The sequence below is a fragment of the Aedes aegypti genome, chromosome 2 (genome assembly GCF_002204515.2).
Source record: "Aedes aegypti strain LVP_AGWG chromosome 2, AaegL5.0 Primary Assembly, whole genome shotgun sequence".
Lineage (NCBI taxonomy): Eukaryota > Metazoa > Arthropoda > Insecta > Diptera > Culicidae > Aedes > Aedes aegypti.
The window spans coordinates 123,136,767-123,425,124 of NC_035108.1; the positions used below are offsets into that span (position 1 = coordinate 123,136,767).

Consider the following 288,358-nt stretch of genomic DNA (forward strand, 5'->3'; position numbering starts at 1 on the left):
AATTACCCGCTTTCTGACAGATATTGATGCTATTCCAAAATGAGTATTTTTTCACCCATTAAAGGGTATTTGGAAACAACCGTGTAATGATTCGTGAAAATTACAATATTTAATAAGTAATTTTCAGTGTTGAAATACAAACGTTTCTGAAGGGCATTTAAGCGGTTTAAGTTTGAGCGTAAAATCCCGGGATCGTAAAATCGACCAACACCTCTCGCGAAGATCTGTCAAAACAGTCATCTCAATCTCGGGGTAAACAAATTCGTGTGCTGGAAAACGAATGTCGTTCTACGTTTTCCTGTGTTTTGGTGGAAAATTTGTCTAATCCCATCCAGGAAAACATGGATGAACTAGAACAGCTTGAGCACCTTTCTCTGGTGTCAAAGATTTGCACCGAGGTGGAAAACCATTTGGGGTTGAACGACAAAGATCTGGGTGAGTATTGATTGAATTGTGAATGGTATCCAGCCAGCGCTCCGCCACCATACTGACTTCGAAATCTTTTTTTTTTTTCAAATTTTGTGATTTTCAGCCGAGTTTATCATCGATTTGGCGGAAAAAAATCCCTCACTGGAAGCGTTCAAGCGAGTGCTTGCGGAGAATGGGGCCGAGTTTGCCGAATCCTTCACATCGAATCTGCTGCGAATAATCCAGCTGATGAAGCCACCCAAGGGCAAGGGCAGCAGCAGCGCTTCCGCTTTCGAGAAAGACGATCGGGTGGGAGGATTGGCGGTGAAGTTTCCCGGCTTGGCGATTCCGAATTCCAAGAAAGGGTACGAATCGGATGCCTCTGAGGAGGAGGAGGAGGATGATAAAGCGGGGAAGGGCAAAGTGGGAGGTTCGAGTGAGGTGGATGATATGTTTGCAGAATTGGAAAGTATGGCTCCGTCTACGTCCTCTGACAAGAAGGAATCCAAGAAGTCTCGCGAGCAACAGGAGGTTGAGAATATGTTTGCCGAGCTTGAAAATTTGGCACCGTCGTCGTCGTCGAAAGATGAAAAGGAAGTGAAACGTAGGGACAGGAGGAGTCGTTCGAAGGATAGAAAGCGAAGCAGATCGAGGGACAGGAAGAGAAGTAGGTCTAAGGATAGGAAAAGGAGCAGATCAAGGGATAGGAAGAGAAGCAAATCTAGGGATAGGAAGCGAAGTAGGTCAAGGGAAGCGGAGAGGAAAAGGAGTCGTTCTAGGGACCGCGATCGAAGGAGGAGGTCAAGATCCCGTCATAGATCCAGATCCAGAGATAAAGAGCGAAGACGCAGGAGTAGAAGCAGAGATTACGAAAGGGATCGTCGATCCAAGAGAAGTCGTAGCAGATCAAGAGATCGACATCGAAGGCAAAGGAGTGGTTCTAGGGAATTCGAACGTAGACCGCCACCGATGCCGGAAGAGCCAGAGCCAGGAAAGATTTACGATGGAAGAGTGGTGAATATAGTGGCGTTCGGATGCTTTGTTCAATTGACCAGCTTCCGCCGGAAGAAGGAGGGTTTGGTTCACATTTCGCAGCTGTCGTCCGAGGGCCGAGTGAATAACGTAACGGATGTGGTCAATCGCAATGATAACGTGAAAGTGAAAGTAATTTCCATCGCTGGGCAGAAAATTTCCCTTTGTATGAAAGATGTTGATCAGCAGACAGGGCAAGATTTGAACCCATTGTCGCATGCTCACCTTCAAGAAAACAGCGATATGGCCAATAGGAATCCGGATCGACCGATGAATGTTCCGTCAATGCTCAATTTACAGGACAACGTTGAATCTATGGAAGAAACGTCGCGCAAGAAGGTGACTCGTATTTCCAGCCCCGAACGTTGGGAAATCAAGCAAATGATTTCCTCTGGAGTGATCGATCGCAGTGAAATGCCTGATTTTGACGAGGAAACAGGTCTGCTTCCTAAGGACGAAGACAGTGAGGCGGACATCGAGATTGAAATAGTTGAAGATGAGCCTCCGTTCTTGCAAGGGCACGGCAGAGCACTACACGATTTATCCCCAGTTAGGATAGTTAAAAATCCGGATGGTTCTCTGGCGCAAGCAGCTATGATGCAATCGGCTTTGGCGAAGGAGCGACGAGAGCAGAAAATGCTTCAGCGAGAACAGGAGATGGATTCGGTTCCTGCCAATATGAACAAGAACTGGATTGATCCGCTGCCAGAAGAGGACACTCGCAACCTGGCAGCGAATGTCCGTGGCGTCGGAATGACCATGCAGGATGTCCCAGAATGGAAGAAGGCTATCATTGGCGGGAAGAAATCTTCGTACGGTAAAAAGACGGATATGAGCTTGGTGGAACAGCGTCAATCCCTTCCCATCTACAAACTGCGAGACGATTTGATCAAAGCTGTGACAGACAATCAAATTTTGATTGTCATTGGAGAGACCGGTTCGGGTAAAACCACACAAATCACACAGTACTTGGCCGAATGTGGTTTCATTGCGCGTGGTAAGATTGGTTGTACGCAGCCTCGTCGTGTTGCTGCCATGTCGGTGGCCAAACGCGTAGCTGAAGAGTACGGTTGTCGACTAGGGCAGGAAGTTGGTTATACGATCCGTTTCGAGGACTGCACCAGTCAGGAGACGGTCATCAAGTACATGACGGACGGTATGTTGCTGCGTGAGTGTCTGGTGGATTTGGATTTGAAGTCCTACTCGGTGATTATGTTGGACGAAGCTCACGAAAGGACAATCCACACGGATGTGCTGTTCGGACTGTTGAAGCAAGCGGTGCAGCGAAGACCGGAACTGAAACTAATCGTCACATCGGCCACGTTGGATGCCGTTAAGTTTTCGCAGTACTTCTTCGAGGCTCCCATTTTTACGATTCCGGGTCGAACTTTCCCGGTCGAGATGCTGTACACCAAGGAACCCGAGACGGACTATCTGGATGCTTCGCTGATTACGGTAAGCTTCCTTTTTGTATTATAATTCTATAACTTTCAACAGTAAACCATTCCCCAGGATTTAATTTGCCGGGGCTCTATTTAGAGATTTGCCCTATTTTTATGTAAAGTTTCCAAAGTCTCTTTTAACCAAAACGGTCTCCTAAAGTTACTATTTTTCATCTCCGTGGAATGAATTCTAATACCTAAATACCTAACCAAGAATTTACACAGAGATTACTTAAAAATTTCAAGATGTTATTCTCGATTTCAGATTTTTTGAAAAAAATAAAATATCGTTAAACTGTTCTCCAAGAACACTTACAAGAATTTCTCAAAGAGTTCCAATGCCGATTTTTCAGTTATTTCTAAACCATTTCTATATTTAATAAATATTATTTACCTCTAGGATTGCACCAACATTCTTCCAGCATTTGATTCAGGAAATCTTTTAGGAACTTTGTTCCTTTGTTTCTTTGTTCAGGAACTCAATAGATTCGACCAGTTCCTTCAGAAATTTACAGTACTCAAACTTATTTTCGTACGGGGCACTGTTCACTAAAACAATTAAATGATCGATGAATTTCGATATACTTCATCAATAATGAAGGTCATAAGTGTCATCGATTGTTCTGTAATCATAAACAGTGTTCATTTACTTTTATCTTTGAAATAATGAAAAAGTATTGAATTTGTGTTCAAAAATGACCCAATTCCATATTCGTAAACCAATAAAAATCAAACATGAAACATTCAAAACTAATTTTTAATATGCTAGATGATTGCTCAAGTACTTCATGTTGATCAGATGTAGTTGACTACATTTGGACAATTGCTCGGGGTTCTGCTAAACCGCACCAAGTGCCAGAAACTTTATTCCGAGATATTTGACTTTGAAGTCTTATCGTGAACTAATTGATCGCGGACTACATATTGTAATTTTTTATCGTTAACATACGATAAACAGTGTCCTATAAGTAACCCGAGATCGAATATACAAGTAAATCATCATCAATTTTAGATGTAATTGGATTTTATTTAAAAATATGAAGCACTTAATTCACTCTGGCTGAACGAAAATCGAAAAATATGGTTCTTGGTTCGGTATGGTTGGACGTGTTTCGTAGTTTTCAACAACACAAGTAAAATTGGAGAAAAATGATGTTCATCATCACCATGCATATTGGAATCCATGTCACAAATGTTTATGTACTTTGATTGCGATTGTTATTCAAAAGGCATGCTGTTGTGTTGTGGATCTATGTGGACAATTAATGTAACGGCTCTTTTACGCTTTCCATATTTATGATTAATCGGGTTATCCATTTTCACAGAAATATGTATTGAATCAAGGTCGCGTTCATACATAGGTTCTAATGAGACAACAGTAGTGATGTGTTTCAAAATTGAGGCGATCGAAGAAAACCATGAATTTGTTCTGCCAAAGCGCACCACGTTGTTCCCATTTGATGCACATTTGCTGACCAAGTTCACAGTTCAATGCGTGAAGTGTACACCAGGAATGACCATCATTTCAGCTGTACATCAACATGCTGATGTTTTACTGGAATATAAAAATAACCACAGAATCTAAAAGTTGATTGATTTCCATTTACCATCGGATAAAACATCAGAAAAAAAACAATCGGGTTCGAACTCGTGTCTTTTGTGTGGTAATCTAGTGTGCTAACGTTAAGTCATATTCACTTCTTGAATGAAGGGTGATAAACTTGGAACAAGCCATGTGCACTCTGTCTGACTGGGTTTGATGGCGATAACGCTATTTTCTGAACAACTAAAGCGCACCAAGTACAACTCAGTTGTTCACACAGTATCAGATTAAATTAATTCGTAATTTCATTACGGCTCATGTGTGGACTAATTAACATATTATGTAACAAGCAAATGTAAGTAATTTCTGGCATGTCAGTGTCTTTACTTCATGTTAATATGTGATTTTCAGATAAACAGTATTTAGTGCGGTGTGGCTGGATAGAATTTGAAAGAAAATAGATCAACGACACTGAAACAATATTTAATTTTAATTAGTCAATTGCTGCTCAATTTCACTGGCCTCTGTTTCTATGAGTTGCTTGGAATTGATAAATTGTAAGGTTATAGAAGGAAATTGAAAAAAAATCTTACTTTATATCAATGAATTCCCTCTGATGAGGTGCGCTGGTTTATGGTTCACTCTGGCTGAACAAAATTACAGTTTCACATGTCCTTCCAGAAAAATATTATGATCTAAGATCGCAAACGACTGTTCAAATTACTCGATATTTTTATGGTAGAAAGGGTATGATTATTTGAGTCCTCTGGTGTAAAAAACTCAATTTGGGAAAAAATGGACCATGGTGCGGTTTAGCAGAACCCCGACCAATTTTTAAACGGATATATTTTAAACTTAAGTAAGGTTAAGAAAAATACCACATTTTCAATGTTTTTTTAGACGGAAGACGAACTGGAGAAAATCGTAAATTTCAGGAGTAACTTCTAAAGGTATGCTAAAACAAATTCTTGGTTGAATTTTTTAAAAATTGAATGACAATGCTGGAGGAAATGTTAAGGAATCGGTGAAGAAAATATACCTGGAAAAATTTTTGCTTGAGTTCTTGATAATGTCCAACACGGAAATCTTAGACAAAATCACTTGAATAATCACTACATGGACACCTGGATTTCCTTGGCAAATTTTTGATAAAATCTTTAATAAAATTTCTCATGAAACACATACTGGAATCCATAGAGAAATTTCGGGGGCTATCCGGCTTCCTACCTGCTTTAGTTTCTGCTAAAATTTCTGGAAAAAACATCTTGAAAAATGCGAGCGGTCACACTTGTTCTTCTTCTTCTTCTTTCTGGCGTTACGTCCCAACTGGGACAAAGCCTGCTTCTCAGATTAGTGTTCTTATGGGCACTTCCACAGCTATTACTGAGAGCTTTCTTTGCCGATTGACCATTTTTGCATGTGTATATCGTGTGGCAGGTACGAAGATACTCTATGCCCTGGGAATCGAGAAAATTACCTGATTGTATTGTTTGATATTCAATTATAGCGGAGGAACCTTGTTTTGTACCGGAGCACTTTTGTAAGTATGAAGGACTATTATAAAATAAATACACTTCTAAGCACGTATCCAGGTGTTGAAAAGGAGTGAGTGTACTGCATTGTACATTTTGGCGAAATATGATATGTAGTGAATATACTCTTCTTTGCAATTTCACTTACAATGTGTTCATCTATGCTGTAGGGTCTTTTATTGTTTGGCTCCCGTTCGGTCTCTATTTTCAAGTATAAGGTCTCTAAAATTCCTTTTTTAAAGGTATTCAGTAGCTATTAGCCCAAAATACATCATTCTGTAAAAAAATAACATATAATGCATTCGTAAGTACCAATAAATCTAAAAGTTTGCATCCAATTGTGCTGTTCTCTTCAAGATTTTTTTATTTGATTAATACGTCTTTTGAAATATTTCTGGAATTTAGAATAGCAAGTTTTGAGTAAGAATATTTTAAATCTGATTTCTATTTTTTGGGAACGGAATGGAATGGCAATGGTTTCTAGGAAATGTTTTAGCATCGTTGTCATACGTTTTGATGTCTAAATGTACACGACGAACATGTGTAAAATGTACACGCAGAGAAAACAATTTTGATATCAAATGTATTCTGCATCATTACAACAATATATCTGTATTATTTGCCGGCTTATAGTTGTCTTTTATTGTTTCAATTACAACTCTCAATTTGATTCAAAAACAAAAATGGTTGAGTTTGACAGATGCGTTAAATGCGGTGCAACAAATTTATTTTTTGTTTCAACTTTTTTTCTTTTGAAACAACAAATGTTTTGCATTGAAACAAAGTGATAATGTTCTTATTTGGAATAAAAACGCATTTTTGTTGATGTAGCCTTAAACTTTTTTTTTTCTTTTTAGGAAATAAACAATAAACAACGATAATCGCTTCGAAACGTCTACTTTATTTTTGTTTTGTAGAAGTATATGGAACATGCGTCATAATCATTTAACCTCGAGAATGATCCTTATCCGTTCCGCAACAAAGAGACAGGATACAATCATCAGCTCGTGGATTTGACTGCAATATTGCGAAATTCATTAGTAGAATTAGATTTGTAGAAAAATTGGTTAAAACTTACCAAAAATAGCTCTGGATGTGATTTCTAGTACTCCTAAACTGTTACTAAAAAACCGTTGACTCGAACTTCTTGAACAAAATTTTAGCCACGCCATGTACTTCACAAGAATTTAACATGCTTATCAGAAGGTCGTAGACACAAAAGTCAATTTGGACAAATTGAGTTGTAAGATTGTGAAAAATAATAGAATCGTTCTGGTGGGCTTCGATCCCACGACTCCCAATACGCTAGACTGGGCGCGTTAACCAACTACGCCACAGAACGGGTAACGATTCTGCAGCGCAATCGGCCAACCTGAAACCAAAGTCCGTCACGACCCCATTTTCTCCTTCACAACCCTACACCTCCTTCGGCTCTCTGAGATGCCCAATTCGACTCTCCTAAGCGTGCCTACGAACAACAGTGAGAGATTTTATTTTTAGCGTCGCACTGTTGCCTTGTTTGTGCCACACTACTCATAAGCCAACATTGGCTCAATGAGATGGTTAGTATGGGTCCGGCTTTCGACGTGGTCGTATCTCGTCATATCGACCCCTTTTGCGATAGAGAGATCGCCGCTCAAATTTACTCAACTAGGGTTGTCATGTCTATTACGGCTTAACCAGCCGACGGTGTTTTGAAAATACCTGAAGGTCGTAGACACAAAAGTCAATTTGGACAAATTGAGTTGTAAGATTGTGAAAAATAATAGAATCGTTCTGGTGGGCTTCGATCCCACGACTCCCAATACGCTAGACTGGGCGCGTTAACCAACTACGCCACAGAACGGGTAACGATTCTGCAGCGCAATCGGCCAACCTGAAACCAAAGTCCGTCACGACCCCATTTTCTCCTTCACAACCCTACACCTCCTTCGGCTCTCTGAGATGCCCAATTCGACTCTCCTAAGCGTGCCTACGAACAACAGTGAGAGATTTTATTTTTAGCGTCGCACTGTTGCCTTGTTTGTGCCACACTACTCATAAGCCAACATTGGCCGATTGCGCTGCAGAATCGTTACCCGTTCTGTGGCGTAGTTGGTTAACGCGCCCAGTCTAGCGTATTGGGAGTCGTGGGATCGAAGCCCACCAGAACGATTCTATTATTTTTCACAATCTTACAACTCAATTTGTCCAAATTGACTTTTGTGTCTACGACCTTCAGGTATTTTCAAAACACCGTCGGCTGGTTAAGCCGTAATAGACATGACAACCCTAGTTGAGTATGCTTATCAGAATTATTCACTTTTTCATCGTTTCTACTGAGCAACAAAATGGCGAGACAGCTTTTATGCTAATGCATAATAATTAATATCAATAATGAAGGAAATTGAAACAAATATATTTTCATTTGAAATAAAGTTTTTGTTTTGTTGCTTCAAAAAAATTTTAGTTAGGAATGTACCTAGTAAATCCAACAATATTTTTGTTTTTTTCTGATAAAAATCATTGTTGTTTCAACACATTTTTTTTATTACAACAAATTGAAAAAGTTGATTGAGAACAACAAAATTATTTATTGTTTTGAATAGCTGTTAATTCTCTGCGTGTACAAATTGAAATTGAAATTGCGAAAAGAAACCCTGTGCTCCGGTGGGGAACGAATCCACAACTCCCTATTCTTTAGATAGAAAGTTCGGACACGTGTTCGTCGTGTACATGTAGACATCAAAACATTACAACAGTATAATTCCTTAGGCTGGAATATGGGAAATATGCTAAAGGACTTGACAATTCAAATGTGCAATCGTTTTCATACTTACTGACAAAGTTTATATAACCATTCCAATTCAATTTTTCCAGGTCATGCAAATCCATCTTCGTGAACCCCCGGGCGATATCCTACTTTTCCTCACTGGTCAGGAAGAGATTGACACAGCCTGTGAGATTCTATACGAGCGAATGAAGTCACTCGGTCCGGACGTTCCAGAACTGATCATTCTCCCCGTATACTCTGCCCTGCCCTCCGAAATGCAAACGCGTATCTTCGATCCGGCTCCACCTGGCAGTCGAAAGGTGGTCATTGCCACCAACATTGCCGAAACATCCCTCACCATTGACGGTATCTACTACGTGGTAGATCCCGGCTTCGTCAAACAGAAAGTGTACAATTCCAAAACCGGAATGGATTCCCTGGTAGTCACACCGATTTCTCAAGCGGCCGCCAAACAGAGAGCCGGACGTGCCGGAAGAACTGGTCCGGGTAAAGCCTACCGCTTGTACACTGAGCGCGCCTATCGGGATGAAATGCTGCCAACTCCAGTACCCGAAATCCAGCGAACCAATCTGGCAACCACAGTACTCCAGCTCAAAACAATGGGAATAAACGATTTGTTACATTTTGACTTCATGGATGCTCCACCCGTCGAATCGTTGGTGATGGCTTTGGAGCAGCTTCATTCTCTGTCGGCACTGGACAATGAAGGGCTTCTGACGCGATTGGGTCGCCGCATGGCCGAATTCCCTCTGGAACCCAATCTGTCCAAAATGCTCATTATGTCCGTAGCGTTGCAATGTTCTGACGAAATCCTCACAATCGTATCCATGCTTTCGGTACAGAACGTGTTCTACCGGCCAAAGGACAAGCAAGCCCTAGCCGATCAGAAGAAGGCCAAGTTCAATCAAATCGAGGGAGACCATTTGACGCTGCTGGCGGTGTACAACAGCTGGAAGAACAACAAATTCTCCAACGCGTGGTGCTATGAAAACTTTGTTCAGATCCGAACCCTCAAGCGGGCCCAGGATGTGCGGAAGCAACTGTTGGGCATCATGGACCGGCACAAGTTGGACGTGGTATCCGCCGGGAAGAACACGGTACGGGTCCAGAAGACCATTTGTTCCGGTTTCTTCCGGAACGCCGCCAAAAAGGACCCTCAGGAGGGGTATCGTACGCTGGTAGATTCGCAGGTGGTTTACATCCACCCGTCCAGTGCGCTCTTCAATCGACAACCAGAGTGGTAAGTATTGAAGTGGATTTAAATGAGGGTATTAGAAGCGAAGGGGTGTAAGTGACCGAATTGATTGCTGTCTAAAACAAAATTAAATGAGAAAACTTCTGCTGATCAACTGTGGACATGAGCAAAGCAGGTAATCCATTTTGGGATGGGAGGGAAATGTTGACGTGTAGCTTGCTTTATAGAAGCCGATGAGTCATCTGCACTTCCACAAGAAAAAACTAGGAATTTGGATATGGGAAAGGATTCGTTTTGGTAAAAGTGATATTCATGATTTTAGCATTCTTGTTTATGATTTGGACAAGGTATACTCCCCTGCCTTGTTCTGAAAGTAGTCAGGATGAGATTATTAAGAAGAAACATGAATGTTGCTAGTATCCAATCTACGAAGTATACCGTAACTACGCTAACTAACGCTAACGTAGATTGGATACTCGCACATTCATGTTTCTTCTTAATAATCTCATCCTGACTACTTTCAGGAACAAGGCAGGGGAGTATACCTTGTCCAAATCATAAACAAGAATGCTAAAATCATGAATATCACTATTCCCGGCCACGCCCATCTTTACCGTAACTTGGGATAGGGGAAGGAAATGATGATGTAGCACTTACTTAATGGGAGGCCACCGACTCAGCGACACCATAATAAGTGCTACGGAGTTGGATGTTGGGGAAGGTATATTGTCAGGATTCGCCTAGAAAGCTGGCGATAGACCATAAACATTTGTTGTTTAATTGTTTTCAATTTAATCTTTTGAATGCCGGCAATCAAAAGAGAAAACAAGAGTTTATTTATAGTTTACATGCTTTACATAGTATTTCGCGAAATGCTTGTCGATTGTGCATTAATATTTTTGCTCAATAGCCAGTAAAAAGCAAAACTGATCCCTCCAGGGTCATCGGATTGTATAAAATAACGATAAGCGTAAAAAAAAAGAAAATCTCCGGCGACGAAAACACGCGCGAAACCGTGAGCAAAATCTATCGGACGACGCAAAACCGAACTGTCCTGCTTGGGCTTCACGAAGCACTCTATGCAATTGCGATTGCATCACACCGAAACATAAAAAGCCTTTGAAGTGAAATTTTATGCCAGAAAAAGTTGCAGACATTTGAAATAACTATACTGCTTCGCGACTAAAAATGGGTGAACCAACGTGCGAAGTTCGAGTTTTGACCAACTTTGCCGCGTCGCAACTCGATTCTCAATAGTGCGCATAATGGACACGGCGGAGGGCATAGATGCGCACTATAGCGAAGTGACTCGCGACGCGGCGAAGTTGGTCAAAATTCGAACTTCGCACGTTGGTTCACCCATTTTTAGTCGCGAAGCAGTATATATAGTCTTGTGTTTAGATTTATCAGCAACTTTGGAAAAACTGCTCCGAACACTGAGGTTTTTATAACAGTTTATTTTGAATACAATACTTTTCAATTTTTCAGCATTTGGACGTTTCGCGACAGCGGAGACGTTGATATTTTTTCCTTTTCCTTGTCAGCTTTGGGGTTGCATGTTATTCCAGAAGAAATTTAAAAAAATATGCAGTTTGGCGAAACCGCCCCGACTACCTCTACACACTTAAATTATTTTACCGTAATCCGTGAATTTCACCGTAATCACAACTCGTAAAGCTGATCAGTTCGGTAAAATAAAACACCACAATTCCGTGGAAATTTAACGGATTGCGGTGAAATTTTACCGAAAACTGTAAAAATTTACCGTACTCCGTTAATTTATTTCAGCTGTTGAGATTACGTTGAATTTCACGGATTCCTGTAAAATAATTTAAGTCTGTACCGTCGTGCGGGGTGACATTGGTCCATAAGGGTGACTTTGGGCCAAGATTTTTACAGCAAACTTAAACCAGAATAATGAAAACGGCGCAAGCTTCAAGAATACATTATAAATAGCCACTGGATGGCCATGGATTAGTTTTTTGCCTCCCGTGCTAGTCAAGAGATGCATCGAAAAGGGCGGTCAAAGTCACCCCCTAGGACCAATGTCACCCCGCACGGCGGTATATTTGTATGAGCCATTTTACGAGACGTTTCGGAACAGCTGATCGCCGCAACGGCGTCAATTGACAGGAGACCTGGGATTAAATCCAGCGTGATTTTCAATAACGTCTCATCTTACCAAACGAGGACATGGAGAAAATGACAAAAATGAAATCTAAAAATGTTCGTTACTGCAACATTACACCTAGTTATTGTATCAGCTACCTCTTTGTTACCCATATTGCACATAAAAAAGCACTTTTGTGATCAGAAATATTTTAATAATTTTTCTCCATTTAAGTTTTCGCCTGGATGAAAAGCTACGCTAGAAATGCGCACAGTCATCAACCATCATCATCGCGAAAACTGACGCCGATGATTGAAAAATCCCAGGTCTCCTGTCATTTGACCAGGCTTCGTAAAATGGCTTATTCTGCACTGTTCATATACAATAACAAATGTTTATGGATCTTGGTTTTGGACAAACTTTTCCTCCCACCATGAATGACCACGTGGTTTCTGAACGGCCGCTAGTTTCCCTGTAAGTGGGCTTTCCCGATATTCCGGTTGTTTGCGAAACGTATTTATGCATGAAAATACTTCCACAGATAAATATTCAGCTGTGAAGACCAATATAGCATGTTTAACTTGTTTGTTGTTCTGTAAATAGCAGTGCGCGGTATGAGCCATTTTACGAGACGTTTCGGAACAGCTGATCGCCGCAACGGCGTCAATTGACAGGAGACCTGGGATTAAATCCAGCGTGATTTTCAATAACGCCTCATCTTACCAAACGAGGACATGGAGAAAATGACAAAAATGAGATCCAAAAATGTTCGTTACTGCAACATTACACCTAGTTATTGTATCAGCTACCTCTTTGTTACCCATATTGCACATAAAAAAGCACTTTTGTGATCAGAAATATTTTAATAATTTTTCTCCATTTAAGTTTTCGCCTGGATGAAAAGCTACGCTAGAAATGCGCACAGTCATCAACCATCATCATCGCGGAAACTGTCGCCGATGATTGAAAAATCCCAGGTCTCCTGTCATTTGACCAGGCTTCGTAAAATGGCTTATTAGGGACTTATGAAAAATGACGTGCCATGATGCCGCGCAATACTTTTTGGGATAAATCTCAATAATTATGCTAATATTTGATAAGATTTCATAGAAGCATCATGAAACACACTGTAGCAAGTAGTTTCATAGAAAATTGCATAAATAATAAAACATTTTCAATATAGAAATCACGTTTGTTTGTGTCCTACAGTCTTAGCACGAACGCTAAGGAAATTGAAAAAATGGCGTCTACTCAGACGGGCCTCCACTGATTATTTTTTTTACGCCGCGAAAAACTGCTCGATTTGCTTTTATTTGTGATTCAAACTTATTCTAAATCAAAGTAGCATCAAATGGCGTTAAAAGTTGCTGCCGTATTGATGTGTATTTCCATATGTAAATATGAAATGCGCGGAATTAGGCAATGCGCTGAATTAGGGCACTTTACGGTATAAAACCACCACCATAGTAGATAGGGTAACCAATATATTTTGGACCCCCTGGGCCATTTTCCTGCAAATTTCCCAGTTTAAATCGATAGACCAACTCAAATTGCATACCATTTGGAAAGATAGGACTATTCCGCACTTGCACCAACCGTTTGTACATAGAAAATGTGTTTATTTTATCTTAAATTAATTTAATTCAATCGGTTCATCCATGCAACCGTTTCAACACGTTACACACAGAAATTGAAGCCGTCAGACTTTTTTCAAATGTAAACAAAAACTTTTTTCAAATTTCTGAACTAAATTTCTTCGGTTTTCCATTGGCAATCGAATGATTATACTATGGGCAAGCATATTATACAACCAGTGTCGTGGACTTTGTCGTCAAACGATAAAAAATGCCGAGGGTCCAAAATATATACTTTGAGGGTCCAAAATGATGAAAAACAGTGCTTCAAAATTTGATTATTTTCGACGTTTTGTGGATCCTACATGACCGTATGGGAATTTTTATCTCGTAGAGGAACTCTTTAATGAATGTTCGAATCCTCTGAGCAGAATCTCAAATAGAGAAACTTAAAAGTAGATGGAGTACCGTGTACCTTTTAATTCCGCTCCTAAATGCTTATCTGTCAAAGATAAGCATTTAGGAGCGGAATTAAAAGGTACACGGTACTCCATCTACTTTTAAGTTTCTCTATCGTAGAGGAAGTTTTTCTCTACATTTTAGCATGTTCTTTGACTTGGTTACGCTGTGCAATTAATTGATTGTGGCAATAAACTAAAATCCCTTCCTTAGGGGGTCCAAAATACGACCGTTACCCTAGACTCAGATAATAGTCCTTCACTGAGAACAGCGTTGCGGTTGAAAATACTATATCATAGGGTTAAATTAAATACACAACGCCACTTGATTTGTGCAGACTAAATTCGCATTTATTTAGAATATTTTGTGCATTCAATTTTACCATGGCACCATTTGTATAGTAAAAATTACTATATCATGGTTAAAAACTTGCAGCAGACCAGAATCGAACCGAGGATCTGGCGATTGTCAAGCGCGAACGCTAGCCGCTCGGCTATCGACGCGGTTGGATTGAGAGGGAACGAAACGCAAATAAAAAGCGTTCATGATAGCTCAATCGTGGTTGGAATAGTAAATTTAAAAACACGTTCATGGTTCTCATTACTGCAACGCTTGTTTCAGTGTTGAGATTTCGTACGACAAGTGATTTATAGTACACTGAGAACAGCGTTGCGGTTGAAAATACTATATCATAGGGTTAAATTAAATACACAACGCCACTTGATTTGTGCAGACTAAATTCGCATTTATTTAGAATATTTTGTGCATTCAATTTTACCATGGCACCATTTGTATAGTAAAAATTACTATATCATGGTTAAAAACTTGCAGCAGACCAGAATCGAACCGAGGATCTGGCGATTGTCAAGCGCGAACGCTAGCCGCTCGGCTATCGACGCGGTTGGATTGAGAGGGAACGAAACGCAAATAAAAAGCGTTCATGATAGCTCAATCGTGGTTGGAATAGTAAATTTAAAAACACGTTCATGGTTCTCATTACTGCAACGCTTGTTTCAGTGTAAGAACGCGCGCAGTTAGAACCAGTATTAAGTCAGAATAAACCTTCGTTAGTTCAAGCTCAGTAACAGCTTGTGCCAATACAGTTTGAACCACAATATATCAGTGTAGTTTGCATTGAAGAAACCGTTCGTACACTGAAACAAGCGTTGCAGTAATGAGAACCATGAACGTGTTTTTAAATTTACTATTCCAACCACGATTGAGCTATCATGAACGCTTTTTATTTGCGTTTCGTTCCCTCTCAATCCAACCGCGTCGATAGCCGAGCGGCTAGCGTTCGCGCTTGACAATCGCCAGATCCTCGGTTCGATTCTGGTCTGCTGCAAGTTTTTAACCATGATATAGTAATTTTTACTATACAAATGGTGCCATGGTAAAATTGAATGCACAAAATATTCTAAATAAATGCGAATTTAGTCTGCACAAATCAAGTGGCGTTGTGTATTTAATTTAACCCTATGATATAGTATTTTCAACCGCAACGCTGTTCTCAGTGTAGTGCAATAAATCCCAGTTAGACACGAATTCTCGATTCTGTTCTGCCATGAAGAAGTACCACTCGGCAAGTGATCCAAACCAACAGACGCTCTCATGTGCGTTAACAATGCCCTTTTATCCAAACTTTTGGTTGCTATGATAATTCCATGCTTTTTCAATTGCTTCAAAAGATTATTATTTAAAAATCTAGGTTTTGTCACTTATATCGCTTTGTTTCTGACCACTCAAAATATTCCCGTTGGCATTGAACGTTTGATTTTAATTAATGATTCTTAATCCACAGGGTCGTCTACCACGAATTGGTGCAAACCACCAAGGAATACATGCGCGAGGTGACAACGATCGATCCCAAGTGGCTGGTCGAGTTTGCGCCCGCTTTCTTCCGCTTCTCCGACCCAACCAAGTTGAGCAAGTTCAAGAAGAACCAACGACTGGAACCGCTCTACAACAAGTACGAAGAACCGAATGCTTGGCGTATCAGCCGAACCCGAAGGAGACGAAATTAAACGCAATCCGTGTTCTATGTAGTCTAAACCAACTATTTTATTACAGTTTTAGCATCCTAAATACAACATGACCCACTCTGTGCTCCAAACCTCCTCATCGCTTCTTATATTTTCGATCCGAAAATTTACCCATACTAAATTTAAACTTGTTCAGCTGGTTCTTCTCTTTGAGTCGCTTTTGGAGCTCTAACTGCTGTTCGTCCATGGGCACAATTTTCCGCCTAGGAACGTGCCGGAGCGCCTTTTCAAAATTATTCGACGTTTTCAGTTCCAGCAAAATCTGCAGCATCTGGTCGATGGTCAACGATTTGCCGCTTTTGAACTGGAAGTACCTATCCAGTGGCAACCGCGCCATCCGCAAACCCTGTTTCTTGGCCTTCCCCAGCGAGACTGCCTCCTGGGAAGATTTGTCCACCATGGCACCCACAATGTAGATATCGTCCGGATTGAACTCTTCCAGGTCATTCTTGCAGTGGGGCGTCAAATACACCAGCTTCTCTTTAGGAAACAAATCCAGGTAGCTCTTCTCGGTAATGTTGAACGGAAAGGCGGTGTCGTGGATTTGCACTAAGCTTTTCTGCAAATTCTTCATGGTGGTTTTCTGGAAATTTGCATTGCAGTGGTGAACATTGAATGGCTCATTGTGCATTCGGTTCAAGGCGAAGCAGAGCGTCAGCTGTTTGGCAGTATTGCGCATCTCCTTATCATTCATGTAATCATCGTAGGAGCAATCAATCACCAGATTTTGTCCGAACTGCATCGCTTGAATTAATCTGAAAGTAAAATACAATTGATTAGTATTATTGTATCTTGCAAGCTATCCCCCAGGGGCCACTATTTATTCATGCCACGCGAGCGACGCGCAACACGATTGATCCTGCTCACATCACCCGCCCCCACAGGAGCAACCGACGCGAGCAAAGGATCAAACACTCTTAATGTAAAATATTGACGCATAGGTACACTAGTAAAATGAATAATTTTTAATGGAACTTCAGAATAGACCTTTTTCGTCAGACCAGACTAGCTGTTTAGAGCCCGCTCGCAGAATGTATTTTAAGCATTCCTATTTTTCAAAGAAATTCTAATGAAATACAAAAAAAAAACATTGAATGTCCTTTGCAGAGTTGGTAGCAGGTCTCTTTTAAGATACTTTGTGTCTATTTCAGTGCAACTCTTGAAAAAGTTTCTATTTTTGAAGGAAAATCTCTGAAGTCTCTGTTTTGAACAAAAAGGTCTCTAAAGTCACTATATTCATTATATTGCAGTTAATCCTGATGCAAAATTATACACAGTAACATTCAGAGACTATAATGCGATTATTCAACAGGCTCATCTAGATTTTTTTTTCTTAAATCTCTCGATGAAAAGCTTCAAGAAATATCCCAGTAATTCCAAGAGATTTGGTCTGGGATACTTTCAAAGATGTTTTTTTATAGAATTCTCTCTACCAATTATCTCAGAAATTCATCCAGCTACTTTTCGGAGGATGCTTAAAGGAATTTCTCCAGATTGTGCTCCCGTAATTTCTTCATTTATTTATTTGATTTATTTTTCCGAAAACTATCCCAAACTATGCAGAAATTTCTTCAAGAAAACCCACAAATATTTATTCCATAGTTTTGAAGAAATTCGCTTAGATATTTTACAAAAGAACCCCACAAGAATTCCTACGCTTTTTCATGTGAATTCCTTTAGATTTCATCCATGGTTACTTCCAGGAATCGCTCCAACAGTTTCTCAAAGGGTTAATTGAGGAAATCTATTAGGAAGGAAGGATTTCACAATAAACTCGATCGTCGATACATCATAATGCTCATATAGATTTTTTTTCTAGGATTTTCTTCAGCATTTCATCCAAACGTTTTCCATTCTCGAATAAAATACCCTTGGAATCTTCTAAATTTCAATCAAGGTTCCACACCAGTTAACACCACTGCAAATTTTCCAGTAATTATTCCGATCATTCTTATACAAACTTCTTTGGGAATTCCTTCCGATGTTATTCAAGGAATTAGAATTCAGAAAATCTTACGGGATAAGCTATTCGATTGATTTTTGTTTTCAATATCTTAACAATTGATCTAGGAAAACTTCCTCAAGTGTCCAGGAGTTCTTTCAGGAATCCTTGATCATCAAGAGTTATGTACTTTAAACCTTACACAAGCTAGGTTTAGGTTTTCTTCTAAAATATTACTCGTCCAGGTGATTATCAAAGATTTATTAAATAATTTCTGAAAAAAAAAATCAAGAACTTTCTTTGGAGATATTCTTTTAAAAATGCCTGAAAAAAATATTCGGAGACTTACTTGGGAAATATCTCAAAGAATTACTGGAGTCATTTCTCAAAAAATCTTAGAAGGAACCTCTAGGGTACATCCAGAAAGTATCCATAGAGAAATTTCAAGTTGAAATATTAAAGATATCCTGAAAAACAATTTTTTAGGAGATTCTAAGAAAGACCCAGAGGTGCTTTCTGGAGAAGATACTGTTTTTTAGATGTTCTAAACGGGTATTTTTCAGAGTGCCCAACAGGAAACGATGGAAGAATCATTGCATAAAAGTCTGGAGGATTTAAGACTTTGTTGGAGAATCTTTGGGGGAATTCCTAATGAAATCTCTGAGGTGTTTTCTGTGGTTCTCTTTCGAAAAATCCATATTGTATTCTTGAGGTTTCTAAAACGAAATTGTATGGAGAATACCTTGGGAAATAATCACTAAAGAACTAAAGAAATCATTGTTTTTTGTACAAGTGTTTTGAAGCCATTTAAGACCTACTGTTAGAAATGAATTCAAATTCATTCAAAATTAATAATTCGATAATCATTAGTATTTAAGAGTTTGCTTAAACCTGGAATTATTTTTTAAGACCTGGAAATATCAGAGAATTTCATTTCAGTAAACGAGTAGACACTCTGACTTGTAAGTGTAAGTGTTTCAGCCCGGCTTGTAGGGTAAGTTTTACCTTAGCATATGAGGGCCTGTACATTAAATACGTAAAACAATTTTAGAGATATTAACATCCAAACTCATGTAGAAACCTGGGAGGGAGAAACCAATACAAAATTTCTGTACGTCATAGTGAGCCGGGATTCCGCTGTCACGAACTGTCACTGTGAGCCCAGATCTCAAACATTGGACTAACATGGAAAAAGCGCGTAACTGATTAAAACACATTTTCGCATTTCATCAAAAGTGACAAAAATCGAATGAAAATCAATTCATGCACACAATGTAAGTAATGTCACGTGAGCACCTTTCAATATGATTGAATATAAAGTATGAAAAACGCATTGTTTCACTTTTTCCAATAAAACTTCATATTTAGTGCAGAGAAAACTGTGGCCCTTTTTCCATGTTTGTCAGGAAAGATCGAAAGTACACAACAAAAGAAAACTAGCGATTTTCCCCAAGCCTGCCTTGATTGTTGTTGGCAAGCTGGAATTATCTTGCAGTTCAAACAAACGTTGTTCTATATTTCATGTGTAGTATCAGTGCCTCCCTCCCAGGTAGAAACCATTGAAAGATCTACTATAAAACCTGAAGAAATCGTCGGGAAAAGTAGTAGAAAAATCTCTACAAGAAATCATGGGATAGTCACTAATAAAATTATCGGTATAATCCCTGTAGAAATTTCTGAAAGTAAAGAGAAATTCCTCTCAGCATCTTTTGAAAAATCACTGGAGGAATTCCTGGATGGATCTCTACAGTAGTCCCTAAAAGCATTCCATAAGAAATCTCTGGAGAAATTATTAGAATTCCTGAAGCTTTTTCGAGAGAAATCTCAGAAAAAACATTAACAATAGACTTGCCTCAAAATAGGGACCAAGTTTCCGAAAAGAGATCCGCTACCAAACCTGGGACTGCCCATAAACGCATAATTGTCCCATGTGAATAGGAAATCCAGCAAACATGGGACTGGCATGCATTTATGGGCAGATTACCCCTTAACTGAAATAAATTGTAATTCTTACTTATTATTATGCCAATGGTCCATCGTCGATTCGTACACCCGCAGGAACATCGTATTGTGAAACAGTCCATAAATCAGGTGGTCATTTTCCGCATTCTCCTGTGTCAGTTCTTCCTTCCGCTTGGCGATTTCAACTCGCCTCTGCTCCTTCTTAATTCGCTGACTCTCCTTCACCATTTCGGTGTTCCACAGGTACAGATAGTACTGTCGGCGCTGATTCCGGGACCGCAGTTGCAGCAAATGGTTCCAGTTCTCTTCCTTGATTTTCGCCGGCGTCGGGACTTTGCGACCCTCCTGGCGCATCACTTCCATCTCCAGCTCCAGAATCTTGCGTTTCTTGTCCACGTCGATCGATGGCCCGTTTTGGTCTCCTTCAGGCTGCTCCTCAGCAGCTATAGGATGGGATTCCTGGTTGTTCGGCAAATTTGCGTAACTTCTGCGCCAGAACACATCGATTGGTGTTATACTTTGACTAGGCGTGTTTCGTACTGGAGCTGCGTTTAATAGTTTCACTGACGAACATAGTGCACTTCGTGCCACTAGTAACCTTCGTAGCATTTTTAATAATTCTTACTTAATAGGCTTTGCAAAAAAACAGAAAATTTTAAAACAATTTTAAAACTTTTCAAGCATTTTACAACGCGTTTAGTTTGTTTACGTTCATCATGCGGTGGATTTGACGTTTACAGTGAAACTTGCATAGAGCGATAATGCCCTTCAGAAAGCTTATCGTCGGTAGTATACCTACACGGAAAAAAAATCTGTGGTAAAAATTACTATTTTAGCTGACTACGCCCATTCTTGAAACTACCATGCAATTACAGACCAATTTACTATGTTTACGCTACATCCCACCACATTACTGGTACATTTGACATAAATAATTTACAACAATTTGATTTCGACTACAGACATGACATAATATTACGCATTTCTGATCTGCTGAAAATTGCCGGTGCGAGCGCTTAAGTTAAGAAAATATTATTTTCTTTGCAATCCAATAATATGGTTCATACACAGATGGCCGTAGCGGTACACGCGCAGCTATTCAGCAAGACCAAGCTGAGAGTCGTGGGTTCGAATCCCATCGGTCGGATCGTTTCGGGTTTAAAATTTTCTCGACTTCCCATGGCATAGAGTATCTTCGTACTTGCCACACGCTATGGACCGATGCACGAGTTCACTAATTTGACGTTTGAGCGGTGCCGGATTCACTCGTTACCATGGCTACATAAATAACACGGCACCGCTCAAACGTCAAATCTCGAAAACTTGTTCAAATAGTCTCAAGTCAAAAAAGTGAATGAACTTACTTTATTGATCCTACGTGTGTCGCAGGCGAAATTCCACATGTTCCGCTCCTACCCGACTAGATTTTTCACTTTTAGAACGTTTAATTTCCGGATTTACAAAACGACGAAAGTAAGATTTTCAACTTTCGCAACCTAACCACTACTTTCGCCGCCCCGCTGTATAGAGAGACAAAGTGACTTAACCACGATTCAAAACAAAACACTACTTGAGCCGATTTTACACTGGTAGAAAAACGTTGAAAGTAACTGTATGAAACGGCTTATCATTTTGTTATAATTATTTTTGTTGAAAATAATAGAAACTACCTAGTTTTTGAACGTGATCTGATTGTATGCAAAATTTGAGCGATGTACACGGCGAAAAAATGTTAAAAAGGTGATTCATTTTAAAAGTTTTAGAAGACAGGTTGTGATTCTTCTCAATTAGTTTTCTCAAAACCGTATGAAAGTTACTTACGTCGATTTGAAAAAGTAATCGAGAAATAGTGAACTCGTGCATTGATCCATTCACATGCAAAAATGGTCATTGGCATAGTAAGCTCTCAGCATTGTTGATAGACTCGCTCTAAAATGTCAATCAATACGCTCTCTTTCGTAAATCTCACGCTTGAGATTTTGATGCGAAATCAACTCAATCAACTCAAACCGTAAAAAATAATTCAGTCGCAAAACCCGGCCAAAACTCGTGAAACCCGAATATTGTTGTTTACGTTAGGAAGGATTACTATAATTTTACAAGACTAACAAGAAATTATTGCCGTGTGTGAGTTAACTGTGGAAATATGCACTTTTAACTTCGCGAAAACGAAACAAAACTCGCGCACCCGAGTCGCCACTGTTACGACGCGTTAGTGGGATGTGGCCGTGATATGGTGGATCATATCAATAAGATTCGTAAGCGAACAAACAATTTTAATAAAGGACTCGACTTAACGTGTTAATTAAAAGTATACACCCGAATGAATGGTAAAAGGCACAATAGAGCATGACAACTATGATTTGCGGTATCCGGTTTATGCTTCTGACGTCTCTGTATTATCATCATCAGTCCATTCGTCGTTGTTCTTTTGGTTTGCTTCATCTGGTCCGTCCACGCAAGCAAGAGTTGGTGATATTTGATGATCATCGTTTATCGGTGGGAAATCATCCTGCGTAAACAACCCGTCGGAAGATTTCGATGATGTTGCTGGTTTGGAATGTTGTTGCTGATGTGGAAACCGGACATTTCCTGCCGGGATGAGGCGTTTGGCCGCATGAGTGGCAGGATTTAGGCTGGTTGATGTAAGAGACCATTGTTGTCTCATTTCCAATGGTAATGACCGAAGGAATATGTCGAAGTAAATTCATCCTCAAGACTCGCACCCCATTCGATAGTCCGGGAAAATAGTGCTTCCACCTTTCATTACTGATGGAAATCACCTCTCCATACTTAAGCATATGATCGGCGATTTGGACGTGGCTCACTGACGGTTGGAGGTCATGGACTCGAACCGTCACCGCATCACAATCCACGTAGATGGGAATCCGAAACTTTATGTCTCCACAAAGCATCGTTCGTTTCCAATTGTGATCTGATTGGTAGCGAATGACGATTTCATGGGATTTCATTTCAATAAGCACACAGTTACGTAAGTGATGTAACTGTATGCTCTTGATATCCGCATATTGGAGCTTTGAATCGTTCTCCAAAAAATGTTGCACTTTGGCCACTTCAGGGCGCACTGGAAGAACACTAAAATCGACTACTAGGGGGCGATCCATTAATTACGTAAGACAATTTTCGGGATTTTTCAACCCCCCCTCCCCCCATGGTAAGATTTAGTTGAGAGTTGTAGAAAAACACGTCTGTATTGGCTGTAGTCTGAAGAGGTAATGAACATTTATTTTCTAATTACATCAACTAAACAATCGTTGCTAGGTCTAACCGTTGCTAGTATTGAAGTGTCGTAGGTTACTACAATTGATTTACTCGCAACACTCCTCCTTAACCTACGATACGATACCAAGCATCTTCTTGAACTGTTCGTGATTCTGCTTAGTTAAAGGTTTTGTTAGTCCATCTGCCGGTTGCTGCTTCGTGGGAACGTAATCCAATGTAACTTCTCCTCGATTGAGCGTGTCTCGGACAAAATGGTAACGAATCACAATATGTTTCGTCTGCGGGTTGAAGCCTTGGTTTTTCGCTACACAGATCGCCGACTGGTTGTCGCACATGATCGGCACCACCTGTTGATCGTCCAGCTGGTTGAGTAGCTGCTGCCACCAGAGTGCTTCCTGCGCCGTCCTCGATAGCGCAATATATTGGTTGATTTTCGCTCTTCCGCATCTCCTCCCCAATCCGCATCCGAGTAACCTGTCAAATCCGGATTGCTCTGCTTCGAAAACTGCAAACGATGGTCCATTGTCCCCTTCAGGTACCGTATTATGCGTTTCACCGCCTCCCAGTGTCGACGTCCAGGGTTGTTACTGAACTTGCTCACCGTATTCACAGCAAACGCTATATCCGGCCTTGTAGCGTACGCCGCGTACATCAGGGAACCTACCGCTTCTTTGTAAGGAACCGTCTGCATCTCTCGTACTTCTTCTGGGTCAGATGGGCACATCGTCTTGTCCAATTTTGCTGAAGGATCAGCCGGGGTTGATACAGAATTACAGTTTGCCATGCTAAATCGTTCCAAAACATCTTTCAGGTACTGCTTCTGATCCAGCCAGAGCTTTCCGTTCTTCCGGTCGCGTGTTATCCGGAGTCCTAGGCACAGCTTCGCTTCTCCCAAATCCTTCATCTTGAAGTGACTATTCAGAAATGCCTTCAATTTCTTCTTCAAAGCTTGATCATTTGTGAACAGGAGAAAATCGTCCACATATATTGTCACAAACATCATTCGTCCGCCTTCTTTCTTGAAGTACAAACAGGGATCAATTTCCGACCGCTGCAAACCAAATTCTCGCAATGCTTCGTCTAGTTGAAGATTCCATATGCGGCTTGATTGCTTCAAACCGTATAGTGCCTTTTTCAACTTGCACACCTTCGATGGATCCTTGATGAAGCCTTCAGGTTGATCCATGTAGATTTCCTCTTCTTTCAACTTCCCTTGAAGGAAAGCGGTTACGGCGTCCATTTGTTCTATCTCCAAATCGTGTTCCACTGCTAGGGCCATGAGGTATCTTATTGTTGAGTAACGAACCACTGGCGCGTACACCTCCTCGTAATCGAAACCATAACGTTGGGAACAGCCCTTCACCACCAATCGAGCCTTGAATCGATCCACATTTCCGTCGGACCCGTACTTTGTTTTGAAGATCCACTTGTTTCGTATCGCCTTCTTGCCCTTTGGTAATTCTGTCAGCTCCCACGTCTCGTTCTTGTCCAGCGCCTCTAGTTCCTCTCGCATAGCTTCCAGCCATTGATTTCGATCCGACCGTTGTAGAACCTCCGCGTAGCTGATCGGGTCATCAGTTGATCCGGGTTGTGCTTGACCGGGAAACGCCTCAATTGGTTCTGTAAGATCATCGGAACCAGAAGTCGAACTAAGACAAACAAAATCTGTATACTTGCCTGTGGGTTGGCGCTCCCGACCGCTGCGCCTCAATCCTTGCTGCTCTACAGCTGATCTTTCTGATTGCGGTGGGAGCGCGACGGCAGGCACGGGCGATTCTTCGGTGCTGGGACCAGGTAGCACTACATCATCGGATTCACCAGCGTCGTTGGCTTGATTCTCCTCCATGTCCAACCAAGAATGTAGCTCCATGAATTCTACCGGTTGGCTCCAGTCCTCAGTTGCTGTCGAGGTTATCGGACGCCCTTCGTTGATGAACACCACGTCACGACTAACGATCACATCGTTTCTTGCTGGATTGAATACTCGGAATCCTTTTGAACGTTCACCGTATCCCACAAAGATGCCTTCAACGGATTTCGGGTCAAACTTTTGTCGTTTCTGCTTCGGACAGTGCACCATTACTCGGGAACCAAACACACGTAGATGCTTCAAGTTCGGCTTCTTTTGGCTCCAAGCTTCCTCTGGTGTCTTTCCATCTACGGCTCGGGTAAAACTTCTGTTCACCAGATACGCCGCGGTTGATACGGCTTCCGCCCAGAACTTCTTCGAAAGTCCTGCGTCGTTCAGCATCGATCTCGCTTTCTCGACCAGCGTACGGTTCATACGCTCGGCTGTCCCATTTTGTTCTGGAGAATATGGACACGTTGTTTGGTGAACCACGCCATCCCGTTGTATGATCTTCTCCAATGACGAATTCACATACTCGGTTCCGTTGTCCGTGCGCAAAACTTTGAGTTTTCGTCCGGACTGTCGCTCGACCATTGCTTTCAACTGCTCGTAAACCTCCTTCACTTGGCTCTTGGACTCGATGAAATACAGGAACACCTTGTGGCTCGCGTCGTCAACGAACGTAACGAAATAACGACTTCCGCCGATCGATGGCACCTCAATCGGACCGCACACGTCGGAGTGCACCAACTCCAGTAGATCGGTCGCACGTGAAGCACTAGAATGAAAAGAATCTCGGCAGTGCTTACCTTGCGCACACGCGATGCAATCGTCCATGTCCGTTATACGTATCTCCAATCCATCGACCAACGTTGTTAGCTTGCCCATGAACTGCTTATTCAGATGTCCAAGTCTACGATGCCACAGTTCCATATCGGTCATCAAGAACGCTTTCGGGGATTTCTTCGTAATCAGCTTGTACATGCCATCTTGCTGAATTCCGGTTACAACGATGTCGCCGTTCTCGTCGCGTACTTCGCATCCACCGGCCTTGAATAATACCGTCATATCCTTCTCACAGATTTTGCTGATAGACAGAAGATTCGCCGACAACTCCGGAACCATCAAGACTTCTTTAACTTCAATCGGGCCTTCATCCAACTCCAGTTGGACCGTACCTTTTGCAACAGACTTGATGCTATGGCTGCTAGCGGTGTCAATTGGATGTACCCAATCCACTTGCTTCACAAATCCATCTTTCGATCTCGTCATATGTGCCGTCGCTCCAGAGTCAAAATACCAGCAGTCTTCGCTACCAGTTCCAACGGCCAATGTTGCACACAATGCCTTACCTTTGGGTTTTGATGACTTCTGGGGGCAATTTGAAGCGAAATGTCCAGGCTTGTTGCAGGTGAAACACAATCCGCTCTTCTTGTCCACCTTTGAATGCTTCGATTTCGGTTTCGTGTACAGAGCGCCACCCACACCGGAACTTTTCAACGGCCACTTCACGTCTTGAATGATCTTCGTCTTGACTACGTCAGCTGTCAGGTTGATCCCGGATGCCTGCAGTCCCATGATCATCGGATTATAGTACTCAGGAAGTCCTTTGAGCAGCAAGGACGCAAGCCACTGGTCGTTGACTTCAAATCCAATCTCGCTCAAATCGTTCGATGTTGTCACCAGCTGGTCCACGTAATCTTCAACAGTTTCACACTCTTCTAGCTTGACGGATGTTAGCTTGTCGAGAAGTCCAAACCTTCGGATCAGTCCGTTGTCTTGGAAAGCTTGCTGCAGCTTCTCCCAGGCTTCTCGGGCTGTCTTCGCTGTCTTGACCAAACTGTAGTTCTGCTTTTCCAGGGCTAAACATATGGTCGCAAACGCCCGTTCGCACATCTCTGGATCCACGTTTTGGTCTTCAGCAGGCTTCACTGCGCGCCACGTACCTTCACGTATCAGGATCATCTTCATTGCGAAGGACCACGAAGCGTAATTCTGACGTCCTTTTAATTTCTCCATGGCCGGAAGACTTACTGCGTTCCCAAACGATCGAACCGGAGCTGCTGGCCGCACACTGCCTCCACTGGTAGTTGCTCCATCACCTTGACCGGTCCCTGCCGTTCCTCCGCCAGTACTTCTACCGCCGCCTTGAGAATTTGGATCATCCCTCGGAAGAACCATTTTCGGACACTTCAGAACTCTTCACGCTTGTTAACTTTTCTTCAGGCTATGGCCAAAATGCTGGGCCCATAACCAGTTGAGAGTTGTAGAAAAACACGTCTGTATTGGCTGTAGTCTGAAGAGGTAATGAACATTTATTTTCTAATTACATCAACTAAACAATCGTTGCTAGGTCTAACCGTTGCTAGTATTGAAGTGTCGTAGGTTACTACAATTGATCTACTCGCAACAGATTTTTTGTATGAAAATTAGAAATAAGTTGTATGGCGCGTAAGAAATCTCAAACCCCCCCTCCCCCGTAAACCCTTACATAATTAATGGACAGTCCCTAGGGTGTTTTTTCGTGCACCGGTTTTCACAGACTGCAAGAGTGAAAGAAGCAAAGAAAAACGTCCGACGCGCGCGGTGTCTGGCTGGCAACTGTACTGCTTGTTTAGCTACATAAGTATATCGTTTTCATGACAGCGTAATAGCCGAGAAAACGATGAGTATAACGTTTCTATAATCCTTCTTTTATAAATTGTAAGGTAAATCAGATTAATTAATTATTTAACTGGAGCTATTTACAAAACTCCACACATAATCCCTTCCTTAGGCACCAAATCCTTAGGCAAAACACTTCACTACCGCTATATGTAAAAAAACTCCAAAACCCCCGGTGTATTATAAGAGGTGTGAGTTTTCAAACTTATGCTGGACACTTGGCCCCTGACCTTCTTGTACATCAATAAAATAAAATAAAAATAAAAATTATGACCCCAAGGCACAGACAGTGTAATTTTTTTTTCGCACAGGCAGTAGTTTAATCAAATCGCTGTTTGCTCGAAGTTTCAAAGGCTTGTTTCTTTCTATCATCAATTAACTGTTGCAACAACCTATTGGTCATCATACAAATGGTACATTTATATTTCATCGTGTTAAATTAGAGGTTCTAGATCAATGAAAAGTCCCAAAACACTGGGATGTAAATTTAATAATCCGTACCCTAGGGTATCTATAGCAGACATACAATATACTCACCGAAGTCAATTGCTTGCTTACTCAATCTAGAAGATCTCGTCCTACTCTATGCCGTACAATTTGAGCGTACGGTCCATGCTGGTCGAAGCCACATACTGAGCGTGCTTGCCGAATCGAACTCCCGTCGCCAAAGCAGTGTGGTCATTGAACACCTTCAACTCTTGCCATTGCTTGCACAGGTAGACCCTGAATCAGAATACCGTTTTTAATTGGAATCATTCATTCGAACATTAGTCATAAAGCGGATCAACTTACCGGATATCGGTACCCGCAATAGCCAAATAGGTTCCACTCTGATCGAAGCATAGATCTTTCACCTCATAGCCCTCGTCCAGGGTAATCGTCTTGAAGTTCTTCAACTTTCGCAAATCCCACAACTTTATGCAAGCGTCATCGGCTGCCGTGGCCAGATAGTAACCGTTTTCGGAGAAGGAAATGGCCGTGATCGGTCCGGTGTGGCCCGGGAAGTTGGCAACGTTGCTCTGCTCCTTCAAATCCCAAATCTTAACCTGCGAGTCTTCGGTTCCTGTGCCGAAAATCAAACCGTCCGGATGGAACTGAGCCGTCGTGAGACCGATGTCGGTTGGATCGGGAACTTTTGTGAGTAGACGTCCGGTGCGGATATCCGAGAAGGCCCAGTGCTTGTCGGAGGATGTGGACAGGACGTAATCTCCTGTGGGATGAAGAGACAGGCCAGACACTGGACCATCGTGACAGCGGAGAAGGAGCTGAGTCTGGGAGGTTGGAACGTTCCAAATACGAATGCAGGCATCGGGAGAAGCTGTGATGACGGTGTCATCCTCCGGATGGAATATGACCTTCGTAACCTTCTTGGTGTGTCCCTTGAGGATAGCGACAATCTGTTCGGTGTCCTTGTTGAATACGGTGGCGTTTTTGTCATTTCCTCCCGTCAGGATTTTGCTTTGATCGGAATGGTTGATGTCCAAGGCCAGAATACCGGGCACACTGGCCGAATGAAGACCGGGATGTGAAGCAAGTGTGAGGAAACCTCGGATCTTTTCTGCGCTAACCAACTCCTCCGGAACGGTACGACCTTTCTTCTTTCGTTCCTGCGTCAGGACTGTGGCCTTGTCCTGGAGCTTCTGAATGACCTCGGCGCTCATACCAGCCTGCTCAATTGGCTGTGTGGCCATTCCTCCGGCTTCCGCAGCAATTGACGGTTGTGGAATCGAGGACTGAATGGAAGCGATACCGGTTTGTGGTTTGAGGGTAGCCAAGGCTTCACGGGCAGCTGCCACTTCCTTGTTCAGACGAGCAATCACACGACAGGCCGCATCGTGCTGGTAGAGGGCGTGAGACAATTCTTGCCGCGCGGTTTGCAACTGTTGCCTCTGGGTAAATGCATGCAACATTAGGGCGTCCCATTCGTCTTGCATCATTTTCAGCGTCGCTGGAATACTGGTAGCGCTCGGTGGCTTGGGGCGAACTATTGGAGGTGCTGAAATGCGAACACGGATAACCGGTGAGAATAGAATCTATGAATATCTGATACCTATACAGTCAACGCCAGGAATTCTTCTTTAAAAAGGTTTGATATTCTACGCCCAGGGAAATCAAGGAAATTTACATTACGAAAAGATCCTGGACCGACCGGGAATCGAACCCAGACACCTTCAGCATGGCTTTGCTTTGTAGCCGCGGACTCTAACCACTCGGCTAAGGAAGGCCCCCATTTGGCCCCGTTTGACATACGATTATCGCCAATTCTCATGATTACGAGCAAGTGGGCTCTTTATTTTGGCGATTACTGTAGGATAAGGACCCCATATTCTCATAAAAACTTACTCTTGATTTCGATCAGTTCCTCTGCCTTTAGCGGTTCCCCATTTATTGGATCGCACTCGTTCTCTACGATGTACTTTTCGATTAATCGCCTCTCGAATATGGCCCCGGATCGGGGCGATACCACCGGGTGTTCCGGCACTTCATTGGATACTGCAAAACAAAACGAACCATTGAAATGTTTACCAGTCGCTTCGAACATAACCTCCGCCGGAGCTTGCGGCTTTTGTTTGGATGCGATTTTCGGGTGGAATTTTATCCAATTGCACAAAATACTTACTGCTGCAAACGAGCGACATGTTTGTTCAAATAATTATAAAAGTTTCTTCACGCTTAGCAGTAGTTTTTATGGAATAAAACTAAATTTTTCACTAAACTCAATCGATTTCCAAACACTTCGACGGACCGTCGCTTTAACTTCTGACAGATGGCAAATTTATCGTTTTTGTACGTTTGATGGTCAAGCATCGCTTACACGAATAGCTACCACCAGCTTCATAGCTTGACAGCAGATCGATTGTCGTAGCTGGTGCAGCCAGACGAGAAGCGCCGAGACGTCGAGGAAAGACCAGTCGAAAACTGCTGACGTTGTGGTCAGGCCGCAGATGCATTCTTGTTTGGGGCAGCTCCCGCATGCACTTTATCGGTGAACACTCGAGTTGGTGATAAGCTAGATTCCCCCCCAACAAATCAACATTATTTGCTAAGTTCCCTGGCTGCGCTTCGTAAGTTCTCGTGTATCATTTAAGTGATTGTAACCAGAGATGACGTTCAATTTGCGGCAAGTGTATGCTTTTGCCCGGGAGTATCACCAGAAGCGGGAAGCCCAGAAGGATGTCCAGTATGGCACGGCCGGATTTCGATCGCAGTGAGTTGGAAGTTTCAATTTCTGGATTTGGTTTACTTTCACTTTTTTCTTGCCTATATGATTGTGGTTGTGTAGTGTCCGTTTGAATGATGAATTTTATCGCACGGCATGACGTGCCTATCATTTCCGGTTCTGTAGGTGGTTTAGTTTGATAAAATTGTATTAGAATAACTACTTAAACCGGAAAAGTATAGAGGACTTGTTTCTTTAACAGAAAATACAGACATCCGGTGTCTGTACATGTCTATTAAAAAGAGCCAGTAAGACAAACATAAGATAAGCCGCAAGCCGGCTGTACAGAAGTTTGTAATGTACCTACCCTTTTGTCTCAAATTCCGAACATGACTCATATTCCGGACATTCGAGGTTTAAAAAAGCAACTTTTTCAAGAAAACTCAAATTTCTTGACAGGATGAACAATTTTTCTATGATTCAAGTCCTTTTCATTTAAAAGCTTTGTTATCCAATATAATCTAATACTAAAGCTGTTTTTCCTTGACTTGAACAAAAATGTGTATAAACAGCAAGTTATCGTACACAATAGCTGACAATATATACAAATACAAAAGTTTAAAAATACCAATTCTTACCTTTGAAATCGTCTATGTTCGGAATATAAGACATGACACCAAATGATAAACCAATTTACGGCCCGTTTATATGATTCCACTTGGTATAATATTCTAATAATTGGCTTGTTTAGGGGTTTTTACCCTATTCTGCATCTACGTTAAAGATTGGACCAGAACTCAAAATTTCAAAATTTTCCGTGCCCTGGAACTATTTTTGAAACGTGTTTGAAATGAGTATGGAAATCACTTTTGAATCACTCCTTGTCAAATTTTATTTCGCGACAAGCTGTCATTGAGTCTACGGATTGAAATCATTTTTGAGCATTTCTAAAATTAAAATTTATATAAAAAATCGCAACAAAATTGTGTACCTACATATAAAAAATATACTCTGTCCATCGAGCTAAACAAATTGCAAATCATTGGGTTCAAATTCTAATTGGATTGTTTCACCACTACACAATCCAATTGGAATATAGAATTATTCTTGTAAATCGAAAATATCGCAAAGTGCGCAAATTCAACGCATTGGGTCGTATGAATAAAAATGTAGTAAAGTTGAGTTTACTACATTATCGGTAGTAAACGCTATATGTGGAACATGTTTGTGTCATTTCTCTTTCTACACCTTTCGAACATTACAAACAACGCGTTGCTATGAATAAAGGTAGCATTTACTACAAAGCTACTGGTAGTTAGCTTCAGAGGTTGCTACTCATGCTTTGAGATTGTTGAAATGAATGGTATAATTAAAATTTGAGGAAATATCATGGGAAAACGAATTTTATTCAGATTTTGAATTTATTTGAGAGATCTGGTATTCTTTCTGGCGTTAGAGAGCCTAATTCTCAGCTTAGTGTTCATATGAGTACTTACAGAGTTTTTAACTGAGAGCTTTCAATGTCAATTGATCATTTTGCATGTGAATATCATGTGGCAGGTACGAAGATACTCATTACGATAAATATGTTCAATCTGGCATTACGATAATTATGTTGTTTCTTAGGAATTCTCGGTTGTCTGATGGATTTCAGCTAATTATAAAGTCATTCTTAGTTTTAAGAATGACTGACTGACTTGACATTTCAGATTCTCTGGTTTCCTTTGGAATTCTGGAATCCCTATAGTAATTCTGGGTTTCCGATAGGCATTCTAGATTTGTTATAACAATTCTGGAATTCTTTTGGGAATATTGTAAAACCGGTATTTGATCTGGCTATTAATCTTTTGAAATTATTCGGTATTTATGTAAGAATCTCATAGATTTCAGTGAGATTCCTGCAAACTCTGGTCCAAATCTTTGGAATTCTTGTAAACTTTAGATCCTTTTGATTTCCAGTTCCGTTAGGATTTCAGAGTATATCTTCAATTATAGTATATAGGCCGGTTTGCTACTGACAAGAAAAGGAATCGCCTATCTCGATGCGTGGAAAATTTCTCCCAAGAAATGGTTAAGAAAATCACTTATTTCTGATCGCAGTACGCAGTTGAGAAGAAATGTCACTTCAAAGACGGCTCTCTGTAGGAAATTTCTTGACCCTTTCAGTCAAGGAATTTCTGTACTTTTCTTGAGCGAAACAGCATACTTAGCTTATATCTTAGAATGTCTGAATGTAAAAATGTAAAAGAAAATCCTTGATTCAACCACTATTGTGAGAATTTATTTCTATTTCTAAGAATTCCAGGGATACTACCAGGAAACCTAACGAAATAACGGGAATACCATAGAAATACTAAGAATTCCATATCCATCATCGGAGTTCAACATGCTGTTTTTTTTTTAATTCACAGAGGAAGCTCATCAAATTCTCAGTACTGGAATCTTGAAAATGTAGGAACTTCATAATTCCACAATTGCTGTAATCTCAAGATCTCTTTATAGGACACAGATTTTATGCTAAAATTCAAAAATTCTCAGAAAAATCTTCGTAATCATCATCATAAAATTTACTGCACATAAAGGAAATGCTAGATTTATCGCAAATTTATACTTCGAATCATGTAAAATAACATAATATACATGATTTAGTGTCCATGCACGATTACGCGATGTATAGCGGGAATGTAGTAGTATTCATATTTTCATATGATTTGTCGTGTGGATAAGCGACAAATTTGGCATATATGCATGATTTTATTGATTTTAAGTGTCACTGTGAATGGAATTTTCTTAACGTTCAGCATCACTCTGCACTCTGAATAGAATTTTCTTAACGTGCAGCATCAGTCACTGCTCATATTGTTCGAAAGTAGTAGGTACTACATGTTTGAATGGTTTTTTATTCATACCAAAAGTGTATTAAACTTTGTGGATTTTGGTTTTGAGTAGATGCTACATGTAGTAAAGTTCAACGCTTTTTATTCATACCGCCCATAATTTCACTTATTATGTTCGAAGTACCGGGTACCCCCGTTGGTTTGACCACATTTAATCTGAACACTTTTTAATCTGTACCCCGCTAATTTGCACATCGTTCAGATTAAAAATGGTTCAAACGTCATTTAGCTCATGGAACGGAGTGAAGTGAGATGGAACGCTGTGGAACGGAACGCAGAATCAAAACAAAACAGAGAAAGAGGTAACCAGAAACACGTTTCTAGGGTGACTAGATGTTCAAATTAAAAATGAACCCCGATGGTTTGCATGAGGTACCGTTCAAATTATCGGGGGTGCACGGTATTACAATTTGAAACACCTTCTTAATGGGTTTATTTGCTATATATGCGGTATGTGGTGGGTATGCATGAGTTGTTTTTAAAATATGTTCAATAACTATTTGCCTAAATTTTAACACATCCGACTTGTTCTTCATTCATTGGGTCGTATGAATAAAAATCGTTGAACTTTACTACATGTAGCATCTACTCAAAAACAAAATCCACAAAGTTTACTACACTTTTGGTATGAATAAAAAACTTTTCGAACATGTAGTACTTTTACTTTCGAACATGAGCAGTGACTGAAGCTGCACGTTAAGAAATTTCCATTCAGAGTGCAGAGTGATTCTGCACGTAAAGAACAATCTATTCAGAGTGACGCTTAAAATTAATACAATCATGCATATGAAGAAAATGCATGGAATCTAATCGATTACGCGACAATTTGCACAAATCATGAAGGTCCTGTTATTTGACAAGATTTGTAGTGTAATTTTGCGATCAGTCTGGTATTCTCTTTATGTCTATGATTTTATGATGACGGTACATCAAAGAATTTTCTGGGTGGTTTTCGGCATTCGCAAACGCCACCCGGATAAAAACGTATCATTCAGTGAATGGAATAAACCATTAATGTACAATATACCGTATTGGATACAATACAGCGTATTGTAATTGAATGTCGAAGCAATATTATTCTTGTTTGGATATACAATTCAAAAACAATATAATAAATTGTAACAGAACATTGTATTGTTTTTAATTGGTTTTATACCTTACAATTTTGGTCAAATTCCTATTTTCGCGTAAAACAACTGTAGCTTTTTTCTATGTAGCTTTGCTGAAAGAAATAAACAAAACAAGTTCAGAAAGCAAGAAATGTTGGGTAAAAAATATTCAAAAAGTAAAAATAAGTAGTTTTTTAGAAGTCACTTGACATTAGCTGTAACGACGTATGCAACCATGATACAGTTCGTTGAATTGTCTTTGTATTGTACAACAATACAAAAATTGCTAATCAAGACATTACATGAACATTATATCGTATTGTATTTTCAAAATGTTTGTATGAGAAAATATCTATATTTGTATTGTTACGATACTTAACCACCCATACATTATATTGCAAAAATCTCATATACCATACAGTGAACTGTTCAAAACAATATATTGTACTGTAATTGTATTGTCATTTTACATATACTGTATTGTATTTCCAATATATTGAATGGTACTGTTGCAATACGTTATATAGTTTTTGTATTGTATTTTTTATCCGGGCAGTGATTGATGATTTTTTAAATACTAGCTTAACATCTATGAAGAGATCTTGAGATTACAGCTGGAACCACATATTTTCTAGCATCAGTAGAGATTCTGGTGAAATTGCGGTAGAATTTTGATGCTCCCAGTGTGTTTTCTTAACAGCATGTTGAATTCCGGAAGTTCTAAGTGTTTCTGTGATATTCTCGTTATTTTGGTGGGGTTTCTGATAGTATCCTTGGAATGTCTAGAACTAAGAATGTCGAGATTTTTATGGGAATTGTAGTGATTCCATTGGTAGTCTTTAGAATTCAATGAGGATCTCCCCTAAAACACCAGGGTTCCCTTTGAAAATATTAAAATTCTTATCGATTTCACAAAAAAAACCAATTGAAATCTATAAAATATTTACCGACATTCAAAACGTTTATATTAAAACTTTGCTTTGAAATTCCAACGGAACTGGAGATCAACTGAATCTTAAAAGTTTTTACAATAATTACAAAGATTGATTTTCAGAATATTTGTATTCACATAATAATTCGCAGGAATCCCACCGAAATCTCATAGATTTTTACAGAAATACCGTCTCAAAGACACCCACAGAATTCCAAGAGATTAATATTCGGAATCCCATTCCCACCCCAATTCTAGAGTTTTTACCAGATTCCTAATATTTCCGCAATATTCCTAGAATGGTATTTAAACTTCCAGAATTATCATAAAAAATCCGACATCCCTATCGGAATCTCAAAGTTCCTACAGGAATTCCGGAATTCAAAAGGAAATCTGAGATGTCAGAATTTACACGTAAAATTCAGAATTACATTACAAATATCTGAATTCCCACCGACATCCTAAAATTCCTAGAAAATAACATAATTATCGTAATGCCAGAATTCACACGGTTATTACAAATTGCTACTGCCGGTAATCTTACCGGAATCTCAGCATTGGCGGGGCGAATGTTTTCGTAACCTCAGAATTCCTAAGCAAAACTCAAATACCATCCGAATTATCAAAACTCATATCGTTTTCCCATGATTTTTACTCAAAAGTAAATTATTCCATTCAATTCCGCAATCTCAAAGCATGTGTAGCAACCTCTGAAGCTAACTACCAGTAGCTTTGTAGTAAATGCTACCTTTATTCATAGCAATGCGTTGTTTGTAGTATGTTCGAAAGGTGTAGAAAGGAAAATGACACAAACATGTTCCACTCGTGTTCCACATATAGCGTTTACTACCGAGAATGTAGTAAACTCAACTTTACTACATTTTATTCATACGGCCCATTGTTTTTAACTATGACCACACTATGACATTTGTTTTATGAAAATTATATGCGTGAAACTACGGTTCAAGGTCCTTCAATCTTTGAGTTATGGCACTTCACGGTAGGAAGGCCACATGGGCCAGATGTTTGTAAGTTTCTTGTTTTAGTTTTTTAAATAAATTCAATACAGAGTTAGAATTAGGGCGAATGTGAAGACTAATACATTCTCAGTAAAATCGGTTTGAAGTTTAGCGGATGTAATTTTAATTCTATATTATGTGTCCGATCGATTTAATCGCATGATGCATTTTTATAGGATCCATTACAATATTACTTTTCTAGCAAAACATTTAATTTATTTACATATTATGAATAACACGTTAAAATAAATAAAAAAAAACATAATGCGCCATTTATCAAAATTTAGAGCTGTTGCGCCCCTCGGTTTTTTGTCTTCTTCAGTTTGACAACTACGATTGCGCCTTTTGACCTCGTCCTTCAGGTTTGAATTCATCAGCTTCGCCGTTCTGCTACGCTCTCTCATGCGAACCTTTATCACTATCGCCCTTCTGCACACTCAGTTTGAAATGCGCCCTGCTGCCACACTCAATCTCAAATGCGCCCGGTTACCGCAAGGGGGAAGATGGGCGAAATTGACACCAGAGTTCGTATCGAAAGAAAACATCAGATACGCCTTTACGTTTTTCTCACTTATTTCGTGAAAAACGTTATTTTTAAGGTACAGATGTGCATTATATGATTGTAATTTATCAAATAAACAGTTAAGTGAATAAAACTCAGTTTGTTTAGATTTGTCAGTTAGGCCGTTGTTCTAGTACTGTATTGAATTAGTATTTAGTAACATCAGTAGATGAATTTTGTCAAAATTACATCGTTGTTGAAATTTTCACTTCTTCATATGATAATTTATCATTGAAAAGTGATAATTTAGTTGCGTTAATCAATTCACTCAATATTTTCCGTCCATGTAATGATATAGCAACTCTTTAGTGACTTGGTCACTACTTTCGGCATGTCACTTGTCAAATGCCATTATTTTCACCAAAAAGTCACAAAAGTTTCTATTTTACAAAATTGTTCACTAAAGTCACTATTTCCTTGATGTGAAGATGAAGCAATCAAAGTCTTTTTTGGGTAAAAAGCTAGATAAACATTATTTTCAATCTTGACAAACATTATTTTCAATCTTGACATCTAAAATAGGATGAATTAATTTAAGAGAAGGATAAATTCCTGGCGATTTTTCTGCCAGGCAAAAATTTCTGCCAGAACGTCTGAAAAAAAAAAACAAAAATTTGAGTGTTCTACTGAATTTGCGTTGAAAATTTATCCCATTGGTCACTACCAGTAAGCAAGTAATTTGGTTGAATTTCATCACGAACTGTTGTCAGATTCTCCAGTCTTGTGCACTTGAAAATTCGAAGTTTGGCTTCGTTTTGTAATCACCTTACAAGAGAAACCTCAAAATCTGAACCAAAAATATTAACATGTAGAGATGGCGAAAGCGTCTTGAAGGTGAATTTTCAGGTTATGAAAAATTACCTTCAGTAAAGTAAACATAACTTTGTTATTTTTCAACCAATTTTAAAACTTTTAGCATCAATACCTTCAAAATTAAATTTATGAAAACTTTGGAAAGCACCAAATTTGTCTGAAATCAAAACAAGTTTTAGTTAAAACACAGATAACAGACGTTGAAGTCCGATTGTGAAACTGTGTAAGACAATTAACGGTCATTTTGAATGGCAACACAAGTAGCAACATCGTGGTGGCGCTGCAATCGCTAAGTTCCCATGACGATGTCAGTGGTGAATATGAAATATTTCAAGATACTGATATTCACCACTGATTGACGCAATTTGTTGTGTGGTGGCGCTAGTGATTCAAAGGAGTTTCAATTTGAATATTTACACAGGTTTTCAGATTTTTTTTTGTTCTACACTCAAAACAATCCAAACGTCGAAGCTACGTGAAAAAACATGTAAGCGCCAAAACATATTCATTCCGTTAAGTTTATCTGTCGAAGGTAATTATCACCGGACAACGAATGAATGTGAACAGAAACACTGGTATCTTGTATCGCATCTACCCGTAGACCCTACGTGGAAAAACACGTACCTATTTTCCGAGTTCATTTTGTGATATTCATGCGTCAGGTGAAAGGCGCGGTAAATGGCTGGGCATGGCGTACCATTGGTACCTCGCGTACCTGCAGGAATAAAATAGACCCCTTTGTGCGGTCCTTAGCCTCTTGCCCAGCAACTCCTATCCCTACCTCCTCGTGGTACTGGCCGGGGTACGAGTAACCTTGGGGAAGATCGGGTAACCAACCACCGGTGGGAACTTTGGTCGTATGCTGACAGGGAAGGGGGGGTTTGCTTTTGCAAACCTGGAGCGTCTGTACTCCACGTTAGGAGCGGCTCACAACAGCGTCTGTTCCCCATGTCAGGGGCGGCTGATCATCGTCCGAGTGCCAGAGAAGGCTAAACTGCGCACTATGGCCCTCCGAACATTTAGGGGGAATGGTCCTCCGGAAATCTAGGGGGTTGGTGTTGTTGGGAATATCAGCAAAGCGAATACATATAAACGTAGTGATCAAACTATACAAAACCGTCCCGGGATGCGTGATATGAAGAAAGTTGAAAACATACTCAAATCGCGTTTGTACTCTACAACTTTAATCGTCAACGATCTAGTACTGACTAAATAAACAAAACATACAATCATTATGCATCGGCAATTTCGCTTCGTCAACGTCTACAACACATACACATATATGGCAATTGTCACTATCAATCAGGGGGCTGCTACGTCTACCTTTTTCATTGGACCTTAACAGTGGGCTGTCACTACTTTAATCCAACAGGTGTCAGGCCCTGCAAGCCAACCGTAAAAACACATCAGCACAGGAACGTCAACGAGAGAATACGGACCGGAGCAATCGGCAAAGACCACAGTGACGAAAATGGACTAGCGATTGGAAACTCGGTACGTGGAACTGCAAATCTCTCAACTTCATTGGAAGTACTCGCATACTCTCCGATGTACTGAAGACCCGCGGTTTCGACATCGTAGCGCTGCAGGAGGTGTGCTGGACAGGAGCATTGGTGCGAACGTTTAGAGGTAATCATACCATCTACCAGAGCTGCGGTAACACACGCGAGCTGGGAACAGCTTTCATAGTGATGGGTGATATGCAAAGGCGCGTGGTGGTGGTGGCCGATCAATGAACGAATGTGCAAGTTAAGAATCAAAGGCATCGCCCACACTCCGGAAGCACTGATGATGACAAGGACGCATTTTACGCGCAGCTCGAACGCGAGTACGACCGCTGCCCAAGCCACGACGTCAAGATCATCATAGGAGATTTGAACGCTCAGGTTGGCCAGGAGGAGGAGTTCAGACCGACGATTGGAAAGTTCAGCGCCCACCGGCTGACGAACGAGAACGGCCTACGACTGATAGATTTTGCCGCCTCCAAGAACATGGCCGGCCATTCGTAGCACCTATTTCCAGCACAGCCTCCCGTATCGGTACACCTGGAGATCACCTCAGCAGACAGAATCGCAAATCGACCACGTTTTGATCGATGGACGGCACTTCTCCGACATAACCGACGTCAGAACCTATCGTGGCGCCAACATTGACTCCGACCACTACCTGGTGATGGTGAAACTGCGCCCAAAACTATCCGTCATCAACAATGTACGGTACCGACGCCCGCCCCGGTACAATCTCGAGCGGCTGAAACAGCCGGATGTCGCCAATGCGTACGCGCAGCATCTTGAGGCAGCGTTGCCGGATGAGGGCGAGCTCGATAGGGCCCCTCTTGAGGACTGCTGGAGGACAGTCAAAGCAGCCATTAACGACGCTGCCGAAAGCGTTGTCGGATATGTGGAACGGAGCTCAAGAAACGATTGGTTCGACGAGGAGTGCCAGGAGGTTTTAGAGGAGAAGAATGCAGCGCGGGCTGCAATGCTGCAGCATGGTACGCGGCAAAACGTGGAACGATACAGACTGAAGCGGAAACAGCAAACCCGCCTATTCCGGGACAAAAAGCGCCGCCTGGAAGAGGTGGAATGCCAAGAGATGGAGTTGCTGTACCGTTCTCAAGAAACGCGGAAGTTCTATCAGAAGCTCAACACATCCCGCAAAGGCTTCGTGCCGCGAGCTGAGATGTGCCGGGATAAGGATAGGAGCATCTTGACGGACGAACGCGAGGTAATCGAAAGGTGGAAGCAGCACTAAGATGAACACCTGAATGGCGCAGAGAACACAGGCACAGAAGGTCAGGACAGCGAAGGCGATGGCTACGTCAGCACAGCGGACAGCGGAAATCAACCAGCTCCCACGATGGGGGAAGTTAAGGATGCCATTCAACAGCTCAAGAACAACAAAGCCGCTGGCAAGGATGGTATCGGAGCCGAACTCATCAAGATGGGCCCGGACAGGTTGGCCGCTTGTCTGCATCGGCTGATAGTCAGAATCTGGGAAACGGAACAGCTACCGGAGGAGTGGAAGCAAGGCGTTATATGCCCTATCTACAAAAAGGGCGACAAACTGGAGTGTGAAAATTATCGTGCAATCACCATCCTAAACGCCGCCTACAAAGTGCTTTCCCAGATTCTCTTCCGTCGTCTATCACCTATAGCAAACGAGTTCGTGGGAAGTTATCAAGCAGGTTTCATCGACGGCCGCTCGACAACGGACCAGATCTTTTCCGTGCGGCAAATCCTCCAGAAATGCCGTGAGTACCAGGTCCCTACGCACCATTTGTTCATCGATTTCAAGGCGGCATACGATAGTATCGACCGCATAGAGCTATGGAAAATCATGGACGAGAACAGCTTTCCCGGGAAGCTCACAAGATTGATCAGAGCAACGATGGACGGTGTGCAAAACTGCGTGAAGATCTCGGGCGAACATTCCAGTTCGTTCGAGTCTCGCCTACGACAGGGCGACGGACTTTCGTGCCTGTTGTTCAATATTGCGCTTGAAGGTGTCATGCGGAGAGCCGGACTTAACAGTCGAGGCACGATTTTCACGAGATCCGGACAATTTGTTTGCTTCGCGGACGACATGGATATTATTGGGAGAAAATTTGAAACGGTGGCAGATTTGTTCACCCGCCTGAAACGCGAAGCAACAAGAGTCGGGCTAATGGTGAATGCGTCGAAAACAAAGTACATGCTGGTTGGCGGAACTGAGCGCGACAGGGCCCGCCTAGGAAGCAGTGTTACGATAGACGGGGATACCTTCGAGGTGGTGGACGAGTTCGTCTACCTCGGATCCTTGTTGACGGCTGACAACAATGTTAGTCGGGAAATACGAAGGCGCATCATCAGCGGAAGTCGTGCCTACTATGGGCTCCAGAAGAAACTGCGGTCAAGAAAGATTCATCCCCGCATCAAATGCACGATGTACAAAACGCTCATAAGACCGGTAGTCCTCTATGGGCATGAGGCGTGGACTATGCTCGAGGAGGTCTTGCAAGCTCTTGGGGTTTTCGAACGCCGAGTGCTAAGGACGATCTTCGGCGGCGTGCAGGAGAACGGCGTGTGGCGGCGAAGGATGAACCACGAGCTCGCTCAACTCTACGGCGAACCCAGTATCGTGAAGGTAGCTAAAGCTGGAAGGATACGCTGGGCAGGGCATGTTGCAAGAATGCCGGACAACAACCCTGTAAAGATGGTGTTCGCCACGAATCCGGTCGGAACAAGAAGGCGTGGTACCAGGTACACCAGGACCTGGAGAGCGTGGGTCACAGTCGAGGATGGAGAGAAGCGGCCATGAACCGAGGGAATTGGCGAAATATTGTTGGCGAGGCTTTATCAAGATAATTGATGTAAAGCCAAATAAGTAAGTAAGTAATGCGTCAGGTGAACTGAAGATGAAATCTGTTGTGGTAGATAAAAACCCACTTTTTGGAAAACCCTCTGCAGCAACGGTTAAAGCTTTGTTTTTTCCCCGAAATGGTTAACGCCGCACGCATTCTTCCATCTTTCCTATAATCATCACACGACGAGAAGAGGACGTAAGTAAATGTGCTTGATATAACTAGTTTCGAAATTTAGTTTTTTTATTGTATTAGGGGATAACTACTGGCTTTCAAAAGTGACTGCCATTCCGTCTGCGCCTGCCGCCATATTGTGCTGCACAGTCGTTCTTACTCACAAACGACCAATTAACTACTCGGATCGTAAACAATCTGTTCCGGATTTGCAATTACCCAAATGTGACAATAATAAATGCTTACCATCAGCTCTAATCTATTGCTCATATTTATGTCCGATTGTAAAACTGTGTAAGACAATTAATGGTGATTTTAAGTGGCAACACAAGTAGCAACATTGTGGTGGCGCTGTTATCGCTAAGTTCCCATGGTGATGTCTGTGGTGAATATGAAACATTTCAATATACCTATATTCACCACTGATTGCAGCAATACGTTGTGTGGCGGCGCTAGTGTTTTCAACGTGTTTTAGTTTGAATATTTACACAAGTTTCCAGAAGATTTTTGTTCTAGCATAAACATCTGTTATCTGTGGTAATAGGTACGGGAAATTCACGTAGCTACTACGTTGTACTGCGTCTGAATGGGAGTTCATTTGTTCATTCCTGACTACCTATGATTCACGTAAGTGCTACGTGGAAAGTAGGATGGAAAAAAACTACGTATGTTTCCACGTAGCTTTGACGTTTGGATTATTTTGAGTGTAGCATAAACATCTGTTATCTGTGGTTAAAAGTAATTAATTACAAATTTGCTCCTTTTACTAAAAATGTCAACTTTGTTTGATCATTACTTCATGAATACACAACCGATTCCAATTTTTTTACAAGCTTTTGAATATAATTTAATTGTTTTCAAGCCTACATACATTACATTTCACTAAAAAATGTCTTGACCAAGTTATTCAGCAAAAACTGCACAAAAACATGATTTGTTAACGAAAAATGCTAGTTTTTATTTTTTGAATTTTTGTCGGTTACATATTATTTCTTAAGCTGAAACTAGTTTTTCTCATTTGTTAAGCCTTTGAGAAGGACTTTGCTACAATTTTTAAATAATTTTGAAACAAAAATATGTTTGCTTATGTTAAAAAATATATACACTATTCAACTCTTAATAGGGTAACGACTGTTTATTTCTTTCTTAAACGCTAACAGTTGGCGCCAGCGTCAAAAAGTACAGGCAACAACCTTTCGAACATTCAGTTTCTTTCACTGGCCACCGAGCGACGACACTGTTGTTTGTATTCAACCCACTGATTGACTGTTTAACGATAAACTTGCGACGATCGACGCGCCACCATATTTCATATAACGGAGGTTATTGGAACTAACTTGGGGGTGATGATTTGGAGGTTATTTGGCAATTTGGAGGTTAAAATCACCACCAAACACTAGCGATTTTGCGGTGGGATGTTGACGTTTGATCACGAATTGCCTTTTCAGTTTTGAATATCGCCCTTCTAAGGCAAGATGATTTGTAAATTTAAGTTCTATAGAAAAAATGCAATTTCCGTCAAAAAAACCTTAAATAATCCCAAAAAATTTGATATTTTCAATAACTAAGTCAAAACCATTGAAAAAAATGTGTTATATGCAGTGATGGAAAGTGGCGAACACTTCTTCTGAACTGGAACAAAAACAAAACCAAACGCTCCCGAGCGTCAGAGCGCTGGTTTACTCGCATCTGTCGGCTCCCGAGTAACTGAAGCTAAAAGTGATTCGCGAACGTGTTCGGAGCTGTTCAGAGTCATATTGTGCTTTTGGGAAAAAAGCTTCTTCCCCTCCGAGATTTATGGTTTTCAAGGGCATTTGACTACAAACTAGTAGTTTACTGTCGATATGATGGTTATACAATTAATTTGTCTGTCAAAACCATAACAATTCACACCTTGCTCGGTTACTCGCGAGTAAACGCTCCCGAGCTTGTTGCTACTTATTTTGACATGTTCTCCCGAGCAGACGGGTGCAGACTTACTCACACCTACACTGAACGAAAACTCCGGTCCTACATTGAATGATTTGTAATTCAAACGCTTTTAAAACTTCATATTACTCATTTTGAATAACATTGGAAGAATATGATGCATCCACTTAATATTAAACAAAAATCATCCAATTCAGTAATGAATTTCAGACCATGTTCTAATGACATTAGGCTGATAATCGAATTATGATAACATAAATGAACAACATGCAGCTTATGACAGATTATAATATTGACTATGTCCCATACCGAAAATCATTCAATTATAGTCTGAAACATCAGGCGAAAAGGGAATGATCATAATTATCAAATCATTCTGGCAAATCTAAACGTGAATATGGCGGCGGCAGCGTGGAACGTCAAACATTTCTGCGTGGATTTTGCAGGTAATTACCCTTTGAACCTAATATTTTACTCATTTATAGCATTTAATTTTCACATCCTTAAGGTACCTACCAACTACAATCGCTGACATCCAAGTGTTTTGGTTCGATGGAGCAAAGCTGCGAAACTAATTTATTTGCAAGGAGCCACGTTACACAAAATGTTCGCTGCAGGTAGGAATCTGTTCCTGAAGGCTGGAGATTGTTACATATGTGTTACCCCGTTATAGAAATAAACATTAATGTACATAAACCAATAACGTTTCGTACTTATTATTTTTTATTTGAGTTCTTTGAAAATAGGAAATATTACGAATGGAGGGTTGTTTACATGTGTGTATGATAATCATTAATAATTTTGGGGCCCAGATAGCCGTAGCGGTAAACGCGCAGCTATTCAGCAAGACCAAGCTGAGGGTCGTGGGTTCGAATCCCACCGGTCGAGGATCTTTTCGGGTTGGAAATTTTCTCGACTTCCCAGGGCATAGAGTACCTTCGTACCTGCCACACGATATACGCATGCAAAAATGGTCATTGGCACAGTAAGCTCTCAGTTAATAACTGTGGAAGTGCTCATAAGAACACTAAGCTGAGGAGCAGGCTCTATCCCAGTGGGGACGTAATGCCAGAAAGAAGAAGAATGATAATCATTCAATCTGAGGCATCTATTTGGAGGATAAAAATCCTTCCAATTCTGGATGATTTTCATTCGGTATGATTTGTAAACAGATGATTTCCACGAAGATGAAAATCATCTTGATGTTGTCTGAAAATAGGTATGGGGCTCGGACGAAGCAATAATCATTCAATTCAAGGCGGGAGTTTTCGTTCAGTGTAGCCAGTTCCCGAGTCTGTGATGTTTGTTATGCGTTGGTATACACTGAGAACAGCGTTGCGGTTGAAAATACTATATTATAGGGTTAAATTAAATACACAACGCCACTTGATTTGTGCAGACTAAATTCGCATTTATTTAGAATATTTTGTGCATTCAATTTTACCATGGCACCATTTGTATAGTAAAAATTACTATATCATGGTTAAAAACTTGCAGCAGACCAGAATCGAACCGAGGATCTGGCGATTGTCAAGCGCGAACGATAACCGCTCGGCTATCGACGCGGTTGGATTGAGAGGGAACAAAACGCAAATAAAAAGCGTTCATGATAGCTCAATCGTGGTTGGAATAGTAAATTTAAAAACACGTTCATGGTTCTCATTACTGCAACGCTTGTTTCAGTGTACACTCGTGAGCTGCTTCGTGATGCGAACTTTTCCAGCACTGGTTATATGAACAGTTTGAAAACAACTAAATTTGCTTCATAAACATGTAAATAGATTTGGAAACTATTGAGTATTTATGAGGAAAAAATTAAATAAAAGTATTTTTAACTAAGATTTTTTGATTTTAGACATGTTTGATGTTTTACAAAGTTTGCATGCGGTTTGGATTACCGAACAGCTCAATATAAGCGTCAATTTATATTAGAGTCTTACTGCCTCTCTGTAGTAGTCATGTCGTCACTTGAGTGAGAACGACACGTTGATAGCCTTCCCACATCTTTACTCTTCCACAATACAGTTGTTGTGGATGCGATGTAGGTACGATAGGCAAACAGTTTCAACACTAAATAAATCGCACTCGCTCTTCCCGCGTGGGGTAGTTAACATGAGATGGATGGATATGGGTTATGAAAGGGGTCCGCGTGGTCTGTAGGGATTTGAATTCTAAACTTGTAACCAACTCAGTTATTGGGTCACCAAGTGGCTCGGTAGCTTAGTTGGTAAAGAGCTCGTCTAGCATACAAGAGCCCTGGGTTCAAATCCCAGCCGAGCACGTGGATTTTTTTCATAATTTCACCCATAATTTGTCCATCTTTACCACGCGTAATGAGTTAATTAATCATCAGATAATTCAAACGTTACGTCACATAACGTTCAAATAGGCCTAACTCGAGTTTATTCCTATGATGCTCATCTTGCCCCGTCTACCCCTATACTGTTAAGTTACTTCTAAATGTATAAACGAGAATGGGCATCAAATTCTTAACGTCATGATTGTTTGATACATATCTTCTAACTCAAAATAAGATTGTGAGTTTCATAATTTCTGAACACTGGGGCATGCACAATCGGTCGATTCGATTACACATTATCATTATGATGGCCATGTTGTACATCTTCCTTCACAATCCACGCGACAACTTCAGTTTTCATTGCACGCGTCCCATGTTTCCTCAGTCACTCCACTCTTCGGTCATTGCACCGAAACGCGTCAATCTTAATCATCAGAGCCATTATGCAATTTAATCCGTTGAGGCCGATGCAAACCTAATTTCCTTCTACCTACCGTTCTTCCATTCGCAGCGCTGACCATCTGGACTATGTGATGTACCGAATGGGTCTGCTGGCTGTGTTGCGATCACGTGCCAAGGGAAGCCAGGTGATCGGGGTCATGATAACGGCATCGCACAACCCGGAACAGGATAACGGTGTCAAGCTGATTGACCCGATGGGTGAGATGCTGGAACAACGCTGGGAAAAGCTGGCCACCGACTTGGTCAACGTCAGCGATGTCGATCTGGAAGCGCAAGTGGCCAAGATTTGCGCCGACGAGGGTATCGATAACAACAATCCGGCCAAGGTTTACGTCGGAATGGACACCCGGTACCACAGCCCACAGCTGGCCAAGGCAGTGCTGAATGGGGTGGCTGCTATGAAAGGCAGCGTTAGAGATTTTGGCATCGTGACGACGCCGATGCTACACTATTTCGTAACTTGCTCAAACACAGATATGGCCTACGGATTGCCCACCGAGGAAGGCTACATGAACAAGTTGCTCACGGCGTTCAAGAATATACGAGGGAATTCTTTCGAGAAGGGCAACTATGTAAATAAGGTTTATTACGATGGTGCTAATGGAGTTGGGTCGTTGAAAATGTTGGGTTTCATCAAGAAACTCGACGGATATTTGGACGTGAAGGTATTCAACAGCAACGGGAAAATCAACTATAATTGTGGTGCAGATTACGTAAAGACCAATCAACGAGCTCCGGAAGGCATGCCGGAATTGGAACCGAATGCACGGTGTGTTTCGGTAGATGGCGATGCGGATCGTGTGGTATATTACTTTACGGATGAGGAAGGCGTTTTCCATTTGTTGGACGGCGATAGGATTGCCACTTTGATTGCTGGGTAAAGTTTAAGCTGCTCGTTAGATTTGTAATCAAATAACTTACACTCTTCATTTCCTCAGATACCTCAAAGACCTAGTTGAAAAATGTGGCGTTGAAATCGAAATGGGTTTGGTCCAAACCGCCTACGCCAATGGTGCTTCAACCGACTATATCATGAATCAGCTGGTAAGTTTACGCCCATACCATATTTAATTCCTTACTAAGGTGGTCCATTTTTATATGAACAAAAAAATCAAACTAAAAAAAACTTAAGTGGGACATGCCAATTTGTTCAAACTACTGTAAACGTTTGAGCGGAATCCGTCAACTCTAAAGAGGGTTGGGTAAAGGAGCTGGAAATTTGTATGGAGAAAATTGAACAAAAGTTAATATATCTTGCATAACTTATGATACCGCTCTAAAAGTCATTGGTAACCAGGTGTTTTAGCAAATCGTTTCTAAGCAAATTATTGAATGAACAACCAAACTACTACTTTTGGGAAAATGATCTCTTCATAAATATTTTCCATAGTGTACTGATAGCTTTAGAGTTGACGGATTCCGCTCAAACTTCCAAAGTAGCTTCTGGGGGACCAATAAATCAAATTTAATCGACCTTAAGATTTCTATAGTTTGATCAATATGGGCCACCTTACCCTATACACATCTACATTGCCCTTTCTTCACTACTAGAAAGTTCCGGTTGCTTGCGTTCCCACCGGGGTGAAGCATCTACACCACAAGGCACTAGACTACGACATCGGCGTGTACTTCGAAGCCAACGGCCATGGGACCATCATCTACAGCACGAATGCAAAGGCCAAAATCCGTGCCGCCAGTGAGGACACTGCCTTAACCCCGGAGCAACGAACCGCGGCAAAACTATTACTCCGAACGATTGATCTCACCAACGAAACGGTCGGTGATGCCATCTCCGATATGCTGCTGGTAGAAACGGTTCTACATTCCAAAGGATGGAGTCTGAAGGATTGGCTCGGCACGTACACCGATCTGCCAAATGTGCTGATGAAGATCAAAGTAGAAGACCGAAACGTGATAACCACCACCGATGCCGAAAGGGTTTGCGTTACTCCGGCCGGTGTTCAGGATGCTATCAACGAAATCGTGGCGAAGTATAACAAGGGCAGATCGTTTGTTCGTCCTTCGGGAACGGAAGATGTCGTGCGGGTGTATGCCGAAGCGGATACCAAGGAGAACACGCTTCAGTTGGCGCTTGAAGTGGCAAACGTAGTGTACGATAAGGCGGGAGGCGTTGGCCCTAGACCGGAATTGCCGAAAATTTAACTTTTTTATGGAATCGAGGTTATCATCACTGCCACTGTTCAAGTAGAATGCATTGGAAAACTTTGATATAAAGTTCGAGTGATTGGTTTTAAGTCGTTTTTGAGATTATGCTTTAAGCTCAACAATAGTATGTACACTACATTAAGTTCTTAATAGCTATGTTCTAACCGTTTTAATGATAAAATTTAGCTTTCGCCTACATATCATGCTTTTATTTCGTTATTGATATAAATTTGTATCATGAATAAATATATTTACTAGTATTGATTTGCATAGAAATGTGTAATAATTTATCCGTTTTTCTCGCTTACTCGGGATAACGCCCAAAAAGCCATTGGGTGTACACTCAGAAACACAGGTAGTCACAGAATTACTAACTTTTAATAATGTATTAATATTTTCTATCTGCCTCTCTTATTCTACAGGGAATTTTATTCCTATTTGTCAATTCGCCTGGGTTGAAGCATCGCTAAGCTTCTACGTCTTTTTCGATGATTTCACATTTTAAAAAGATGAATAGTTGTGTGTTGGCAAACTGCTATTGATTGTTTTGTATTCATATTCTTTTTCATAGTGAACAACATGAACTGAATGAAGCAATGCACGAGTTCATTATTTGACGTTTTAGCGGTGCCATGTTTTTTATGTGCTTATGGCAACGAGTGAATTCGGCACCGCTCAAACGTCAGATTAGTGAACCCGTGCATAGGTCCATATGACCAAAATATGCTTTTCTGACCGTTGTTGTGTACAACCCAAGAATTAAATGAAGAAATCAAAGAAGGCAAGAAAACATTACAGCTGTCAGTGAGCTGTCTCCTCTCTCTCAGTTTGAAACGTGTTAATCTATGGACCGATGCACGTGTTCACTATCTGACGTTTGAGCGGTGCCGTGATATTTATGTGACCATAGCAAGGACCATAGGCCAGGAGAAGTGGATGAACTTGTCATTCATTTTTCTGTCAATTCTCATACAAAATCTACTTTTTCTTTGGCATAAATTCACTCTAGGTGAACCACTTCCCCTGGCCTATGGCAACGAATGAATTCGGCACCGCTCAAATGCCAAATTAGTGAACTCGGACATCGGTCCATAAGCCAGGGGAAGTGGTTCACCTAGAGTGAATTTATGTCAGAGAAAAAGTATAGATTTTGTATGAGAATTGACAGAAAAATGAATGACAAGCTCATCCACTTCTCCTGGCCTATGGTCTAATCCACCGGTGTACTAAATTCACTCGGTCACAGAATATGAAAATAAAAAACGTTTTCGCGGCAACTTGGAATTGAACCAAGAACCTTGTGATCGATAAGCCCCAGTGTACACCACGCGCCTATTGACGCCTTGATGTGGAGTGAGGCTAAAACGATACATAAAGCGTTCGTACTGCAATAATCGTTCCACCTTTCATAAGGCAATATGTATGGAATTCGATAGTCCAGTTCGCTGCGTGCATTTGTCGGGAAAAGAAGTCTGTTAATGGGGTGTAGCTGGACGGTGCATAATTTTTACATCAATGCTGATTGCTTTCAAATAAACTTAACAATGAAAAAGTTTTGATTCAATCTATTTGACTGCTTTGAACAGCTTTGAACTATTTTGAAACGTCATAAATAGTTTTCAAAGCATACGCCTGCTGATTTTAGTGAGCGTGCAAATTGTATCCAGCAAATGAACAATTTCATTAGAATCTAAAAATTCGTGCAACAGTTAATATTCAAATCTCGCATAACTTGTGATCTCGCCCTGAAAGCCATTGGTAGCTGGTATGTCGCTCCTTGTTTCTAAGCAAATGAATGATCCAGGATGAAAACTATCATCACTGGGAGATAGAGGAGATTCTTCTCTTCATCGTAGCATTGTTGAATAACTGTAAATCCATTCGTTTGCTCGGTAACATCAAGCTGCAAACTTGGTTACCAATGGCTTTTAGGGCGAGATCATACACTGAGGAAATAGAACACATGAGGTACACAAGATTTTCTTATGGAATAATGACATAAGAAATATTTGGCTTTCATTCGAGAATCTTATAAAATTCCACAAAAGACTTATGAAATAATAGGTACATATATTGATGCGCAGCGTTCTGTTTGTTCTGAAACTCGTGACGCTGGATAACCGCGCCCGAATGTTAGCTACAACGATATAATAATCCAAGCCGATATTAGGGCCTCGGAAGGTCCTGACATCCATGACATCTGAGAAATGTCGCCCATCAACCAACACTTGGTCTATTTAGGAGCAGGCGCCGCCACGCCACTCGTGTGTCGCCAGGTATGTTTGCGGATATTCTTTCGTGCGAAGTAGGTACTGCCATCCTTCTAGCAGCAGCGAAGGTCACTAGCCGCAGGCCATTATCATTTGTAACGGAATGGAGGCTTTCCGTTCCAATGACGGGTCGGAAAAAATCTACCGACTCCTCTGGTTCTCAATAGTTTCAAGTTCTTTCGGGCATGCTACTATGGTGAGCCGTCATGCGCTAGCGGTGTTAAAGAGATATAATTTTATAATAAATTCTTTTTGGTAATCATACGCATTGATCATTGGCTTTTATAAGACAATCTTATGGAGTACAATAACGTACGTAACAATTTCATACGAAAATCTAATGAATTACGGAGAGCGATGTCAATAAGCAGTCGGGGAACATTTTCTCCAACTGTCAGTCGTTTCAACCTGATACGAGGCTCGCGAAGCCGTTTTATTTTTTCTGTAATTGCTGACGATTCCATTCCATCTAAAACGAAGGTAATTCATCAAGAATTGCCAGAATTGCCGAAATGGCCTCAATTTTAACTTTTTTTTTCCATTTGCTGGGTAGATACGGGTTGAGGATCAAATTTCCTGGAATCCGATACCTCTCATACAGGTACTTTGATTTTCCACAGCGAGTTGCTCAAAGCAGCTGGTGCTATCCGTCCGATTTGACGTCTGTCAGGCAGAGCGGACCGCACTGAAAACGAAACTAGCACGGCGAGCAGCAAACGCACACGACTGTCAAAGAACGGTGAAGGTGGAAAACTTTTCTGATGCAACATCATCAAATTGGAGTTTTCTGCTAGAAAAAGTGCTTTTTGGTGCAAAATCCCGGTGTATTTTCGTGCAATCTAGTGAAAAGTATATTCCACAATCATGTCTGAAGACGATGCGGTAAGTTTGGGTCGCGGAAACGATGGTAGTTTGGGATTGATTTGGGTTTTTAAAGTGCCATGCTGGAACTCTGAAAGCTAGGTAGCTGCGGCACCATCAAGTACCATATTTCTAGGTTAAGCGGAATTAGTTTTCGAAATAAATCAATTTATGGGTACAATTTAGAAAATTTCATAACATTTTCGGTTATTTTTGTGAAATACGGTTTCAATTGTGTTAATCCTTTGATTTTTGTGTATTGTAGATTTTCGATCCTTCGTTGATGAAGAAAAAGAAGAAGAAGAAGACCCCCTTCGATTTGGACGGTGGAATGGCCACGGAGGAAGGCGGAGATACAGAGGCCCCGGCCGGTGAATCGGCGGCGGCCAGTGAAGGTGCGTCGGCGGCCGATGCTGGAAATGACCTGGAGGATAATTTGGATCTGGACACATTCGGTGGCAAGAAGAAAAAGAAAAAGAAGAAGCCCTTCAATCTGGATGACATCGATAGTGCCCTGGCGGGAGTGGACGCGGAAGGAGAGAAGGAATCCAAGGGCGGAGACGATGGCGAGGGTGGTGGTTTTGGGGGAGACGATGGGCTGGACGATGACATGAAGATCGATTTCAGCATGAAGAAGAAAAAGAAGAAGAAGAAGGATCTGACCGAGCTGATGGAGGCGGAAGATGCCGCCAGGGAGGAGGAAAAGGAGAATGGTAAGTTTCATATGAAGAGGTAGTTTTCTGTTCTGATCTGCCCCTATTTGTATACCTGTATCATGTACAGTAACGGACAAAAGCTTAATACCTGGGACAGATATATGCTTTACGTACTACGCTCCAAGTTAACAAGAAATTTATTCCAATGCTATCTTAAGTTAAGACAATTATCAGTTTGGAACTCAATTCAAGATACTTGTATCATGGTACTTTGGGGCCTTCCTTAGTCGAGTGGTTAGAGTCCGCGGTTACAAAGCAAAGTCATGCTGAAGGTGTCTGGGTTCGATTCCTGGTCGGTCCAGGATCTCTTCGTAATGGAAATTTCCATGACTTTCCTGGGCATAGAGTATCATCGTACTTGCCACACGATAATGTGCGAAAATGGAAACATTGGCAAAAAAGCTTTCAGTTAATAACTGTGGAAGTGCTCATAAGAACATTAACCTAAGAAGCAGGCTCTGTCCCAGTGAGGACGTAAGGCCATGAAGAAGTAGAATAAGAGAATAAGAAGTATGGTTCGAATGGCACTAGTGTGTCATAAGAACGAGACCACACAAGATTTTCATTTTCCCTGAAACGCTTCACTTATAGCATATTGCTATCAGGATTTTGTGTTTATAATAACATAACAATCGTGCAAAAACATATAAACATTAAATACCTTAAAAATGCGCGATAGAAACATAATACCACTATTGGGAAAAATAGTGTTGTAACAATGATTTATGAAATTCAATGCTATCCATGATTTCTTGTAGCATATCCTTTATCTCCTAGCAATACACTGCAGTTCTCCTGGAAATTGTGCGAATTGCTTAATGCTAATGCTAATGCTAGATTATAAATGATGCGAGATTTCAAGGTTTTTTTTTGTGTAGTAGTAAAGTGGGATTCGGTTTTTTGCAAGCTCCATTTCTGGCACCCCTGATTTTGGCAACACATTTAAATACCTTAAACAATGAGATGGTACACAAATTATATCACGCTAAATTTCAACTTTTACGACTTCCTTGGACCCCCTAAGGAAGTGATTCTAGTTTTTTGTTCCAATTAATTATTGCACAGCGTAACCAAGTCAAAAACCCTGACTTAATCCACCGATGGTGAGACTGAACCCTTCTTACATTTCCATACAGGTTTGAGATAATTATTATTCATCATTTATTTGGAACCTTGTACCAGTATAACTAAACTTTAGAATGTTGTGACTATGTTCTATCTTCCCTAATAGTTTGTTGGTTTGCGAGAAAGTCCTGGAAACTGCACGTCAAAAGGCGGATAGAAAACTTTAAGGAGTGTATCGAAAAGTAGTCGCAAACTTTCAAAACGGTATATCTCAGAGCATAGTTCATATTTTTAAAAGCTTTTAACACGAATATCTTCATCATGTCATCAAATATTGAGGCAACTAAAAAAATATTGAAGACAGCCAACTCTCCCTTACTCGATATTAAAGGGACCATCGAGTTAGGGAGGTATCGAGTTACAGAACACAAATCCAGTGCAACTGCGATCCAAGGGACCATCGAGTTAGCCATGAAAACCAACTTTTACTATGGTTCTCTAACTCGATATCGAGATACGGATTATCGAGTAAGGGAGAGTTAACTGTAATATGCAGTCTTAATATAAATACAACATGGTTTATAAAGCATAGAAAATACCCTCCCCTTGGTTATGCGACCTTGCCTCGATGGGAGGGCATAATCCATTAGCCCATATGATGGAAACCAAAGGCGTAACCTGTAGTGGTGGTATCACATTTTGGCATTTTTTGCTTAAAGCCGCGTCATAATTCATATGGCATAGACACAATAATATCTCGGATGTGATCCAACGGACATTCTGCGTCATTGATAGAATTGATGCCCATTTCAAATAATTAATCTATTCGAAGTGGACATTAATACTATTGGTGACGTTCAGTTTGCCTTTTGCTAACCAGAATGATCCGTAGCCACTCTTACTATTAGCTAGCTAGATACATCGTTATCATATACGACGTAGGGAATACTTAGGAACTCTTAGGAAAATTACTAGTAGATTCACTGAGTAGAGATAAGTGACGACAATCTTATTTTAATATGGTTTTTACATTGCCATAAAAAGAAATACCTCTTTTGTAACAGCGGTATAAATAATCTAATTCCAGCTTCATTTTCGCAAAATTTACAAGTAGAAAGTAGGCGTTGTGAAGCATTGCATTTGCCACCGAAAAGTGAATCTTGTAGGAGACTGTAATAGAAGCCTAAGGAAACTTTACTCTTCAATATTCACTATAAAAATGACTATGGAAAGTAAGACGCTGAGATCGATCATTAGGGTACACTTGCTAGTTTCGAAAAATTGTTGAACAGACAAGGAAAGCGACTTTTTTCTTTAAGGATATATGAACGTAATGACCAATAAATACTTTTAACAACAAAAAATGAAATTAACTAGAACTACTGCTAAACAGCCTAATTTTGTTAAGACTTGACGACACTTGACATTTAAGACTCTAATCTTACGTAAAAGACAATAGTAATCAGAATAGCACTTGAATGACAAATTATTTAAAACCATTTCGACTAGACAGTATTAGTAATGCACTACTATTTCAAACAAATTCTACACTACTATTTCAAACATATTCTAATGGAGCTGCTGATTTTCATAATGCTTCCTTTTCTCAGAAGCAAGGGAATATGGGTACTTTTCAAAAACTACCACGTCATAATACTAATAAAAAACAGTGTTCATGTGGGCGCCATTGCCTAGTCCGTCTGAGTATTGGTCCTGGTAGAGGAGAAGCTTGGCAAAAGCCAGACCGAGGGTTCAGTCTTGACAAGTTAAGCTGTCAGGCAGCTCCAACTGAAAACCATACAAAAAAAAAAAAAAAAAACATGGTTTATAAAGCATAGAAAATAAAATATTGCACAAAATAACATTTTTGAGGTGTCTTCTGAAGATTCGATGATTTGTATTGAATAAAATGTATATCAGACAAAATAGGATGAAAAGCTTTTTCTATCGGGAAATATGTTTACTTCACACAGCACGTAAAACGGATTTCAAAAAAAATAAATTATTGCTCTAAGAAAGCTTAATTATTGCAATAAGGTCGGTTTTAGAAAGTCGCTTTTGTGTAATCAAGTTTTGAAACTCTGTCATATATAGCGGTAATTATATAGAGTACAATTTTTTACTTACGTTACTTCATAAATATGCAAAGAAACTTTTCCAATCAAAAAACAATTTTTTATTCGTTGCAATCGTTCGATATTATCATAAACGTGAATATAGAAAAAATCAAAAAACGAGGTTCTTAAAAATCGACTTTTTTCAATTTTTGTATTTGCTCTCAAATGCTTGTTAATGTATTTTTCAAAATATTTTTTACACTATGCATGAGAATTGTGACATAAACAGCATAAACAAAAACCATTTTTTCTTAAAATTTGACACATTTATTATCATATTAATTTTTTCAGAGGTGTGAAAAATTATCATACAAAACGACAATTCATTGAAACAATATCACCGCATCATTATTTTTAAATATATTGTAAAGCATTTCTGATAAAAAAATGTTTGTAGGTTCAACCCAATATTTTTGAGACTGTTTTGAATGTTTGCGACTACTTTTCGATACACTCCTTATTACTTTTCATACGCTTTTTATCATAGTTTAAGAGGGTATATAAACCCATGTGGCCATCCTGTAAAATAATATCGAAAAATGAAAAATTGATTTCATTGATTGCTCGGCTGGGATTTGAACCCAGGACTCTTGTATGCTAGACGAGCGCTTTATCAACTAAGCTACCGAGCCACTTGGTGACCCAATAACTGATTTGGTTAAAATATTTGAATGGAATGAAAAGTCTAGAAAGCAAGATACAACTTACCAAAACTGTTTTAAAAACAGTCACTGTACCGGAATCATAGTTCATCTGTATCTTTTTTACCGATACAGATCTATTTTCAACTATAATCTATATTTATCATCTACTTTCACTCTCTTCTATTCTTTTACTCACACAGAGCAGGTAGGAGATCAATCAATTTCCATATATGCCATAAGTCCATTGTTCTTGCGGTGGCTCATTTTTTCGTGTTCCTGAGTCGTTTGAGGCTAGCCAGCCTTCGAAGAGATTCTGTTTGTCTCAGTCACCATCTGATACTGACGGAGGATGGATGTGCTCCCCAAAACAGCGTCTTCTGGTGGCTGGACGGGTTTTTTTTGTAGAGGGGCTGGAAATCAAACCCATGACCATACGCTTATGAAGCGAATGCTTAATCTCAAAGCTACGGACCCCCCTATGGAGCCATTATCAACTTACCGAATTTTGTCGAATTTGACGCTTGCGCTTACAGCTAGTCCGTCCCACTCGGGCTTAGATTGGGTAGCACTTCTAGTACTGCTTTTGTTCCCTTGGTACTGCATAGAAATAGGGTTTTAGAGCGATGCGAGAAAAATAATGGGCTCTTCTGTTGTGTTTTATTTTCAAAGATAATTCATTCTGATGAAAAAAAATATTCAAGGACTTCAATGTAAATTTTATGTGAAATACAATGCACTTTTTCACCTTAATTCAATCGGAATGATATAACAAACAAACATGAAACTTTTGAAACTTGTATTTGATGGAAAACATAGAAAAAGTATAATTTATCAGTAATTCCTCTACCAGCAGCTTCATGTTTTACAGCAAAAAAATAATTGAATCGCGATGACTCTTATAGTTCTTGATACTTTTGCACCATTTTTTCACAAGTTTTCTTAAAACTCTTGTTTAAGAATCCGTGTCGATAATGATCATTGGTGATCTGGTTTTAAAGATGGCACTTACGAGGGTGTCGCTGAGTCTGAGGCCTCTCATTGAGTAAGTGCTACATCAACATTTCCTTCCCCAACCCCAAGTTAAAGAACATTAATATTGCTAGTATATTGCTTGGGGGACCGACATTCTCCATATAAAATGGCTGGCAGCTGTTTTCTTTTTGGTCAATTGATAAAAAAAAAAAAAAAATAAAATGTGGACTATAAATGCCAGGTTACTGTGAAAAAATTATACAAATTGGTTGAGTATTCTTGGAGATATCGCAAAATTACGATATGATGTTTTTTGAAATTTCCCATACAAAAATATCTCATTTATTTTCTTACAAATAGGTAATCACAATGCTCTTGTACTGGTTCAAATGCTTTAAATACACGAGTAACAATACTAACGAGTGTGAGAAATAAAAAATATCAACCTTTTGTTAGCAAAAACTAAATTAGCATTGAGTCAATTCAATGCAAGTCAATTCCGTACAAGGACTTTTGAGAAATTTGCCCTTTTGTATGTTTCTTGATATGATAAAATAGTTCGATCCAATTTTCTGTCATCTCATTCTGTAAGAGGGAATACCATTTGACCCTTTGCAAGTTCGACGGTATATCCGAATACGATAAAAAATCTGTAGCCTGACAAATTTACGTGGGTTTTGATTCCCAAGGAATTTTGGAATATCTCCGGATCCAGATAGCCAATAATTTTTTATCAACACAGATTCTAAAACTAGAAGAGTTTTTTGATAACTTGTGAAAAAATGGTGTAAAAATATTGAGAAACAAAAAAAGTCATCGCGGTAAAAAATGAAGCAGCTAGTAGAGGGGTCAAATATTTCCCATGCCTTTATCAAAATGTTTACCCGAAAAACTGCAGTATGTTGCTAGAAGATAAACGATATTCGACAAGAAATCATAAATAAGTTTGTAATTCATTTAGTTTTTGGTTGGACACTATTTTTCCCTAGTAGGGTGCCGGTGCCATTAGTGGACTACCGTAAAATGGGGCGAATGTTTGAATGTGTACAACTTAAACCGTGTGGACAACAACCAATTTTATTAGCCTTAAATATGGGTCGCGTCATACTTTGCTAAGACCCCAATTGCTGTTTAAAAATAAAAATTATATCGTACAAAGATTTATGAAAATGTTGTATGTTTCTATACACCCCGCAATGGGGCGAATAGAAACACTGTTCAGTAAATATCAACACTTTTCAACATTTTAATGGAAAAATAAACACATTTTTAAGTGCATCTTGAAGAAATATCAACATGTATTTACTTAGTGAAGAAAAAAATTAAAATTTTCAAAACTAAGTTCAATATTCGATCATTTTTGAAATCAGTCAAAATGGCGGATGTTTCAAGCTATCAAAAATGATTGAGATTTCAATATTTTCTTCACAATTTTTTAATGAGAAATGTAGCAAAATTTTTAATTTGAAAATAGTCTAGCGATACTCTGTTGTTATTGAACTAATGAAAAAATAATATTTCAGTAGGTTTTTAAAGTTTATCTATATAAATAAAAATGGAGTGGTGTTTGTATGTCACGAAATGGCTTGAGAACGAGCTATCGGATTTTGAAAATACTTCCATAGTTACGATCCCAAAGTGTTCCGACGTGTTTGTGTATATAAAAAGCACAGGGTATTGAACGGAAAAGTCTAAAAAATCCGGAGTGAACGGAACTCTCATTTTGTACGGGTCGTTTCATGACGTTTTTCAACAGCCTACTTGATGGCAAGACGAAGTTTGCCGGGACCACTACTGCCCATAACTGCAAAACAGTCACATTCGACATTTTTGACAAAATGGAGTTAATACCGGGGAGAGTCATCAAATGGCAAATACTTTCGATCAACTTACTGAAATCTGTGAGATTGTTCTAGAAAATTCGAAAAAAATACCAAGTTGTTTTGTCACATTGGCAATTGTAACCGCATAACAGTCACATTGCGATTGTACATGAGCCTCATAATGCAGTAGCAACGAAATTTCTATCAGAATTTTTTTCTGACTATGCACCTTATATGCGATATGAGTTGTACAAAATTTCAGCCTCAAATAAGCACTTTTGAATTCTTAGTGATTTTTTGAAATATTAGTTTCCTCCCATACTGCGATAAAATGCAAACTTGGTATCCCATTTACTCAATGCCTACTTTTGTCGAATGTTACAAATATGCAGTTATGGGCAGACTAGTCATTACATAATAGTCGCATTTTTAACTGAAGGTCGCTTTGTTTCTATTCGCCCCACGTTTTCTATTCACCCCGTTTTACGGTACCTAAGCTATAAAAAATCATAACAAAATAACGAAAAGCCTTAAAAAGAGATCTTTTGGCGTCAACAGAAAGATTTCAACCTCTACTATATGGGAAAAATATAAAAAGAGTGATAAAACTTAAGCCACTATTGGTACACGTGTTCCAGTAGTTGCGCTAGTGCTCCAGTAGTAGACGTTCAGGAAAGATACAAAGAATTTTGAACAAAATGGTAAATTTTTACAAAGGTTTAACATTTTTTCCTCGGAACAGCAATTAATATCTTTCGAATGAAGCATAAAGATCATCTCTAGGGCTTTTCTTCATTTTTATACATCCATTTTAAAAACTGCTTCCATCCGTTGATCTACTACTGGAACACGACGGCAACTACTGGTGCAAGGGAGCAAATTTTTTGCATAAACTTCATTATTTATATGACTTTTTGATGAAATAAAAAGCTGAAATTTGCCAAATCGGCTAAACTAGAGACGATCTATCCACCAAAAATAGCACATGTCGTTTTTATAGAAAAATGTTCGTTTCATTTCATAGTCCAACCTAATGGTACATTACAACCATTGGTACCGGCACTCTAGGTCTTATGTTTTTGTCGCACCTTTTTAGAGGCACCTAATGTTTATATGTTCCTGCTAAATATTTTTACCGTTGTTATGTTATGCAAATCTGTTATTCGTGAAATGGAATAATAAAATGAGATTATGAACGCAATATGTCAATGACAATAATGTTAAAAATAAAGCTATTCAGTGGTTATGACAAATTTGAGTGATCTTAACCCTTTCTTTCCCACAGCTTTGTTCGACAATTTAACTATCAAAATGGCGTTTCTAAAAAAAGTGCTTGAACAAAAGTTGTTCCAAATAAGCTATATTATTCAATACCACAATAAAAAAAAATTTGATTGTTTTTCAATAGTTTGACGCTTAGGTCACTTATTTCGATGTTTGATAAGACAAATAAGCGTATAAATTTATTCCAACTATTATTGAGCTTCTTCTTCTTCTTTCTGGCATTACGTCCCCACTGGGACAGAGCCTGCTTCTCAGCTTAGTGTTCTTATGAGCACTTCCACAGTTATTAACTGAGAGCTTACTGTGCCTATGACCATTTTTGCATGCGTATATCGTGTGGCAGGTACGATGATACTCTATGCCCTGGGAAGCCGAGAAAATTTCCAACCCGAAAAGATCCTCGACCGATGGGATTCGAACCCACGACCCTCAGCTTGGTCATGCTGAATAGCTGCGCGTTTACCGCTACGGCTATCTGGGCCCCATTATTGAGCTACTCGTACCAATTCGGTTTAGCCCTCGTTCGTTGAAAATCGGTGGATCACCTGTGCTACCATGGGGAAGAGTATGTTAAAGTATTGTCCGTCACTGTATGTAGGCTATTCCCTTAGAACATGGGACAATTATGCGAACAGGGGCAGTAAAGTAAATCAGCCAAAGGATGTAGAACGGTAGTTATCATGAACTTTTCTAACATTACATGCCTTACGGATAATGACGGAATCGTAACGGAATTGGGTATTAACATGTTTTCGAACTCTTCGTAGTAGGAAATTGCGTGCTATTCTATAAATTCTAGGGCTGGTAGCAGGGTTCTGTGTAGGGGTGGATCGAATCCCATCCCCGAGACATGATCTTAAGGTTAATAGTAGTGATTTCCTTCGAGAAACGGAAAAAGCCGTTGGTTCCTAGAGAACTAGCCCAGGATTTTATGCACGCATTTTCCGAACTACGGTTATTATTAATGTTATTAAGATTCTAATCAATTACCTCCATGATTTGTTTTACATCAGTGGACGAGCAATGCACCCCATGGGCAGCCACGGATCGTGACTACACTTATGACGAACTGTTGCAGCGTGTGTTTGAAATCATTCTGGACAAAAACCCGGATATGGCCGCTGGCAGGAAACCGAAGTTCGTCATGCGTCCGCCGCAGGTTCTGCGTGTCGGTACCAAGAAGACGTCCTTCGCCAACTTTACGGAAATCTGCAAAACCCTCCACAGACAGCCGAAGCATTTGCTGGACTTTTTACTGGCGGAATTGGGTACGAGTGGTTCGGTGGACGGTAACTCGCAGCTGATCATCAAGGGTCGCTTCCAGCCGAAACAGATCGAGAACGTGCTTCGACGGTATATCAAGGAGTACGTGACGTGTCACACCTGCCGCTCGCCAGAAACCATCCTCCAGAAGGACACCCGTCTGTTCTTCCTGCAGTGCGAATCGTGCGGGTCGCGATGCTCGGTGGCTAGTATTAAGTCCGGTTTCCAGGCCGTTACCAGCAAACGTGCAGCGATCCGTGCCAAAACGGCTTAAGCGCGCTGCTTGTGGTCATCAAAAAATTGTGTTCTATTGTATGCAAAAATTGTTTGTTTTGTTTCCTTCAGCTATTATTCCGTGTTGCGTGGGAAATTTGTTCCAGAAGTGGAAAGTTCTGCGGTGAAAAATACTGTGTTTATAAATCCATAAAACAGAATATACAAACACATAGCAAGCATAATCTATTAGACACAAGTTTGTATGTTTAATCATAATCTTTATTCGAGTAGAATCACCTTTTTACAAAACCTTCAACTGACTCAATAAAACTGCACTTATCTTGTATAATTGTAAACATATTTGGTTTTCATTTCTTCGAAAATGTCCTTGACTTTTAGCAGAACGCCTTACAGGAAATGCTTAGAAATAAACCTCGGATTTGATAATTCTACTCAGAGGAAGGCTAATTCTTTTGTTTTCTCACTAACAACAACAAGGCTGGTAGCAATTTTGTATCTTAAAAAAGTAACTTTAAAGACCTAATGCAAAAAAAAACAACACGAACCAAGTAAACAAAACGAAATCAAATAAGAATAGTAGTTTCCATAAGGATTTCTTAAAGAATCCAACTAAACATTTATTCAAGGATATTTTCAAGCGGCATAATTTTCCTTCAGATATTATTCCGAAAGATACGATTGTTGCTGTTTTTTTTGGATCTCAAACGCGCTTTTGAAACGATTTCTCGGCCCTTGTTGTTGAGAACAATCAAGCGCTTTGGATTTTCGGGTTCTGCATATAGATGGTTTGAGAGCTATTTAACTGATAGAACCCAACGGACTGCTTTCAATGATTCTGTTTCGAGCCCCGTGGTGAACAGCCTTGGCGTACCACAGGGGAGTGTATTATTTATTCATTATGTATATAAATGACATGCGACGAGTTTTACGTTTTTGTGACATAAATCTTTTTGCAGATGATACCGTGATATTCATTGCGGCTAAAAATCTTGATGATGCCGTTGCACATATGAATACAGATTTACGTTCTCTGAGTAGATGGTTGAAGTACAAACAGTTGAAATTGAATATAAGTAAAATTAAATTTATGTTGATATCGTGGAATCGAACAAATATAGACGTCTCAATACAAATTGATGATGAGACAATTGATCGCGTGCGCGAAATTAAATATCTTGGCGTGATTATGGATGACAGATTAAAGTTCGACGCTCACATCGACAATGTTATCAAGAAAATAGCCAAGAAGTATGGAATTACACATCGAACGTGCTGCAACTCTATCACAGTTTAAGAGACTATGTATTTCACACGTAAAAGCTGCCTTCTGAACAGCTACATGTTAACTTTTTTGTACTTGACTAATATTGTATCTTGACGAAGTTTTGACTAACGGATATTTTGTATTGACTATATTGTAAAATATGTTTCATAATTATTGGGGCACTAATAAACTACGATGTTCGCCTCGATGATGATGATGGATTTTTTATATATTGACGTAGTTATAGTTTATTCCTTTTTATGTGTAGTCTACGGAGGTTTGAGGCCCGCGCGCGGTACACAGGTATAAACGACTGTTTGATTACGTATCATTTGAATTGAGAATTTATGCTTTTGGTGGATGCCATGCATTAGTAGTAAGTTTTCTGGTTGAATGTCGGAAATTTCTTGAAAATGCAAATGTTTCCGATAGTTTTGACATCATCGGCGGGGTTATCAATTCTGGCAATGTTTTGGATTTTGTTGAACTTTCTTGATCACTATTGAAACTTATGAAAAGTGTGGTTGAGACCAACAGATTTTTACCATTTTTTTTTGCTGTATAGTATGGGAACTTGTAATGTTGTTTATATCTGTTGAAATAATCAGACCGTTTATTGTTTGCAAATCTGGTTAACATTGATCATAATTAATTATCTTAAAGATATATCGTCTCGCTCAAACCTTTGTAGGGGTATGTGGTGGGACCATCATCATCATCATCATCATCATCAAAAGATTTTTTCGGGAGTTAAGTGATTCTTTTTCGAATTTCTGAGGATTTTTCGAAGAATTTCAATCAAGATGCCTTCAAATATTCAAAGTAGAATTTTTCTAAGGATAATTCCAGAGCATACCTACTCAACACATTCCACCAAAAATTTCTCAAGAAAATCAGAAGTCGTCCAGGAATTCCTCCAATGATTCTTCCATAGTTAGCTCCGTAGTCGTGCGGTTAGCGGCGTCAGTCGTTCAGCCGTGTTGAGCTACGGAGTGTGGGTTCGATTCCCGCCCCAGTCGGAGAAAACTTTTCGTCAAACGAAAAATTGTTCACAGTGGACCACTGGTCGTTCCGTGTGCCCGTTTTCTTATGTTAGTTATGTTCAGTCTGTGCAGCCTATGGCTGAATACGGTGTAAATTGTCTTTTCAAAAGAGTAAACCTCCCTCTGCATGAAATTAACAAACTCGTGGTGTACCTATTTCTAATCTAAACGTGTAAATTAGTCTTCACCTAAACAGATCACTTGTGTACCTCTGCTCGTAGCACAGGGCCAGATGGGTCTTCCAGAATATTTCTGCCGATCTGCCGGACCTGTCGTCATCGGCGCACATACTGTGAGCGTAGATCGACACCCGATCGTGACGGTTCATAAAGGGCCGGCCAATGGCGAAGCACCGAGTGCCTAAAGGAAAATACTGCAACCGTTGCTGGCAGCGTGTTTTTACCAACCCGAGGAGTAGCTTAAGGTCGGCCACTTGCTGGGGATCTTTCGGAACCTGTTCCTCGTTGAGCGGGGTGCGAGTCGTTAGGATGTTCTCGCAGGTGTGGACTGCAGTGAGATTATCTGTGGGGAAAATGAGAGTGTTGAGTAGATTATGAAGATACAGTGATTCAAATTCATATTGGTAGATAATACAGTACAGGGCACTAAATGTAAAAAATAATGTATCATTAGATAGTTTTTACCATCTTGATGCGAAGAAATAGAGCAATTGAGTCACTCTATCACTAATTTCAATATCTTACCTAAATCCCGTTTCAACCCGTGTGCGTAGAAAACTTCCACGACGCCGGACCCATCGTCCAGCTTATAAATTTGTGTGTTGTTCTCGTGCTTGACCGTGCCGGGGATTATCCTCCCGTAGATCATCACGTTCCGGAAGTCGATACCGAACAAGGAACTAACGTACATCTCCTGATAGAAACTTATCAGCTGAATGTGCGCTACTTGCAGTGCAATCACGTCCGAAACGTGCTTCAGCTGACGGGATCGCTTTTTGCTGGCCTGACTGCGATGATCTTTGAGGTTGCCGAGGAAGTTTTGGAACTCGCTGAAGAATTCGTCGTTGGTAAGATCTACGAGCTCTACAGAGGCGGGAATGCCTGACGAAGATGCGACAAACCGTGGAATCTCCTCCTCCACATCTGGTTCAGCTTTTACACGATCTTCTGGTGTTCCATTCATGTTGTAAAATTTAATTTCAATTTTCTAATTCCATGTAAAATTAGGATAAAAATAGAACGACCACTAAATTGCAACAGCTGATCATAGTTTCCGCGCCAACGCCGAATCCAATTGGAATCGCGCTTTTTGTTTTCATCCGTTCATTCGCCGGCACGCCTCTCTCACTCTCTCAACAACAACTCTCTCAACGTCGTCTCGTATGACGTCACTGACGTGTTACCAACAGAACGAAACAAAAAAAAGTGGTCCCAAAAACGAAACGTCAAAACTTTTATCCAACGAGGAAAAATTTACAATCCGCTGTGTGAAATCTTTGCGTCGTGGAAATTCTTGAATTTTTGCTAGATTTGAAACGTTTTTCCGACTTAAATAGGTGAAATTATTCCAGATTGTTAAAGTGGTGATACGAAACGGTAGAAATTCGGCGTGGTAAGTCCCACCTAGGGGTGGAAAAATCAATTTCCTTTTCCTCATCGTCACAAGATTGCGGTTTGGGCAGAGGCAGATTATGGCGTGTTTTGGAGACCAATATGGCGTACCGTTTTGGTGGCATTTTCGAGAATGTCAAATATTTTTGTAATATTTCGTCATAGTTTGTAATCAATGACCTCTGCGTGTTAGATAATTGCACTCAATTTTGGAAAAAAAAGTTTATTGGTCATAGGCAGAAACATAAAATGAATAGATTGCATTGCATTACCCACTTCTTAATCCAGTGTTTACATTTTGCTAACCGTAATTGCTTTGAACACCGGACTGGTTCAATTTAAGTAAACATGTTTCATTAAGGGGACACGGGAGACCGTGTTATTTTCCCTACCTTTGGTCTCACTCTAACAATTATCATCAGAACTTTGCCGAAGCAAATCTCGAGTTTTAGTGAACCGATGATGCTGAAAATTTAATCGATTGTGCACCACATATATAGAATATAGTGATAATTTTTTCACATCCCTATATTGAGTGGTACTTGAGATCTGCTTCTTCAAATGCATAGGATGATTATAATGACGTCCCGTGCGGCCTTAATGAACTCAACAATAAATCTCGCATAATCTGGGATAACGCCCTAAAAGCCATTGGTAACCAGGTGTGTAGCTCGTTGTTTCTGAGCAAATGAAAGAATAAGCATCCAAACCAACACCACTGGCAGGTAGATAATGATCCTTTCTTCACCATAGCGCTGTTAAAAAACGTGTAACTCCATTAAAATGCTTAGAAACAACCAGCTACACACTTGGTTACCAATGGCTTTTAGGGCGAGGGGACGGACCTGGTGTAGTGGTTAGAACACTCGCCTCTCACGCCGAGGACCTGGGATCGAATCCCATCCCCGACATAGTCACTTATGACGTAAAAAGTTATAGTGACGACTTCCTTCGGAAGGGAAGTAAAGCCGTTGGTCTCGAGATGAACTAGCCCAGGGCTAAAAATCTCGTTAATAAAGTCAAATCAATCAAATCAATTTTAGGGCGAGATCATAAGTTATGCGAGAAATACTCATAAATTACCAAAGCGTCAAGAATTTAACATATACATGACCAATTCTGCCGCATAACTTATGATCTCGCCCTAAAAGACATTGGTAACTGAATGTTTAGCTCGTTTTATGCAAATGAATGGGCCAAGAAAAATATATCACCACTGGGTGATAGAGAAGGATTTTCTATTCTTGGAAGCATTTTTGAATAACGTTCAAATCCATTTGTTTGCTCAGTAACAACAAGCTACTCACCATGGTTACCAATGGTTTTCAAGGCGATACCATAAATTAAATGAGAACTCTCGCATAACTTCTGATCTCGCCCTAAAAGCCATTGGTAACCATGTGTGTAGCTCGTTGTTACTGAGCATCTGAATGGATTTTCATGTTATTTAATAACGCTATGGGGAAGAAAGAATCAATATCTACCTGCCCGTGATGTTGGTTTGGATGCTTATTCTTTCATTTGCTCAGAAACAACGAGCTACGCTCGTCGTTACCAATGGCTTTTAGGGCGTTATCTCAGAGTATGCGAGAACTGTTCGTTATAAAACATACAGGGCTGGTAGCAGCTCTCTTTTTAGAGACCTTGGTCTCTATATTAAAGCAAGTCTGTAATGAGTCTCTGTTTACAATGAAAGCTCTCTAAAGATTCTATTTCAACAACAATATGGTCGCTAAAGTCACAATTTTCCTTCTCCTTGTAATGAATTCTGATTCGAAATACCTAATCAGGAATTTCCACAAGTAGTTCTTGCAATAAAATCCCCAAGGGTTTTCCCAGACTTAAAAATCTCATACCTATACCGTTTTTCCATGAAGTCCTACAAGAACTTTTCATAGAGTTCCTACGTCGATTTATTCGGTTATTTCTTCAACCATTTTCTAATGAATTTCTTCGTGAATTATACGGGTTATCGCCGGAATTGTTCCAACATTTTCGCAGGGATTATACCCGTATAAATTCTACCAGCGCACAAATCTACACTCAGAAATGAATAAAGTCATTAATGCATAATTTTCATGCAAAATGCAGATTTGCCTAGCTTCATTCATAAAATATCTAAAATGCGAGAAGACTGCATAAACTTTATGTAGTTTAAGTCAAGTTTGAGATTCTTGAGAACCGAACGTAGAACAGTCAATTAAATACATACAAACTGCCGTGTCGCCGCTCGGTGGTCGGTGATGGGAACTGAAAGTTCCAAAGGTTGTTGTTTGTACTTTCTGCTGCTGGCGCCACCTGCTCTAGCATTTCAGAACGTACTGTCATTACCAGTCTTGGGAACTGTGACCACAATTCATCACAGTTCATCGATTCTGCCATTCCACCAAAACACAAAGCAGCAGCAGCATCAATACCATCAGGCGTTGCGCTGCCAACGGTTCACACACTGCTTGACTGTTTTTGTCTCTCCACTATGACCATTTTCGGGCAGCCATTCCAAGCTGAATGATTGAAAAAAGTGTTAAATCATTCAATCGCTAATATTTCGCTTGTGTTTTCAACTAATTGAAATCTATTAGCTCTAACAGAAGGACAATAATCATTCCGTTACGATACATATAAACAAGTTCAATTTCATACTGCCTTTATCGAGCAAAAATGCAAAACCCCGAAAACCGCAAAAATCGTGTCACCACTGTGCTCGAGTCATTTCGCATTTGGGGTTGAAAAACGTTAGGAAGAAGAAGATTACATTTTTGAAGAGCCGTGACATTTTTTTGTTTTGAACCGTCATGGTTTGCTTTGGATGTTGATGGTCGTGTAGAAAGATGTAAATGTAGAGGCGGTAAATGTTTGCTCCAGTACTTTTCTCATCCCTGGTCATTACCCTCTATTCTATCTGTATTGTTTTACAAGGGAAAGGAATATCTCCAGAAAGCCATGCAGAATTTCATCCAGAGATTCAATAGATTATTTGGTTTGGCAATGATATCCGGATTTTTTTTAGGGATTTCTCCTATAATATTTCAAAAATGCCCTTGGCGATTCTTTGGAGACACCCATGGAAAAAATCCTGTACGAATTCCTTGAGAAATTCTTCAAATAATTTCTGCTGGACTTTTTGAAGTAATCATTGGAGAAATCCCTGGAGTTATTTCTAAACGTACCCTCTAGGACATTCTTGATTGGAATCGAATCTTTAGTAAACTTAACGACAATTCTTACAAATTATTACTTGAGTTTTTCATGAGTCCTAAACGGAAATCATGCACGAAACCTTAGCGAAATCGATTGAAGAATCACTGGATGAACTTCAGGTATTTTTTTTTTTTGATAAAGTTATGAGAGAATATTTGGAATAACTCTTGAAGAAAATGATGGTGGAGTCTGTGGAGTATTTGTTAGGGATATCCTTAAAAAATCCAGGTTAAATACTTGAGGTATATTGAACTAGTTTTATGGTGAAATCCTTAATAAGGTATAAAAATCAGTGAATACCTAAATTAGTTTCTAATGAGATTCTTGGAAGGTATCCCAAGTAACCACTAAGCCGAATGAAACGGCATGAAGTCGGTTATATACCTAGTCGATTTTAAGGTTTGGTTAACAGGGCTAATAGGGTCCTAAAGCCCTGTCCCAATTTTAGTGCCAAACGCTTAAGTTTAGGTCAAAAACATATGTTTACTCAATTTTCTAATGTTTTCCGATAGTTGAAGTCCAAAAAACATTGTTTTAAGTTTTTTTAAAATTTTGTCACACCCCTTGGTTTAAACTCAAATTTTGGGTGTATTTTGTTTTCCGTGTTCCTTCCGAAATGTCAGAAAGGAACAACCCCGGTGTTAAAAAGTTGAACCCTTGTGGTATTTTTGTCGACTAAGCGAACGTCAAACATGATCTCAAGTGTCAAGGTTCATTTATGGATCCAATTCTTAAATTAAAGTTTTAATATGATATATCCATTATTTGAGCGGGAAAAATTGCTAAAGTAGTCGCAGTAACATGCTCTTTCGTGTTATTAAATGAAAACAAAATTTCATTAAACATTTTAGGACCCTATTGGAACTATATCATTATTAAGGACTGCTGTAGAACCACTTTTGACAAATTGTAGCACAGATGTCATCTCCAAGCATCTTTTGACAATGATAGACAGAAAAGGTTAATTATATAGAATGCGGTCGTATATCAAACGATAGCGATAGGGAGATCCTTTTTTCCCGAATGCAGGTTATTTAAGGGAAAAACATGAAATGTGCTTCCATCTATACGCGAACAAGAACTATCTGAAGTTCCTCGTCATTGCACGTCATGTATTCTCTAGTATTTTAGTCGTTTATACTACTAGTCTGAAACGTGATGTGTTATACTATATGAATAAATTTCAAAATATGAATCAAGTGTTTGGTTTTAAATAGTCTTATCTTCCGAAGGTCGTACTGGAATGCTAATCAATACAATACTTTTCTAAGAGAGATGTCCGTCTATGTTGCCATCTTGTAGTACCGAATCCAATTTGTTTGATAATTAACATGAGAAGAAGTATCGAATCTAAATGTACTGTAAATGTGTTTGGTTTGGTCATCGATGTGCTTTATGTTCGTCTTATTGTTATTGTTCTGAGGTCTTCTCAAAATGAAAATTCAATTGAATAATGTCTCAAGTTAGTTTACAGATCGGATAGCCAAAGTTTTTGGTACGGTATTATCGGGCGGGCAAATATGTAGGGGGGCTGAAATGCGTTCGCTAAAAATTAAAAATGTGACTTACCCCTTTCTTACTACACCCACCAACGCATATGGATCGTTTTTACCTCAGTTTGACGTTAATTCGATCCGCCCTCCCCTTGGTTATGCGACCTTGCCGCGATGGGAGGGCATAATCCATTAGCCCATATGATGGAAACCAAAGGCGTAACCTGTAGTGATTTTGGCATTTTTTTACTTAAGGCCGCGTCATAATTCATATGGCATAGACGCAATAATATCTCGGATGTGATCCAACGGACATTCTGCGTCATTGATGCCCATTTCAAATGCCATTTCAAATAATTAATCTATTCGAAGTGGACATTGATACTATTGGTGACGATCAGTTTGCCTTTTGCTAACCAGAATGATCCGTAGCCACTCTTATTATTAGCTAGCTAGACACATCGTTATCATGTACGACGTAGGGAATATTACTTTGAGGAAAATGACTAGTAGATTCACTGAGTCGAAACAAGTGGCGACAATCTTATTTTAATATGGTTTTTACATTGCCATAAAAAGAAATACCTCTTGTAACAATGGTATAAATAATTTAATTCCAGCTTCATTTTCGCAAAATTTACAAGTAGAAAGTAGGCGTTGTGAAGCATTCCATTTGCCACCGAAAAGTGAATCTTGTAGGAGACTATTATAGAAGCCTAAGGTAACTTTACTCTTAAATATTCACTATAAAAATGACTATGGGAAAGTAAGACGCTGAGATCGATCATTAGGGATCGAGTAATTGTTGAACAGGCAAGGAAAGTGACTTTTTTCTTTAAGGATATATGAACGTAATGACCAATAAATACTTTTAACAATAAAAAATGAAATTAACTAGAACTACTACTAAACAGCCTAATTTTGTTAAGACTTCACGACAATTGACATTTAAGCCTCTAATCTTACGTAAAAGACAGGAGTAATCAGAATAGCACTTGAATGACAAATTATTCAAAACTATTTCGACTAGACAGTATTAGTAATGACACTACTACACTACTATTTCAAGCAAATTCTGATGGAGCTGCTGATTTTCACAATGCTTCCTTTTCTCAGAAGCAAAAGGGAATATGGGTATTTTTCGAAAACTATCACGTCACAATACTAATAAAAAACAGTGTTCATGTGGGCACCATAGCCTAGTCCGTCTGAGTATTGGTCCTGTTAGAGGGGAAACTTGGCAAAAGCCAGACCGAGGATTCAGCCTTGACAAGTTAAGCTGTCAGGCAGCTCCAACTGAATACCACAAAAACCAAAAAAGATTGATGTTAATTCGATCCGTGTCCGTGCTGATCTATGTGGTTCGACTCCTAACACGACGTTTGATACATACGACAGACTATTTGCTCCCTCGCGATGATGCTGTTGTTAGTTGTTATACATGAGAAGAAAGAAATAAATAAAGAAAGCTATTAGTATTAGGAATAAACAGGATTTAATGAGTTTTCATTGAATTACGTTTGACTACATCGTTGATTATAGTCAACGACATTGGAAACTTTTTGTGTTGACTGTTGATCTAGTTTTTCCTCAGTCCCGTTGGTCAGTATTGCTAAAGGTCCTTTTTAACATGTTTATTAGTACTTGGATAAGTTGAATGTTTTAAGTTCACTACTTTTGTCATATTGGTCAATCATGATTTTGATCAGTTTGTTTTATACATCTATTCATATTTAAATCTGGTCTCGTCTGTTTTCATTTAGAATCGTCGTAAATACATTTCTATGTGTTAGAAACTATACTAGAAATAATAAAGAAATAGAAAGTCCTTTTTCAATTGTCCGGATCCACTTTTCGGTGACAAAATAAAGCTTCATCGCGCCTAAGCCCTATCTATTTATTATAATTTTGCGAGAATGAAGTTGTTGTAGTTTTATGATACCAACATATTAAATGTGGTTTTTTATTATGATTCTAATGAGACAAGCATAACAAATTAACATTTGTATCACATGTTACTCGATGGATCCTTAGTCATTCTCCTCATTAGTCAATATTGTAACCATTTAAAGAAAATCTAACCTATCTGTATCAAAGCGTGGCTACGGCTCCTGCTACCCCGATGCCTGGTAACAGGATAACTGTTGGATCCCATCCGTAAGATTGATGCGTCTATGCCAGATGGTTGATGACGCGGCATTAAACAAATATTTCCTGATGTGATACCACCACGACTGGACATGTCTTTGGTTCCCATATAAGTGCTAATGGGGTAAACCCACCCATCGCGGCAAGATTACACGTCCTAGGGGAGGGCATTACTTTTTCGATGCATCATCTCATATTCAAATAATTAAATTTTAAAGATTTTCCTTACGATTTAAAAAAAAAATACGAGCAATAACATTTGTTGCTTAACTTATGATCTCGCCCTAAAAACTATTGGTATCCGAATGTGTAGCTCGTTGTTTTTTAGCAAATGAATGGACCAAGGTAAAAACTATCACCACTGGGCGATAGATGAGAATTTTCTCTTCTTTTTATATTTCCTACACGAAAAAAAAAACAAATTTGCGGTAAAAACACTATTTTAACTAACTACGGCCTTTCTTAAAACAACCATAGAATTTCAGACTAATTTATTACATCCCACCACATTACTGGTACATTTGACAGGAATAATTTTCATCAATCTTGTTTCGACTACATACCTACCTTGATACCTTGATGGCTACAGCGTAGCATCACGCCATCTTCGTCGGTCTTGGGCGAAACTTCTCCAGTTGCCCCGAACGTTTAGGGTCGCCAGGTCCTCTTCCACTGCGTACAGCCAGCTGTTTCGACTACATATACATGGTAAAATCAAGCGCATTTCTGGTTTGCTGATTATTGCCGGTCAACCCCCTAAAATTATGGTAGTTTTTACCGCACTTTTTTGCGTGTAGACAACGTTTTGAAAAAGGCTTAAGGCCCATTCACAAATTTCATAACGCTAAAGGGGATGGGAGGGGGTGTCCTTAATATGTTACAACCCATACATCATTTTGAGTATTTATACAAAAAGTGTTACGAGAGAGTGGGTGGGTGTCGTCATTTAGGTGTTGTGAAATTTGTGAATAAACCCCTATCAAATGAAATGATTAAGTCATAAACGACGTTTTTTGATAAGGAAGGTGTCTTCAGAGAATAAAATTCAGTAACAACAAAGACTAGGGTAAATCCCTAATTGTTGAACGGTTAAAATGCTCGCTAATTGACAGAACTGACATTAATGTATGTTTACAATGTATTTTTATGCCATTGACGAAACCAACATGGAATACGGACACCAAAACAAATTTGGTTTTATTATAATAGTGTACCAATAAGAAACCCATCCCGATTGCGCCTATGGCATGGAAAAAATACATTTTAAACATACATTAATGTCAATTCTGATCTCTGCCATCACAATACACTAACAAAATATTTTTGTCAAATTTCCAATTAGCCTAATAATATAATATACGAAATTGCCCCTTTTAGAGCCCCTCCTGGCTACACCACTGGTCCATTACCCGAAAGGCTTTGGGGTTTTCCATATTTCGACATGTAGAATCTAACAAAAATAGTCCGGTTGAAAACTCCGTGTAACATCATCGTGACCTTCCCTTGTTAGCTGCTATCATACTTTGAAGGAGCGTGCACACTTTTATGGCTGTCCAATTTGGGGTGAAATCATCAATAAACGTACACTCAAAATAATCCAAACGTCATTGTTACGTGAAAACATACGTGATTTTTTTCCATCGCACTTTTCACGTAGCTCCTACGCAAACCATAGGTAGCTCAGAATGAACGCATGAACTTTTGAAGTTCGTCCATTCCACCGTCGCTAAACGTAAGAGCTACGTGGATTTTCCGGTAGCCTTTACGAAGCGTTTCAATAGGACCTAGATGGTTTTGCATTAAATTTAACTGTAATAAAGACCAATCTTATTTCTAATAGGCTTTGGAAGAAAACTAATTCCCAATTGGAAAATGTAAACAAACTTAAAATATTGTGATATTTTTATTGTCAATCTGAGCATTTTGAATCCTGTTTCCTCAATTTTGTGAGTTTGATCTGTCTTGTTGTAGTCTTCGCATGCTATAATTGATAAGAGGTTATAATTCACGTGTAAAATATGAAGTAATGCAGGGATTCTTCGATATTCAAAGCATATTTACCTTGAAATCAATCTTACACAGAGATTAAAGCAGCAGCAGCTTCTGAAGTTCTTCACAAATCAAGCGGACGCCATCTTAGGATTTGAGCTCAACAACGAATGTACGTACAATATGCAGATGTCAAAATGAACTTAGGCACCTACGTGAATTCCACGTAAGTGCGATAGGTAACCTCAGTAAACATTACCGAGTCACTGTTTGGTGGTTATTAATGGTTTAGTGATCTTTATCTTAGTCAGGTGAAGTGGAGGTAAAATGAATTTGGAATGAGCTACGTGATTTTTCACGTAGCAATGACGTTTGGATTTTTTTGAGTGTACGCATGAAAGCAATAAGGGAACTGGGGATAAAATGAACACCCTAAGCAATTTCCATATTTTCATGCTTATTACGCTGTCAGAATCTTTTTAAATTACTCAGAACTGAATAAGGATGTTTATGCAATGTAACAAGTTGAAATGTTGTAATGGAAATAGAACTGAACAGAAGCAACTAGCCAATCACAATTAGCACCTATAGTTAACTTATCTTGCTAACTGGTTTTCCTTATGTATTTTCCTTGAAATAATTTGTTCCTTGACATTATTTAAAGTTGTAAATACTAACATGTTATCGTTTTGCCAATAAATTACAATTACAATTGCAATAGAATTTTATCAACATTATTATTATTTTGAAAATTTCTTTCCACAGAGTCAATGTTCCAAACATGTGGGTAATATGAACATGTAACGAGGGTAACATGAACATTTATTTGTGGGTAAAATGAACATATACATGGGGTAAAACGAACAGATGCTGGGGGTAAAATGAACAGGTAGTGGGGGTAATATGAACACCATTCAAATTGAACAGGTTGCGGTATGATTCTCGGCATCTGATACATTATCAATGCACATCTCACAGATATTCCGGAATCGATAGAACGTTAAGCCATGAAATCCATGTTTGTCTTTGTATTTTCTCCGGGAAACTCGGCATTTGAAATAAAATCCGGTAGTATTCGCCCTGCCCCGGTGTTCATATTACCCCCATCTCAAGTGATTCATTTTACTCCCAAAGAATCAACATCTTCAAATCATTTGTTCTAAGAATTTATGAGATAAAAATACTTTCAATTTCCGTCTACTTATCATGAATACTTTAAAGATATGATGTGCCTCGCAGTTGAGTAGATTTCTGATGGTTTCAGTCATACAAACCTTAAATTCCACGAGTGAAAATTTATATCATATGAGATAATGGAGAGACGTACTTTGTTTTTGTTTACTTGTCCAGCTTTTGACAGTTTTAGATCGCGCTAGAGTTGTCGAAATAGTTCCTTAGTCTGAGGATTATGGATGGTGTTATGATTTGCATACATTTATAGCATGATGACCGTAAAACACAAACCTGTTCATATTACCGAGTTCTGCACCGAGTTGCGTAGGGAAAAAGCACTAATTTTCGAAATACAAGATTTCTGTGCCAATTTTTCGGATTTCCATACAAAGTAGGCCAAAATCGTATGGATGGGTCGAAAATTAGGGATGCGCCAAAAATTGGTACTTTTTCCCTACAATATATTTTGCAATTTCATGAAGGTTACTTGAGGAATAATTCTAAACTACACACTTAAATTATTTTACGGATTCCTGTAAAATCTCTACAGCTGAACAGTTCGATGAAATAAATTAACGGAGTACGGTAAATTTTCACAGTATTCCGTGAAAAATCACCGGAATCCATAAAATTTCGACGGAATTACGGTGTTTTATTTCACCGAACTGTTCAGCTGTTGAGATTACGGTGAAATTCACCGTAAGAGCTTAGTGTGTACTTCTGATCAATCCGCACATGGTCGACGGTAGCCATATTTGGGGAATTCTGATCATTGTAGGTTGTACTGAGCAATTTTCACAATTTTTCAAACCACCGTCCCGATAGTATCATTATTCGAAACAATGAGCGATTCCGATTCTGATGTTCCGATTAATATTGAGTCGGCAGCGGAAGTGGCCCTGGATGGTCTCCTGCCGGAGAAATTCAGTTTATAATTTCTGAAGCCACTGTCACCAGCAGATTACACAGGACACTGCTTTCGTCGATCGTCCACATCTCTCCTGGCAGATTTTGGGGTAGATGTTTATGTCCTGAAGAGGCATGGAGGATGGGAATCTTCAACTGTTGTTGGAGGATACGTCTAAATTTCCTTGCAACAATAAAATAATGATAACTACACAAATTCTAAGAACGAAAATTCATAGACCTCTTAGTTTTTCTAAGAATGATAGTTATATGAATTACATCTGCTTCATTACGTTACTGTAAAGCATTGCGTAATGAGTCATTACCGAACGCTTCTCAGTTGGTTAATTAACTCATACGACAGTGCGGAAAAGTAGGCCATTCCATGATGGGTTGGCTTGTTGAAAAACAGCCTATTACGATGATAAATTGCATAAATGAATTAAAGTAACGATGTGTTCAGCGCTACGAAGTAAATATTTCTAACAGTTTACCTGAAAAACTTTGCATAGTAGATTTTTGTTGTATGAATACCCAAAAACAAGATAAATGAAACAACATAAAACTTTTAAACAAATCGCTACTGCGCGTACTCTGGTAAACGAAAATTCAACGTTTACTGTACTTTATTTGTTTATTTGGTTTTCGACTTGAAACCGTAAAATTCTTAATAAACAAGTTCCCTTCACTATCTTAAAATCGCACTAGTAATTCAACATTTTATATTTCATTATTAGTTAATTTGCTCATAAAGATACGCAGCGCATCCCAAGGGAAAGGATCAACCTTGCTTCCTGAGAGATAACATTGCGGTGTTTCATCAAACGCTGTTGTTCCTTTCTTGGACTAGGAAAGGTATACTAATATACCAAATACCTTTGATAACTCTCAATAAGCCATTTTATGAGACGTTTCGAATCATATGTTTTTTGTTTGTTTACCAGCTTTGAAATTGGCTGGCGGGCCCATTTATTTACGATTCTTCTAGCGCCACATTTGGGAGGACCTCATTCATTAATGGCGTGCAACGAGATTATCAAACTTCCCCAGTAAAATTAAAATCAGCAGGCAGTGAAGAATTTATTTTATTTACTGGTAACATCAGACATGTAACCGCGTAGAAAAATAGCCAAAAAAAGGCGAAAATATCATCACCAACAAAAACGTTACCAGCGCCATTCACATATCATGCTAGTTTTTAAAACAATAACAATGAGCGGCCATCAACCGACTCGTAAAATGGCTTATACGCTAAACGAAAGCTTTCAATCCATGTTTAGTAGGAAAATTATAATAATCAGTCAAAAATTCTGTGTTGGTATTAAAAATTGGGGTGGCAAATACTGGATGCGCCTAGTAGCACAGGAATTCGCACCGTTTTAATTACGGTTCCTGAATTCGCCACCTACCTACGTTGATTTTTTTTCTATTATTTTCTGAGCAAATTTTGTGGTTTCTAATGTCGAATTCGTTTTTGAACCTAGGTTGGAACTGGCGCAACCCGTTCTGAATCAGTTTCAACCCCAACCCGATTCAGGTTCGACCGAACTACAAATTGTTTGACGTTGATTTGTTTATGTGTTGATCACCGACCCAGTTCCTCAAAACGAAAACGACATTAGAATGTTTCCTTATCATCTTAAAACAATTCAACGAACACTTAACAATTGGCAACAATTTGTGTAGTAAAACGGTATATAATCCGGGGTGGCGAATATCGGTACGCTTTCCCTATTCGCCGCGTGGAATTTGTGGCAAATGTTCGTTTTTGAAAACTTTACCTCAGCCCCGCTTCGGCGCCTGTGTCATCATATCCAGCGGACATTGCAACACTTCAAAATGTGCGTGTTAACGTTCAACGCTCCGTCATCGTAATCATTGTCATCAATCATCATCGAAACTTTAAAAGTAGTATCTACTCAGAACTGAAAACTATTCGATGAAAATGTGTTCACTGTGTTGCGGTTGGAGAATAGAATACAGTGAACATATTTTCCTGTAAATTTTCTTGATTTTGAACGAAAAAACTGCTTCTGGACATTCCTATATCAATGACGGATCCTGCCCCCTTAAATTTTAATTTGGCTAACAGTTCAGAACAATCGATGGAATAACATATAAAATCTTCCTAACTTTTTCATTGATTTTTTGAGAGCTTAAAAAACTGATTTACAAGAGTTCACAAAGCTTGAAATTCAAAAATATGCAATATTTTGAACATTGAAAAAGTTTTATGAATTATTCACCCTTATCATAGTTTAAGTTCTTTGGAGCGGAAACCCGTTTGCATTCCCGTTTGCGCCAGCAAAATCGAGGGCCATGGTTTCGAACGAATAGGATTCGGTCGAAAGCTGGATCCGACGTAAACAAGAATGAGGGTGATTTATAAAAAAAAGTTGCGTGACAATCGTGGAAGTGATGAAACAAAAAGGAAACAGTAAATTTGGTCAGATTAAGCATAAATTATTTAGATTTTTCCTTTTGATTTTGTTGTAATTGTCCAAATTGTATACGCGTAATACTTTGTTCAAAATATTTTTTATCCAATTCTTTTAAAAGTATGGCAAAGAAATAGTTCTTGTGTTATCTTCTTCAAACATTGCATGTAAAGCTTCGGATCATGTACTAAAACGTTACGTTCGATAATGTTTTTATTTCAAAAGCAGAATACTCAACTCGGTAAAAGGTCTAAAAATAAAGAAAACAACTGTAATAAATTACTAAATCTCTTACGTAAACTATTCAACAATAATGGCTGGTTCACTGCTTGCGGGACGAAAATCTTTTGAATCCCCTCAGTCTTGGTGCAATGTACTTGGATGGCTTTTTGGTGGTCGGCATAGGAGTCTCTACCGTCGTGGGACCAAACTCATCCGAAATGTCCATTTTCTTCATTTCCGTCGTGGTCGTTTCCTGCATCGGTTCCTTCTTACTGGTTGGATTGAAATCGAATGAAATCGGAATGTATTCTTCGGTTTTGAGCGACTCAAAGTTGAACTTGGCAAACTCGAAAGGTTCCTCCAGCTGCCCGGCCAAGGATTTGATCATCGAGACGTTCCGAGTGGCCACGGCGTTTGCCAGCTCGGAGAACAGCAAATCCGGAGTTGTTGTTGCGTTTTCGTTATACAGTTTGAAGTCTATCGTACTCGGTGGGGAAGGATCTTTAACGGCATATGCAGTGTTCTTGAGCTTATCTTTAAGGTCGGGTGAAGCCTTGGAAATCTGTTTGAAGGCAAATGTTTTAGTCTCCGGCGAGTAAACGTATTCCGTTTGATCAAAATCGTCTTCATACAGGGAACTAGGATCAAACGAATTGTAGTTATCGGGATGGGATTCCTGGGTTTTTGTTGGTTCAACCTTTGTGCTTAGTTTACTGACAGTTTTAGTTTTACTACGGTCTTTTGGCGTACTAGTAAGTATGCTGGTATATTCTTTAGCTACACTAACCACGCCATTATTCTTTTTCTTCATCATTTGGGCATCCGGCGGAAACATGACAGGACCAGTGTCGTCGTTAGCAAATTTCTGCGCTTTTATCAGTTGACTTTGGGTTTTTGATGCACTTTTAACAATTTCTAGCAGTTCCGCTGGATGTTTAAGTTCTTCTTGTGGGGGTTCTTTAATTTTGGGTATGTTAGGTATCTCGAACGTTGGTGGTTTAAGAGAAATCTTCTTCATTTTGTTGGTATCGTCCGGAGGCCAGTACTGAACTTGTTCTTGCTTCTTGTGACCGGTTAAATCGAACGTCTCGAAGAATTGCTCTGTGCGATCGCTGAACATTGTGCTGGTGGGTTTGGGTATGGATACGTTTTTGATGACAGTCAACGTTTTAACACGTCCTCCATTAGAAGATCCCATATCCGTCGAGGCATAGCTGTATGTCATGTCCCCAAGCACGACGCCCCGCTTGAATAGCGAAAAGCTGTGCGGATGCTCGATCGATAACGGTCGGACGATGTGGATCGTAGCTATGATGATAACTATCTGCGATGATTGAGGAAAGATAAAAGTTATTCAACGTCAGTGTGAGAATTGAGAGAAGTTTCAATGGTAAGTTTAACGGAAGTAAAGCTAGGAGTGAAACGCTCTATTTGTTGAACTTAACAACCTTTTTTCGGACCTGAAATAAATGAATTGATATTTTGTTCTAAGAGACTTGTCAAAACTAACAAAATTCAGTAACTTGCAAAACATATATTTTCTACTGAATTTTGAAATAATTGGATCTAAGTTAATGCTAATCGCATTTGTGCATGTCCATAATTGTACTTAACTGTAAACACGACACAAACAACAAGCGACTGACGCAACTTCTATTTTTTTTTCATAAAAGTGACAAAAGATAAACAGACAAAACGTAGAAAGCACAAAAGGTCAAAAAGGAAAAAAACTAAATTTCCAAAATGTTTCTTGAAAGCATCCACCAAGCAAATTGTTTTCAACCTTTTGTAATTTCGATCTTTTGTCCTTGTTTGTTATCCTTCGCATCGAAACTTTCAGGCGTTGGCTGGTTCGCCTAAATTCTCGACCTTCTGGCCTGTTGTCTTTCGATCTTTTGTTTGCCTTGTACATAAAAAATATATTTTTGTTACTCAACAATGGTTGATTCAATGAGCATAAGCATAAGTGACCTACAAGTCATTGCTGTTGTGTTATTGAAAAGAATTTGTATAACTGTGCAGAGATCACAATGAAAATGAATTGATAAAAAAGAGGAAAAATAGGGCACATAACTTATGGTCTTATCCATTGATGTACTAAATTAACTCGGTCGAAGAATGTTGACACTAGAGCGAATCCAGATCAATGTGATGGATTTTACTAATGTTATGTATTTTACCAAGTAAAATCCATCACATTGAATCCAGATCACGTGGGGATCATACGGGAGCGCGCCCCGCTCAAGTGTCACAATTCTCAGACCGAGTAAATTTAGCACACCAGTGAATTAGACTATTCGGTTCCTGCATGATTCACTTTGATGATATCGGATTTTTGCTGGGTCAAATTGGCTGAAATTTGGCAGAATGGTACCCTTATATACGATGCATATTGTTGGACAATATGGGCCCAGTTGCTTCAAAACTCCTGCTGAAGTGAATCAAAAGTGCCAAGAATATGATCCGACTCCCTATCCTCAATGTAAACGATTTGAATGTTTACACGGTGAAAAAATGAGCACGATGATATCAAGAGTTCTGTTCTTGGATTTACACTACTATTCAATTTTTACACTATCAAAGAAACAGTAATTGCGTTCAACGTTGAATGTTTTGATTTGAAATAGAAAAGTTACAATTAACTTTTTCATCTGATCCAGATTTGAACCTTCAATTTTCCGAGTGAAGGTCTTGTATCTTATCACGACACTAACTTGCATCCGTTGAAAGGTATTGAAATAATCTCGATGACTTTCTACAACGATGTATCAGTGAATGCTTTCATACAAGAGACATGATGTTCAAAATCAACGACTTTTAACTTCGAAGTCAAGGATAGAGACAGTAGAGCTAATCCTACTTTAGAACTTTTCAAATCATGGTGATTGGTGTTCTGAATTGAGTTCAAACCATTCAATCGAACGTGCCAAGTTTATACCGTGTATTAAAAACACCAGCCACGTTTTTGAAACAACGTTTCCCAAGGACTTTCGTTACTTTAAGATAACGGGAAATCATCTGTATCTGCACAATCTTTGCAAATGTGTTAATAGAGAAGGTTTTGCATGATGGGTATTAACTTCGATAAATTTATTAATGATATTTATTCGGATGATATGAATTTGAATCTTGTGGCTAACTTGTAATCTATGTGGTTTAAACTAAAATCTATTTCGCATACTCCAAAGAATTCCAAATCAGCGATTTGGTTGTCGTACGACGACAGCCAGGGATATATTTCTCTTTTCACGTTTTACGTGTTCTTTTGATAATAACTATTCTTCATTTTATGCTGTCGATTGATGTGATGTACAAAAACCCGTTCAGCTTGAAATCAAGCCTTGCATACGTCTGTCAAAGAACATATGTAATGAAGTTTTAAATAAGTAAGTTATTAAGAAAGTGAATGAAAAATCAAAAGAGCAAAATACTGTTGTCTATAGCAATATATAATAAATAAGTGATCATATCATTAAACTGCGATACTAGAGAGGGTTATTTTGCTTGTGATTTAATTATGATAAGGTTTCTATTAGTTACGTTCTTATAAACTCAAAGGAGAGCTTTGGTATGCCAGTAGCTTCAAAGCTACATTATGACATCGCTTTTTTTTATCAAAGATCGAAGGGCCATGTACTAATGACAAGCAATAAAAACAACTTTGGAATCAGCTCAGCTGATTGAAAGTAGGGGTAGTCGGGGCGGTTTGGCCAATGGGGTGGAATAAGCATTGAGCACCCCTTGAAAACTGCATACATTCTTGAAATTTCATCCGAAATAACATGCAACCCCAAAGCTGATAAGGAAATGAAGCAATAGGCATGTTATAAGTCAGTGTTTTAAACTTAGAGAAAAATAAATAAATGATGTTAAAAAAAACTGCCCATATTGCCCCGAATCACTCTTTCAAATTTCATCATTTCAATGGTGATGAAAGAATGATAAGGTTTGACTGTTAGAATGTCCTTAAAAAAATCTTCATGCTCGACCTGTTTATAAATACTAATAATTTTCAAGTGAAGTAAAAAAATGAATTTTTATATTGTATGAGATAATTTTACAACCAAAACCGGGGTACCCCATCGGTAAAAAATCGACTGAAAAAATGACAATTTTTGAAAAATCATTCATTCATTCGTGAACTTTATAAGGTAACGGAAATCATGCGGATCTAGTGTATTCATCTAAAAATGGTTGGAAATCATGCAAGAATCCGAAGATTCCATAATTCATAATTTCAGCACTTTTATCGACTTTTCCTTAAGGTGGCCAAACTGCCCCACTTTCCCCTATTTTACCTTTCGGTCGTCGCGCGAATTTCTGTAACGCGAGTAGTCGCGCGTTGTACCTTGTACACCCTTGGTTAGAATCTCTAGTGCCACCTAGAGGTCAAATTCTGATTTAAATGAGGTACCATCAGATAGCGCTTCACCTCCAGAACAACTTTACTAAAGGCCCCAAGTTTCTATATTATCAGGATTTTGAGATATACCAGATATACCGATTTCAAACTATGGTTAACTCGAACCGTACATAGTGCGTTCATTATTATGCGACTTCCATGTACATTTGTTGATTTTACCGTATTATGAAGGGCCACACTGTAAATAAAAACTGTCAAGTATTGTTCTTAAGAAGATTCTATAGGAATACATTTTGGTTTGGTGTCGATAGATATCTTTGTTGCAAAATGATAGCATATAAATCACAACTAAATGATATCAAACATGCAATAAAAATAAGAAGAATGAAAGTTCAGAACAACATCTCAAAATGTGTTGTTTTTCATCAAATATGGAAGAGGTTGTTGAATAACATATTCCAAACAAAGTAAAACTCAAACTGTTCTTGTAAATGTTGCTAATCCATGAAATTGCAGTAGCAACTACGAATTGTACGGTCATCAATGCTAATGCTCATGTTGCTAATCCATGAAATTACGTATAAGATACTATTCCTCGCGTCAAAACATTCGATGATGTACAAATTTACAGAAACCGATTCCAGATTGTGTCCGGTATTGGGAGCCACCTAATGGTGGCGGTCACAAAAGTGGCCACTGTAGTCAAATATCCACTTAAGGTCTACAATAGCCCTATTTAGCACGAGACATGAAAAATGAACTGTCGCACGATATGTATTGGAGTTCAATATCAATTGTCCCTAATTACAGGTTCCCTCTGGAACATCCGGTGGTCCCGGAAGTAGTCACTGTAGTCAACTATCCATTTTGAGTCTACAGTTGCCCTATTTACGACAAGACATGAAGAATGAGCCGTCGCATGATATGCTTTGGTGTCAAAATCGAAATGTCTCCTATGCAAGGTTCCCCCGGGGCACTGGGCGGCGCCATGAGTGGCCAAATCTGTACAAGACTCATTTTCAACTTATAATAGGGTATTTTATGATAAGCTAGGGAGAAAACAATATTGCGCGACATATTTTGAGTGAATAAATTGTTTGATCCCAATTCGGATCCACTACCGGCACCGATTCCGGGGAAATGGCCATATATTGGTTGTTTCTGGACCAATATTAATACTTGGCGCACCAATCGCTTCAGAATTAGATCTTCTATCTTCATGTGTAGTAAAATTTTGATTTTTTAGCCGAGACCTTTGCTAAAAACACGTCATAATTTTACTGCATAAGACATGCTTCCGGAAATCCGGATTATCACCGGTATCCGGTGGTCATAGTTCATCTCCGTGGATGCACCTCAAAACTAGATTAGTTGACCCGTCCATTACTTCTTAAAGAATTGAAATCGGTCAATTTTTGTCAAAGTTACAGCATTCCAAAGTTGGCCCAATTTTTGCCTGTCCCAGTTATTTTGACAACCCCCTGTATATCAAATATTCCATCATTTGCGATACTTTAAAAATGGGGAGGGTACAAAAAAGGGGGGAGGGCTCCCTGCAAATCTTATTACAACTCTTCATATTGTATTTAAAGTTGAAAACATTATATGGCACATGAATTCCCCTGTCCTGAATATAAAACACTGTGTCGGTTTATTGATTAGATTAGATTTTTAAATAAAAAATGCAAAAAGTTCAAGTATATTTTAAAAATGACCTGGGGCAGACACGAACATTCTGAAAACCCCATTATTTTTGTTTATTTTTATACTTTCAAGCCCGGGGTGTCCGGTCTCTGGGCATTCATATCGACTTTTTTTGTCGAACAGTGTTATAGTGAGGTAAAATAATCATTTGGTGCCAATTTTCTAGTCTATCGTACTCAGTGTAAAATAATAAGACAAATCTAAACATATTAAGCTTTCAAGTATATTAGTTCCTATTAGTACCTCATTTGTTACTGATAGGAAAAAGTTTAACATACGTTCTTGACCCCTTTACTAGCAGCAATATATGTTTAACGCAAAAACTTTTTTGTGTTTCGATATTTTCACACTATTTTTTCGCAAGATCTCAAAAGCTCTTCTTTGTTTTCTTCTTCTTTCTGGCATTTCGTCCACACTGGAACAGAGCCTGCTTCTCAGCTTAGTGTTCTTAAGAGCACTTCCACAGTTATTAACTGTGAGCTTACTGTGCCAATGACCATTTTTGCATGCGTATATCGTGTGGCAGGTACGAAGATACTTTATGCCCTGGAAAGTCGAGCAAATTTCCAACCCGAAAAGATCCTCGACCGGTGGGATTTGAACCCACGACCCTCAGCTTGGTCTTGCTGATTAGCTTTGTTTTAAAATCTGTGAATTTTGATAATTGGTTATCTGAATCCGGAAATATTCCTCAATTCCTTGGGGGACCGACTAGCCATAACTGCCATAACCCACGTAAATATATCAGGCTACACATTTTTTCTTAAATTCGCTTAGTCACTTTTCCAATCAATACCGTTTTGTCTCAAATTCTGAATATGACTCATATTTCAAACACTCGAATTCAAACAGTGATTTTTCAATTATTTCTTCGAAATTTATTCTCATGGTGGTCAATTCTTGTATTATTCATGTCCTTCATATAAAAATTATTAAAAAAATTTGTGTTAGTCTTGTAAATCACCTCTGTTCAGAATATGAGTCATGTTCAGAATTTGAGACAAAACGGTACTTTGATGACAAATCGTTGATTAACCGTTTTTGAGTAATGAGCATTTATGTGTCTGGCACCACTCCGACGATAAAAAATCATGAAAACTTCAAAAAACATTGTATTGTAATTTTTAATTTTTTTTAGAGACAACCGATTTGTATGATTTTTTTCAGAAAACCTCTTCATTACCTGATATTTTATAGCCCACGTTTTATTTCAAAAAACATTGTATTGTAATTTTTAATTTTTTTAAGAGACAACCGATTTGTATGACTTTTTTCAGAATATCTCTTCATTACTTAATATTTTATAGCCCACCTTTTTTTAATGTATCTTGAATCTTTTGAAGAAACTTCATTCATTTTATGCATTTTATTCATTTATAAATTATACAAAAGTGTTGTAGGACTATTCCTATTTTTTTTAAGGGTTTCGTAGTTTAAACATATTCATTACATGCACTTTTGGGTGTGAAATCTTATGTCTATCGTATGTCTCAGACAATGGAAATGGTTAAATGAAGTGCGATAAGTATTTTTTTTTTCAACAGGAAAGTTAGTATAGTTTGATATTTTTTAAATAAGAAAAAAGGATAGAAGAAATATTTTTTTTAAATTACCATATATTTCTTTTTTTTTAAATCTGAAGACGTTTCTACTGTTAGGTGGATTGAGCAAAAATTTCTCTGGTTAGTATGACAAATGTCAGTAAGGAATGAAAGGAAGTTGAAAGGAAAATATAAGGATATACAAATTAAGGGTATAAACATTAAATCAAATTTGCATAACCCGTCTGCTAATACATTCTTCCTTCTGTCGGGTGTGAGATCACTGCGTCCATTTTTTAGAACTATTGTGTTATACCCTTTTGCTTTTACAAAGACACTCAGTGGCGAGAACGCCACCGGAATACTTTGCGCGGTGACTGAACTTTTAGCCATCTGCCATTGATGGGCAGAAGTCCTAAGTTGCAGCTTTGTGAATCCCCCAATCTGGTACGATCAGCCTGATAAAGCCGACCACTTCCCTGGGAGATGCGTTCCAAATATCGGCCGGCTCCAAAAAGGGCTTGCCAAATATTTTGGATCTTCGTTGTATATGTGCACTGCAGGAGCAGAGAAGGTGTTGAGAGGTTTCGCACGTTTCACTACAGAAACGGCAATTTGGGTTTTGGATGGCTCCGATCTTTTGTAAATGGTATCTGCTGGGGCAGTGTCCAGTTATTAGACCGGTGTAAGTGCGGAGGTCCCTTTTGTTGAGACCAATGAGTTTTTGTGTTTGTTTCGAATTAATTGTGACGAATCTTTTGGACTGATTCGCATTGGAAACTGTTTTCCAATTGGATATAATTTGACTGGACAACCAGCTGTTCAGTTCAATATTTAGTGAGCAGTTTGATATGCCAAAGAATGGCTCAGGACCAATGAATGTATTGGCCGATCCATTCCTGGCTAGCTCATCGGCAATTTCATTACCCTCTAGACCCGTATGCCCCGGGATCCAATATAGTTTAACTCGATTGCGGATGGCTAGGTTTTTTAGAGCAAGAACACATTTCCACACTAATTTTGAGTTAAAAGTGTAAGCTTTCAGAGCATGAAGAGCTGCTTGGCTGTCGGAGAAAATACAGATTGTGGCATTTCTGTAATTCCTCTTTACGCTGAGCTGCACACATTCAATGATAGCATACACTTCAACCTGAAAAACTGTAGGCCACTGTCCGAGAGGGACAGAGATTTTAGTTTTTGGTCCGTGCACTCCAGATCCAGAACGATTGTTTATTCTCGATCCATCAGTGTAGAATTTGATTGAGCCTGGAGGAATACTCGATCCACCTTCTTGCCACTCTTGGCGAGAAGGCATGAACACCGTATATGGTATGTCATAATTCACAACTATTTCCATCCAGTCACTGCATTTTTCTACAATTGGATTTATAGAAAATTCGTTTAGTATGCTTAGGTGACCGGTTAAATCACCTGGCAGAAGGTTTATTGATCGTTTTAGCCTCAGAGCGCTTTTTTCAGCATCCAGCTTTATGAATTGATCTAGCCGGGGCTGATTAAGCATTGCATCTAGGGCGAATGAGGGGGTGCTGCGAACTGCACCAGTAATGGCGACGCACGCGGCGCGTTGGATTTTGTACAGCTTGGCTCTAGCCGTAACCTCGCTTGTTTTTGGCCACCAGACAAGGGAAGCGTAGGCTATTCTAGGCCGAACGATGGTTTTATATATCCACATGATCATATTAGGTTTTAGGCCCCACTTCTTTCCACAGGTCTTTGAGCAGACCCACAGAGAATTGAGACCTTTATTTACCATGTTTTGAAGATGTGTGTTCCAATTGAGTTTAGCATGCCAAGATATTTGACTTCATTTGAGTAAACCAATTGTGTTTGATTGCAGCTGTAACTTTCTGCGCTTTGCGAAAGGTACAATCGTAGTTTTTGAAGGATTTATCCCCAGTTTCTCTTTCAGACACCAGGAGAGCGTGCCCGACCAACCAGTCTTCATAATTCTTTATAGATCTTTGACCAACGATGGCGATCGCTAACGGTTCAAAACGAATCGCTATCGAAAATCACTGACTGGTTGACCGGGTGTAATCGAGAGCTGATTGCATTCTTGCAAGGACAACGCTTTCAAATTTGCCGCGTACACTGCTAATACATGATAACACAATTATAATAAAACTTGATTTACTTGTCATCCCATTGAAAAAAGTGTGTACAAAAACATATTTTATTTGTGTTTTATTCAATTGTAATAAAAATGTTTACCGTGCGTTGAAAAAAAATAATAGTATTCGTTCTAAGGCAGAGATACAAAGGATTTTTTTTTTGAAACAGTGGGAGGGATCACAAATTGAGTTTTGTAGTTTAAAGTTTGATTGTGTTAGTGCACGCATAATGCAAATTTTACAGTAGTATTAGTGCGGACGTGAGAATATAGCTTAAAACGAAACAATAGTGCGAAAATAACGATTGTACCCTGTTTGGCATAAAGTCGTTTGGCATAAGGCCGTTTGGCATAATGATCGTTTGGAATAATGGCCGTTTGGCATAATGAGTGATTTAGAATGAATATCTGCATTTTTTTGAAACTTTTACCGAAATCAACACCAACGAGCCCATAGCAAAAATGGTAGGTACTCAACAAGCGTGGTGGTCGTTCAGAGATTTGCCATGCTCTGGATGTCAAATCATACAGGAGCTCTTCCACAAAGGTTTATCGTTTCATCATTTTTTTCAAGAAACCCTACAATAATTCCTACGCCGATTTTTTTTTTAATTTATTCTAGGCATTTTTGTTAGGATTCTTTTTCAAAATTCTTCCACGAATTTTTTTCCTGAGAGTAATCAGGAATTACTCCAAAAATTTTTCATGCATTGTTCGAAGAAAAATCTATTATAAACTTTTCCAAAATTTCTCGATAAATTTGACCTGGGATTCCTCATTAAGTTCCTCCAGAACTTTCTCACGGCATTTCCTCAACATTTCATCAAAATATTATAGTTTTTAGTTCAATAATTTTCCTAAGGAAAGTTTAAAATAAAATTTCCAAATCGCCATGTACTTTTCAAAACTTTATTCAAGGTTCTACACTAGTTAATACTAGAGCAATTATTATAGTTATTGCTCCGATAATTCAAAGATAGTTTTTTTCGGGGGTTTTCCCGAATTTTACAAAAGATCCATCTTAGGACATTATTCAGAGATTGTATTTTTTTTCGATTATCTTAGCAATTTAAAAAAAAAATCTAGGAGGAATTTTATCAACAGTATAGGCGTTCTCTCAGAGATCTTTGTGAAAATTCAGCAAGACATATTTAGAACTCACACAAGTTTCATATGAGGTTATCAAGGATTTACTTTCGAAAGTCTTTGCGGATACTTTTATCAATTTTCTTTAAAACAATCTGAAAAATGTCTTCGAAACTGCTCTGGGGACAGCCCTGTATGAACGACTAGAATTTGTTTTGGAGAATTCTTTGAGTAATGTAAAACAAATGAAGGAATTCCTAAAATAATTTTGAATTCTTTTTATTGGAAAAGTTTCTTTGCATATTTATGAAGTAACGTAAGCAAACAATGCTACCCTATATAATTACCGTTGTATATGACAGAGCTTCTAAAGTTGATTATACAAAAGTGACTTTCTAAAACCGATCCTATTCCAATAATTAAGCTTTCTTAGAGCAATATATTTTTTTTTTTGAAATGCGTTTTACGTGCTGTATGAATTAAATATATTTTCCGATAGAATAAGCTTTTCATCCTATTTGTTTGATATAAATGATGTTCAATACAAATTATTGAATCTTCAGAAGACATTTCAAAAATTTTATTTTCTATGCTTTATAAACCTTGTTGTATTTATATTAAGACTGCATATTATTCCATATTTTTTTAGTTGCTTCAATATTTGATGACTGGGGCCTTCCTTAGCCGAGTGGTTAGAGTCCGCGGCTACAAAGCAAAGTCATGCTGAAGGTGTCTGGGTTCGATTCCCGGTCGGTCCAGGATCTTTTCGTAATGGAAATTTCCTTGACTTCCCTGGGCATAGAGTATCATCCTACCTGCCACAGGATATACGAATGCGAAAATGACAACTAAGGCAAAGAAAGCTCTCAGTTAATAACTGTGGAAGTGCTCATAAGAACAGCTCAGAGGCAGGCTCTGTCCCAGTGTGGACGTAATGCCAAGAAGAAGAAGAAGACACAACAAATATGACCCGATTTTGTCAGCTTAATATTCATCGAGGGGCTGACAAAATCGAGTCCCAACTGTAGTAACAGAATTACTAAATTTCAGTAATTTATGACTATTTTCTACCTGCTTCTCTTTCACTCGGAAGGGAATTTTTATACTAATTGTGAATTCAATATCTTAAGCACCAAAATACCACTATTTATTTAATTTGAGGTCTCTGAATCTATTACCGTTTTCAGAAATATCATAGCACGTCTGGTTTGATTGACTGTTGAAAATGCATTATTTATCATTTTTCTCCCAGCTTGCATGCTGATATATGTGTGTGCTTTATTCACTACAGAAATCCGTTTTTATTGTTTTAAGAATACGAAACAACAAAGTTTGTTCTAATTACGTTACTAAAAAACTACGTTTTAATGATTTTGAAAAATATTATATCTGGCCATATAAAAGGGAAAATGAAGTTTGTATGACGGTTGCAAGCATGTTCGAAAAAAATAATAAATCGATAATGAATCGAGCAATTTTCACCAAACTATGTCTCACACAAGAGTTTAAGCCCTATTTTGCATGCTCGATGGATTGAATTTGGCAAAAAATTAAAAATCGTAGTTGAAATTTCATACAAACATCAATAACACCGGCATTTTTACATCTTTGACATCCTGTAGCACAAAAATTGTAACTTGCTGGAACATTTTCAGCAACCCCGCTGAAGACACATAATTTGAGCCTTGAAATGCGCAGAAAGGTTATTTTTGTTCCGCTGTGTAATCGAAAATCCGTGGGATTGCATATTAAAAATGTTGGTATTTCCTTTTCTATACAGTCCTTAGATACAACAAATTGTTATAAATCGATAATTAATTACTGATATGGTATACTTATCATGTATTACTATATTGAATATTTTCTGGTCAAAAAATTATTGTAGAAAAACACATATGATCTTATTTCAACTGTACCAAGAATGCAAATAATTAAGAAATCAAGCTTATCCCTAATTATCCTGCATGTTTTTGATTTGATGACACCCACCAACCGAACGAAATGTAACGAATAGAGAAAGGTTTTATAGAACATCTTTACAGTTCACACTCAATTCACTAGCCAAAAATAGATTTGGTTTTCTTGGCAATACTTGATCATTTCAAACGTCTCTATAACAACAAGTCATAAAATTAGAGTTCAAATCGTTATAGCACTGTTTAACACTCCAAAGTATGATCACAAGTTTTTTTTTATAAAAGTACACTCACTTGCACTAGATTCGCCATTTCGCGTAATTATTTTCCCATCGACAGTAGATGTTTTCTGAGCCGCGCTACCAAAACCGCGTATCCATTTGGTGTCGAATTAAATCAGTACACTAAGTCCAGCTTGTTGCGTGAACCTTGCTTTATAGTTTTTTCCTCGCCCGTCGATGTACTGTCACTCATCATCATCGTTCAGGAAAAGCTAAACTTTCCCCACCCGGCTCGATTCGTTGTCGTTGGCGGCAGTAGTAATCAGCAAAAGGATTGGCACCATGGTGGCTTGCTTCTGGTAAATTCAGTGGCTGTTTCTTTGGCACGCGAAGTAGAGTGCGTGGATGAGGGAAAATGATTCAACATGTCGTTCGGAAAACTCGTTCCTTTTAGTTGATTTTTTCGTAGAGCAAGTCCAGTTTCTTGACATATTGATGTTGATTAGTTCAATGATATTAGCTGCCCTTGCTAGTTGGGCCATTTATAGGGTTATTTTTTAAATTCTTTCTTTTCTCTTTTCTAGGGTCTCACCGTTGAGGACTGCATAAGGTCGCGTGGGCCATCGTTTTGACTGCAAAGTTTGAGAACGGTCCGAAATCATCCAAACTGGGGGGATAAGTGGCCCTTCCATTTTGTTTTGAAATATATAGCAGTATAAGGAAGCAAGGATATTTTGATTCGTCAGAATGAGTGTCATAATTCGATTGCAAAATTTGCCCTGGTCGGCAAATGCACTGGATGTTCGTAACTTTTTCAAAGGTCTGTCCATTCCGGACGGCGGAGTTCACATCGTTGGAGGCGAAATGGGCGATGCGTTTATTGCTTTCAGGTTTGTATATCGTTAGTTTACTCCAGTCGTAATCTTGTCGCAACAAGAAGAGCATTTTCCAACGCTATCAATTAGTACCAGAAACATTGCAACTGCAGCTCTCTCAAGTCTCTTTCGTACGGTATTGGGTCACGAAGGGGTTACATGGCATAGATCCACTCCGGCTGTTTATTGCGTAATGCTTCCGACCAGTATAAGCAACTTTCTTTCGAAAAATAACGTACCCAGTTTTATTCTCACTACTTATCCTGCATTGTATAACTAGGTGAATGTGATAGATATCCCACCTTAACGTGTATCCACCAAACAGCTCGACCTTATTGGCGTATAGTCTGAGCGGTGCTGAATGTTTTTGCACGACAATGTATGTCGCAACTTTTCCGGTTACTCAACATCATCAATTACCGATGATGCACAAGCCTATCCAGCTTCGCCTGAATGTACTACCAATCAAGGAAGCAATTTCAAGAAGCCAAATGTCTACAATTCGCTAGCTGGAAAATCTTGATAGTCATCGTGTACGCGCAACCAAATCTGTCGGTTGCACTGTCTGATATGGATGCTGCATTGCATGTTTTGCACCTTGTCGTTACGATTGATAGCGACCGTGTGTCCAGTACCGGTTTCTGGATGCGTATTGCAAGTTGAGCTGTGCGCTTTAGGTCCACACAGATGACTTAATAGCACGTTTAGCTGGGCATCTATTCGCGCGCGGTTTCACTTTCATTCACGATCAAGTTCAATTAACACTTCTATGCCACTGGGTTCGCGTCTAGGGCATTGAACGCAATGATACCAATTAAAATTCATTAGAGAAAACCATTATGTACTGGATTTACTGTAGATCACAATAAAAAGTTTAGAATAAATCAGCATTGGAGTTCAATTGACGATCAAGCTTAGTTAAAAAGAAATTATTCCTCTGGAGTTTTTATCGTCGGCCATCATTTATCTTAGCATACATGTATACGTGTGATGTACAAGCTTCCATGTTGGGAAGAGAGATTTTCTCGATTGCTGTTTGTCACAGAAACAGGTAAGTCAGTGTATTGAATCATTTCGTGGTGGAATTTAGGAAATACATCGCAAAGCCGTCTTACATGTTTTAGAAAATAGTTTTGCATCTATGATTTTAATGATTATATTAAAACTGGTAGCAGCCGGTATCAAATTAATGACAATTTTTAAGATTTATCGTTTTTAATTAGATATTGATCTCTCAGAAAAAATATTTTATAATCGCATTTGTTATCGTTACTATCGATATCGTTTGCTGAAAACATTGGAGCCAAATCTATGTCGGCTTTTTGTTATCGATATCGGATCCAATATGCGATAATAGATCGAGCTTTTGAATTATTTTACAGTACCGGGCAAGCACCATATTCTGAACGATTAAGGAAATCCAATTTGAATAACTTAAATTATAAAGGATTTCAACAGCTGGGATATTGGTTTGTCTTGTCGTTGCATTTGTCTAATATCTAAATAAACGTATAGATTAATATAAAAGGTCCATCAATTAACAATTATTTAAAAAATCATATGTTAGTTTGACGCATGCATGTTCCTAATTATGGACGCCATATACATCAATGGTCCTAATTATGAACACACATCGTTCCTTATTATGGACAACAAACGAACTTTACGTATAATATTTGTTGAAAAAAACAACTTAACCATATATTTTAGTTTTGAAATGTTACAATGAATCATGTTTCGAACTGTCAGTTTACTATTTTGGATGTAAAAACAATGAATGTGCAACATAAGGAACGGACGGGTCTACCCCGTTTGGCATAATGCCGTATGGCATAATGCCGTTTGGCATACAGTCGTTTGGCATAATAGCTGTTTGGCATAATGCCATTTGGCATAACGGTCGTTTGGCATAATCGCCATTTGGCATAATAGCCGTTTGGCATAATTGTGAAAAACATTGAATTTGATCAAATTTCTTCCATTGAGCAAAGGGGTGTGGATATACTGCTCACGATCGTTCATTCCGTTGTCAATTATTGATAGAACATACTTCTGATCTTCATTTTTCAAGGAAACCAATATCCAATAAAACTCATTTGGAATTGCATCATACATGACCATTGTGTCCGGGATATTATAGCGCATTTTTAACAAAAATGTATCCAGCGCCTAAGTTATTCCATGTCATTTGGAAAAAAAGGAACATGGTATGTTCTGACCATAAGATATGATCCCGCATATTACTGTAGCAGTATCTTCCTTTGTCAAATTATGCCAAACGACCATTATGCCAAACGACTATTATGCCAAACAACTGTTATGCCAAACGACTATTATGCCAAATGACTTTATGCCAAACGACTGTATGCCTAACGGCATTATGCCAAATGGCATTATGCCAAACGGGTTAGACCCGGAACGGACCGTTCAGAATATGGCGCTGTCTATAATATGGTACTGGCACGGTAATTCAGATCCATTTTTTGAAGGTGATCCTCAATGAAACAATGTACAGCCAACTCTCCATAACTCGTTAGTATGTTTCTCATTATCGAGTTATAGAATCATAGTAAAAGTGGCTACTTTACGAATCGAACGTTTAGAACCCAAGTATAATTATCAAGAATATGATCCTCAAAAATTGATGACATATTGTTAGTATAGGATTTCAAAATGTGATTGATTATGATGGAAGTATGTAAATTGAAACGCGCAGCTATTCAGATCAAGACCAAAATAACAAAATCCGATTTATTGGCTTACTATTTCCTGATATAATTGCCTTTGAAATTGAGAGTAGCAGTACCATTATGACGGCCATCTTCTGATTCCGAAATATTTTGGCTGAAATGTTGTTCTGACACGCTACCTAAGTTCACATAAAAAGGGAAAAAAGGAAGACGTAATATGTTTTTTTTTTTATGTGTCTACAGTTATTATTTATAGCTTTGATTAATGTTTCAATCAAACAAGCCAACAAGAATTAAGCTGCTTTACATATACATTTCGGGAATTCAAAACGCTATTCATCAATACATGATTGATTCATATTAAGACTTGTTATCAACGTTTTTGGTGTAAACTTTAAAGCAAGTGAATGAAGTAAAATTTGCTTTCAAAAGTATTTTACAACGCTGCTCTCAAACCACTAATCACAATAATTGATGGCAAACTGAAACAATTTTCCAATAGTTTTGTACATTTATCTACAAGTTATATTTATTTGGTCTCTAGTTCCCGGCAGTTCAAAAATCTCGTTGGGTAAGAAATTTCTGTTGGCTTTCTGGTCAGAGTCTATTATTCAACAAAACGGTGAACAAAATATATTAGACGCAATTATTCCGGACAAAATAATTTCCTCATATTTGTAGGGTCATTCTAGGATGTTCAAAGCACGCGTAATCGACCATCGCCGATTTAAACAAAATTTTGGTCAAATCTCGCCTAATTTATGATCTTGACCTAAAAGCCATTGATAACCGAGAGTGTAGCTTGTTGTTGCTGAGAAAGCGAATGGATTTACGAGTTATTTAACAATGCTACGATGAAGAGAAGATACTGCTCTATCTCCTAGTGATGATGTTTTTTTCTTTTGGTCCATTGATTTGCTTAAAACAACGAGATACACTCTCGGTTACCAATGGCTTTTAGAGCGAGGTCATAAGTTATTCGAGAAATGTTCATTAACTTGAAACATGCAAAGAGCCAAATTTGTATACCAATCGGACCACCCATAGGACGATTTCCCGTGATTGCAAATTTGAAAAAAAAAAACGTGATTTCGCTTACATTCTTATCTGTAGTAAATATGTTTAGCCCTGGGCTAGTTCATCTTGCGACCAACGGCTTTACCTACATTGCAAAGGTATTCGTCACTATACGCTTACATCATAAGTGAGGGGATGGGATTCGATCCCAGGTTCCCGGCGTGAGAGGCGTGTATTCCAACTCCTACACTAGATCCATCCCCTGCTTACATTTTTCAATTTACATCTTCAAAAGTATTAGACACAGAGAAAAATGACCGCCGACACTTTTGAAAGAAATCGTTTAAGGAGTCTAGAAAAAATACTAGGCTACAAATCACGAATGTTATTTTGGCTTTAACTCAGAAAACTAGACAGATTAAATCCAAATTCATATGTCGATAAAAAAAAATTAGTTAACATTATCACATTTTTATGTCTCAACAACAACAAAATCTAGTTAAACGTTTGACATAAGCTCAATACAGATATAAATAAATTTATGCGCTCGTTTTTCTTACCGAACATCAAAATAAGCAAACATTCAACTAACTACAGACTTTCAATACACATTTTTAATAGTGGTTTTGAAATAAGCTAAGTTTACTTGCAACTTTTTTTTTCTTTTGTTAAGAAGTGTTATTTTGACAGTTAAATTGTCAAACAAAGCTGTGGGAACGAAGGGGATTGACGATGTTGGAATAACATGACTTTATTTTAAATCAAACGTTTTTGCGAAAATAAAATGACTGAGTGAAAATTAAATTATTGATGCCCAAAAAATTCTCGCGAGTTCGATCTTGAAAAACGCCTATCATCGCATACAAGGCCCAAACGCAATGATAGCGGAACGACAACGAAAATCGAATCAGTGTTGGTTCATTTTCATTCGTTGACAACTAAGTCGAGATGGTGTGATTCATGCTCACGAATCGTTTCTGCTTTCCGTTGCCGTTGCGTTATCATTTGTGCGATCATTCTTTGGATAATTAGGAATATAAAAAGCGCGGAAGACACCAATACGATTTGAAAATGTGGTCCATTTGTGTACTGGATACACGAGTAAAACTTGAGATCATATTAAGAAAATTAGTTCCAATGTTGTGATGTCGCTTTCTGTTGTTCCGGTTGTTTTAACTGTTTTAAAAGTGAGGACAGAAGAATGTTCCTACACTGAAGAGAATATATTATCAAATCCATAGAAACCCCTTTTATGAAAATTTGCCACAAGAAATCGGATTGATTCATAAATTTGTTCTATGAAACCAGAATTTGAAAACAAAAAATGTTTTCGCGGCAACCTGGAATCAATCCTTGCGATCGATAGACCCGTGTGCACACCACGCGCCTATCGACACCTTATTGAAGAATGATGCTAAAACGATGCATAAAGCATTTGTATTGCAATAATCGTTCCAACTTTCATAAAGCAAAATGTTAGCCCTGTTCGCTGTGTGTATGAAACTACATTGAAATCCTGCTATCAGTGTAGTAAACAAATAGATAACAGTCTCTGCTCTTATTGAGAGCAAATTTAGAACTCTCTGAGGTATAGACAGTTTTGTTTGGTACCGAAAGCAGTACGCAACAAAGTCGGCGGAAGACGTTCAACCCGTCATGCGGGTTGACATTTAGCATGTGTGGTATAATTGACCGTTGTTTTAGATGTATCTGTTGAGCATTTCTAACTATCTATTCATTTTATCGATGTTAGAAATAATATGCTTAATAATGCGTGTGTCATCCGGAAGAATGCTTTCCTTATCTTGAATATTATATCTTCTATGGTTATGCGTCAGGAAATCCTGCCAAATGGATTGCTTCTGAAATTCTACAATCAGGTAAGTTACTGTAGAGAATACTGACACTGTAAAAAAATAGTATGCAGAGAGAATAATCCAAATCGAACCGAAGTGGTAAAAAAATGACCTGTGGAAAATCACAAATTATTGTTTTTTTTTTGCTTCTTATTTCAGTGGGCTAAACAGTTCTCGTAGTAACTGACGTAACGAAAATTAAAACTGTTTCCATTCGAATATTTTGAAAATGGCCTTGAATGTTCAGTAAACAGGTAGAAAAGAAATAACACTGCATACTTGGCATATAGTTTAGAAAAAAAAAACACATTCAAACGATGTAAATATTTATTTAATATTTTGTTTAACGACGCCGAAGCACGAATTTTGATAGCACATATCTGGAACGCATTACTTCGCAAAACAACTGCGTTATTTAAAAAAAATCACATGGTTTCAAAAAGCGACATAAAAAAACTGTGTTGAAAATTGTTTTCATACAAAAACCATGAAGACTTTTTTATTACGTTTTTTTTAAAATAACGCGTTGTTTACATCGTTTTTTTTAATATCGTAGTTTTTACGCGATACTTACATCGGTCGACGTAAAAAAAACCTTAGTGTGCACTGAACCAAGAAATCATGCAAGATTTTTCGGAAAACGCATATAGCTTCCTTAGGGGCCTTCCTTAGTCGAGTGGTTAGAGTTTGCCATACTGAAGATGTCTAAATTCGATTCCCGTTCGGTCCAGGATTTTTTCGTAATAGCAATTTCCTTGACTTCCGTGGGCATAGAGTATTATCGTACATGCCACAAGATATATATCGTGTATGTGAATCCGTTCGATTTACAAAATAGACCCCTTTGTCTATTTTTCTTGGTAGAATCTTCAAGATGTTATGCATTACAGTTGTGAGTATCATTTTCTAACTGAACAATTGAATCTAATGATTGATGCAATGTTCAAAGCCACCACTATGACTGAAGCAGTCCAAGTAGGTGTAAAATTTACAAATCAAATTGTTATTGGATTACGTTTTTCTAATGGATCCAAATAATAATTTAAATATTTTAAATTGGAATGCTCGTTCTCTGAATGGTAAAGAGGACGAGCTGTTTAATTTTCTTACGGTTAATAACGTGCATATAGCAGTTATAACCGAAACGTATTTAAAACCTGGATCTAAACTCAAAAGAGATCCTAACTTTTTTGTTTATCGTAATGATCGACTTGATGGGGCATGTGGGGGAGTTGCAATCATCATTCATAGGCGTATAAAACATCAACTGTTTTCATCATTTGAAACTAAAGTTTTTGAAACTTTAGGTGTTTCTGTTGAAACACAGTTTGGTAAATATACTTTCATAGCTGCCTATTTGCCTTTTCAATGCTCTGGGCAGCAAGTTAATTTGCTCCAAACTGACTTGCGAAAATTGACTCGCAATAAGTCAAAATTTTTTGTCATTGGTGACTTTAATGCCAAACATCGGTCATGGAATAATTCTCAAAGTAATTCCAACGGCAGAATTTTATTTGATGAGTGCTCTTCAGGATATTTCTCAATTCAATACCCTGATAGCCCTACATGTTTTTCCTCTTCTAGAAATCCATCTACGATTGACTTGGTCTTAACCGACTCTAGTCATCTTTGTAGCCAATTAGTTACTCATGCTGATTTTGATTCTGATCATGTCCCTGTTACATTTCAAATATCCCAAGAAGCGATTCTAAATCCTATCAGCTCCACTTTCAATTATTTACGAGCCGACTGGAATATATATAAAACGTATGTTGACTCTAATCTTGATGTTAACATTTCTTTAGAAACTAAACTTGATATTGACAATGCTCTCGAAACTTTAACAAATTCCATTGTTGAAGCCCGGAGCATTGCAATTCCAAAATGTGAAGTAAAATTTGAATCCGTGTTATAGACGATGATCTTAAACTCTTGATCCGTCTTAAAAACGTGAGGAGAAGGCAATTTCAACGTACTCGCGATCCTGCTATGAAAATTATATGGCAGGATTTGCAGAAAGAAATCAAAAAGCGTTTTGCTCAATTAAGAAACAAAAATTTTGAAAATAAAATTTCTCAATTGGACCCTGGCTCTAAGCCCTTTTGGAAATTATCTAAAATCTTGAAAAAACCTCAGAAGCCAATACCGGCATTGAAAGAGGAAAACAAATTATTACTAACTAATTGCGAAAAAGCTCAAAAACTTGCTATGCAGTTTGAAAGTGCGCACAATTTTAATTTAGGACTTACTAGTCCAATTGAAAATAAAGTTACTCAGGAGTTCGACTTACCAAAAGAACGTTTTCGAAAATGCCTGGGAGACTGATTTGGAAGAAGTGAGAACTATCATTAAAAAATTCAAAAATATGAAAGCTCCTGGCGATGATGGAATTTTCTACATCCTCATCAAAAAACTTCCAGAAAGTAGCTTATCATTTTTTTTTTGATTTATTTAACAAATGTTTTCAATTAGCATATTTTCCTGACAAATGGAAAAATGCTAAGGTTGTTCCAATTTTAAAACCAGACAAAAATCCTGCAGAAGCTTCTAGCTATCGTCCAATCAGTTTGCTTTCCTCCATCAGTAAACTTTTTGAAAAGGTTATTTTGAACAGAATGATGGCCCACATCAACGAAAATTCAATTTTTGCCAATGAACAGTTCGGATTCCGCCATGGACATTCGACCACTCATCAACTTTTACGTGTAACAAATTTGATCCGTTCCAACAAATCTGAAGGCTACTCTACTGGTCTTGCTCTTCTAGACATAGAAAAAGCATTCGACAGTGTTTGGCATGAAGGTTTGATCGTAAAATTAAAAAACTTTAATTTTCCAACATACATTGTTAGAATAATTCAAAGTTATCTGTCAAATCGTACACTTCAGGTTAATTATCAGAACTCCAGATCTGAAAGACTTCCTGTAAGAGCTGGTGTTCCTCAAGGCAGCATTTTGGGACCAATATTATACAATATTTTCACATCTGATTTACCTGAGCTACCTCAGGGATGTCAAAAATCTTTGTTTGCGGATGACACAGGCCTCTCCGCCAAAGGTCGAAGCCTGCGTGTCATCTGTAGTCGATTGCAAAAAAGTTTGGATATTTTTTCTTCATACTTGCAAAAATGGAAGATTTCTCCTAATGCTTCCAAAACTCAACTAATAATATTCCCACATAAACCAAAAGCTCTTTATTTGAAACCTTCAAGTAGACATGTTGTCACGATGAGAGGGGTTCCAATAAATTGGTCAGATGAAGTTAAGTATCTAGGGCTCATGCTTGATAAGAATTTAACTTTCAAAAATCACATTGAGGGCATTCAAGCCAAATGTAATAAATATGTAAAATGTCTCTATCCCCTTATTAATAGAAAATCAAAACTTTGTCTTAAGAACAAGCTTTTGATATTCAAACAAATTTTCAGGCCAGCCATGTTGTATGCTGTACCAATATGGACTAGCTGTTGTAATACCAGGAAGAAAGCTCTGCAGAGAATTCAAAATAAAATTTTGAAAATGATTCTGAGGCTTCCTCTCTGGTATAGTACCAATGAGTTACATAGAATATCCAATGTTGAAACATTGGAACAAATTTCAAATACAATCATTAATAATTTCAGGCAAAAATCGTTGCAATCTTCTATTGACACGATTAATGAGTTATATGTTTAGGTTAAGTTAGGTTAAGTATATTTAAAGCGTTTTTTTTTCTCTTATAAGCAGGTGAAATCAACTCACCTGTAAAAAATCTGAACTGCTACGGCAAATGAAATGATATATGTTGTTAACAAAATGTTAATAAAATCTTAAATTTGTTTTACCAAATTAGGATGATAGTGTTGTCTTATAACACAGAACACCTAGATATAAGAAATGAATGTAATGTTTGGAATGATACTAATAAAGAAATTAAAAAAAAAAAAAAAAAAACAGTTGTGAGTATCAAAATTGTTTGACATCTTTATCAGAACAGTTGTCAAGCTAGGGTTTTCAGGTAATTGAGGTTAATTCACTTAAAATATGTAGTTTACTCTTGTCTTTGATTCTATGAAACGAAAGTCTTCGTAAGAGTATTGTACATTGTGTATAGCTGTATACACGTTGGCTTGTTGCTGTTCACATGTTGGGCTCTTTAAGTCATAGACTACTCGAAAACTTCAAGCTACATTGAAGTGTCCTTTCATCCAAATTATGAAGGTGATATTGGAGATATGACATCGATGTCACGAGCATCTTACCTTTGATACTCGTCGTACACAATCGAAGCACGGTTCATGAAAATCTATTATTGTACTGTACTTCCAGATTGTGAACATTATAAAATAATGTTCATGAATATTTCCTTAATTCCTTAATAATTTTCATGAATATTTTCTTAAATCTGGACAAAAACTGATTTTAAATTTTGTTTAATTACTGATGACTGAATGATGAATTCTTGAGCCTCAAATATATGTATGTGACATCAATGCTTGTAGTCTTTCTCAGTGTCAGTTACTCGCAAGGGTACGAAGAATTGATAGATTGCATTGATGCGAATGTTAAGTAAAAATAAAGGATTTCTCGTAAGAACCTCTTTCAATTTCTGATGCGATCCTTAGCGAATTCTTATGAAATCTTAATAAAAATTTAACTGAAGGTTCTTGTTGAACTTTCTAATAAGATTCATGACAGGTTCTACGTCAAATCATAATAGGGTCCTAAAGCCCTGTCCCAATTTTAGTGCCAAACGCTTAAATTTAGGCCAAAAACACATGTGTCAATTTTCTAATGTTTTCCGTTGGTTTAAGCCCAAAAAACATTTTTTTAGATTTTGTCACATCCTTTGGCTTAAACTCAAATTTTGGGTGTATTTTGTTTTCCGTGTCCCTTACGAAATGTCAGTTAGGAACAACCCCAGTGGTCGAACTAAAACCCCTGTGGTGTTTTTGTCGACTAAGCAAACGTCGAACATGATCAAAAGTGTCAAGGTTCATTTATGGACCAAATTTTTAAATTAAAGTTGAAACATGATATAGCCATTATTTGAGCGGGAAAAATTGCTAAAGTAGTTACAGTAACATGCTTTTTCGTGTTATTAAATAAAAACAAGATTTCATTAAACATTTTAGGACCCAATTGGAGGAATCCTAGCGTCAATTTTGGTGATGCGGTGATATATTTGACGAATTGCCTGCAAAGTGTTAAATTAATCTATCAAATTTTAAGTGAATTCTATGAAATATGCCTGGCTGTTTTTCATTTGACATTCTTAGTAGTTTTCTTGCTAGAATTTTAGCAGATATCTCAACTGGCCCAGATCGTAGGGCCCAGATAGCCGTATCGGCAAACGCGCAACTATTCAGACCAAACTGAGGGTCGTGGGTTTGAATCGCACCGGTCGAAGATCTTCTCGGATTGCAAATTTTCTCGACTTTCCAGGGCGTAGAATATCTTCGTACCAGTCTCGCGTCTGAGAAGCAGGCTCTGCCCCAGTTGGGACGTAACGCCAGAAAGAAGAAGATATCACATTAAATCATCCACAATATACCGCTGTTGTAGACGGATTTCTAAAGAGGAGGGAATTGATTGTTTGAAAAAACGGGTTGCTCCAAACATCAACCGAAGGGGACGTTCATATATTACGTGAACAACATGGAGAAAGGTAAGGGTACAAAAATATGCAAGCTACTCCTCGGAGGAAAAGGTGGGGTCATTGATGTAACTATTGAATATAACTTCAAAATATGATTTATTCTAGTTATTTTTTTTTAATTTGGTTTTTAAGGTGAAGATGAACCGCTGATTTTTTTTTATTGGGCATAGAGTATACCCATATGCATGCAAAAATTATCAATTGGCAAATCAAGCATTTAGTTCATTACTGTGTAAGTGTTCACAGAAACACTAAGCTGAAAAGCAGGCACTGTCTCAGTTGAGACGTAACGCCAGGAAAAAAAGAAGAAGCATCTTCACCTTAAGGTAAACCATCTAAGAATCCAAAGACGACCATCCATGATGATAGAATGTTGTCCCGCGCTATTTTGAAGAAGGAGGCCCTCATGAGCATAGTGATAGAGTCCACGTCTTCAACGCAAAGCCATGATGAGAAAGTCTGGGTTCGTTTCCAGTTCGGTCCAAGATCTTTTCGTAATGGAATTCTCGTGACATCCCTGGGAAAATTAGCACATCCATTGGACCTAAAGTAGCTAAGAGAAACTAAGAAAAACTTTTTTTTTAACCCAAATAAAATAGAACTTGGTAGGAGTTTGGAGAGAATCAAAACCAGTATCAAAACCACTCGAAAACATGAAACTATGCCTTCAGTAGCTTTTCCCAAAACCAGCTATATTCGATTATATCCTTCCAAAATAAGAAATCAAGTGAATCAAAAATTATTCGACTAAAATTTAAGTTCCCTTGCACATATAGTAAATATATTGTACAAATAATAGCACTTTTTTATTAAACATTTTATTTTTATTAAATGAAATGAAGGAAGAATTAAGAATGTTATTACATCAATCAAGCTTTTGATTCTTCATAGGAAAATTATAAAAGTTTTGTAAAAATACGATTATGATTTGTGTTTTGCCTACTGCGTGATGCTAGTGCTACTATAGGAACAGAAATTAGAAATAACGGTACTATAGGCACATGGAACATGCGATATCTATCTATCTGCTTCTATCTTCTATCTATATAAATAAAAATGGAGTGGTGTTTGTATGTCACGAAATGGCTCGAGAACGGGTCAACGGATTGATGCAAGTTTTTCACTGTTGCCCTTCACAAGGGATGCAACGTGTTCGTACGCGGAAAAAGTTCAGGAAAGTCTCCGGAATAATCAGGAAAACCGGAGAGGACTAGGGTGTTATTTATAATAATTATTATATAGATGGACTTCTGACGAGTTTTGACAAATTGTAAGATACTTACGTTGAAGCCAACTTCTCGAAAAAATTGTGTTAACATTTAGTTATGTGTATTACATAAAAATGTTTTAGGACACCACAGTTTTCTTATAAGGTACCGTGGGGCAAGTGGGTAATGGAATTCGCATAGTTGAGATTCTTCAAATTCTAGAGACTTTAAATTGAAACAAATGAGGTCGTGTATATTTTTTAGCGTGACTCCCACCAATAATGAGCAGCATGTTGAAATTGATTTTTATGAAAATTTGAAGAAAAAAATACAGAAAAAGTTTTTGAAAAATGTCTCTTTACTTTTCATTTGCCCTAAAAGTTGGGCAAGTGAAAAGTTTACCGTTTTCAACAATAAATTCAAAAACAAACAGTTGTATTCACGATTTTTATTAGCTTTAACATTTGTTAATGCTACCCAATGAACAATAACATAAGTAACATGTAAACAAAGAAAATGTTATTATTTTCACTTGAATTTTCTTCTGTTCAGTTATGTTAGTTGAAATAATTCGACAACATTATAACTGCAACATTTCCAATGTTAGTTCTTACATTATACATTTCCGTGTGTTCTCTAATATTGCAAGTTTTCAGTCAACGTCTTCCTTTTAATTGGCTGCCCGAAGCAGACATATTAATATTGTAATGTTTGGCAACATCTTTTAGAGAATTTCCATTATTTCTAACAGCTTTTAACGCTTGAGTATAGTGTTTCTTGAATTATCAGCACGTTATGTTTTTCTATGATAATTGCGAACCATGTTTACTTAAAAAGAAAACACAAATTCAATCTCTAATGATAAACTTTTCACTTGCCCCACCTGATAAGAAAATTGAAGGTGTTTAAAGGAGATTGGGCAAAATTGTATGGAGTTTGGTCCCGGAATGTACAAAGATGACTTATATATCATTCGAAAGATCGAAACAAGTCAAGAAAAAGTTTATATGAGGCCAAAAATATTCATCGTGGGAGATAAAAGTTATGATTGCTGAAATCGTGTAAGGAAGGACTTGTTTCGGGTCTTTTTTTATAATATCATATTTTTTTGCGCACTTGTTATGGGCTCATGCAAAAGGGTGCTTATGTATGTTTACAGTTTATCGTAGACATTCCAAAAGTGTAGTGTTTCGACGCAGTTATCTGGATGTTTTCAGTTGCTGCAATGAATACTTTGACATTCGGAGATAGGAAATAAAGGTATAGGCATATGCGTTCAACAAACAGCTCACTGCAGGTAAGATACTGATTAGACACCAAGGTCATATCGTATTGTCCTGTTCCAGCAATATAATTGTATGAACCGGAAGATTACTCAGGGAAGAATTCCCCGATTATATTCGTTTTGACACTACAGTCCACAATGGTCGGGCTCCATATAAAGGGGCGGCCAAAACTACCTGAAACTTTTTTTTGAGATTTTTATGTTTTTTATCATTTTAAAATATACCTCATGTATTATATTATTATGATCCTCAATTGAAATTGACCTAAAATTTGAATTTCTATGACTTTTTTGACGGCAAACTGGCTGAAGTCAAAAAATTGAAAAATGTTACAATAAAATAAAGTACAAAATTTATAATTTAGGAATGCAATATTTTCCCAAAGTTACGCACTATCTGAAAGCTTATGGTTTAACACTTTTATCGAGCATGAGGATGAAAAAAATATTTGGTTGAAGTTTTAATTCTATTCAATATTACACTTGAGTAATTTTAATGATTTTTAACATGAAAAACAACTCTTGTCGCGTCATGTCGCCGCCATTTCGAATATTGCACATCAATATGCATCCTTAGATCTTACAAAAAACGTTTAAATTTTTTGCAGAAATTTGCTGATTTGCAAGTTAGAGCTATTTGAATAATTCAATATTTTCATATATTTTGAAGGTATTTTTCTTACAAGGTTTATTTAAAATATATTTCATCACTGTTCATACACGTTTTGATCAAACTAGGTCAAATACAAACAAAAAATGTGCTTTCAGCCCAGTTTGATAACATTTGTAATGAAAAAAACTTTTTTCAAAAATGTTACGTTATATGTGAATAACCCCTTCTGAAACAATAAAAACGCCAAAAAACATATTAGGTTTACATATTTCATCGATTTGGGCAATAACACTAGTTTTGGCCAAACTTCATTTTTTTCCGACCATTGTGCAGTTGTTGCGTTTTTGTATACTGCATAACACTGGTAGAAAAACCACGCTGATCTACACAGCATTGGCGTGCAGGTGGAAAACCGCGCTACAGTTACCGCACTTCTTTCTTCGATATCAATAACATCAATAACATACTAATGCTTTTTAGAAAAAAAGATCATTTAAACTAGTAGTGCTTGCTTTTAACAACTAGACCAAGCAACGACGTCAAAATCATTATAGGAGATTTGATCGCCAGATGATGATTCGAAAGATCAACGCCCTACAACTGGCGAATTTAAAAGGCCTACGATTGATTACTTTTGCCGCCACCAAGAATGTGGCCATTCGTGGCACCTACTTTCAAGATAACCTCCCGAACGCATGTATCTGGGAATCACCACAACAAACGAAAAATCGATCAGGTGATTGATGGATTGCACTTCTCTGATATAATCGATGGAATGTATCGTGGTAACATCGACTTTGACCACTACTTGCTAATGATAAAACATTGCCTCAAACAAATGTGATATAAAGCACATTGGCCTAAAACTCCATGTCGTTAACAATGAACAGTACTGACGCCCGCCTCGGTATAACCTTCAGTGACTGAAGCAAACGGATGTCGCCACAGCAAACGCTCCTCATTTCGAGCAAACATTAACGGAAGATGTTTCGCATGCTAAAACCTCTCTTGAATACTGTACATCAAAAACTGTTATCAACATCGCAGACGGGGACATTGATGTTGGACGGAGTCTACGAAACGAATGGTTCGACGAAGGACATAGAATTATTTTGGAGCAGAATAACGTGGAGCATCATAGCAGCAGTTACTTCTTTTTTTGCCTGCAAAAATGTAACGCCCGGAGAAGATGGAGTATGGAAAAATGGGGCTGCTGTTCCATAACTGAGTTCTATCAAAAACCCGCAAGCTTTCATGGCGTGAGCATAAATATACGGGGTTAAAGATGGGAGCCTTCCGTCAGACGGAGACGAGGAGATTGAAAGGTGAAAGCAACACTACGAGGAACATTGGAATAATGCTGAGGGCACTTTCACGAGGTGCTAGGCAGTTGAGGAAATAGCTACGTCGGAATGTTGGACTATAGCAACCACTTTGAGGAAAGTTAAGGAGCCGTTCGACAGTTCAAGATTAACAAGACAGTTGTAAAGGATGGTATGAGTGGAAATCATGAACATGTGCCTGCAATAGATGGTCATTTGTCTGCCTCGACAGAATCAGGAAGCCATAACAGCTACCAGAGGAGTGAAGCCAAGGAGTTATATGAACTATCTACGAAAGGGCGAGTGTGAACCTATTCGTACATTCTTCAATCTGTAATGCTTGTAGATAGAAAAAAAGTGTGAAGCACTAGCAGATAAGTTGGAGAGAAAGAAATAACTCATTAAAAAAGTGCCATTAGGCACCACGGCGATCGCACACTAACTCCTAAAACGTTAACGATTGACATTGCTCCTAACTTAAGACCGTCGGTTGAATAATGTAGGAGTACTTGCGATACTAAACAACTACGTATGATACATATATCGCGAGGGGGATTATGTCAAAGATGGTCTGGAGCTATATTGCTGTTGATTTAACCACATTAAATCTTAAATCTACTTATATGTTACTGATAAGTTCAAATGGCCATTTCAATTCACATTTAACGCTTTGTCTAGTGCTGATGATGTTGTTCGTAGAGGTTGAGCTGATAACTTTATTGCACTTTTTGTAAAATCCCATCTTGAGTAATATTTACTTAAGTAAAATCAAGTACAGTCAGTTCTCTTATTAGAGACCACCCACATCACTCCAACCACAGTATTTTAGTTGTTTTTTAGCGAACAAAGCTGAGTTTTAAATATAGTTTAGTCATAATATTAGCTTATTGCTCACAAAAAATATCCCCTACATCGGTAACAAAACAGTTGTAAAATAGTGATTAACGTAATGTGGGTAACAGAATCGGGTAGAAAACTTTACTTATAATGCATCTGTATTTTTTACGATATTCAATGCTTTGACGTTTAACATCATCTTGCAATGTTTTCATCTCTGATTCAAATCCTCAATTCACTTCTTTAAAACTAAGACCTATTCATGATTATTAAGGTGTCGAGAAAATATATATTTTATTATATTTTTGTTTTTGTTTCTCAAATAATAACAGCGAAACATATCAAAAATCCATCTAAAACTATGCTAAATAACTTTTTTCTCCCACGACGAATATTTTTGGCCTCATACAAACTTTTTCTAGTCTCATTTAGATCTTTCTAATGACATATGACTCATTTGTGTACATTCCGGGCCCAGATTTGCCCAATCTCCTTTAGTTATTTTTAGGTCTACGTCGAATTAATTTTAAAACTTTTTTTATTGCAGTTTAAAACTGTCACAGAGGACAACTAAGAAGTGGTACAGGAAATTATTTTACGCAACTTTTTTCCACTGAAAATATTAAAATAAGATTGTACGCCGCCAACTTGTTACGGAGTAACAGTTGACAGGTTAACAATTTTTCGCTCTATTATGCAATAATGGCTGAAAAATCTCAGAGATCTCTTACCTATCGTTCTCAATGGACTCAAAGGTTTACGCATGAGTTTAAAACGTTAATTCACATATTCAGTAAAATATATCCATTGTTTTCACTTACCCCATTTACCCACTTGCCCCGCGGTACCTTATACAATCAAATTTTCCAAATAAGTCTCAACAACTTTGGTGTAAAAGAGCAAAACATTCGGGAGACCTGAAAGGATATTATTCTGGTAATTAGGGTGATGTATTAAGCTTTGATCAGTGAGAACCTGCAATTTTCCCAGTATTGCAGTGAATGGTACTGATACAAACCTATAGGCAAAATGATTGAGATATGCAACATTTTGCTTGAATTCAAATGTTTATGGCTTTTTGAGAAATGGAATGCATCCTGAAGCATTCGACGACAAATTTGGTTTTGTTGAAGTAATTTGCTTGGCCATGCGTATTGGCTACCGGACACCGGAGTTTTCCGGATTTTCAGAGGTCATTTTTTCTGTCGCTATTATTTTTGTGCGGTGTAAAATTGTAATGATGTTTACAATTTCCCAAGAAACTAGATCCAATTGAAAATTGAATGCCCACGGACGCATTAAAATTCGTTCGAAATCTTCCGAAATATGGCCATTTGTAATTAGCGGACTTTGGGGCAAGTGTGCCATAGGGGCAAGTGTGCCACCCCTGCTTTTTATAAGAACTACAATATATATTTTCCCTTTGAGCTTAGCAATATGTTCCCTTATAGTTCGCAATATAATTACCAAAATATGATGAAATTTGCTTTATTTTTCACGTATTTACATCGACTTTTGCAAAGACAACCAAATTGGAGTGGATTTTTATAAGATTTTGTTGTTTCTAAATAGCATGGTAAAAGGTAAATTATTAACAGATTTTGTATTGTAGATCGTGAAACTATTCAAATGTGTAAGTTATTGTGGCATTTGAACGAAAAAAGTATTTAGTTCTACATACGAAATCCAGTTTGGTTGAAATCTATACTTATTGGGGCAAGTGTGCCACCTATTTGGTAAACGAAAATTGTTGGAGTTAAATTTATAAAAATGTAAACATCATCAACAAAATCATAATAATAAGCCATAATGAGGCACCAGTAGTGGTTTCTGAAGTATAGTAGGGGAATAACTGACATTTTATTGACATTAACTTGACAAAGTGATTTTTTTTCTCTAAATATTCAAAAATAACTTGTTTTTCGGCTTATTAAGTACCGTTTTACATATCTACATCAATATTTCACCGTTATTTAGTGCTGATCTAGTGTAGTATTATACATATTAGCCGCAATATAAGGGTAATACATATATTCTATGAATGGAGACAAAAACAACTATTTAAGTCATTCGAACTGAGTAATAGAGAGCTACGCATGTTTTGAACCTTATTATAAATCATCCCCTTGTTACGGTAAACTTAAATTATTTTTCTAAATTATCGATTAGCGTATGCATTGTAAGTAATATTATTAGGAAATAAAGAAAATTTCATTACAAGTAGAATTACATGCGATGTTCATTCGGTGGCCGTCTTGCCCCATACGGGTGGCACACTTGCCCCATAGTGTCGAAAAATGGGTTATTTTGGATGGTATTTGAGAAGCTCCAAAACTAATACTTTTTGAAGTTATTTTTTTTTTTGAATGATACAGTGGTTATGAAAAGATGTGAAACTAACATCATGAGGCTAAATGAGTGGATTTTATAAGCTTTAGGCAAAGTTAGAGAACAATTTGCTTAAGGTGGCACACTTGCCCCAAATTCCGCTATTCTGTCTATGCTCCCAGAAGCATCATCTTGAAGTTTTATGCATAGTTGGGTGTGATTGGAAAAACCAAAATGACAAATCATATTTCGGAAGATTTCCAACGAATCTTGATACGTCCGGCGGTAATCAATTTTCAATTGGTTCTTATTTCTTTTAAAATTGTAATCATCTATACAACTTCACACCGCACCAAAATACAAAAGACAAATAAAACGTGATTTGGACACTCCACTTCTCCTGACTAAGATAAAGATCACTAAACCATTCATAACCACCAAATAGTGACTCGGTAATGTTTACTGATGTTACCTATCGCACTTACGTAGAATTCACGTAGGTGCCTAAGTTCATTTTGACATCTGCATAGTGTACGTACATTCGGTGTTGAGCTCAAATCCTAAGATGGCGCCCGCTTGATTTTTGAAGAACTTCAGAAGCTGCTGCTGCATTAAACACTGTGTAAGATTGATTTCAAGGTAAATATGCTTTGAATACCGATGAATCCCTGCATTAATTCATATTTTATACGTGATTTATAATCTCTATCAATTATAGCACGCGAAGACAGACCAAACTCACAAAATTGGAGAAACAGGATTTAAAATGCTGAGATTGACAATAAAAATATCATAATCTTTTAAGTTTGTCTACATTTTCCAATTGGGAATTAGTTTTCTTCCAAAGCCTATTAGAAATAAGATTGGTCTTTATTACAGTTAAATTTAATGCAAAAACATCTAGGTCCTATTGAAACGCTTCGTAAAGGCTATCGGAAAATCCAAGTAGCTCTTACGTTTAGCGACGGTGAAATGGACGAACTTCCAAAGTTCATGCGTTCATTCTGGGCTACCTATGATTTACGTAAGAGCTTCGTGAAAAGTGTGATGGAAAAAAATCACGTATGTTTTCACGTAACAATGACGTTTGGATTATTTTGAGTGATCCGGTATACGGTAGCAAATATGCATGGCCAAGTAAATTACTAAAACTTTAAAAAGTTTTCCGGCGAATGCTTCTGCATGCATCGAATTTCATCAATTTATCAAAATGTTATAAGCGTTTGAACACGTTTGAATTTACCTTTAAAATTTTACCTATCTCAATAATCTTGCCTATCCCCTCCTGTATACCAAACTATTATTTCCAAAAAAAGCACATGCAGCGGGGCGGGAAGAAATGTGAATCGTAATACGGCGGGGCCCAGTCGATCGCTAGATTAGATCCGCTCGATACGCATTCGTCCATGCGATTTCGGTAAAAAAGTGCAAATTGGATAATTGAACTGAAGTTATTTATCGAACTACAGTAGTTTTATTGCATTTTTGGTGTACAAAAAGCTTTCACAAAATTACACTTGGGAAATGAGTCCATGTTGCAGGTTAGTTTGAATATCCTCCGTAGTAGAACGATTTAGGTAAATATATGGTAGGTGGTCTTCATTTTTATTATTATTTATGCGGGATAAAAATCAAAACTGGAAGATCAAGCCATTTGAGCACCTTGGTATGGAAGGGAAAGTTGTTTCTATTCAAAAAAGCTACAATTTGCATAAATGACGTATAATATACGCATAATCACAAAACTGTCCCAAACGCCAATTCCATTATTTTCCAAGAAATACATCGCAATTTGTACTTTTATTGTTAATAATGATGCAAGAACTTAGTTGCAAATATATCCCTTCTCACTCAGAGCTGCAAAAGTGACTTATACGCCTAAATCGTATTTTTTTCATTTTTCAGTTTTTAATAAAAAATTTGAATAAAATCTTGTAAACTACATTTCAAATATATTATTTTAAGCAACTTGCTCTGGTATAATGTCTGGTTGAGCCGAGATCACATAGCGTTGCAAGATTTTCGGATTTTTAATCACAAACAACTCATTTTCATATTTGTGCTGGTTAAGGAGTACAAACCATCGGAGTTCATTTTTAACTTGAACTTCTAGTCACCCTACGAGCAACAGAAAATCGTACTTCTGGTTACCCCTTTGGCTGTTTTGTTTTGATTCTGCGTTCCGTTCCACCGTGTTCCATTTCTTTCTACTCCGTTCCATGAGCAGAATGACGTTTGAACCATTTTTAATCTGAACGATGTGCAAATTAGCGGGGTACAAATTAAAAAGTGTTCAAATTAAATGTTGTCAAACCAACGGGGCTACCCGGTATACCTAAAAACACTCAAAAATCTCGAAGAGTTGCAGGGAGTTGCAGCTGTATCTTTCAGACCTCTTAGAGGACACTCTAAGAAACATGTCTGTGAGTGATTTATGCTGGAACTCGGTGGAACTTTTTTTGAATTGATAATCAAAGTTACATGTTAGTACATGTATTTCATAAGTTTGATTTCATAGCCAACTCATCGTGCCGATTTCTCATATTCAAAGTTAAAATTGGTGTGCTTATCCCATCAATAATATACTTTACCAACCAGCAGCCATGTTCTCTTTTAGATTTTGATTGAATAGATTGGTTTCAACACTCTCCGTATTAGTTGAAAGGAATGCTAAAAACATGCGACAAAATATAGTTTTTCTGCTACTCCGACAACTGTCACTTTCGACGCTTGTTGTAGTAGTGTTAGTGCTTTGTAAAGCTTATAAATACTTGTTTCAATAACGGGTGCTATCTACTTGTGTATACTTATTATCGTGGAATAAAATAACTTGAAATTTGATTTATGTCTATGGAGCAACGCACTGTGCGTCGACTCCTCAATGTTTGCAGATCGATCAATCGACATCGATCAGAGTAGGGTGGTAAGTTTGACGGATCATTCCACGGAAGAGCGCGCAGCGCAAACCGTATGATTTTTTTATGCACACGCTCAATGGCAAGGATATGCGTAGTGTAGTAGGGACACCAAACTTGGACAGCATACTCTACAATACTACGCGCCAAGGAACAAAATAGAGCGTTTTTAAGGCCTAGATATCGTTGAAGTCAGCAGCGTGACGGCGAATGAAGCCTAGAGCAGCGAAGTATTTAGCTACTGTGGCTCCCACATGATCGGTAAATTTGAGCTTCGCATCGATGATTACACCCAGATCGCAGATAGAATCCACTCGCTCCATTGTAACCGATCCGATGAAATAGTCGTGAATGACAGAGCGACTCCGGCGACTAAAGGATATGACCTTGCACTTGCTACTGTTGACACTCATTCCGTTATTTCCGCACCAGATCAGCACAGAATTCACGTCCTTTTGCAGCACTCCACAATCGACTGATGAAATTATGGTGCGGTACATCTTCAGAATCAGCGAAGAAGAGTTAGAGGACTGAATACAAAAGGTTTGACTCTCCATGTGTGACTAGCCGTATAATCACTTCATTCGAGTCGTCAATTGTCACCTCGCTATACTGCCCATAACTGCATAACAGTCATATTCGACATTTTTGACAAATTGGAGTTAATACCATGGAGAGTCATCAAATGATAAATACTTTCGATCAACTTACTGAAATCTGTGAGATTTTTCTAGAAAATTCGAAAAAAAAACAAGTTGTTTTGTCACATTGGTAATTATAAACGCATAACAGTCACATTGAGATTATAAATGGGCCTCGTAATGTAATAGCAATTGAATTTCTATCAGAATTATTTTCTGACTATTCACCTAGTATGCGATATGAGTTGTACAACATATCAGCCTCAAATAAGCACTTTTGAGTTCCTGGTAATTTTTATAAATTTTAGTTTCCTCCCATACTGCCATAAAATGCACACTTGGTGCTCCATTTACTCAATGCCTAATTTTGTCGAATGTTACAAATATGCAGTTATAGGCAGTATATGGGACCGACAATTCTCACCTCACGCCTCTCATAGAATAAATCCAATTGACTCGATCCCATCATATAAATAATAGGCAAGTTTCTAAACAATTTTTATTTATTATTTATTATAGGGATTTTAACTAATGTCATTCGCCTCTGTTTTGTAACACTAAACTTTTTCATAACAAATTCCTCGATTACTTAAAATGACAGACGTAAACTGAAACTTAGCATAATCATTGTAAGCCCAGAAAATTTAAATGCGCAGAAAAAATGGATTTCCGTCTACCCCTATTAGGAATGCTTTCACAGGAAAAAAAAAATCTGTGATAAAAAAATACTATTTTAACTGACTACGCCCATTCTTGAAATTATCATGGAATTTGGGACCAATTTTCTATGTTTACGGTACATTTACTGGTACATCTGACAGAAATAATTTACAACAATCTGATTTCGACAACAGACATGGTAAAATCATGCGCATTTCTGATCTGCTGAAAATTGACCGGTACGAGCGCCTAAGTTAACCCCCTAAAATGGTAGTTTTTATCGCACAATTTTTTTGCGTGTTGGTGTATGGCCAAAAACTAAAAAAGCTCGTACTTAACCTTCCAGTCGTCGCGCGGTTTGCCACCGTCAGAACCACCACGCTGCTGTTGTGAACGAAAAGCGAGGTTTTTCAACAGTGTTGTACAAAATACAACAGGGTGACGACTGAAGTGTTAAAGTCGTTTGAAATGGTAAAAGTTTTCGTAATATTTTACATTTATTAGCACACTGAGTCAACTTCCTTCGTTTATGTTATATGGTAGGCATATAATTTTGCACCATTGGAATTTCATATAGGTCTTACCGTGGAAGAAAATCGACGACTAAGAGTTATTTGCAATGCATATAACATGTTATTCGGTTGAACATGTTATAATTATATGCGAGGAATATAATTTCAACTAGTGGATGTGTGATAGAGAATATATTTGCTTTTGTCATAAATACTAGTAATCTAAAGTAGTTCTTTTTATATGAAGGTCTAATTCGTTTGATTTTGCTTAAGGTGATTATAAAACAAAGCCAAACTTTGAATTTTCAGGTGCACAAGACGAGAGAATCTGACAACAATTCGCGTTGAAAACCAATCAAATGGCTTGCTTGCTGGTGGCGATCAACGGGATAGATTTTCATCGAGGAGCGCTGTTTGGTTCTCAAGTCTTGTGCTCTTGAACATTTGAGGTGTGGCTTCTGTATATAATCACCTTAACATGTAATTTAAATTAGTATGCTATGAATACGATAGGATTATATCTAGACCAAATATTTTTTAAAATTATTAAATTTAATAAATTTCATTTTGCTCATATGTTAATACTCGGGAAATGTGCATACAAATATAAGAACTTTTCAAAGCTGAAATGTAAATAAATAGTTGAAGGAACTCGATCCGCCTCTCAAAACTTGAGTTGAGTTGAAAGTTTCTCCAGCGCATCTTGGCATCTTGTCGATTTCATTGTGGTTGCAGTTTCTACGGAAAAAAATATTTCAAATAATTATGCGACAACAAGAGCTAAGAATAAATTTGTGTTACTTACAAAAGGAAAAACCGACATACAACATCTTCGAGAATTGGCTATCTGGTTCAAAAAATGTGTTGGGTAAAGGATTACTTGACACGTATCTGGTAATTTTCGGTTTGATTACAGATTGTATGGAAAAGAAATGTTGTAAGAAATAGAAACATAGTTTAATTTGGCATACTTACCAATAAATCAAAACTCTGTCCTGAAAACATGTGGATTCTTACTAAGCACTCATTATTCTTTCACTTTGACATGAAAATGGTACTACCTACATGACACTTGCGCATATATGATGTACAACCTAAACAATATAGTGGAGGTTATATGCAAGCTTTGTATCTCTGCATATAATGTACATTTGACGTGCATATAAATTTATCGATAACGAATATTTGTAAGATACATAAGGTTGCAGTTACACTCGACCTGTTTAGCATGTGAAGCGTATGGGATACAACATAAAACAAAAATGTCGCTGGAAAGATTAATGCTATATGAAATTTCCGTTAAAATAGCCTTACTGATTTATTTCAGTGCATATTATTGAACCAATAATATTTTTGAAATACTGGGAAAAAACGGGAGAAAACCGGGAATTTTAAATTACCTTTTCACTGGCCACCCTGACTGCTTGTCTGTGGTAGTAGTGTGGTTTATAGCTTGTTATTTTTATGTTTGTGTTTATTTTTCTATCATGGCTTCTGTCAAAATGAAATGAATGTATAAAAACAAATCTTTTTTGAAAAATATAGACCTACTACCTCCTTTTATAGACATCACGGGAAGTGGAAGGTTGTTAGTGGTAGGGTAATCGCAATAGGAAACGTTTGGTCAACAATCAAGCTTTTTTGTTTAAAGGGTCATGTACAAATTACCTCACGCTCCAAGGGGTGGATGGGGGCTAAGCACAGTATGACAAGCCTTAAAACATTTTGTCATCTCTCATGCAAAAAGCGTGATGAGGGTGTTGTTCTGAATAATAGCAGCGCATGCCGATTTTTATACAAACTGCTTTAATTTTGCATGCTCTAGTTTTGTTCCCTTTCAAGCAATCGAGCTCAAATTGTCTCTATTTTGTAACCACAAAATTTCATATTTTTCTGAATCCCTGTCGAAAAGTGAGATATAAGGTGAAATTGTTCGAAACAAATGTCAGTTTTAATAACTTAAATTCCTGTTTGCCATTGATTTTTTGATTTTTATATCACATACTATTTGAACAACCTCCACCTAATTGACAAACGTACACCCAAAACCAAAAATGTTTAAAATATCTGTAGAAGAAAAAAATTAAAATGAAGAATGCTATTTTTTCGAAAAATTTTACCCTGTGTCTCACTTTCCGGTTTGGGCTCAGAGAAATTTGATATTTTGTGGTTATAAAATTGAGCATATATGTACACTCCCGTGCATAAGTTTGGGTTCACCCCCTAAAAAACATACAAAAGTGTTCAGTCCATATCTCTGTGATTACACGTCCAATTGAAACTCTCTAAGCCGCATTCGAAAGGCAAAGAGTTATTCTTACTTCGTATGTATTTTTCCAAAAACATTCTTTGTACTTTGTATACTAAATTTTTACTTAAAGTTGTGACATTTTTCAAAAAACACACTGAAAAAACATTGCTAATTTCCTCAGCATTGGATAAACCAAAATTTTAAAACAAGGTGTCATTAGAATCATAATCTTATATTCTTTGAATAACACTTATAAAATTTTGGCGGAAAAATCTGAAAAGTATTCAAAATCAATGAAACAGGGCCCAGATAGCCGTAGCGGTAAACGCGCAGGTATTCAGCATGACCATGCTGAGGGTCGTGGGTTCGAATCCCGCTGGTCGAGGATCTTTTCGTATAGGAAATTTTCTCGATTCCCAGAGCATAGAGTATCTTCGTACCTGCCACACGATATACACATGCAAAAATGGTCATTCGGCAAAAAAAGCTCTCAGTTAATAACTGTGGAAGTGCTCATAAGAACACTAATCTGAGAAGCAGGCTTTGTCCCAGTTGGGACGTAACACCAAAAAGAAGAAACAGTCACTCAAGTCATCGTGCAAAAGTTTGGGTTCACCCCTCAGTATGGTGTATCGTGCAAAAGTTTGGGTTCACCTGAACTTACTTAAATCTGTGAAATCTCAAACCAATCATGTACGCGCCATTATTTGCGCTCAAATAAGCTTTAAAGTATTAAAATCGGTTGAAAAATGGCAGAGATATTGACAAAAATCATGTGCGTTCGGCTCAGGTGAACCCACGATTTGCATCATACTGAGGGGTGAACCCAAACTTTTGCACGATAACTTGATTGACTGTTTCATTGATTTTGTATACTTTTCAGATTTTTCGGCAAACAATTTATAAGTGCTATTCAAAGAATATGAGATTACGATTCTAATGACACTTTGATTTTAACTTTTGGTCGACCCGATGCTGAGGAAATTAAATATGTTTTTTCAGTGTGTTTTTTGAAAAATGTAACAACTTTAAGTTAAAATTTAGTATAAAAAATTCAGAAAACGTTTTTGAAAAAAATACATACGAAGTAAGAATAACTCTTTGCCTTTCGAATGCGGCTTAAAGAGTTTCAATTGGACGTATAATCACAGAGATATGGACTGAACACTTTTGTATGTTTTTGAGGGGGTGAACCCAAACTTTTGCACGGGAGTGTAGTTCTGTGGAGAAAATTGATCGTTTTGGCAATAGACAGAAATCCGAAACAAAATGGTCTCTGATGAGCAAAGACAGAGAACCGGGAAATGGATTCTGACGGAATGGGACAGAATTCCAAAGCAAAACTTTTGGATAAGCAAACATAGCTGTACCGAAAGAATGTTTTAGTGCATCTCTGACCCTAATTAACAAGGCAAATATTTGGTTAAGGACAAGATTAATTTAGAATCAGACAAAGAACTCAGGATTGCCACCGAACCGGGAAAAAGACCTTCCACAGTTATTAACTGAAAGCTCTTTGCCGAAGTTGCCATTTTCGCATTCGTATATCGTGTGGCAGGTACGATGATACTCTATGTCCAGGGAAGTCAAGGAAATTTCCATTGCGAAAAGATTCTGGACCGACTGGAAATCGAACCCAGACACCTTCAGCATGGCTTTGCTTTGTAGCCGCGGACGCTAAGGAAGACCCCCCTTCAAGCTCTAAATCTTCAAACTACCAAAAATAAGTTGTAGAAAGTTGTTAGGGCTGATGATATTGCCATTAAGCATTTGTAATTTAGGACAAATAACTTTCAAACATAATGATATTCATTGATCAATGATTTAATTTAAGTTAGAAATAGTCTATTTTTCTACACTATACTTCTCAGAAACTTTTCTCATCGGTTAGCAAATATTTTATGACTCTTTTCTCTTACTATCAGGGCCTGAATTTTTCTTTAACTTATTTGGCTCGAAGTTTTGAATCAGAGTTTCATAACTTTTTGCAGAATGATCAAGCTCTGGAACACATTGTATTTAAAAATTTCTTTAGTTACTGAAAAATAAATCAATAAATCCGAAAATAATCATTTATTTATAAAAGTTTCTAATGTATCTTCAGTTATATATTTATATGTCGATTATTCGATATTCCTAATTTTAAACTAATTTGCGAAAGATAAGGAATTGAAATTATTACAGTTGGGGTGCACAAAAGGGGCATATTGTTGATTAATATAACCCTGCTAGCTTTTGAAACAAACCCCAGTCGAAGTGAATCGAAAGTGCCAAGAATAGAAACCGCCCCATTAGCATTATTGAAGACGTTAAAAGCAAAAGGGTGTCAATACCGTGACATGCTCTATTACCGTGAGGTTAAAAAAACTCAAGTTTCAATCGATCAGAAAAAAATTATACATGATTATTTTCAAGTTTTTCAAGTTTTAGATAGTAGACCGTTTTATATACTTTGCATAAAAAATATGATTTGACCCATTTTGAAAATTTTAACCATAGTTACAGTTGTTGTTGTTAAACATACCATTGTTCCAAATACCGTGCATCTGACCCCGACTGCCGGGTCACATTTTGAAACATCTCTCAATTGAACGAACGAAGCGCATCAAAAATAAAACTTTTGTGTCAAACAACGTATTGAGGTTTGCATGGTTGATTCGGGAAATAAAATATACTCTCGAAAACTTATTCATATAGACTCAAGTCAAAAAAGAATACAAACTTACTTTATCGATCCTACGTGTTTCGCAGACAAAATTCTACACGTTTTGCTCTGAACCAACTCGATTTTTCACTTTTAGAACGTTTAATTTCCAATTTACAAAATGACGAAAGTAAGATTTTCAACTTTCGCAACCTAACCACTACTTTCGCCGCCCCGCTGTAGGGGGAGATCCCCCAGTGCCGGACAGCACCCAATACCGGACAAAGTCGAAACATTGAGAAATCATGGTCCAATCAAGAAGGTGTATTAGTAGAAAAGAAAGCTATTATGGAGACTACTGTTTGCGTAGAATAACACATCCTTGAAATATGCATGCCTTTTTAAAAAAGTAGAAAAGTTTGAAAATCTTTAAAAAATTGACGTATCTCCTTAATTTTGAGCCTATTTAGTAATTATTTTGAATAAGAAAAAATACTTTGGATCACGCAAGCATGATCGAACATAATCCTAATTAGATAGTATGAATGTATTTTGTACCATAATCGAACTAAATATGAACAAATTACAATGTTCGTTAAGCACCTCCTGTCCCTCAGTTTCGGACAGCTTGATTTGTTATATGATATCTTTGTAATTATTGCGTCAGTGTCTCAAAATACTTTCATTTTTCATGGGTTCCGTCTATCATGGTATCAAACATGCAATAAAATTAGTAAGAATTAACATTCAGAACAACATCGTAAAATGTGCTATTTTTCATCATATATGGAAGATGTTTTTGATAGGCATCTTGCAAACTAAGAAAAACTCAAATTATTCTTGTAAATGATGCAAATGCATTGAATTGGTAATTGGGTCTACCCCGTTTGGCATAATGCCGTTTGGCATAATGCCGTTTGGCATACAGTCGTTTGGCATAATAGTCGTTTGGCATAATGCCATTTGGCATAATAGTCATTTGGCATAATGGTCATTTGGCATAATAGTCGTTTGGCATAACCATAACCAGAAATCGTATTTTTAAAACATTTTTGTTACCGTTGTTCACATGAGTCAATGAAAAGAAATATATATTTACCAATTCATTTATTATTTCAATTTTTGTTATGTATACATAGAAATGTAATGAAAAACCTCTCTCTTATTTTGATTTTGATCCTAAGTGAGCTGCAATTGCCTCAAGATAATCAGTTTCCTGATATTTATCAATATTTTCAACAATATTCTTCACCGCTTGATCATTAATTTGATGCATCGTCTTCTTCTGCTTGCTGGACGTACCAGCCAGAAGAGCTGCGATTTGTCCAACCGTATATTTTTCCTCCAGCCTTAACTCACCCATCAGCTTGATCACTCCAGTTTGACGTGCTACCAGTGTTTGCCAACGTCGGTGCCAGGCTTCAATCTGGTTTGTGGTACGCGGAACGTTTGACAAAACGTTGTCATAAATCGACCACAACGACGGCGGGTACAGTGGTTCTGTACGAACGATTCGCCCATCCTTTCCGATACGCCGGACACGACCCATAATGTAGTATTCGTCCACATAAGATATAAAATCCTTCAGTTGAACAGGCGCATTTTTTTTCAAATTCTCAAACGCGGCTGGTATACGTTCAGTTGGTAAAAAAGCAAGGGCTTGCGTCTTTTTGAAGAAATGATACAGGGCGATATTGTTGGTCATTTCTCCAATAAGCTTTGCCTCTTGAATTCTTTTCCAGAAATTCTGGGACAGGTGAAAGAAGCACGCATTTTGCTTTGTTTCTGGGAACTCAGATTTTATAGCGTTGATGATAGCCTTTTCAAAATCTGATAAAATGACTGGTGGATCTAGATCGATCCCCAGCTCATTTGCCTTTTCTATTAGCGTTGCAAAGACTGCCCGATACAGCGCTTCATTTTTTGCTGTCATCAACGTGTGTATTATGGGGAACGCATGTTCGTGGTTTGGCGAACTGCTACCAAGAATGGTGAACAGTTGCCGAAACAAACCTGGAACGCAATCGAACGTTCCGTCAACGATCCAGTATTTGGCAAGGGCTAAACGTCGTAATCCTTCCAGCGTACCAAAAATGATTGCTCTGTCGCTTCCTTCCTTAATATCAGACATAAGGAAAGATTCTCCATCGACGGTTGTCCTTAAGCTGATCGGCACCTCAAATTCGGCCAACGAAGTGGGTTCCTTTGGGAGTTCGTCACTTTTTCGCACTCGGTCGATGATTTTACGTTGTGCATTTAACGACATCCTCTGCTGCACCGCATTAGAAAATTCTGCTCCGGCTTGGCGTACTATTTTCGCTGGCGTTGCATTGTTTTGGTTGGCCCGTCGCTTTAGGGAACTCCTCATCATTAGCCCCATTAAATGAATTGGGTCGCTTTCGTGGTTATGGTCCGAACATGACAGAACGCGGTGTTCGTTCCCCGCCTTGAACGTTACCATACGCGCAGAGCATCTGCTTCCCGAGCCGCGTCCATGTGGTCTACCCCTACATTCCCAGTAGTGGGTGGGACCATTCTAAAACATTAATTTGGTTTTTAGTTGTATTATTATTTCGCACAATTTAAAAAAAAACTTACCGGTGTTCTGTTTGAATAGAATAAAAATCCTTTGAAAGCCAAACAATCCTTTCCTCTGGATGATTTAAGCACTTTCGGCACATCATTTTCCGCTTCGGCTGCATCCACTCCGTAAAAATCGCTATCGCTGTCCGAGTCCATTTTTCGCGTCTAAACCGCCGTACAGCAGAATCAGAAAAGAACCCTTTCTCCAACTTCCACTAGTATGCCTCTTACAATGATACCGGCCTCGTTACTTAGCAACCAGTATCAACGGGGTACAACGTGGTCACAGCCTACTGATCATATTTTAAATTTTTCGATTTTTCGACCAATGGGTGACTTTTAAATTCAATTGGATCACAGCAAGCTGCGTTCTATTTGAATTCCTAAGCATGAGGTAGGTACACTGAGCATAAATGCATAATTGTCCCATGTGAATAGGAAATCCAGCAAACATGGGACTGACATGCATTTACGGGCATTACAGGTGTTGGACGAGGCATGTTCGAATAAAATTGTAACAGTTTTACGTACGCATGTCTGCCGAGTGATTTTATCGCTAAAAGTTTTAATTAATTTGGCTTATTTGTATATTAAATAAATTGAAGTGTTTTTAAAGTTAACAAAATGAACAATCCTTTAAACAAAATGTGTAAAGTTTACCGTGAATATGAAGATATAACGAATCCACTATTTACGTTCCAAGACGTCTGTGGACCAGTTTATTTATGGCCTTCTAATATCAAAAAAATAATCGCATCCAAGACATTGAAATATCAAGAGCGACTTAAATTGACAACATTTTTGTACGTGAATGGATTACAAGACGCTTCAGAGTGGATGAACTTTATTGTTGATGTTAAAGGAAATAGTTTTGAAAGATACCGAAACGAAATATTCTCACTTTTCAAGTATTATTGTCTAGCAACAACACAGAATCGGTATTATGCATATTGTATGAGTCATAAGCGAATTGAATACTTGAATGGTACTGCAAAAAAATAGAGAAATCATTGGCTAATAAAACATAAATAAAATAAAACAAACTTCTTATTTTTTAGATCACGTTATCCGCATACTCAACCAATTCATCCCATGATTAAACTGAGACTTGTGTAATTATTATTTATCATGACAAGTTATTCGTTAAAACATTTCCAGCTTCGTAGTACAAATATCAAATAAACTAGTATAAGGCATTTTCATTTGAAATACATTTGAAAAACAGTGACTAATGGATCGTGACAAAGTGACCCATAACAGTGTGAGAAGCGTACGACTAGATAAAGATGTTCATCATGTATATGTTTTGTTTTTTATTATTTAATCTAAAGCTTCTTTTCAAATTATGCCAAACGACCATTATGCCAAATGACCATTATGCCAAACGACTGTTATGCCAAATGACTATTATGCCAAACGACTTTATGCCAAACGACTGTATGCCAAACGGCATTATGCCAAACGGCATTATGCCAAACGGGGTAGACCCTTGGTAATTATAAACTATTCCTATAGTGTACACATTCAATGATGTTCAAATTTTCAGATTTCGAGGCATTTCTGGATCGTGTCCGGTATTGGGTGCCACCTTTCAAGATCGATCAATTTGGTACTAAAATACATCATCAAAATGTAATGTCAAAATTCATGTTTATATTTTCAAATTTACTTTGGTACACTATAAAAATGATAATATTTATCATAAATGGGTAACACGAGCCCATTAAATTAATATTTTTCGAACTATGAATTTAGTGGCTTAAGTGTCCGGTACTGGGGGATCTCCCCCTATGGAGAGACAAAGTGACTTAACCACGAATCGAAACAAAACACTACTTGAGTCGATTTTACACTGGTAGAAAAACGTCGCAAGTAACTGAATGAAACGGCTTATCATTTTGTCATAAAATTCTTGTGTGAAATAAAAGGAACTCCATAGTTTTTGAACGCGAGCTCATTGTATGCAAAATTTGAGCAATGTACAAGTCGAAAAAATGTTAAAAAGGTGATTCATTTTAAAACAGTTTTAGAAGACAGGTTGTGATTGTTCTGAGTTAATTTTCGCAAAACCGTATGGAAGTTACTTACGTCGATTTGAAAAAGTAATCGAATATTTCATTTCGCCATTTTGGAATTATAACTGAAACACGGTATTTGGAGCACATAAGCAACCCTGCCCTAATACCGTGCGTTGGCACCTGCCGATTACACTCTAACATTATTTTTGTTTGTTTGTGTGTGCAACTTTAGTTTAAATTTGTCATGGCTTTCTAAATGCTACTTACTATGCTAACGTTTGTGACAATAATTTCGAAAAATAAATAATATAATATGCTAGAAATCCACATAAATCCCAAATACACGGTATTAGGCAACACACGGAATTAGAGCATGTCACGGTACCAAAAACCTAGTTTTAGAATATCGCTAAGTTTTTTCGGCAATTTTTCATTCTTCTACGCTACCGAAAATAGATATGGAATCACAAAGTATTCACAAGAAATCACAAGTTTTGAAACCAAGATATCTCGGTAATTTCTCTAAGATACTTCGATGCACAGTAGGTATGGCCAAAGTGAGACAATCCATAGATGTTTCCTTTTATTTTTAAGGTGGAACATATTGAGTAATTCTCGCTGAAACCAGGCCGCCATCGTCACCCATCGTTAGAATTCCGATTTTATGTCACTGATCGCTAGTTTTCGATAAAACTTAAGGGTGGTCCTTTCGGTTTTCTCAAATTGGTGGACCCCTCGCACGCCAGCTAGCTAAACAGTTTGCGAAAAAGCCCATTTTTTGGTAAATCTTGGGTATTTCTTCACGTGATATGTCTCTTATTTCACTTGGAACACATAGCAAACTTAGTAGCATCGTATAGAGAAAGGATATAGCTTTCATTTGAAGCTAAAAAAAATTTAGCGGTCATTTTGGATTTTGTTAGAAAAATCGTTTTTTCACTATTAGCGCACCGCTAGTTTTCAATTCTGAGATCACCATCAGAAAGCTTAGGAAAAATTGCGTAAGATAGGCTACAGAAACTAGGTGAGCAATGGTATTTACCCTATGAAATGAACGATTTTCTAAGTCATGTTCTACGATTTTGACGTATACGGCGACTGCAATCAATGCAAACATCATTTTTTGTACAACAAAGAAACAATTTTTCAATCGTTGGTATTTTATTCGAGTCGAGAGAAGAATAAGAACATTATTTTGAGCGATAAAATCCGGCGGCCATCTTGGATTTTGACGCCATCTTGGTTTTAAGTAGTAGAATGAATTTTTCACCTTAATAGCACTCAGCATGTCGAATTTAGAGGCTATCAAGGTTACGTAAACTCTTCTTCTTATTCTTCTTATTATTATTCTTCATTTTTCTGTCGTTACGTCCCTACCGGAACCGAGCCTGATACTCAGCTTTGTTAGTTGTGTTATAAATACGGGTTATTGAATAGGAAATTTTCTTATGTACCAGAATAATTCTTCGTCATATCTTTGAATTCAGGAATTATGTATAAATAAATTCAATGAATGAAAACTGTCAAAAACATTGGTTGAAATAAACAAACATTTTTTTTTACCATATGCATTTTTGTCATTGAATGAAGTTTATAAATTGCGCGTTGAGACATTAGTAAGTCTTGTAGAAATATCTGTAGTTTTAACGTAAAACATTGCCAAACGTGCATTTACTTATAATGGAAATCTTAAATTATTAAGAAAAAAAATTCTTTGATTTTCTGAACCATAAAGTATCGTTTTTACTACCGCCCAACATGCATGTGGAAATAGTGAAATTGAAAAATGAGAAGCAGGCTTTGTTATAATGTGGACGTAATGCCGAAACGCATCATTTTGAGATGGACCTATGCACGAGTTCACGAATTTGACGTTTGAGCGGTGCCGCATTCACTTGTCGCCATGGTCACGTAAATAACACGGCACCGCTCAAACGTCAAATAGTGAACTCGTGCATCGGTCCATTGGAAAATCTCGCGGCCATCTTGGATTTCGACACTAACTTAGATTTTAGCAGTTGAATGATTTTTACCATCTCAACGCTCATCATGCTGAATTTTGAAAAAAAAAACAATCAGATTCTTTCTTTCTTACCTTATTTCAGCTGTTCAACTGATTGTTAATTTCTATCAATGGTTTAGACAGAATAAATGAATGAAGTAATGCTATTTTTCAACTCGAAGATATGCAGAACAATCATTCAGTTAACATATAAGCGTTAAAAATCCTGTTTGATCATTCGTTATTGAAGCTAGTTAAGCTGAGGGGCTGGCTCTGTTCCAGTAGGGACGCAACTTCAGGAAAAAGAAGAACAAGAAGAAAAGTAAGTGTAATGGTAGCATTAATATTTAACATGTTGAGTGCTAGCAAGGTGAAAACTCATTCTACTACTTAAAACCAAGATGGCGTCAAAATCCAAGATAGCCGCCATTTTTTTTACTCTAAATATTGAGCATTTTGCACCTTATTAGACTACTGTGCAGAAAATTTTTGCACAGTGAATATTTTCACACCTTACACAGACACCTGCCTAACGGTATGACAGTTGCTTAGATACCGACGTTTTTCGCCACTGTTTTGATTTTTTAATGGGCCAACGATCGCTAGTGGTAAGTGTTTCGATTGCAATTCGATGTGTTTTGAGTGATCTACACTACACTTCTTACTCTCATATCTTATTTTCTTTTAGTCATCATCGTCATAAATTGGAGTGCAATATGAACATAGCCAAAAATGCCGCCGGAAGAATGCTACGATATGGGAAACAGACGCTGTGTTGAATCGTTCCTAGCATGGAGATCAGACGCTCCAAGTTGGAGATGCAAAGAACTCCTCCCCCTGTCAGAATATGACCAAAATTAAGTCAACTGCTAATATTTATGGTTTCAAAGGGGGTTTGCTTAGAGAACTTGAGCGCTTGCAGTAGAACATTCAGGAAAATCGAATTCAGGAACATAATTCGAGTTAGTTAAATAGTTTTAATGGAATCACCACAGTGTAACATTTCAAGAAGGAGTTTCCTTACGTTACATAAATTCAAATAAAGAAATAAAAATAAATAAAATAAAATAAAGTTCACACCGGGATTGGCTACCCGATCTTCCATAACGGTGCTCGTAGCCCGGCTAGCACTGCGCGAAGGTAGGGATATGAGCTGCTAGGCAGAAGACTAAGGGTCACATAGAGGAGTCTACTTAATTCCTGCAAATACGCGAGAAACCAATGGTACGCCATGCCTAGCATTTACAAACCTCAATACGATACATATTGCGATTAACTATGAGCTCAATACATTTCCAAAAAATCATGCCGGAATGAAAACGTACGCGAAAATAAAATAAACAAGTTTTGATAAAATCTATCTTACTATTTCGATCAGTTTTGAAACGTCATAGCATTTTAAGCATACGCCTACTGGTTTTAGCGAGTGTGTAAATTGTATCTAGCAAATGAACAATTGCATTCGAATCTAAAAATTCGTGCAATGGTCAATAATACTCCTATCCTTCATCTCACTCGAGCAATACACCAACTATTGAAAACTTGTTTTATTGTTGTACAAAAAATGATGTTTGCATTGATTGCACTCGCCATATACGTCAAAATCGTAGAACATGACTTAGAAAATCGTTCATTTCATAGGGTAAATACCATTGCTCACCTAGTTTCTGTAGCCTATCTTACGCAATTTTTCCTCAGCTTCCTGATGGTGATCTCAGAATTGAAAACTAGCGATGCGCTAATGGTGAAAAAACGATCTAAGATTTTTTTTAACTTTAAATGAAAGCTATATCCTTTCTCTATACGATGCCACTAAGTTTGCTATGAGTTCCAAGGGAAAAATGAGACATATCACGTGAAGAAATACCCAAGATTTATCAAAAAATGGGCTTTTTCGCAAACTGTTTAGCTAGCTGGCGTACGAGGGCTCCACCAATTTGAGAAAACCGAAAGGACCAACCTTAAGGTGATTATAGAACGAAGCCACACCTCAAATTTTCAAGAGCACAAGACTTGAGAACCAAACAGCGCTCCGCATAAAAAATCTATCCCATTGGTCACCACTAGCAAGCAAGCAAGTTGATTGGTTTTCAACGCGAACTGTTATGAGATACTCTCGTCTTGTGCACTTGAAAATTCAAAGTTTGGCTTCGTTTTATAATCACCTTAAGTTTTATCGAAAACTAGTGATCAGTGACATACAATTGGAATTCTAACGATGGGTGCGGCCTGGCTTCAGCGAGAATTGCTCATTGGAAGCCCTTTGAATCCACAAATCTCGCGAAAGAACCATCAAACGTCAGTGTAATTTCTATACCTTTGCTAACGCAGAAAATTTAAATTAAAGATACTATTTTTGTTGGAATCATTGGAATTATATTTCAGTGAGGTGATCCTTTTAGGTTTATTAAACTCCAGTCGATAATCTTTAAGTGCGCTTTCTTTCTGAACCGTTTGTAACCACGTGTTTTGTGTATTCTCCGCACGAGAGGCCAACTCTGAAAGAGATTCCTTATTTATGACTGCAAAGCATTACGTAATCAATCAGACTGGGAACCACTGACCTAAGAGTACGAAAGAGAGCTGTAGCGCAATGTTTTATTTTTCGATTAGGTATAAAATAATAAATCATGACGAAAACTCGTTTTTGCTCTTTCTCTAAACAACAGCACCGACGAAGACGCCCGGCAGGCAATGATGATGAACGGAGGTAAAATCAAAGAAGTGCAGGTCACATTGCTTCTGTCCTCTCGCGCCGAAATGCAAAAGGTCATCGAAGATGCACGGCGCACAACGATGTCGTTTATGCAGCTGTCCGCCCAGGCTGCTCCCGCAATCCCTCAGCAGGCTCCGGTAATCCCTAAAGTTTCGGCTCCGGCTGTATCAGGTGCCCAACCGCAACCACCGGTCATTAGTCTTTCGGGATTTCTGGCGCAGAATCTCAGCCAGCAGAAAAATCAATCGCTTTATTCGGAAATTCCTGGACTGGGGTTCTTGGCCACGAGTGGTGGAATGTTTCAACCAAATGCTCCGGCGGCTGGTCTGTTTTCGGCACTCAGCGGTCAAAACTACAGTGCTGGGTCGCCTACTAACTCGGCGTTTACGCAGCTCTCTGAACAGTTGAAGAAGGTTGGCGAAGCGGACAAGACTGGTGGGTTAGCGAAGGTGTCTGGGTCAACTACGAATTCTTCGTCTGTCTCGAAGAAGGATTCTGGAGAGAGGAGCAGCCGTAGAAGCAGGTCGAGTTCTCGTGAACGGGATAGGCGACGATCGTCGAGGGATCGATCGAGATCCAGAAGTCGTGATCGTGGTAGTAGACGCCGTGGCCGAGATCGTAGCTGCAGCCGTGATAGAAGAAGCAGAAGCCGTAGCCGCGATCGTCGTGATCGCAGACGTCGATCTCGTTCCCGCGATAGACGTGATGATAGAGCAAGGGACAAGACCCGAGATGGAGACCAGAAATCGTCCGATAAGAACTCCAAGTCGAGAGGTTCTCGGTTCAGTGATCGAGGAGATAGTAAGTCAACTCCGGCGGAAGTGGCAAAGATTCAAAGTCCGAAAGCCACACCAAACGTGCTTCAGCCGACGACTTTTACCAGTCCTTGGGATGCGCCGATTCAACAGAGTTTGATGAAGTTGGCTAATCCTGATATGGAGAAGCCGGTGCAGCAAAACGCCATTCCGTCGATAATGAGTCCCACGCAAAGTACGAGCGAGGATGGATTTGGCGATCGTAATGATCAGGGATTGAAGTCTGTCCCCGCCGTTCAGAATCCAATTGTGAGTTATCGGATGAACGTGATGCCAGCGGTGAACTATGGGTCGTTCCAGTCATCGAAGCCGCTCAGCAATGAACAGTTGAGTAAATTGCAGCAGTTGCAGTCCCGACGTGATTCTAAGATCTTCCAAGGACCGCCGAACATGGGTGGAAACAGGCAAGGAGGACATTTCTCGGACGGAGAGAGCAATACTTTTGCGAAGAACAATAATAGAGGTGGGTTTGATTTAGCACCGCGGAGAGAAGTCGGCGCAAATCGACCGGGCGATGGTTACAGCACGGATGGTGGAGTGAATAAGCGGAACCAGAGCATGGAAGAGCGATCGGACGGACACGATGACGTTGAAGGGCAGTCGGTAAAGGTGTCCAATCTGGAAAATGCTACCGGTTACGGCGAGGTGCGTCGATTCTTCCATGGGCAAACGATTTCCAGCAATGGCATCAAAATGATCAACGATAAGAATGGAAGGCGAACTGGAGTCGCAATGATAAGGTTCTTGCGGAAGGATGGCAAGCGGTATGCGCTCTCACGAGATGGGATGAGGTTGAGGCACTCCGTTGTCAAAATCGAATCAATCACGGATCAGGAGTTTGAAGAAGCGGTTGACTCCTATCGCCCGGGTTATGAAGAAGTTCCTAACAACTGGAAAGAAGTAAGTCCTGATCGAAAGGAGAATAAGCGGGAAGAAGTTATCGAAATTCGCGATGATGAGCAGGACGTCAAACAAGGATCGGTTGTGGTCTGGAGTTTGCCTTCTATGACCACCGAATTGGACTTGATGAGAATCTTTTCGGACTTTACCGTTGTGGAAGTCTTGATCATCAAGAACTATAAAAATCCTAAGCAATTGGATGGATACGTGAAATTCCATCGGGTACAGGATGCTGTAAGAGCATGCGATAGCACTCACAAGCACTATGTCAGGAATAAGCGAGTGTTTGTGAAGCAATGTTCGGATATTGAATATGATGCAGCTAAGAATGAGTACGAAGCCCCACATGAACCGGAACCGGTGACTGTAGATCTGGATGACTCGGTTCAAATTGTGAATGAGACTTCTAAGGATTCGAAAAAAGATGAAAAGAATGATGATGATGATAAAATGGACTTGGCAGAAGATGAAGAAGAAGATAACGAAAATGCTCAGTTGGGTGGGGATGTAAATGCGCCAATTCAACCAATACAACAAAAGCCAGTTGAGAACCAATTTGGATCGCCTCCACCGAACATGGCATCCGGTATGACAAACAATGAACCTCCGATGAATCGGGGATACCCCTCGAATCAACCGTTTGCAGGAATGCAGAACATTGTTCGTCAAGAGGAGAATTGGGAACCTGAACAGTTCCGACAGAATGCCCCACCGATGAACCGTGACCCCCGAGGTATGTTCAATCAAAACTTCAACCAAGAGTACCAACAGGAGCAACAGTTACGACAACAGCAGCAGCCACAGAGCATGCCTCAATTGAATCTAGGCTTCGGCGGGGATATGAATCGCGATCCCCGTCGGCGTCAGGATGGAATGATGAATCAAATGCAGCAGTCTGGATTCGACCAAGGTAACTTCCAGGGTGATAACAGTAGAGACAGTTTCGGCTCACAGCACTCACTTCCGCGTTTCAATCCCCAAGGTCCGCCACCGTCAATGGGCAACAATAATCGGTTTGGTCCACAGGATATGGGTCCCATGGGAGGGAACAATCGCTTCGACCAACAGCAGCAACAGCAGATGGATAACAATCAAGGCAGACCGTTTGGAAGTAATCGCTACGATCAGCAAATGGGCTTCAACCAAGGACCTCCTATGGGCGGTAATCGATTTGATCAGCCAATGGGCCACAATCAAGACGGTCCTCCGATGGGCAACAACCGGTATCAACAACAACAGCAAATGTCGAATGCTCCGGGTGGTCAGTTCGGCAACAATCAGTTCAATAGGAATAACAATGGTCGCCAGAACGCCAACGATGATAAGACCACCTTCATCATGATCACAAATTTAGAGTACGCCATGCAAGAATCCAACATATTTGAGTTCTTCGACCAGGAAGGATTCAGTCCAAAGCACGTTCACATCCTTCGGAACAAAAATGGTCGCTCGATGGGCGAATGCTTGGTGGAGTTCCAGTCTTCTCAGGAAGCCGAAGAAACCCTTTCCAAGCATGGCCAAGTCATCGGAAAGAGGAGAGCATTTATTAAGCATCTGAATAGAAATCAGATCATGGATATCATGCAACGTATAAACCAAAATGGCCCTGGACTGAGAAACCAAATGGGCGGTCAATTCGGAGGAAACAATAACTTTAACAACAACAACAACAACTTCCGCAGAGGGGACAACTTCGGTGGGAATAATTTCGGAAACAGCAACAACAACTTCAAGGGCAACAATCAAAATGATAGAGATAATGGCGGTTTCCAAAAGAATGATGATCGATTCAACAATGACAACCGAAACTTTGACGAAAGGAATTCGCAGGGAAATAACAACCAAACTTATTCTGATGATCACTTTTACGATGAAGATCCGCAAGAAGATTTCGAAAGTCATGAAGATCAAGAAACCCATGGAGATCAGGACAACTACTCTAAAGATAATGCAGAACCAACAGAGGTCGAGAAGATGCCTGAAAAGCAATCGGATGATGTGACGGAAAGTGATCAACATAATGAGAACCCCGAAGAGGATCATGATAAGGTGGAGTTAGAACCGGTTGAGCATGGTCCTGACGATGATGATCCGCCGTTGAAGCAACCCAACGATGAATACTTACATCCATGCGAGGAAGAAGAAGAATATCACCATAACGAAGAACAAGGGGATGAAGAACCTGAAGATGACGAACACGAAGGATCAGGCAACCAAAATGGATTAGAACCGCAGCAGCAAGAACAGCAGCAGGAGCAGCAACAACAACCACAACAGGAAGAACAACAATCTCAACACCAGGAAAACGAAGAAACAGAACATACCGATCAAGAACATCACGAATCCGATAACATGCACGACGAAAACCAGCCGGAACCAATTCGTGGAAACATCCTGTGCCTGGGAAATTTGCCATTCCGGGCGCCAAACGAAGAGCTGGTTGGTTACTTCCGGGAGTACAACATTACGATAGAGGACGTGAAGCGGCGATATTTGCCCGATGGACGCCCGACCGGTGACGCCATGGTACGGTTCCAGAGCGGAATGGATGCACAACGGGCGATGCAGACACACTATAACCGGCGAATCGGAGGGCGGCAAGTCCGGATGCGGATTCTGGAAGATTGAGAGGCAGAGCGGCGATAGGCGTAATCCGACGTTTTTGAGCGGATTCCTTTCAGCTTAATAGCTTATTTTGTAAGTGATGAGTTTTGATTTTTGAATAAACTAACGTTATCTGATAACATGATAATTTATAATGAAGCTACTGGTGTACATATTTATCAAGAATACAAATGGTAAATGCCAATGTGAGAAATAGTAACCAAATCGTAGTTTTTGTTTCATGAAAGAAATTCATCCAACTTAGAGCTACAAATGAGTAATACACTGGTCCCACAGTTATGAATCATTTAAGGCTCCGCTTAACTTTGAAAAAATATAGAGAGCAAAATAAACAATATTTTTCTATGAAATCAATGCCGAATGGTAAAGTGGGGTATATACCTGCAGTTCATACACAATGTTATCTTTAAAGTTAATGAAAACATTTGAAATTTCCACTTATTTGAACATTGTCTAAAACCACAATTTATGAATCGGCAAAAAAGTTGTCCACAAATATGAATCAATGTGAACACGATTTATGAATCAGTTGTTTACTTTCAATTATTCTGCAATTAAATGCTTCATAGTTCATATGTTTATTAGAACACTGCCTCCGACAACGTTAATGATATCCGGGGATTAACCGGAACCAAGTATTTCAAGAATCTGTACGACATCGCTTGTTTTTTAGTTTTGCTACTGAGCAGGCCTAGTGAACTTTAAATTTGTGGATTTATATGCTTCTGGAGCATGTTTATTTGGAGTATGATGGCAGGTAGTGTTATCAGACAATCATTAGATCTAGATGGCAGAACTCGTAAATGCTTGACTCTTCGACTGCCTTTAATGCACTGATAAAAATCCACACGTTCGATCTGTGTGTTTAAAATTATGAATCGATTCATGAACGTCCATATCGATTCGCTGTGATTTTCTTGCAAAATTCGTGTGTAGATCATCAGCCAACACGGACTCAGTGTGTTTGGCTTATGGTTAGCTTGTGTCATCATCATGTTCAAGTTGGTCAATTAATCGATTTGCGCAATGAGTTTGTTATGATGAAATCATTGAGCTTTGCTATCGATTTCCATATTCAAAACTTCTTAATTGTTTAAGATCAACCCATAGCGAACTGAACTGCGGTTGGACCTCGTGTCGAACGACAGTCATCATCATGCTTCCAATGATAAGAAGCAAATTTTGAAAGTGGAAGTGTTTGATGAAAATTTGTGAATTCGATTTTTCTTTCACTAGAAAAGTTGTCCGATATAAGAGGATTCTACCTTTTCATAAAAACATGGAATTATGGATAGAAGAAAAATCGGATTCCACTAACAGATTCGCCTGGTTTTAGAAAAAAATGGAATATGCTAATCCCGGGCTTCCTAAATTATGGATTTGCGGCGCCCCGCTTATTGCTGACTCACTTGTATGAAAAAAAAAAATTCAAGTGAGCTTGGGACAAGCAGAGGAGCCTTGAATCCATATTCTAGGGAGCAAGAGTTCTTTGACCATATTTCTTCTTTCAGTCTCATGTTCTGTCACACATGGCTATCTAAAGCCACTACATTTAGAATTCAATAAGCAATTCAGTAGGTTTTCACGATTTAATATTTAGACAGTCATGTTTGATTCACATGTTGATACAAATGTTATTATACCGTGAAGTCAATGACGAAATCCATATAGCTACCCAACAAGTCATGTGCTTTTCCTCATTGCGCAAATCTATAAGTTAAACACATGACCTTAACATGTAGATTTTTCTCAGTGTGATGATTCCAATATTATATGGCGATCATATGGTGGCACATTACGCACGTGAAAAAATCGTCTACATGAATGTAAACCATGCTTCATGACCTCTGATTTTCTTATTTTTTAAAAGTGTGAATACCCTGAACTTCTCCATTGTCTGATAGAAGAGCCAACAGTTTAGCCTGGGAGTTCTGAAAAAACTTACGTGCCTTTGGTTGCACGTAAAATTGACAAACAATTGGTATTAATATTAATCAGGGAGGAAACTTTTCTTTTCTTTAACAATCGTTGCAATATCCCGTTTTTATAGCAAAATTAGGAAGAACCTATCGAGTGTTACTGAAAAATTCTTTACTTTTTTTACATCTATACTGTTTCTTTTTGTTCCTCAAAAATTTAGGATTTTTTATTTATCCCTAAATTATTCAACAGGCCTTAAAAACAACGTCCACAATTTTTATTTTTATTGATCAAGTATTTTATTCGAAAATCTCAGCCAAATCCGAATCAATACGCATTCATCTCTTATAGCTATGTTTATTGAATCTGTAAATATTGTCTGAGGCTCAATCTGTCACAAAAAATCTTTGAAAAAAACTTTAAAACGTCGTTTCTAGTTAAGCGTCAATAGGCACACGGCTTAAAAAGTTGGCCAAAAATACAGCCCAAATAGCTACAAAAAGAATTCAGCAATATTGTTGGTTCATACCGCGATCAAGAGCTATTTTATTGAGATAAAAAGCCTTGAAATGGCTGAACACTATGTGTAACTTATCAGTAAAAATGATTCTGTGATGTTTTTTGATAAGTTTGATAATAATTTTGTCTTTTGAAATCAGCTGATTCATAAATTGTGGGTGATTCAACTGCGTGGGGTGACTGTACATTTGGCCTTATCTTAACAATTTAAATAAATCTGTACTATTTCTTTTAGGTTTCTTAGGAGACTACTATATTTCACTAGGATTCACTTCAAAGTGCAAGCAGAGCAATAAAAAAGTGACTCTCGAGATCATTTTAGTTAAAATAGTTAGTTTAGAGCAGGGTGGGTGTACGGCTGTCAACTACAAACAAAGCTCGCCTAACAATCATCTCTCGGGCGGGCCGTCCCAAACAGCATCATCTCTCACGCGGGACGACCCAAACAGCACAGGTCGAACGCGGGCCATGCCAGGCAGCAAATGTTGATGCATTTCAACACTCAAACAGCGGGATGCCTAGCAGCGTTGTGAGCCAAACGAATACACCCACAAAACATGAACGGTAGGCGCATCTCGTTGCGTGTACCCCCCCTGGTTTAGAGACCTTTCAATAAAGGCATTTTAAGTACTTGCATAGTGACCAAGTCTCTAAAAAGAGTTCTGCTACCAGTCTTGGAACAGTGAAAGTGCTTATAGTTCTAAAGCTCCGGGAGTTGTTTTATTCTTTCTTCTAGCTTTTTTTATAGTCAGGATAATTTCAACCATATGAGAATTGAAGTGGGGTGAGCCGCAGTAAAGTTATTCGAACCAGCCACAGAACACGGTAAGCATCATGTAAGTACAAATATCGAATGTATATCATTCAGTTGATTAATTAATAATTCAGTTAGTTAATTTCGCCTTCGATAATGGAGCACCTACTCAGCTTTCGACAAATGGGTAATATGCCCCGAAGCGTGTTCTGCACACGGCCCGGTGACGCAACGCGTAATCAGAACATTTGGATAACCCGAACAAAACCATCGACCAAATGGAGTCGTTGCAGCTATTCATATGAAACTCATCCATTTTGAATCACACCGTAATGCATCCCCGGGTGCACTCACAAATAGGTCCTGGCAATCCGGGTCGTGTCGATGCGAAATCGTTTTTAATCAAATTCCTCACGCCATTAAATATGCATGCCATATCACGACCAATCTTCTGTTTCGTTAAATGAATCATGTTTATTTGAGCCCGTACTGGAGCATGCCTATCAGCTAAGGCACTAGAGCGAACGGTGATTTTTTTTTTCTGTGTTTCAAAGTCCAGCCGGCCATTCATTTATTATTCAAAATAATTTAACATAGCGGCTGCACAGAAGAGCCAACATTGGCACGATTTTGAAAGCACATTCCGGCAATTATCATTTTGGTGTCGCGAGACTTGGTTTTATTTTATGGAAATTACATTTTCGCAGCTTCCAAGCGCGGCTGCTATCGCGCAAATGGGGATGGCAGTGCGGTTTGATTTCAATTGCTTCGGATTTATTGCTAATGGATTTACCATACATTGATGCGCACCGTAAATTTATGTACTGGGAGATAGAACGTGATAATTGATCACGAAATTTCAGAACCGATTTTAGTTCAGAAGTATAACTCGATAAAAAAGATTCACCAACTATCACCAAATAGGTTCGAGTCCTGCCGGTCGAGGATCTTTTCGGGTTGCTCATTTTCTCGTCTTTCTAGGGCATAAAATATCTTCGTGTGTCAAATATACACAATTGCAAAAATAGTCATTTGGTAAAGACAGCTCTCAGTTTATAACTGTGGAGTTGCTCATAAGAACACTGAGATGCAGACTCTGTCCCAGTTGGGACGTAATTTCAGAAAGCAAAAGAAGAATAACAAATTATATTAATTTCTATAACGAAATTGAAACAGGCTGTTTATAAATACTGAGGATAACATCAAGGAACTGGATTTCAAAAAATGTAGTATGCGATGCATACAAATTGATTCGATCTGATAATAAATATTCGAGTTGTTTAGTGGAATACCTATTGTGATATACATTTAGCGTGTAGGCGATCGGGTGAAATGCCGAATAATTCGTTAAACGAAAACCGATGTATTCGATCGGTTGATCGATATAAGGATGTGAATAAAAAGTAATAGAGTCAGTCTTTACAAGAATCTCAACAAGTGTCCATCTACCTCATTTAAACATACCACTCCGAAGTTAGTCTCCGGTTAGCCTGTGAATCTAATAGTAAGATCTAAAACCTATAAGTAAATGAAAAACCGAACTTAGCACTATACCATTCAATTTCATTAGAGTTTGTATCCTTTGATAGATACGCGTATTTCGACCTCAACTTTTTCGAAATTAGCAAATATCTCAAGGATAATTTCAATCTGTTTACAACTAAACTACTGTATGATTATTTCATAGACAAGCTCTATCAGTTTCCTAAAGTAGAAGTTGATTTTGTTGCCGAATGGAGCATTTTTTGGGAAAATCTTAGTAAAAACTTCCTACCATTTGCAGATAGATCCAATGTGTATTTGTTCTTGAACGATATCATTAGCAACTGAGAAAAACTGAAAGCGTACAATATAGGGAACCTCGCAATTGTGTTAAATGTGGAGGAATAGATTCTAATTTACATCGCATAAAATCATGCAAAGAAGCCAAACAAGTATGAGACTGGTGTAGCAATGTTATCCATAACAGATTAAAGTTAAATGTAAATGATTTAGAGGATATTCTGCAATTTAAAATGCAAAATGCAAAGAAAGAACATAAAGCGGCATTATGGTTGACTATTCGAGCAATTTCATTCAATGTGGTAGGTCAAGGACAGTCTCTATTCATTTTTAAGAAGGGAATACGGGATCTGAGATGGAACAACCGTCGTTTTATGAAAAAGAATTCGGTAATTGTTTAAATATTTGTCGACCGTAAACGATAGTAGGACACTGATTTAATGGAATTTGGTTGCTGTTCAAATAGTTATTAAGGAAAAATGAACTATGTATCCTTTATTTAATTTGCAATAAAAAAAAACTGTCGAGTCTAGTACACGACACTGAAGACGGCATTACAGTTGAGGTCAAAATACGCGTATCTGTCTCGATCGATCATCGTATCTGTCAAAGGGTACAAACTCTAGTGGAATTAAATGGTATAGTACTAAATTCGGTTTTTCATTTGATTAGATCTGTTCTGTTACTGGGGCCCAGATAGCCGTAGCGGTAAACGCGCAGCTATTCAGCAAGACCAAGCTGAGGGTCGTGGGTTCGAATCCCACCGGTCGAGGATCTTTTCGGGTTGGAAATTTTCTCGACTTCCCAGGGCATAGAGTATCTTCGTACCTGCCTCACGATATACGCATGCAAAAATGGTCATTGGCATAGTAAGCTCTCAGTTAATAACTGTGGAAGTGCTCATAAGAACACTAAGCTGAGAAGCAGGCTCTGTCCCAGTAGGGACGTAACGCCAGAAAGAAGAAGAAGATCTGATCAAAATCGTTCCTTGGCTGTCACACCCGATTCTTCGCACTACGGTTTCTAGCACAACGTTTAACAATACGCATGAATGGCCATAATCTATAATAATCGTAGTCCACGTAGGGATTCACACGAACTTGAGTAGTCATCTGAAATCCTTGGAAGCTTCCCTGAAAACCTATTCTTGTCCATAATCAACGTTGGCTCTACGCGGTGAATACTATCGTATGCCGAATCGAAATCGATGAAAATACGGTGTGTTCACAATATTTAAAAATCACTGGTTGACTCCCATCATCGACAGTACTAACGTAAGCATTTACTTCATTGTCGTGACCCTAATTGTCTGCGCCAGGCTTGGGAACTGTGACCACAATAAATTTGCCACAGTTCATAGATTCTGCCAAGTGCCAGTCAACCAAAACACAAAGCAGCAGCAGCATCAATTACCATCAGGGTGTTGCGCTGCAGACGGTTCACACACTGCTTGACTGTTTTTGTCTGTCCTCTATGACCGTTTTCGGGCAGCCATCCCAAGGTGAATGATTGAAAATAATGTTAAATATTTCAATCGCTAATATTTCGCTTGTGTTTTCAACTAATGGAAATCTATTAGCACTAACAGCAAGAACGCAATCATTCCGTTGCGATACATATAAACAAGTTCAATTTTATGCCGCCTTTACCGAGCAAAAAGTCAAAACCTCGAAAACCGGAAAAATCGTGTTACCACTGTGCTCGAGTCTTTTCGCATTCGGGTTTGAATAAACGTTGGGAAGAAGGAATGTTTTCTGACTGTGCCACTGGGCGTTGCATGCTAGTCCGTTGTCTAGTGTGGTGCTTCCTTCAAAGGGCAAATAGCCCACTGGAAGCATTAACGTGTAGTGTCTTTAAAAAAAAAAAATGTTTGCTACAGTACATTTCCCATCCCTGGTCTGCGCTCTCAACACTATTCATCATTCATCATTCATTCAGGTGTTCATCAAAGTACTGTTTCCACCTTTCGATCACCTAGGGTTACCATCCGTCCTGTTTTAGCAGGACATGTCCTGATTTTGAGTTTCTTTTGAGGCGTCCTGATTTATTTTTCATATTGTAAGATTTGTCCTGCTTTTTCAGCACAGATAGTAGCAACCACAGGATTTCCTATGTTTGTTTCAATATTGTGATCAGTGCCGGATTTTGGCTTCGGGGGGCCCGGGTCAGATGTTCAGAAGAGGGCCAAATGAGCCCGAAAGGATAGACAAATGAAAGCTTAGTATTACGAATATAAAATATCCTAAAAACTTCAGAAAATTGTAATATTTCTTGAATTTGACTAACTTGCGGGAATATTAAGTAACATGAATCATCTATTAAAAATACATAAAAAAGTACAAAAGTACATAATGCATGATAAGATAAAAACTTGACTGAATCGTTCTCAATCAAGTCCAAAATGAAAAATAAATCAGCTGAAATTAAGAATAGATGATTCAGGCTTGGATAACAAAAGCAAGGATTACATAAATGTTTTTTTCTTTTTTTTTAATTTTGCTTAAGATATAATTTTTAAATGAATTTGAATGACAATTGTTATTGAAGAAATAAGCGAATTGATAAATTGTTTTGTATAGGTTTTTCTGATTTTCACATTTTTAATATTCGTAAAGGTAAAGGAAACAAACGATTCTCTAGCGTCCCAAGAAACATTTGCCTACTTTATAATCATTTATTAAGTATTTTTTCACAACTACATACTGAATAGTTGCTTTATTATATTACTTTGCAGCTGCTATGCATTGTTCAAGCAAATCTGGCGAAATTATTAAGCTTCTTATCATTTAGTGACTGTAATCATATATTGTAATGATGTTTATTCAGGTTTCACTTAGCTTAATAAGGATTAATGATTTAACAACGCTAGTTTAACAAACTAAATTATTGCAGTTCAATTCAGCATCATGTTTAACAATATTTTAATTATTTCCAAGTGAAGCCTTTGTTCAGGCGTTGTTCACACAAATTTGGAGAAGTTATAAAAGCGTGTCATGAATTAATAGCCACACTTTTAATAATTACCTGAATACTGGATTCAAACTCGAGACCTTCCCATCGTCAGCAGTATACCTTGCCATCTGCGCCATCCTTGAATTCATATATCAGCCTTCCAGTGCCCAATATAAACCTCTTGTAGCTGATTATTGATCATGCTTGAGCTTCTATTCAACAATAACTAATCAACACGTGCTATGCTGATCAACAACTGAATAAGCGCATTACTTCTACTGCTGTTCAGTACTGATGCGAGCTGAACTCAGTCGGCTATTTATAGCGCACAGTGAGAAAATTTATTTCAATGCTGGTCAAAAATAAAGTTTATTCACAAAGTAAAAACAGTCTGAAATGATTAATCTAATTTCATAATAAGTTTCAACTTGTTAAACTTTAATTGAATTGCTCATCTAACTATACTAAAATGCATTTATTAAATTATAATATTTCTCTTAGGTTAATATTTTAATTATTTGTCGTACTTTTTCCATCTATTAAACATTATACAAAAATAAAATATATTTCAATCAATAATCCTATGTCAGGAGACTGATTCAAAATATTTTCTAAACATAATTGGATATTGTATTGAGAAAGCATCAGTTATTATTGTATCCAACATGTTTTTATATATTAGTAAGTTAGTGGCGCATTCGCCAAGGGCGAAAAGCTACTCAAATAAAGATAAATAATAATAATATTGGTAAGTTGAATATTGCAATACATTAGGAATACAACGAAATTTTTAGATATTTTGTCCATTTTTCAAAAATTTGGCTATAGTGTGACCTCTTTTGTAAGGCTTCTTTGTTGCTGAACAATGTGTTTAGTAATCGTTATTTTGGACTTCTTTGGATGACCTGCCCGGATGATATATCTATGTTGTATTAGGATTTTATTAAATACCTATTCAGCTTTTAATCATGTTCATGTTAAACTTGGAAACAGCTGAAGTGCGAAGCAACCAAAACGTTAGTTCGTCTCCTGTACATTTGTTTACACAATTATATTTGTTTGGTGGAATATTGGCTCTTTAACAGAAGGAAAAATTACTTGTTCAACTCATTAGTAAAACAATCTTGACAAGTCGGCAGAGATTCTTTGGAGAAGTTTAATAAGTGTTGATTTTACTATTATTCATTCCAACGAAAAATGTTGAACATTGACTTAAATTTGGATCTAAATACCATCTTCTCAGCTCTTTGTAGGGCATTTTTTCAGCTGTTACCATTGTTCAACAATAATTAACTATGTATGTTTATTTGTGACACTTGATTGTAAGTTGGGTAACCACTTTCATGTAACTATTGTTAAATTATTATTTATACTTCGATTATCATTAAAAATGTTATGATTAGTTACTTTTTACGATGTCAATAACGTCGCAGATAATGATCACTACATTTGGAAAATTTAAATAAATTTTGATATTTTTAATCCAATGTGATTCGAACTTTACTCTCGTTGGTCCATTACGTCGCCATTACGTCCATTACGTTAATCCATCCATCGCATACACGTCTTGGATTTGATTTGAAAAACATTTGAAACATTTGAAAATAACATAAAAAGAAATAATATGTTTTGCTTGAATAAGAGCATACTCATATACTGTTATTCACATTGTTTATAAGTTTTACTAATCATGCTGGTCAACATTTTAAGTATTAGACACTGAAACTTTTGTACGATTTGTTGTTAATCAAATGTTCAATATTCTACTAAAATGATGGCTACAACCTATAGAAGCTTTTAATCAGTTAATTGTTAAACTTCTTATGTGTTGTAGAACAAAAGCTACTATATTTGCATTTTCGGAGGTTTATTCAGCTCTTTTTCAAAACACAAACTGCAAGTGGAATAACAGCTTTTTTATAAGCGGAAATTAATTTTATTCAATTAATGATTCAACTAAAAAATTTTGGTTGCTGCAATGGTTGCTGCTATGCAGCTTGTATTAAACACGTAAGTATCTTAAAAGCTACCAATTGTTCCTTGGGGTTGCTTTTATCAGATCTTCATCTAGCTCAACTTCCAGAGTTAGCTATATGAGTCTTCCCCAAAACTCATGTCTCAAACCCTGCTTATAATTTTATGTTCCAGATAGTGACAACAGTTTGCAAGAACCATGCACTCTTAGACAACATGCAGAAGATGCTATAGTCTTTATAGACAGCCCATGAAAGAAAACCTTGCAGTGACCATAGCAAAATTATATATCCACTTGGGCTAGCAATTTAGGGATCGACGAAAATACAATTGTAGTCATACTCTGTAGATACTGTTCAGCTACTAGTAAAAATTGCAATACTTAAACAAACTCTGTGAATTTGGGTCAAAGCTCATAGTAAAAATTGCAAAATAAATAAAAAACAAAAAAATATTTATACCAAATAATAAATATTTTACACAAAAATGGAAACATCGAATTAACTGTAGAATTTCAGATATCTTTATCATAGCAAAATTAAGAAAATGTTGGAATTTACAAGTAGCTTCGTCTTTTCAAGACCATTCCAAGACATACAGCACTATAATTATGACTGTATTATACCAGAAAGTTGTGACAGTATATTATTCCGAAATTTTTTTTTTCATTGATCGGAGGGCCCGGGGCATTTGCCCCCTTGGCACCCCCCAAATACGGTCCTGATTGTGATGCATGAGATTTCCTCTATTCAACATCTCGTGCTGCAAACCCTGTCTAATCAAAGTTTCTGGAGAGATCCTTTACGAATGTTTCAGAGAATCGAGTAGAAAAAACTGTCGGATTCCAAAGAAAATCTTTAATCCGTCGGATTCCGAAACCTATGATTGGTTTTTTGTAGGACTTAGCGCCATTCTTACGTGATTTTTATGGAAACTTAGCGGAAGCTTTTTTACGAAATTCTTAAAAAGAGTCTTATCATATTCTCTGTATAACCACGATTCGAGGAATGCTACCGTTATTTCATGGCATTATTATGTTTTATAAATCTCCCTAGGTTCTAAGTGGATTTTATTTAAGTTTTTATTAGAATCTAGGAAATATACCAGGCTGTTTTTGTCATTCTTAGTTGTTACTAAGATCTCGATCTGACACAATTTTTATTTTGAAAATTATCGGTAAATTGCTGCAATAATCTGCAGGATTTCGTGGGATATCTAAATTAATATTCCGAGACCCTCGGCAGATTCCTAAAGGATTCATATTGTCTTAGCAAAAAACTACCTAGTTATATTTAAGGATTTGTACGTATACTCATACCTGTTAATCAGAAGTGTCTCGTGATTTTACATTACAAGTCCTCGACATTTAAAATTGAGAAAAAAAATCTTCGAAAATGCTATTGGGAATAGGTTCTTAAAGCCCTGTCTTAATTTTAGTACCAAACGCTTGAATTAAGGCCAAAAACACATGTTTACTCACTTTTTAAATGTTTTTCGTTGATTTAAGCACAAAACAAAACATTTTTTTTTACTGTTTTTGAGATTTTGTCACACCCCTTGGTTTGAATTCAAATTTTGGATGTATTCTGTTTTCCGTGTCCCCTCCAAAATGTCAGATAGGAACAACCCCAGCGTTAAAACTACAAACCCTGTGGTGCTTTTTTTTTTTCCAAAAAGTGAACGTCAAACATGATCAAAATTGTCAAGGTTTATGTTTGAAACCAATTTATGTTTAAATATGATGTAGCCGTTTTTTCAGCGGAAAAAATTGCTTAAGTGTATACAGGATCATGCTCTTTCGTGTTATTCAATAAAAAACAAGATTTCATTCAACATTTTTGGACTTTATAGGGAATATGAGTTGTGAAAATTTTAAAATGTCCTGATTTTGAATATTCAGGAGCTGGTCACCCTCACCTTACATTCGTTCACCAAGATACAGTAGTTCCTCGATTTTATCACTGCTCTCAATCACCTAAGAAAGATACTCGGAATTCAAATTTGAATAAATAATACATGTTCCGATGATCGATCATGATAATTATTCTTAACATTCCATCATCAGACTTTTTGCCGAACTTTCGTCTAACTTGTCAAGTCATCGACCTAAAATGCACACCTTTCTTAATCCAATATATGCATTGAAATCTGGCCAGAATGTTCGCATTAATCATAAATTGCTTATCATGGTGATTCCCTGAAGTCGAAAAACTTGCACTTAGCTAGTTGTTTTCATTCCATCAGTTTATAGCTTCTGATCGGGAGAGAAGGCAAGGGCACTTTACTTCTGTGGCAACCCACCCTTCTTGTCTTGGAGGTGTAAGGCACAAGGGCAATTTTCCATCGTGGCCCTCCTCATCTCTCTATGGATGATTTTTTTTAGAATCAATCGCTTGGTTCTCGTTTATGATAGAAGAGTGCTTGAAGCAAAAAACAACAACGTTTATCGGTTAGCAGCATCATGTTGTTCTTGTCAATGAACTTTCGACTAGGGCTGTGCACTATGAGCATTTATCGGTATCGACGATATTATGTTGGTTCAATATCGATTTCGACGATATATCGGATTTGACATTATCGATATCGAATCGATATCCGATAATTTAAAAAAAGATGTTTTAAAGCAAAAACGAACATCAACTAATGCAATATGGAGTTCATTAAATGAATTTTGAAGTGATGCTTTGTCATATTCAACGGATATCTAAAATTCCATTGAATCGGATTCATTTACTCATATAATCAATAAATACTGTTCTGATTATCGGATTTGTTATCGGACCGACAATAGTTTATCGATATCGGAAAATATCGGGCGGATAAATATCGGATATTTTATCGATAAAATTGTTCCGATTACATCGATATTATCGATAATATCGATATTTGCACAGCCCTACTTTCGACACGTGCTTTTTTCACTCACCTTTGACTTAGAAATAACGGAAGAAATGTTCGGAATTCTTTTTTGATTTTATATTGGGGTTTATTAATATGACGTATCTAACTGGAATCTATATGACTGTCTCAAGATCTGACATAAATTCCAACAGATTGTTGAGCAGTTGAGGATGCAGAAGTGAATTTAGAATTTTAGGCGAAGTAGGCCGTTATTGAAATTTGTACGCGTCGTTAAGGCGAAGTAGGCCGTCATTGAGATTTGTACGCGTCGTTGATGATTGTTGCTAATTCATCTCACGATTTCGAAAAAAAGAAAATCAGTTGGTTTTGCACTAACACAGCTGAAAAAGTATCAGCATACTTTATGAATGTTAGCGCGTACATTGATTCTTTTTCAAGTCAATACAAACTATCAAGACTGAGTTTTATCACTTTGAAATGTATGCTGAAAAGTCATCATTGTTGCCAAAACGAATGACGGGCTACTTAGCCTTAATAGGTAATTGATCAATGATCGATTTACGGATTGTCAACGTCTGAGATGAGACACCTTGCGCCTCCATTTAAAAATGTATATGGCACCCGTTATTTCAGCCCTGCCCTGCAATTGCATTCACACTGATGCTGCCGAAAACAAACCCTGCCCCGAGGCCAGAATCAGTCTCACTCCCGCCAGAATCTCTTTCGTGTCGTGTTCGACGTTTTTCTCGCTGTTCTCTCGCTACATATAGCCGGCGCCGCATCCGGTGAAGAGACCGGCGTCGGTTGTCGTCGTCGGTCGTTGGTTGGCGTAGTGGCGTGGCGGTCATCTATCGCACAATCTTCCCTATACGGGATCTCTCTTGCTCTCAGCAGAGGGATGCAATATGTTGGGGGTTTTCGTGTATATCGTGTGATGGAACATCATTATTGCGAACTTAAGGTGAAGATAAATCGAAACCGAACCTCAAATTTTGAAGAGCGCAAATCTGAAAAACGAAACATCCGTTTTAGCTTAAAACTTAATCGATTGGTCACTAGCTGGTGGCGACCAATCGATCAACTTTTCAGCTCAAACGGGTGTTTGGTTCTCCAGATTTAGGCTCTTGAAAATTTGAAGTTTGGCTTCGATTTATATTCACCTTAACAGCTAACTATGGACCAATGCACGAGTTCACTCAATGACGTTTTAGCGGTGCCGTATTATTTATGTGACCATGGCAACAAGTGAATTCGGCACCGCTCAAACGTCAAATTCGTGAACTCGTGCACCGGTCCATAGAATAAGTTTTGTTCGATGAATATTTCTGTACACGGAGAAAAAAACAGCTCAGTTTGAAACAACCAATATTTTGGTTGTTTTTCAAACTAAAGTTTTTGTTATTTCAAACCATAAATTTGTTGTTTCAAAACCACAACTTTGTTTATAGCAATCTGTATAATCAGCAATCACAAAAAATGTTAGTTTATTCCAAAACTGATTATAGTAGATCTAAGTCAATATTTTTGTTGGTTTCGACTAAAGTGGAGTTTGTTTTAATAAATATTCAAGTTGGTGAATATTTATAGTTTCAACTAAAAGGCTGTATTGAATCAAACTAAAACTTTAGTTTGTATAGAAATCAACCTAAATGCTAGTTTAAAACAAACTGGATTTCAAGATTGTTTATCTTCGAAGTCATGCTCGTTTGCATAGACAGTCTACTGTATGGAACCTTGCAGACATCTTTTTTGGTAGCATTCAACCATTCCGCGTGAACATCGTAATAAACAGTTATGTTAAAGAACTAAATATTAGCAATAAAACCAATTCGTTGTTTGATTTTAGTTCATGCTTCATGGATTTTTGGATGCATTTTCAGCGACCTACTCGGGAGAATTTGTTGTACTCAAAAATGCATGTGGGGAACTTCAATAAATTCAATGTCAACCAGTTTATTTTTCCTTAGATTGAATGGGTACTTACAGGGATTTCTTAGGATTTCCTCCCGGGTGCAGGTCGTTAGGCCGAAGGCTATTAGGCCTAAAAGGCCGTTATGCCGAAATATTACATTTGATACATTTGATCATTTACTGCTACATAAATGACTAACACATTCATCAATGTTTTTCTAGGCTGTTCTTTCTAGTTATATTTCATAGCGGTTATTGTGTGCTTCTAGGTATTGCAAATCTTCTTGATCTAATAACTAACAATCCATTCGACCTGAAAATCCATTCGGCGGCTTCTAGGTAAACCTCACATATCCCTGTTAAGTACCCATTCAACCTTACGGCTCATTACCCAGACAACCAGAAATCGCATGAAAGTTCACGTTATAACTCGTTTATTCATACTAATTATATCAAACTCGCAAAACACCGTGGATAAACTCGTCAAATTGATGAGTTTCCTCGCATAAAACGCTTTTCTTTTGAGTTCATTTGTACATTTTGTTTTGCCTCGTACACTCGTACAAAGTAAGTCGCATCAATTCGTAGCAGCTGTCAAATCAACATTTGTTATCATAAGTTAAGTCGCATAAGATCACAGGTTAGTTCGGTGGAATATTTAAACACTCGCATTGTATGTTGTTATTCATCGCATAATATATGAACGCATATCGCTTCCACTTTTGTACGTAGAAAGCCTTTTCGCGACATCTTAGAAGTGAAATTTTGCTCACACAAAGCCTCCAGGTGATTTCGTTATGCGTACATTTTGGTTGTCTGGGTAGAGCTATTGGCCATTTTCGGTCTAATGACACTTTCGGCCTAACGCTTATTGAGAATTGCTTGACGATCCGAATTAGAACAGGGTCCGAATTGGACCAGGTTCCCTTAAATAAAGGTCGATTTTCATACAACATCGCCATTTTTAAATAAGGAAATATAAGGATAATAAGGAAATAAGGAAATTTAACAGAAGATTTATGGTAAGGATGATAAAGAAGATATGGGAGATTGGATTGTCAAACATTTTTGAATTCTGAACCGTTCTAATGGTCATGTTTGGAGACTTGTACTTCTGCATCTAGCAAACCGATTGATCTTAAATTTAAACTACATGTTGCAAATAACTTCAAATTAGATCTTCGAAGAAAACATATAATTGTAAGCAAGAATCATAAACTTATTGAAAACCGCCAAATTTAACAAAAAAATGTAAAATTTAGACTCTCAAATATTTTAACAGTAAAACTAGTAAAACTGTCATAATGCAAAAAAGTTTTGAATTGAGCCTTAGTGGACAAGGTTGAAGAAGCATACCTTTTCCTAAATATTCATATTTCAATATGTAAATTACGGCATTTTTCTCAAAATAGTATTTTTTAAAAATTTTTAAACTCTTCATCAGAATTCATTAAATTTCTCATAGATCAAATTTCAAGTTATTTATGGAACGCAGTCCAATTTTCAGGTCCATAGGTTTGCTATAAGCAGTTATACAAGTTTGCAAACTTGACCATTTTGTGTAAAAAACGGCCTTTGTGTACTTTAGTCTTGCCAGTATTGTATTTCTCCAGGTATTTCTCCAGAATTTTACCCATGAATTATGCAAAATCCGATAATGTATGTTACATGTTGGTTTTGTTATCTACGACGCCATCGAATATAGGGAAAACATAGTACATTAGCAATTCCATGAAAAACCGATCTAGTGGGTCACCGAATTCCGTGAAAATTTGGTATTTTGTTCCTTATCCGAAATAAAGATACATGTGTTTTTGGATTTTTTTATTAGAGTGACCATTTCCGAAATAGGGTGACCAGAAGAATCGCGACTTTGCAAAATTTTCATATAAAAAAATCATAACTTTTGAACCGCTTGACCGATTTACAATTTTCCGGGACGAAATGAAAGCTAAAGATTTTGACTTTCCAAGAAAAATATAAAATTTCACAATTTTATTTTTGCATGAAAAATATATCAAAAATTTCCGTTTTTTCGTGTTTTGAAGGCCTCGGGACCAAAGGGGCTATTTCTGTTTTCATTTTATCTTGAAAATTCAGAAAATTTTACGCTTACTGTCAAATTTTCAGCAATGTGGATTTTTTAGTTTTTGAGATTTTTTTTTAGATAAAAATTCAGTAATTTTGTAGGTCTCAGCGTAATAATTCATTTAACAGTTGTGTAATGACTATTACGACACTGCTTAAATCAGCTTAGCTTAGCTTAGCTTAGACTGACTACACATATCAATGGTTGCTATTCCGTGATTGACCAAAGTCAGTGAAAATGCACAAAGAATCAACTAGAAGTTCGGCTGGGATTGGCCATAATCTTCTTCAGTGTGCATAATTCAGTGCCTCTATTTATACAAGGTCAATAAAGGCGCCGGCCACGTCCTTGCAGTCAGGTGGGATTGAGGGAAGGAATGCTAGTGTGTAACCTTTGCTATTTGGAGACCGTGTTTGCCTCTGCATCTCCACAAAGGTTACTGGGAGGGATTTTTGTTAATGGGGAGGATCGTTGGGCCACAGGATTCACTTTGATAAGCGATTAGACCATGATAAATAGTTATTTGTCAAATATAAATATGCTTTTATGAAAATATAATATTTTCATTTGATATTAACAATTTCTATGTAGAGGAAAATTATGCCGATACTTGAGGTGACGAACCATTCAAAGTTTGTTGAACAAATACCTAAATGTAACATTCCTACAGCTGTCAGGACGAAAGCATGTGTTATTATATTTTACTTATTTGAAAAGAAACAAAAACTCGATTGTCTGGAACATCATAGAACACTCTTATTCTTATGCCGACACTCACAGTGACGAACCATTCATAGTTTGTTGAAAAATCATATTTACGTCCTACCGTTGTATCGGTTAAATGTGCATTCATACATATTTTATAGATTAGAAATAGTAGCATGAAACGAGCTCACCAATTGATCCGTCATCCTTGACTGAGCAGCAACAATCCACTTTCAGCTTAACTCGTTTGCTCGGCTATATAAAAGCACTCAGAGAAAATAGGCGCACGACTCGAGAGGGAAAACAGCTGACGACTGCTCGGGCTTTCTTGACGCACTGCCAAGGTCGAAGATCAAACAGAACTAACCGATCGCGGAACTTTTTCACTTCACTCGACCGACGCGCGACATGTTTGATCCTGCCCTCGTCACCCGCTCCCACAGGAGCAAGCGCCAAGGTCAAAATATCAAACAGAACTCGCAAAACCGAACTGTCCTGCTTGGGCTTCACAAAGCACTCAACGACTTTTACGACACTGCGTAAATCAGTGCAATAAAGTAGGCCGTTTCATGACAGATTAGCGATGAAAAATCGCAAAAAAGCAGGCTATAAATGTAATAAAGTCAAGCTCTTGAGAAGAAGTAATGTTTACTCTAAATTTAGAAAAAGTATTTTAAATATTTACAAAATGATGCATTGATTTGCGAAAAATTATTATCAATTTCCCTTGTTTTCAAAAGTACTTCGCGAGCAGCATCCTAGAACTTTTGTGCCACAAGCGATCCGTTAGCAGCAGGATGAGCACCACTGAAGAGTGTATAGGCCAGGGGAAGTGGTTCACCTAGAGTGAATTTATGTCAAAGAAAAAGTAGATTTTGTATGAGAATTGACAGAAAAATGAATGACAAGTTCATCCACTTCTCCTGGCCTATTCCAATGTGCTCCGTCTAGCGCGATATGATATGCGCTGTTACAAGCTCTTTCGCCATCCCGCAAGAGCCAAAGCCGGGAAAAGGCATCTAGACAGAATCCGATTCGTTCGGATATGTTTATGCTCCATCGTTTCTCGGCTCGGCAGTAAAGTCAGTCTTTCGTGGACCGGTATCCGAGTTGGACGTTTTTCGCCTAGCGCGTACCGCTTCCGTAGTCTTCCGGGTTCTGATCCAGAGCATAGTCTAGCACTGATATACTCCACTGCACTGTGACGTCACGCATCAATTTTGACCGGTACTGGTCCTGTTGTTTACAGTTTGGACTTAGTACTTTTTTCGAATCATTCTTAATTTCGTGAAAGTTTGCTGCGAGGAGAGGTCAAATCCACTGCAGATACCCACGGATCGTATTATTCTATCTTCCTACCGTGGAAAATCGTCACCATCAGCATGCTGGTGATAGAAATGCGAAGATGAAAAAATGATGGAAAAAACGACTAAGTCCGAAACGTAAACAACAGGACCAGCAGCTGTCAAATAAGTGAGGTTAGGCTCGTCATATGCAGCGCTCTATAGCAGTTCAACAGTCAGCTTTGTTGAGGTGGGTTGGGAAGAGTTCCTCGTCCTACTCCGGCTGGATTTGTGGGCTAGCCGCCAGACGCATGCCGCCGTCTTCTTCTTCGGATTGAGGGCAGATACCTATAGGTGTATTTGAAGGATCTGTTTAGCAGTGCGATGATGCAAGCCGCAAGGCCTGGAAAATTAAATGAATGATACGCTCATTCCAGTCGCGGAGTCCATCAGGGCCCATATCGTCGTCGCGTCTTGTTGTGATTAATTAATTACAGTGATTTTGAAAATTGGATCAAGTGTGATAGCGTTCGCTCGCGTCTTCATATGTTTGGTACGAAGTGACATGCTTTCGCTTTTATGAGCTTTGGAGCGTTAAATTCCTCACGGTACAATGTTCTCTTTCTAGGAAAAAACGGGGAAATTTACTACATATCCTGTTCGTGACCGATAAACCAGCCTTGAGTGTTATTAAACCAGGGAGAAAATTATCCGTGTTTAAAGATCTGAGGATTACAACGGTCGCCGCCGGTAACTCGTTCGGGTGTCAAGTGCAGAACTTGGGTGGTTGTCGGTGTGTGGTGTTTGGTTTTCATTCGGAGAATTTTGTCTGCTAGAGTGGGAAGCAACGTAAAACTGGGGAAGTTCTGAACAGTGCATCCTGAGAAAAAAACGTGAATTTTTCGGAAAGGAGTGTGTTTGTATCGAGTCATTGAGGTAAAGGAAAAAGATTAAAAGGATTTTATTACAACATTGATGAGGTTCCGGATTTAACAACAGATTGGTGGACAAAGGTAAGTTATTTCTTGTTTATAGTACAGTCGACTCTCCACAACTCGATGTTCTATAACTCGATAAATTCTATAACTCGATGGATTTTTCGGTCCCTTGAAATTCTCATACATCTTGCTCTCCATAACTCGATGTCTCCACTAGTCGATGTCACATGTGAGGTAAATTTCGCTCCATAACTCGATATCTCTCTAAACATCCTTTTTATACAGGGAAACATGGATCACTTCTTGTTTAGAAGTGAATAAAGACTTGCAAGTTGTAATGAAAGTTGAAAATTTGATTTTAAGTAAAAATAAGTGACTTGTCGAGAATTTTGAAATGTTTTTTTAAATTATTTTTTTTTATGCTTTCAATAAAATTATATTGCTTTCTTACAAAAGCGATCATAAAAGTATTGGAAGTACAGAAATTTGATCCTTTGATTTTAGGATTTTTTTTGTCGATGTGTTCTATAACTCGATAATTCTACAAGTCGATGGTCCCTTGGATATCGAGTTATGAAGAGTCGACTGTATTACTAAACACTAGTATGTCAATGTAATTTTTGAATGTGTTCTTAAAATTCGCAATAACTATAATACTGTATGCGAATTTGCCTAAAAAATCACTGTAAATGCTAGAGCAAGTTCTTAAATAATGTATTTGTTATATCCAGAGTTGCTCAGTATCAGTCAGATCAACTGATGGCTGATGGACTAAAACTATCAATATCGCTCTCGAGCTATCAATATCACTTTGATTTGACAACCAACACCAGTGAAGCGAAACCGCCCTCTAGAAGCAGAAGCAGAATTACCACGTGACCACTCTGCAGAATGAGTGGTCACGTAGTAATTATCCAAACTATCAATGTTTTTTGGTGACCAACAAATAGTTTAACTTGAGGGAAACTTCTTTCACGGAGTGACAACACTTGTTTACTAGTTACGATCCAAGTATAAACATTGATCAGCTGGTTTATTCAGTGCTCTTTTATAGTCGCAGAGCGACACTCACACGAGTATTTAAGTTCCTTGTGGTAACTCATTAACGGGAGGGTTTGGTCCATAAGACCGAAAAACCTGCAATTCTTACCCCTTTAGTTATAAGCAATGTCATTTAATTTCAATAGTATACATAGTCAGAGTTTTTCTTGGAATGCTTGAGTCTTTTCGATCGCCAAACAGGTGTGTCCACGTTCTTGCGCTTTCTCGATAAGCTTGCATCGTTCAGACTCAAAGTTAAGGAAGAAGATTGGACGGGTGCACGGTAACTGCATGAGTCCACAGCAAAACCGTAAAAATCTTCTTCTTCTGACTCGATTTGTTCTGCATTGGTTGTGCTGGCTGGGTCTGGGTCATGTTTACGATCCGGCGCATCCCGATCGAACAACACCGGGACAAAATTCCGATAAGAACAGTTCTCCACCAATCGAAGTTGTTGCCGGTGTGCGGATATCAGACGACCACCAAAAGATATCTGGAAAATGTTGGTAGATAACTTCTTAATGAACTTTACTCTTATCCAGCGACGTATATCTGTAGGGTTGTGGTTTTTGTAGTAAACTGGATCACCTGCAGTCAGTTTGATTAAAGGGTCATGTGCCGGTATAACTGTTCTTTTCTGACTGTTAGTGTCATGCTTTGGAATAGTTAGCTGTTTTTTTATAATGTAATTTTGAGTTAATTAGATCCAAATCTGTTTTTGGCTTGAAACAGAAGACTCGTTCTAAAGGAAAATCACCGTTGTCTAGGCAAGTGTTTCTGTAATTGAACAGGAAATTGTAGATCCTTTCCTCTGTGTCCAAGGATTGTAATTGCGGGTCAAGTAAATACTTTTTAAACACTTCCTTTATCAGTCTTACCATGCTTTCTGCTTGTCCGTTGCTCTGTGGATTCTAAGGCGGGCTCTTAGGCACGTTGATACCTTGGTTTTCCAGAAATTTGATGAATGGAGTTGAATTGAATGGAGGACCTCCGTCAGTAACCACGACATCTGGGAATCCAAATCTAGCAAATAATGCAGTGAATTTCCTTATTACCTTTTGTCCATGTGGCATCAGCTCTAATTCTAACCATTTAGAATTACTATCAACTATAATTAAAAATACTTTTTGTTGAAAGTAGAAAAAATCAGTATGCAGACGACTGAATGGTCGGGTAGCCGGGATCCATTCGTTGGAGGTTTTTGTTTTTTGTGCAATGTACATTTCGTTGCAAGTTCGACATGCTTTAACGTGACTCTCAATATCCTTGTTTAAACTAAACCAATACACACTCCTTCGCGCTAGTTGTTTCATTGTTTGTGTTCCTGTGTGATTCTTGTGCAACATTTTAAGAATTGTCTGTTGCATTGTGCGCTGTATGAGTATTCTGTCTTGGAACAAAATGCACCCATCAACTATTTCAAGATCTTGATAGTGTGTATGAACGTCTCTAAATTCTTGTTTAGGTTTGTTCGGCCAGCCAACATTAATGTAGGATTGAACTTGCTGAAGAAAATTATCTTTTAATGTTTCATTGGCTATTTGTCGATAATCGGCTGGAAAATCTGACGAAAAATTCAAGTTTTTTATGTATTCTCTTTGCAACGATTTTGGAACCTCAATAGGTAGAGGGAATCGGGAACAAAAATCCGCGTTTCCCATTTTAGAAGAGGGTCAAAACACAATATCAAAATCGTATATCGAAAGTTCCAATACAGTTGAAGTCGTGTTACGTACATAGAGTTACGGCCTTTTTTTTCCGAAAATACCAGTGAGTGGTTTATGGTCGGTGTATACCGTAAATTTTTGTCCATACAAAAATTTATTGATTTTTTTTTATTGTACTTACTACCGCCAAAGCTTCCAAATGTATTATCAGATTCGTTGAGCGTCATTCAATGAAAATGACGTAAATCAAATTGGTTTTTCAACACCATCAATTTCATGGGCTATCACTCCTTCAAATCCGTAACTAGAAGCGTCAGAAACGACCACCACTGGTTTCTTAGGATCGAAAAGTTCCAAAAGGTTAGAACACAAAAGGTATGTTTTACATTCGTCAAAAGTTTTCTGACATTCATGGGACCAAACAAAACAAGCATCTTTTTTTAGTAACTTATGGAGACAGCTTAAACTGGACACGGCATAAGACCTTTATCGGAAACTACATGTCCAAGATAAGGTAAAGAATCTACAAAGAATTTGCATTTGCTAAGATTCACCTTAATATTTGCTTTAGAAAGCCTGTCTAGAACTAAGTAAAGATTCTTTTTGCAATCTTCAAAATCAACTCCTGCAATTTGAACGTCCTCTTGATAACAAACTACCAAAGGTAAACCGCTCAAAATTTGGTCTACGATCTTTTGAAATATTGACGCACTGGAAGATGCACCCTGAGGCAGCCTATTGTATTGATAAAGACCTTTAAGGGTGTTGATCACCATGAACTTTTGGGATTTTTTTTGACAATTTCAATTGAGTGTAAGCTCCAGCAAGGTCTAAAGAACAAAACACCTTAGCTCCTGCTAAAGATGCAAAAAGATCTTGAGCATTTGCAAAGGGTAGGTATTTGCAACAATGAGCTTATTTATTGACAATTTGTAGTCAATTACTAAGCGGATGTCCTGGTTCTTTTTAACTACTACCACGACTGGAGAAGCCCACTCGCTCGTCTCTATAAGTGTAATTACTCCATCTTTCTCCAAAGCATCAATGTGATCAATAACCTTTTGTCTCAGTCTCAAAGGCACTTCATAGGCCTTTTTGAAAATGGGTCTATCTTCCTTCAGAATCAAATCTCCTTCAAAACCAACAATAGGATCTAGGAAAGTTTTCTTAAAAATATGATCGAACTTACGCTTCACATCTTCAACAGTATTTTCTTTTAGATTTTCCGAAATTTTGTTGACTCTTTCATTAGAAAAAGGCAGACGCCATTCTGGAAAGAAAACATCCAGCCATTTTCTTCCAAGAAGAGGGACAATTCTACGCAACCGCTTGGCGCATTTCAACACAACTAGCTCCAGTTGATGCTTTCGAATGCCATTTAACTGGACTGTAACTCGAACGTATCCTAAAACTTCCAAACTCGCTCCAGCTACTACTACAAACCTGTTATCATACCGTTCCAGAGATAAATTGCCAAAGTAATCAAGAAAATCTCGCTCATCAATGACGCTGACTGCAGAACCGCAGTCGACTTCCATACGCATTTCCACTTGTTCAACTAATGGTCTTACAAAACATGGCTCATTCCTACGATTGACCGATGTAATTTTCATGCAGTTTTCCTCAGATTCGGAATCGTCATCTTTTGGATCTTCTCTCAGGCGTTTGAAGTAATCTGAAGTGCTGGGAATTTGAACTGGAGGAGCATTAACGAATTTAACATGCAACTTCTTCTGTTTCTTTAGTTCATAACAATACTTTTTTGTGTGGCCCTTTTTGTTGCAATAGTTACAATAAAATGACTTCCTGGGAGTTGGTGATGATCTACTGCGACTTCTTCTATGACTATTGCTAAAATTTCTATTATTCCTACTTTTTCTTTCCTTGCTCCTGGATCGACTGGAACTGTAAACCTTCCGCTTGTTGTTAAGTTATTACCGTTCATCATCCTGGTTCGAACGCCCGTGGATTCTCGGTTTACGATGAGCTTTTCTGCTTTAACCAACGTTAAATCCTCCTCTTCTATTAATCTCTGCTGAATTTGCTTACCCTGGACCCTCATTACTAGCTTATCTCTGATAGCTGTTTCCTTGAAAGCGCCTAATTCGCAGCTTTCCGCCTGTTGACCCTTAATATGAAAAATCTTCAGCAGCCTCCGATTCACTTTGAATCATATTGTAAAATTTGTAGTCAGTTTCTGCCTTATCAAAACGTTTGTTCAAGGAGTCTATCATTTTCCAATGTATATATCGTGTAACAGGTACAAAAGTACTCCACACCCCGGGATATCTGTACTTGTCATTTGTCGAGACTTCAGCATTTGTTTTAAAATTTGCACAACAAATTACGGGTTCGGGTCGGGTTCGGGTTTGAAAATTTAGAATTTTTCGGGTTCGGGTTTGGGTCGAGTTTGAAGGCTACAAAATTATCGGGTATGGGTCGGGTTCGGACTTGAAAAAAGTCGGGTTTATTCGGGTTTGGGTCGGGTTTGGTGAAAATTGTGAACAGAGTAGCTACCTGAAAGCCTCCCTATGCATCAGAAATGATGAATTTATCATCTTTACAAACTCGGGTTCTATTCGGGTTTTTCTTTGATTTTTTTTTCGGGTTTCGGGTCGGGTTCGGGTTTGAACAGCAAAAATGTTTCGGGTTCGGGTCGGGTCCGGGTTTGAAGGATTAAAATATGTCGGGTACGGGTCGGGTTCGGGTTTGAAAAGTGTGAAACTCAACCATCTCTACAAATTACGTCATTTATCAAAGAACAGCCTATGTTAAAAAGAAGGGAAAATTTATTATGAAAGTTAAAACTATGAAGTTCCCAAAAACACTATTGAATGATGAGAACTTCATTCATTGCTACCTTATTTCCTCGCCCATATTTTATCTACAGTCACAGCAATGAATAGTCGCCATCTGGACCATCTGGATAACCAATTTGACTAAAATTGAACGGCTAATATAGAAAAGCTGGGTAGCTTGTGCTTGCATCGTTAACAACACAAGTTTCGACCGTCGTTACGGCGAAAAAATCACCTAAGTATGCGGAATTCATTAGCTGAATTTCGAAAAGAAATAAAATTCTTTAGCTGAATTCCGATAACATGTGTTGAGCAGCCCTATGAGAAATCTGTACTTACACCTAACTAAAAGAATTCTATGTTCAAAAGAAATGATTATTTTTTTTATTAAAACTATAGTCATCAAGCATTTTTTCCTTACTTAGGCTGATACAAATATTAATTCTCTTTTATGTCCGAGACCACTTGGAAGGTACGAGGGGGGGATAAAAATAAATAAGGAACAAAAAAATAAAAATAAAAAAAAAAGTTATTTTTTCGAATTTTTGTTTTTAACGATACTTGTTAAACTTTTTTCAATCATCATCTGGATCATTATTTTACCTGTTGTTTTCTACAAAAATTTAAAAAAACCTAACTGATGTCAAAAAAAATGATGAACCTTTTTTATCTCCCCTTCAAAATTTTCGGATTTTTGAGGAAGGGGGGGGGTGACATAAAAGAAAATTAATATTTGTATCAGCCTTATTAAAAAAAAGTCTGTTGAACATTAGAATTAACAATCAGTGGTAACTTCTGTAATAATAACTCGAAAGAACAGCCTACTTTAGAAAGAAGGGAATATTTCTGTTGAAATGCTTGCAGCTATGATGACAATTAGCGCAGAAATGTACCAACCTCAGGCTTAAAATCTCGTTAATAAATGTAATAATAATAACGACACTACAAAGAAATTGGTAGATCGGCCAAAAGAAAGTATAATCTCTGATAAAGATAAAAGTGGGGTAATATACACCAATAGAATATTTAAAACAAAACAACTAACAAATATTTTACGTCGTTTTTTAAGTACCGTTGCTTACCAGCTTACATTATAGACGCATACATACAAACCAAGTTCAGCCCTATGTTATTGAACACAAAAAAAATCTGTGCTATATTCTGAACTATTCGGGGTAATTGCTCATTCGGGGTAGTGGCATTCGGGGTAATGACCCATTCAGGGTAATGGCGTTCGGGGTAATGGGAGGGAGCCGCACGAATAAATACTATTCAAATTAATAATTTCGCAATTAAATTTATCTGAGCTACTTTTACTGACCTCGAAGCATTACTACACCCGAGGTATAAAATATATTTGAAGCAGTTAAAACTGAATTGCAATTGACTGCCATTTCTTGGTAGTTTGATGACATATTTCAGCGTAACATTTCAACCAAATCGCCATACAAACTCCGAGTGTTCGGAATATGAGTATGTTCGAAATTTGAGACAAAACGGTACATAACATTTATTTTTTGTTATTTTATTTGTATGATGGAGTGGCGAAGCCAGGAATTATATCTAGGGAGAAAAGGGTTCTTAAGAGGACCAAAATATGTTGACCCGCATAGAACATAACCATATTAAGTACAGTTCAAATTTTACGTACACTTTACCAGCTCGGAAAATAAGGGACTTAGTTTACCTTATACGAAAACTTTCCGCTTGGCTTTCTTAGCTGTATGGTCACTAGGCATTTATCTGCTAAGGTAGATTGGTTTCCGCCATAACCCGGAAAGTTTTTGATTGGAATGTTTTCCGATTGCGCCAATCATTTGTATAATCTTTTACAGATTTCTCAGGTATAGGAACCTTCATTGGCGTAGACAAAGGGGGGCACGGGGGGGCACGTGCCCCCCCAAACTCCAAATCAAAAATTCGTTTATATTCAGTTTTGATCACTTCACTGCACTGAACTGAACTGAACTTATGTTTAATTATAATATATTGATAATGATTGTTTAGGCTTTTGTTGGCCTTATTGAAATAGCGATTAATTGGTGAATTTCGATATTTTCAGTTGGTACGTATTCTTCTAATAGCATTTTTTATTTGTTGATGGTTGGAACATTACAACAAACATTTTATTGATAATACTTGCAAACATTAATAGTAGTCGACCTTTAGGCGTTTTTGATTATTGTACTGCTATGCAATCCTGATTCTTATTAGATAATCAGGTTTATGGCAAGCGATTCAAACCCGAAAACCTCACTTTAAAAGGTTACTCTGTATTTTTATTTTTGCAAATGTTTGGGGAAAGTTTACCTTCAATATCAATCATTTTTTGCAACTAAGTACTGGAATTCATGCATCTAAAGGCAGATCATGTATTTTTAAACAACCATGATTTTGGAGATTATGAATATTGTGTTGACGACAAAGACAATTTTATTTAAAGCACGATTGAATTGCTCATCTTCAGTCTAGGCCATCATTCTTGAAAAGATAATTTTCATTGAAATGTAACAAAATTCATATATTTTATTTCTACATCTAAGGACTGTTCATTTTATAAAGTGGACACTTTGTTTATGCTATATCTTTTTTATTTATTGATAAAATCGTAATCGGTTTTCTGTGTATCGTTGACCTATTATTCTAAAATGCTATAAAAATATAAAATTTTTGAAAATGCTTTTGGTTGAAGAACTAAATAGTTTTTCCAAAAACTCTTAAAAAAGGCTGTCCGTCAAAGTTTAACATTATTTTTCGCAAAACAAAAATCCTTATTTTTATGAACAAATTGTATGTTTGTATCCTTTACTATTCTACTAAAGGTAAAGCTTTAAAAATATCAATTATATTCCACCATTCTATGACATTAGGTAACTTTAGTGATTTACCCATTTATGGCCAAATTTGCTGATACACCATCCTTTCACTCCAAGCAAAAGAGAACAGTAAAAAGCGTGTTCGAAACTAGTTTGGATTACTAAAGAAACTATATTAGTATAAACGAAAGCTAAATCGTGGATTAAACCACAGTCTTAAGTATAAATTTTACTGTTTATGGTAGTTTTACTAAAAAGTCTCATATTTTTAAAATCATGTACGCATATTTATCGATCTACAGCAAATTGTAAACAAGTTCTCCGAATTTTTCAATTGGTAATCTCAGAATAACATATTATGAAAATAATATGTGGAAAATAAAATCGATTTTATTACAGCAGTGTTGCCAATTTTTATGATTGTCAATGTACTTTGATAGGACTTCTAAGAATAAAGCAATTGTGTTTCTGTTGTGCTTTGAATGTGTCGTGGGGACTTACTAAGTAACTCTATGAAGGCGTAAGTTATTTTTCATATTAATACTATACTAGGACTTCCGTCAGGACGTACTTTTACACAAAAAATTCTACTCATATCAATTCCCTTCTTCTTCTTTTTTGGCATTTACGTCCTCACTAGGACAGAGCCTGCTTCTCAGCGTAGTGTTCTTATGAGCACTTCCACAGTTATTAACTGAGAGCTTTCTTTGCCAAAGTTGCCATTTTCGCATTCGTATATCGTGTGGCAGATACGATGATACTCTATGCCCAGGGAAGTCAAGGAAATTTCCTTTACGAAAAGATCCTGGACCGACCGGGATTCGAACCCAGACACCTTCAGCATGGCTTTGCTTTGTAGCCGCGGACTCTAACCACTCGGCTAAGGAAGGCCCTCATATCAATTCCCATCAAATTAAAAAAAAAAAATCTTTAAAAATATACGGGAAAATTGATTTTATTATATCTGTAAAATTGTTGCTCCAAAAATAACTTGATTTTTTCCATCAGGCTTCTGATTGATGATGCTTTCGAAGAACAAGCCATTTTTGAAAATAGAATAATAAATTGCGAATTTTCGAATTTATCGAATTTTCCAGCCAATTTCTTACAATCATTGATTTTGATAACCTCAAAAAATCTACCGATGTAATCGTTGTTCCATATTCGTGTGAAATTTAATTATTTTGGAGAATTTTCATTATCACAACATTTACAATACTAGTCGAACGATGTGCAAAAAATCGATTGAAATTACATTGATTAATAAGAAAGATACAGCATGCACAAGGTGTCCACTTTATAAAATGAACAGTCCTTAAAGTGTTTCTTTTTGTCATGAAGATATATTCTACAACGCGGATTTTTTTTGTAAATTATTCATAATTTCAAGATTTAAGTTAGTGAACCATAACTTTGACCAAGTGCATTGGCATACCCAGAGGAGGTTGGTGGTGTTGGTTTAGGATTAACCCCCCAGTGCCGAAAATTTAGGAACGAGTGCGCCGCCTTTATCACCAAATTAATCATGAGATTTTTGTGTTTCGGCTTGTTTTCTTTTGAAAATCTTAATTGTCTATGAGTGTACGATAAATGAGATTCCGATTGATTTTACTATTGCTGAAAGGTTCATTGATTGACATTCTAGGATCAAAACTTGACAACAGTTTGGAAAGACATTTTAATACTGCTTAAACATAAATTTAAGTTAACTTTTTCAAATTGATGTAAAACCAGTATTTCTAACAAACTGATGAAATTTAATTTTTATAAAACGCATTGCGAGAAAAATGTGGATTCCAGGAATAACCAAAACATTCGTTTGAAAATTTAAGTTGCGTCTATAATTTGTAAAAATAATTCCTTGATTTTGTTGAATCTACTATTGTATTGAGCAATGTTTGCAGCAGGTGTGCAAACAATAAATTGCGTCTCATTTATATACACTCCCGTGCATAAAAAACCTACAAAAGTGTTCAGTCCATATCTCTGGGATTACACGTCCAATTGAAACGCTCGAAGCCGCATTCGAAAGGCTATGTTTTTTCAGTGTGTTTTTTGAAAAATGTCACAACTTTGAGTAAAAAATTAGTATACAAAATTCAAAAAATGTTTTTGGAAAAATACATACGATGTAAGAATAACTCTTTGCCTTTCGAATGCGGCTTAGAAAGTTTCAATTGGACGTGTAATCCCAGAGATATGGACTGAACACTTTTGTATGTTTTTTAGGGGGTGAACCCAAACTTATGCACGGGAGTGTAGATCTTCTGGAGGATATAATCTGTGGATTGGATTATTTGAAGTTGAAAACGTAGCTACTTGCTTGACGGACATCTTTAGATTATAACGATAAATTTCTCGATCAACTATGAATTTGACCTATAAGCAATAGACTGCTTCTCAAGCACGATACATGTTCTAGCTGAAATATTATTTAAGAATATTGACGTAATGTTAACTAGAAATCATCAAATATTTGATCAATCCATTGTTTTAAATCTAAAAATAAATTAAAAAATGAAAACTTTTTCTGAATTATATTTAATGAAAAACATTCAAAGTGTATTTTAATGCGGGTTAATATTGAATAAATGGATCTCTCACGAAGAACAGTGTGTTACCATTCAACTATACTTCAGATTTCGAACAAAAAAAATCTCATTTTCATGATTGCTTGTATTTTAAGTATTTTATCTTTTAAAGCAAATTAAAAAAAAAAAACAGAATTTGATTAACTTTCCTAGCTGACAAAATTGTGTGATGTTAATCTTGAATTCTAATTTAAGAAAGGTTGACGTTGATCTTAAATGCTATTAAGAGAGGTCCTAATTACTTGATGATTATGATTAGTTATCGTTCAAAATGAACGATCTTCTATGTTTTGAACCTATATGTTTAAATAAATATTCAAAAATAGTAAAGATTTGTATATCAAGGAAAAGAAGAATTTCAATTGTATTTTAGACTCAAAATATTTGCAGTAACTATTTTTGAACTGACTATATGCTTAAGATCATAACAGAACGTTAGTTTCATTTTTACGCAACCATCACAAGTTGGTAACATTGAGTAAAATTATGTGCCGTTTTTATAAAATTGGATGGGTTCGATGCACAAGTTTAAATCATAGGAATTCGTACATTTATCATAGATTGTTAAAAAAATAAAGTTTAAATGTTTTTCTAATTTTCTATAGCTTATAATTGCTCCTTATCCGAGGAAAAATTGATCGGATTTTGAAACTTAAAAACATTTTATCACCTAAAGCCAATAATGCAAGCCTAATATGTTTCAAGCAAGTGTTGTTTTACAAAAATTGGTACTACATAAAGTATTCTTCATTTTGATGGTCAAAAATATATTAAAAATTTTAAGATAGATTTTGTTCTAGATTAAGGTACCGCGGGGCAAGTGGGAACGAATAAAACGATAGTTCAAACAAATTGTTCAATAAAATTTTCAAATGTCAATACTTTTCAAATCCAACAACACAATCACGTTTTGGCAACATATTTGCTGGTGTGTGCATGAAACTAATGGAATAATTTCGAAATTGTGAAAACCTTGGAAGAAAGTTTTAGAATGAGCCAATGGACGAAGTTACCTCGCTAAGCGGGGCAAGTGGGACACATCCAGTTTCATGCGTCAATCCACATCAGTAAGTCAACCATTGCAATAATAGGATTGATAAGTCATAGATTTTTAATTTTAAGTACATATTTGATGTACATAAGGGATCAACCATAAAATACGTTACGTTTTAGGAAGAAACCATTTGTTTAATAGTATGTCACCTCACATATAATATTAACTGAAAATTCCTCAATAAAAGCGTAAAGAGGAATTAAACATGTTCAAAATATATCATTTATAAGTTGTTTATTAAAATGTAGCACATAAACAATCAATAATTGACAACATTATAAATATGTTTTGTTATTATTTATATGCATGGCAGAAAACCACCTTATGGGATGGAAATGTTTTCCATCACTACTTAATTTGGTAGAAATAACAAATAAAGTTCAAATAACATAGAAAAGTCATTGTTCTCATGATGCAATTCAAATTTCAGCTGTGTGTTTGTTCAATTTTGAAGTCGTATTTCAAAAATAAAAAAAAATTTAAAAAATAAAGAATAATAACACTTTTCTTCTCCCTCTTATGCAATTACGTAATTTGAGGTTAATCTTTTTTGATAAAAATCATTTATTTGAATGTTTTAGTGCTACTCTCTAGTAAAATGTATGAATCGTGAACAAAAAGTTTTGATTCTGGTTTTTGTTTTGATAGGTCCCACTTACCCCAGGTACAAATATATTTTCGGGTAAGATAGACCATCAAAAATTTCATATGAAATGAAAACAATATACTGGTTTATCGTTAGCAGCTTGTAATAATACTTAAAATTGTAGCTTACAGATTAATATTCGATTAATAACACATTTATTTTTTGCGAGTCAATGCAAGACGTAAAACGTGCCACAATTTGTCATGCAAGTTGAAAATGGCGCTGAATGGACAATTGTTACATGAACCACATGGTAATAAAAATAACAATATTTTTAGTACTAAATACATTCCTTGTCATTGTATCTTCAACTTTCTAGAAGAATACCTCCATGAAAAACTTTTCCTAAGTGAGCTATGACGAAACGCCCCACTTACCCCGTATTCTCACTTGCCCCGGGGTACCTTAAATCTATCACTCATATACAGGATATGCGGACATGTTGAGAAAAATATTTAAAATTAAATTTATGGTATTTAGTGAGAATAATTAGATGAAATTCTTGCAACTCTTACAATTTTCTAGCAACGTTCAAGAATCCGTCATCGTCTGTGTTTTTGTTGGAGAATAAAATACAATGAGCACATTCTTGTGTAAATTTTCTTGATATTGTACGACAAAACTGCTTTTGAAAATTCCGAAATCAATGACAGATCCTGCTTCCTTAACGTTCAAAACTAAAACTAATTGGATGAACATGTGTTCACTGTGTTTCGATTGGAGAATAGAATTCACAAATGAATGACTCATCCTGCCTCCTTAAGATCACAAAAAAAAACACCGAAGATGCTTGAATGGTAAGAAACTGTCTAAGTGTTTTTTGATGAAAAAAAAACAGAAACATGTGCATGACTAAACCGACTCCGGTAATTCCATTTTAAGTAAAAAAAATCTACTCCCTGGTTCATATCGTTCATGAAATTTATGTGAGGTATGAAAGTTCGATCAGATTATTATATGATTCTACCATTCAGTGTTACCTCACTTAAAGATGTTACGCCATTTTACAGTACTATGAACCACATCTAAAAAAAATTATCGTAAACGCAATCAACAAATATTTTCGGAAATTTAAAGCTCAAGAATCCATCATTCAATCATCAGTAATCATCGAAAATGAAAAACCAGTTTTTTCGTACAAATTGTAAGAAATCCTCATAAAAATCTATCATTGCGATCCAGATAGCAAGTGTAATGCAATGATAGATTTTCTTGAACATTGCTAAAATTTTAAGCAAAAAAACTGGTTTTGAAAATTTGAAAAACGATGATGATTATTTTCCTTTTTAGTCACTTCTATATTTAATGAATACTGTGAAAAACAACTATTTTTTGAAAATAAATCTTTTAGCTGTTTAGAGGAATATCTAGAAGTAGATGAAACCCCGAATTTAGTACTATACCAATTAATTCCACTAGAGTTTGTATCCTTCGACAAATACGCGAATCTATCAAAAGATACAAACTCTAGTGGAATTAAATGGTATAGTACTTAATTCGGTTTTTCATCTACTTAACTATTTTTTACTATTAAATGGAAGTGAAAACTATTTCAGTATAAAAAATATAGTACTTAAAATATTAGAACAATTTGAAATTTGAGTCAACACAGATATATTAAGAAACTTGTCATGTCTTCAAAATGGCATCGAATTTTAACAAAAAAAAAGAGTTTATTTATGTTTGTTTTAGGTATGACCCCAAACTAAAAATAAAGTAGTAACTCAAAATAGAATATAGCTTTAGGTTGTTTAGCTTGACTCAAATTTATTGTTTTCAACTATATGGTGGTTTGGATTTGCCAACTGTCAACCCAAATTCATTTTCAAATAGTCTATATGATGGGATACGATGTAAAAATTTGTAGTTTTAGCTATAATGTCATTACACAAACAAAGCCAATAAAAATGTTATTGATCACGTAGTAGAAACACGCAAAATATGTTTTACACAGATTTTGTGAAGAATTATGTTGGGTATTTCGTTTGGTGCTATTTTTGGCACATATCAGGTGAAGTGTTTTTTCTTTAGAAATATCAATATCTTATACTTCAATCAGCGAACTTTTATCCCCGACTTATTTGAAAATCTTCATTGGCATTCCTTTTTCAAAGAGAATGTAGATGGTAGATTAAAGATCCTAGATATACAATTAATATATGGAACAAGACTGGGGAGTGAAATTTGATCCAATCTTGAACAAGAATACCAAAACGATGAACTTCGCTATTCTCGGCCACGCCCATCTTTACAGTAACTTGGTATAGTTGGACAGTGCTACGGTGTTGGGTATTGGTAGAGATATTAGGTCAGCATTTGCCTGAAAATTTAACGACGAACCCAGAGCATTTATTGCTCAAGTGTATTTAATTTAATCTTTTGTTTGTCGGCAATCAAGGGCAGTACTTGTTTTATTCATAGTATGAAAATATCGTGGTGCGTAAAATGAATCAAGAACCTGTAGAGTTCTTTCAATAATTCTTGCGAAGTTTCTCCAGGAATTCTTGAAGAGTTCCTACAGGAATTTCGGTGGAGTTCTTTCATAAATTCATGCGGTGTACCTCCAGAAACTCCTACAGAGTTCCCATGAACAAATCCTGGATACAGTTTTAGGCGGATCCTTGGTGTAATTTGTAAAACTTAAAATAAATTCTTAGGGAAACCGCAGAAAAAATTCTATAGAATTATCTAAATATTATCTAATAACTTAAAATAAATTCTTAGGAAAACCGCAGAAAAAATTCTACAGAATTATCTAATGTATGTCTTTTATGTGTAACGCCTTACCGAGAGGACGGCATGGTATTCAAAATCAAAGGAGGTTGAAATTTCTAATAGCTTTAAATTATGTACATCAACATATTGGAATAGATGATAGATTTTCCAAATTCATAGGATGAATATTGAAAAGTAAACCGAACAGTATGTTATAAATCAATCTTTATAATACAACAACATATTCTAAAAAAAAAACTTCATAAAGAGTCCCAGAATGAGATTCTGAAACATTCTCTGGAGGAAATGATAGTGAAACTCATGAATAATTTACAGTAAAGTTTGTGACCTAATGAATTCAAAGAATTTTGTTAGTAAACACAGAACTTATTTTTGTCCTTGGACGAATTGCTGAAGGAGTATCTGAAATAAGTGTTAAATAAGTTCCTATCTACGATCTATGAAAATTAAACATAAATCGTCATAAAAAGAAAACCAGGGAAAATCTCTAAAGGATTTCTCTAGAACATTATCTGACAAATTTGTGAAAATGTTGCTACAGAACCAGTGAAATGTAAGGAAATTCCCAAACGATTTCTTTGAAGAAATAGCAAGGAGTAGTATTCGAAGAATCTGATGAAATTTTTTTTGATGAATAATAGTTTTATCAGCAGGATTTATGTTAGAATAAATTAAATTGTAGAGGAAATTTATTCGAGAGTTTTGGCAAGATTGCAACATGGATTGAGATTATTGAGCTGGATGTATACTGCAAGTTAAAAATAATCACAGACTGAGCCATCACGATGTAAATCTTCATTCGCCAAAATAAATGCATTAAAACTAATTGAATTATTGAATTGACCACTACGTTCATAATTTGACCATCAAAAAAATATTGCATTGTTAAATTGAATTGAAAAACTAGCAAATGAGAACAATAAAAAAACATCCATGGAATATTGAAAACCGCAAATATTTACTCTGGAACTAGACGTTTTTGCCAATGATAGTATATATAGAAGTTATAGTTTCAATGGACCTTTTTCCTACTGCTAGTTTTAACTATCATATAAATATTTTTGAAAACCTTGCATAAACATAAATAATTGTTTAAAATGAAAAAAAATCCTAAAATTTTATCAAAGTTATTGATTTATCTTTTTAAATAACATTGTTTATGGAATCAAAAATAATTCAAATTCTTGCTTTGTCTAAATTATCATTCTGTTTTCTGCTTCCAATTAAACAGAGATTGTGTTGAAACATACAAACACCTGAATTAATATAACAGAGATTGTGTTGAAACATAAATAACACCTGAATTTTATATTATACCATTTAATTCCATTAGAAATTGAATCCTTTGACAAATACGCGTATTTTGACCCAAACTGTGGCCTTACAAGTACGCGAATCTTCCAAATGATATAACATGTAGTGGAATTACATGGTATAATACTTAATCCGATTTCATTTATTTATAAATGTCCCACTAAATAGCTTGAAATTATGTTTTCAAAACCCCTTATTATGTATATTGTTCCTTAAGGAATTCAACTTTTAAATAAACCCTCGGAAGAACACTGGAAACCAGGGATGCATTTGGAACAGCACATGAGCTTGGCTTTTGAACAGGACACAATTTGCAGCGTGTTCAGAATGGAATATGAGCAGGGAACTGAAACATTTCTATATAAATGGTACCTAAGTTCAAAATCACACAATCAAGCATGCTGGATTTACACCATAAAACTGATCACGTGTTTCCATATTTTTGTGATTTCTGCAAAGCATGGCCAAGAATATGAACTTGAACAGGTCATTTGCAAATTCGTCTCTGCTGATAACTATGTGTTCCTCTTGACGAATATAAATTAATGAATAGAAAAGAATGTAAAAACAGTTGCGACTATTACTTGGGAAATTTGTGTGAGAATTTTATTCTTGAAAGAAATTGAGAAAGAATATGTTTTAAAAATCCTGTACACATTTATGTGTTTATAAAAAAAGATGAACTCTTAGAGAAATTGATAATTCACCTATTTGTTTGAAAAAATCTTGAAAAAGTTGGAGGGAATCTCAAGAAATTCATTAATTAATGTTCGACAATGATTCATGAAGAAATAAATGATTAGTCGTCAATTAAACCGTTCTGCGATTTCTAGAAGAGAACTTTTAAGGAATTTCAGGAGAAATTTGTTAATCATTTAAAAAACATTAAAAGTTCCTGGATCAAGCATTGAGTTATTCTTGAAAGAATTATTGAAAAAAACCTACTGAGAAAATTTTGAAGGCATGCATTTTGGAGATTATTCGAGGGATGGCCTTTTATGTGGTGGTCAAAGTTCCTGGAATATCGTTAGAAATAAAAACGATACAAATCCCCGATAATATTACAAACGAAATTACGAACAAACTCCTTAAGAATGAAATTAATTGAAAAATCCGGAAAACTTTCTATTAGGAACACTCAAGGATGGCTTGGAAAATTCCAGAAGAAATTTTAAAGTTAATCGTTTTGTCATCAAGACGACCGTAAGATGTACTAAGATGTTTAACGCACAAAACTAAAAAAGTCAGCAGTGCTATTCCCTTTTTTGTAGATAATATTAGATGACCAGTTTTGTAGCTCTACAGAAGTCAGGAATTGTCAATTGTAGCAATCATATTGAGATTCTGGATGTTTAACCTTCAAGTAGAAGTTTTTGATGATATCCTGAGGAATTTATCAGAAGAATCACCTTTTTGAATCCTGTGGAAATTCACAGAGAAATCATTTATCAAAATGTATAGAAATCTCAACAGGCCTGGATGGATCAATAAAGCTTATCTTATTTACATCGAGACAAAACTTAAACAAAATGTTTAATTTATGAATCAAAAAAATGTAGTGAACAAAATTTGGCCACTTTGGAATATATTTCAGCTAAATAAGTTTTTAAGTGGCCAATGTTACTTGAAAAACTTTTGGAAAGCTTACATACCTTTTCCGAAAAAAAAATTACAATGCACTGTTCCACTAAAAGAATAACTGTTTCAATTAAAACTAAGTTCATTTGAGAGATAACGAGCACTTTAATGTTTGCTAATCAGATTCAACGTATTTTGGTAGAATATTATTCATAAGAATACTTTAGAATTTTATCGTGCTTTTGTTAGTCGATTGTTTAGTGTTTGAGAAATAAATAATAGAAGTCCATCAACGAGAAAACAAAGTTTAGAAAACTGTAGCTCAAATTGTCAAATCTAGACAATATTCTGCCGCCAAAAAAATCATTCATGGTTAAGATATGTTCAATTCACTTATTCCTAGGCGCCAAATAATGTGTTATATGAACTCTCACTATGTACGCCATCGTCGAATCACATGCGCCATTTTTCTGAAGTGCCCCCCCAAACACAGGCGCCTAGCTCCACTAGTGGGAACCTTATGAGACATTCCTTCATAAATTTCTAGTAAATAGTCCATGATATATTTGTGGGTAGTTACTTGATAAATTCTCCATTTTTGGCCGATATATTAAAACAGTTTTGATGAACTGCTGGGTAAATTTTTGACATCGCTATTGAATTTACTCTGGATCCTACCAAAAATATTTTAATGAGTATAGTGAATATCCTCGAAAAATATCACCAGGAACTAAAATACACAATAAATCTCGAAGGGAGCTTTTGCTACAAATCTCCTGTTCGGAAATTCACCGTGGCTCTTTTTTCATAAAACGCCAAGGATATCGCGTTAGAACAATATGGTATTCATGACTAAAAGTCAAGTATAACTGTTGTTCGCAAAAGCAAACTAGTTGGAAGACATGTTTGTTGATTTGCAATATAATTAAATAATCAACGCCACTGCCGTTGCAAGCTAATATGACTATCAAAGCCGCTGCCGTAAATATCCTTCGCATTAACAATCGACAATTGAAGCTGAACTGTGGAGCAAACCTCTCTGCTGTTCCTACCTACGCTCATATTTCTTCTAATAATCATATTATGTATGGAATTGAAATTTATACATTCAGTTGAATTTAAGAATTTGAATTCCTACATTGCGTCATATCGAGTTTTAATGCGCGAAACAACCCTTTATTTTCCCCCTTTCTTTCTACCTACGTCCTATACTGCTAAACAATAATATTGTGCATTATTATACTAAATTACCGTTTTGATTCATATTGCGGACACGGTTGGGTGACAAAACGTCCAACTCCCAAACGTTGAATACCAGAACATCGGAAGGACAAAACGTCAACATGAGAAAACTGTATGAAAACTAAAAGTTCTTGGAAGAATTATGCTTTTTCGAAAGAATAAATAATCCACTATGTGCCAAACGACCACGATGTGAAAAAAAAGTTCTGGAGAATAACTCCAAATCGCTGTGAAAATGTTACTGCTTTCGACGTTTTGTTCTTTCGACGTTTTGTCTCTTTCGACGTTAAAGGATTCGACATTTTGTCTCTAAAGCTACGGACACTTAATGCCTCAGTGAAGTATTATAGTATAATTAAACAATTCTGTAGGATACCACAGCATTTTCAAGCTATGTGAACACTTGACTTTAGAATGGTGATTGAAGACTTTTTTATTTTTTTTATAAATAGAATTGTGTTCCGTTTTATGATTTTCATTCCAGACGCAACCTCACTTTTGCTTCATATTCAGCATAAAAACTTGAAGTCGAAATACGCATATCTGTCAACGGATACAAACTCTAGCGGAATTAGATGGTATAGTACTTAATTCGGGTTTATATTTATTTACAAAGAATCGATCAGTGATAGTCTCGTCGGAAACTCTACTTCTCGCGCGTGGACGGTTTAGTTAAAGCATAAATCAGAGTACAGTCAACTTTCGTTCGTTGCACTAAGCCTGTAACCCACTTAGTGAAAGACTTTCACCAATCGGGCTGAGTTTCGAGCTTTCAAATAACATAGAACAAAAGAAAAACAGAGCTACAAACATTTATAAATTGCGTATTATGTCAGAAAATGACGTTTTTCTTCGTTTTAGGTGGGCAATAGCCCAACTAACGGGAGCCCAATTAAAACGTAGCCCACTTAAAGATAGTGCAACGAACGAAATTCGACTGTAATCGGGTTGATACGGAGGTCGATTGAAGTAAACATATCAACGAAAACTAAGATTTTAGAAAACCACGTTTGCGAATTGTAACTAACGTATTTTTAGCTCGGAGGTCTTGAGTTTTTTTTAGTGATATTCACCACCATGTCATGATGTAAAATCTGATAACTTAAGATTTCTTTTTGAAAGGGTCACAATCATTGATAGATATATTTCCGGAATTATAATGAAAATTATCAAAAATATTGGTTTTGCTCACGTATTTTGCATGATGGTCGTTTTACCACCAACAGTTGTTCATTTTACCCACATAGTTCAGGTAAAATGAACATTTGCATCGTTTTTTGTTGGAGATATAAATATGTGAAAATTTAGCCATTTTAATCTGAAGTCATGCTAGTCCGTTGTCTAGTGTGGTGCTTCCTTCAAACAGAGAATTTGATTATACTAGAGAAACGCGGAGAGGATTTTGACTTTGTTTATAAACAATATTTGCAATGACTATCAATAATTGAGGTCATTCAAACATTATTTTAGTGTCCGTGTCATGCTGTCAGTCGCCGTAAGAAACCAAGCTTATCAATGACGTCACTTTCGTATACGTTTTCACTAACACACATCCATCGTCTCTTTTGTGTAACATCTCTTTGAGTCTCATTGAATTTGCTCGATTGGAACCACGTTTGACGGTTCAATTGGAACCTTTGGTTTCAGAATCCGCGCTTCTCTATATAAACAAATTCTCTGCCTTCAAAGGGCAAATAGCCCACTGGAAGCATTAACGTGTAGTGTCTTAAAAAAAAATCGTGTCGCTGCTTTAGATACAATCCCTATTTTTGGTGTTGTGCGAAAGAACAATACAAATTCATCGTTTTTCTATCAGAAACACGATGATATCCTTAAGTTCTTTATTTTACAACCCCTTCCCCTACCTACTTTGTTCTAGGTGTATAGGAATGACGTCGTCAAGTAGCTGTCAGTTTTTGGAATATAACACCTTCTTAATACATATAGTACACCGTGACTGAAACCTATTTAGAACCTGTGGGATGCGAACTGAAAATCAACAAGCAGCCAGGCAGCTGTCAAACTAAAATTTTCGTAAAAATGACCAGAGTATGCCTAGAAATGTACGGCTGGGATTTTGTCACGCTAAAAATGGTTATACAATTTATGTAATGTTTTGTTGAAGAGCGAAAGAGAGATAATTTCGCCGTGAAATTCCTGCGAGACAAGCAAACAAACAAAGATTACCACTCGAGGAAAAGATTGTGTATGAACGACCTAAATGTTCGAGTCCGCACCCCCTAGTTTAGAACCATGGTTTTCATGCATTCTTTCCATGACACAGTGGTCCAGGCTTGAAAAAATCATAACAATTGTGTATCCTTCTTATTTTACAAGCTTTGATCATGATAAATGACGAGGAACATTTTTGGAGTCGTCCATAAACCACGTGGTCATTTATTGGAGGAGGGGAGGGAGTTCGGCCAATGATCACGGTCCATACAAATTTCTATATTTTTGTATGGACAAATGACGACGAGGAGAAAGGAGGGGAGGGATATTTGGAAACACATCATCATTATTATGAATCATTAGTCATAAGCGTACACTTTTTTGTCATTTGAAACCACAGTTTATGATACTTTTAGTGATTCTGTTGACTCTTAGTTTGATAATTTGTTACTTGGGAGTCGGATGACCCCTCAGCAAGACCTGAGCACCGGCGAGCTAGAGCGTGAGCTTTTTGCTCTCAGGATCGGCTATACGAAAGGCTAACTAAGAGCTCAATAAAGGGCAACACTCTAAATACTTTTCACTATTTTATTTGGGTGTTCCTCACAAGACCTGTGTGGGTGTTAGGCGATGAGATGGCCGACTGGCGCTTACTGCTGCTGCAGCTCCACTCTAAACGCGATGTCGGGTCCTCGATGGTTAAACCAGCCGGGAATGGCCTTCGACCGACGATGGGGTGGGAGATTGGTTCGAATATGTGGGCCGAAATCCTATTAGCCCGATCGGGATGGAACGTCGACCGATCGGGTATATTATCCGATTTTTTCGGCGGTAGCTGGTCCTAATTTGAGCTGGGCGCCTCCAAAATGGAAATAAGTTAAACGCTATTGGCTCCTATGGACCGATGCACGAGTTCATTATTTGACGATTGAGCGGTGCCGTGTTATTTACGTGACCATGGCAACGAGTGAATCCGGCACCGCTCAAACGTCAAATTAGTGAACTAGTGCATTGGTCCATTGGGCATGAGATGGTTAAGATCTAAGACGAGACTCGCGGAGACGGTCTTCTTTTTCTGTGATCGCTGAGTTTTTTTTTCTTATTCCACTCTGTGTTTTCATCAATCATGCACAAGCCGTTCAAACTCTCACATGAACATAGCAGCAAAAAATTATTGCGTTTGCATCACACCGAAGCATAAACAGCCTTTAGAGTTAAATTCCATGCCAGCAAACTTAGCAGGCATTGCAAGTAACAAGCCTTGTGGTTGCATTTATCAGCATCCTTGGAAAAACTGCTCCGCTGACTGAGGATTTGAATAACGGTTTATTTTGAATACAATACTTTTCACTTTTTCAGCCTTAAAAATGCAGCCCGTCGCATTTGACGTTTCGTGACAGCGGAATCTGGGCTGCATATGGTCGGGGTTCTGCTAAACCGCCCCAACGGCATTTTTTTTTCAAAAATGAGTTATTTACACTAGAGGATTCAGATTATCATAACCTATCTACATTTAAGATATCGAATAAGTTGAACCATCCCTCGTTGAGTAAATTCAAAATTTTTCTCTAGCAGGATATGTAAAACTGAAATTGTATCCAACCAGAGCGAACCATAAACCTTAGCTTGTCATTAGAGGTTATTTAGTATTCTGATTAAAGACGGCATTTTTTTTATTTTTCCTTTAATATTGCTAAGTGGCCATTCCGGACAACATACAGTAACAACACCAAAGGATTTTAGTATGTCATGTAAGTTAACGGCTTTGTGAAACACAGTATTGTTTCGGTGGTGCTGATCTAATATCATTGAAATTTTGTTCAGCCATACCGCACCAAGTACCATTTATATAAAAATCGTGTTTTTGTATGATGAAGAGATATCAACATTCGCAAGACGCTTACCTTCGCTTTATATATAATATGTCGATGGGTCCATGCAGGAGCCGTGATGAAATAATAAGACATTTAAATTTGGTGCGCTTTAGCTGTTCAGAAAATGACGTTTTCACCTGTTTTCATCATCAAGCCTCCTAGATCAGATCGCGCACAGCTTGTTTCGAGTTATTCGCTCTCAATTCAACAATTCTAAATGACCGAGAGGTAGCACGCCTTATCACCACTCGAAGGACACGAGTTCGAATCCCGATCAATATTTTTTTACGTTGTCCCTAACAGGGAGTCATATAAAATCAATCAACTTTCAGCTTTTATGACTATTTCTGAACAATAAAGCACAAGCAGTTTCATGTACAACGGGAATGATGAAACGCATGCCATTCTTGGTATCCACTTCACATAAAATTTAATAATCGTGAACTTGTTCAGCCAAAGTGTATTAAATGCGAGTAACTGGTGCGCTCTGGCAGAACAAATTCATGGTTTTCTTCGATCGGCACATTCTTTAACTACATCATTATTGTCTTTTTCGAATCTTTGAATGCGTGAGGGACTTGACTCTTCTGTTGAAATAGATGATCCATCAATAGAAAGTCGGTAGAATACGTTAGAATACGAATTGGCTTGTACCAATTCATACCACTACATTGTGGCCAGTTCTATGGAAAATTACAAATCTTTTCCGTTCACAGTGCATAAACATTTGTGACAAGCATTCCAACATGCATGGCGATGATATGAACCCCTTTTTATTTCTTTCTTTCTCCTGTGTTCCTGGAAATCATGAAACACATTCAGCCATACCGAACTGAAAACCATTCTCTTCAATTTTTGTTCAGCCAGAGTGAACTGAGTACCTCTTGATTTGAAATCAAATCTAATTGAATGGAAAATATTTGATGATTTTTTTGAATAATCTATCTTGAGTTACTAATTGGACCCTGTTAGTCATTTGTAAACGGTGAAATTTTCAAAAGAGTCATTTGCGATTTACTCGCAGAAAGGTGAACTTTAAAGTTAAATAACTCAAAATAATGCTTTTGGCACTTGGTGCGGTTTAGCAGAACCCCGACCATATGACGTTGATATTTTCCCTCTTCGCGAGTCTCTCTCAGGTTAAGATAGGATTAGGGTTATGTTCATGGGCTACTGGGTTTATCGCTGGGTAATTATTGCTAGAGGAATAGCATACCTGGTTCACTTAACCGTGTGAATACGGTGTATCAATTTAACTGCAACTGGCGGTATTTATTAAAAGTTTAATTTCAGCTTTTAAAATGGCTTTAGCAGAACTCTAGCGTCTTACAACTTTGTCGATCAGGTTTCTATTTTATTCGGCATAATGATTTGAATGTTATGTCCAAACGGTAACAAATTAAACGCTCATTAAGCTCATTTGCCTTTCCAATTCGGTTGCTTCACCGTAAATTTACTCTTGTCGTTTGAGACATTAATGCCATAATAGTTCATTAAACCATTCTAATGCCAGAATTGAATTTGACTAGTGTTTTACTGGTTTTTCCACGGTTAATTTGATCTTGAAGGAGTCTAATCAGCTTTGCAATTAACTGGTAGTTCATGCTGGCAATGTTTTGGAACTTGGGAAGACTTGATCCATTTTTTTTACAGTACGCACTGAATCCAAGCGAAGTCATGTTTCTATAATCTATTTTATCGTCAGAGATATCACAATTCTAAGAGAATAGAAGCGTTCAAATAAAATTTCATTGCTCCAGGTATATAATGTCTGTACATTAGTTCTAGGATCAAGTGTCCCCAGTCTTTATTTTTTAATAATGAACAAAAACACATCCAAAATAAGGGAATTTTATGTGTTGTGTTTGATTTTACTTTTTTAAATCTCCAAATTCTGAAAATTTGCGATGTATTTTTAAGATATTCGCAGAGATGTTAAGGTTTTCCTAAGCTGTTCAAAAAATCTCCATTAAATTTTATTTGAGTAAAATCATACCATCTGATAGATTTCCAAATCTGATATTGTCTTTCCTATAGATGAAGTTTTACATGTAATTACTTAGAATAAAACTGTTTTAGATTTCGACATTATAGAATGGGATCAACTAACTCTGGGAGCAAGCCCATCATGTCTCCCATATTAAATGGAGAAATTTTGGTCTAAAATCCCTGATTTTTCTGATTTATTACACTGCAAAACACGTTTTTGTCTCTAGCACCAAAATACTGCTATTTATGTCAGTAAGGGTTTCTGAATCTATTGCCGTTTTCAAAAACATCATAGCAAGTCTAGTTTTTGAGATATTGACTGTTAAACATGCAAAACTTGACTATTTCAGCCAACTTGCTTATATTGCATTTTATTTCCTTGATTGCCACAGAATTCAAACTTCATATGTATAACAATACTTATCAACGAAGTTCGATTCTTAAGAGTTATATGTTTTTATTTGGGAAAAGTATTGCATTTTGCCATATAAGAGAAACAAGGAATTTTATATGAAGAATGCAAACTTGTTGAAAAAATCGATTTAATCTAAATTTTATCGTTCAATTTCAACTAAATTATATGTGAAATGAAAGTTTAAGTCTCATTTTACATGCTTGATGGATTAGATCACAGAAAAGTTTGATAAATCGTACTATAAATTTCATGTAAACATCAATAAAACCAGTGTTGTATACAACTTTAGCGACCTGTAGCTAAAATGGTAACGTGCTAGAACATATCTGAGAACGGCATCATACTCACATCAAATCTACAAGAGACACATAATTCGATCCTTGAGACACTCAAAAATGTTATTTGTGTTACGCTGTGTTATATGTATGTTCTCCAAACATAATTTACTTGAAGGTACTTTTTTTCAGGAACTTGGAAATTAGAAGTCCATTTCAATTTAAATTACCGTAACACATTTACAAAAAATCTAACAAAATAAATAATTGGCGATCTATCGAATTCCCATATCACCTTTTAATACAAGGTTCCACATTAAAGAGACCCAACATTCCCGAAGGATCGTTTTCCTCTTCGCCGGCTGCCAAAAACACTGCAGAAAATCTCCTCCCCCGTAACCACATCGACCACGATGAAAACGCGACGGGAGACATGTGGCAAACCACAATCAGTTTCATTCGGCTATATCAACTGTCCTAAACTGCCGAACGCACCCACAAAAGACAGTGCCGAGCCAGACATCGACAACGACGACGACCATTATAAATTCAGCAAATCCTCAAACATTTATGCACTCCAGAGATTACCGCGAAAGCCCCTTGTGCTTTCCGCGTAACGTTGCTTCGCTTTTTCCTATAGGGTTTATTCATTGAAGAAACCGGTGTCGGGCTAACCAGCCTTTTTTTCATTCTTGCTTGCGCTACCCCGTCGACTCACTGCTTCCCCGTTATGCTTCTTGAGTCGGAATTTAAGAACGACGATACTCATTCCTTTCTTCCGCTTGGCGGCGGCTCAACAGCAGTACGTACTTTGCAACAACACTTTGATGTTATGAGGGCTATCCCTTTTATTGTTTTTCCATAACAACAGAACCTAATCCCCTAACACGATAAAGAAAATATAAACTCTCATGGGATACGGGGCAGTATTCTATGGATTCTGATTAATACAGAAAAGTGGGATTTAATAGTAAACAAATATAAATTGTACCAAATTAAGTCTGTTACTAAGTAAGGCCCTTGAAATTGCAAAATGTTGCACAGCTCTGATAGTAGTGATAATAAAACCAAATAGAGCACAAAGTCCATCCAAAATAAGCTATTGTTGAGGCAAAGAAGCTTAAGGTGATTATAAAACGAAAGCCAAACATTGAATTTTCAAGTGCACTAGACTGTAGAATCTGACAACACTTCGCGTTGAAAATCAATCAAATTGCTTGCTTGCTGGTGGTGACCAATGGGATAAATTTTCAAAGCGGAGCGCTTTTTTGTTCTCATGTCTTGTGCCATTTAAAATTTGAGGTATGGCTTCGCTCTATAATCACCTTAACCAACAGTGGGAGAGAAAAATCAAAACATTATTATTATTAGCTTTATTAGGGAGATTTTCAGCCCGTGACTGGTTCATCTCCAAAATCAAAACATAAAAAAACACATACATAATTTCACATCAATTAGTGTCACTTTTTGTTTGATCAGTAACAATAGAATCCATATGGTTTCGTGTTATCCGTCTTGTACACTGTACTCTGTGCTTCTTCGGTTTTTGCGATTTTTAATAGATACCTATCTTGTTTTATCGCTAATACTCTTCACATATTCTTGGGCAGCTGATGCTTAAAATTTTATAATATCCAGCAAATCCATCAATGGCCAAGAAATTCTACTAGTTAATTGGAAAATAAAAGCTTCTTGGAGATAGCGGATGATTAAGGTATCGGTTTCAGAGCTGTAGATTGCAGACTTGATAGCGGGATTTGTTCCAAGAATCGAACATGTTGATGTCAGTGCGCATCGTACCTTCGTGCTGTGCGTACACGAATTCTCTCTGCTCTTGGAAGTTTTCTTAAAAACTACCTAAAGCAATAAAACAGTACTTTTCAGTGCTACAAAAACAGTACTTTTCAGTACTAAAATTCAAAACGGTACTTTTCAGTGCTACTTAAACAGTACTTTTCAGTACTATTTTTTCTACTATTGATCCCTTTACGATCTTTGTTTGGACCCGTGCCTTCGATTTTTCGTTGGACCCGTTGGCGAAAGTTAGCGGTGGTAATCCTTCTTGGACACCGTCTTGGGCAAAAACCTCTCGAAGGTCACGTCTTTCTCGTTTATTAACTAAACATGGTATCAACAACTAACAAAAGGAAGGGTGAATCTCTGAATTCACTACTTCCTTCCAAAAAAGTGGGTTTTAAAACTGTCACTACACGTGGCAAGAATGGAAGAAAGGACGCTTCCCCGGAATGCGAAGTTTCTTCCAAGGGTGAAATATATAATTGTATCGAAATGAGCAATCAGTTCGATGCTCTAGACAAATTTTCCGAACACCAAATCGAAGCAGCCTCTAGCCCAGGCTCTTTGATTCAAGTGAGGAAGCAAAGAGTGCCGCCTATCGTGGTCAGTTGTTCAGGATTTGGGAGATTTAGGCAGGAGATCTTGAACTCCATTAGGGGAATCAAGGTTTCCTTCCAAATCGCAAAGAAAGGAGACTGTCGCGTTTTGCCGGAAACTCTTAATTATCGCGAACTTCTTCTCAAACATCTTGAAGAGAAGAAGCACACATTTTTTACTTATGACGACAAAACTGAACGTTTGTTCAAAGTTGTCTTGAAAGGTCTCTCAAGTGACTATAAGTCACCTGAAGAGATCAAAAATGGAATAAATGATTTACTTGGATTTTCCCCAGTCCAAGTAATCATTATGAAAAAGAGAACCCTATCTGGCATTGTTCGGAAAGGGCTTTCTCAAGAATTTTATTTAGTTCACTTTAACAAAAAAGAACTAAATAATATTAAAGCTTTAGAAAAAGCAAAACTTTTGTTCGATGTCCGTGTGACGTGGGAACATTTTCAGAAACCTGGGGGAAATTACCAGAGCCCCACTCAGTGCCGTCGGTGCCAAAAGTGGGGTCATGGTACAAAAAATTGTCGCATGGATGCTAAATGCATGATTTGCGGAGGTTCTTCTCACGCCAAGGACGTCTGCCAGTGAAGGAAGATACCACCAAGATCATATGCTGTAATTGCGGGGCTAATCATAAATCAATTTTTTGGAATTGCCCTTCACGCAAAAGAGTCATTGAGGCTCGTGCCAGGCAGATGAAAGATAATATCCGTTATGATAACGGTCGTTTCCGGAATTTGCCTGGTAGAGTATCGAACAATGCTCATTTTTCAGTTAACGATCGCTTGATTAGGAATCATACCCATCAGGAAGATCATAATCATGCTCATTCACAAACTAATTTTAATCCGTCGGGTAGCCGTTCGAATCTTTCTACGGAAAATCCTTTGCCGATATCGTAGCAGGTAATTTTAACTCCTCCCCTATTCGTTCCATGAGTACCCATTCTACTTGTTTCAAATCGAATGGAAAATGGGTTTATTCACAAATTTCATAACGCCAAAAATGGCCATTTTAAACACCCACCCACCCCCTCATAACGCATTTTGTAAGAATATTTTCCGAATTTTGTATGATCTGTAACATCTTGAAGACACCCACCCACCCCCTTCAGCGTTATGAAATATGTGAATGAGCCCTAACTTCTACTCAGCTTTTTCGTCTACCGAAAATTCTAATGGAAAATCATCAAATGTACCCACTTCAAGTGATATGTCTGCCTCAGATTTTAATTTTCTAACTGAACAATTGAATCTAATGATTGATGCAATGTTCAAAGCCACCACTGTGACTTTGTGATTGGAATGCTCGTTCTCTGAATGGTAAAGAGGACGAGCTGTTTAATTTTCTTACGGTTAATAACGTGCATATAGCAGTTATTACCGAAACGTATTTAAAACCTGGATCTAAACTAAAAAGAGATCCTAACTTTTTTGTTTATCGTAACGATCGACTTGATGGGGCATGTGGGGGAGTTGCAATCATCATTCATAGGCGTATAAAACATCAACTGTTTTCGTCATTTGAAACTAAAGTTTTTGAAACTTTAGGTGTTTCTGTTGAAACACAGTCTGGTAAATATACTTTCATAGCTGCCTATTTGCCTTTTCAATGCTCTGGACAGCAAGTTAATTTGCTCCAAACTGGCTTGCGAAAATTGACTCGCAATAAGTTAAATTTTTTTGTCATTGGTGACTTTAATGCCAAACATCGGTGACTCTAATCTTGATGTTAACATTTCTTTAGAAACTAAACTTGATATTGACAATGCTCTTGAAACTTTAACAAATTCCATTGTTGATGCCAGGAGCATTCCAATTCCAAAATGTGAAATAAAATTTGAATCCGTGATTATAGACGATGATCTTAAACTCTTGATCGGTCTTAAAAACGTGAGGAGAAGGCAATTTCAACGTACTCGCGATCCTGCTATGAAAATTATATGGCAGGATTTGCAGAAAGAAATCAAGAAACGTTTTGCTCAATTAAGAAACAAAAATTTTAAAAATAAAATTTCTCAATTGGACCCTGGCTCTAAGCCCTTTAGGAAATTATCTAAAATCTTGAAAAAACCTCAGAAGCCAATACCGGCATTGAAACAGGAAAACAAATTATTACTAACTAATTGCGAAAAAGCTCAAAAACTTGCTATGCAGTTTGAAAGTGCTTACAATTTTAATTTAAGACTTACTAGTCCAATTGAAAATCAAGTTACTCAGGAGTTCGAAAATATTCTCAATCAAGAGAACGTTTTCGAAAATGCCTGGGAGACTGATTTGGAAGAAGTGAGAACTATTATTAAAAAAAATAAAAAATATGAAAGCCTCTTGCGATGATGGAATTTTTTACACCCTCATCAAGAAACTTCCAGAAAGTAGCTTTTCATTTTTAGTTGATATATTTAACTAATGTTTTCAATTAGCATATTTTCCTGACAAATGGAAAAATGCTATGGTTGTTTCAATTTTAAAACCAGACAAAAATCCAGCAGAAGCTTCTAGCTATCGTCAAATCAGTTTGCTTTCCTCCATCAGTAAACTTTTTGAAAAGATAATAAATCTTCGAGCTGTTTAGTAGAATACCTATAAGTAGATGAAAAAAAACGAATTTAGTACTATACCATTCAATAGTACTAAATTCGGTTTTTTCATCTACTTTTTGAAAAGGTTATTTTGAACAGAATGATGGCCCACATCAACGAAAATTCAATTTTTGCCAATGAACAGTTCGGATTCCGCCATGGGCATTCGACCACTCATCAACTTTTACGTGTAACAAATTTGATCCGTTCCAACAAATCTGAAGGCTATTCTAGAGTAAGATGGGGCAAAAGTTCGACCTTAGTGGTATAATCAAAGTTTCCAGGAAAACAATAGCAGTTAAAACAAAACAAATACCATACAGTGAAGCTTTAATATATTGGCTATAATTTTGCTGAACAAACTTGTGTCAAAATATTTACCCATTTTTAGTTATAACAGTTTCAAAATCGATTGTCTTATTCGAACTTTTGCCCCACCGGTGGGGCAAGAGTTCGAATCTAGTGTGGGGCAAAAGTTCGCTGGCTAAAACACAAAATATCGATCCATTTATGACAGGCATACTTTACACCAGCCGTAAACTTAAGTTTGACTAAAAATACATACTAAATTTTCATCGAAAAATTGCCCAAAACCGGGTTGATTGTAATACACTCAAAAATAGCAGTTTTTCGCAAAACTAAGTGGAAATGTAAAATTTTGGTGACAATTTTTGCACGATCAGACAAATTTAACTAAATTTGAAGATAATATGTGGATTTTAGGCAATTTGCAAATTTTTCCGTGAGTTTATACATGGGTCGAACTTTTGCCCCGCTGATTCGAACTTTTGCCCAACTATGGGCCAAAAATTGTTTTCAAGCATTTATGCAAAAACTAATACACCTCAAAGCAACCTTATGATAGGCTTAGAAATGCCCTTACATAAAATATTGAAAAAGATTTTATCTTCAATTGGTTCAATGCAACGAAAGTTTGACCAAAAATTACAATATTCACGTCGAAAAACAACAAATAGCCATAACTTTTCCAAATCTCAATCGATTTTTATGATATTTGGATTGAAAGTCTCTTACTTGAATAGCATTCGAACCACCATGACATTTATAAGATTTGTTTTAAATTGAGCTAGAAATCTTAAAAAGAAACTCTTACCCCACTCGAACTTTTGCCTCACTCTACTCTACTGGTCTTGCTCTTCTAGACATAAAAAAAGCATTCGACAGTGTTTGGCATGAGGGTTTGATTGTAAAATTAAAAAACTTTAATTTTCCAACATACATTGTTAGAATAATTCAAAGTTATCTGTCAAATCGTTCTCTTCAGGTTAATTATCAGAACTCCAGATCTGAAAGACTTCCTGTAAGAGCTGGTGTTCCTCAAGGCAGCATTTTGAGACCAATATTATACAATATTTTCACATTTGACTTACCTGAGTTACCTCAGGGATGTCAAAAATCCTTGTTTGCGGATGACACAGGCCTCTCCGCCAAAGGACGAAGTCTGCGTGTCATCTGTAGTCGATTGCAAAAAAGTTTGGATATTTTTTCTTCATACTTGCAAAAATGGAAGATTTCTTCTAATGCTTCCGAAACTCAACTAATAATATTCCCACATAAACCAAAAGCTCTTTATTTGAAACCTTCAAGTAGACATGTTGTCACGATGAGAGGGGTTCCAATAAATTGGTCAGATGAAGTTAAGTATCTAGGGCTCATGCTAGATAAGAATTTAACTTTCAAAAATCACATTGAGGGCATTCAAGCCAAATGTAACAAATATATAAAATGTCTCTATCCCCTTATTAATAGAAAATCAAAACTTTGTCTTAAGAACAAGCTTTTGATATTCAAACAAATTTTTAGGCCAGCCATGTTGTATGCTGTACCAATATGGACTAGCTGTTGTAATACCAGGAAGAAAGCTCTGCAGAGAATTCAAAATAAAATTTTGAAAATGATTCTGAGGCTTCTGCCCTGGTACAGTACCCATGAGTTACATAGAATATCCAATATTGAAACATTGGAACAAATGTCAAATAAAATAATTAATAATTTCAGGCAAAAATCGTTACAATCTTCTATTGCCACGATTAATGCGTTATATGTTTAGGTTAAGTTAGGTTAAGTATATTAATAATGTTTTTTTTCTCTTATAAGCAGGTGAAATCAACTCACCTGTAAAAAATCTGAACTGCTACGGCAAATGAAATGTAATATGTTGTTAACAAAATGTAAATAGAATCTTAGATTTGTGTTACCAAATTAGGAGATGTCTAATAACACAGAACACCTAGATATAAGAAATAATGAATGTAATGTTTGGAATGATACTAATAAAAAAAAGAACATCTTGATGTCCGTTTTGTCTTGAGGATTTGGCTGAATGGTTCATTAGCGTGTGGGAATTTAATTTGTACCTTGCTATTTAGATGTTCTGTACGTTTTTTTGTTGTTAGAAAATTATATTTTATTGATTCAAGCTGGAATCGGCACGACTTTTAAGTAGAGTCCTCTAATCTAATATTTATTCGTTGATTTTCTTAGGCTTAAAATTTCATCGCCAACCTCATAATTTCGTAATTCACTTTCAAAATATTACCAAAAGTTTTAATTTAATGAATTACACACTCCCACTATTTCAACTTTACTCATCCAATTTCGAAAACGTTCGAGCAACGCTCTCGCATCGAGCACTCATTCGGACGAGCGCAATTAATATCGTCATTGTTCCCTCTGTCGGAGAGAATCACATTTCATCCGTAATAAACTTGACTCATCTTAGATTAACTATTTGGGTACGAATACAAAGTTCCTCGCTCGTTCCGGGAAAGTGTGGCAGCAGCACTTGTTCTAGCGAGAGTATACAAGCATGGAGAAGAGTTGATGGTTCCAGCTTCAGGAGGAGAGGCAACAACTACGTAGCGTTTGAAGTTTAATTTCACGATTCAAATTCGGGGACGGCGAGCACCATTCGAGCTTTGAGCATCTGTTCCACGAAAACTAGCCAAAACCATGTTTGCAGGGAGTTTGGAGCAGGGGTTCCCAAGGGGAATGGTGGTAGGTCATTTGGCATAATTGTCGTGGGGCATACTCGTTTGGCATTACACGTCTGAAACCAAGGACGTTGCCACGTCTTTTTCAATCTCACTGACAATTTCAGGCTTATTTTGGAAATAATTGGAACAAAAAAGTATGAGGTAAATACTGCATTTATACTGTCTCCATACTAATAGATATTGAAGCTGTTAAAGTTTTAACCTCAAATTTTTAGTTCAAACAAACATAAACTGTTCTTTAGAGCCATCAGGATATGGATTGGAAACGTCTGCTCCTACAGTAGCAGGATGAAAATGGAACCACCCTCTAGGCAATACCCGACCAGTCTGAGTTGATGATAGAGATGCAGTCTAATATTAGTTTCGGGGAGTCTTGGGACTCGGAGCAGACGAATGATATCACGTGTCCGAGCTTAGCTTATGATGTTCTGTTCCAGCGGAGTTGCAGATTGAAGAGTAGTTCATTTATTAATACCAACTATGGCGGTGGCGACAACGGTGACGGTAACTGTTGTTTGCGCCATGTTGATTCCCTCATTGAGATGAGCCGGGAAGTATAGGAGAATGGCAAACATTGAACCAAATAGAAATAGTTTGCTAGTTGTTTGCTAAAAGTTTATGTGATCTTATATCTGCTTAATAAAAATGTATAAAAAAATCATCATTGAAACTAAGAATTTTCATAAGTATCAAAGTCATCAAAATTCAATAAATATCCAATTAATGTTACCCTGCAACCTGTTACCCTGGAACCTCTATTTGATTTCTTTATTAAAAACACTATAATAATTATCATGATGAACACTATCCTAATATTCGCAATTTTCTACTCGGGCGACTATTGTAAAAAAAGCTGTAGGAGAGCCGGGTACATTCGGAAAGCAACTGTTTCTGCGATGATGTGATGCTGGAATGGGATGCTAGACGGATGAGCGCTGCATACACATGTGCGTTATTTTAGGGATGCATGAAGCGGACTGTTTAATTCATTTTTGCTTTGCTGTACCGTTTTGTCTCAAATTCCGAACAGACTCATTTTCCGAACACTCGGGTTTTGTATGACGTTTCAGTTGAAATGTTTCGCTGAAATATGTCATCCTTAAACCAGGAAATGGCAGTCAATTGCAATTCAATTTAAACATATTCCAATTTATTTTAGACATCGGAAGTAGTGATGATTCCCTAGTTTGAGGTCCTTAAGACTAGCTCAGATAAATTTATTTGTGAAAATATTCATTTGAATACGATTTATTCGTGCTGTTCGGAATTTGAGACAGAATGAACACAGTGTTCGGCATTTGAATCAAAATGTTGTTTCATACTTTTACATGAAAACAATACTAAATAAGTTTAAATGAGCATTTTTATCGGCACACCCAATAGCTTACAGTCAGACTTTGCGAAGAAATTTAAATTTTCACAAATATAATCTAATTTATGCCCATGAGATGCATTTGAAGTCATTGTTGGCCTTAAGTTCGGAATATGAGTCAAAACGGTATGCATATGACGCGTCAATCGTTCGGCAACGTCGTTATAGCCGGACAGCTTGTCAACGTCCGATATGCTCACTGGATTCTGGCAGCTCAGCACCAGGAATGTTATAACAATGAAATTGAGTTTTTTTTAAATTTAATATTGCTACTGAATGAACCAATCCAAATGTTGTACAAAATCAGTCTCTTCTGAACCAACACATTTGTGTGTAATAGTTACGCACTGAGAGAGAGGAGACAGCTGGCTTAGATTGCGAGCTCCCAAAAGTCAAGCAAACCTGTTATTGACTGTCACTGGAAAACCAACACATTCGGATGGCAGAACGTGAAAAAGCGTCAAAATTCAAGTAAATGTAATTAAAATTTCTAGGTGTTTTTAGATGATTTCACATTTTAAAAAAGTGGGACCCCTTACATGGTTGTGTGTTAGCGAACTGCTATTGATTTTTTTGTATGCATATCCTTTTCATACTGAAAAACATGAAGTAAATATGATTTTGACCAAAATACGTTCATCTCACCGTTGTGCACTACCCAAGAATTGAAAAAGAAATTATAGAAGGCTAGAAAACATGCCAGCTGTCAGTGAGCTGTCTCCTCTCTCTCTCAGGTTACACAGGCAGAAAAATCGACTTTGTGCTGATTTATGCTTTATTTTCTTGAATAGACCTGTGCGCTGCCGCCGCTGAGTCATTTTACGTCACGCCGACGCTGATTGAGATATCGATCAACGCTACGCCGCCGGTTTTGTATTTTCATGCCGATAAATATTTCAGCTAAATAAATATACAAATTATTGAAAAATGCCCATGGAAATAATAAGGCATTGCTTTAGGAATTCATACAGGGCATCGTTCACATAATATGTCAAGGGATTTTTCCAAGAAGTTCTCTAGGGATTTATCGATTCAAAAATCAAAAATTCGAGTCTAGTACACGAAACTCAAGACGGCCTTACTGTTGAGGTCTAAATACGCGTATCTGTCAAAGGATACCAGCTCTAGTGGAATTAAATAGTATAGTACTAAATTCGGGGTTTCATTTACTTAATTATCTATTTTTTCCAGGAATTTCACATCGAGAATCAGAAATTCTTCTGTTTCTTTTGGAGCTAATTCAGAAATTTCTCAATGAATGTGATTGTTTTCAAATCTGTTCCCAGGATATTTTTTTAAGATTTGTTTCCCAAAGATTTAGTCCAGTATTTGTCCAGAAATGTGTGCATAAGTTACTCTTCCTCCAAGAAAACCTCCTAGTTTATATTAAGGAACTTTTTGCAAGAAATATGTTCAAGAATTCATCCGATATGTTTTTTATTGATTCCTCCAGTGACTTCTTTATAAACTGCTTTAAATAATTACTCGATACGTGCTTCTAGTGAATCATCTAGAAATCATTTAAAGTAATACTCGAAGGACCAAAAGTTCTCCATGGGTTTTTCTAACGTCTCGAGCAGTGAATCAAATTTTCATCTAAAGAGACAAACAACAAACAACAAAGCAAGTGCGCTCACAATCGTTTGTCCAGGCAACAATGCTGCAATTTTTTAAACTCGTCATTAATCAGTTATTCAAGGCACAACATCAAATTTGTTGTATGGTTGTTAATCGATAATGTGGCAATGTCCACCAACACGGAGACATTTCTCGAAAATTGCTATGCTTTGCCAAGAAAGCCGCTATGCACGTGGTGAGCGATCATTGTCATATTCTATTCAAGTTGTGATAAACTGTTGTTGCTGAATGATATTGCTACAACAAGAATAGAAGAGGACTATGTCTTTGTTGTTGCGTGTTGGTTGGCAATTGATTCACTGGTCTCGAGAGATTCTTCTTAGCATTATTTGAATATAGGATGCTCGAATTTCTTTGAAGAATTTATGTGAAACATGGGGCCCAGATAGCCGTAGCGGTAAACGCGCAGCTATTCAGCAAGACCAAGCTGAGGGTCGTGGGTTCGAATCCCACCGGTCGAGGATCTTTTCGGGTTGGAAATTTTCTCGACTTCCCAGGGCATAGAGTATCTTCGTACCTGCCACACGATATACGCATGCAAAAATGGTCATTGGCATAGTAAGCTCTCAGTTAATAACTGTGGAAGTGCTCATAAGAACACTAAGCTGAGAAGCAGGCTCTGTCCCAGTGGGGACGTAACGCCAGAAAGAAGAGAAGAAGAAGAAAATTCTTCAGAGATACCTTTTAGAATCTTCAGGAAATTTCCCAAAAATCTGCCATGAGTTTCTCCTCTGATTCTAACAGATATATCTTCAGGGATTCCTACAAGAAATTGTTCAGGCAATCGTTCACAGATATCTCCTGGAATCTGGAATTCTGTGTAGGTTTCTCAGTTAAATGGCTAAAGATTGTTTATTAATTTTGTACGAGTACTTTCTAGAATTCCTCAAGAACGTCTTCTAGGATTCCTGCAGCAAATTTCTTCAACAATCCGTTTTACCTACTATGCAATACATGCGACAATATCGTTTGTGAAAACTACTTGGGCAACTCCATGATTCACCTTTTTCGGACGAATTGTCTGAATGCAATAAGAAGTACTTCAAAGCAACGCATGTTGAGCATGAACATGAGCATGAGCATGATTGACCGCCCGCAGATGCTACTCCGTTATTGCAAGAACAGCTGTACTTACACAGGGAACCAACAAACGCTACTCGGGATCAATAACATCCTCAATTTGTAAGTACTGGTGCTTTCATTATTATAACAAACAATAACGGCGCCGGTTGCGTCCGAATGCAGGTCAATTTGGGGACGAATTTTCTCAACGGTGGAAAATTTTGTGGAAAACTGTTTCCAGTTAATTTTTTTTTATTCCATAAAAAAACTTTTTATTTTCATAAAAAAAACTTTGTTTCTACGATGCTTCTTTCTTGAGTTAAGATTTTTCAAAGAAAACGCTTAAAATGGCACATTTGCACATTTTTTACATTTTTTATTGGCCATAACTCAAAAACGAAAAAAAAACATTTCAAAAATTTCAGCGATTACCCAACTAACAATTCAGAGCCACAAACAAGCATGCATGTTCAATTATTGTTCAATAATGGTAATGACAGCTGAATAAAAATTTTGCTCTATACAGAGCTGAGAAGGTGCTTTTTTAACACAAACTTAGGTCAATGTTCAACGTTATGCATTAGAATGAACAAAAGTTGAATCGCCACTTATTAAACTTTTCCATAGATTCTCATCCGACTAGTCAAGATTGTTTTACTAATGAGCTGAACAAGACATGTTTCCCCCAATTAAAAAGCCAATACTCCACTAAACAAATGAATATGTATGAAAGGATATTCAGAAGACGAACTAACGTTTTACTTGCGTCGCACTTCAGCTATTTCCACATGTTTTACATAAGCATGAATAAAAGCTGAATAAGTATATTATAAAATCCTAATTCAGCTTCAGTATATTATAAGAACAGTTGATCCAATAGAGGCCAGAATGACGATTAACAAACACATTGTTCAGCAATAAATAAGCCTTGTGAAAGCGATCACACTATAGCTAAATTTCATAAAATGGACAAAATATCCGAAATTCGTGTTGAGTTCCGAATGCATTTCAAAACTTATAACTTATGCTTTCTTAAAACTTTTTAAATAGTCGTTCAGAAAATAAACATGGTCAGCCTCCAGAAATGTAGGATTATTTTGATAAACAAAAACAAACATTTGAGCTAAGTATTCCTAGGAGCGACGTGATATTGACTTAATTGACGTAAAAGATCTGAAGTATGTAGTTAATTTTAGATATCGTTTCCAGATCTTTTATTTATAATATTTATCAAGTTAATATCACTTTTTTCTATCCATACTATAATTAACTATTGCTAAGCTTTTTTTCTTTGACAAAATTGATTAAATACATTATATAGCGAGCTACATTTGAAATGACACAACTGAATAGTGCGATCTACGAAAAATGATTTACTTGGTCATTTCTGAAAAAATCCCATGCGTCGAGATATTCGAACCTTTTTATATTCAGGTGCATAGTCCTCAGAACACTTCAAATGATTTAAATATATTCATACAGACGACTATTTCTTTAATGCATAATAGGTTTATGAAAAATACAAATCAGTGATATAATTAAATAATACAAATATAATTTATAAAATCAATTAATTTCAATTTAAGTTAATGAATCATTCAAATTAAAGTTTTGAACAAACTAAAACTTATTATGAAATAAGATTAAGGTGAAGATGCATCGAAGTCAAACCTCAAATTTTCGAGAACATAAACCTAGAGAACTAAACATCCGTTCAAGCTGAAAACTTAATCGATTGGTTACCACCAGCGTGTGACCAATCGATTAGGTTTTCAGCTCGAACCGCTGCGCTTTGAGGTTCTCTAGATTTGTGCTCTTGAAAATTTGAGGTTTGGCTTCAATGCATATTCACCTTAAACATTTCAGACTGATTTCACTTCGTGTAAATAAACATTATTTTTGACCATCATTGACATAAATTTTCTCACTGTGCGCTAAAAATAGCCGATTGAACTCAGCTTGGATCAGCACTAAACAATAGCTGAATAATATGCTTGTTCAGTTGTTGATTAGCGTACCATGTGTTGATTAGACGATGTCGAATAAAAGTTCAAACATGATCAATATTCAGCTATGAGAGGTTTATATTTTGCACTGGACGATTTATTCATCAATTCTAGGATGGCGCAGATGGCAAGGCATACCGATGACGATTGGAAGGTCTCGAGTTCGAATCCAGTTTCCGGGCGATTTTTAAATATGGTTGTTATATCATGATAATTGTGTACACTTCATTTGAAATGCCTAGAAAAATATTTTTTTGTTTTTAATTATTTTTGGACCAGTCGTATAAAAGCTGAACTAAATGCTTGTAAAACGTTTTAAAAGCTGAAAAATAAAGTTGGAATTCAAAGACATGTTTTAAAGTTTCTCCAAATGTGTGTGAACAACGCCTGAACAAAGGTTGGCTATGAAAATTATTAAAATGTTATCAAACATTATGCTGAATAAAACTGCCATGATGGTGTTTGTTAAATGAGTGAATGTTAGTTAGGTAGGGTAATTCGCTAATTGTTGAACGCTACCCAAATGTTGAACGATCTGTACAAACCATGTTAAAACAGGAAATTGAACCATTTTCAAACAGTTTCAATGAAGTATACAGATTATTTTGTAAGTTAGCTGTACTATTGGACACAATAAATTTAATTAGCACATCAATTTCTGAAACGAAATATTTATTGAAAATTTGTATCGGTAGGTGGAACAAAAATTTCAATTCTCTTAAAAAATAGCTTAAGCTGGGGCTGCTATGAAATAAGCTGTGTGGTAAAACATACTACGTATATTGGGTTAAGCACCTATTCACGATATCAGTAAAAGTCTACTTTAGTTATTTTCTAAACATCCGTACAATTTACTCGTATCTATTAATTACATAAAATCATATTCAATTGCACTTTCGTTTCACGTACATTTTCCATTTGTTGAACACTAGTTATGCTAGCATAACATGAAAGGCTTGGTTTCATCAACAGTGTTGCCAGATTTTTTATTTTCGTACCAAACACCTATATTGAAATGGAATATTGCATTACACAATATAGTATTGTTTTTTGCTTTAAATATCTGTTGAATAATTATTATAAAAAATCCTATAATAATGTATGTTGCAATGGTGAAAAACGCGATTCAGAAAAGTATAATTAATTGCATCCCATTCCCATAGCCATTCTGATTCTTTTTTTTTTCGAATTTCACTATCTTCACTATGGCATCAATGCCATCACTGTTTGTTTGTTTACACCATGATTGAAATTACGCATCGGCAGCCGATTTATCCGGAGTATAACCTCAATCTCGCGATTGATGCTGTAATGTCGTAAATAATGTACATTAGGAGAAGCCGCTAAAGTCTATGGAGTGTCGTAGGGGACGATTCACTTCCGTTTCAGCCCAGAGTGGTCAGGGAAAGTGCTTCGCGGACCTAACCCTGGCCTCACAACCGACGAGGAGCGCGAACTTGCAAGTTGAATGAATGCGGGAGTAAAACGGTCAACATTTAGCGACAATCGTTCAACATTAGAATAAGATGGGTTATGTATGTGTTCAACAATTGGGTATAGAACTATCTTTTTAAATATATATTTTTTCAATTAAAAATGGACATTACCGTGCTAAAAATGTTACAGAAATAATGTTAAACAATCGTCTACGGTGTTGAATGCTTTTTTAGCGACCTTTCTATCAAAATTTCCATGAAAATCAAATAACAAAAAAACGTCTATCTTAACCGTTCAACATTTGGCGATTTACCCTAAAGCTTATGAAATTATCTTCTCAAAAATATTTTTTTGAAAATTTTCCACGAGTTGCAGCATAGTTTTTCCGGCTTTTCTTTACGAATTTTCTCAACGGTGGAAAATTTTGTGGAAAACTTTTCCAGTTAATATTTTTTTTTATTCCTGAGAAAATTTACTTTCATTTTCATAAAAAAAACTATTTTTCTACGATGCTTCGTTCTTGAGTTATGATTTTTCAAAGTAAGTAGTGTCAGAGGAAAACTAAAAAAATCCAGAGTTTTCCGGGAAAATAAGCGACCCTGAATTTTTCTCATTTTTTTTTATTCATATATTGATGAGCCCTGCCTGTGGAAAACGGAAAATAAAAAAAAAATCCCCATGTTGAAGCCAAATATGAGCTCGGTCAGTTTGAAAATACTCGTAGCCGAAGTGAATCGAAAGTGCCATGAATAGGATTTTTCTGCCTACCATATCGAAAATTGCTCAAAGATGACTACTTTGAACTAGTAGGGTTCATACATTACTACTCAATTATATTTTCAAAAATTTCTGAAATATTTTTTACCGATACATATCGTAAAATAATACAGGTATATTTTTATGTAATTTATTGAGAAATTCTGCCAAAGGTTTTTTTCTTGAATTTTCAAGAGATTCTTTCAAGATCCACTTCAGGAATTCCTCCAATAATTCCCTATACGTTTTTCTATGAGTATTCCAACAAATGTGTTTTCCAGGGATTTCTCAGATGATCTATGCACAAGATCTTTCTAGGAAGTCTTTTGTTGATTTTCCATATATTTCTGCCAGCGTTTTTAGGGGTTTTCTTGGACTACTTCAGGGCTTCCAGTCGGATTACTTTGAGACTTCCTGCAATAGTTTCACGAATGATTTTTCCAGCTATTCTCTAAGGAATCTCTCCAGTAAACATTTCACATATCAGATTCTTCCATATATTCCAGCGAGGAGTTCTTCAACTTCTTCCATGTATCTCATCAGGGTATGTTTTTAGACTTTATCCAGATATTATTATATGAGTTTTCCAAAACAGATCCCAAGAAATTTATCCAAGAATTCCTCCAAATATTCATCCAAGTGTACCTCAAACTGATGTTCCTCCTCTGACAGCTAAAAAATTTAAATTCTTGTGCGGATAAATGACCGCAAGGGAAGGTCCTTCTTTTATGTAATGCAGCCCACAGACGCTCTGACGGTTTGACCAACATTGGAGTCATTGTTCCTTGGTTAATGCTCATGATGGTGCTATGTTTGACCGCGCCAAGGGCTGAAAATCTCCCTAATAAAGATAAATAATAAATAATATTTGACCGTGTGTGGTGCTGCTTGACGCACCAATTTGACAGTTTGTGAAACTGATTTGTCGGTTGACCAATCGGTTGGCCAAAATCAAACGTTTTTGATTTTGCTCAAATCACCGGTGGGCGGAGCTAAATGTTTGATGAACTGATCGTACTGTTCGCAGGGATGTTGCACGAACACCGACGTCAACATGTCAAATTTGCGCTTCGGCGTCCCACAAACTGCCGAAGCAGAAGGATGGCAATTCATGATGCGCGAATTACGTAGTATCGACGCCATGGTGATGTATCTAAGTTGAGTTGTTTCTATATATTTTTCTAGCGTTTTCCACATAATCTTCGAAAGATTTTTTCAGCAAATTTACCAGGGATTCCTTGAAAAATTCTTCGAGGTTTCCTCCAAGAATTAACTTTAGAGAATCCACCAACAGTTCTACCTGTGATTTCATCAAAAGTTCAATAAGGAATTCCTCCAGAGAGTGTACCAGGAATTCCTACAAGGAATCTATCAGGAATTTCACCAGGAATTCCTCCAGGTTAAGTAGCAGGAATTTCTTTGGGAATTCTACCAAAATTCTTTCATGGATTTCATCGGTAATTCCTTCATGATTCCAACAGGTGTTCCTCCAGAAATTTAATCAAGATTCTGTACAGTGATAAAGGAATTCCTTCCGAAAGTTCACCAGGAATTCTTCAAGGGGCTCCATCGCAGTTCTTTTAGGGATTCCTTTAACAGTTCTTCCAGGGATTCCATCAGGACAACTTCAAAAGTTTCCATCGAAAGTTATAGTGAGGATTCGACCACCAATTCTTTTAGAGATTCTACCATCAAAATTTCCTCCAAGGATTCCATGGATTTCATCAGTAGTTTCTCTAGTTAACAGGAGTTTTCTAGGGAATTAAACACGAGTTTATCCAGGAATACCACCAGGAGTACTTCTATTGCTAAATATTCAATCATGAATTCCACGAAGGATTCCATAAGAGATTCATTCGTTCCTCTTGGGATTCCATCAAGAATTCTTCTGGGGATTTCATCAGATGTTATTCTAGGTATTCCTTTAAGAATTCCTTCCGGGATTCTATCTGAAATTCCTCCAGAGATTCCATCAGGAGTTCCTTCAGGGATTGCACCTGGATTCCATCAGGAGCTCCTGTAACGATTCCATAAGGTGTTATTTTTGAGATTCCACCTGGAATTCCTCCAGGGATTCCATCAAAAGTTCCTTCGAAAATATCTTCAGTAATTCCTCCAAGGATTCCATCACGATTTCCTATAGGGATTCTAAAAAGAGTATCTTTAGGACTTTCGTCAGAGTTCTTCTGGTGATTTCATCAGGTGTTCCTCCAGGGATTTCATCAAGAATTATTTCAGAGATTCCATCTGGAATTCCTACGAGATTTCTATTAGGATTTCCCCTACATATTATATCAGTAGTTCCTTGAGAAATTCCATCAGGACTCATCTAGGGATATCATAAGGATTTTCAATAGGGATTCTATCAAAAGTTTCATCAGGAATCTCTTCAGGAATTCATCCAGGGATTTCATCAGGAGTTCCTATATGGATTCCATCAGAAGTTCTTCGAGAATCTGGAGTTACTTCAAGAATATTTTAAGGAATTTCTCCAAGGATTCCATCAGGAGTTTTTCTAGGGATTTTATCAGTAGTACTTTTAGGGCTTTCATCAGAGTTCTTCTGAGGATTTCATCAGGAGATTCTCCAGGAATTACATTTCCATTAGAATTACTCAAGAGATTCCTTCTGAAATTTTTCAAAGGATTCCTCGCGAAATTCCTTAAGGAATCAATCCCGGAAATTCTCAAGGCATTCATCCGGATTTTCCAAGGAATTTCTCGTGCAATATTTCTAGGGATTCTTGAGAGTTTTCAGGAATTCCTCCAGCGGAATCATCAGAAATTTCTTATAAGGATTTTATCAGATATTTCTTTTAAGGATTCATCCAGTGGATCTATCACTTGACTCCTCCTGGGATTCAAAACAGGAATTCCTCCAAGGATCTTTGAGGGAGCTCCTAAAGGATTTTCTAATGTAATTCTTGGTGGATTCCTTGGAAACAATCTTTGACGAAAACACTGGTGAAATTTATTAAAGAATTTGTTGAAGATTCAAGAATACCAGGGGATAATCTGGAAAAACCTCTCAATAAATTGCAAGTGAAATCTCTGAAGGAATTCCTGATGATATCCCGTGTAGGAAGTTTTGATGAACCCTTTGGCAGTTTTTCTCGTGGAATCCCTGTAGGCTTCCTGGTGGAATCCTTGGAGGAATTTTTGGTGGAGTCCCTGAAGGAATTCCTTGATGAATCCTTGGAATAATTCTGGGTAGAGTTATTGTAAGAGTTCCTGAAGTAAATCTTTGCATGTACTTCTGTAGGAATTTTTAAAGGAATTTCTAGAGAAATTCCGCGAAGGATTTTCCTGAGGAATCTATGGAAGAATTTGATAGGAGCAATTCCTGGTTGAAATTCCTGTATTAATTTCTTGGGAAGATTTTTTTGAGCAATCTTTTTAAGAATTTCTAGAGGAATTCCTGGTGGAATCGCATGAAAAAAAATCCTGATAGAATCCTAAATATTCCTAAAGTTTCGCCTAAAGAACCGCTGAAGATTTTTCTGCTGGATGTTCTGAAGCAATTCCTTATGGAATTTAAGGACTAGGTTCTTCCTTAAATTTCACAAGCCCTGAAATAAGTCCTGGTGAAGTTCTTGGGGTAATTTCTGATCATGATTTTTTTAAGGAATGCCTTGAAAAGTATCTGAATGAACTCATGATGTTATTCCTGGATAATGCGTGATGGAATCCTTGCAACTAACTTCTAGAGGAATTCCCGAAGGAATCTTTGAAGAAATTGTTACAGCAATCTCTGGAGGAATTCTTCGAGGCAGCCGAGAAATTGCATGAGGATTTTTTCGGATTGATCTTTGATGGAATCAATGAAGGCCATTTTCGCTAAAGGTATGCCTGAAGTATTTTCACCGGAGGAATTTCTGGTTGAGTCTGTGAATAAACTTCTAGAGGAATCCAGATAGATCTAGATAATCCATAAATTCCTGGAAAAACTTCAAAGTAGAATAACTAGAGAAAACCACTAAAAGATTCTGGATAGAATGTTTGAAAAATTTCCCATAGCCATTCCCATATTGATGACTGCATAGAATAATCAACGACAGAGACCTATCATAATTTTAGTGTTTTGCCGGAATACTTCGTGCGAATTTTAATCCTGATTCATATCCATTTTTTTTTTGGTACTTAAATTTTGAAAGTTCTGCTCTTCAGAATGCGAAAAAATAACAATCACATATCCACTAGACTTGCCAAGATTCAAAACATGCGAAGAAATATGGTGTTGCTACAACGAACTTTGACAGTCGGTCAAAGGTTGCATCAACATAAATCGGTTTGACTAACTTGGGGGGCGGAGTCAATGTTCGTCTGAGCGTCTGTGGGCTGCTGATAATCTTGCTGATTTTTTAGCGTTCTGCATAGAAAACCAGCAATTCGGTTTACAGAACATGTTAGCTCGGCAATTTTCTTGAGAGATTCCTTTTCAGCAGCAAATCAGCCTTTACAGAGAAATCAAAACGTAACGCTGTTTCAAAATCTAACGTTTCGGCCTTTGGGCTTAGACTTCTTCAGGGATGATACACTAAAAATTGAGCACAAACATTGCTTCATTGCTAAGTTCATCGATGTCATGCTCATTTTTTTACCATAAAAAAGTACAGGGGATATGCAAAACTTTGCCCAAATTCAAATGCCTATCCCCTGTATGATCTATTAAATTCAAACCAATTCATTGTGGCATCAGTGTCGCTTTCCTATAAAAAAATGGATAAAAACTGATTGGAGAATAATGTATATTTTGATGAGAGATCCGTACACCTTAGGGATGTATCAAAATCCTTCAATTTAATATATTATGCCTCTCATGCTCTACGGATTTTAATTCATCACAAAATACTACACCCCATCCCCCTATTATGTTCCTTGGAACGAAAATCCATGCACAGCCAGAATATGCAAAATAGCAATACGAGTATGTATAATCTACATCAAGCGGACGGCGGCTGCTAATTAACAGAGTGTTTATCAGCTTCCGAATGTTTGCTCGACTAAATGATGCATAATAAATCATGAGGTTTTTCATCAGTGAGCTGCTTATCGTATCGAGCGAACTTTCCGCCCGATCCTTGATGAAATGCTCATCAAAACATGATAGGCTAGAGGGGATAATGCGCTAAAGCTTGATGAATGTTTGCCTCGGTGGGGCAATCCGTAATTGATTTGAGTGGCTGAACCCTAAACTTTTAAGCTGACCTTTTTGCGGTATTCGAAAGATATATTGAAAGGTTCAATTTGAAAGTTGATATGATAAATATAACATTGAAGATGAAATATATTCTACTTCTTCTTACTGGTGGTACGTTCCAACTGGGACTAAGTTAGTATTTCTTATGAGAACTTCACTTTTTCTTTTTCTTCTTGGCATTACGTCTTCACTGGGACAGAGACTACTTCTCAGCTTAGTGTTCAATGAGCTCTTCCACTGTTTTTAACTGAGAGCTTTCTTTGCTAAAGTTGCCATTTTCGCTTTCGTTTATCGTGTGGAAGGTACGATGATACTCTATGCCCAGGAAAGTCAAGGAAATTTACATAACGAAAAGATCCTGGACCGACCGGAATTCGAACTCAGACAGTTTCAGCATGACTTTGCTTTGTAGCCGCGGCCTCTAACCACTCGGCTAAGGAAGGCCCCAACTCCAACAGTTATTGAATGACGGCTTTCTTTGCCAATTGACCTAAAATAAAATACGTTATGCCATCTGAATTCGAAAAAATGTTCAACTCAAAAAGATTCTCGATCGGTGGGATTCGAACCTTTGAGTTTTAGCATGATATTGCCATTGGCGTAGCTAGGATTTTTTTCTGGAGAGGGCCTAGGGGGGGCCTAGCCTATACCTGTCTTACAGATGTATTAATATTATTATCTCTATTAGGGAGATTTTCAGCCCACGGCTGGTTCATCTCCAATTTACAATTTACATTTTTCCTACGGAAATTTCTTTTTGATTTTTTTTAAATAATTTTCAGTGCTTTCATCAAGAACTCTTTAACCAGTTTTTTTTTCATCAAGAACTCTTTCACCAGTTTCCTAGGCTTTCCACAGAAAATCATTCCCAGACTTTCTGATCTCAACAGGAAAATTCTCGAAGAATCTGTATCGAATTGCTTAAACAACCTCTTAATGAATTCGGCCAGAAAATGCATTAGAAATTCTTTTAATCATTTCTTCTGGAAGGTCCTCTACGTACTTATTATAAAAAAAAGACACGGACACCGTCTTCAGCCATTAAGCCGCCAAACTGTAACTTAACACTAGACAACGGACAAGCATGCTCCAATGGTACAGCCGAGGAACATTCCTGACGAAATGTTTCAAGGGCTGAAGCGGGAATCGAACCCACACCCCATGACAGAATGCGCTTGAATGCCTGAAGATCCTAACCACACGGCCACGAGGCCCACAATAATAAACTGTTAGTTTAAAGTGTCCTCCAGTTGCTCATTAATAATTTGTTTAGGCTTTTAATCAATTACTGAGTATTTCTCCAAAAAATAGTCCAGAAAAATCACCAAAACTGTCTTCAAGATCACCAAGCAAGGATTCATTCCACGAATTCCTCAGAAAAGTTCGCATTTGAAGCTCTACAGTATAGTTTGAAAAAATCACAACAAAAATAATTCAGACTTCACGCAAAAAAATCTTCTGATTATTACTCTAAATATTCCTGGTAATATTTCACAAAAATGTCATGAGAAATTAAAAAGAATTCAATTGGAAAATTGTTATTCTCATGATTTCTCAAAGAAGTTCTCCGCAGATCTATCTGAAAGAAAGAACTGTTAAAAATGAGTCACTGAAGAAGGTTCCAAACGGACCGAAACGTTGGACTGAAGAATCCAAAAAGACTGAAAATCCAATCTATCATCAACGCAAAACTACCTGCATTTTTTATATTTCTCTGAAATCAAGGAGCAAAATCCCCAATTCCTTCAAAATTTCCTCGGCTTTTTTGTTTTATTTTCTTTGCTTTGCTTAACTAATAAATGTTTAAAAAAATCTAACATTCTTATAAAGTTCCTAGCGGAAACAGTTGAACTGTTCTGTCAAAAACTCTTTCAAGAAAATACTGAAAGATTTCCCGAGTAATTTGTTCAGGGATGTCTTAGAGAATTAAATTATTGATTCTGTAAGATTCTCCCAAACAAAATACCAGAGATTCATCTAAGTATTTTCCCTAGATTTTTTTTCTTCAAACCGCACTAACGAAATTCCCAAAAAAAATCCTCTAAAAGTTCTGGAATTAATTTTTTTGAAAAAATTTTTTATCGATTGACTAAGATTTTGCAATTCATTCTTGAACTTCTCAAAAAAATTCTCCAGAAATTTCATCGAGTACCATTTCAGGTTCTAGAAATAATTCCATTTTTTTTATTGATAATCTCATGATTCTTTCATACATAACATTTAAAAAATTATCCACTCTCCACATTTTGGTTCAAAAACTACTACCTGAATATCTCAATACTTTTAGGAATTGATTTACAAATTCCTTTACGAATCACTCCATATCAGATTTCTAGAGCAACACATACAAAAAAGGTTTGAAAGAACTTTGTATGTATTTTTTTAATAATTGCAGCTGACATTCAATTTGGAAAAATTAACTACATTCCTGTCGTATATGAATCTTATCGTCTTTTATAATAAACAATCATAGGTGTTAAAACGCATGGAAGTTTTACTGAAAGTAAAATAAAATCAAAATCTTAGATAATATTTTGTATGAACTACGAAGTGACATGATACTATATTGTGAACATATTGATGTAGGAAAATCAATTTTTTCCTACCTTTAGAAATATCAAACAAACTAACTTGAATAGTCTATTATCGATTATTTTGTAGTACAGTAGAAGTTAAACGTGGAAATATTGACGGTATTTTTAAGAACATTACCAAAGATGTATTGTGCATTACTTTGAAAAGTCGTTGAGGAATTCCTGATGAACTCTCAGAAATCAGGAACCATACGTTTAAGAATTCTGAAATTTTTCAACACTCCTACAATTTACTTTTTTTAAGATTCCATCAGAATCATCTTTAGAAATTATCCTTGAAATCTATCCTTCCTTGACTTCTGGTTTTCTAGAATTCTGCCAGAAAGCCTCTAAAAAATCCGGCCTCGTATCGCACAAAAATATAGGAATTTGGAATCAGACAATAATTGGTAAAATTATTTCTTAGGAAGTGTTTTAGGAAAGATCAATAAAAAATTCTTTATGAATATCTTAAAATATCCTTTCCCCCTTCCCAGTTATTTTGCTACACGTATGCTAACTTTGGTAGCTAAAGTTTTCCTGGGGTATTTCAACAATTTTCTTTTGAAGATTCGAAGGCAAGAGATGTTTCAAAAACAATTTTCTTTCCAATTCATGAATCAACCGGGGATTTGAGGTAAAATTTCTAGAAAAAAAAGCAAAGAAGAATTTGACGCAATTTGTGATGTATTTTGGAAACATTTATTAAGAACTATTGATGAGCGACGCAGGAGAATTTGTAATAAAATTTTGGAAGAAATATTGCAGGAAATTCACAGAAGAATTTCTAGTAGAACTTTCAGTGAAATATCCCAGCATTAGATCTGACAGAAGTTACAGTTAACTCTCCCTTACTCGATATTCTGTATCTCGAGTTAGAGAACCATAGTTAAAGGTGGTTTTCATGGCTAACTCGATGGTCCCTTGGAACGCAGTTGCACTACTTTTGTGTTCTGTAATTCGATACCTCCCTAACTCGATGGTCCCTTCAATATCGAGTAAGGGAGAGATGACTGTACATGTTTTTTTTTTGGCAAATCCGGTAACATATTCCGAAATTAACTTGCTAATAAAAAGTAGACATAGAAGGAATGGAAATGGAAATTCGCTTTGAAGGTATGAACAAGTCCAATAATATTATTTGAATAATTTTCATGAGATTTACGAAATTTCTAAAGATTCCTTTCAATATTCCTTGAAGAATTTGATAATACTAAAATTCTATGACCAATATTAAGAAATCATAAAAAAATGTTACAAATCTGTTGGAAATTAATCTGATAATTTATGAAATAATAAGTTTTCTTGAAATAATACAGTTTAAGCAACACATTTATTCATGTGAATACTTAAAACATTGAATCAAAATCAAAGAAAGAATTTATTGCTGGAATAACACTATGGCCGATTTTGTTACATTGTTTTAAGCCATTAATCTGATGAAAAGTTGCCCATGCCAAAATACCTTGGAAGTTAAACCTTAATTTACGTGATAGTATTGTTAGCAATTTTGTGACAAAATTTGTGTCTGTTTTTTCAATGATTTATTTTCTGACATCATAAAACTTGATGTTAATGTATGGATTTTTTAGTGAACTCTCATAAGGGAAATCATTATCACCGGACACCTCGAGCGAGGTATCATTGAAAAGCATGATAAATCAGAATGCAGTGAATATGCTGCTTTATGCTTAAATAACATTATTTGGATTATTCAGCAAAAAAAAAATGAATTTTGGGAATCAAATTTCCAGGATATTGACGCTTTTTGGTACCACGGTATTTTTTGCAACGGAAAATTGCGCTTATCGTATGCAACAAGAAACTATGTCTAACAGTAATCAGTCGATCGACAGCCGGACGGTTAAGCTTTCGATTGTCGCACGATTCACCGAAGTCAGAACAGCTGCTCTGATACTGTGTAACGTAAACGAGGTGTTCTCAATATAGTTGTACAACATCACATAACGTAACTACTGAAGCGATTTTTTTTGTTAATAACAAGAATCAAGTACATAATTTCAGAAGATTTTGCGTCATCTTAAATCGTTTTCGTTTTATTTTTTATTGTCTTCAAAAATTCTGGGGGGGGGCAGGCCCCCCTGGCTCCCCCTGTTCCTACGCCAATGGATATTGCAGAATAGCAGTGCGTATACCGCTTTGATATTTGGAATCTCGAAATACATTATATTCGTTCCATATAACCTGAGTAAGTAGCAACAAATTTCTTGCTTCAATCTACTTCAAACTGTTCAAAAATTCCCTCTTCCATTTCTAACACTATGTTAATTAGATTCTAGTGGAAACGTGTTGTAAATACTTTCTCAATGTGCACAATTGAGGAAAGTTTCCTCCGCTGCTGGTATAATCGAGCGAAAAGCTTACTGATTATACGTTCTGAATGGGTTGTCTGATTCGACTTCGAAAACGACATTATTCAGCATCATCGGGCTATACAGACTGTGAGAGCTAACTTCAACTCGTATATTGCAAGCGGAAAATATTCGACAGCCTTTTCCGTGGAACGCTTTTGCCGACCAGCGGATTACCACAAGATTGTATCACTAGTGTTTCAAAACTTGTTACAAATAACGATTTAGTTTTTAATTTTTCATTAGAAGAGCTCTGAGTGGGTTATGGAAATTAATACAACATTAAAATAAATTTATTCAAATAACAGAGGCTGTTTGAAATTTATTTTAATTAAAGCATAATTATAACACAATTTCCTACTAAAAATCAGAGAGAGATTGCTTATTCGTAGGAAAATTTATTTTATGTTGAGATAATAACACATTTTGTAATACTTCAGATTAGACAATATTTTTGTTTAAATTTTAACACATTTTTGTTACATTTAACAAGCTAACTGAGTAACAAACTCTGTAGCAATTGTGCTGTAATCTACTGGTCGGGTTTCCCACTACCTTGCCAGAGATGGGTCGCCAGGACAGGCTGGGATCGTCTGGAGCAACATGAGTAATCAATTTTGGTGGAATGTTGTCATGAGAGCTCCGAATTGAATTTCTCCTCCTTGAAAATCGACTCCATGCTATCCTGCTTTGGATCTGGATGATTTTCCTGATTTGGTTCTCTTGTGTGCCTTAGTTTGCGATAAGCCGGGTCTAAATTGAATCAGAGTAGGCACATTTTCTACACGTCCCGTCCGACGAGATGTTCGGCTCAAGGATCTGGATTTTTGTTTTTTAGGTATTTCTTTTCGTTTTAAGTGTCTTGAATGGTTTTAATATCTAGAAACTATACATATTCATTGATTAAGTTGTTATTCAAATGTATTTGCTTAGTATGCAAACATGTTTTGTGTAAATCTTAATATTTTTTTATAGTTTTATGTTTCTCAAAGATTTTTATTGCAACATTAAATAAATATTTTGCATGTTATGGTGGTTCGAAACTCATGTTAGAAATAAGTTATTGTGCGTTAAATATATTCCTAAAAAAACAACATATTCCTGTTTTACAACTTCTTTCGATACACTCGATTTTTGCTATGTTAGATTTCAATAAAAAAAAATGTATGGAAAACTTGTTTTATCTTGGGGACAGGCATTGCAGAATTCGTTCTCATTTGATTTCAAAGCACGATCAAAGCAAGCGAAGAAAAACATCGCATCTGTATTGGTCATTTTCGGCAGTGTTTCGCAAGTTGTAACCTGGGAGGGAGGCACAGATACAACACACGAAACTTGACACTTAGTTTTTTTCAAACTGCAAGAAAACTTCAGCTTACCAACGACAATCAAGGCAGACTTGATGAAAATCGCTCGTTTTCTTTTGTTGTGTACCTTCGATCTTTTTGGACATACATGGAAAGAGGCCCAAAGTTTTCTATGCATTTCATTTCAGTTTTTATTGGAAAAAGTAAAATTATGCGTATATGAATACTTTATATTCAATCAGAAAAGAAGGTGCTATCGTGACTTTACTGTTGAATAAGTATGAATAGCTTCTTAATCGATTTTTTGTCACATTTGATGAAATGCAAAATACGTTTTGATCAATTACGCGCTTTTATCATGTTAGTCCATTGTTTATGCTCCGGGCTCACAGTGAAAGTTCGTGTCAGAATAATTTGGCTCACTGTGACGTTCATAAATTTCTTATCGGTTTCTCCCTCCCAGGTTGTAACATGTTGTTACAAGCTTGATATATGAAAGCAGCGCACGAGAGCCCCAAAGATAGAGCGATGATAAAACCTATTTCTCTCGCTTATTTACCATTGAGGGTAAGTGTTTTATTTTACTGGCATGCTAAACAATCCTCGAACATCCGATAGCAATAGTGTTTTGCAGGTTTAGAGCTTGTTTGAATGGGTTTTATCATGTACAGTTATCCCTTCGATTTCATCAGAGCTGTAGCAGAAGATGATAAACAAGCTCTCATGATATGTTGCTAATCATTATTGTTGAAGAGAACATTAGGTGAGAGATATTCTATTTTTTTTTCCAGGATTTAATCCCTGCTTGGGTGAATTGCAAGGACGGCGCATTCGGCAGTTCCCCTACTAATAAAGAGTGGCTCATTCTGTTAAGAAAGGCACAGAAGACCAACCTGTGAGTTGATCCGCATCCCATCCAAATCACGCCAGCTGCTTTTCATGCTGCTGGTTGGCTGTTGATGACCACTGCCAAGCCAAAATTGGCCGTCAAATGAATTTTCCTTGGCTAGTCTATAGAAAAATTGGCTTTCCGGGTGTAGGAAATCTCCAGCCGTATCCCCATCTGTTATCTCACTCTCTCATACAAAAGTGCAGTGGAAATTTTGTGACAAAATTGTTTGCACCACACGTAGCATTATGGGTAAGAGGTTACCCGGGTCGGTCCGCATACAGAAAAAAAAAGAAAAATCATATTCAAAGCACATTCATGACCAGAATAATAATTGTCTCCTTCATCATCTGGCTTGGGCTGCAGAGGCCTCTTCTCTGGTGGCTAGATGGCTGTGTGGGTTTTGGTTTCTTTTGGTGACCACCGCCACTGTCTCACCCTCAAGAGCTCTCTTCGTGTTGTGTTGTTAGAGCATGTGGTGCAGATGTACCGGAAAGGTAAATATACGTACCGTAGAACGAGGTAACCTTGGTAGCTTTTGGACGAAAATCTGATTATATCTTGTTGAGAAACTAAGTAACCAGCTAATTTGTAATTTACTCTTGTACTAACCACCATCATACTTACTTTGGTGGCGCTACGTCCTTCAAGACATGACCTGCGCCACAATGTTACGCCAACTAACTCGGTACATGGCTGCTAACCTCCAGTTTCTCGATCGCCCCACACTTCCAAGATCCTGCTCCATTTGGTCAAACCACCTAGCTCGTTGCGCTCCCCTTCGTCTTGTACCGGTCGGATTTGAGGTGAACACCATTTTTGCGGGATTGTTGTCCGGCATTCTCACAACGTGTCCCGCCCATCGTACCCTTCCAGCTTTGGTGACTTTCTGGATACTGGGTTCATCGTAGAGTTGCGCAAGCTCGTGGTTCATTCTTCTCCTCCATACGCCGTTCTCAATACTCCGCCGAAGATCGCCCTAAGCACACGTCGTTCAAAAACTCCTAGCGCTTGCAGGTCCTCTTCGAGCATTGTCCACGTCTCATGCCCGTAGAGGACTACCGGTCTTATCAGCGTCTTGTATGCAGAGAATGGCAGAAAACTCGGAGCGGTGCAAAATATGCATGTGCTGCTCCCGACTTTTGCGTGCGTCTCTTGTTTTTGTTGAGTGACACAAAAGAAGGTGCGAGTATTGCTGCAACTGTGTGAGAGACAAAAGATAGCTCCAGCTCTACTCTTTAAAACTCTTGGAGTAAAGCACAATGTGCTTCGTTTGGTGCTTTTCATTGGAAACATAATCGAGAACGAATGTGACTGACGGCGGTGTCGAATCATTTTTTGCTTGCTCTACACTTCAAAATTATTTTAGTGTTTATTCACAAATTTCATAACGCCGAAAATGGCCATTTTTGACACCCACCCACCCCCTCGTAACGCATTTTGTATGAATATTTTTCAAAATTTGTACGAGCTGTAACATCTTAAGGATACGTGTTACGTGCCAGACAAATTATTTTTAATTTCATACAACAAATTTTCCCTCGGGACAGGGGGTGTCAGAACAATGGACAAAACTCTTGACACTTCCGTGGAAAAGCAATTCTCGACTTCGCTTTCCTTGTAAAAATTCTTACCGCCTTTGGTCTTCCCGCATTTGATATTTGCGTTTCATACGCACACAGCAATAACATATGTCGAATTCGTTTTTGAACATAGGTTGAAGCTGGCGCAATCCGTTTCAACCCCAACCCGATTCAGGTTCGACCGAACTACAATTTGCTTGAAGTTGGTTTGTTTATGTGTTGCTCACCGATCCAGTTCCTAAAAACAAAAACGATAATAAACACAACGATCACACGAAAATATTGTCAGATATATTGAATTTAATCAAAGCAATCGTTTGTTCAGGAAATTGTCAAAACTCCTGGTCAACACGAAAAGTATGGGGCTCTGCACAAAAATCATTCCCTCTCGTTCACTCTTTCATAAAATCATAAACAACAAGGCCAGTAAACGTCAAAATCCGATGCAAAATGAAAACAGTGCAGAGCCCCATACCGAAGTCGTCGAAATTATCGAAGTAGGATAAGTAATCCATTAGTTGTGGGTGTTCCTATAGTTGTAACGCCATTTTAACTAATTTTGTTGCATTAACCACAGAATTGACACTGCCAATCGACGTATTGGCTTGTTGATACACGAAATAGTTGAAAACAGCGTGCAAATTGCTTGAAAGTTGATGAAATATCACTTAAATTGCTGAAACTTCTCTTACTTGTACCAATAGTTGCGGTAAAGTGTTATTATAGTGGAGGATCCCACAAGAAAACAACGGATACCGCAACTATAGGAACGCAAATTAAAAATATACTGCAACTAAAGGAACAGTGTAGGTACAATTTTTCACTGACATGCCGTTGGCTACTGCGATGAAATCATTTTTTCTTATTTAGTCAATTGTCTTTCCGGTTTGATACTGAGAAGAAAAGGAATCGCCTATCTCGATGTGTGGAAAATTTCTCCCAAGAAATGGTCAAGAAAATCACTTTTTTTCTGATCGCAGTACGCAGTTGAGAAGAAATGTCACTTCAAAGGGGGCTCTCTGTAGGAAATTTCTTGACCCTTTCAATCAAGGAATTTCTTTACTTTTCTTGAGCGAAACAGCATACTTAGCGTAATGCCTGATTTGCTACTGAAAAGGAATCGCTAAAGAAATTTCTCGCCGATTCCTTGCAGAAATTTTCTACAGCGACTCCCATTTGAACTGACAGTTCTTTTCAATTGCGTACTGCGATAAGAAAAAAGCGCATTCTTGGTCGATTCCTTGCAGAAATTTCCCATGCATCAAGATAGGCTGAGAAATTACTTGTCAGCAGCGAATCAGGCTTAAAACATTAATATGTTCATTAATTGTGCTTCTTGAATTTAAGCGGTTAAATGAAGATTAATCGTGCTTAGTACCTCCACTATTGGTACATCTACCCTGTGTGTTACGCGAAATCATATATAGTTTATGAAGTAAACAAATGTTTGTGTGATTCGTTTGAGAGTGGCGTCCATCCGTACTCCGTCATCAAAGCAAAGTGATGTTATTTGAGAGAGCCTTGCCTAATGCTCAGAGAGATTCTCAGCAACGGCACATGGGAGTCTTAGCGTTTTAGCACACAAAAAAGAATGGGTGCAACACAATAGTAGAAGCATTAACCTAAGAATGCTAATGTCGCTGCTGTTCGTGTTACCAACATCTAGTTTGCCACGAACTGACAGCGTGAGTACCGGGTCTCAAAGTGTCAGATTAATTTTAAGAACCAAAACAACGTCATGGTTTTGAACGAACAATGAAAAACCACAATTTAAGGTAATAAAAATTAAAATCAGTTTTGTGACAACTACGCCATTAGCGTTCTACTACTAATATTTCTATTAACACAATTCATATTGCACCAGCACGTCTCTTTCAAATTGAACGTGCTGTCTCCCGGTAGCGCGTGTTGCACCGAAAGAGTTTTGAGTCGCACCCTATCCCTGCTTGTATGTACATGGTACACTTAGTATGGAAGTGAAGTTTACCAGACCGCAAGATCTTGTGGAGTCTGTAGTAAGCACGACTTCCGGCAAAGATGCGTCTTCGTATTTCTCTGCTGCAGTTGTTATCCGACGTTATCAATGGTCCGAGGTAGACAAATTCGTCCACCACCTCGAACTCAACCCCTTCGATCATCACGCGTCTACCAGCGAGCTATATCGCGCTCGGTTCCTCCAGCCAGCAGATATTTCGTCTTCGACGTATTTGCCTTCAATCCAACAACATATCAAGACGTTTTTAGCCAAGCTTAGCTTAGACTGACTTCACATATCTATGGTTGTTATCAAAATCGGAAAATATCAAGAAAGAAAATTGATTTTCACATTTTCTATTGGAGATTTACTTTGGAATGCATTGCTAACTATAGTATCAGAATGATATGGTCAGGCTAACCAATTATATTTTTTTCAGCAAAATTCAAATGTCATTTGAATTGAAATTCACTGACATTTGAAGGCCCTGTTTGTTATTCCGTGATTGTCCGAAGTCAGTACTGAATATATTCTTATTGAACTACTAAGTACTCGAAATAATTTAAAAAGGTTTTCTGAAGAAATCTCTGTGTATTACATTTAAGCAATCTCTGAATAAAGCATAAGAATAATTATTGACGATGTCTTTGTAGGAGTATTCCATGAAGCTTTAATCAAAGAAATAAAACAAGTAAATTAAATCTTCAGAACACTCCTGAAGTACTTTTGGCACTATTGAATATTCTTGCAAGATTCTATGAAAAAATATTTAAGGAATCTCTGTAGAAGTCTCCACAGCCATTCCTGGAGGACTTCTAGATCACTCTTGTTGGCATTCATGAAAAAATAATATAAAAATGTTAGGAGGTATGCCTGAAGAAATCAATAAAGCAATCATTTTCTTGTGAAATCATTGATACAGATTGTTGGAACTTTTGGAAAACTTTCCTAGAGGAATATCTGAATTAAACAAAAAACAATAGAGACATTTTCTTCCCAAGAGATTTTCTGAAGGAATCTCTGACATGATGTCTTTTAAAAATCGCTGAAAAATTGAATGGAAAATATGAAAAAAAAAATCTAAGACATCAATGAAAACCAAATTTCGCTTGCTATAATCATTTGATTTCGGAATCGCTTGCAAGCAAACTCAAACAGCTGTTCTTAAATGACCTAATGAGTTTTTGATACCTTCGTTATACAGTGAAACCTCCATGAGTCGATATTGAAGGGACCATCGACTCATGGAAATATCGAGTCATAGAACAGAAATCCTTTGCAAAGCTGCTTCTAGGGACCATCATAGTAACCATGAAATTTTGTTTTTAGTATGGTTCCATGAGTCGATATCGAGTCATGGAACATCGACTCATGGAGGTATCACTGTACTTAAGTTAAAAAGCTACATGATAATTGAACCAAAAACTAATTCTTTAGGAACCTGAATCCACAAGGGAAAAGTATTATAAAGCTTCAGGACAAAAATGGAAAGGGTTTGTAGTTTAAAAATCATGTGGTATTCTTTTGGTAAATGCCTAAACAGCCTAAATGGGAATTGAAATCATAGTTACCGATTCTATATCCTTTAGCAGAAAGCGTAGTATACCTAACACAACAGTCTACTTAGGGAATCAACTAGTAGAAAAATGCGTAAGAATAAGAGATTTTAGCATTTATAAAACGATTTAGCTATAATTTTCACGATCCATACACTATAAAAACATTATACATAACCTATGTGCGTTCAATTTTAGAATACTGTAGCATAGTTTGGTCACCATTTTCATCAACCCATGAAAATCGTATAGAATCAGTTCAAAAACAATTTCTGTTGTTCGCACTTCGAAAATTAGGTTGGACAAGGTTACCTCTACCATCTTATGAAGCACGATGCATGCTCATTAATATTCAAACATTGAAGAAACGTCGCGAATTTGCAATGGTCTCGTTCGTAAACGATATAGTTTCGCATCGCATTGACTCGATGACACTTTTATCAAAATTAAATTTTTATGCTCCTTCAAGACAACTACGAAGTCGTAGTATTTTTTATACAAACCATCACCGCACAAATTATGCCAAATTTGAGCCTTTAAATCAAATAATGTCTGTTTACAATAAACATTGCGAAACCATTGACTTTACTATGACGAAATCGGAACTAAAACAAAAAAATATGTGATATCAAAATTCGAACTAGATTAAGAAAATAACGTTTTCAAACTATATAATATTAAGTGTAAAATTGTAACAAAATGGTCTACTTCTGATTGACGACATGAAATAAATAAATAGGTCCCAGGGGTTGCGACTCACTTATAGAAGGTAATAGCTTACAAAATCACGAAGTTTAATGGGTCACATGACAATTTCTACTGATTTTTGATAAATGAAAGTGGCCAAATGGGTTCTGTAGCCGTAGATTGCAATCATTTGAAAAAAAAAAAAAACATGATGTCTCGCAGGATAGTATTTAGTCACCTACGAAGATGGACCCCGGAACCGGTTCCTCGGAAACCCGGATGTCGGTTCCGAAGTGGCCAAATAGGTCCCAGGCGTTGCAGTTTACCCATAGAAAGTGATAACTTTAAAAAACACGAAGTTTGATGTGTCGCATGACAATGTTTACCGTCGATGGGATCTAGGGGGTGAGATTGGGTCAAAACGGAAAAATATGATTTATGAAATATTTCAGCCAATATCACTGGTATCACTAAAACTAATAATTCATATAATAGGGAACATGATTAATCACAATTTACATTTTTAGAAATAGTAGTTTTTGTTTAATATATCAATGAACTTGTATGTTGAAACTAGAGAAAATTTACAACATTAAATTTCTTTGTACAAAGTATCACGCATGTATTTTAACCTCTATTGTTATATTAGTAGACGGTTGAAAGTCTTTTCAATATACTTCACTCGTATTTTCCGCAATCTATTTGATTTTTCCGCAAAAAAAAATATTTTTTTTGTGCTGTGTCTAAAACATTAAAAATAGGGGTGAGATTGGGTCATGCATAAACGATTGTGAATGGAATCACAAGTCTACATTTTTGTCGTTTTTCGGTGCCGTATGTACTCTTTCATCATTAGGATGTGTTTATTTTTTCTAAATACAGCATCGCTGAAACATTAAACAAATCTACTTGAAGATTTCATGCATTGAATAACAATGCAACGTATTATGACAACTTTTCAAACCAGCAACTGTTTTTCGTGCGCAGCAACATCGTGCAATTTTATTGTTTTTCAAATTTAATTATTTATTAATGTTTTCATATTATATAAACATCTAACGGAAGTACAAATGAATTGGATTGCTGAAATAGTGGGATTATGACGTCAACAATTGTATCAAATGTTTTGATCATGGTATGTTGCACCGAAATTTAACTATTTGCGAAGGTTCAACATAATCTCTGTTCAGTACACCTTTGAGAAACTGAATAGGCTTTATGGCAATGGGGATAAGACATTGAAGACAATTTGAAGAAAGAAAAGCAAGAAAATTTATGTAAACTCGACGATAAATGCCAGGTTAACAAAGTTTTTCGCATAGCTCTTTAATTTTTTTGGTATAATAGTACTTTTAAGTGGGTTTATCATACTTTTGAGATGTCTTTTCGCCTTGTTTGCATCGTATTTTATCAATATTTTTCAACTGTGAATAGTGTTGCATTAATATTCTCAAAAACAAGTTAGGTATTTCAATTACAGTAACCCAATGCCACCCCCTCTATGGGGTAAGATTGGGTCAGTTTTCATTCACTTATAATGCCGTAGTGAATTAATATTTTTCCTTAATATTTTGGATAGTTGTTAATGTACCATCAAATTACATACACACCAAATTTGAAGTTTATTGAAGGTAAATTGCGATAGTTATTCAATAGACAATTAGTACATATTCTTTTTTTTACCCATTTTCACCCCCAACGACGGTACTGAAAGTCAATAATTGACCCCGGAACCGGTTCCTTGGAGACCCGGATACCTGTTCCAAAGTGGCCAAATGGTTTCTGTACTATGCAGTACTATGCAGATCTGTCATAGAATGCAATAATTTGAAAAAATATGAAGTTTGACGTGTCGCATGATAATATTTACTCGCTTCCGAAATATGGCCAAGGAACCGGTTCCCCTGAACATCCAGAATTTGTGATCCACGCCATGTATGTTGATGGACTTCTAGACATCCGTCTCCATCTTTATAGAGCTAATAATTGTGAAGACATAGCTAATTTCACATTGCAAATCCACTTTTTTAAATAGGTCATTTTGAAACACCCATTCGGAACCAGGTAGCCAATCCTGAAATTTTGACCAAGCCCTCAAACTAGTAGGATATCCGCTTCTTATGTCAATATTTCTCGCGTTCAGTATCATAAGGGCGTAACTGCAGTGATCGATTGCTCTTCATCGATTTTCTCTTTAGCTAATTACTTGGGGGGTTTGTTTTCGATTGTTTTCGACTCCTATTTTTGACTCAGTAGAAAGTATTCATCATCCTTCATCGTACTGAATCGTAAAATGCTTCGAAAATCTTTTGAATTTCGTGCGATAATGCAAAGAGAAAATCGACGAAGAGAAATCGATCACTGCAGATACGCCTGTATGATACTCAACTACAATACTCAACTCTGAGGGAATCATGCGGGCCGCGGGCTGCGGAAGGAGTACCACTGTAACTACTGAAGTGTTAAAATATTTGGCTTTGCCTAATAAAATGGCTCCAATATGTAAAATGTTTTACGCTAAGAGAAGACTTAATTGAGGGGCCCAAACGCAAAGGAGTGTAAGACTCGCATTCAGTATCATAAGGACGTAAATACAGGGGTCGATTTCTCTTCGTTGATTTTCTCTTTAGATTATTACACGAAATTTATTTGATTTTCGAAACGTTTTACGATACAGCAAGACGATAAGTACTTTCTACTGAATCAAAAGTAGCAGTCCAAAACACTCCTTTTCCTAGTTCTTTGTAGTTGTATCTTTCATTTGCTTCTATCTTCCACTTTTAATTTATCTCACCTAAACAATTTGTTCATTGCAATTGCTAGAACCAGAGAAACCGTTTCCATACGTTTTTCCATCGTTATATAACGTTTTTCCTTACACCTGATACATAGGTAGTCTGCTCACCAAGCTTTTCTGCCATGAAATCACCATGTCCTTTTACCTTCCCGCATGAACTGACGTAGATGCAAGGGTATATCCAATCTACTGTGGGCCAGATTTAAATGCAACATCAATTCCATGTATTTTTGCCTTAAAATAGAAAATCACTAGCACTTACGCACTGATGGTGTCTGTTAGTCCCACGCTGTAATCTGGTTTGTTCCTTGTATAAGCTGATCTAGCGATACTGGAGTAATAACCACGGGTAGCCAATCAAGCTCAAGCTCAAGCTCAATCAAAAATAGCAGTCGAAACAGTCTACTGAACGCGAGAAGTGACAATTTGCTCGGTTTTGAGTTAAGAATATGTACTACAAAATTCAACTGCTTCAAACCTTCAAACGATGTTTTTAGGGTGATTTTTCCAATCAATAAAAAAATAACATAATTTGTAGAAGATTGGCTTATATTTTTGGTTCCCATACAATTTGAAAAATGGCTAAATAAATGTGAACGTAGGTTTTCTTAAAGGTTTTTTTGTTACTTACACCTCTTTGCTTCTAACCCCTTTAATTCTTAATTGGAATTCTAGTATATGTAAGCTACTAATATGTCACATGTTCTTAATTTCAATAAAATAGCTCTGCAATAATATTCTGAAGTTCATACTAATACCGTTTATTAACGCATTCGTTTTGATGAAACCATTACCAATGACTTTTTATTTAATTCAGCAAGTCGTGAGACCTGTACTATTAAAGTTACCAGCATTATCAAAGCTACTCCATTTTACGGTACAAGACAAGCATGTCTGCTGCGATTGCTGTTGCCGTTGTCTCTCCCTTCAGCAGCCTGACCGGCTCTCTAGAATGATCCGGTGATTCCCATGAGGGGCACGACACCCGACGAGCGACTTGTGGGGCCATTATGATGCGCGTGACATCATCTGCGAGCATTTGCAACCCTCCTCTCAGAGCAGAGGCTACGTCCGTTCGCCTCATGCCAATCGGTCATGTGCGAGCGTGTGAGTGGGTGGAAATGTGCTGAAGACTTGAGAGTAATTAAATTTCCTTGATGAACATTTTCTTCGTAATTAAATTTTGAGAGCATGCAAAGTTGGAATTTCATTTGCATAGTTTTTATTTTGCGTTTGTTGCATCAACCGGTCCAGCTGTAGCGGATTTCGGAGCACGACTAGGAGGGGGTAAAGTTTTCGCAGTTGTACTTTCTTCCGGTTCTGCAATCTGGCTTATTTCCTAGGAGCAGGTGCTTCACGCGGCAAAGCTGCAAGGAGCCATTGTGAAGGACAAAGTCGGGTGGGTTCTGTTGTTTTCCTTTTGAGATGCATTTTGTGGCATTTTAAGTAGAAATTAAGTCACAATGCAGTTATGGCACTTCTCGGGGAAATCCGGGAAGGAAACAAAAGTTTAATATATAATATACAATCCTTGTTATAAAGCGAGCAGCAGCAATTCCAATGTTTCGTTTTAAATAATGGAACTCGACAGTACTTTAATAAGAGCAGAAATAAATGGCTGTAGCACACCAAAGTCTGATATTTTCATCTATCTATATAAATAAAAATGGAGTGGTGTTTGTATGTCACGAAATGGCTTGAGAACGGTCCAACGGATTACCGCAAGATTTTCACTGTTGCACTCCTCAAGGGATGCGACGTGTTCGTGCGAAGAAAAAAATGTAGGAAAGTCGCCGGGTTTATCGGGAAAACGGGAGAAGACTAAGGTGTAATTTGTATGGGGAATTTCTTGACGTTTTCCAATAGCCTACTTGATGGCAAAACGAAGTTTGCCGGGACCACTAGTATCAAATAATTTTCAATGCGATGCAGCTTATCTGAGAACCCAGCTAGCCGCATGGGAGTAGCCAGAGCGAGGCAAGGGGCGATACCTCCCCCTGACCAACGAAAAAAGAACTAAATCAACTGATTAGCTACAAGGCTCATGCACAAAATTGCGTCATGAAAAACTTTTTGGATAATTTTTGGAGTACAACTAAACTAAAATCAGACTCTGGAGTACAACTAAACATCAGCCATAGATCTTATCAGAAATCATTGAAAAATATGGTTCCTGGTCATTTGGCCGAATGCCCTTTGGCTTAAAGAGTCATTTGACCAAACGCCATTTGGCCGAATGCCGTTTAGCCGAAATTGAAAACACAAGTGAACTACAGTTTTCATGGATATATGATAAATTTCAGAAGTTGAATTTCACAAAAACTTATTCAGCTTATTCATAGAGAAGGATAAATCATCATTGATATTCGCTCGTTGGGGGTCCGCTACATGGAATGACTCGATGGTTGGATGTTCGCTGGTTGAAAAAAAAATCCAACTAAAGAGCATTCGAATGTCACGATAAGATGTCAAACTGACTTTGACGTCTGAGTACCGTCGGATTGAAATCTTCGTAGGGGGAGATCCCCCAGTGCCGGACAGCAGCCAATACCGGACAAAGTTGAAACATTGAGATATCATGGTCCAATCAAGATGGTGTATTAGTAGAAAAGAAAGCTATTATGTAGACTAATGTTTGCGTAGAATAACACATCCTTGAAATATGCATCCCTTTTTAAAAAAGTAGAAAAGTTTGAAAATCTTTGAAAAATTGACGTATCTTCTTAATTTTGAGCCTATTTAGTAAATATTTTGAATATGAAAAAAATACTTTGGATCCCACAAGCATGATCGAACATAATCCTAAGTTGATAGTATGAATGTATTTTGTACCATAATTGAAGTAAATATGGACAAATTACAATTTTGGTTAAGCACCTCCTGTCCCTCAGTTTCGGACAGCTTGATTTGTTATATGATATCTTTGTAATTATTGCATCAGTGTCTCAAAATACTTTCATTTTTCATGGGTTCCGTCGACCATGGTATTAAATATGCAATAAAATTAAGAAGAATGAACATTCATAACAACATCGTAAAATGTGCTATTTTTCATCATATATGAAAGAGGTTTTTGATAGGCATCTTGCAAACTAAGAACAACTCAAATTATGTTTGTAAATGTTGCAATTGCATTGAATTGGTAATTATAAACTATTTCTATAGTGTACATATTCAATGATGTTCAAATTTACAGAATTCGAGGCATTTCCAGATCGTGTCCGGTATTAGGTGCCACCTTTCAAGATCGATCAATTTGGTACTAAAATACATCTGTTCAGGACGGCGCCCTATCGTCCGAATAATTTCTCACCGTGTACCTGCTGCCAACTGTTAGAAACGAAGAAAAAACTCCACCGATGACTTCGCAGCCGATCGTTCGAAAAACACAAAACAGTAAGAAACAGATAGCCTACTAGACACACACGAGAAACACAGTTTGAGACGGTCAGTGAATAACAGTGAAATAATTTACAGATTGTTGGACAGGATTCACACAAAAAAGGGACTAAAATTGTAAGCTAAACATTAAATTTGTTATTCTACTTATATCTAAATCATGCAAACTATGAACTAAATTGTAAAATTTCCTATTCATGCAAAATTGAACTTATGAACTATTTTTATGCTTAAAACTAATGAAATTAATAAATTTTGCAGCTAAAAGCAACTCCACAACCCAAAATACGAGTTCGCTCTTTGGATTGTCCGAAAATTCATCACCTGTCGCAACAAATCTTTTAGAATTTTATCCGCGACCCTTTTTTATCGACGCCACGAGGAGCCACAAAGTGCGATGGCGGCGGCCAGATACAATTGTACGTGCGGCGAACCGATCGTCGGTGAAGAGAAGATGGCTCAGTGTAGTGAGTGCGTACGTCCCATTCATCCCGCGTGTGCAATGATCGGTCGATCTATCGGTGGCGATCGCGTCGTGTGTGCGCGTTGTTATCGGCGAGACCCTCCACCTCCCCCTTCGACTACAAGGCGGTCGACAAGTTCTTCTACTCGAGCCAAGCTGTTGCTCGATTTACAACGGCTCGAAGAAGAAAAGTGCTTGCAGGAAAAGGCTGCCGAAGAAAAAGTGAGACGTGAAAGGGAATATCTCGCGAAGAAATATGAGCTCATGCAGGCTGAGCTGCTAGAGCAAAGTACAGCAAGCAGTCGTCGATCGGTGTCCAGCATCGAGAAGGTTCAGCATTGGCTTCTGGACAAGCCCACCGACAACGTAGAGTCCGGCATCGGGCAAAGTGAAATCCCCGCCGGTGTATCGTCTCGGACAGGCACGGTCTACAAGCCGATCCCGACAGTACCAACGACAGTCGCTGCAGTTTCAACTCCTAAGTCAGGGCAGCATGCGCAGCTCTCTTTTGGGCTCAATCCGAGCCAGCCACTCAGCCAAGATGCGTCTCAGTGTCAGTTCTCGGGCACGATGGGTGAGCAACAAGTCGCCCACGCTCCACCAGAAAATCAAACGCAAAACCCGTTGGATTGGAGTTTGACTTGGGAATTCCCTGAGGAACCGATGCCCATTCCAAAGCGACGAATCGCCGTGGACTTGGAGGAGATCCAGCGAAAGTTCTGTGGAGTACAGTTACGTCCACCTAATTCAAGCCAGCATCCTGTAAGTCGTCCGCCACTAGTCAGTGATCCGGTACAACGTGAAGCCCAGCATAATGTCATCCACGGGATTCCCACACAGCAGCATGAAACGCCGGCCACAAGCCCAGTGTCGGCCAGTGGCGCCGGACAAGTCCAAGCGGTGTTGCAGCCCATCACAACCCAGTACCAGCAGACATCCGGCCTCGAATCAGCACCAACTGGACAGGAGTCGTCGGCGACGATTACTTTGGTGAGTCAAACGTGCTCTAATATTAATCCGATACAAATTAGACCATTACAAAGCAATGTGACATTTGACGTACCAAAATTGTCGTCATTTATTTCTCACACTCCCTTCCCCTTGACCGAACCATGTAAACCCCCCCAAATCAGCCAAAACAATGCGTTTACCTTCAATCCAGCACATAGAAGCACTCCTCATGTCCGCCCCGCGACTGCCCCCTCCGTGCGATTTGCTGACTTTCCGCCCGTTTCGTCGTCCAGTTTGCCATTGTCTACTGGAGTGCAAACAGTTCAAAGCAATACGGTGCCTATAGCGTCGTCGGTTGCTGCCAACAGTGATCCAGTGGTGCCCAACGTGTTTCCACAAGCGTTTCTTCCTTTCGACTCTACCTCTGCACCTGCGCCAGTCCATCAACCATGGATAAGCTCTCCGACATCTCAACAGCTCGCTGCTAGGCACATCGTTCCCAAGGATCTTCCTTTCTTTTCGGGCGATCCCGTTGAATGGCCGCTGTTCCTGAGTTGTTTCCAGAACACCACCCAATTATGTGGGTTTTCCCATGGAGAGAACTTGATGCGTCTGCAACGGAGCCTCAAAGGAAACGCCCTGGAAGCAGTGAGAAGTTTACTTCTGGAGCCATCATCGGTTCCTATGATCCTCTCAACACTTCAGACGCTGTACGGGCGTCCCGATCTGGTCATCAACTCTCTACTGCAGAAGGTACGTTCTACTCCAGCCCCAAAACCGGACAAGTTGGAGTCTCTGATATCGTTCGGGCTAGCCTGCCAAAACCTCTGCGGTCATCTGCGCGCAGCTGGACAACAGGCTCACTTCTCCAATCCGGCATTGCTGCAGGAGCTAGTCAGCAAATTACCAGCGAACATCAAACTGGATTGGGCGCTTTTCAAACAAAAGTGTCCAGCGGTTGACCTCGGCACATTTGGTGATTACATGGCGCAACTGGTGGTAGCTGCAAGTGACGTCGCTCCCTATCAACCGACTGAAGAAGCTCGTTCTAGTTCGGGAAAAGTAAAGGGAAAGGAGAAGCTGTATTTGAACACCCACGCATCTGGCAATACGGTGGACAACGTTGGTAGACGGAATCCTCCAAGCAATCCTGGAGGTAAGCAGAACCAACCAAAACCGTGCCCAATTTGTGGAAATCAAGGACACAAGGTGCGAGACTGCGACGATTTCAAAAGGTGCAATCTGGAGGAACGTTGGAAGCGTATTCAAGAGCATTACCTGTGTAGACGGTGCCTGATAGCACACGGAAAGTTCCCGTGCAAAGCAACATCGTGCGGAATGGAAGGATGTGAAGAGCGACACCACAAGCTATTGCATCCTGGTAAGCCACAGTCGATAGTTCCAGCAAAACAGCCCACAGCGACCGAAACCGTTAACGTTCACACCGCTCTGAAGGTATCCACGCTCTTTCGTATAGTACCCGTGACGCTGTACGGTACCGATAGATCCGTCCACACGTTTGCGTTTTTGGATGAGGGGTCCTCGTCTACATTGCTCGACGTCCGTATCGCCAGGGAGTTGGGGTTGAAAGGTGAAGTCCACCCGCTTTACTTGCAATGGACCAGTGATGTTGAACGTTGTGAGGACAATTCTCAGCTAATTCGACTCGAAATCTCGGGTCGTGGAGCCAAGAAACGGTACGTCGTTGCAGCAGCTCACACCGTGGAAAAACTGTCTCTTCCTCAACAAAGTTTGCCGTTCGATCAACTCGCTCAACAGTTTCCGCACCTCCGTGGTCTACCCATTCGAGGATACTGCAACGCCACTCCAACAATCCTGATAGGTTTGGACAACACGCGCCTGAAGATTCCCCTCAAGGTCCAGGAAGGCAAAGTCGGTCAACCAGCAGCGGCGAAAACAAGGCTGGGTTGGACGGTATACGGCCCCATTCCTGGTGAATGTTCCTCTACTCAGAAGTGTCAGTTTCATCTGTACAAAGAAGCTCGAAACCCTGATGATGTGTTGCACGACCTAGTGAAGGAGTTTTTCTCGATGGAGCATGTTGGCGTCGCTGTAGCACCTTTGCTGGAAGGTTCCGACGAAATGCGATCCAGAAAGATTCTCGAAGAAACGACTTCACGGCTGCCATCCGGACGATTCCAGACAGGGCTGCTTTGGAGATATGATCGCATCAACTTTCCAGACAGTAAGCCGATGGCAGAGAGTCGGCTCAAATCGCTGGAGGGTCGTTTGTGGCGCAAACCTGAACTGTTCGAGAACCTGAAGCAGCAGATAATCGAGTACGTGGAAAAAGGGTACGCGCACAAAATTACACAGGAGGAGATTGTAAGCTACGGACCGGAATACGGACCGGAACAATCGGCAAAGACCACAGCGACGAAAATGGACTAGCGATTGGAAACTCGGTACGTGGAACTGCAAATCTCTCAACTTCATTGGAAGTACTCGCATACTCTCCGATGTACTGAAGACCCGCGGTTTCGACATCGTAGCGCTGCAGGAGGTGTGCTGGACAGGAGCATTGGTGCGAACGTTTAGAGGTAATCATACCATCTACCAGAGCTGCGGCAACACACGCGAGCTGGGAACAGCTTTTATAGTGATGGGTGACATGCAAAGGCGCGTGATCGGGTGGTGGCCGATCAATGAACGAATGTGCAAGTTAAGAATCAAAGGCCGATTCTTTAACTTCAGCATAATCAACGTGCATAGCCCACACTCCGGAAGCACTGATGATGACAAGGACGCATTTTACGCGCAGCTCGAACGCGAGTACGACCGCTGCCCAAGCCACGACGTCAAGATCATCATAGGAGATTTGAATGCTCAGGTTGGCCTGGAGGAGGAGTTCAGACCGACGATTGGAAAGTTCAGCGCCCACCGGCTGACGAACGAGAACGGCCTACGACTGATAGATTTTGCCGCCTCCAAGAACATGGCCATTCGTAGCACCTATTTCCAGCACAGCCTCCCGTATCGGTACACCTGGAGATCACCTCAGCAGACAGAATCGCAAATCGACCACGTTTTGATCGATGGACGGCACTTCTCCGACATAACCGACGTCAGAACCTATCGTGGCGCCAACATTGACTCCGACCACTACCTGGTGATGGTGAAACTGCGCCCAAAACTATCCGTCATCAACAATGTACGGTACCGACGCCCGCCCCGGTACAATCTCGAGCGGCTGAAACAACCGGATGTCGCCAATGCGTACGCGCAGCATCTTGAGGCAGCGTTGCCGGATGAGGGCGAGCTCGATAGGGCCCCTCTTGAGGACTGCTGGAGGACAGTCAAAGCAGCCATTAACGACGCTGCCGAAAGCGTTGTCGGATATGTGGAACGGAGCTCAAGAAACGATTGGTTCGACGAGGAGTGCCAAGAGGTTTTAGAGGAGAAGAATGCAGCGCGGGCTGCAATGCTGCAGCATGGTACGCGGCAAAACGTGGAACGATACAGACTGAAGCGGAAACAGCAAACCCGCCTATTCCGGGACAAAAAGCGCCGCCTGGAAGAGGTGGAATGCCAAGAGATGGAGTTGCTGTACCGTTCTCAAGAAACGCGGAAGTTCTATCAGAAGCTCAACACATCCCGCAAAGGCTTCGTGCCGCGAGCTGAGATGTGCCGGGATAAGGATGGGAGCATCTTGACGGACGGACGCGAGGTGATCGAAAGGTGGAAGCAGCACTACGATGAACACCTGAATGGCGCAGAGAACACAGGCACAGAAGGTCAGGACAGCGAAGGCGATGGCTACGTCAGCACAGCGGATAGCGGAAATCAACCAGCTCCCACGATGGGGGAAGTTAAGGATGCCATTCAACAGCTCAAGAACAACAAAGCCGCTGGCAAGGATGGTATCGGAGCCGAACTCATCAAGATGGGCCCGGACAGGTTGGCCGCTTGTCTGCATCGGCTGATAGTCAGAATCTGGGAAACGGAACAGCTACCGGAGGAGTGGAAGCAAGGCGTTATATGCCCTATCTACAAAAAGGGCGACAAACTGGAGTGTGAAAATTATCGTGCAATCACCATCCTAAACGCCGCCTATAAAGTGCTATCCCAGATTCTCTTCCGTCGTCTATCACCTATAGCAAACGAGTTCGTGGGAAGTTATCAAGCAGGTTTCATCGACGGCCGCTCGACAACGGACCAGATCTTTTCCGTGCGGCAAATCCTCCAGAAATGCCGTGAGTACCAGGTCCCTACGCACCATTTGTTCATCGATTTCAAGGCGGCATACGATAGTATCGACCGCATAGAGCTATGGAAAATCATGGATGAGAACAGCTTTCCCGGGAAGCTCACAAGATTGATCAGAGCAACGATGGACGGTGTGCAAAACTGCGTGAAGATCTCGGGCGAACACTCCAGTTCGTTCGAGTCTCGGCGGGGACTACGACAGGGCGATGGACTTTCGTGCCTGTTGTTCAATATTGCGCTTGAAGGTGTCATGCGGAGAGCCGGACTTAACAGTCGAGGCACGATTTTCACGAGATCCGGACAATTTGTTTGCTTCGCGGACGACATGGATATTATTGGGAGAAAATTTGAAACGGTGGCAGATTTGTTCACCCGCCTGAAACGCGAAGCAACAAGAGTCGGGCTAATGGTGAATGCGTCGAAAACAAAGTACATGCTGGTTGGCGGAACTGAGCGCGACAGGACCCGCCTAGGAAGCAGTGTTACGATAGACGGGGATACCTTCGAGGTGGTGGACGAGTTCGTCTACCTCGGATCCTTGTTGACGGCTGACAACAATGTTAGTCGGGAAATACGAAGGCGCATCATCAGCGGAAGTCGTGCCTACTATGGGCTCCAGAAGAAACTGCGGTCAAGAAAGATTCACCCCCGCACCAAATGCACGATGTACAAAACGCTCATAAGACCGGTAGTCCTCTATGGGCATGAGGCGTGGACTATGCTCGAGGAGGACTTGCAAGCTCTTGGGGTTTTCGAACGCCGAGTGCTAAGGACGATCTTCGGCGGCGTGCAGGAGAACGGCGTGTGGCGGCGAAGGATGAACCACGAGCTCGCTCAACTCTACGGCGAACCCAGTATCGTGAAGGTAGCTAAAGCTGGAAGGATACGCTGGGCAGGGCATGTTGCAAGAATGCCGGACAACAACCCTGTAAAGATGGTGTTCGCCACGAATCCGGTCGGAACAAGAAGGCGTGGGGCGCAGCGAGCTAGGTGGATTGATCAGGTACACCAGGACCTGGAGAGCGTGGGTCACAGTCGAGGATGGAGAGAAGCGGCCATGAACCGAGGGAATTGGCGAAATATTGTTGGCGAGGCTTTATCAAGATAATTGATGTAAAGCCAAATAAGTAAGTAAGTAAGTAAGTAGAGATTGTAAGCTCGGATCCCCAGAAAGTGTGGTATCTTCCATTGGGAGTAGTTGTTCATCCCAAAAAGCCTGGGAAAGTTCGCATAGTTTGGGATGCAGCAGCGACCGTCCAAGGCCAATCCCTTAATTCCGCCTTGCTTCCGGGACCAGATCTGTTGTCCTCTCTCCCGTCGGTGCTCTCCAAATACCGTCAACGCCAGGTGGCGATCTGTGGCGATATAAGGGAGATGTTTCACCAGTTCCAGATCAGACCCGAGGATCGACAGGCACAACGGTTCCTGTTTAGAAGTGACCCTTCAAAAGCACCTGACATCTACGTGATGGACGTGGCCACTTTTGGTGTAACTTGTTCTCCATCTGCTGCGCAGTTCATCAAAAATAAAAATGCCAAGGAGTTTGAGTCCGAATTTCCCGAGGCCGCCGCAGCAATCGTCCACAATCACTATGTGGACGACTATTTGGATAGTCGGGATACCGTTGATGAAGCAGCATACCCCTGCTTCACGGAGATGTTGTCCCAACAAAACGCCAGCTTCTCCAAGTGGTCATGAGTATTTTTGATCCACTAGGTCTGGTGTCGCTTATCGTGGTTCACGGAAAAATCCTCGTTCAAAAATCGTGGCGAGCAAACATCGGGTGGGACGATAAAATCGACGAAGATCTACTCAAACTGTGGCGTCGGTGGACAGAACTACTGGGGCAGCTCGACACAGTTCGCATACCACGGTGCTACTTCCCAGGGTACCTTCCGGAAAGCTACGAGTCTTTGCAGCTACATATTTTTGTAGATGCGAGCGAAGAGGCGTACGTGGCAACCGCCTTCTTCAGGATCGTTGACCAGTCCCAAGTTCGCTGCGCTCTGGTAGCTTCAAAGACCAAAGTTGCCCCACTGAAATTACTATCAATTCCCCGTCTTGAGCTCCAGGCTGCGTTACTAGGAGCCAGATTGGCGAAGTCCGTGGCGGAAAACCACACACTGCGAATCAAACAACGCTTCTTCTGGGGTGATTCCTCCACTGTCCTTTCTTGGCTACGCTCGGACCATCGAAGATATCGACAGTTTGTAGCGTACCGCGTATCGGAGATCTTGGACACTTCGAAGGTCGACGAATGGCACTACGTTCCCTCACACCTAAACGTGGCAGATGACGCCACTAAGTGGAAAGAACGACTCCAGATCAGCAACAGTCATCGCTGGTTCTGTGGACCAGACTTCCTATACGAGCCTCAGAACCTTTGGCCAAAACAGGAGGCGCAATCTACCTCAACTACGGAGGAACTGAGACCAATCCACGTACATCGTGAAGTCCGGAAAGAACAAGTGGTACAGTTCTGTCGCTTTTCTAAGTGGGATCGTTGTCTACGATCAGTCGCCTATGTTCACCGATTCATTGACCAGCTGAAGCGGAAGCGGAATAAAGAAGAATCCGATGTAACTGCCATCCTTACTCGAGAAGAACTTCAGCGAGCGGAGCAGACGATCATCAAGCTGGCACAGTTTGAAGTTTTTGGAGATGAGGTGATGACGATGCAGAACAACCAGTCTCTACCAGTGGATCAACAGCAGCGCTTCGAAAGTTCAAGCAAACTGTATAAACTGTCTCCTTTTTTGGACAACCAAGGCGTAGTTCGAATGGAAGGACGAATCGATGGGTTCTCTGATGCTACCTTCGACTTCAAGTACCCCACTGTGCTACCGAAGGACCACTACGTTACCCAGCTCATCATTGACTCGTACCATCGACGGTACAAACATTCCAACGGAGAAACAGCAGTGAATGAAATGCGGCAGAAATACCACTTGTCGGAGATGAGAGCAGCATTTCGGAAGATCGGCAAATCTTGCATGTGGTGCAAGATCTACAAGGGACACCCGCAGTTCCTAGAATGGCACCACTACCGGAGGCAAGAGTCACTCCCTGCATCAGGCCGTTCAGCTTCGTTGGAGTGGATTACTTCGGCCCGCTGTTGGTCGTCCAAGGTCGTCGTGAAGTGAAGCGATGGATCGCACTCTTTACCTGTCTGACAATCAGGGCGATCCATCTCGAAGTCGTCACCAGTTTGTCGACGGAGTGCTGCAAGATGGCATTACGACGATTCATAGCACGGAGGGGGGCACCTTCGGAGATCTACAGTGATCGGGGGACAAACTTTGTTGGAGTCAGCGGCGAATTAAGTAAGCAAGTAAGAGCAATCAACCAAGAGCTGGCATCGACATTCACTAATACGGTCACTCAATGGCGCTTCAATCCTCCAGCTGCACCACATATGGGGGGGTCTTGGGAGCGCATGGTTCGGTCGGTGAAGTGTGCATTGGCTTCGCTATCGGTCGAGCGCAAACCTAGCGAGGAAGTCTTGGTCACGTTGCTGGTGGAAGCTGAGTCGATGGTGAATTCGAGGCCGTTGACCTACATGCCGCTCCAGACTTCGGAGCACCCGGCACTTACTCCGAACTGCTTCCTCATGCTGAGTACTAGCGGGGTGAACCAGCCTTCAACCCAACTTGTGGACGATAGACAGGCTCTACACACCAGTTGGTTCCTGTGCCAGCGCTTGCTGGACCAATTCTGGACGCGCTGGGTGAAGGAGTATCTGCCCACTATCACCAGACGAACCAAATGGTTCGTAGACACCAGACCGGTCTCTGCCGGTGATCTGGTGGTCATCGTGGATGATAGAGTCCGCAACGGATGGATAAGGGGACAAGTTCTACGCGTGTTCCCTGGACGAGATGGCAGATGTCGCAGTGCAAACGTACAGACAGCAACTGGTGTACTACGGCGACCGGTGGCAAAACTAGCCGTCCTAGATGTTGGTGGTAATGCTCGAGAGGACACGGAGCAATACGGGTCGGGGAATGTTCAGGACGGCGCCCTATCGTCCGAATAATTTCTCACCGTGTACCTGCTGCCAACTGTTAGAAACGAAGAAAAAACTCCACCGATGACTTCGCAGCCGATCGTTCGAAAAACACAAAACAGTAAGAAACAGATAGCCTACTAGACACACACGAGAAACACAGTTTGAGACGGTCAGTGAATAACAGTGAAATAATTTACAGATTGTTGGACAGGATTCACACAAAAAAGGGACTAAAATTGTAAGCTAAACATTAAATTTGTTATTCTACTTATATCTAAATCATGCAAACTATGAACTAAATTGTAAAATTTCCTATTCATGCAAAATTGAACTTATGAACTATTTTTATGCTTAAAACTAATGAAATTAATAAATTTTGCAGCTAAAAGCAACTCCACAACCCAAAATACGAGTTCGCTCTTTGGATTGTCCGAAAATTCATCACCTGTCGCAACAACATCATCAAAACACAATGTCAAAATTCATATTTATATTTTCAAATTTATTTTTGTACACTATAAAAATGATAATATTTATCATAAATGGGTAACACGAACCCATAAAATCAATATTTTTCGAATTATGAATTTAGTGGCTTAAGTGTCCGGTACTGGGGGATCTCCCCTTATATAGAACCAATGTGTATGTATATGTGCGTTTCGTGACGATTTGCTCTCCAGATACGTTAGTCTGGAGCATTATCATCAGCTGTCAGTCATTCCAACTAACGGGTCGGATTCGCTAGATGGAAGGCAGTCATGTTCCAACCAGCGAATCCCCGCTGTACAAATAATCAGATTTTTAGTGTTATTTCAAGAATCAGTCAGTTCTGAAAGAAGAACATCCTTAACCCCTCAACCGGCAGCTTCATTTTTTACCGCTCAAAATATATTCGAATCGCGATAACATTTTTGTTTCTCGATGTTTATGCACCATTTTGCACATGATCTCAAAAAACTCTTCTAGTTTAAGAATCTGTGTTGATATTAATCATTGGTGATCTAGTTTTGAAGATATTCCGATGTTCCTTGGGGGACCGACATTCTCCATATAAAATGTCTATGGCGGCCATTTTGTTTTTAATTAATTTATCAAAAAAATAAAACGTGTACTATACAATGGCAGGTAATAAGGAGCTACTCTGAAAAAAATATACAAATCGGTTCAGTATTCTTGGAGAAATCTGAAAATTACGAAATGAGTTTTTTTAGAGTTTTCAAGATTTTTATTTGTCCATCATGGTACCAGAAACATAAAGGCTCATTACTCAAAGACGGCTGCACCAAATTGCTTTATTTTTTCACAACATACTCACAATAATGTATTATTCCGAGAAATGAATATCCTCCTTTCTCCTTTCTGGCGTTACGTCCCAACTGGGACAAAGCCTGCTTCTCAGATTAGTGTTCTTATGAGCACTTCCACAGTTATTAACTGAGAGCTTTCTTTGCCGATTGACCATTTTTGCATGTGTATATCGTTTGGCAAGTACGAAGATACTCTATGCCCTGGGAAGTCGAGAAAATTTCCTTTACGAAAAGATCCTTGACCAGCGGAATTCGAACCCACGACCCTCAGCATGGTCACGCTGAATAGCTGCGCGTTTACCGCTACGGTTATCTGGGCCCCAATATACGAATACGATAAAAATTCTGTAGTCTGAGATATTTACGTGAGTTATGGTACGCGTCGGTTCCCCAAGGAATTTTGGAATATCTCCAGATCCAGATGACCAATTTTCAATATCAACACATATTTTAAAACTAGAAGAGTTTTTTGAGAGTTTGTGAAAAAATGGTGCAAAAATAGAGAGAAACAAAAAAGTTATCGTGATTTGAATATTTTTTTAGTGGTAAGAAATGAAGCTGCCGGTAGAGGGGTTAATCATCCACAATTATTAATTTCTCTGCTAGCGATAATAGCCACTAGTAGATGTTTTCGCTTCGCGTTTGTAGTTAGCTTTTGACAGTAACTAAACGGTTTAAGACTTATTCGTTCTTCTACTGGATCGAGTTGAACCGATACCTGAAAAAGAAAAAAAATCTGTGTAATCTAGAATTCACAACTTTGTCCGGAATTACCGGGTCTATTTGATCATTCCCTTGGAGCTCTAATATAGTAACAAACATGACGTTCGGTGACATCATAAAAATAAACAAATTAACTAGCTTATCAGTTATTGGGCGACACTTATGAATCCTACATATCAGCGTTGTAGCAATTTGATTTTTTTATTCGTGATTCGGCCAAACGGCGTTCGACCAAATGGCTGGAAACCGAAAAATATTATCCCCATTCTGCAATAGATCTTGTGAGGAATCTGTCAATAAATATTATGGAACTCAAAAGTTATATTATTCGTAAAGAGACCTGATATGGAATTGCTCCACATATTCGCCAAGAAGTCCTTCTTATTTCTACATTCTACATTCCTTAGATTCTTCAATATATTAAAGAGTTTATTCCAAACACCATTCCTGGGAGTAAATCGCTTAAAACACAAAAAAATGCTTCATGTGTTGTTTCAGTAATTTTAGTAAAGAACAAATGAGGAAGTTCACAGGAATTCTGCCAAGTATTTTTCTAAGATGGTTTACTTTCGGAAATTTTTCTACACATATTTTTTTTTTGAATTTCCCCATTCCCCCCCAGCAATTGATTTTGACAACTCTGTCAGGATACTTCCATAGAACTTCAATGTAATCCTTCAAAAACAAATTTTCCTATTTTTTTCTAAAAGTTTTTTCAGAGATCCCTCTGAAAACTCCTCCAGAGATCCTCCAAGAAATTATTCCAGAAACCTATCCAGTAGTTTGCCTAGGCAGTTTTATACATTATCCTAGAACTTTATCCAGTATATAGTATATTTGTTCTTGTTAGTAATGTTATGTTATTGTTCTTCTTCGAGGAAGTTTGCAATACAGATAAATGGAATTTATTTAGGAATTTTTCCTGTATATTTTTCTAAGCACTTCTTCCCGGATTATTCTAGGAATTACATAAAAATACTGTTACAATTTCTGCACATATTTCTCCAAGCAATTATGTTGAACTGCGTCAGAGTTTTTTTTTTCCAAGGATGCAATCTAGAAATTATCCCTGGAATTGTTTCAAAGACTTGGTTAAAAGTTTCTCAAACATTCTCATAGAGATTTAGGTAATTCCTCAAATATTGTAATAGAAATTTCAAAAATTCCAATTATTTTACCACTAATACATCAGGTGTTGTTCTTTGATTACCTCTTGTGATTTCCCGAGTAACTACTTTTATATTTTCTTCTCTGGATTCCTTCTAATATATAACATGAATTCTTACAAGGATACATTACGAATTATCCAATCTTCATCCAATGCTTACACCGAGATTTACCACAGTGTGGACCAGATTATGTCAGCCCCTTGATGAATTTTTGGCTGACAAAATCGGCAACCTGACCAAATCGTTTGTTCCAGTTTATCAACTATTGACGTGTTAATATTGGTTTGAGTAGTGTTTGTTCCGTTGAATCTGCTGCATGCTCTTTTGATGGCAAGCGACGGAATTTGGATCAATTGTGTCCGGTTCGCGTTTTTTCGGAAGAAAAAAAAAACGAAAACAAAGTGTGCGGGTGAAAAAAAGAATCGACGCGTCAGTAGTTTTTGGTCCGTTGAATCTGTTGCATGCTCCTTTATGGGTGAGCGATGGAATTCGGATCGTGTCCGGTCCGCATAGTAACCGAACTATCGGTATCGATCATCCGTGTATATGTTCACGTATTCATTTAAAATTACATCTTTATCGTTTACCAAAACGAATCCTTTCTAATATCCAAACTCCCATTGTTTTCTTGTGGAAATGCAGAGGACTCCTCGGCTTCCATAAAGCAAGTAACACGTCAACATTTCCTAAATCGACCTGCATTCGGACGCAGCCGGCGCCGGTATAGTTTGTTATAATAATGAGAGCACCAGTACTTACACATTGAAGATGCTACTGATCCTGAATAGCATCTGTTGGTTCCCTGTGTAAGTACAGATGTTCTTGCAATAACGCAGTAGCAACTGCGGGCGATCAATCATGCTCATGCTCATATTGACGTGTTAATATTGGTTTATGCACCTCATTACCAACAATATATACTTTTAAGAGGAATATGGGTTGAAATCTATACAAATTATTTATCCTATTCATCATATGGAGTATATCTATTTCAAAATTAAAATCGCTACCATTTCCGAATTGATTGAAACTTTTTACATGTATTAGTGATTGCCCGATTTCACATTTGTCTTTATAATTCTGCTGTGTTTCCTCAATCATCTATCAAATAAAACAATCGATATTGGATTGGTACAGAATCTGTACCACAGATACAATAACGTTGTTTTTGTACCAAAAACCGCCAACGCCCCCAAGTTCACCAGAAATCCGTCCGGTGGAAAGATTTTGGGCTATAATGAAGCCCAATGTTCGAAAATCATCCAAGGTGTTTAAAAACGAGCTAGAATTGATGAAAGAATGGATGAAAGTAACCAAAAAGGTTGGCTTCACCATTGCATAAAATGTAATTAGGGGTCTTAAGGGAAAGGTGCGGGCTTTCAGCGAAGGAAAGGACATAAAATACATTATAACGTATTGGTTCATTCCCTGACAGTTTCAAGAAAATCCGACTTCAAATATATTTTTGGCGAACACTTGTGTCTGGTGCATTTTTTCTTCGAGTACAGGCCTTGCCAAAACAGTACTGAAAAGTGATACTTTTCAGCACTATTTCTTTCGGTAGGAAAAGTGCTGAACTACTTCTCAATGGAAAGTTGATTGATTTGCAACGGAATTGCAAAAAGATTTGTTTCTATCTCTATCCGTTTTCATTTTATTAACGTCACTTTAACGCTCAACTTATTGCGTTTTTACAGCTGAATATGCATTTTTTTCAATGCTTTGGCCCATTTTAAATCATTGTCAAGATGCATCTTCATCTTATTCTTGGCATTACTCTTCACTGGGACAGAGATTGCTTCTCAGCTTAGTGTTCAATGAGCACTTCCACAGTTATTACCTGAGAGCTTTCTTTGCAAAAGCTGCCATTTTCGCATTAGCATATCTTGTGGCTGGTACGATGATACTCTATGCCCAGGGAAGTCAAGGAAATTTCCATCACGAAAAGATCCTGAACTGACCGGGAATCGAACCCTGACACTTTCAGCATGGCTTTGCTTTGAAGCCGCAAACTCTAACCATTCGGCTAAGGAAGGTTCAAGATGCATATTAATAATAATATTGAAAATCGCAACAAAAACATAACGCGAGTGTTGCGTTACGGCAATTTGACTCATGATATCATGAGTCCAAATCATGGTGTATTTTCATAAGCTGAAAACACTCTGAAATCATGATATCATGAGTCAAAATCTCTTTTTTGGATTTTGATATCTACCCGTGTAAGAAATGAGGAGGTTGAAATATCCAAATTATGCGTGACGTAGTCTATGGACACTCCCTGCCATCAACTATCATCATATGGGATCAGTTTTAATATAAACACGGTAAAACAAGGCGAAAATTTTCAATTCTGAATAGTCTGAAAAAATCTGGTCAAAAAGTTGACAAAATCGGGTCAGCACTGTACAATTTATTTATGAATTTTGTCGAATAATGAAAAGTTCAAAACTTGGAAAATATGTGTTCTGTATCTAATTTGATGGATCTTGAATATCGAGTTGATTGTATGTTTAAAAGAATTCCAAGAAGCCCTTTTGTGGGTTCTATCCCGTTAGGCCGAATGCCGGTAGACCAAAATGTATGTCACGAAATGGCTTGAGAACGTGTCAACGTTATCACCTGATTCTTTCACTGATGGATTCGACAGAGGATGCGACGTGTTCGTGCGTGAAAATGTTTAGTCTCCGGATAAGTCGGAAATACGTTAGAAAATTAATCTATTATTTTGTATGGGAAATTGCATGATATTTTTCAACAGCCAAGTAGGTAAGACTAAGTTTGCCAGGGTATATATTACTATGATTGATGTTTATAGACATATCTTGGATATCAAAAAAAAAAAGAAGAGCTTGGAGTGTTCCTGAAGAAAAAGCACGAGGATTTTTTATGGAATCTGTTGTCAGACTTTTTGAGAAATACTTAGTAGAATCCAAAAAAAAAAATACTAGAAGTCCAAATATAAGAAGTATATTACTTAAGATTTTTTGCACTCAACGAATTCATGCCCTTTGTTGTTAAAGTTATACATGTGGTAGAAAACATAGAGGAGTTTCTGCAAAAACTGCTTGAAAAGTGCAAAGCAACCAAAAAAATAATCTGAAAACAAATCCTGCCCAAATCACTACATCGATTCTCTGGATTTATTCAAGGAAACATTGAAAAATTATGCTTGGAGAAACTTCACAGTTTTGTTTTTTCTGGAACCATTGTTTGCGGAATCTATTTTAGCAATCCTTAAAGGAGCTGTATAAACGTCTTATAGCCTGAGTAAATAACTAGTCCTAGTGAAATTGCTGATCAATATGAGGTTTTCTAATCCTTTTTTTTATTTCTTCCAATCTAATATTTTCCAACCCGTAATAGTCTGTTACTCAACCAACAAATTAAACGAAGACGCGTTTCGGATTTCTCTTTGCTTACCGAAAAAGAAAAAGGAGGATCGTTGTCTTTCATTGTTTAACGTTATATCCCAAAAGATTTCAAGGGTTGTGTATAATAATCGTTTTTCACGTGGCATTCATGAATGAACTTTTGGGGTTGCTTGATGCATGACGGAAGTCCTAGCTACGCCCATCGATAGCAGTAGCGATAAACACACAGCTATTCAGCTAAGCTGAGGGTCGTGCGCTCGAATCCCACCGGTCGTGGATCTTTTCGTAAGAGGAAATTTTCTCGTCTTCCCAGGGAATAAAGTATCTTCGTACCTTTTAGACGGTATACACATGAAAAAGTGGTCGAATGGCAAAGAAAGTGGAAGTGTTCATAAGAACACTAAGCTGAAAAGCATGCTCTCTATTGGGACAGTACGCCTGAAAGAATATGAAGAAGAACAACTCATTTCTAGTTTTTAAGCTATAATTTCAGTTGTTTAGGTTACTGCTCTTCAAAATACCAATGCATAGGACCACCCTAATTTCACCTGATGTCGAAAAAAGTACTCATCATATGTAACATTTTTGTTCTTAAAAACGATCTTCATGGTCAAAATAGTTCTTTCCTCCTAATTTTACGGTCTGGCCCAAAGTGCAATGCAGGCTACATATTATTTTCCTCAATGGAACAATGCACGAGTCAATTAATTTGACGTTTGAGCGGTGCCGAATTCACTCGTTGCCATGGTCACGTAAATAATACGGCACCGCTAAAACGTCAGATAGTGAACTCGTGCATCGGTCCATTCTGCAATACTCTCATCCACTAGGTATGGACCAGTGCACGAGTTCACGAATTTGACGTTTGAGCGGTGCCAAATTCACTAGTTTCCATGGTCACATAAATAACACGGCACCGCTAAAACGTCAACGAGTAAACTCGTGCATTGGTTCATTGATTAACCCCGATAACCTCCCAATCAGTGTGATCCGCCGAAATTGTCACTCCCCTCGACAACAGCATCAGCTTTCAGGAATCCGCCAGACAATTTATGCCTCATCAATAAAACTGTTTGCCAACGCACCAATTAATTCTTCATTGATTCGGCGATTCGACAGCACTCGGCAGTGGGTTTCGCTGATCGCTTTTTTGGGTGTGCAATTTGGGATCGGGCAGATGACATGTCTCAATTGTGTCGCGTCGCGTCCCAGTCACATGTTATTATGATTAAAAATGCTCAATTTATTTATCATATTTCATTTCTCCTCTCTGCCATTCCAGAAAAGCGCGCGAGTTTACGAATTCATAAACAGCATCGTTAAGGCTGCCAGTGCCATTTTATCGTCGTCGGGTTTGATCACATGTGAAACAGGGTAGAGCCAGAAGAATCCGGACGGCGACAGTTTGAGCATTAATTTGAAGCGATAAAAAAAGAGCAAACGGGGACAGAACCTAGAGCCCGAACCATGCTGCACATCAACGGCCGGCCAGTGGCGTCGACCTGCCACATGGTGGGGCTTCTTATCGTTCTGGCGGCTCTCGTGGCTACCGGCGCTACGATGGGCTGCCCACAGAGTTGCACTTGCCAACAGCGAACGGTGCGATGTGTCAAACAGCAGCTCGATAAGATTCCGGAAATGCCTCTGGATACTAACATGGTGTAAGTACAAGATATGATATTAGTTCAATGTAGCGTTAGAATAGGGTCCGACATCTGACAAGATTGATTATTTACGAAAGCTAGCAGATTGCACTCGATGTGTAATGGCACTAATTATTGGAAAACTATAATGGTATTAAGCATATGATTTTATTACGATTTATTTGCTTTTTTATTTCTTTGATTGAATATGGAGTTTTCTGCTACATTTAATGAAATCGTAAAAGCGCGATCTCAACTGTAAGGCCGTCTTCAGTGTCGTGTACTAGACTCGCCTTGCCGAAATCACAACCTTTGTTGGATGAAAACTAACGGTGTGAGATGAAGACGTAAAACATGATCCATTATGAAAGATCGTATGTTTATTTGTGTGTACAGTGTATACAGATAGGGTAAATGTACCAATAGTTGAGGTACTAAGCACGATTGAACATCATTTAACCGCCTAAATTCAAGAAGCGCAATTAATGTACATGTTAATGTTGTAACGGGAAGTAACGAGCATTAACTTAATGAAGAAAATGATTTCATCGCAGTAACCAACGGCATGTCAGTGAAAAATAATACCTCCACTTTTGGTACACTGTTCCTTCAGTTGCGGTTTATCTTCAATTTGCGTTCTTATGAGTTTTCTTATGAGATCCTCCACTATAGGAACACTTTACCGCAACTATTGGTACAGGTCAGAAAAGTTTAGGCAATTATAGTGATTTTTCATCAGTTTTTAAGCAATTTGAATGCTCTTTCCAACTATTCCGTGTATCAACAAGCCAATGCGTCGATTGGCAGTGTCGGTTCTGTGGCTAATGTAATAAAATCAGTGAAAATGGCACTACCGCAACTATAGGAACACCCACAATTAATGGATCACTTACCCTATAAAGATTTTCACATGATTGGACTGACAGATTCAAAATACTCGACAGGGGAATAAGTCGAGCGCATATATTGTGGGAAACCGGCATGTTAACCAATATCTCAAACTCGTTAGTCTCAACAATACCGGAATCAAAAGAAAATAAGACTCCAGTAGTGGCGTTTTGTCGCTTTTGCACCTTGCACCACCCCAACCCAACGCTAAGCTTAGTCAGTTTATTTCGCATAATAGGGCATCCTTAGAACGAGTCAGTATCTTCCGGTTAAAAGCCGTTAGACTCGCGACTCCATCTGCGCGTGATTATGCTCTTATATGTATGTACATACATATATTCAACAGTGGGTGGTAATATCCTGAGCCTGAAACAGCATCAGACAGACTGCTCTCGTTGAAAATGCATCATGTCTACGGCACATCACAAATATCAGTATCAACAATGACAACAACAACAGCAGCACCAGCATCAGCATTGGTAAGAGTGAGCTTTGTGCAAATATTTGCATATGAATTTCAACTTCGCACAAATAGACGAGAAACTCGCTGCTTTCGCACAGAGCCGTGGCGAGGGTTCATGGCGCCCTTGGCGAACCTCCATCTGAGTCACTATGCCGAAAGTCATTACCCCGAATGAGCCATTACCCCGAATAATGTGAGACACAGTGCAGTATCTTGTTTAACGGACAAAAATGCGTCTCTAATGAAAACTGGTAATTAATGGCTCGTAAAATTTGTCGGTAAAATGTTCGTCATATATTTTCCCTTCTTTTATATGTCAGCTATTCTTTCGAATTATCGTGTTGGCAACTTTTCTTCTCATTCTTTCTGAAAGAGTGCCTGTTTATCAGCTCAGTAGGCACTTTCGCAGTTCAAGGGTTCATTCACAAATTTCATAACGCCTGGCCTTCCTTAGCCGTGTGGTAAGAGTCCGCTGCTACAAAGCAAAGCCATGCTGAAGGCGTCTGTTTTCGTAATAGAAACTTCCTTGACTTCCCTGGGCATAGTGTATCATCGTACCTGCCACACGATATGCGAATGCGAAAATGACAACTTTGGCAAAGAAAGCTCTCAGTTGAAAACTGTGGAAGTGCTCTTAAGAACACTAAGCTGAGAAGCAGGCTCTGTCTCAGTGAGAACGTAATGCCAAGAGGAAGAAGAATAACGCCAAAAATTGCCATTTTTGACACCTACCCATCCCCTGTAACATTTTTTGTATGGAAATTCGACATATTGTGTATGGGCTGTAACATTTTGAAGACAATCACCCAAAACATTTTTTACCCCCTTCAGCGTTACGAAATTTGTGAATAGGCTTTTAATAAAATAAGCCTTTTATTGACTGAGAGCTTTCCTTGTCAATTTATCATTCTTGTACATGTGCCTCTATGCCCAAAGACTTCAAGGAAATGTTCAATGCATAAGATCCGCTACCGGAATAGTTCAAACCCATAACCCTCAATTTGGTCTTGCTGAACAGCTGCATGATCACCGGTATTTGGAGTTCTTGGTGGTGTTCATATTTCAATTTCTGATTGTTTCTGAAAAGATGGCCGTGCGTTGTGAGTGATGTATTCGTAGGTGTGGCTTTAGCGATGATTTTGTAGTGATAACTAATGTGATCGACTGTTGTTTATTCATATTATGCTGTTTGAAGTCCCGATTTATGTGCTGGTTATGGAGTTTGATGATTATTGATATCCTAGTGCTCTCTTATGGTGCTTTAATATTCTTATCAATTCAACTGTGAACGCCATCATAGAAACGTTTCTCACGTTCATCATTATCTGCTGAGAGAAAGGTAACACACGGGTTTGTTCTCGCTCTTGCCCTTTGAATCTTAAATCATGAAGTCATTGTTTCAGCCACCAGCTTACCATTCAAAAATAATAATAATTATTAATTGTACTTATATCATGAATTCATCTGTAATCCTTCTGTTGATCCTCTTTGCGCTCTGCGTTCCGTGCTCATACTACTATTACCACGATGTCAGATAACATGCTAAACAACGTCAGTTCGAATGAAGGTATTTCTCATATTCCTCGTGCTGTCATGAATGCGGCTCTTCGTAAAGATTTCCTAAATATTTGCCACATGAATGTGCAAAGTATTTGTTCACGGCAACTTAGTAAGTTCAATGAGTTCACTTCCTGTTTTCACAACGGAAAAGTTGATTTGATTTGTTTGACTGAGACATGGTTGACTAACGATATTTCTGACGATACTATCGCTGTAGAAGGTTTTAAATTGATTAGAAATGATCGCAACTATGGCAGAGGGGGAGGTGTTTGTCTTTATTTTAAAAGTAATCTAAACTGCAAAAAAGTTTCTGCTTCAGATTTATTTGTGGGGCTGGGTGATGCCTGTAATACTGAATTTTTGTTTGTCGAAGTATCAACAGGGGCTGACAAGTTTTTGCTTGGAATTTTCTACAATCCTCCACGTGTTGACTGCTGTGAACTTATTTTTCAACAGTTGAGTGATCATATCTTAAAGTACAAAAATATTGTTTTAATAGGCGATTTCAACATGAACGTTAAGAAGGATTCTCCAATAGTCAATCGTTTTTGTAGTGTGTTTGATCATTTCGGGTTTACATGCGTTGGAAATGAGCCAACTCATTATTATTCTGGCGGAAGTTCTCAAATAGATTTGATGTTCACAAACGATCCTGAATTTATTCTCAATTTCAACCAAGTGTCCGGACCTGGATTTTCGGCTCATGATATAATATTTTCTTCCTTAAACGTAGCTCGATCATGTTTCAGTAGCGCAGTATTTTTTTCGTGATTAAAAACACATAAATTTTGAATCTCTAAATCACACTTTAACTACAATTGATTGGTCAGCTCTTTACTCTATCAATGATTCTAATTTAGCTTTAGACTATTTCAATCAAGTAGTTTTATCACTTTTTGATCATTTCGTACCTCTTCGTTCTAGTAAGCTTGTCAGACATAATAAATGGTTCAACATTAACATTTCTAGAGCAATGGTAGCAGTAGCGTAGCTAGGGGGGTGCGGTAGGTGCGGTCCGCACCGGGCCCCAGGTTCCTAGGGGCCCCAAAATCATGGTGAATATTTCCTATAGCAGTGGAAATTCAGTTTTTAACAAACTAAAATGTGTAAAACTAGGAAAAATTATGTTTGAAGGGGCCTCTGTAGCATCCAGTTATATTGATAAAAAGCGTTTATTTCAACCATATGGAACAGTAGTTTTTAACAGAACGTCGTGTTTTTTTTTATTCAAAAATACATCATTCTGTTAATCAAAAAAATCCGGGGGCCTTCTATAAGTTGATCTGGAGGAAGCCAGAAACTGTTTTTGAAATATTCCTATTGTGAGTCATACCTTAAACTAAGCCAGTCTCCAAGCCTTTCAAAATTAATGTTTGTATTCCTTAGAGCGATTATGCCGTGGGTTTACATATTCATCATGGAAAAGCTTCAGGAATTTTTCTAGTGATTTGTCTAGAACCTTTTCTTATAAAGATTTCTCCAGGGATTGTTATAAAGATTCCACTAATATTTCTCTCAGACATTTGATTTGAAAAACTTTAAATAATTTCTCAATTTTAATTGAACGATTTGAAATACTTTTAATGATGTTATCAGTCGAACAATGTGGTAATTATCCCAGAAATTCTCACATGATTTCCAACATATTTTCTTTTAGTTCTAGCGATATTCCATTAATTACTATCTCAGCGTCATAACTACAGAAATATTCCTACAAAAATACTTTCGAGAAAGTATACATAGTGTTCAAAACTAGAAAAACTCTCATGTCATTTTTTTTCAGTATCACTTTATGTCGATTTGGAACTACCCCACAGATTATCACATGAATTGTTGCATTTAATTTACATTAGTTTGATTCAACTGGTGATCCTTCATACATTTCTCCAGACATTTTGGGTTCATTCAAACATTTCTTGAATAAATTGTGAAGAAATTTCTCAATAAACTCTTCAATTTAATAGTTCATTTTGGGTTTAAGACCACAAAATACTACAGCAACTATTTCTGTAATTACATAAAGACTTCCACTCGAGAATTTCCAGGGATTTCCATTAGAAAACCTTACAGATAATTATGTAGGGTTTCGTTTGGTTAATTTTTCAATATCTACTTCATCAGTTTCTCGGGATGATTATTCAAGACTCTCCCAAGAGTCTAGAAGTAATCCGGAGATCTTTAAGGCGAAGTAGGCCGTCATTGAAATTTGTACGCGTCGTTAATGATTGTTGCTAATTCATCTCACGATTTCGAATCAAAGAAAATCAGTTGGTTTTGCACTAACATAGCTGAAAAAGTATCAGCATACTTTATGCATGTTGTACAGTGATTCTTTTTCAAGTCAATATAAACTATCAAGACTGAGTTTTATTACTTTGAAATGCATGCTGAAAAGTCATCATTGTTGCCAAAACGAATGACGGGCTACTTAGCCTTAATAAGCTTCTCCCTTGTAGAAATGCATCATCTATTTTACCACAATCAGTGATATCTCTATAATTTAGTTTAGAAATATCCACCAGATTTTTTTTCAGCAATCCTCTTCAATTATTTCTGTAAATTTTCCTTAGGCTATTTTTGGAGGCGTTTTTAGAGAAATCCTGGATGAATTCTTTTAAAACTTCTTTTTGGAAAATTTTGGAAAAGCCTGATGAAGAATTCATACAGAAAAATCTCTCAAGGCAGTTTTAGATAAATTTCTAGTTGCAATATTAAAGAAACTATAAACTAAAATAACAGGAAATTAAAAAAAAATCCAAAAGAAACTCAGAAGTAATTTTTGAATTCAATGGGAGAACCGCTTGATTAGTTCCGAGAAAGATAACTTCCTTGGGAAATAAATTTTTAAAAAATCCTTGGAATAATGTCAGAGGGTTTCTTTGGAAAAAAAAAAACCCTGGATAAATACTTCTTCCCGAACGAAAATCTGGAGGTAATTCCTTGTGAAATTTATGAAGGAATGGCATAATGTATTTCAAAACAAATCTAGGAGTTTTTTTTTTATATTTGACGTAACGTCACTAGAAAACCCCAACAGAATTTTTAGAAAGACCCTCTGAGAGATGACTGGTTGGATTCTGTGAGCAATCCTTATCAAAACGTAATTCTTGATCAGTCTCTTTTTTCAGGCATGAGGTCTCAAGATTCATATTTCAAGACACTTAGCCGCTACCAGCCTTATTGACTAGTCACATGTCACAGTATTGTAGCGACGATTGTACCCCGTTTGGCATAAAGTCGTTTGACATAAGGTCATTTGGTATAAATCCGTTTGGCATAATGGCTGTTTGGCATAATGGCCGTTTGGCATAATGATTGACTTGAAAATTATATCGGCATATTTTAAGCTTTTACCGAGATCAACACCACCAACAAATTTTGGTTTGTTCTAAACAAGCGGGTGTTCGTTCAGAGATTTTCCAAGCTAAGAATTTCAAAAATTGTTGTGACATTAGAGAGCATTACTAAATAAAACTCGTGACGGGTCTCTACATCTCAAAACATAGAGTATCTTTGAGCTTGTTGTGATATATATATTTGAAAACAGTAAATTGGCAAAGAACGTTCGCAGTTATTCATCAAGGGAACGCTCATAGAATATTTCGTTGCAGACCAAGCTCTGTTCCAGTTTAGACGTAACACTCGACTTGATAGAAGAAAGGATTTTTTTTGCAAAATATCGAAAGCTCTAATCCAAAGCTCTACCAATGCAACTTAATGCAAAAATAGCCTATATACGAGAGCAGATCATTTTTCGGTTAAAATTTTTAAGGCTCTAACGCAAAAAAAAAACATCTTTAAAAGAAAATATTTGTAACAAAACTTAAATTGCTTAAATTCTAATTTTGGGAGTGTACATCAAAAACACCTTCTATTATCGAAAGAAGAGAAAATTTGTTATTATTGTGGTTATATGGAATATATATAAATGGTTAACATGTTGCTTTACTAAATAATAAACTTTAAAACAGTATAAATATAAGCCAAAATTTATAATTGAAACAATAGAAGAATAGACGCCAAAAACTATTGCGGCATAATAAAATGAAAAGACATAAACAAGTGCGTCAGAACCATCGAAGTGATTGTGCTATCTTTTGCCGAATGCCATTTCCCCGAATGACTGGTTTCTCAGAAAAGTGGTGACGAGAAAGAACGATAAACAGTCAAAAGAAGGAAGTTTTTTGCCATTCTCGACTATACACATGTTGCCAAAAATGCTGAGAAAGGTTAAACTTAAAAAAAAACTGCCAATAAAAAAAAGAAGGATGCATATTGGATGGTCAGTTCGTTCACCACCCTGAAATGTATAAAGTTACGACAATTATGAGTGTTATAAACTTTTCGGGGAAGTGGGCTAGTCGGGAAAACGGGATATTCGGGAAACTGGCATTCGGGGAATTGGCGTTCGGGGAAACGATATTCGGGGAAAAGTAGCACAATCCATCGAAATAACTGCAGTTATCGATTTCTCTTTTCGCTGATAATTTTTTTTGAGCAGATCAATGTTATCGATTGCCGCCCTATTGTCAGTTGGAAACAAAAAAATACTTAAGAAATGTAGCTCTAAAGAACAGTCTATGTATAAAAGAAGGAGAAATTTATTTAAATTTTAAATCAACAGTTTTCATACCTACAGTTATGGCTACATATTTAGAAAAAAATAGAACAAATAAAAGAAGGGAAAATTTGTGCTAAATATATAAAACTCTTCAATGCAAAAATATGGTCCAATAGCGAAACTCAAAAGAAGAATTAATATTTGAAAGAAGGGTAATTTCTAGATAAATAATAAAATACTATTGGCAATAACTGTCCTAATATGCTTAAATTTATTCGAATGATTGTTGAACAAAGTGTCAATTTGTATCAATTGACTCCAAAACAAGCCTGATGTCATCAGAAAGATTCAATAGAAACGTAAAAACGAAAAATTGAGAAATTTTTGGTTTCAGACTCATTATGCCTAACGACTATTATGCCAAACGACTTTATGCCAAATGACCTATCACTTGAAGCGACGCACACTCCTATTTCAAAGGGCCCCCGAATTCAACTCCGCACCGGGCCTTGAAAACCCTAGCTACGCTACTGAATGGTAGAGCGAGATTTAGCGTATCGTGTTTGGAAGCGGACTAAAGGTCAACAAGAAAGAGACCAATACAAACGCTTACGAAATAGAGTAACAATGCTAATCAATCAAGCTAAATCTGTTTATATTTCTCGTTCATCTGAATTATCTCGTTCAAATAATGACTTTTGGAGAAGACTGAAAGAGATAAATGTTAAAAAATCTGGCGCTGGTATGCTTTTCAACAACTCTTGTGATGAGATCAACAACTATTTTGCGTCTAACTTCACCGTCGATAATTATTTTCCTCGATTATCACCACCGAAAAAAAAAATGGTTTCAGATTTGTTACTACTAATGAATACGAAATCGATAAAATGATCAATAGTATTACCTCGGATGCTGTTGGATTAGATGGTGTACCTCTTAAATTCATTAAATTGATCTTACCGTTTGTGATTACACCAATTACTCATGTCTTCAATACAATCATTTTGACTTGTAACTACCCACGAGCATGGAAAACAGCTAAAATTTTGCCAATTCGTAAAAAATCTAGAGGCTGCGATTTAAAAAATCTAAGACCTATAAGCATTTTAAGCGCGCTTTCAAAGGCTTTTGAAAAAATACTGAAAAATCAAATGCTTGAATTTTTGAATAATTTTAATCTTTTAACGGATGTTCAGTCAGGCTTTCGTGCGGGGCACAATACAACATCTGCTCTTTTAAAAGTCCATGATGATATTCATCGTACAATTGATAGGAAAGGAATCGCTTTTTTGTTTTTAATTGATTTTTCTAAAGCGTTTGACCGAGTCTCCCACTATCAACTGCTTCGCAAACTTTCGGATCAATTCAACTTTTCTGCTCCCGCCGTGAATCTTCTGCAGTCCTATCTAACGGATCGCTCACAACAGGTTTCAATTGATGCAAACCTTTCTGAAATAGCTCATATTGTCTCAGGCGTCCCGCAAGGATCAGTTTTAGGCCCTTTACTGTTTACCCTTTTTATAAATGACCTACCGTCTGTATTGAAATATTGTTCCATACACATGTTCGCTGACGATGTTCAAATTTATTTTCATTCCTGCAACCTTTCTTCGTCAGAAATGGCTCACCTTATCAATGAAGATTTATCAAACATCTACGATTGGTCATGTCGCAATACTCTACCTATAAATGCTTCTAACTAAAATAATACATGTTTCGAGGGCTCGTCAGTCCCAGTCACTACCGGTCATTTCCTTAGGAGGTGAAACTCTTTCTTATGTATATCATGTTTCAAACCTAGGGGTGATATTTCAACATGATCTAGAATGGGATTCCCACTGCTGTGTTAGATGGGTCTATAATTTAACAAGATTTTCTAGTGTTTCACGACTACAGCACAATTTATTAGGCTGTAATTTTTATGATTTTTTTAAACTACGTTCTTGCATAACACTCTTTAAGATAATCAAAACATCTCATTATGGTGGTACCTTCTTCGTTCGTGGCGTTGTGTTTTGGAACCAACTACCTCTAGAAATAAGATCTATTGATCGATTGGATAGGTTCCGAACAGAGTGCAGAGAGTTTTTCAACAGAAGGAATTAGTATTAGAAATATGAAAATAGCAACGTATAAGTGAACAGAATTCAGAAACTGTTATGTTTAGTTTTAAGTATTTTTGTAACTAAATGAATTCGGAATGCAATAATTGAAAAAGGTGTAACCTTACATTGCAAGTTAATAAATATAAATAAAATAAAATATTTCAATTTTGGTTTTAAACAAATATTTTCTTTTCTTATAAATATAGGTTGTGCCATAGCATCACGTTTTTACAGTGATCATTCACGTCATAGCTGCAAACATTTCACCAGAAATTTGCCCTTCCTTCCCAAATAGGCTGTTATTTCAAGTTTTCGTTGAATAGGCTAGTCACTAATATTTCCATGTAGAACAGCTTTATTTAAAGGAATGTTTCCTGAAGGCATTCACCAAAGTGAATCCTGCAATAATTCAAATCAGAAATTTTCCCTTTCTTTTATCTTCTTGTATTAAAACATACAGGTTTCTTATGGATTTGCCAACCACTTTTCTGTCATCATCATTTCTTCATTGAAGACTCGACTCTAGAACACGACACTGAAGACGGCCTTACAGTTGAGGTCGAAATACGCGTATCTTTCAAAGGATACAAACTCTAGTGGAATTAAATGGTATAGTACTAAATTCGGTTTTCTCATCTACTTATAGGTATTCTACTTAACAGCCCGAAGATTTATTATCATTTCTTCATTGTCTTGAATAAAAAAAATATGTTTGTGGTTATCTCATCGAAATTCAAATTAATGATCCCACGAATAAACGAAAGTTTTTACTGAGGCGGCAATTAGAGGCCGCCGATTTTCTAACATGTACAAGTGTACTAAAGTTTCCTTACTATATCGGAACGGTTGCCTATCAGGTTGGCCTTCAAGCGGGTTCCATAGAACAACAGTTGCAGCGACTATCTCAGTGGGATCTTCCATTACCATCGTTTACGAAACAAAATCTTTAAGAAGATCTCAATGCTAGTAGCCCAAAACCTACAAAATGAGTAAAGGAAGTGGGTACCGATGACCACCAATAAGAGACTTTACTGCATCCTAATTTTGTGCATGTTATAGCTATCCTTTTCATAATAAACTTACCCTTCTTTTCAAAATAGGCGGTTCTTCAGAGCATTGCAATATGGCTGTGTGAATCTCACCAAAATTAGAATACAAATCCAAACAAAACTTAGTATGTAAAAAATATTTGCTGAAAAATTATCGGTTTTTTTATCTTCTTAAATCTGAAAAATGAATTCGAGGTAATGGCGTTCGGGGTAGTGACCCATTCGGGGTGATGGCTTTCGGGGTAATAGCGTTCGGGGTAGTGGCATTCGGGATAGTAGCGTTCGGGGTAGTGTCACAGAGTCCACAACACAATAATGCCTAATAATTAATACAAGTACAATGTAGCTTCTCTCAGGTAATAACAGCTCTCAGTTAATAACTGTGGAAGCTGAAAAGCGGGCTTTGTCCCAGTGGGGACGTAATGCCAGAAAGAAGAAGAAGAAGAAGAAGAAGAAGAAGAACAATGTTGCTTCACTGTAGTAATAAATGAAATAAAATCAATCTTCTATATTTGACAAGGTTTTGAAGACAATAAATGAGTGAAAGAACTATCTATTAGAAAAGCCACATCAGCTAAGCCTATACACATACAAATGTTGGTCATAGGGTCATGGCGAGCATTCGGTATGCATGTCTATGACTGATTCATATCTTACATGGGTACTGGAAGACCACGCGGACAATTTCGAAACAAATTATTTCTTTACTTCAGTCTAACGATCCAAAAGGCTCAGCTATGCTGTAAAGTCATTCTTTTGAAGGTTCTTCGTTAGTTCTGTTTAATTGTTAATGATTCTAGCAAAACTACATATTTAACTCATTACTAATCACTGTTCATATATTATCTCTTTTTCACCTTCTTATCATATCTGTTGTATGGAGTTGTGTTTGATCCTTCGACATTGACGCTTGCTCCTACGGGAGCCGGCGATGAGGGCAGGATCAAACATGTCGCGCGATCGGTCGGGTAAAGTGAAAAAGTGGCGCGTTCGATTAGTTCTTTTTGATCTTTCGAAGTTGACACTTGCTCCTGGGCAGTGCAGCAAGAAAGCCCGAGCAGTCGTCAGTTGTTTTCCCTCTCGGGTCGTGCGCCTATTTTCTCTGAGTGCTTTTATATAGCCGATCAAATGAGTGAAGCTGAAAGTGGATTGTTGCTGCTCAAGGATGACGGATCAATTGGTGAGCTTGTTTCATGCTACTATTTCTAATCTATAAAATATGTATGACTGCACCTTTAATCGTTACAACGGTGAGACGTAAATATGATTTTTCAACAAACTATGAAAGGTTCGTCACTGTGAGTGTCGACATAAACTCTGATTCATAAATTATTAATGTCTAATTTTTTTTTTTCAAAACACCTTTTTCCTTTTACATTTATTTTTGTAATTAAAAAAAAACTTTGAATGGTTCGACACTACGAGTATAGACTTGCGAAAGGTTCACTTTATTCAACAAACTTTGAAAGGTTCGTCACGTCAAGTGTCGGCATAATTTTTCTCTACATAGATATTGTTCATATCAAATGAAAAAATAATATTTACATATAAGCATGTTTATATCTCACCAATAATTATTTATCATGGTCTAATCGCTTATCAAAGTGAATCCTGTGACCCAACGATCCTCCCCATTAACAAACATCCCTCCCAGTAACCTTTGTGGAGATGCAGAGGCAAACACGGTCTCCAAATAGCAAAGGTTACACACTAACATTCCTTCCCCCAATCCCACCTGACTGCAAGGACGTGGCCGGCGCCGTTATTGACCATGTATAAATAGAGGCACTGAATTATGCACACTGAAGAAGATTATGGCCAATCCCAGCCGATCTTCTAGTTGATTCTTTGTGCATTTTCACTGACTCCGGTCAATCACGGAATAGCAACCATTGATATGTGTAGTCAGTCTAAGCTAAGCTAAGCTTCTTATCATATCTGTTGTATGATTATGATCATTATTAATATAATACATGAGCATGCACAGTAAGAATAATTTCAGGATTGTAAGCAGTAAATAGATAACTGGATAGAATAGCTTTGAAAAGGGTGCCTGGACAATTGAAGGGATAATTCTGGTCAGAGTAGTATTACACAGCGTAACAAAAATGACATTTTTGCGTGTCTCAAGGATCAAATTATGTGTCTCGAATAGATTTGAGCTTGCTGAATCTGATGCCATTTTCAGAAATATTCCAGCACATCACAATTTTCAGTTACAGGTCACCAAAGTTGTATAAACACTGGTTTTATTGATGTTTACATAAAATTTAAAGCACAATTTATCAAACTTTTTTGTGATCTTATCCGCCATGAATGCTATTTTGCACTTAAACTTTCATTTTAGTTAAAATTTGGTTAAAATTGCACGATTCAATTTAGATTAAACCATCATTTTTTTAACATGCTTGTAGTCTCCATACAAAATTTTTCGTTTCTCTTATATGGGAAAATATAGAACTTTTTTAAACCATCAAACAATAACTTTTATGCATCGAAAATATTATAAACTTTGCTGATAAGTATTGTTATACACATAAAATTGAATTCTGCAGCAATTGAAGCAAATAAATTGCCTTCAAATTATGATCGCGTATTTAAGACATGTTTATTCGATTTTCGAAGCCATCGAAAGTGTTGACAGTGCTGTGTAATTGCTAGGACTTTTGTTGTTGTTGTTGTTTGTCATGGAATTAGTAGTGCGTTGTGGGTGTCAGACTTTTTTTTTGCGTTGCGCGTTATGGTTTTGTTTTCTCCTTATCAGGCTTCCGAATTCTCACTCACTCTCACGATAATGGATTTATCCCTCACAGCAATTTTCAGCGATTAGCTGCCTTGCGATTTTATCCATCCATAGATAATTGCACATATCCGCAGCTGTGAAAAGATTGTTTTCTCTTTCTCCGATCCATGGAGAACTTTTCCTGTATGCATCGCCACAAGCAGCAGTTGCTTTTATGCACCAAATTAACCACTCCTTTCGTCAAGTTGGTGTGGTAGTATGGTTAGCGTGCACGCATCGCGGTTGTTTTTAGCAATGTTCTAGGTTCGAATCCCGTCGCCGGCACTAGTTTTTGGTTATACATATAGTGATAATTCTCGGGAGCAGTTGGTGAGCGAAAATCCGATGGAGTGAAAAATATATTATCCCCGGAGTGGAGTGATTTTCGGTTATCCACCATCGTAGCTCCAGGGAAAATTAGCGTGAGCGATAAAAGATGTTCACGTGAGAAAGCGAAAAAAAGCATTCTCCTTACGTGCGAAAAATCGTAGATTTAGCATCATTGATACGAAAATTCAGAACCCTGCTCCTTATTCAAACAGCGCATGTGTTTATAACAAAACTGAGCACATATTCGACTAATTTAACGTGACACAATACTCTTCAAATTGTAAATAAACCAATTTTCTGTTTTGATTGCCGGTATTCAAAAGAGAGCGCTTCGTCGAAGCCCAAACAGAATGTTCGTCTTTGCGCGTTGACGTCAAAGTTTTTTTTGGATTATTCTGCACGCGTTTTGCTGGGCAGTGCTTCGTTAAAGTCCAAGCAGATTGATTGTGTTTTCGCGTCGCACAGTGGGACGGAATCAAAAAAAGTGGGACATGTGGGTTTGCGCCAAAACTATCGGTTTTAGCGTTTTGGTGTCCTCTGCAATGTTTCTTCTTTTTAAAAGTACTTTATTATAGAAATAAAAAAAAATAGTTTTCAATTGTTTACACGGAGAAAAAAAATTAACTTTTTTATTTTTCTCAAAATTGAAAACTACCTAAGGAAGTATTGTAGGTAACGTCATTTGAAGAAATTTTGTCGAAGACGAAAAAATTCTAGCTCTCATACTTACTAAGTTATATGGTAAAAATGATGTTAACCCCCTTAAAAATGATTTTTTTACAATATCTTTTTTATATGATTTTTTTAATTTTTACAATGTTCTACAATGTTGTAGAAACTTCAAAAATACACATTTTTGCTGAAGAGACCAAAGCGCTATCTGTTATTTTGAAAGAGCTATGAACTATTTCTTCTTTTTTATACGTCACCTTTAAGGGTTAACAGCTTGCAAAGTTGCAGGTAGTAGCAGTTAATTTTGACGTTATACTGTTCAGTAACTTACACACTTTCAAAACATATATGAACCAGAGCGGGATCCAATGGAATCAATAATGTTTTTTAAGTTTAACGATCTTGATGTTATAACATAATATTGCAGTTTTCAACAATTATGATGGACATATTATGCTTCTGAATAATTTTATATTGCTTTTGAGGTTCATATGTATTGCAAAACAATAGTAAGCAATTGGTTTCAATATTGGAGTACCTTTTTTAACTCATGTTAAAATATTGATTTATTTTCGGAGATGTTTCCTTCATCCAAATTTAGTTCATATTTGTTCAACAAATTCATCGAATTTTAATATTTTCTTCTGCTGGAGTTATAATTAAAGCTCATTTAAATCATTTTCTTCCCAATCTTCATCGTCGGAGGAATTTGACCAATCGTTGTGAGAAACATCTGCTCAGCTATATGTAAAGCATTACGACTGGTACAAAATGCCATCCAGTGTTCACCGTGTTCTGATTCATGGCGCTGAAATAGTCAGACATTGCATCGTTCCAGTCGGAACTTTATCTGAACAACCTCAAGAATGTCGAAACAAGGACATCAAAAGTTTTCGCGAAAATCGATCAAGGAAATGCTCACGGTAAACTTTTCAAATATTTATGTCTTCTCAATAATAAAGCATACTTTTCTTTTTAACAGTGTAGCAACCAATCAGGACATTTTCAACCGCCTCATGGTATCTTCGGATCCGCTGATTTCATCCATGCGAAAAATTCCAAAGAGGAAAAGTATTCCGTTTCGAAAAGAAGTATTGGAATGTTTGAAAGAACCAGATGTTTCTCACAACGATTGGTCAAATTCCTCCGACGATGAAGATTGGGAAGAAAATGATTTAAATGAGCTTTAATTATACTCCAGCAGAAAAAAATATTAGAATTCGATGAATTTGTTGAACAAATATGAACTAAATTTGGATGAAGGAAACATCTCCGAAAATAAATCAATATTCTAACATGAGTTAAAAAAGGTACTCCAATATTGAAACCAATTGCTTACTATTGTTTTGCAATACATATGAACCTCAAAAGCAATATAAAATTATTCAGAAGCATAATATGTCCATCATAATTGTTGAAAACTGCAATATTATGTTATAACATCAAGATCGTTAAACTTAAAAAACATTATTGATCCCATTGGATCCCGCTCTGGTTCATATATGTTTTGAAAGTGTGTAAGTTACTGAACAGTATAACGTCAAAATTAACTGCTACTACCTGCAACTTTGCAAGCTGTTAACCCTTAAAGGTGACGTATAAAAAAGAAGAAATAGTTCATAGCTCTTTCAAAATAACAGATAGCGCTTTGGTCTCTTCAGCAAAAATGTGTATTTTTGAAGTTTCTACAACATTGTAGAACATTGTAAAAATTAAAAACATCATATAAAAAAGATATTGTAAAAAAATCATTTTTAAGGGGGTTAACATCATTTTTACCATATAACTTAGTAAGTATGAGAGCTAGAATTGTTTCGTCTTCGACAAAGTTTCTTCAAATGACGTTACCTACAATACTTCCTTAGGTAGTTTTCATTTTTGAGAAAAAATAAAAAAGGTGATTTTTTTCTCAGTGTATACAATTGAAAACGATTTTTTTTTATTTCTATAATAAAGTACTCTTAAAAAGAAGAAACATTGCAGAAGACACCAAAACGCTAAAACCGATAGTTTTGGCGCAAACCCACATGTCCCACTTTTTTTGATTTCGTCCCACTGTGCGTCGTCGCCGAAGTTTTTTTTTCTCGTTCTAGATTGCACGCGTTCTGAATGCAATCGATTTCGGGTTTTCACGTCATCGGAGTGATATTTTGTTTTGTGAAATGAGCATGCTGTTTAAAGTAGTTCCGTTTCATGATTTTATTTCAAATGTACAATATATTATGAAACATATTTTTATCATGGCTACGGTGGGAATTGGTTCAACAAAATATGAGCAGTTCGTCACTTTTACAAGACTTTTTATCATTATAAAAAATAACCTTTGAATGGTTTGACGCTTAAAGTGTCGACTTACCGCCTGTTCACGTTGTCTTTAGAGTACTGATAGGCGATATTTTGAACTGAGGTTGCATGATTCCCATCACTTACCATCCCTCCCTACTAACTCCTTCCTGTGACAACCATGGAGATGCAGAGGTGATCTCGGTCTCTAGTAACAATGGATGTTGTGCATTTCTGCATCTTTGGAAAAGGGATCAACTAGGACCAATAATTAACTTCAAGCAATAATGTTGCTTACTCGTCACGGCATAAAAATTAACAAGGCAGGCTCTTTACTGATGTAAATATCAAGTTTGATTGTAAACATGTGACGTCACTCCTATCGTACCATATACCTTCCGGACCACTAGATCATTTTTTTTGTAAATTTGTTCGAGGTGGATAGGGATGACGTCGTCAAGTAGCTGTCAGTTTTGGGAATATATCACCTTCTTAATATAGTACACCGTGCTTACTCGTGTGCACACTGTCAAGTCTGAAACGAAGAGGCACTGTTTCTATGGTGCGATGTTGGTCGCCGCCTACTTATGTGATATTTGAATATCTGTCGGTCAAAGTTACCACGTGCGTTGACTATGTTCGGATGGCATGATTAATAAAGCAGAAGCCTTCATATTCCGCGGTCTACACACAGTCAAACGATCTATGTAAATGCATGCTGCACAGATGACACACTGACATTCCTTCCCTTCCCCGATGGACGTGGCTGGCGCCGTTATTGACTTTTTAATGTTTGGAGTTCTCGAATGTTACATTGAATATGGAAAGCTACTCCCAAGCTACATCTCTTGGTTCCTTGTGCAACTTCGATTATTCTGGTAATCACGGAGTAGCAACTACGAATTGTACGGTCATGGATGCTTATGCTTTATGCTTATGCTTATTAACTCCTGAATCATACAAACAAATTAACTAATAATATTTTTTATGTATATATTCAGCAATCTATCAGTGCACTGAATCATAATTTTATATCAGTACATGATCTAGTTTATGAAGTTGTCGCCATCGATTGAATTGCGTTATTTATAGTAATGTTCAATCATCATCAAAAGCTACTAAAGCGTCACAGAGTGCCATCAGCAGACCCTACCATCACTCTCATATTGTTATTATTTTGTTGTTTATAAAACTTCTAAAAAGCGATCTGCTCATTCTTCCATACTTGTACAATTGCCGGTTTATTTGAAATTTTAATAAGTCAAATCAAACTTGAAAACTCAAATTCAATTGCTATCAGCACATTTACATTTTGCAGCATTAATCGCATTACTGTGTCAAGTCTTCTCCAATTCCCTATACATACCCTACCCCAACCCTTTCTATCCTTTCCGATGGTGTTCAAGCGATCCACATAGACTATTACGGCCATTACCTATCCTTGCCCCCGGCTTTGGATTGACTTGCGCTCTCATTGCCCCACCAAAATGCTTCAAAATGAAAAATGAAAATGAAAAATTGAACTCGATTTAATTTTACAGCGCTCGTCATAATAGTGTACGACTCGTGCTGTCAAAATCGACATTCTGCAACTTGTTCCATAAACTACTATTTCCATCCTCTCCTATACTCATGTTTCATCACCACAGCATGCGATCTTTTCGAAATAGTTATTTATGCAACAAGTTGCAAAAAATCCGTTTCAGCTTGATGAACTCTAAAAGCACAAACAAACATTTCAAGAAAACCCACATGGGCATGCGTAGTTTCAATTCTGTATTTTTCATTCACGTAGGCTGTGATAAGTACCCATGAATGTCACAAATTTTCACGCTCCCATCGGTATCATGCAAATCTTTATTCTCTATTGGAGGAAAATACAGGTAAGACAGCACAAACTGTAGCTGACAACAAATGCTGGACGATCCGATCCTACATCAGAATCGCCAGTCTGTGTCGGAACCAGCTTGTACAACAGATATAGACTCGAGTGAAGTGACTTGCCGTGTAAACCAAATGGAAAGTCACTTCACTCTGGTCGAGAATTGCCACCTCGCTATACGACACCGACAATTCTCACCTCACGCCAGTCGTAGGTAAAAACCCAAGAATGAGATGCAATTGTGCTTATTCTGTGCGGCATGTAAAGCGAGACGAGTTGGTGAGGTATCTACTCGCTCCCATTTGAATAAAATTAGTCGCCTCACGTCACCCGAGGTGAGAACGACTCGTCTCGAGTCACACGCTGCGCAGAATAAGTACAAATGGCTAAAGAGACGGGGTTATTCGGTTGACGCATACCAAAACAGAGCTGAAAAGTGCTACTTTTCAGCATCGAAAAGAGTGCTGAAAAAAAGCACTTTTCAGCTCTGTTTTTTTCGGTAGGAAAAGCAAGCCTTTATGTTCATCAACTTCTCAATGAAAAGTTGATTGATTTGCACTGAAGTATGCAGTGTGGAAAAATTCATTACGCAACTGAAACCAGTGCTGTAATGATTCATTACGCAACGCTTTCTCATTACGCAACTGTTTTGAGTTGCGTAATGAATCATTACACAACAATTTTTCAGAAATTGTAAAATAATGGTGAATGCATTCCGAAATCACTATATCTAAATTACTATTATGGAACAAGTTGTAGAATGATGATTTTACATTACGAGTCGTACATTTATACAACGAGGCTTGCCGAGTGGGATAATTACGACGAGTGCTGTAAAAAACGAGTTCTGCAACGAGTTGCGTACAACATTTTTTGCAATTTCGCAGAAGACCAGTTGAGGATATCAGAAATCATATCGGAATGCATTCACCACACTTTTACAATGTTATCTTTTGCGTAATGTAAAGCGTTGCGTAATGAATCATTACAGCACTGGTTTCAGTTGCATAATGACTATTACTACACTGCATAATTCAGTGCAGGAAAGTAGGTCGTTTCATGATAGATTGGCGTGATGGAAAACAGCCTATTACGTTGGGGAATTGCAAAAATAGTTATTTCCATTTCCTTTGTCGCCACTCTGGATATATGTTTGCTTTTTTGTTGTCCTTATACCAGCGTGCAAACATTTAAATAAGTACCACTTTTTAAGCAAGAATGTAACAAATATATAAAATGTCTTTATCCAATTATTAATGGATAATCGAAACTTTGTGTTAAGAACAAGCGCTTGATCTACAAACAAATTTTCAAGCGAGCCTTGTTGTATGCTGCACCAATATGGAATAGCTGTTGTAATACCAGGAGGAAGCTCTGCATATGTTTCACAATAAAATTGAGAAAATGTGTCTGAAACTCCCTCCTTGGTGTAGTACTTATGAATTACATTGAATATCCAATGTTGAAACATTGGAACAAATGACGAATAAAATTATTAATACTTTTAGACAAAAATCGTTGCAATCTTTTATTGCCACGATTAATGCGTTATATATTCAGTCGTCGCGCGGTTTGACACCGTTAGAACCACCGCGCTGCTGTTGCGATTTTTTCAGCAGTGTTGTACAAAATACAACAGCGCGACGACTGAACTGTGAAGTAAATTGAAAGCGTTTCATTTTTTCTCTTAAAAGCAGGTGAAATCAATTCACCTATAAAAATTCTGAACTGCTACGGCAAATGAAATGTAATATGTTGTCAACAAAATGATCATAAATGCTTAATTAAGTTTTACCAAATTAGGATGATAGTGTTGTCTAACTCAGAACACCTAAATATGAGAAATGAATTTTATGTTTGGAATGATACTAATAAAAAAAAACAAAGTTTCATAGATGGAATGGAAACCACTCTGGAAAATGCTTATTAAAATAAGCCTTGAAAGTGAGAACTTTGGAACGGATAAAAAAGAAAAATTTCATGTCAAATGTATCCCATACAAAGTGAAATTGATGAATCAAAACGGTAGTGTTATGTCAAAATTCCATTCAAATTGATTGAAAATTGTGGAAATTAGAGCCTCAATATCACGAATATTTGGTTGTGAAAAATAGATCATGAATACAAAAATAAATGTCTTGTTAATAAACAATTCAGGAAATGTTTCAATTTTTTCAAATAAAAAATTTTTATTTTTGGCGCCCCCTAAAAGCTGGTGCCCTTGGCGGGGTCCAGCTGCATGCTACGGCACTGCTCTCACATGCCGTCACATCAGTCAGGATATATGCACAAACGCTCCAGGATATTCTCCATATGGTAGAAGGGTGTTAGTTCCTACCTACGAACGGTACGGTGAAAAATGAGCAAAGACAACTGCAAAAAATATCAAACATGACGAAAGGGTTATTCAAAAACTGATTGCGACTTTCATCCGAGGTGAGGTGTGGGACATGAATACATGCGAAAATCAGCAGCATCGTATACGTACTGGGGGTGTCAACTTCATGACGCCACGATGCGTCACTTTGCACCATGTGTCAACCATCGTCCTCCATGTGAAATTCACAACAGCACCTCGGTGCTCTTGATGACGAAAAACGATTCCGATTGATGTTGTCTTTGCCTTCGACGTTAGTTGTCAAGTGAACAGTTGGGTTGTTTGTTTGTTTGGCTATAACCGTTGGGCGCCAACACGGTTGAATCCCGATCAGAGCTATAGCTCACATGCATCAATATCGTGCTGCATCGAATTAACGGACGCTTAAAAAGCCAGACACTCGCCTTTTTAACGGTATTTTTGAACAAAATTCCACAGTTTTTCCGCTTTGGATCTATAATTATGACCAGGTATTGCAGAATTCGTTCTCAATTGATTTCGAAGCACGATCAAAGCAAGCGAAGAAAAACATCGCATATGTATCGGTTTATGATTGCCAATGTTTCGCAAGTTGTAACAAGCTTGATAAACAGCAGCAGCGAAAGAGATCCCCAAAGAGAGAGCGGTGATAAAACCCATTTTTCTCGCTTATTTACCATTAGGTATTTTACTTTACTGACATGATAAAAACATCCCTGGATATCCTATAGCAATAGTGCCCCCAGGTTTGGAGCTTGTTTAGATGGGTTTTATCATGCACTGTTATCCCTCCGATAGAATCAGAGCTGTAGCAGTAGACGATAAAAATGACTGTCAACGGATCATGATTGTTTCAGAGAGCGATAAATGAGAAATACTCTTAATTTTCACAGAACTCAACGCTTGACTTCATGCAAAATCGCCACCTCTAACTATAAAGCTTTCCCGTTTCTTTCATCCGGGCAGTAATTGAATCACGTAATAAATCACAATCCCGATCGTGTATTGTTGGAATCTATTATTCTCACTGCCTCCCTTTCTCGACCCGAAAAAGCCCTACAATCAAAGTGCAGCCATCAGACCTCCAGAGCCAAAATCGTCATAAAAAGAGAGCAGCACTCTAACGTCGAAGGAATGTTACCCCCCCCCCCAATCTGGCATAATTTACGACCCGTAAGTCATCAACATAAATTTCGCACGCGAGCTTCTTAGTCCTTGAGGGGTTGGGAGGGGACAGGCATTCTCCTACATCTTCAAATGAAAAAGGGCAATCTTCAGATGGAAGAAGAACCATAAAGCATGCAAAAATGACAATCTGCTTCTCGTGTGCTTCTTGCTGTGATTCTCGCTGTTGGATGGCATCGGAAGGCTGGTCTATCGGTCAGGATTTTGGTTTGGCGAGGGGCCATTTATTACAGTCTTACAATTGATTTTTCACGGTCATGAGGCCATTGGTCTGACTATTCATAATAGCGTCATTGTTTGATGACTCTGTTTTTATTACTGAAGCATTCAAATATGGTAGAAACGATCTTTTCTGTCGACATTACACTTTCTTTGGTTTACTTGCATCTTCAGAAATACAAATAATGCACTCATTTCAAATCTCTAATAGTGTTAAAGTAATACTTTTAAACCTTAGAAGGTCACCTGTGTTCAATCCCAATTTGCATTTATAGTTTAAAATGTCTGAAATTGTCTGTTTTCATAAATAACGTTTTCTTGGTGTTATCTTGTTGGATTTTTAAAGTTTTTGGTATAATTTCTTAATTTAGCATTCTTGGTATAATTTATTAATGAAGCATTGTTGAAAATATTCAAATGTGATATTTATGTTTCCAGTCAAATATTATTTCGCAATTGATTAAAGTAATACAGAAATATGGGGAGTACCAGAGCTGTAAACATTCGACATTTTCCGTGACGTCCGTTTCGCTTCCATGGTCAGCAGTCAAATGACAACTCTACACTCATCCACCACCGTCACTTCTCACGCACACGAGCTGTAGAATGAACATCAAGAAACACGAAACTGAGAGATGAATGTCGACTGACACGATGACATTTTCATAAATGATGAATTTAGCATAGATTTCAGAAATGTCCGATCATAAACCACAAGAAAAATTTGTTCTTGCTTGTTATGTACAATGTGACACACATACAATGAAAAAACGAATAATGACAAGGGATTTCAAAAGCAAATTACTCAAAGTGAATTTCTAAATAGTTTCATTGAGATTAAATATTTCGAACATTTACAGGAATTCCTCCAAGTACTTTGAATTGTTTCGAAGTGTAAAATTTAATGTATTCTTGTGTCTGGTAGAAAATTGTGTTTTGTTGCAGTTATAGTTCTCTACCAGCACAATGCTCCATCAATCTTCTATTTCCATTAGCGTGGGCGATGGAATCCAATAGAGTAAACAAAGCTTCGCCTCAAATCGAAATGAACTTCAGCTTGTTGCAGTTGAAACCCGAGCAATCTACGGGCAAACATCGAATTGCTAAACTAGTTGTATGTAGGTACCAAGGAAGAGGATAAACACCATCCGCAATGGAGGATGCGCCGGAAGAGTATACACTATGTAGTAATGAAGCCTACATTGAAAGGTAGTAGAATGCAAGCTTATCGCTATCGTAGTCCAGCATCGTTACATGGGGATAGTGGTGTCGAATGAATAGTCATGATAGTTGGTAACTACCCGAGCACGAACGAATAAATAGCACCTATCTGTATGGTATTTATCATGCCATAATTAAGTATGGACCGATGCACGAGTTCATTAATTTGACGTTTAAGCGGTGCCGAATTCACTCGTTGCCATGGTCACATAAATAACACGGCACCGCTGAAACGTCAAATAGTGAACCCGTGCATAGGTCCATTGTTCAGTAGTTTAGATTTTATTATGGTATTTAAAATATTGAAAGCTATTGAGGACTGCTTGAGGTACACTAAAACCTTAATTTACGAAGTCATGTTTTTACGTATATTCAGTTTATGATACTTTTTCCGAAGTTCGTAAATTGAGTTTCGACATTTCAATAGGAAATCATGTATTAGAATGATGATTGACGAGGCAATAATCTGATTTGTTTTTAACTTATGCTTTGCAGTTTAGATCAAACGTGTTTAATTTATGAATTATGATAACATATTATTGATAATACCTGCCATAAACTTCATAATACTCTGGAATAATGTCTCCAGATTGAAATGCGTGAAATCTTTGAACCGTTGAAATCTTTGATTATTCGAAGAATTTCAAAGCAACATGTTGTTTTGATTTTGTTGTTGTATTAGTCTGTTTCATTTACGGCAAAGTAGCCCGTCTTTCGTTTTGGCAGCAATGATGACTTTGCTGCGTGCACTTTCAAAGTGATTAAACTCATTCTTGATAGTTTATATTGAGTGATACCGTACGCGCCAACATACATAAAGTGTGCTGATACTTTTTAAGCTGTGTCAGTGCAAAACCAACTGATTTTTTTTTTGATTCGAAATCGTGAGATGAATTAGCAACAATCATCAACGGTGCGTACAAATTTCAATGATGGCCTACTTCGCCTTAAAAGATGTTCTTAGTCATCCAAGGACTACTTGGAATAAAGGTAATAGAATCTGCATACCTAATCGGGTGCAAAGTTGACGTTTATTGATGCATTACGCACTTTTGGTTATTCAATGAAGTATGTTTCATTAAATTTAAATAGAATTACGTTGTGAAAGTTTGTGGGCACCCAGCAAACAAATTTATTCACATAACTGAAATTCAACTTAGTATAGCGAAAGCATATTCGGAAATAGAAGATCGTTTAAAATGCATGGATTCCCACTATGTGTACACAAGTTGATGCCATGTACGTATATTCCAGAAAATTCAGTGTCGTTAATACAACTTCAGAAGAGTTCGTTCGGTGGTTTCTATGATTTTGTGTATAATAATGTTTTGCACTTTATGTGACTTTGTTTTAACAAACAAATAAAAAATCAAAAAAAGTTAAATAAGTAGGAATAAGCCTTCATACAATGATCTTCAGATCGCTAATCATATAGGCTACCACTGTGCCAATCAGTTGCTCTGGAATGACATGGAAATTTTTCAAATATAAATCCAACAATATAGCTTATCTGTAAATCCAACCATCCATGCTGCAACGGCAGCAGTGCCAACCATGCTCAAGAGAATTAGTCGTCGGCACACTTCGTTAAAACATCATTTAGCTGACAATGAGTACTGGAGCTACAGTTTTGGATATGCTTCGAATAAATCTATTTGTTCCTCATTTGATAATGATACATTAGCCTTCATAATTATTATTTACCCAGCCAAAAAATGAGTTTCCAAACTGAGATTACAACTCAATACCGTGATCGCTTATTCGGTAAAATCGAATTAGAATACATACAATACAGACAATTAATCATGTTCAAGGATGGACATCTAATGAGCATGACAAAATAAATGATGCATCGCGGTTGTTCTTTATCATGCGAGCATAGCAACAACGATAAACCATTAGTCGTCAAGGCTTAACAACAAACTCCGCTCCGCAAAAAATGAATCGCTCGGCATGTGAGCTAACGATAAATTGTTTGCAAACCAAAGTCACAACTTTAGCGGATTTTTACGCTTTTATTCCGCGATTTGCCTTCTAGTATGCCATTTTTGATCAAAAAATCATTCGGGAATTGTTTGGACCAAAAATTATGCCGTGAACGCGTTCTGATTCATGTCAATCGCAACATGTTACAACATTCGACAAATCGTGCATCGGATGCTCCATATATCCTTACTATGCGCGCGTAGTGAGCTGTTCAAATCATGCTTCTGCAAGAGCGACGGCCCAAGTAACAATTTCAATGCTCTTTGATCTTAGATGTTATTTATTGAGGTTTTATTAGAGATGCATTAAATCCCAACAGATTTAATAATGGATTTAAAAGTGCTAAACGATCTTTCCAGTAAAAACCACTTTAAATTGCTTTGTAGACATCTTTAAGTGCTTCAGTTAAAACTTGTATGGTAGCTAAATTTGTTAGTAATAAATTGTATGTTGAAGGAGCTGTAAAGTGTCTATTAAAACCTATACTTAAAACCTCAGCTTGTTTGTCTTACAGAGACATCGATAAAACTCCTTAGACTGCACTAAGTCATGTTAAAGTCTTCTTAAAACTCAAATGTCTGATGCAAGTTATGGTCTGCGTGTGGTCAAAAATCATTATGTGGATAATGATAATCATGTAAATCATGTAATCATCGTGTTTTGAAACACGAATTTAAAGAATCATAAAACACAATAAACTGGCAACCAATCCGCTCGCAGAATTATCTGACTACCGTGTGTAGCATATTATTCCCATGCTTGCCTGAACTTCCCATTCTATGCTGCACACAACAGCTGAGCTACTCGAAAAAAGCTTCTATTTTCAGTCACTTAGAACTTACCGTTTTCTGCATCAGCACAATCGATCAACCACGGGCTTTATCACAATAATTCATTCCAGTAACAGTATAATTAGATACGTAACAATACGAATTAGTTCATTAAATTATACCACAAAACCAAATCTTCCGATTTGTTTACCATTTTGACAGCACTAGCTTTCTTGAGCGCAATAAGTTTAAGCCAAGGCTCCCAGAAAACCTATTTGTCTTACTGTAGAAAAAATAATCCGATTTAAGAATGTAATAGCCAGATGAGGATTTTGTGCAAGGATTCTTAAGATCAAACCCTCTCATGAATGATTATATTGTACGGAATAATCACCAATTGATCTTAATCCATCCCAGACAAGACCAACAAGATTTAACTGGATGGAATCCATTTTTATTAACGCCGTTTTGGGTTCGTAATTACAATATGTGTGGGAAATCTCAATTAAAGATTATGATGTTGTAACTGTGGCGCGTTGTTGTAAATCGATTTTTTTTTTGTTATTCCACCGGTAAATTTTCTTTGGCATGAATTTCACGCAATTGCAAGAAAATTTACTGCCACGCAAAAATAATTATTTCAATTTATTATTATGAGTCGGCAGACATCATGATGGTTTCAATATTATATAAAAAAAGTTTTGATTAATGAACAACTTGTTGGCCGATGTTTCTTCGATCGTCAGCTCTTAACATCGGTTTTATTCCATGTTTTAGGATATCGCAAAAGGTTTAATACCGCTAGTTGAGCTCAACAAGGCTATACAATAGCTCTTATATATGTTTTAACGTACACTATAAGTGTAGATGTATTCATACTATACAAAACTAAGAAGTTTGAAAACGGTTTTAAGGTATAGTTTTAACTACTTCCTGTAGTGTGGGCCTCTTGGGGTTTAACGGAGTTTTATCAAAGGTTTATTAAGGTTGTTAAAACTAACAAGTTTTAAAATGAGTTCAAACGATGTGGTGCTAACAACAGCTTGTAGTATGTGAACAAACTAAAAATGTTACTTGGGGCCCTCTTAGACCATTCATTCTATATATTATTGTTGTATTATTATTGCTAGAGGCGATTTTTTTCCATCCTTGATCATGTTCAATACAACTCTAGACAAAATGATTTGGCGTTAACTACAACCAACGTGTATGACATTGGTGGTATGAATAAAAAGCGCTTAACTTTACTACATGTAGCATCTACTCAAAATCAAAATCCACAGAGTTTACTACACTGATGGTATGAATAAAAAACCTTTCGAACATGTAGTACGTACTACTCTCGAACATGCGCACGGGTAGCATTGAGCTGTCAACTGATGCTGCACCGAAAAAAATGTCATGTAAAATGCAGCGTGTCACTGTACACAAGAAAATCCTTGTGCGAAGCACATACAGTGAATGTCATGTTTGTCGCATATTTACACCACAAATCATGTAACATTATAAATAACACTAGATTTCCGCTATACTACAGATAACAGACGTTTAAGTTCGATTGTAGAACTGTGTACGATAATTAACGGTCATTTGAAATGGCAACACAAGTTGCAACATCGTGTTGCGCTGATATCGGTCAGTTTCCCTGACGATGTCAGTGGTGAATATGAAATATTTCAAGATACTGATACTCAACACCGTTTGACGCAATAAGCTGTGTGGCGTCGCATGTGATTTCAACGTGTTTTTGTTTGAATATTTACACAGAAGTTTTATGTTCTAGCGTAAACATCTGTTATCTGTGGCTATACATTGTGTAATTCAGCATGTACTCTAACTAATAAGGCGACATTTTGCATAAATTCCTGTAGGTTATATATTATACTCGATATTTAGTGTAAATTTGCGATAAACCTGGCATTCCATTTTATGTGCATTATTTTGTGAAGGCTTGATATTTTCCATCTTCGCCAACTCCTATGACTTTCGGAATTTCAGCTTGAAATCTGTTTCCTATGAAGGGATCTTGAGATTACAGTAATTATGAAACTATAAAGTTCCTAGCATTTTCAAGATTCCAATCCTGGGAATTTGATGAAATAGTGTTAAAATTTTGAGCTTCCTCTGTGAATTATCAATAGCATGTGGAATTTCGATGATGGATATGGGATTCTTATTATTTCTGTGGTATTCTCGTAATTTCGGTAGGTTTCCTGCTAGTATTCCTGGAATTCCTAGAAACAAAAATAATTGAATTTAGGAAAAAAACAACAACGTCTGACTTTTCTTTAAAAATGAAATTTAAAAAAACCATAACATGGTCAATTATAGACCGACTTTGGATCTTCTGGTCTCAAACAAACTGCATATTCTTCAAGATTTATTATGTTCCAGAAGAAAAGGGATTGGCCACTTGGATCCGGAGTTGGTTCTTAAATATCTTAGATATAATGCCATGGACCAATATGAGGTTCTGGCCACATCCGGATACTCCGGAATCGGTTCTGACGGGGCCTCAGTGGGACACGTTTGTAATCCTACTCAGTCATATCGTGCGACGGCCCAAAACTCATGACTTTTTATCCTCCACATCATAGATATAATGTCAAGGATAAAAATGAGGATCTGGTCACATCCGTATACTCCGGAATCGATTCTGACAGGGTCTCATTGGGACGCTTTTGTAATCCTACTCTGTCATATCGTGCGACGGCTCAAAATTCACGATTTTTTATTTTGTACGATGCTCTAATGCCAAGAATCAGTCACACGATATGAGTGAGTAGGATTACAAAAGCGTCCCACTGAGGCCCCGTCAGAACCGATTCCGGAGTATCCGGATGTGGTCAGAACCTCATTTTGGTCCATGGCATTATAGCTATGATGTTCAAGATAAAAATAATGAATTTGTAGCCGTCGCACGTTACTATTCTTTAAGTTTCAGAAAGTGTCCTCTTTGAGTACATTCAGGAACCAGTGTCAGGTAACCGGGTATCCGAAATGACCAGAATCAATGAGAAACAATGTCATTCGACATTCTGGCAGATTTTTAATTATAGAAAGTACAGAATGAATAATTTTCTTATCGATAATCTTAAAAAAAATACGTGAACTATCACTTTCGGAACGAATATACCCCATTTGAATCCGAAATAACTCCGGAATCAAGTGGCCAGTCCCATTCCTTCTGGAATATAATTAATCTTGAAGAGTTTGCGGTTTTTTTTTGAGTTCAGAAGATCAAAAATGGGTCTATAGTTGGCATGATATGATTTTTAGAGTTCATGTTTAATGAAAAGTCAGACACTATACCTGTCATGTCGTGGTGAAAAATAGAAAAGGTATAATAATAACTATAATAATCTTGACTGTCCGTTTCCTTGATCCCTATTAAGAAAAAGTGAAGGCTTTTGTTTGTAAATTTCTAAACTTTCAGCGACGTCTAGTTTCCAAGATGAAGATACGCTTCGTACAATGTCTATGTTATCGCTTGTCATTTGATGTCCATCCTGGAAAACATGTTCGGCCACATTTGATTTAAAATCATAAGCTAATCCCTCTTCTAATTCCTAGCCCGCTTTTCTTTACCTCAGCAATGTGTTCTTTGAATATTATTTCTAGAGTTCGTTTTATTTTCCTATATAGATTTTATTACAATGGGAGCATGCAATTTTAAATACTCCTGCTCTATTCAGTTTATTAATTTCATCCTTTGTTGATCTTAATCTAGATTTTAGCTGACAACAGCTGAAAACAAAATCTACTCCATATTTTCGAAATGCTTAGCCAAAGGCTTTGTAATCTTGCTATCAAAATTCACCACTACTCTTTCTAAATCCTATTTTTCGGCAGTAAGTGTTGTCATACTTTTTTATATTTTTCCCTTGCTCTTCTATCTATTACTGCTTGTATTGTGCTATTCCTATATCCGTTAGGCCTAGCCGTCTCAAAAATATAATCCAGTTCTTTAGATTTTCCCGTTTCACTTAAAGGAAGGGGTTTGCATTCTATGTATCATATGATGAAAAGCCGCCATTTTATGTTGATAAGTGTGGAATAACTCGCACAGTATAAGTTGGTTTCCGGTAAATTTCAAATTCAAAGTAAAACGATTCCCTAGTAATTAGCAAATCCAAAAAAGGTAGTTTATTATCCTCTTCCTCTTCATGAGTAAAATTTATATATTTGTGGATACTATTAATTGCTTCTATAATTTTGGCAAATCTCCCTTTTTGATAATGCTAAATACATCATATACATATCTCCGCCAACGTAACAAAACTTTCTTTTTCAAAATTTGCAATAAAAAACTCGCTTAAAAACGGAGACAACGGATTTCCCATAGGTGCACCTTTTGTCTGTTTATAAAAAGATTCAATCCCGTTAGGCCGAATGCCGTTTAGTCGAAAGAGTCATTAGTAGAGGTTCCAATTTTCTCGGGAATTGACTTCCCGGGAAACGGGAAATAAAATTTTCACTACCCGGGAATTCACGAGAAATTCTTAAAACGTAAAAATTATGCAAATTTGCGATTGTTTCCCTCTATTTAATGAGTAGTTTATTTATGTTCATCCAAAAAAAAATGTATTATAACACTACTCAAATCATGGAATAGATTCCTCGAAAATTTCTTTATTTTGTATTGCAAACTAGTTGTCCCGGCAAACGTTGTATAGCCAAGCAGTAGGCTGTGAAGTAAGCCACGCAAAAATCATCTAAAAAATATCAGTGAAATGCATCCCGATTTGTTCCCTTTTCGGTTGATTTTCACCAATATTTTAACTTACAAACACGTCGCATCTTTTCTAGTGAGGACATTGTTTGGTATGATATGAAAAGTAAGTTGTGCGATGGTTTTTATTTGAATATAGATGGTCAATTCTGTATTTAAATAGTGCTTCCCGGGAACTACAGAAATCCTGGGAAATCCGGGAATCCCGGGAAATATCATTTCCCAGGAAATCTTCCCGGGATTGGAAACTCTAGCCATTAGGCTGTTGGTATTCAGCAGCAATTTTATTTTTCTTGGATAGACTAATGAAAATTTTGAAGTTTTGACTCGTCTCAGCTTAAACGATGTTAATTATGGTGAATATCTACAATTTTGCTGAAGAACTTATTTTGGTCAGAACCTTTGAGCTTGTCGTTATTATAAAAACAGGTTAAGGCTAAGTAGCCCGTCATTCGTTTTGGCAACAATGATGACTTGTCAGCTTGCATTTCAATGTGATAAAACTCAGTCTTGATAGTATATATTGACTTGAAAAAGTATCACTGTACGCGCTAACATGCATAAAGTATGTTGATACTTTTTCAGCTGTGTCAGTGCAAAAGCAAAAGATTTTCTTTGATTCGAAATCGTAAGATGAATTAGCAACAATCATCAACGATGCGTACAAATTTTCATTGACGGCCTACTTCGCCTTAAATGACAAATGAATCAATCAGAAAAAAAATCACACTATAGAAATCTTGACTTTAGTTTATGAGAATGAACGTGATTTCCTGATGAAAATTTTGCGGTCTTCTCCCGATAAATTTACTGAATTACATATATTTTAGTAGGATTCCTGACGAGATTCTTTTATGTAGAAATTCTTGGGAAACACTCTAAACTTGTTTGATGACCCAAGACAGATTCCAATGGACATATTGACATAAGTTTCCCAGATAGTTCCTTGAAAAATTCTTCTAGTGACGTTTTAAAATTTTGTAGTGAGTTTCTTGACAGATTCCCATTGAGATTTTTGGATTCCTGGTGTAATATCAACACAATCGTTGTGAGATCGTCTACTTCTGATGAGATTCTTTCTTCCAGTCAGTGTTTACGGTTTTCTTGCTAGATGCTTGGCAGATTCTTACATTCCCGTGCAACAGGTTGAAGACATCTCCTTAAAACATAAAAAAAACATATGTTTTTTTTTTCATACCTCTGTGATTACACGTCTAATTGAATCTCTTTATGGCTCATTCGAAAGGCAATGACAAACATATGTTTTGAATTAGGTTTGCTAAACATTCACTTGTGTGGCTTCCCTAGGCATCAAATATTGATCAAAGTTTTTCCTATCCATGGTTTCAAATGTAAACACGACTCTAAAGACACTACAGTTATTATGCGACTTGTTTGAGTTCAGAATAAACACCCTGAAAAACGCTTTTTGTACCATTTTCCCTGCATATCCACTTTCCGAGCAAGACATTCCCATTTTCACGATGCAGATGTGGCTCTGCTTGTAGGTACAGTGCTTCTTTGACTTGGGAAACCAATCACCTAGTTGGACGGGGGAATGGTTTCGAAGTCGTCGAGACGAGATCAACCTTATACACGCTGTTGGAATGAACCAGGGATTCTACAGTTTGGTGTGGGGCATTGTCGTTTGGACCATCAACCACCGCAAGGATACAACTTTCCGTCCACAATCAATGGTCGATGAATCGAACCGAATCCTATCAACCGAGGGGAGATGCTATTGTGTACAATCCTCCGGTGCAATGGACCTCTGGTCCACCTTTCAGAAGGCATCGATTGAGGAGAATAGTGGCATTTTGTCGTTTCACTCACTGCCATTAGGTACTAACCTGATCCGGAACGGGGATGGGCTACAAAAGACCCTGGAGGCCGTGTCTACATGATTGGCCTGACCGGTCAATGTAATTTATTCAATTATGTAGTTTAAATTTTCATTTTCCCCCAGCTGACGATAAAGTAGAACGGGATGACATAGATAGCAAACTACGGTTATTGGGCAGGAAGAATAGATGAAGGTTTCGGATCTGGGGGTTTGTGGTAACCGTTGCACTATGGGGTGTTTGGACAATCTAGCTGGCCAAAAAATGAGACAAAATTCTTATTCTGTTTGTTCAGTCAACATTATCCTTCCTTAGCCAAGTGGATCGAGTCCACGGCTATAAAGAAAAGCCATGTTGAAGGTGTCTGAGTTTGATTCCCGGTCGGTCCAGGATCTTTTCTTAATAGAAATTCCCTTGACTTCCCTGTGAATAGAGCTCCATTGTACTTTGCCACACGATAAACGAATGCGAACATGGAAACTTTAGCAAAGAAAGCTCTCAGTTGATATTATAATACACTTAAACTCGATTTTTTAATTTTGATGTTGAGATGATGCAGCGCTAACATAGACTTCAATGAAGGAAAACTAAGTATAAGGTATTTTGGCACAACTGTTTATATGTCATATGTAGAACCTTTTTGGCCGCTAGATTCTCCAAATACTCTTTTGGTACGATGCTGGACTACCATCTGTATTTGTGCAGGTTCAAGTTACACGTCGAAAGCGATGTCTATTATCTTTCCCGTAACATCCTCTGGGGCACAGTGGGTTCAAATTGAGATAAATTATGTTGGGTATTTAAGAATTTACATGAGTAGGTTTATGCTGTAGTGTTACCGCGACGAGTTGTTCACATGTAGCTGGCATATGTTTGTACCCATAATATTTCCCCTATTAATCACCAGAGTAACACCGTAAACCGAAACCGCATCTATCTGGAATAGACCGCAACAGTGGTGACAGAGTGTCGCGGCAGAGGTATTCTTGTTTTCGACGTTTTGTCCTGGCCGCAACATATTTATCCTTTAACCATGGATTACGGGGCATGGATTTAGTGCTTTGGGGGGAAGGATCGTAACCGGGATGGATGTGCCATTGGTTATTTCGGATTACTACACCATCAAGTTCAGGAGCGAGCAGTAGTAGTTCCTTCATGGGTGTGTTCATGATTTTCATAAAGAGGGGATGACCACAGAAGCTCACCAATTTATCATAAAATTACAGTTTTCGACCTTTTCGAGTAGTTTTTTCGAACTTATGCATGAAACGTAACACTATGAAGCACCTCATTATATTATGTACAATAGGCAAAGTGGTGTCAAAATGCGATTTTATTCAATTTATCAACTAGGCAACGGTTTGAAATCGATTGGAAGAAGTCTTATAATTTGAAAGGTCACGAGAGAGGCCCGTAGGCCTAAGGAAATCTCCAAGAATTTTAGCAGGGATGCTGTAGAGAACAGGGTTGTTAACGTTAATTAACGCTTAACGCCGTTAACGTTAATTTCGACGTGGATCAACGTAAACGCCGTTGCGTTAATTTTTGTTGCTGTTAGCGTCAACGTCAACGGGTTGCGTTGATTCAACGTTAACGGACAACGCTAATTTTATCGTTGATGAAATGAAATATATGCAGCCAGCAGCTGCTATGAAAAATAGTTGGTTTCTATGAAACCTGCGTATCCAAGGAAAATCTGTTGAACATCGAAGTTCACATGGTGAAAAAAAACTAATGCTTTGGTATCAATGTCATCCATTCTTCTGAAGAGTGTTGTACAAATTACGTCTGTGATTTTGCACCTGCCCTACCCTTAGTAAGAAATGTTATTTGTCCTAGAACAGTTCGTCCCTTTTTTATTTATACATATTCAGTTATTTCTGAAGATATTCCTTTAGAATTTGGTCCTGGTGCCTCACTTGATATTAATTAACTGGATGTCTTCAAAATTCTTCTCCCTGTTATTTTCTCGGAAATATACTGAATGGAATGCAACTTCAGACTAATAAAAAATGTTTAGGATACTTTTGAGAGCTCCATAAAGAATTCGTTTAGAGATTCTTTAATAAAATCTGGATTGTTTTTCCTCATTATACTCATTAGTTCATCAAACACAGCCGAAATTGTTCCAGGAAATTTTCAAGGATTTGATAAGAAATTCTCCTAGTAAAATCTTCAAGCATTGGCGTAAGCAGGGATTTCTAAAATTTTAGGATACTATCTTAGGAATTTCTTCCGTAATGCTTTTTGAGCTTTAAACATGTCTGCAGAATGTATCTGTTCATTGGAATTTTTATAGGAATTATTACAGGTAATCAATAAAAAAGATCCTATGGCAATTCCTGCAGAAATTTACCCAGTCAATTCTGAGGGATTTTGTTTAATCTAGAAATTCTTCCTGGAGGACTTCTCGAAAAGATTCCCAAATATTCTTTTAGAAAATATGGAAGCTTTCAGTAGTTCTTTAAAAAACATATTCAAGGATTCAACCACAAGAACCACACATAATTTAATTTGATTTTCAACAGAAATTTTATTCAAAGTTTATCGTATAGATTTGTTCAGGAATTCATCATGTAATTTCCCTAGTGAAAGTTTCTTGATGTTTCTCAGGATTTAGCCAAATTTTCAAACAGGTATTTTTTGTGAAGAAATAATTTCATCTGCACAATTCAAATATTTTTTATAATTTCTTCTGCATAACTCAAAGGAAACTTCACATGGAAATTTTGGCTTAGATCAAAGATTAGAAGGAAAACAAATAACCGACTCCTGTCTTTTCTAGGCGACAAGAATAGCGCAGCTCTGGTGAGTCAAAAGCAAACTAATATGTAACGTTCTCCTAGTGACCACCAGATGTTGAAGTGTTCGTTTATGACATTCACGCTAAAAAAAACTACACCGCTTAAGCGGGGATGTCCGATATGAGCCTATGCATGCTATAAAATGTTTGACTTTTTTTTTACTGTGCGCGCTGTTTCCAAGTTACCTGTAAAAGAGAGCGCGACAGCACTAACACACGGAGCACAGTCGATTTGAAAGATTTATGGCACGTTCCAATCATTTCTGAATGCCATAAAATGTAAGAAAAAGAAGAAAAACAGCAAAGGAATATTTTCATAGCGTATGTAAAAGTTACACAAGTTTTGTGTTGGCCCAGAAGAGCCTGATTTTATCTGAGTCGTACTAACTTGTAACATCTTTAAAGCGTGTTTGTTTTGATTTCTTCCACTTTATCATCGTTTTTGATTGACGATGAATAACATTTTGTCAGCAATAATATTTATGCGCTTTTCACTCAAAAGATGTCAGTTGTGTTATTTGAATAGCGTGTCGTCGGCAAAATATATTGCAAAATAAAGAGTCGAGCATCTTTTCCCTTTTAACCAATTTTCTACGATTTTTGGACAGTGATCGTAGTAAGGAGGAGCAGAACTTTCAAAGGTTATGAAGCGGAAAAAATATATTGACAAGGAATTCCAGTTGTAATTCGCACGCAATTCCGGCAAAGCTCTCAGATACCGGGGACTCCAACAGATTTTTTTTCCTGGGAATCTACCAGGAATTTTATCAATAATTCCAGAAACTTATCCACAGATTCAACCATAAATTTTTCCGGGGAAAATCTTCCAGGCATACCTTTAGGAAATTCATTTTTGCATTCGTTTCCTTCAAAGAGTCTCTACAAATTGATTACCTGCTTTGCTCATGTCCACAGTTGATCAGCAGAAGTTTTCTCATTACATTTTGTATGGGGAAAGAGATCTAACTGCAAATATCTGGTAAATGAAAGCTTTACTCGATAAAATATTTGGTAGGCGTGATAGCCATCATCATTACGTACAACCGGTACCAAATATTTTTCGAAAATAGTTCCCCATTTTGAGAAATAATTCGTTAGATGCTTTTCGCCATACAAATATTTTTCGCGTTACCTATTAGCGATTTTTCGTGCATAGACACTAGCGCATGTGCGTTACTATGTGGTGAGTAGCGAATCAGGCCATTATGTAACCCATTATTCAGGATTCCCTCCACTGTTTTCTTAACGATCAATCTAAAACAATTCTCAAGCGATTTCTTCAGTAATTCTCCTAGGCTGCCTCCAAGAATTCCTTCAGAGATTACTTTGACAATTTCTTCAAAGATTCCTTTTAGAGGAATCCCAGAAGTTAGTTACAAGGATTCCATCACGCATTACCCAGGAGTTAAATCACAAAGTTTTTAGAGCACTTGTCCAGGGATTCCTCAATTCCAGGGGTTTTACCAGGACTTTCGTTAGGGCTTCCTCCTGTTTTGTTTTATTTAATTTCACCAGGAGTTCCATCTGAAATTCCGCCAAGAATTTATTCAGCGGTTCTTCCTAATAATTTTTATACAGATTCCTCCAGGGATGTTACCAAAAACTCTCCAAGGGATTTCTTCAGTGATTCTTCCAATGCTTCTGTCAAAAATTCCACTAAAAATCCTCTAAAGATTTATTTGAAAATTCCTTCCGCAAAAATTCAGCAATTTCTAAACAGATTCTATCCGGATTTTTTTCCTGCGATTCATCTAGAAATTTTTAAGAGATCCCTTCCAAGAAATTAATAGAGGAATTCCATCAACAATTCCACCAAAACAATTTCTATCAAAAATCTTCCAGTGATTCTTCGTAGTTATTCCTTCTCAGATTCCTCTAGAAAATCCCTCACTGATTTAAATTAAATAATCAATTCCACCAGTGTTTTGTTCAAATATTTTTCCTTGTATCTCTAAAGGGACCCTACGAGGCATCCGTCCTTGGATTTCTGCAGAAACATCAATAATCTACCATGAATTTCTCCGAGTATTCCTAAAGGAATTTAACCATTAATTCCTTCCAGTTTCTAATGGAATCCATGGAATAACTTCGAATGAAATCCCTGCAAGAACTCCCAATGAAATGTATTGAAGAACTCCTGATAAAATCCCTACAGAAAATTCTTCCTTGGAAGAACTACTGACTTTTGACAGAATTCCTGACAACTCTTGATGAAATCCCAATAAGAACTCCTGTTGAAAGACTCAAAGGAACTCCTGATGGAATCCCAATTGAAACTTGAGATAGAATTCTTGGAGGAATGCCTGGTGGAATATACGAAGAAAATGAGAATGAAATCCCTGGAAGAACTCTTGATAAATCCCTAAATCCTAATCCTTAGAAGAACTCCTAATGTAATTCTTGGAAGAACTTCTGTGTTATTCCTGAAGGAGTTCCAGGTGGAATATCTGAAGAAACTTTTGATATAATCTCTTGAGGAACACCTGATTGAATCTGTATAGGAAATCCAATTGAAATTTCTGAAGAAATCAATAATATGATTCTTGACGGAATGCCGGATGAAATTTCAAGAGGAAATCCTTATGCAATTCCTTAAAGAAATCCTTATGAATTTCCTTGAGGAACTTCTGATATAATCTCTGGAGGAAATCCAGTTGGAATCTCTGAAGGAACTTCTGATGTAATCTCTAGAGGAACTTCTGATGCAATCGCCATAGGAACTCGTGACCAAATCACTGGAGGAATTCCTGTTAAGATTCCTAATGGCACTCCTGTAGAATCTTTAGATGAACTCCTTAGGATATACCTGGAAAAAATCTTGATGGCATTCCTCGAGGAACTCGTGATATAATCTCTGGAAGAATTCCTGAATGAATCTCAAGTGGAATTTCTGAAGGAACTCTTGATGGAATCACTGGAGGAACTTCTGATGGAATCCTTGGACGAACTGCTAAAGATGTTCTTGAAGGAACTCATGATGTAATCATTGGAGGGAATCCTGATGAAATCCATGGATGAACTCCTGATGGGATCCCTTTAGGAACTCCTGATGAAATCCCTGGAGGAATTCCTGATTAGTTTCATCATGGTACTTCTGATATAATCCCTAAAGAAACTCCTTATGATATTGCTAGATGAAATATTGATGGGATTCCTCGAGGAACTCCTGATATAATCTCTATAACCACGTTTCTCAACAAGGGGTCCGCGCACCATCTGAAAACCTCGCTAAAACGAACACCTTACAGCGAGCCGTTTTTCATTGATTACCAAGGGTGAGAAACAGTGCTCTATGGGAACTCCTGATGGAATAACTTGAGGAATTCCATGTGAAATCTTAAATTGAACTCTTGATGGAATCCCTGGAGGAACTCCTGATGAAATCTTCATAAAAACTCTGATAAATGCGCTAAAGGTACGCCTGATAGAACCCTATAGGAACTCCTGATGGAATCCTTAGAAGAATTGCTAAAGACATTCTTGAAGTAACTCCTGAACTCCTGATGGAATTATTGGAGGGACTCCTGATGAAATCCCTGGATGAACTCCTGATGGAATCCCTTTATGAACTCCTGATAAAACCTCTGGAGGAATTCCTGATAAATTTCCTGATAGAACTCTTGATTTAATTCCTAGCGGAACTTCTAATGATTTTGCTTGCAGTAATATTGATGGAATCGAGAAACTCCTTACATAATTTCTATAGGAACTCCTTGAAAGAATCACTTGAAGAATTCCAGGTGAAACGTCAGAAGGAACTCTTAATGGAATCCATGGATGAACTCTTGATGAAAACCCAAAAAGTACTCCTGATAGAACCCTATAAGAAATCCTGATGGAATCCATGGAGGAATTTATAAAGATATTCTTGAAAAATTACCTGATGAAATGCCGAGATGAACTCCCGATGGAATCCTTAGAGGTACTCCTGATAAAATGCACGGAGGAATTCCAGGTGAGGAGCTCCTGATGGAATCCCTAGAGGAACTTCCGATAGAATTTATAGAGGATCTTCCGAAGGAATCCCTAGAGAAATTTCCGATGGAATCCCTAGAGAGACTCCTAATAAAAACCTTGAAGAAACTCCTGAATGAATCATTCGTGGAATGCATGGTTGTCGTGTTTAATTCCCTAGAATTACTCCTGATTCCTAGAAGAACTCTTGATGGAATCCTTGAAGGAAATTTTGATGGAGCTCCTGGTGGAATCCTCACAATAACTTCTGATGAACACTTTTGAAGTTCAACGGATGGAATCGCTGAAAGATTTGTTTTAAGGAATTTCATAGAAGCACCCCTGATGGATTCGCTTAAGGGACTCATGGTGGAATCCCAGGTAAACTTTCGGAAGGAATTTCTAAAGGAAATCTTACAGGAATTTCTTGTAAAATCACTGGAAAAAATCTTGATTAAATTTCTAGAGGCCCACCTGGTGGAATGCATGAAGGAATTTTGGTAGAATTCCTAGGAAAAATCCCGGAAGCTTTACTTAGAGAATCTCCTGATAGATTCCTTGTACAATCTCTGGAGGAATTCCTTATTGAGCTTTTAATAGAATCACAAGTAGAACTGCTAGTGGATGTACTGAAGAAATAGGTTAAAAATTGTGGGAAATTGCTAGTGGAATATGTAGAAACATCTCAAGGGTGCACATTTGCTAGACAACCATGGTGACTACGCTGCGTAATTTCACGCATTTTACTTTGCCACCCTTCTGCATCGGCAGTTCATGGGACGCCGAAGCTCCAATTTGACATGCTGACGTCTATGTTTGTGCAACATCCTTGATCGACCTAAGAAATTCACCATGAACGAACTTTACCAATTAATTGATTTTTCATCAGTACCGAAAATACCGGTACTCAATACTTTCCAGTACCGGTACGTTTTACAAACATTTATTTCAGCTTTTATACGGCTGGTGTAAAAATAATTGAAAACAAATAAAAACCAAAATTGATTTTTCTAGGAACTTTTTCAAATGTAGTGTGAACAATAAGATTTAGTTGATTCAAGACTTGAATTTGAGTGATTCATTAAATGGAATTTAAATTCATTTATTTTATAAATTATACTTTTTTTTAAGCTAATATGTTTTTTCATAAACCTATTATGCATCAAAGAAATGATCTACTGTATGAAAATATTTAAATCATTTGAACGGTTCTCATGACTATGCATCTTAGAAGAAAAGTTATAGAATATCTTGTGCTTGGAATTTTTTTAGAAATGATCAAGTTAATCATTTTTCTTTGATCACCAGTTGATAAGAAATGTCATTTCAAATGTAGCTCACTATAGAAATTTATTTAACCAATTTATTTCCACATATCCTGAGAAGGCGAAAATGGCTTAGCAATAACAAGTTATAATATGGATAGCTAAAAATGATATTAACTTGATAGGCATAAGATATAAAAGATGTGGAAATGATATCTTAAGTTTAGTTCTAAAACAACATTGGCATATCTTCTATATAAATAAAAATGGAGTGGTGTTTGTATGTCAGGAAATGACTTGAGAACAGATCAACGGATTGACGCAAGTTTTTCACTGTTACACTCCACAAGGGATACGACGTGTTCGTGCGTGGAAAAATTAGGGCAAGTCTCCGGAATAATTGGGAAAACGGAAGAAGACTAAGGTGTCATTTTGTATGGGGGAATTCTCGACATTTTCCAACAGCCTACTTGATGGCAAGACGAAGTTTGCCGTGACCATTACTGCCCATAACTGCATATTTGTAACATTCGACAAAAGTAGGCATTGAGTAAATGGGATACCAAGTGTGCATTTTATAACAGTATGGGAGAAAACAAAAGTTTCTAAAAATTACCAGGGACTCAAAAGTGCTTATTTGAGGCTGATATTTTGTACAACTCATATCGCGTACTAAGTGAATAGTCAGAAAATAATTCTGATAGAAATGTCATTGCTATTACATTACGAGGCTCATTTATAATCTCAATGTGACTGTTATGCAATTATTATTACCAATGTGACAATACAACTTGGTATTTTTTTTCGAATTTTCTAGAACAAACCCACAGATTTCAGTAAAGTGATCGAAAGTATTTATCATTTGATAACTCTCCATGGCATTAACTCCAATTTGTTAAAAACGTCGAATGTAACTGTTAATCAGTTATGGGCAGATTAGTTATAAATAGATTTTATAAGATTTGATCAATGCAATAGCTGCGTGCTATTCATTAGATTTGCGAACATAAAATTATTCTATGGTTCAGAAGCTCCAGGAACAAAATTTGATATTGTCTCCATATCTTTTATCTCTAATGTCAATCAAGTCAATATCAGGTTTTGTTTGGAAGAACTTCGCACCAACTCGGAATACTTAGCTTGAATGTTTATTTACTTTTTTTCCAAAATAATCCCTTTATTGATCATGTATTTTTTTTCTAAACAGCTATTTAAACAGTTTTAAGAAAGCATCATCAATAGGGCGATATTCAAAATTGAAAAGGCAATAGATGGCTCTTTTTCAGTGGTAGTAAAAAGGAAATCCTGAAGCAAAGAAAGCACCATGGAACATGAACTAAACACAAAAAGTTATGTATTGTCATTACGCTTTATTTGTAATCACTACATTTTTGATCCAGTTTCCTAGTTGCAAGTAATTTACGTTTTTCATTTTTGTCCATACGTTTTGACAGCTCTCGACTACCATTCTTCCATGCGCTTGTGTTGAAAGTTTGAGAAACTTGAGAATCCAGCGTAGCGCGACCAGTGAGTGGAATACAAACATCAGTGTCACCGCTCGGCGGCCAGTGAAAGAAAGTGAATGTTCGAAAGGTTGTTGTCTATACTTTATGCCGCTGGCGCTAACTATTATTGAACGCTATAAACAAAATTTCTTACACAGTCGTTACCCTATTATTGTATCTGATATCTTTTTATACTAGTAATTTGAACTTTGAAATGCATTCGGAACTCAACACGAATTTCGGATATTTTGTCCATTTTCCGAAAATTTAGCTATAGTGTGACCGCTTTTGCAAGGTTTATTTATTGGTGAACAATGTGTTTATCAATCGTTTTTGGCAACTTTTGGATCAACCGTTCTTGTAATATGCCGGAGCTGATTTAAGATTTTATAAAACATACCTTTGCGATAATTGAAATACGATTCATTTTATGTGCATCCAATGATATTCATTCAAAGAACACATAAAACTCATTATGATATGTAATACTATTCATTTACCAAAACTGTGAATAGAGTAGCGATTGTTTATTTCGTTCATAACCGCTAACAGTTGGCGCCAGCGGCAAAAAACCTTTCGAGCATTCAGTTTCTCTCACTGGCCGCCGAGCGACAACACTGTTGTTTGTATTCCACCCACTGATCGCGCTACGCTGGATTCTCAAATTTTTCAAACTTTCAACACAAGCGCATGGAAGAATGGTAGTCGGAGAACTGTCAAAACGTATGGAAAATAATTGAAAACGTAAATTACTTGCAATTAGGAACCTGGATCGAAAAAGTAGTGATTATAAATCAAGTGTAAAGTGAATATATAACTTTTTGTGTTTAGTTCATCTTCCGTGGTGCTTTCTTTGCTTCAGGATTTCGTTTTTACTACCACTGAAAAAGAGCCATCTATTGGCTTTTCAGTTTTGAAAATCGCCCTATTGTATATGCACCAAAATGGTTCCAACATTTGGTCGATATTACCGCTATGGACTTCGCAAATTTCGTAATAATTTTTTTGGTAGATTTCTATACATTTTAGATGCATTTTATGAATGATTTTTGGATGATTATAGTTGGTTTCCAAGAATGTTATATCATGACAAATCTAGGCTATAGCAAGGGAAGTCACGTCCTCTCTGGCTACGCCCATGAAGTACATCCATACGTAGACACAGGTTGGCACCAGCAGCAGCAGCATCCGAATCCATTTTGTTCGATCCCGTGGGAAATGACGGTTAAACATTGTGGCATCACGGTTTAAGCATGCAGTTTGTGACGCTAGTACAGAGGAGAATAACGAATAGCTGACATTACAGCTGGCAGATACAAGTTGAGATGTTGGAACCGTTCTGGGAAATTGTAGGTAGCTGGCGAATGATGTCACAGCGAGTTGACTGTGTGGCAAAAGCTGACCGGAGGATTGCGGCTTCTTACCGGATTGAGTTCAAATCAGAACAAGGCAACAATGATTGCTGTTGAAATGAAATTTACTGTGAAATATACAATACAATGATGATGGCTTTATTAAATTGCGAGAATCTGATGAGCTTCATTTAACCCTACAATGTTATTAAAGTGCATTTGCATTGGATGATTGCAAATTCACCGTAACATCACCCTTTAGGTTACAACTTCGCTTTTTGAAAGTTTAAACTCAAGTTGTATGACATTTTAGCAAGTAAATTGATCTAGTTCGTTAGAATGATTGAATGATCATGCTCACAAGCTGTCAATCCTCAAATTATAATTGATGTCAAAGGAAGTGTATCAGACTATGCGAAGTTTCACATTTTTGTATCTGGGTCAGAGGGGTAATTGTTCACATAATTGTTGACGTGTTCCAGAAAAATCAACTTGGACACATTCATTTTAGTTGGCGATCGAGCGTTGATTGTTTTTATTTTTCGATAAAATTGATCAATAAACAGGTCGGACTCGATTATCCGAAGACTCGATTATTCGGAATTTTAGACTCGATTATCCGGAATTTGTTTTTTGATGTTCTTGTTTTTCAATTTTTATGCATAAATCTTGGTATTGCAATATACAATATGAATGGTTTTGCAGTTTAGATCGTATTTAAGAAAAATATGGTTTAATAAAGTGTTTTTTGTGTGAGCTTATAAAAAAAATGTTTTTCTTGTTAAGACCCCTACTGTTACTAGAAATAATTTCTTCTACGCCACTGCATCATATAAATAAAACCACGAAAAAAGATAATATTTAAGTTCTTTTATGGAAGATTTTAATTTTTTTCTAAGTGATTCGATTATTCGGAGAATTCGATTATCCGGAGTGAAAAAAAAAAAATCTATACTACGGATAATCGAGTCCGACCTGTACCACTATTTTCAACAATTTTAACTAAATGTCAGCATAACGCATGACCTCCTTTATTTCACTCTGAATCCAATCAAACAAATTGCAGATCAGAGAAATAGGTACATTGCTGCCGTTAACATGTGTGCACGTGTGCATCATCCAGGTTCACAGACGAATATGACATCAATTAATTTTAATGATGGAATCTACACGTACCTATCGTACGCTCGATATGATGACCTGACTGAAACTCCCTCATGCACAGTCCGGGTTCCTATAAGACGTTACCACCCACTTTACGCTCTCTGCAATTTCTTAACTGTTGTCCAATTAATTCGAGTGAAATTCAAAAGGTAATAAGTTCAAATTATGCCTCAGATACAAGGGAAAAATCAGTTGAATCAGACTGAAAACCACTGAGAATTTGCGGTGGGATAAAAGTAAGCGGTAGCGTCCAATAGAAGCCCTGACTATAGTTCTGTATGCATTGCACACTGCATAATGCTGATGAACTCGATAAGTCGTTTTATGGTGACAAGTTTTCACCGGTGTACTGTTTTAATAGCACTCATGAAAATGATCATTTTCTCGAATCGTTCTTTGGATCTCACATGTTTGGTACTGCTGTCGCATGAGAATCTTGTCAGATGACTTCATGAGCTGCAGTAAGGGGTGGAAAAATGAGACTATGAGAAAGTTTCGGTTTCTAAGTTGTCTTCATAAGCGAAAATGCTGACACTGGAACTTGGCAGTTTATGAGAACGAAAACCTTCGGAAGTTTTGGTTGGCTAATTAATTTCGCAGACAGGATCTTTGCAGTCGGAGCTAATGGCTGCTGACTTGGGGTTTTGCACCATCACACTCCTACCATCACATCACAATTATGGATCAAGTAATATCATACACAGAACAAAATCCGTTGTCGCATCCGCGAACAGTAGTCATGAACTCGTCAACAAGCAAAAATACACCGTGAACTAGATCATGTTTGTGTGAACGCGTTGCCTAGTTCCGAGAACGTTCATGTTGACATGATGGTAGTTCACGGTGTATAGGGTGTCCTAGAAAGTATGGGCACGACTTCACCATACAGCCATTTCAAGACTAGTGAAGATAAAAATCTGATTTTTACACATTTAATTACTGTGCCCAACAAGAGAAGACTGCGATTTTTTTATTGAATAATTGATTTATTAATGTGTTGATTACGTAATATTTCTTTGAAGCATCTCTTATCAGTCTTGCACAAATCGCGTTATTTTAAGCAATTTTGTTTTACAAAATTTGTTCTATGTCAGAAAGTGCGTATAGTAAAAATCTGAAAAATATGTTTATCAGTGACGATATGATAAATTGATCGTACTATCACTTATTGAAATTGAAATTTTAAACTTTTGCATGTAAAATTTGTATTGGAACTATAAATCCAATTGCAGCCGTGGTCGATTTGAAAATGGTCACACAACTAATCCTTCTATTTACGTTGAAACATGAATAAATCAAAAATTAAAGTTGCCTATCCAAGAGAATAGGGATTAACCTTTCGTAACTCTGATATGTGTTATTTTTATTACTATTCAAAATAGTTATAACTATGCGATGTTGTCTTATGTGAAGAGAAATATACGAGATTTTTCTAATTTTCTATTTTTTTTAATTGTTCTCTAACAAAACCAAATAAAATTTCAAACAAAAATTCATCCAAATATCCTTGATACAATGTATTTAAACTCTCCACGGCGAAAGATTCTGATAAAAACATATTTTACTAGTTATTTTTCAACAAAAACAAAATGTAGGGTCTGTGCTTACCAGATAAGAATTGATTTTCCTAAATTAAAATTTTTAATGTAAACGATTATTAAATCCAACAAATTTATCACAGATGCTAGTTTAAATAGCCTATAAAAAATACAAAAATATAAAAATATTTGATTGTTAAGAAAAGTACTATGATTTTCATGATCAAAGTCGTGCCCATACTTTCTGGGACACTCTATATTTTTGACTGTTCACGTTTTCCAGAACTCTTCTTTGAGCGTGTATTTAGGCTGGTTTGCCGCTGAAAAAAGTACTTGCCTATCTCAATGCGTGGAAAATTTCTTCCAAGAAATGGTCAAGGAAACCACATTTCTTCGATCGCAGTACGCAATGGAGAAGAAATGTCATTTGAAATGGGACTCTCTGAAGGAAATTTCTTGACCCCTATAGTCAAGAAATTTCTTTACTTGTTTTGAGCAAAACAACATATCCAGCTTAACCTGTTAAATTCAAAATAAACAAAATAGAAAATATAAAACATTGATGTAAAAGTACGAATCGCTCCGTTGAAAATTGGAATTTTGATAAGTAAACCAGAACAATTCTAGGTATCTATTGATTAATAAGACAAATATGGATCACTAGCACGGAGAAAAAAGAATTGTCCAGTCAATCATATTTGCTGATAGATCAATCATATTTGACATTGGGTTTCAGTCAACCATACATTAAAATTGATTCAACAATATCTATGCTAGGTTTATCTATTTGGTATGATTGGTTTAACTACACAAAATAATTGAATCAATCATAGATATGATTGACACAATATTAAAATACAATCATGACAATGGTATTATTGTTGATGTTGTGTTGTCAAAACCGGCACGAATCTTCTTTATCGACATTGCAAAAATGCGACAAAATGTAAATAAAATTGGGAGCAGGAATTCAAACCACTATCTTGAGAGTGAGAGCGCATTAACTTACATCTACTCCAACAACGCTTGTTGGTAAACAGCGGTTTTTCGCGGTACAGCTCATAACGTTTCAAGGTAAAAATGTGCGGAAAGCTAATTCAACAATAATATAATTGAAATAATCATGTGATGGAAGACAGAAACAAACGCAAAAGCGATTGGGCAAACCATACTGTCAGTTTAGAAGCACCGAAAATATGCTTGTAACAATTGTATCCTGGCATGTTGAAGCAACTATCGGAAAAGTTATGTCAATCATGCAAGAATTTTCTG

The 288,358-nt window shown here is 37.7% G+C and overlaps 9 protein-coding genes across 17 annotated transcripts in view; 5 read left to right on the plus strand and 4 right to left on the minus strand.

The window, feature by feature from the left end:
* Positions 1 to 218: 218 nt before the first annotated feature.
* LOC5574925 (ATP-dependent RNA helicase DHX8) lies at positions 219 to 16,185 on the plus strand. Its single transcript, XM_021842186.1, has 4 exons — positions 219 to 435; positions 533 to 2,895; positions 8,817 to 9,970; positions 15,870 to 16,185. The coding sequence occupies exons 1-4, from the start codon at positions 342 to 344 to the stop codon at positions 16,090 to 16,092; spliced, it is 3,834 nt and encodes a 1,277-aa protein (XP_021697878.1). The 5' UTR covers positions 219 to 341; the 3' UTR covers positions 16,093 to 16,185.
* Positions 16,105 to 20,742, minus strand: LOC5574933 (mitochondrial ribonuclease P protein 1 homolog). Its single transcript, XM_001661681.2, has 2 exons — positions 20,067 to 20,742; positions 16,105 to 16,865 (listed from the first exon to the last, which is right to left on the minus strand). Exons 1-2 carry the CDS (start codon positions 20,621 to 20,623, stop codon positions 16,187 to 16,189), a joined length of 1,236 nt encoding a protein of 411 aa, XP_001661731.2. The 5' UTR covers positions 20,624 to 20,742; the 3' UTR covers positions 16,105 to 16,186.
* A 7,421-nt stretch (positions 20,743 to 28,163) lies between these two features.
* Positions 28,164 to 30,542, minus strand: LOC5566529 (pre-mRNA-processing factor 19). The gene is made up of 4 exons (XM_001650869.2): positions 30,391 to 30,542; positions 30,114 to 30,263; positions 28,563 to 29,766; positions 28,164 to 28,493 (listed from the first exon to the last, which is right to left on the minus strand). Exons 1-4 carry the CDS (start codon positions 30,407 to 30,409, stop codon positions 28,349 to 28,351), a joined length of 1,518 nt encoding a protein of 505 aa, XP_001650919.1. The 5' UTR covers positions 30,410 to 30,542; the 3' UTR covers positions 28,164 to 28,348.
* A 96-nt stretch (positions 30,543 to 30,638) lies between these two features.
* Positions 30,639 to 49,905, plus strand: LOC5574930 (phosphoacetylglucosamine mutase). Its single transcript, XM_001661683.2, has 4 exons — positions 30,639 to 30,978; positions 47,517 to 48,344; positions 48,406 to 48,511; positions 49,019 to 49,905. The coding sequence occupies exons 1-4, from the start codon at positions 30,875 to 30,877 to the stop codon at positions 49,628 to 49,630; spliced, it is 1,650 nt and encodes a 549-aa protein (XP_001661733.1). The 5' UTR covers positions 30,639 to 30,874; the 3' UTR covers positions 49,631 to 49,905.
* Positions 49,906 to 52,584: 2,679 nt separating this feature from the next.
* Positions 52,585 to 63,220, plus strand: LOC5574929 (eukaryotic translation initiation factor 2 subunit 2). 2 transcript variants are annotated; one of them, XM_021842188.1, is made up of 4 exons: positions 52,585 to 52,785; positions 53,030 to 53,477; positions 62,088 to 62,123; positions 62,399 to 63,220. In XM_021842188.1, the coding sequence occupies exons 1-4, from the start codon at positions 52,768 to 52,770 to the stop codon at positions 62,920 to 62,922; spliced, it is 1,026 nt and encodes a 341-aa protein (XP_021697880.1). In that variant the 5' UTR covers positions 52,585 to 52,767; the 3' UTR covers positions 62,923 to 63,220. The 2 variants fall into 2 exon arrangements, with proteins under 2 accessions (XP_021697880.1, XP_001661734.1); XM_001661684.2 differs by lacking the exon at positions 62,088 to 62,123 and having other exon boundaries at positions 52,588 to 52,785.
* Positions 63,221 to 65,208: 1,988 nt separating this feature from the next.
* Positions 65,209 to 66,448, minus strand: LOC5574928. The gene is made up of 2 exons (XM_021839821.1): positions 65,897 to 66,448; positions 65,209 to 65,714 (listed from the first exon to the last, which is right to left on the minus strand). Exons 1-2 carry the CDS (start codon positions 66,333 to 66,335, stop codon positions 65,377 to 65,379), a joined length of 777 nt encoding a protein of 258 aa, XP_021695513.1. The 5' UTR covers positions 66,336 to 66,448; the 3' UTR covers positions 65,209 to 65,376.
* Positions 66,449 to 66,581: 133 nt separating this feature from the next.
* Positions 66,582 to 136,444, plus strand: LOC5566494 (putative uncharacterized protein DDB_G0282133). 2 transcript variants are annotated; one of them, XM_021842190.1, is made up of 4 exons: positions 66,582 to 66,764; positions 93,880 to 94,185; positions 131,859 to 134,530; positions 134,603 to 136,444. In XM_021842190.1, the coding sequence occupies exons 2-4, from the start codon at positions 94,043 to 94,045 to the stop codon at positions 136,246 to 136,248; spliced, it is 4,461 nt and encodes a 1,486-aa protein (XP_021697882.1). In that variant the 5' UTR covers positions 66,582 to 66,764; positions 93,880 to 94,042; the 3' UTR covers positions 136,249 to 136,444. The 2 variants fall into 2 exon arrangements, with proteins under 2 accessions (XP_021697882.1, XP_021697881.1); XM_021842189.1 differs by having other exon boundaries at positions 131,859 to 136,444.
* On the minus strand, positions 79,686 to 93,873 carry LOC110675982. Its single transcript, XM_021842191.1, has 2 exons — positions 93,369 to 93,873; positions 79,686 to 81,657 (listed from the first exon to the last, which is right to left on the minus strand). The coding sequence occupies exons 1-2, from the start codon at positions 93,384 to 93,386 to the stop codon at positions 80,434 to 80,436; spliced, it is 1,242 nt and encodes a 413-aa protein (XP_021697883.1). The 5' UTR covers positions 93,387 to 93,873; the 3' UTR covers positions 79,686 to 80,433.
* Positions 136,445 to 154,807: 18,363 nt separating the features above from the next.
* The window catches only part of LOC5575117 (peroxidasin), a 519,729-nt gene continuing 386,178 nt past the window's right edge, over positions 154,808 to 288,358 (plus strand). For 2 of the 7 annotated variants that reach the window (XM_021842192.1, XM_021842199.1), the window contains exons 1-4: positions 154,808 to 154,940; positions 155,167 to 155,549; positions 155,625 to 156,009; positions 240,260 to 240,638. In XM_021842192.1, the coding sequence (XP_021697884.1) occupies positions 240,445 to 240,638 (194 nt within the window). In that variant the 5' untranslated portion in view covers positions 154,808 to 154,940; positions 155,167 to 155,549; positions 155,625 to 156,009; positions 240,260 to 240,444. Of the gene's footprint in view, positions 154,941 to 155,151; positions 155,550 to 155,624; positions 156,010 to 240,259; positions 240,639 to 288,358 lie in introns of those variants that run through there. The other 5 variants (XM_021842193.1, XM_021842196.1, XM_021842195.1 and 2 more) reach the window with 5 other exon arrangements.

Excerpts from the sequence above, each read along its gene's own strand:
- LOC5574925 (XM_021842186.1), top strand. The coding sequence starts at position 342 with ATGGATGAACTAGAACAGCTTGAGCACCTTTCTCTGGTGTCAAAGATT. Across the intron at positions 436-532 it reads GTTGAACGACAAAGATCTGG|CCGAGTTTATCATCGATTTG; the intron begins GTGAGTATTGAT and ends TGTGATTTTCAG. Across the intron at positions 2,896-8,816 it reads TGGATGCTTCGCTGATTACG|GTCATGCAAATCCATCTTCG; the intron begins GTAAGCTTCCTT and ends CAATTTTTCCAG.
- LOC5574933 (XM_001661681.2), bottom strand. The coding sequence starts at position 20,623 with ATGCTACGAAGGTTACTAGTGGCACGAAGTGCACTATGTTCGTCAGTG. Across the intron at positions 16,866-20,066 it reads GACCATTGGCATAATAATAA|ATTAATTCAAGCGATGCAGT; the intron begins GTAAGAATTACA and ends TTTTACTTTCAG.
- LOC5566529 (XM_001650869.2), bottom strand. Across the intron at positions 29,767-30,113 it reads GGAACTGATCGAAATCAAGA|CACCTCCAATAGTTCGCCCC; the intron begins GTAAGTTTTTAT and ends TTCGCATTTCAG. Across the intron at positions 28,494-28,562 it reads ATTGCGGGTACCGATATCCG|GGTCTACCTGTGCAAGCAAT; the intron begins GTAAGTTGATCC and ends ATTCTGATTCAG.
- LOC5574930 (XM_001661683.2), top strand. The coding sequence starts at position 30,875 with ATGACGTTCAATTTGCGGCAAGTGTATGCTTTTGCCCGGGAGTATCAC. Across the intron at positions 30,979-47,516 it reads ACGGCCGGATTTCGATCGCA|CGCTGACCATCTGGACTATG; the intron begins GTGAGTTGGAAG and ends TTCCATTCGCAG. Across the intron at positions 48,345-48,405 it reads ATTGCCACTTTGATTGCTGG|ATACCTCAAAGACCTAGTTG; the intron begins GTAAAGTTTAAG and ends TCATTTCCTCAG.
- LOC5574929 (XM_021842188.1), top strand. Across the intron at positions 53,478-62,087 it reads GGAGGAGGAAAAGGAGAATG|GCCTTACGGATAATGACGGA; the intron begins GTAAGTTTCATA and ends CTAACATTACAT. Across the intron at positions 62,124-62,398 it reads CGGAATCGTAACGGAATTGG|TGGACGAGCAATGCACCCCA; the intron begins GTATTAACATGT and ends GTTTTACATCAG.
- LOC5574928 (XM_021839821.1), bottom strand. The coding sequence starts at position 66,335 with ATGAATGGAACACCAGAAGATCGTGTAAAAGCTGAACCAGATGTGGAG. Across the intron at positions 65,715-65,896 it reads CGGGTTGAAACGGGATTTAG|ATAATCTCACTGCAGTCCAC; the intron begins GTAAGATATTGA and ends TTTTCCCCACAG.
- LOC5566494 (XM_021842189.1), top strand. The coding sequence starts at position 94,043 with ATGAGTGTCATAATTCGATTGCAAAATTTGCCCTGGTCGGCAAATGCA. Across the intron at positions 94,186-131,858 it reads GATGCGTTTATTGCTTTCAG|CACCGACGAAGACGCCCGGC; the intron begins GTTTGTATATCG and ends TCTAAACAACAG.